This window comes from Erinaceus europaeus, chromosome 4, assembly GCF_950295315.1.
Source record: "Erinaceus europaeus chromosome 4, mEriEur2.1, whole genome shotgun sequence".
Classification (NCBI taxonomy): Eukaryota; Metazoa; Chordata; class Mammalia; order Eulipotyphla; family Erinaceidae; genus Erinaceus; species Erinaceus europaeus.
In genome coordinates, this window is record NC_080165.1 from 144,264,782 (window position 1) to 144,553,139 (window position 288,358).

At 43.2% G+C, this 288,358-nt stretch overlaps 3 protein-coding genes and 1 long non-coding RNA gene across 8 annotated transcripts; 2 read left to right on the forward strand and 2 right to left on the reverse strand.

Annotated features, from left to right (window-relative positions):
• Positions 1 to 20,988: 20,988 nt before the first annotated feature.
• On the reverse strand, positions 20,989 to 38,162 carry QRSL1 (glutaminyl-tRNA amidotransferase subunit QRSL1). The gene is made up of 11 exons (XM_007523922.3): positions 38,025 to 38,162; positions 35,322 to 35,481; positions 34,496 to 34,594; positions 33,023 to 33,119; positions 30,843 to 31,019; positions 27,393 to 27,568; positions 26,878 to 26,990; positions 26,178 to 26,370; positions 25,223 to 25,340; positions 24,143 to 24,348; positions 20,989 to 21,234 (listed from the first exon to the last, which is right to left on the reverse strand). Exons 1-11 carry the CDS (start codon positions 38,109 to 38,111, stop codon positions 21,014 to 21,016), a joined length of 1,647 nt encoding a protein of 548 aa, XP_007523984.3. The 5' UTR covers positions 38,112 to 38,162; the 3' UTR covers positions 20,989 to 21,013.
• Positions 38,163 to 38,219: 57 nt separating this feature from the next.
• RTN4IP1 (reticulon 4 interacting protein 1) lies at positions 38,220 to 76,514 on the forward strand. Of its 2 annotated transcripts, none has more exons than XM_007523923.3 (9): positions 38,220 to 38,937; positions 42,442 to 42,593; positions 44,580 to 44,648; positions 45,551 to 45,675; positions 55,284 to 55,332; positions 59,305 to 59,441; positions 61,231 to 61,414; positions 69,360 to 69,452; positions 76,387 to 76,514. In XM_007523923.3, the coding sequence occupies exons 1-9, from the start codon at positions 38,664 to 38,666 to the stop codon at positions 76,492 to 76,494; spliced, it is 1,191 nt and encodes a 396-aa protein (XP_007523985.1). In that variant the 5' UTR covers positions 38,220 to 38,663; the 3' UTR covers positions 76,495 to 76,514. The 2 variants fall into 2 exon arrangements, with proteins under 2 accessions (XP_007523985.1, XP_060046672.1); XM_060190689.1 differs by lacking the exon at positions 38,220 to 38,937 and adding an exon at positions 41,367 to 41,521.
• CRYBG1 (crystallin beta-gamma domain containing 1) lies at positions 75,606 to 224,825 on the reverse strand. Of its 4 annotated transcripts, none has more exons than XM_060190680.1 (21): positions 213,140 to 213,700; positions 148,063 to 149,495; positions 129,419 to 131,747; positions 125,332 to 125,379; positions 125,123 to 125,241; positions 122,628 to 122,793; positions 118,478 to 118,617; positions 111,078 to 111,204; positions 107,269 to 107,304; positions 106,596 to 106,750; positions 104,836 to 104,962; positions 104,605 to 104,750; positions 101,947 to 102,073; positions 101,447 to 101,479; positions 100,408 to 100,520; positions 97,245 to 97,374; positions 94,084 to 94,223; positions 90,171 to 90,294; positions 89,363 to 89,521; positions 86,266 to 86,428; positions 75,606 to 76,440 (listed from the first exon to the last, which is right to left on the reverse strand). In XM_060190680.1, exons 1-21 carry the CDS (start codon positions 213,296 to 213,298, stop codon positions 76,421 to 76,423), a joined length of 5,994 nt encoding a protein of 1,997 aa, XP_060046663.1. In that variant the 5' UTR covers positions 213,299 to 213,700; the 3' UTR covers positions 75,606 to 76,420. The 4 variants fall into 4 exon arrangements, with proteins under 4 accessions (XP_060046663.1, XP_060046665.1, XP_060046662.1 ...); XM_060190682.1 differs by lacking the exons at positions 75,606 to 76,440; positions 213,140 to 213,700 and adding exons at positions 79,483 to 79,639; positions 224,690 to 224,825; XM_060190679.1 differs by lacking the exon at positions 75,606 to 76,440 and adding an exon at positions 79,483 to 79,639.
• LOC132538167 (uncharacterized) lies at positions 151,002 to 153,846 on the forward strand. The gene is made up of 3 exons (XR_009549626.1): positions 151,002 to 151,265; positions 152,772 to 153,472; positions 153,832 to 153,846. It is a non-coding gene; the product is annotated as an uncharacterized LOC132538167 (long non-coding RNA).
• Positions 224,826 to 288,358: the final 63,533 nt, after the last annotated feature.

Here is a 288,358-nt window from a genome sequence, read left to right on the forward strand (position 1 = left end):
CTTCACGGGCGGTGAAGCAGGTCTGCAGGTGTCTATCTTTCTCTCCCCCTTCTTTATCTTCCCCTCCTCTCTCCATTTCTCTCTGTCCTATCCAACAACGATGACATCAACAACAATAATAACTACAACAATAATAAAAACAACAAGGGCAACAAAAAGGAAATAAATAAGTATTAAAAACAACAACAACAAAATCATGTATTCATTTAAGGGCCAGCAAAATGACTCACTTGCAGTGTACTGCTTTTCCATGTGTACAAACCAGACTTGAGCTTGGTCACCACTGTACTGGCAGAAGCTTCAGTGGTGTGGTTCTATCTATCTACATGTCCATCATTGTGTAAAATGCATTACTTATTTATTAGTGAGATAGAGAGAGGTGGAGAACTAGAGCATCACACTGGCACACAGGATGCCAGGGATCAAACTCTGGATCTCCTGCTTGAGAGTCAACATCTTATCTACTGCACCACCCCCTCGGCTGTATCTAGATGCTAAATCAAACTCTACCAGTCAGTAATCTCTCCCAGCCTCCCTTCCATAGATTTATGAAATCATTTTATTGGGGGTGGGGGTAATGGTTTACAGTACAGTTGCTGACACATGAGTAAAATGTCTCATCTCCCTGTGATAGGCGTCTGCAAAACATTCTCACCCCCAACTTAGGCCCTTTTCCACCATCATGACCAGGATCCCAAAGCCCAGTCTGTCGTGAACTTGAAACACAAATCCAAGGAAGGGGGGAGCATTTATGTAGCCCTCCAGTATGAAAAAGAAACAAGAAAAATGAAGGGTCTTAGAGAAAACAGGAATATTTTGAGAACAAAAGAAAACTGGGAGGAAGGAAGGAAGGGAGGGAGGAGGAAAGGGAAGAAGGGAGGAAAGGAGGGAGGGAGGAAGGGAAGGAGAAAGGGAGGAAGGGGGTAAGGGAGGGAGGGAGGAAGGGGGGAAGGGGTAGGCAAGCAGGCAGGAGAGAAGATCAATTCCCCTTCCCATATCTTGCTTTCTAAACACCATTCTCCACTGGGCAGGGGACAGAATATATTCTCTTGTACCAGAACAAAAAGAAAACAAACAAAAATATTCAAAGAATGATGAAGTCATAGAAAATAAAAGAGGAAGCAACTTTAATGGGGTATCACTGGGGGTCCTTTTGCCCAAATGGGGATGATTAAGCCTAAAGATGAGTAGTAGTGGTCACAGATAGCACAGTGGTAGCTTATCAGAGCTCCATACATAAAGCCCTAGTGGATTCAACCTCAGCCCTTGCCATCATTATAGGTGAGGGCTGAGCAGGGCTCTGGCCCCCACCTGCTTCATGCAAATAAATGATAAATTATTTTTAAAAACTAATAACAAGAAGGGGCTGAGCCCTTCTTGAGCCCACGTTACTATCTGCAAAGATCTGAGTTTAAGCCCCCAGTCCCCACATGCAGTGGGGAAGTTTCATGAGTGGTGAAACAGTGCTGCTGGTGTCTCTGTCTCTATCCAGTAAATGAGTGAAAATACTAATAGCAGGGAAAAGCTAGGAAGTTCTCACAAGACAGCTTGTCAGATTTGCACATAGGAGACCCCTAAGTTTGGTCCCCAATACTGCATATACCACCAGAGTGATGGTCTGGTTCTCTCTCTCTCTTTCTCTCTCTTCTCTCTCTCACTCTCTCTCTCTGTTTCCCCCCTCTCATTAATGAATACAGAACTAAATATTGTTTATTGTCCATAATGACAGACTCTAACAAATACAAAGCTTTCCCACTCAGTTGCGTGCCTGCTAATAACTGAAGAAGGAAAGTAACATCCACCATCTGGGAAAGTAGTCAGTGGTAGCTCACCCAGGCTCACTCAGTGCAGAGATGCGGCTGAAGGCTTGGTGAGGATTAGCTGTGGACACGCTCCGAATCTCTGCGCAGAATATGGTCAAGCAGGAAAGGCTGAATTGCTGACTTTACAGTGAAGAAAACCGGAGGGTACCAAGTGCTGGGTAACCAAGCTGAGCATCACTGGTTGGTGGGTGTCTCATAACAGGCATGAAGAAAGAGCTGAGTTAGTAGCTTTCTGTGCGGCATTCCTTCCCATAGTCTATGACTTCTTCTTCTTTTTTTTTTTTTTTTTTGCCTCTAGGGTTATCACTGGGGCTTGGAGCCCACACTATGAATCCACTGATCCGGGAGGCCATTTTATTGGCTAGGACAGAGAGAAATTGAGACAGGAGGGAAAGACACCTACACCTACCACTTGCTTCACTGCTTGTGAAGTGTTCCCCCGGCATGTGGGGAGCCAGGGGCTCGAACCAGGATCTTTGCACAGGCCCTTGTTCTTAGTAATATGTGCACTTAACCCAGTGTGCCACCACCTGGCCCCCTATGATTTGATTCTGGTCATGGGAAAGCACTGAACATACCCAGGTTGATACACCCAATAAAATAAAAGTCTCTACTCTTTTTTCCTTAGCTTATTTATATTCCTTCTTATTGTTGTTATCAATACTTCATTTGATAGATTAGAGAAAAACTGAGAGGGGAGGAAGGGGGAGAGAGAGAGAGAGAGAGACAGAGAGAGACCTGCAGCACTGCTTCACTACTCATGAAGTTTCCCTTGCAGGTGAGGACCAGGGGGTAAACTCAGGTCCCTGGGCATGGTACCATGTGCACTCAGCCAGGTGCTGTAAAAACCTGTACTCTTCAGACTGCTGATGACCTAAGAGATAGGGAAAGAACTATTCTAAACAGGTATATAAATGGTTTCACACGGAATCCTAGAATTTAAAGGACAAGAGCAAGATCATTGTTAATACACTTGGTAAAATTTAAATGGGGTCCAATATAGACATCATATCTAGTATCAAAGGTGTATTGGGTCTGCTACCAGATTAAGTTTTTTTGTTTTTTTTTTCCCCTCCAGGGTTATCACTGGGGCTAGGTGCCTGCACTATGAATCCACCACTCCTGTGGTCTTTTTTTTTTCTCTATATTTATTTACTTGGAAAGGACAGAGAGAAATTGAGAGAGGGAAAAACAGAAAGATAGACACCTGCAGACCTGCTTCATCACTTGTGAGGTGACCCTCCCTCAGGTGGAGAGCTGGGGTTTGAACTGGGATATTTGTGCGGGTCCTTGCGCTTAGTACTATGTGTGCTTAACCAGGTATGCTACCTTCCACCCCCACCTCGCCCCAGTTAAGTTTTTAGTTCGGTCTTAATGTTCTAATACTGCTGGGGTTTTGTTTTCTTGTCTGAGAGGAACAGACTGATTAAGTAAGTGGAGATATTATGGGACCCATCCACCATTCCTACATTGCTCAAGTTGTTAAGAGTGGGACTACTTACTGCGTGGAAGGAACTAAAGAGAATTATGTTAAATGAAAGAAACCAGAAGGAAAATTAGTCCCATGTAACCTGGTCCATAAGTGGAAGCTAGAAACAAAGAAAGCAAGTGATAATACAGGGTGAAACTTCCATGGTTTCATCACCAGGCCCAGGTGGGGGCACTAAGATGCTGAAGGAGATTGATAAGAGTTATGGGGGGTGGGCAAGATAGCATAATAGTTATGCAAACAGATTCTCAGGCCTGAGGCTCCAGCCACAGTCCCAGGTTCAGTCCCCCACACCACCATAAGCCAGAGCTGAGTAGGGCTCTGGTAAAAATAAATAAATATTCATTTTAAAAAAGAAATAAACTTAAGAGTTTCAAAAGGGTACAGCAAAGAACTAAATAAAGCACTTTTTTTTTTTTTTTGCCTCCAGGGTTATCGCTGGGGCTCGGTGTCTGCTCTACGAATTCACTGCTCCTGGAGGCCACTTTTCCCTTTTGTTGCCCTTGTTGTTTATCATTTTTGTTGTAATTGCTGGATAGGACAGAGAGAAATAGAGAAATGGAGAGGGGAGGGGGAGAAAGAGAGGGGGAAAGAAAGACAGACACCTGCAGACCTGCTTCACCACCTGTGAGGCGATCCCCTTATAGTGGAGAGCTGGGGGCTCGAACCGGGATCCTTATGCTGGTCCTTGCGCTTTATGCCCTGTGCGCTTAACCTGGTGCACTACCGCCCGACCCCCCTAAATAAAGAAGTTAACTATCCTTGGAAATGCAAAGTACTGTGTGACTGCCCAGGTGACACACACCTTGATGCTGGTCCTAGTCGTGACACAGGCTTCCATGATGATCTCTTCAAGATTCTAGGTATCGATGTCAATCTGGACACCCATGAGGCTTGAATGCCCCCCTACCCTCTGCCCTTGCAGAGTTAAGCAAGTAAATGGCCAAGGACCCCTGTGAGGAAGGACTGCGAAACGGCTGTGCTCAATATGTATGTTTTCTGGGTACCTCGTCTCTTTCAAGTGACGGCTTCTGGGTTCCCAAAATGAAGTAAGAGCTTTGGAAACTGAGTAAGGCACTTGGGATCTTCATGGGGAGGATTGTCTTCAGCTTCCGTCCTTGCTGTCTACTGCTGGCACTGATTAAATGGTCTCCATCTGGTCACTCGTGCCCTGTCTCACAGGCACACTTCGTTTATCAGCCATCTTGATGTCTCTATCTATGTAGGTCAGGCCACTTGGCTGCCCTCCAACTCACCATTCATTATGATTGTTGCCGGCTGCTCTGCGCGGTTACACCACCACCTGGATTTGGGGAGGAGGACAGGATGTGTGTGTGGGGAGGAGGGAGTTGTTCTTTCATTCTCCGTGCTATTTGTGAGCCCAGTTCTATAAAGAAGCAGTTTCTCCAGGGGGGCAGGTGGTAGCTCATCTAGTTAAGAGCACACATTACCGTGCTCAGGGACCCAAGTTCAAAGCCCCTGGTGCCCACCTGCAGGGGGAAAGCTTCAAGAGTGGTGAGCTGGGGTTGCAGGTAAATCTCTTTCTCTTTCCTTCCCTATCCCCCCCTCCTCTCAATTTCTCTCTGTCTCTATCCAATAATAAATTAATTAAATAAGGGCAGGGGTAGATACCACAATGGTTATACAAACAGCCTCTCATGTCTAAGGCTCCAAAGTCCCAGCTTCAGTCCCCCACACCACCATAAGCCAGAGCTGAGCAGTGTTCTGGTAAAAAACAAAACAAACTAAAATTAAAAAGGAAAAAGAAATAGCTTCTCCCCTGGTCTGCAGAGAAGAGCTATCACACTTGGTTTAAAGTTGTCGCTGCCCTCCCATGCCAATCTGGAGAAGCAGTTATACTCTTGAATTTCCCTGGGGCATAATCAAATATCTAGGCCTAAAATACCAGTCCACTCTAGCCTCTAGCCATGCTCACTTCTCAGAGTCTTTTTTTTTTTAAGCTGTCAGGATATTTTCTTTCTTTTTAAAATTTTTTTTCAGTTTTTGTTTATTTGTTATTGGATAGAGACAGAGAGAAGTTGAAAGAGAAGGGGGAGCTAGAGAGGAAGAGGGACAGACAGACACCTGCAGACCTGCTTCATCACCTGTGAGGCGACTTCCCCTGCAGGTGGAGAGCCGGGAGCTTGAACCGGGATCCTAACTGTTCCTTGCGCTTTGCGCCACGTGCGCTTAACCTGCTGTGCTACCGCCCGGATCCCGATAGTTTCTTTTATATGTATTTATTGTTGAATAGAGACAGAGGGAAATTGAGAGGGGAGGGGAAGATAGAGAGGGAAGATACAGAGAGATATCTGCAGCCCTGCTTCACCACTTGTGAACTTTTCCCCCTGCGGGTGGGGACCAGAGGCTTGAACCTGGGTCCTCGTGTACTGTAATGTGACGCTCAACCAGATGCACCACCGTGTGGCCCCCTTCTCTGAGTTTTACTTCCTCTTTGGCTATCCACCAAGGCAATTCTGGCATTTCGTTTCCAGGTGCCACTACACTTGCCTTGCTCGTTCTCATAGCACTCTTGTACCACCCCTGGGGTTCTTGCTAGGACGTTGAGTTCTATATTCCAGGACAATGCTCCCAAATAAATAACACTTTCTTATCCCAAGGAATCTTTTGCTTACCAGAACCAACATCCCTCAGACTGTTGGGTGGATTCTCTTTGGTGCCTGTCAGTACTTGTTGGGCAAGTTCTGCAGCAGCTTTGGTGTATGATCTGTCTTCTCAGTTGACTTGAGTTGTGATGTGAACCAGTCAGTCTAGCGCCCAGCATCAGGTGTCTGGGCAGATTTGAGGACAGGCTGTTTTACATACACTCCTCCTCAGCTTTGGTTTTGAAAAGAGGGGAATGACGGGTAGTCCGGGATGTGGCACGTGGATAAAGCATTGGACCCTCAAGCAGGAGGCCCCTAGTTCAATCCCTGGCAACACATGTACCAGAGTGATGTCTGTTTCTTTTTCCCCTTCTATCTTTCTCATTAATAAATACATAAAATCTTAAATAGAAGAAGGAGGAGGGAGTAATGACCCACAACAGGGAACAATGAACCAGTCTGCGTGTGCCTCAGCACATCTGTCGCCACCCCAATGTTTTCCACTAGTGTTCTTGACTTCAGTATCACAAACTGAGCTAGTCTGAAAATTTCATTTGGAGAGTTCTGCTACCCTGATGACTAAGTGCTGAACCTATTCCTTGGCTTTCTCTGCATCTCTGCTACAAGAGAAAACAGATTACAAGCCAGGAAGTCTTTCAAATTTTACATTCACATTTTTAGGGCTAATTCATCACTTATAGCCTTTCATTATTTTTCTTCCCAAAGCCTCAATTGAGCTTAACCACTCAGACAATCCATTCGCTATTGCCTTCCCCCTATTGCTCAAGACCTAATGCAACTCACTAGGGTTCACTACTGCTGGTGAGAGTTAAACAGTGGTATTGTTTGTTGCCTATGGTGTTTGCTACCCCCCCCCCCCAGCAAAGGAGTTCCCACTGCCAACCACACAGCATGTGACCCATCCTGGCAGCTGCTTGCTTGGGACTCTTTCTGCTATTAAGTGTCACGGGTTGGGTTCCTGGGAGGGGGAACTTAGACACTTTGGCAGGTAGGAGCTTTACTAGAGTGTACTCTGAAAAAGGAAGAAAAATCAGAAACAGGATTAGGTAGAAGGCTATGGCTTTCTCTGACTCCAGAGGGAGTTCAAAGTCAGGCAGGTCTCTACAGGTCTTCCCCATTTGCGACCAGGGTCATTTCCCTCCACAATGAATAGTCGTGAACACTGAACGATGGCTACTCTGGGAAAAGGTTCTGACAGTGGAAGAGAAAACTCAGAGGAACTGGAACAACTCGAACAGTTGACCGTAAAACAACAGAGGTTTGAACTGAGCAGGTCCACTCAGACATGGGCTTTTTCCACCTATGGGTTCTGAATTCATGTTGGTTGGTTGAGTTCATTCTAGCCATCCAAGAGAGTTGACAGTGGAACTCTTGGAATCATAGTTAATCAGGTTTCTCAGACTGATAAGAGAATTCAGCATTTTGGACACTGCTGGTGTATCAATCCAGCAAACTCTGGCCTAAAGACATGACACTTTCACTCAGTGCATTGGCCAGAGATAGGAATATGCTCCCAGCCTAATCACAGGAGGGTCTGAGAATGGAGAGGCCTGGAAACACTTGACAAACAACACTAATGATGATCACTAGTGCACTGGAAATATGTTGAAAGAGCAGTTTCCTGCCAGAGTCAAGATGACCTCAGCAGAAATGGAAACAATAGAGGCAGTACTGGACCACAGTGTCAGTGATTCCACAGACTGCACACTGCTCCCGAAAGTGGTTTTTCCAACCCTGTTCCATTCAATAAATATTTAATAAGTGCTGCAGAGAGAGATACTTGGTTAGACACAGATGGGCAGAAGCAAACCTCTGTGCCCCACTCTTGCTTTTGTAAAATATACATTTCTGAAATTTACTTATTTAGGAAGAAAGAATGAATGAGAGAGAGCACTGCTCTCATTTTCAATGCTGGGGATCAAATCTGGGACCTCATCTATGCAAGTTCTGTGTTCTACCTGGCACAGGAAAATCCACAAAATCACCTCCCTGATCAGCCACTACTGCTTTTTAAAATGCTATATGCACGATATTTTAGAGCTTACTGTGGGAAAGCCAGCAAGCCCCGACAGTGAGTCCAAATCAGACCTAACTATATGTAAGAGCTTAAACTAGCAGTGTTAGTCTAAAATTAGCTTAGACTAATTATCTAAGATAAATTCCTTTTTTTTGCATTATAATATATTACAGATATACTTGACATGAAACACCAAAGGAAGAAAACACACACACACATACAGGGGTCAGTGGGAGCGCCTCTTCCCGGGCACGTACTCTCCGTGTTGGAGAGAACTCGACCGGAGCCAGCCTGGGCTGCTATTCACTCAGCGACGCAGGAGAGATGACTCATGAACTCATGGCAGAGGGGCAATGCAATGTCTTTATTGATCAGAGAGCCAATGCTTTAAACAGTAAACTCAGAAGTGACAAGTCAGAAATGGAAATGGCTAGGAAAGGGGCAGAGAAAGGCAAAAGGGGCTGGAAAGGTAGGAACTTCCTTAGCAACTGTTGTGAGGGTTTTAACTGGTAGGATTAATATTACTCTGCAGGCAGGGAGGGCCTCAAGGTAGAAAGAAGATAGATCAAAGGAATGGAATGGGTGGGGATCTCTCAGGCAAAACACTGATTATGTAGATAGGCCATAGTATCAGGAATGCAGGGTGCTTTGTGAGGCTCCTCACAATTACCGGACAGGTCAGGAGGTGGCATATCTGGTTGAATGCACAGTCAAGTCCCAGTCCCCACTAAGGAGGGAATTTTCACAAGCTGTGAAGCCATGTTGCACCTGTCTCTCTATCTTCCCTTTACTCTCAACTTATTTTTGTCATATGAAATTTAAAAAATAATAAAAATAAATATTTTAAAAGAGTTAATGTAGTTAAAAATAAATTGGACTCCATTAAAAAAAAAGAGAAAGAAAACTTTACTGCTGCTTAGAAATTCATCAAGAATTCAAAAAGACAATGTTTAGAGTGGGAAAAGATATCTACGTATCATATCTAGTAAAGTATTGCATCCAAAATTCATTTATTAAAACCTTTTCAAATTCAATAGCAAAGAGAATCTGATTTAAACATGAGATCAGGTTTTAATAGACATTTATCGTATATACAAATGTGACTGGTAAGGAAGCTCAGGGGGGATATTCAACATCAGTCATCAGAGTGATACAAATCAGAACCATAGGACAGCAATGCAAAAAGGGATGGTAATAATGATGACGATGATGATAGAAATGGAGACAAATACAGTTTTGTCTAGCTGTGGGAAACATATATTATAACTGGGAATTTTGGAAAACAGTTTGGAAGGCTGGGGGAAGGATTGACCTGCCAATGCCCATGTCTAGTGGAGAAGCAGCTACAGAAGCCAGAACTCCTACTTTCTGCTCCCCATCAACAACCTTGATCCAGACTCCCAGCAGGGGAGAAGTGACAGGATGGAGAGAAGAGGACTCTGCACTGCAGCTCCATCAGCACCCAGAGAGAGAGAAGGACGAGGAGAGGGGCATAGGGAGGTAGCTATGGTGTTATGAGTGGCTTAGAGGGAAAGAGAGGATTGAATCAGGAAAAGAAGGGGCAACTATGTGTAACTGTGGACAGATAGTTGTCGAGATGATGGTTGGCCCATGTCTACAACCTTAGGGGTACTGCGGTGGCCTGCAGTGGGGAGAGTGACGATTCAGAACTCTGGTGGTGGGAATGGTGTGGGTTTAAACCTCTGCTGACATGTAATATTGTAAAATTAAAAAATAATAATAATAAAGAAGAAAACACTTTGGCAGTTCCTCAAAAAGTCAGAGTTATTATATAATCCCTCAACTCCACCTGTGCATAAATTCAAGCATAATGAAAATGCACTGGGGGGTCGGGCGGGGGCGCAGCGGGTGAAGCGCAGGTGGCGCAAAGCACAAGGATTCCGGCGTAAGGATCCCGGTTCGAGCCCCCGGCTCCCCACCTGCAGGGGAGTCGCTTCACAGGCGGTGAAGCAGGTCTGCAGGTGTCTGTCTTTCTCTCCCCCTTTCTATCTTCCCCTCCTCTCTCCATTTCCCTCTGCCCTATCCAACAACAACAACGTCAATAGCAACAACGATAAACAACAAGGGCAACAAAAAAGAAATAAATATTTTAAAAAAATTTTTTTAATGCATTTACAAAGGCCCACAATAGTATTATCTATTCCAAAAGTGGAAACAACATAAAACCCATCAACTGATGAGTAAACAAATCAAGTATTATAGATATGAATATTACTGATACTATTCAACCTTAAAAAAGCAATCTGACATTGAGATGTGCTTCAAGACTGGTGACTCTGGAAAGTACTCAGTGGAAACACACTGACAGTTTGTAATAGCCCAAACTTGGAAGCAACCCAGATGCCCAAAACAGATGAGTGGCTAAGAAATTTGTGCTGTATACACACCACGAGATACCACTCTGCTGTGGAAAATGATGAAGTCATCTCCTCCTTTACCTCATCCTGGAGAGACCTGGAGGGATGTTAAGTGTGATGGGCCAAAAACAGAAGGGTGAATACCAAACAGTGGGATTCATTCCACTTATGGAATTTTAGAAACAAGGATGGAAAGGAAAAATACCAAAAAAAAAAAAAAATTGACATTGGTGTGATATATTCCATCAAGCAAAGGACTCTGAGGAGGGAAGCCAGAGAGTGGAGCATGTCAGGGTTCCAGTGCATGATGGTCGAAAAGGACACTTGTTAGGAGTGAGTGTGCTCCACAGATCTCTCTCACAGGACATAAGAAATGGTATCCTCATGCCAACAACTGTACTGTAAAGCAATTAACCTCCAGTAAAATGACATAAGAAAGATGAAAACACATTGCAGTGGTTTTAAACAAAAAAACTAAAATTAAGAAAAAAAATAAAGTCATACTGTATGTGTGATTCCATGCCAGGAGCCATTTCTCTGCTTGATAGATGATAAGCTTTGAAACAATGGAAGCCCTCGAGACAAGTGTTAATTCCCCCCTGGGCAGGCCATTTCCCCTCAGGTAAACCATTTATCAGTAATCAAGTGAGTCAACACACAGTTGTGGTAACAAACAGGGTTTCGGCCATTTGTTGCAAGTAACATTCCGCTTTGAAGTTTACTCCCCCTCCCCCTCCTCCAGCATTCCCTCTCCTTCCCCAAAGCCTTATAATGCCTGTGAACACAATACAATTTTGCAGCTTGATCAGAAACTTGACTTGCTGTCGTTCTTTCGTGTCTCGTGTCCCTTTCATTCCAGGTCTTCTAGGTTCCTAGCCCCCGTTCACCACCCTGCTGGTCGGGGCAATTCCATGTATTATTAAATGTTGAAAAGAGAACGTCTATACAAACATTTGTTTTTGTTGGTGTGGGCCTGGGTGAAGACCTGAATGTCAGTGCTTGTTAATGGGTATGAGTAGATTTCTCTGCGGAGTAATGCACATGTTCTGGAATTTCATAGCCCTGGCTCATGGTATAAGCTATGAAACCCATTTTTAAAAATCTTTTTATTTTTTAATTTTTTTTAAATATTTAGTTATTCCCTTTTGTTGCCCTTGTTTTACTGTTGTAGTTATTGTTGATGTCGTTGTTGGGTAGGACAGAGAGAAATAGAGAGAGGAGGGAGAGAAATAGAGACAGAGGGGGAGAGAAAGAGACACCTGCAGACTTGCTTCACCACCTGTGAAGTGACTGCCCTGTAGGTGGGGAGCGGGGGCAAAAACCAGGATCCTTATGCTGGTCCTTGATTTTGTGCCACCTGCACTTAACCTGCTGCGCTACCGCCCGACTCCCTGAGACACATTTTATTAACAAAATACACATATATAGGGCCGGTCGTGGCGTACCCAGCTGAGCCCACTTGCTGCCAATACACAAGGTCCTGGGTCTGGACCCCTGTTCTCCACTTTCAAGGAGGAACTTCACAAGCAGTGAATTACAGCTGCAGGTCTCTCTCTTCCTCACTATCTTTCCCTCCCCTCTCAATTCCATCTCTAGCCAGTAAATATTCAAAGACACACACACAAACACACACGTCCATGAGATAACAAGTGATTTTTACTGTGCTTGTTTTCTCTCTCTTTCCACAGAAAACATGCATTCGCCTGTGCAATCTGAAAAAGGAAATCCTATTAAAACCACATCCAATTTCAAAGACCCTGCATTTCCCAGTTGTTCTGTTTGAGTGACTTAATGCAGATCACATTTATACAGACTTACATCAGAACACTGAGCCAGAGATGACCCAAACTGCCCCTGCGGCTCCAGACAGACTATGACCCACATAGTCAACGACTGCCACCTCTCCAGATTCAAAGGAGGTCTTGAAACTTGACATCAGGCTCAACCTGACGCTGTTGACTGGCTACGGAAGAAGGGCAAATGCTAGAAGAAGAAGAAGAAGAACTGACTGAATCTGAAGGGTCGAAACAGAGACTAAATAGGGAAGGGAAATGAGGAATTTTTCTGGGGCAACAGAACTTGTGATAGTGGCCGATAAGCGTTGAACTTAAGCTAAGGATTGGGCATGTGGAGAATTCAGAGGAAAATGCATTCGCACGTGCACACACATACACACACCCACACTCACACTCACACACACACACACACACTCACTCACACACACACACACACACACTCACACACAAACTCACACTCACACAAACTCTCACACTCACACACACACACTCACACACACATTCTCACACTCACACACACACTCACTCACACACACACACTCACACACACTCTCACACACACTCACACACACACAATCTCACACTCACACACACTCACACACACACATTCTCACACACATACACACACACTCACACACATATACTCACATACACACACAGACACACACACACACAGACACACTCACACTCTCACACTCACACACACACACTCTCACACACACTCACACACACTCACACACACACTCTCACACTCACACACACACTCTCACACACACTCTCACACACACTCACACACACACTCTCACACACACACACTCTCACACTTACACACTCACACACACTCACACTCACACACACAGAGACACACACACACTCACACACACTCACACTCTCATATACACACTCACTCATACAAACACACTCGCACACACACTCACACACACACACACACTCACACACACACACACACACTCACACACAGACACTCACACACTCACACACACGCACACATGTACACACTAAAGTAGGTTCACAGAAGGGAATGGAGAGAGTGAAGAGAGGTCCAGGTATGAGGTGAACTGAGTGGCGCCCATGGCAGAATGCAGGCGGCAGGCTGTGGGTATTGACTGCCTTATACTCGAAGTGCTTTTCTTTATGATTCATGGAGTGCAGGGGACCCCGCATAAAACTTCCTCCATCTTTCTCCCTAGAAACTCCTCACTTGTTCCTCTCCACTTACTAAGAATGTTTGGAGATGTTAGCTATTTCCACTTGTTTGCTGAATTCACCTGAAACGCCTACAAATCATTATTGACTTTTCCTGTTATTTATTTACTTATTTATTGGATAGAGACAGCAAAATCGAGAGGGATGAAGAAGACAACAAGGAAGAGAGACAGAGAGAAGACACCTGCAGCACTGCTTCACCACCTGTGAAGCTTTTCCTCCAGCAGGTGAGGACCTGGGGCTTGAACCTGGGTCCTTGGGCATTGTAACGTGCACTCAACCACCCAGCCTGTATCTCATTGATAATAATATCATTTTCTAGTTGTGTTTCCCTGATTTTTTTTTTTTTTTTACCAGCACACTGCTCAGCTCTGGCTTAGGGTGGTGCTGGGATTCCAGAATATTTCTCCTCTTCTTTCTCCAACATTCTCTAACCCAATTAAGCTCTAAATTCTCCTGGAATTCATTTTTGAGTATATTACTTCTTTCCCCACCTTAATTCTGTACTAATTACCTGCACCTTGCTGGCGATTTCCACAGAGGAACAGACCAGTAGCACTAAGAAAACAATTTGCCACTAATGTGATATGCTACATTTGTCTACATAGACTTCTGCAGAATTTTTGGTAGACTTCCACTGTATTAAACTTCACTTGGTTTTTGTAAGTTTTAAAACTTAATTCTAGTCTCACTTTCTTTTAGCTTGTATGTTAATGACTTAAAACCAATTCTGGACTTATGTATCTATACCCCTATGATAAGAAAAAGACAAGTATTCTGTACTATGATGAACCCTTCTCTCTCACATTCTCTCTTTTTTTACCTCGAGGGTTATCCCTGGGGCTCGGTGCCAGCACTACGAATCCACTGCTGTGGTGGACATTTTTTCCATTTTGTTGAATAGGACAGAGAGAAATTGAGAGGAGAGGGGAAGACAGAGAGGGAGAGAGAAAGAGAGACACCTGCAGCCTGCTTCACCTGCTTGTGAAGCACGCCCCCCCCCCCCAGCAGTTGGGGAATGGTGGCTTGACCCAGGATCCTTGCACGGGTCCTTGGGCTTTGTACTATGTGTGCTTAACCAGGTGCGCCACCACCCAGCCAGCCCCCTGATGAACCTCTCTATAGACAGCTGGTTCTAGCAAATGAGTTAGGCTTCAATTGTCAATTATAATTTGATAGATATTTGACAACGATTTTTAGAATTCTTTGGGTCCACTTTGCAACTCATTTATCCTGGAAGACTCATCAAGGAATGAAATTGTAATTAGGCATCCCTTGGGTATTTAATGAACTTATGCCCCCCCCCATGGCTATACTAACTGACTACTGGTAATATCAAACTTATATATTTTTCAAATGTTAAAACAATTGACATTATTTTAACATCTCAGTTATCGATGTATCTATGTGTTGGAATAGATCTTCTCTTCTTTTTCTTCTTCTTCTTTCCTTTTTTCTTTTCTTTCCAGAATATTGCTTAGCTTTGGCTTATACTAACTAGTGCCAGGGATTGAATCTGGGACCCTGGAGAAATCTCAGGCATGGGGATTAAAAGGATATTAGTTGATTAATTTGATTTCTTAAAGGATTACCTGTATTTGAGCAACTGACTCAGTTATTAAGGCAATAACATTATCTCATCAAATGTTTGACTTTAGTGAGAAAAGAAAAAAAAAAAGAAGGTTCTTTTGTGTAACTACTATTCCAGCTGCCCACCGGTTTTATGAGGAATGTGACAGCATTTTCCTCACAGGGATATGGGGCAGCTACATTCTAGGAGACTTCATCATTATTATTATTACTGTTATTAATTTTTCCCTTAAAGTGCATTCATTTCTTATGAGAGAGAATGAGAAAACCAGAGCACTGCTCAGATCTGGTATAAGATGGTGCCAGAGGTTTGAACTTGTAGCTTCTGGTACCTCAGACACAAGATGATGCTCTAACAGACTGAATTATCTCTCCAGTCCAAGACTTCCTTCTGAAAAACATTACATTGGTACTGTTGTTCGTTAGACTGGGTTATTTATTTATTTATTTATTTATTTATTTATTTATTTATTTATTTTAAAGACCTCTAGGTCTTTGAACCCTGTGTTAGTCAATACTTTATTAAAAGCTCATGGAAATTACTCTTAAAATATACAGTCCAGGGGTTGGGCAGTAGCACAGCAGGTTAAGCACAGTGGTGCAAAGTACAAGGATACTGCATAAGGATCCCTGTTTGAGCCCCCGGCTCCCCACCTGCTTCACAGGCAGTGAAGCAGGTCTGCAGGTGTCTGTCTTTCTCTCCCCCTCTCTGTCTTCCCCTCCTCTCTCCATTTCTCTCTGTCCTATCCAACAACAAACGACATCAACAACAATAATGACCACAGCAAGGCTACAAAAACAAGGGCAACAAAAGGGGGGGAAATGGCCTCCAGGAGCAGTGGATTCATGGTGCAGGCACTGAGCCCCAGCAATAACCCTGGAGACAAAAAAAAAAAAAACTTAAACACACACACACACACACACACACACACACACACACACACACATATTCCGTCAGTTCTTCTGGGCATTTCCAGCATTACCCTCAGAGGGAGTCAGATCGTCAGGGAGCTGTGCTACTATCTCTAGAGTATGCCTTCTGTAAATGGCTCCTTGGTCCAATGCCATGATTTTACAGTGAGGCAACTGCAAGGAAATGACTTAAATTAATGGTTGTGTGCATTGATCCCAGCTATAAACTACTGAGCGTTTTAGTCTGTCAGGAATTCACATTTAGTCCCTCAGAGTAAAGGATATCCTCATTTTACAGATGCTGCTGCTAAAGATTACATAGTTCATCAAGACTAGTTAGTTACAGGAGGTGGGGGTAGAGAACATAATGGTTATTCAAAGAGATTCTCATGCCTGAGGATCCAAAGTCCCAGGTTCAGTTCCCTCTAACACCATGAGCTAGAGATGAGCTGTGCTCTGGTAGACATACATACATACATACAATAAATGTGCAGTTACTAGTGTTGAGTAGTCTCTATCTCTTTTAAAAATATTTTATTTATTTTTGAGAGCAACACACACAGAAACACCAGAGCACTATTCAGCTCTGGCTTATGGTGGTGTAGGGGATTGAACCTGGGACTTTGGAGCCTCAGGCACCAATATTTACCAAAATTCATAGTTTATCTTCCCATTCCCCAACACCCTTTGCTTATTTTCTTTGCTTTATTTACCCCAAGAATCACATTTTACTTTCTTTTTTTTTTTTAAATATTTTATTTTATTTATTTATTCCCTTTTGTTGCCCTTGTTGTTTTATTGTTGTAGTTATTATTGTTGTTGTCGTCGTTGTTGGATAGGACAGAGAGAAACGGAGAGAGGAGGGGAAGACAGAGGGGGAGAGAAAGATAGACACCTGCAGACCTGCTTCACCGCCTGTGAAGCGACTCCCCTGCAGGTGGGGAGCCGGGGTTCGAACCGGGATCCTTATGCCGGTCCTTGTGCTTTGCGCCACCTGCGCTTAACCCGCTGCGCTACAGCCCGACTCCCACATTTTACTTTCATATACGTAGCTTTAGTATTTCTTGCAAGTCTGGTTTAGTGGTAACACATTCCTTTAGCTGTTGCTTGTCTGAAAAAGTTCTTCAAAGTACCTTCAAACCTGGTTAATCATCTAGCATTTTGGGCTGTTAGCCTTTTTCACTAAGAACTTTGAATCTATCTTGCCAGTCCTTTCTAGCCATTAGAGTTTCTGTAGAAAAATCATCTGATAGTCTTGCACAGTTTTCCCTTGTGACTCTGTTATTTTTCCTTGCAACTTTCAGAATCCTCTATCTTTGATCTTTGCTAGTTATTTTAATTATCACATACCCTGGTGAACTTAGGTTTGGATTCATTTTCCTTGGAGCTCTTTAAGCTTCCTGCATCTGTGACCCTTTGATTTGGGGGAAAATTCAGTTAATATTTCTTCAAATATAAATTCAGTCCCTTTCGCTTTCTTTGTTCTCCTTGGGCCTCTATTTCACTATTTTTATTCTGGATATTGTCCTATAACTGCTTTATATCATCCTCACTTGTTTTAGAGCCATTTCTTTTTTGCTGTTTTTTGGGGGGATGTAGTAGACTTCCTCTTCAACTGAGTTGAAACATGTAAAAAAATGAAATTGGACCACCATATTCATCTCTCTCTCTCTCACACACACCTTGTGCAACTTCAAGATCTTCTGTGCCCTGCCTGGAGATAACTGGTTCATTTTAGGCCCTTACCAAGACCTCAGTCCTCCCTTTTATTATTATCTCCCCTTTTGTTGCTCTTGTTTTATTGTTGTATGCTGGGCTAGTGTGGAGGTGCCTCTTCCTGGGTGCGTACTCTCTGGGTTGGAGAGAACTCGACTGGAGCCAGCCTGGGCTACTACTCACTCAGCGACGAGATGACTCATGAACCAAGCTCATGGTGAGGCAATGCAATTTATTTATTGATCAGAGAGCCCAGGCTTTTTAAAGGGCAGACCTGGAAGTGGCAAGTCGGAAACAGAAATCACTAGGAAAGGGGTGGAGAAAGGCAAAAGGGGGCTGGGAAGGTAGAAACTTCCTTAGCAACTGTTGCGAGGGTTTTAACTAGTAGGATCAATATTACCCTGCAGGCAGGGAGGGTCTTGAGGGTAGAAAGAAGATAGATCAAAGGAATGGAATGGGTGGGGATCTCTCAGGCAAAACAATGATTATGTAGATAGGCCATAGTACCAGGAATGCAGGGTGCTTTGTGAGGCTCCTCACAATTTCCCGACAGTTGTAGTTATTATTGTTGATGCCATTGTTGTTAGATAGGACAGAGAGAAATGGAGATAGGGGAAAACAGAGAAGGGGAGAAAGAGAAAGATATAGACGCCTGCAGACCTGCTTCACTGCCTGTGAAGCAACTCCCCTGCAGGTGGGGAGTTGGGGGCTCAAACCGGGATCCTTACGCCGGTCCTTGCACTTGGCGCCATGTGCACTTAACCTGTCTTTCCTAACACAACCATAAGCCCTTTGTACCATGCTCAGAGCCAGCTGGGCACCTCCTGGAGTCATTGTTCCTTCCCCCGCCTTCCCCACATCAGCTCCAGAAGTTCTAAAATTCCTGACATTTTTTGGTCAACATTTTTAGACACCAGTGGTTTTTTAATTGTAGTCGCCAATTATTTTTCTAAAAGCTTTTTCTGTATCATGAAGTCTTTTTTTAAGCTGCCACTAGGGTTACTGCTGGGGCTCTGTAACTGCTGGACAAACCCATAGTCCACTGCTTCACTGCCTGTGAAGCCTTCCCACAGCAGGTAGGATCTCCGGGCTTGAATCCAGGTCCTTGTATATGGTGATGTGTGAGCCTACACTTGACCACTGTACCATGAAATATTTTTCATGAGATCCTGTGTTCCTGACAACCAGGTGTCAAATAACTGAAGGGAACATTGTGCCTTCTTGTTGTCAAGTGATTTTCTCGGTAACACTTGGTGTGGACCAACACGGAGCACTGCTTTTCCTACTTGTTCCCTTGGTCCCATGTGGAACTTGGTGGCAAGTTTTGTAACCTCTTCACTTTTTTTTTTTTTGGTAAACTTCAGAAATGTTTATTTTAATTAAACCTAACTTTAATTAAAACTAAAATTAACTTTAGTTTGGTCTTCCTGCATCTGCCCTGAGAACTTGTCCTATACTTGTAGCAGCCATCTTTGCCTTTTAACAATTCTCTGTTCTAGCAGCTCTGCCACTAACAATTTCAGGTTTAATTTGCTGAGATCCAAAAGGCACTTCTCACTGAAATTCAGACAGTGACTTGGCAAAATGAAGCTTCCTGAATTTATAGCAAAGATGATGAGAAAGAAAAACAAATCAGCTATCATTTCATGCTGGCTGGATATGATTATGTAAGAGCAGTAAATGTCTCACTTCCTTACTTCCAGATTCAGATTGTTAGAGACTCAAGAGTACATACTGAGTACATATTCATTGAAAATCTTTATTTCAAATCATACGCATGTAAAAAAATGAAGGGGGCAATATTTATTAGCTTCTTACATTGCAGTAGCTCCTTTAATGAAGTTGATTTTTCTCTTATTAAAAAAGAAATTGAACCTTAATGCATTGATTCCTCTCCCAGTAGATACTTAAGTCAAAATGATTTGGAATATAAACTTTGGTAGGAGTTTCTCAGATTGAGTATATCCTAATAGAAGGATCCCAGAAATGGAGAAAAAGATTTTTGAAAAATAACTGGCAGGTCAAATTCTTACCATGTAGCAGTCTAGTGGTTCTGCAGATGGCTTTAGCTCTTCTGTTTTCCCCTCACGTACTTCATATTCAGGGAAGATTTATGCTAACTCATAATTCTATTTCCTACTTTGAGCCCCTCTCTGCCAACCTCCCCAAACTAGTTACAAGTCTTTCAGAATGAATACTGCTTGCATATCTTGAAGCAGTCTCACTACAATCCCAACTTCAAGGCCAATCTGGTTCCAACAAATGTATCCCTGACATCAATGAGCTCATTTGTGATGGGTAAATAGAAGAATCTGGATGTAAGATATGGCTGTTCTGGTTCCTTATTTTAAGGTTTTAAAATACCACAAGTAAAAACTTTAACTTGTAGTAGCAAAGGTAAAAGGCTCTCTGCCATGAGGTTCTATTTTCAGAGGGACTAAAAGGCGCCCACTAAAAGGCACCCCTGCAGTCGGGGCTTCTCCCAGTTTGTGCAAGACTCTGGGCCCCAACAGGTTGCACTGCTATACACCGAAGTCCTCTTCCGTCAACTGTGCAGTGAATGTTGCCCCCCCTGCATTCCTAACACTCCTGGAGGCGGCCTCCACCGCACACTGAATCGCCCACTGCCTGGAGGCCTAAGTTCTATCTGAGTATCCTAATTAATGTTTTTGGTGGTGCTTTGGTTACCAAGATATATAGGTCTGAAGAGGTTTATCCCTAAGTTTGTTTTCACTGTATAAAGAGTTTTCTTTTTAATGAACTCCCCCCCACCCCAGAATGTCTCACTTTTCAGGAAATCCTGGACTTTGGCTGGGAGAGGGCATACTTTGTAACCTGAGACCCCAGGTTCAATCCCTACCACCTTTACCTCAAATTAAACAAACCAATCTTTATTTAAAAAAAAAAAATCCTACACTTTGTTTTTAGTGGTTACTTAATGAGAGCTGGCATATCTTATTTATAATTGATCAAAAGAACTGAAGAAAGTGCTATGGGACTGGGATATGGCTCACCCAGTGGAGTGCATTATTTATTACTATATACATATTTTTACCAGAGCACTGCTCGGCTCTGGCTTATCATGGTGCTGGAGACTGAACCTGGGATATTGAATCCTCAGGGGTGAAAGTCTTCTGCATAACCATATTGCCGCAGTCTCCAGTGCAACGCATCACCATGTGTGAGGACAAGGAGTTGAGTCCCTGAGCACCGCGTGGGAATAACTGCCCGGAGGAAGCCTGACAAGCAGTGGAGTATTGCTGTGCTGTCTCTCCCCTTTTTTTTTTTTTTTTTTTAAATCTGAGAGTCCATTGGGAGTGGGGTTGTGTAGCTATGAATGTGGTAATAATGTCCCTCATTACAAATGTTCTGCAGGATCTGATGGCACAGAAAAATCAGATCTCTAAAGGTCATTTAAAGTTGTGTGATGTTTTATGGTTACTGCTTTAGAGAGATAGAAGGTAACTTTTCATTTTCAGAGACCGATGAAAAATCATCCATTATTTCTTGAAGCTGAATAACAGGGAAGTGGATTTGCTTTTCAAACCATCTGGCGACTGTAAGAAGCTGCTGGTCAGAGAACGCAGGTCCGATGAGCTGCAGTCCCACAGGCAGCCCCTGGTTGGACAGAGCCACAGGGACACTCACTGCCGGCAGCCCTGGAGAAAGAAAGAACGGTTACGAGTTGACTAACTCTCCATCCTGAGACAGATGGGTCTTGAACTCTCCAGTGCTAGCAGGTGGAAGACAGCATAAAGTTATAAAAAAAAAAAAGGGAGGAGGACACAGGCAGTGGCGCACCTGGTTAGGCACACACATTACAACGCACAAGGACCTGGGTTCAAGGCCCCGGGCCCCCACCTCCAAAGGGAATGCTTCATGAGTGGTGAAGCAGAGATGCAGGTGTCTCTCTGTCTCTCTCCCCATCTCCCCCTTCCCTCTCATTTTTTTCTGTCTTTATCCAACTAAAAAATAATAATAAATTAAAAGAAAGAAAAGAGATTTAAAATATGTTATATGATATACTTTCATGCCTTCTCTTGATCACTGAACAATCTATCTTGAAAATCACCCTATATTAATTCATACAACTTTCTTCATTCCTTATTTTTTAAAGACTATTTACTGATGAGAGAGAGAGGGAAAGAGAGAAAGAGAACCAGCATTAATCTGGTACATGTGCTACTGGGGACAGAACTTGGGCCCTTCTGCTTGAGAGTTCAGTGCTTTACATGCTGAGCTACCTCCCAGACAGATGACAGACTTCATTCCTTTTCATAGCTGTAGACTATCCCATACTGATCCTGGGTCCATGCTCCCAGAGTGTTAAAGAATAGAAAAGCTTCCAGTGGAGGGGATGGGATGCAGAACTCTCATTGTGAGAACTGTGTGGAATTGTACCCCTCTTATCCTACGGTCTTGTCGATCATTATTAAATCAGTAATAATAATAACAATAATAATAAAAAGAATATTCCATTGAGAATAGTGCAGACAAAAGAGACTTTTTTCTTTACTAATGAATAAGTTCATATGTAATTAGATGAGCCTAATTCCCCTCCAAAGAAGCTCTACTATTTTGAACTCTGTTTACAGAATAATTGCTTGTTTCCTCTACAATCTTATCAGTGGTAGTGCTGAGATCTTGCATTTTCATCTGTTTAGTAGATGTAAAAGAAGCAGGGGTAGATAGCATAATGGTTACGCAAACAGATTCGCATGCCACAAACCAGAGCTGATCAGTGCTCTAGTAAGAAAAAAAAAAAAAAAAAAAACCTCCCTGTAGTTTTAAGTCCAGGTTTAGGACAGAGAAAGTTTAAGAGCCTAGGATAATTCACTGTGCCAGAAAACAAAGACATTTTCAAACACTCACAGAGACAGGACTAAAAGATACGTGTGACCTGACTGGGATACCTGTCCGCTACAGGGAGATCTGAGTATCACACACCGTAGTGGCCGCCAAGTTTAACATATTAAATGCTATTCAGTCTGTTTAATATCATATTGTAGAACATCAGTAACAGCACACATGTGAAGCATGTGCTCTACAGCTGAGCTCCACCCCCAGCCATCATAGTGAATTCAAATGAAAAGTGCTCTTGAGAGAAGACTGCTAGCTAATATATGTAGAAAGAATGGGGGGGGGGGGAGATAGTACGATGGTTATGAAAAGAGACTCTCATGCCTGAGGCTCCAAAGTCCTAGGTTCAATCTCCTGCATCACCATAAGCCAGAGCTGAACAGTGTTCTGGTGTTTTTCTCTCTGAATCTCTCAAAATTAAATTATATATGTATATAATTTATTTTATTTGTTTTTTGCCTCAGGGTTATTGCTGGAGCTCGGTGCCTACATTATGAACGCTCCACTCTTGGTGGCTATTTTTTTTCTTTTTCTTTTTTCTCTATTTTATTTGGCAGGACAGAGAGAAATTGAGAAGGGAGGGGAGAGAAGAAGCTAGCTGCAGACTTCCCTCTGCTGTTCTTCTTCTAGCGTTTGCCCTTCTTCCGTAGCCAGTCAACAGCGTCAGGTTGAGCCTGATGTCAAGTTTCGAGACATCCTTTGAATCTGGAGAGGTGGCAGTCGTTGACTATGTGGCTCATAGTCTGTCTGGAGCCGCAGGGGCAGTTCGGCTCTGCTATGAGCCCTAAGGTCAGAGGTGCTGAGCAGCCAGGACAAGGTAGATAGAGAGCAGGGGTTATCACCTGTCGGGCAGTTAAACTCCTTCCAGGTGGCAGCAAAGGCCACACCTTGGGATGGGGGAGGTAGCATAATGGTTATGCAAAAAGCCTTTCAAGACTGCTGTCCCTAGGCCCTAGGTTCTGTGGGGCTCAAGCCTGAGTCCTTGAACTTATGAGCCCTCAACCAGGTGCACCACTACCCAGCCCCAGGACATCCTTGCTTATGATGGCTTTAAAAACCTATTGTCTTGCTCAAGTATATGCTTTTTTTTTTTTTAAGTATTTTATTTCTTTTAATGAGAAAGATACAGAGAAAGACACAGGAGAGCACTGCTCAGCTCTAGATGATAGTGGTGCTGGGGATTCAGAGCCTCAGGCATGAATCTTTTGCATAACTATTATGCTCTCTCCCCAGCGCCTCAAGCATGTTTTTAAAAGCCCTCAACGGCAGGTAAATCAGGAGAAAAACAACACACACACACACACACACACACACACACACACACACACACACACCCCGTGCTTTTGGTGCAAGTAAGAGAATTTTAGGGAGAGGGAGCTGGTATAATGGTTATGCAAAAAGACTTTCATGCCTGAGGCTCTGAAGTCCCAGGTTCAAAACCTCCCTCAAGCCCCACCATCACCACTAGCCAGAGCGGAGCAGTGTTCTGTTGTTATAATAATAATGATGATGATGACTCTATTTGTATATTATTATAGTAAGGTTAATTAGATGTGATGATGAACATCATGGAGCTGTAGGAGAATATCTTTTTTTTTAAAGAAGATTCGTGACAAATAAAAATGCCCTGTTGGAAACTTTCTTACATATCATGCTGCACTGGCCTACCAGCCTGAAGACAACAGGACGCTCCTGGGGGAGCCTCACCTGCCATATTTGCAGCCTGTGTGAAGATATCATCCTGGGCACTTCGCGTTCGGTTGTCTTCTTTGATGAACTCCTTGTACGGGACCGCTTCACCCAACGTGGTGGGGGTTAGGAGGACATCCACCCCCGAGTTGAAAACATTCACAAAGTCATTAGCAATGAGTCTTCTCACTTTCTGCGCCTTGACAAAATAATTCTCATAGTTTCTGTGGGGGGGAGAAACAAACAGACAGATGAAAGGTTGAAGGCATTTTGTTATCTCCTTGAGTCAATTTTCACAACTAGGACTTACTAGATAACCACTCTATTACTAGCCTTTATGAGCAAGCACAGCTAATATCTCTAACAAGGCATGGGAGCTAACTTGGGGGACAGGAGAGAGCTGGCCTGCTAGGGCACACAATTTAATCACAGCCCTCGCACAACACCAGGGGAAGCTCCCTGGATGGTGTCTCTCCTTTTCTTTTTAAAAAATAATTAAAAAAAAATTTTCTTTTTATTTATTTATTCCCTTTTGTTGTCCTTGTTTTATTGTTGTAGTTATCGTTGATGTCGTTGTTGTTGGATAGGACAGAGAGAAATGGAGAGAAGAGGGGAAGACAGAGAGGGGGGAGAGAAAGACAGACACCCACAGACCTGCTTCACCGCCTGTGAAGCGACTCCCCTGCAGGTGGGGAGCCGGGGGCTCGAACCGGGATCCTTACGCCAGTCCATGCGCTTTGTGCCACGTGTGCTTAACCTGCTGCACTACAGCCCGACTCATATATATATAATAAATTAACTTACTTCTTTGATAGAGACAACCAGAAATTGAGAGAGGAGGGGGAGATACAGAGGGAGAAAGACAGAAAGACACCTGTGGACCTGCTTCACCCCTCACAAAGCTTTCCCCCTGCAGGTGGGGACCAGGGGCTTGAACCTGAGTCCTTGTGCCTGTAATGTATGCGCTCAGCCAGCTATGTCACTGTCTGATCCCAATGACAAAGATTTGTTTCCTTAATGAGTACCCCCACTAGTAAGACCTGACAGACACACTGTTATGTTACTTCTGAGTTTTCAAGAATGAGGGACACTTCTTACTCTTTTAATAAGAAATAATTTCCTGAGAGAATTCTCCCTCTCACCACGTCATTGAACCCTTCTCGTCTGGTTGCAGCATACATCGCTTCTGTAGACAGATCAATGTTACATCTGTGACCTGAAAATGACGACAAAAAGATGTATCAATGTATTGCACCAAAGTAAAGGACACTGGGGTGGGGGGAGTGTTCAGGTCCTGGAACATGGTGGAGGAGGAGGACCTAGGTGGGGGGTTAGAGTGTAATGCGGAAAACTGAGAAATGTCACACATGGACCAACTACTGTAATTTACTGTCGACTGTAAATCATGAATCTCCTGGGGGGGGCAGGGAGGGAAAAAAAAGAAAAAAGATATAAACATTACCTGAAAAGGAAGGAAATTTTCGGCGGAAAAGCAGGCTTCAATTCACATGTGTTACCAACACTAAATTTTATGAAGATGGCCCTTAGTACTTCCTCATTTCTAAATCTACCTTGTGACGACTAACCAGTCAGGAATCAGAGAAAGAAATGCAGATAAACAAGAAATGTCATTTGACAACCATTCATCTACCAATTACTGAGCTCCTGACATGCCAGACCCCGTATTAACTAAGAATACAAAGAGAAGAAACCATCTCTTCTAGGTAATCACAGTCCAGATAGACGATCTACATACATATTTATGATCAATAATATAACATACTTGCAAAGTTACAAAGTTAAATCATCGACGGAGTTGTTTCTGATCCATTAACAATGCCTCAATCCCTCACATAGGTAAACTTTCCAAATGTTTGGGACAACTGACTACCTTACAACATCCAAGTCAGGGCTGGCAAAGTAGCTCACCTGGACAGTACGTTGCTTTGTCATGCTGTCTTTCCCTCTCTTTCTGTTCTCTCTTTCTATCTGGGAAAGTCAACCTAGAGCAATGAAGCCCGGGGGTGGCGGGAATCTGAAACAATCATCTTACCGTACTCTAGTCCATCAAATCTTGCCATATTCGACGCCACTTCTGCTGTGCACAGTACATGGTAGCAGACAATAGAGTAGCTGGTGTGGGGCAGGGACACTTCAATTACTTTGGCTCCCTCAGACTCAAAGAGGTCAGCAGCCTTGGACCAAAGAGACTGTACTTCCCTTGATAGTTCAGGCACAAGGTATTCCTTGTTGGGGAAAGTTAAGACACAGAAATTGTAACCTGTCACAGGAATTTGCACTCTAGAACCTTTGTACTACAAAATCTGATTAAAATGTCAGCAGGTAGCTCATTAGAAAGAGAAAACTCATTCAGGAGCGTTGAGAGGGCAGCAAGCGTAGCACTGGCTATTATGAGCTGGGTATCAAGATAGTCAAGACCTGTGTGGACAAGTCACATTTTGTGGTGGCGGTAAGGGGTGGGTAAGAGGTGCCATCCATCTCGAAGTAGAGGCCCGTGATGCTGATAGACACTGTTCAGCCTCCCTCAACACTGAGTGTACAGGTCCAAGCTTAACAGTACCATTCTCTCTGTTTTTCAGATGGGGAGGTCTAGTTTAGGGAGAAAGTTATAGGTTCAGGCCACTCAAATGGTTAAAGTGAAAAACCAGGGAGAGATTCAGACCCAGTCTGCCTCTCAATCTGTGCTCACTATCTGACTTGACAGACGTTCTGTAATGGAAGGAAAGCATTACCTTTGGAATTCCTACACGGAGTTTGCTCACATCTGTCAAGGTGGGAAGCGTAAAGGGTTTAAAAGGATCTTGCACTGTGGTAGAGTCCTTGGGGTCGTGTCCAGCCAGTACACCTATAGAGAAAAATACAGGGGCCGCGTGGTGGCTCACCTGATTGAGCGTGCATGTTACCAAGAGCAAGGACTGGGTGGGGTTCGAGCCCTCCTCCCCACCTGCAGCGCTCCATGAGTGAAGCAGGTCTGCAGATGTTTATCTTTCCCTCTCCCTCTCTATCTCCCCCATCATTTTCAATTTTTCTCTATCCTATCTAAGAAGATAGAAGGAATGAAAAACAACAGAGAGAGAGAGAGTCAGAAAGGAAAAGAAAAGAAAAAAAAGGCTGCTAGGAGCGGTGGATTTGTAGTGCTGGCACTGAGCCCTAGAGATAACCCTGGTGACAATTAAAAAAGAAAACTACTTGACAGGTTCCCGTGAAATTATGTTCTGAGGCTCCATGAGTGGGGTCTTGTCAATACCCAAGACAATTGCTGCATCATCCACACATCTGGTTAAGATTCCTGGCACATCCATTGAATTCACCAGGGGAATGAGACCATGACGAGAAACTAAACCATAGCTTGGTTTAAAGCCAACGACTCCACAGTGGGCAGCTGGGTTTCTGGTTGACCCTCCTGTATCTGACCCTAAAGCCCTGGAATTAAATGGAATCTCATTAGAATGATGACACAGATTGTTCTCATTATATTTGGAATCGACATTTTAAAAATCACATATACTTTAGACAGTACTTACCAGGTCATACATTTTATACTAACCCTTCTCGGAGAATTTATAGTGTTGAAAGGTAACAAAAATACAGTATAAAGACAAACACTACTAACATTTTGGTATTTTCACTCCAAGCCTTTCTAAATTTTCACCTCACTTTTTAAAAATTTATATTTATTTTCTGCCAGGAACCATTTCTCTGCTTGATAAGCTTTGAAACAATGGAAGCCCTCGAGACAAGTTTTATTTCCCCCCTGGGCAGGCCATTTCCCCTCAGGTAAACCATTTATCAGTAATCAAGTGAGACAACACATAGTTGTGGTAACAAACATGGTTTCGGCCATTGTTTGTTGCAAGGAACATTCCACTTTGAAGTTTGCTCCCCCCCCTCCTCCTCCAGCATCTCCCCCCCCTTCCCAAAGCCTTATAATGCCTGTGAACACAATAAAATTTTGCAGCTTGATCAGAAACCTGTCTTGCTGTCGTTCTTTCGTGTCTCTTGTCCCTGTCATTCCAGGTCTTTAGGTTCCTAGCCCCTGTTCACCGCCCCGCTGGTCGGGGCAATTTTCCCTTTTGTTGCCCTTGGTTTTTATTATTGTAGTTACTACTGTTGTTGTTATTGATGTCATCGTTGTTGGATAGGACAGAGAGAAATGGAGAGAGGAGGGGAAGACAGAGAGGGGGAGAGAAAGACAGACACCTGCAGACCTGCTTCACCACCTGTGAAGTGACTCTCCTGCAGGTGGAGAGCCGGGGGCTCCAACCAGAATCCTTACGCCCCGGTCCTTGCGCGTCGCTAGCGCACTTAACCCGCTGCGCTACTGCCAGACTCCCTTTCAGTTTGTTTTTAATATGACATTATTGAAACTTTAAAATCTGTGTAAAATCCTGTCAGATAAGCTGGTGATTCCCAATGTTTTAAAACCCATTACCTTGTTGATATACATTTAATTTTCTTCTTCTTTTGTTAATTCATGAGAGAAGAGCAAAAAGTCAAAGCCTAGGGCCTCGGAGGAGGCTCAGCAGGCAGAGCACATGCCCTCCCACGTGGGAGGCCCTGAGTTCAGTCCCTGGAACTATACCAGAGGACCAACGGACAGTACCAAGGGAGCTCTCTGGACGATGATGGGGCAGTGCTCTGGTGTCTCTCCCTCTATGACAATATTCAGAATAAAATCTGAAATAAGGGGGCTAGGTGGTGACATACCTTGTTGAACACACAGGGTAAAACAGAGCTGCAGGTATCTCCCCTGTCCCTTTTCAATTTCTGTCTCTAATAATAGTAATAATAAACCCATTATATATATATATATATATATATATATATATATATATATATATATATATATATTTTTTTTTTTTTGGAAAAAATGACTGGGTAGGGGAGGCAGCCCCAGGGGACCTCACAAAGCAAGGCCCATGCTGTGCAATTATTATTTCCAACTAAAGGCGTCAAGTTCTGTTTTCTGCTGGAGCTTCTCAGATACATTTCTGTTTTATCACACAGTGCTCACTGTCCTAGTGGTTGCACAGTACTCCAAGAATCTTCCCTTTCAAACTGTTAGACGAGAAACAAATCAACAATGGGGACCAGAAAGCAGAATGCAAGATGGCTTGGGACTTGTCCAACCTGGAGTCTAAGTCTGTGCTTCTCTCGACAACACCCAGAGAAGTTTTGGGCCAAATGAGGCCCCTGACAGTCAAATGGCCTTCATGCTGTACGGAAAATGCAAATTAAATTGCTGTTCTTACTAAGTCCATCTCAGCTACAAGATCAGACTGTTGCTTTTACAATTTCTAAAAAGAGACATTTTCTTATTAGGATTCACTGTCAGCTATGTAAAAGCAAAACCCTACATTTCCACAGGAATTATGTGTCAAAATGCCAACTTCTTAAAGCACATTCAGAGAGATGAACACTAAGTGGGGTGATGAGGATAGAAAAAAAAAAAAATAACTTAAGTACCTAATCATGCAGTCCTAAGTTGTCAGAACTCTCATTAATATTAATGCAGAGCTATAGAATTCCACAGAGATAAAGTGAAGTGGTTCTACTTGTTAACAAGGTTTCAGGGAAACTTAAAAAAAAAAAAAAAAAGTGGACTCTTAAAATCGCCATAGCTCTAAAATACAAATAATTTACTGGGTTGCAAACTTGTGAAAGGATTTAGTTTCAGTGGGTAATCATTGAGAATTACAGTTTACTATTATTAACGAGACACATTCAGTTTGGTTACACCGAGACCAGTACAATAAACAGAATAATGGGGATATGACTTTTTAAAACACATTTTCTTTTAATGAGAGACAGACACAAAGAGGAAGGCCAGAACACTGCTTAGATGTGGCTGCTGGTGCTGCTGGGGAGTGGACCTGGGATGCACTCTTCTTTAGGTGGTTAAAAAATGCTTTACAAGTTGAACACAAAACATAGCACAGGGCAGACTGATTCTTTCCAAATAAAAAATATGACAGGTACATAAAATAGCTTTCTACAAGCAAAATAAATAAATAAATAAATAACTTAAAACTAAGAATATATTTTTAGTTGTGAATTTATAAAACCAATTTTAAATCTTATTAAGATATATATATATGGGGTAATTCTTCTGCTTTTCTTTTGTCCCCAAATAAGATTTAGCTGAAGTCTCACCCATAACCAGCAAGCAGTTCAGCACCCTCAGAGTGGCGGCCGTGAGCTGACCCTCCAGAGTGTGGAGAAAGAGAAATCTAGTGAAGTCTATCTAAGTGACATGGTTTATCCTGTGCATCCAAAAATCGTGTTTCTCGTTTATTTATGTATTTTTAGAAGAACAGATATTACAGAAGAGTCTACATGCTATGTGAAATTAAAGTTTCATGTATACAAATTTGATAAAACACACACAAGCATACTCTATGGGGGAGCTTCAATCATTCTGATATGCCACCGAGCACACACAGGTGGCTACAAGAGGAACACACCCGGGTGACATCGTCTATTGTTGGACTTGGTGTCTGATGGAGGCCAGTGTGCACTTAGTTGAGCTTTTTACAGTACAGGTAGAGAAAAGGTATCTTCTGCTCCAGCAGATATAGCCTTGGACTCTCAAACATGGGGTTCTGAGTTTGATCCCTGACACTGCATATGCTAGAATAGTGTGTTGGTTTTTTTTAATGAAGAAATTTAAAAAAGGGAAAAAAAAAAAGCATCTTACGCAAAGCACGTGAATGCTGACACAGCGGCTGCGCTCCCTCCCGAACTTCCCCCGGCTATGAGCCAATCTGGATCTTCGCTCTCAGCGTGGGGCTTCTCCTTCCTCTTTGCTTTGTGCTGTTTTGAGTAACTCCAGGGATTTTTAACTGGTCCAAACGCACCGTCCGTGCTTCCAGATCTGATGTGCAGAGTGGAGCAAGATATCGTGACCGACTTTTTATTTTATGGGAAACCACCACCCCCTTGGTTATATTGCTTGCTTCGGCATCATCTAATCCACTGAAATTTGAACCGCAAAAGGTAGGAAGCCTATGAAGATAATAGCTTTTTCACTAACTAGATAGTTGAGAAAACGGAGAATGGGAAGTAAGTGCTTTTGTGGTAGATAACAAAGAAAATTAGTCTGTTAGGAAGATTTTTTTTTTTTTTATTCCCAGTAACCCGTAAATTCAGCTTGGGGAATCAGATTGGCTGTCTAAATTAAGTTCTTCCAGGTGGAGAGTGTCCCAAACATTCTGTTAAAGAAGTGTCTTGAAGGCATGAATCCCTTTATGAATGAGAAAATACAAAGCACTAGTAGAATGAAACTAAGTTTTAAAAATTAAAAGTATATTAACCTAACACGGTTAATTTGTAAAAACAAAAGTACTGTGGAAAGAACACTGTACTTTTTACAAAAATTCACCTACCATGAACATTTTGTCTTTTATTATCTATCATCTGTGTACTCTGTCTGCACATATATGCATTTTTCTGAGTCTTAAGAGCCTACTATATTATCATAACCCTTTTATTCCTAAATACTGTGTAGTACGTATTCAGTACTTTATAAGACTAAAGCCCTTAGGGGGGGGACAAGGACAGAAAGGGAAAACATGAAGTAGAACTTGGCCTGCATGATTCCACCACTGCAGGCAGACTCCTCCCCACCTTCTTACTAGACAGAGGACAAGAGAGAGAGAGAGATGCAAAGAGAGGAGAGACACCACTGCCCTATTCCACTGTTCCTGAAGCCTTCCTTTTGTCTGGTGTTCCCACGTCGTGGCCAGAGATGCAAAGCAACATTCTCAAACCTTGTCAGTCATGTGCTCTAAGGAGTGTGTCACCTTTTGGTCCCCAATAAATAAATCAATCTTAAAAAATAATTGAACAAAATGAAAAAAATTGGAAGGAGAGAGTAAGTAAAAAAGCATCTGATGAAAAGATTGAGTGCTTTCCCTCAAGGTTAGGAACAAGGAAATTTGTTCTTGCCACTTCTATTCAACACTGTAGCAAAGGTATCAAGGCGGCTACCTGACTGGTGTGATAAGGCAAGAACAAAGAAGCAGGGAATAAAACTGGCTGTAGACTACATGACTATTTATAGAAACACAACAGAAAGACTCTACAAAGATTAACTAGAACGAAAAGGTGGGTTTCAAAAAGTGATGGGCTACAAGGCCAATACAGAAAATTCAATTATATTTTTATATAATAAAATACACAAACATTAATTAAAATGCTATTTTCTGTAACAAAAATATGCAAAATAACATCAGGAGAAATCAAAACTGTGTTTAAGATGTATATGTGGACAAACATGGTGAAGCTGCTACGTTCATGCCTGAGGCTCTGAGCTCCCAGGTTCAATTCCCAGCACCACCATCATAAGTCAGAACTGAGCGGTGCTCTGCTAAAAACAAATCTAAAACATTCCCCCCTCAGAAGTCAAAAATAAAATATTGCTGAGAAGAATTAAGCAATACTGAAGAAAATGGAGAGATATAAAGTGTTCATAGGAAGGACATATATATTCCAGTAGAGTGTACACTGTACCATGCACAAGGACCCAGGTTCAAGCCCCTGGCTCTCACTTGAATGCATGAAGCTTCATGAACAGTGGATGAGCGATGCAAGTGTTCCTCCTCCTCCTCCTACCTGTCTCTCCCTCACCATCTATCACCCTCTATACAACAAAACAAAAACAAGCCAAAAGCCCTCAGGGAGCAGTGACATCTTGCTGGCACTGAGCCTGAACTACTGATAGGAACACTGCTGATAGGAAAAATAAAAAGAGACATATAAGTATGCCAACCCTCACCCCACCCCACCCCATCCATTTGATCTATAAAATCTGGTACGATCAGTTAGGCTGGTTAGGTATAAGTGAAAATACAAACAGAAAACTTCGATTTTACTTACCCCATGGCAAACTCATCTAAATTTGTTTTTCCCATTAATATAGCTCCCTGATCTAACAGTTTTTGGACAACGGTAGCATTATAAGGTGGTATATAATCTGGAAAAACATACAGGAGAAAAAAAAACCAAACAAACAGTGAACATGTAAGTCATATGCAAAAAGCCATTATGCTAAAACTGCAACTGATTTGTGTTGATAACATTACACATTCATAATCTGTGCAATAGGTTGTGCTTTCTTTTAAGTTATTTTACTCCTAAGTGCTATATACTTTCCAGAGACAGTTTCTATAGGCATCATTTTTACAGTCGAAAGCCATTAACTTTAACTGTTAGTAGTCCAAAAATATCGATGGTTAGAGATGTACCCAATTCATTTGCAACCAATTGCAAATCATTATTCTGGTCACTGCACTTCACTTTTTCTTCTCAGATAGTATTCAACTACACAGTAATTTTCATCTATTTCTAGTCAGAAGCAGAACGTCACTAAAATTAGATTTTTCTTTAGTATACATCACAAAAGAATGAATAGTCCTCCTCCCTGAGGGGTTGGGACAGCATCGTTGGAAAATAGTCATTTTAGCACATGGCACTATGAATAACTTTCCCCCAAATCATTTCCTTCCTAGGAGCCACATGTTTTGATAAACATGATTCATTTTGACTTACTAAACTGTAAAAAAAAAAGAAGAAAAGAAAAAAAAACAACTAAATATTACTATATTCAAGCAAGTATCATGATAAAAAAGACAGAAATAAACCATGGCTGGATAGCAGGTGTTAATGCATCCCCACACTCCTCTCAAGTAATCCTATCACTTGATATTTATTTCAACTGTATCATCACTTAGTGGGCGCGAGGGTGGGGGGTGGGATGGGGGGGGTGGTGTCACGTAATGTATTTGTGATAATCAGTTACCAAGTCTTCTAAGATTGACTGCCAAAACTTTCTAAATAAGATTCACCCATTCAATTGGACTATCTCTAACAACACTTTTGTATTCTGAAAGAGTAGAGTCAGAATGCAGTATTGGGGCCTGGTCAGGGAGCACCTGCTTACGTACACACACAACCACGTGCAAGGATCCAGGTTTGAACCCCTGCTCCCCACCTGCAGGGGGGATGCTACATGAGTGGTAAAGCAGATCTGCAGGTCTCTCTCCCAACCCCCATCTCCCACTCCTCTCTCAACTTCTCTCTGTTCTGTCCAGTAAAAATTAGAAAAGGAGTAAACAGCCACCCAGAGTGGTGTATACACAGTGGTGGCACCAAGCCTCAGTGATAACCCTGGTGGCAGGAAATAGGAATAGATAGACAAAGGAGCAAATACAATAGAGGCAATATCCTAGCCTAACTATTTTCTTTGCAGATACAATTAGTCTAATTATACCTTGATGTATCTCTTTAAATTTAAGCTGGAAAGTACTCACTTTTACAAAAGTATTAATGCTCTGATCAGCTACACATTACCTTTCAGCATGTTTGATGCACATGTTGTCTTAATGCCAGATGTGCTAAAGTTGTCTTTTATTGCAACAGGAATTCCATCTAAATTCCCAAGTGAATGACCTATAATATAAAGCCAAAATGAAATAGAAGACACATTTAGTTCCAAAAAGTAACACGTATATTTTTCCTTATCATTATTGCTATTAAATTTTGTTAGAGCAGTATTTAGTTCTGGCTTATGGTGGTGCCTAAGATTGAACCTGGGTCATTAGAGTCTCAGCGTTAAAGTTTTCTGCATGATTATTATGTTAATACCCTTGCTCTGAACTAGATATTACAATGACTAGTTTTTGGCAAAGATATTTTTTGGGAATCAAATTTGTATTAGAAACTATGGCAGATGGATATGACAAAGCATCATATATCCACGAGCCTCATTTTATTATACCTTATAAATAATGGTCTGTAAAATGTTAAAAATTTCACGTGTTGGGAGTGGGGCGGTAGCGCAGTGGGTTAAGCGCAGTGGGTAGCGCAGTGGGGCGGTAGCGCAGTGGGCAAAGCGCAAGGACCAGCATAAGGTTCCCAGTTGAGTCCCTGGCTCCCCACCTGTGGGGGGAGTTGCTTCACAGGCAGTGAAGCAGGTCTGCAGGTGTCTTTCTCTCCCCCTCTGTTTTCCCGTCCTCTCCTGATTTCTCTCTGTCCTATCCAACAACAACAATAAAATAAGGGCAACTAAAGGGAATAAATAAATATTTAAAATTTGTTTCACATGTTGAGCAAAGATTGTTACTTCCAATTAAAATCTTTCTCTACAGTTACAGCTAGTATCAGTAAAGCAATTTACCTTTCTTATATCTTCTCTCTGATTCTTCTGCTTGCTTTAAGGCCACTTCTTCTGATACAGTAATGTAAGCATTTAAAAACTTGGTCTTCTTTATAAGAGAGAGACATTTTTGACAAAGTTCAGTTGGAGTAATTTGGCCTTGCTTTAGTGCTGCAGAAACCTATAGAACATAGAATTTTAAAAAATCTTTACGGAATTCACGTAAGTGAGTAAGAGTGGTTAGACTGGCTAGATATAAAATTCTGAAGTGGGCTTGGATCCAACACCAAGAGAACCTATAAACTCTACATTGAGATGGTGCTGTGAGTGAGGTTAACATATTGATTAGTTTGAGGATAGGCTGGAGAAAACAACATTCATCAGTTCAGTTGAGAAACTCTGTTTGCACCTCGAGTTTAAATAAACATGAACAACAGTTTACAGTTTAGGTAAATCACTGTTTCTTAAGAAAAGCCCAGCTTTGGTGAAACCTGGCTCAGAATATAAACTCTAGAAGAAGGAAGGAGTTGCAGAGAAACAGGAGCAGTACATTCAAACACTATCCATTTGAAAAGAAAGAGTGGTAGTCTGAGTTCAAGAGTCAGGACAAGTAAAAACCTGAACCTACAGAGATAGGTAAATAGGCAGGCCTGTCCCATGGCAATGCTGTAATACTGAGGAAAATCATTTGAGTTTCTTTCCTTTGCTTTCCCTGATGTTTATTCTCCTCACGCATTTTTCCGACCTGCCAGTCAGTATGAGACCAATAGCAACAGAGTCACAATTAAGTTAGAAGCACAAGAAATTAGATTGTGTAAGATTATTCATTTTTAAGTGGTGCTAATCTTTGCTAGGACCAAATTTCCTACCAAATTTCCTTTTGTAGGAAATCCAGATTTGAGAAAATTGATGAGAGCTGGGGAAAAACAATGAAAGCAACGTTGCTAATAAGGCTGAATGGACTCAGTATAAAGAGTTTGAAATATAAACAGTAGTTCTCTCTTGGGAAACAAACCAAAGGTGCCATATCAGTATTTCTTAAAGAAGGCTGTTTTGATTCCTTCCTGCCATGTACCACAGCCCAATAGGGGAAGGGAGAACGTGTAGGTAGGTGTCCCTTCATGTCTTTCTCTTTGCTCAACCCCCCCACCCCGACCCCACTTATCTGAAGCATAGGCCTCAAAGATTTTATTACTTCCCCTAGTGCTTTCATCTAGATCTTCTTTTCCTTAACTGAAGATTTGAGCAACCAGTCCAGTTGGAGCTGACAGCACAGAGTTGAGCTAAGCTAAGCTAAGCCGAGGACATATGAGGGCTGGACCAGGAAGAAGAAAAAACAACCGCTGGAGGTGGAGGAAGGAGTAGCAGTCATGAATACTTCTTTCCTGAGTGTTTTTCAGTCTCTAATTTAAAGTAATACAATCTCATTTTTGTACAATTCATTAATATGTTTTTAGTGCTACAGTAACCCCAAAAGGGTAGTAGCTTCAAATTAGTGATTTCTACACTAATATAAGCAAGGATATCATATTAATTTGGGGGACATGAGCTCTCCCTATAACAATACCAGGCCTGAAGAACATCAAGCACTGAGCTAATGTAAATACTGAATGGTAAGGATACTCCAACAGGGTCATCAACTTCTCTCTCTTGTGATGAGATATGAGAACAGGTCATAGACGATCCCCCCCGGCCCCCGCCCACGATCCTGTGGCTGACTAGGTGCCTGTGATTCCCCGTCATCATGTGATTGCCACCCTGGAAAAAGATCAAAATTCAAAATCCAACGTAAGGATTCTACTAGATGCTTCCTGCTTCATACAACCACAAAGTTGAAAAATTAAGCCAGACTTCATTTTAAATTTACCTTACCACTGAGCTGCCTGAGCGTGACAAAGTGGTAGTTTCAACAAGGGCTCAAGGTGATTGTGACAGTGGTGAGTCTCCAATCCCACTGCAAACCTCAAAGATGGTTAAAAAGAGCACTTATCTAATAGCCCTATCATCCGGGATAAGCAAGAAAACAGATCCCAGATATACTTTGCAAGTAGAGCCCACAGGGGGTCATGATTTATTGGATATGACCGAGGAAGAACTTATGGGGAATTATGTGGACAGCTGTCACCACAAAGGCAAGTTCTGAAAACAGGTTTCTTGTTTTTAGAGAGGGGTTGAGAGTTACAATGATGCCACCTTGAAGATGCTTATGAGACATTTGAAATAGATGTCCAGAAGGCATCTATAGCAACTTAAAGTTAATTATATGTTGTGCAGGAACAGACAACACAGGTAAGGCCATTTTTGCTGTAATGAATACACCAAGTCGTGGAAGAGTTAGAAAAAAAAAAAATCTCGATTTTGACAAGTACTTTGGTGGGACTCCTTAGCAAGAGTGTCAGGGTCAGGAGAGGGGCCAAGTCCATCAGCAGAACACACTCTTGAGACCATCCTGAGCAAACATTTACTTTTTAAAAAATCTGACGGACACTTTCACCCCAGTTTCAGTTCCGAGATGCAGAAACCTCCTTTGCTGAGGATCTGATTCCGGAATGTGTGCGGAAAACACATCCATAGGACCCAAGAGCCCTAAATCCCCGCCTGTTTCCAGGTAAGGAGGCGGCCAAAAGGGTGACCAAGATGCGGGGTCTGGCCCCGGAACGTGTCGTCCCTGGACTCCGCGAATCTCTCTGACCTCCCTGGCCCTCAGCAACCAATTCCACTCACTTCTCGGAGGCTCCGGCCCAGCATGGTCTTCGTCCCTAGTCTGCTTCCACAGTGATCGAGGGAGAAAAATGAAAAAAGAAAGGTCATCTACCGCCGCCCGGAGTACATGGGCGCAGCCATCTTGGCTTGTCACCGAACCTTGCAGCATCGCGAGCTTCGATTGGTCGAGCTGCTGCCGCTGTGAATCATCACCGCTCGCGATTGGTTGGCGCCTTACAGCCGCTCCAGCGGGGAAAGAGACCTGGGGGCGAGGAGGTTACTGGCTTGGGGTCGCAGCGACCATTTGGAAGCGTCTGGCAATTGGTGGTGTTGGGTTCGCGATCTGTGTGGTCTTGACCTCCAGAGACTAGGGTCTAGGGTTTTTATTTTAAAGAGGAGTTTGTTTGTTTGTTTGTTTGTTTTTGCGGGGGGTGGTGGTAATGGACTGAATACTGATTGGGACGTTAATTGGAACATTACAGATGTGAAGAGCAGAATAAATTCATGTTCTTCATCCTTCATGCGGTCCATTAGGGTACTTTCATTGTTCAAGTCTCACTCAGCCAGTGTGGCTGGCAAATTTGGGCCGATCTCGTGCTGAGAGTGGGAAGTACTGCAAGCATTTTAATACTAGGCCAGGAAGTTCGATTACTGTTCAAGATGGAATTTCTGAAGACCTGTGCACTTAGCAGAAGTGCACGCACAACGGTTTGCTTCTGGAGAAGCCAAGTTGTACGAAAGCCTCGCATTAGAAAGATCAGTACTACCTCTGCAAAAAGTTCTGTTATGCCCGCTTGGGTGATAGATAAGTACGGAAAGAATGAAGTGCTTCGATTTACTCAGAACATGATGATACCTGTCATACAATATCCAAACGAAGTCATTATCAAAGTTCACGCTGCGAGTGTAAATCCCATAGATGTTAATATGAGAAGTAAGTTTTCAATAGGCATTCTTCATGACTATTTTTTAAGGTCTTTTAGAGAATTTCACCAGCGATCACTGTTTAAAGGTAAATTGTTATTGGGTTAGCACAAAGGAATTGTTCAGGTTTTTATGAGAGTGTCTCGGCAGGTATACTGTGTTCAAAGTGATTAAAGTTGCAATGTTTATGGTATACTTTGTTGCTTCCCTTGGGACTTGCCAGTTGTGTTTGCAGCTAGCTGTCTGGTGTGCACTCCTTGAGAGCTTTGCGGTATTATTCTGAGGCCCAACACAAGTTGTAGAGGTTTGGTTGTGTTTTCGCATCAGCTCAGGATTTGCATTTTTTAAAAAAATTTATTTATTTATTTATTTTCCCTTTTGTTGCCCTTGTTGTTTAACATTGTTGGGGTTATTGATGTCGTTGTTGCCGGATAGGACAGAGAGAAATGGACAGAGGAGGGGAAGACAGAGGGGGAGAGAAAGACACCTGTAGACCTTCACCGCTTGTGAAGCGACTCCCCTACAGGTGGGGAGCCAGGGACTCGAACCAGGATCCTTACACCCGTCCTTGCGCCGCGTGCCCTTAACCCACTGCACCACCGCCCGAATCCCTAAAGCTAGAGTCTGTTCAACAGAACTTTTTTTTTTTTTGACACCTGCTTCACCATCTGTGAAGCGATTCCCCTGCAGGGGGGGGAGCCGGGGGCTCGAACCGGGATCCTTGGGCCGGTCCTTGTGCTTTTCACCACGTGCGCTTAACCACTGTGCTACTGCCCAACTCTGCATTTTTTTTCTTAAAAATAGTGTCTGGGAAAAAAAAAAGTCTCTGATCTTTACTTCCCCCCTACTCACAGTCGTATATTGGTCTAGCGAAGAAAGCTGCAGAACAGAACACCAGGATATACACAGTACATTCCAGGTTTCTTCTGTTAAATAACATTTTTTCTTGTTACACTCCATCCTAAGTGGGACGACTGACTGTCATTTTGATTTCTCCTGGGGGATATGACAGTTTGGCTAGCACTATCTTCTTTAATATATACTGTGCAGTGGTTACAAAAGATAAGGGACCATTTGTGAATTGCTTTAAACTTTGGGAAATAAGGATGAAAATGTTGATGACAACTCATTCATGCCTTCTGAGTAAAGTAAAAGTTTCTTTTAGGATAACTGGCCAGTTAACATTGGTGTAGCAGAAGAGTAGCAGTCTCTTACACATGGCTTTGTTTATTGTTTTAATAAGATCGCTGTATTTTCATACATACTTCCTGTACTTCTCACGATATGTTATTTCAAGCGTGTGAAGAAAAGCCAGCGACACAAGTATTGGACGGGTGGAAAAATCATGGCTCATTTTTGCACAGAAAAACAGAAAAAATATGTCTGGCTTTTCTGACAACCCATAGTTGGAAAAGGCTTTTGACAGATTCCTTGAAAAGACCTTGGGGATATAAAACTTGGAAGGACTGCTGGTAAAAGGAAGGTTTAGTTCCATTTTCTTTAGGTCTTGATTAATTCCCAATTTTGAATGCTGCAATTTTTAAGTTAGTAAATATGTGTAGATCTGTGCTGTGTTCTTTAGTAGTCATTAGGAAATCTATGTGTTTGTTTTTTTGTTGTTTTTTTTTTTTTTTTGCCTCCAGGGTTATTGTTGGGGCTCAGTGCCTGCACCATGAATCCACTGCTCCTGGAGGCCATTTTTCCCCCTTTGTTGCCCTTGTTGTTGTAACCTTGTTGTGGCTATAGTTGTTGATGTCTTTCGCTGTTGGATAGGACAGAGAGAAATGGAGAGAGGAGGAGAAGACAGAGAGGAGGAGAGAAAGACAGACACCTGCAGACCTGCTTCACCGCCTGTGAAGCGACTCCCCTGCAGGTGGGGAGCCGGGGGGGGGGGGGGGGGGGGGGGGGGGGGGGGGGGCCTCGCACCGGGATCCTTACACCGGTTCCTGCGCTTTGCGCCATGTGCGCTTAACCCGTTACACCATCACCCGACCCCCAGGAAATCTATGTTCTTAGTCCAGATGTGATATTCTAGAAGTAATTGGGGTGGGGGGGGGGAGGACGGGGAGAATATTTAGCTTAAACCAGTGTCAGCATCATATACTATAGTTACGTACCACTGAACAATAGGGATGGGAATGTCATAGAGTGTAACTACACAAACCAAGGGGTCTAGCCTGCTGCGGACGCAGGCGATGTGGTATAGCTGCCATGCTATGTGCCACCTGTCTGTCTGAAATGGCATTCAACAACGCACATCTACCTGTCTGTGCCTAGTTGATTAAATTCAGACAACTTCTAGCATTTATTTTTTTCACTAGATTTAGCACCAAATAATAATATTGTTTGAAAAGCTTTTGAATTAATAAATAAACATCCTGAGGAGGCAAAATAGAACTGTAAACAAATATTTTTTTATTTTGTATTTTGTTTTGCCTCCAGGGTTATTGCTGGGCTGGGTGCCTGCACTACGAATCCTCTGCTCCTGGGGGCCATTTTTTCCACTTCATTTTGTTGGATGAGACAGAAAGAAATTGAGAGAGGAGGGGCTGACAGGAAGAAAGAAAGACACCTGCAGACCTGCTTTGCTGTTCGTAAGCCGTCCCCCCCAGAACTGGGAGCAGGGGCTCAAACCCGGGTCCTTTCGCTTAGTACTGTGTGTGCTTTGATCAGGTGCGGCACTGCCAAGCCCCAATATTAAAAGTTTTGAAGACAGTTTCAGAATTGGAATTTCACTCACGTTTTGGGCAATGGTATCTTTAGTTCAATAACTGGTGGTAACTATCCAAGTACTTATTTTTGAAAGGAACAGCAGCCTTTTTTTTTGCTTTTTTGCTTTCCTGGTGATGAGGAAAGGTTATAAGGTTGATTACTTTATAACCTACATGTTGACGACCTAGAATTATAACTGGCCATCACTTCTCAAGTAGAATTTTATTTTAATTTAATTTAATTTAATTTTTTTCTTCCGGGATTATTGCTGGGGCTCCATGCCTGCACTACGAATCCACTGTTGTTAGAGGCTATTTTTTTCCCCTTTTTGTTGTCCTTGTTTACCGTTGCTATTATTATTGTTGTTATTGTTGCTGTCATTGTTGGATAGGACAGAGAGAAATCAAAAGTGGAGGGGAAAACAGAGAGGGGAAGAAAAAGACAGACACCTGTAGACCTGCTTCACCGCTTATGAAGCGACCCCCCTGCAGGTGGAGACCAGGGGCTCGAACCCGGATCCTCACCCCGGTGCTTGTGCTTTGTGCCATGTGTGCTTAACCCGCTGCGCTGTCGCCTGGCCTCCTCAGATAGTTTTTTAAATCCTTCCATTTTCTTCCTTTAAAAAAAAATATATATATATATTAGTGATTTAATATTGGTTTACAAAATTGTAAGATAAATTTCCCACCACCAGAGTTCTGTTTCCATTCCCGCCACTGAAAACTACATTAGTTCTCCCAAGACCACAGATCTGTAACTCTTTGCATTTTCTTGGAGGAAACAGATAAACTGTATTTTACAGGTGGTTATGGCGCCACAGCTTTAAATATGAAACGAGACCCTTTACATATTAAAATGAAAGGAGAAGAATTTCCCATGACTTTGGGTCGGGATGTCTCTGGTGTGGTGATGGAATGTGGACTTGATGTGAAGTACTTCAAACCTGGAGATGAGGTAGGTGATCAAGGAAAAGCTGTCAGCCCTTTCCTTAGTGCGCAGTTCTTTCTGCTTCTTTTGTGAATATACTCCCTATGGTATCCTTGACCTTTTTATCCCGCTCTCCACCAAAAATATGCAGAAATGTGGGTGGAATCTGAATTTTCTTGACTCTGTTGTTACAGGTTCATAAATAATTCCAGAATAGCTTGCATGGCCTTGAGTTTTCTAGATTTAGTGCTGAGGCGCTGCCAGACTTTTTAATGGCCTGCTAGATAAGGCACCTGGATGGTGCCCCTGCTCTCTCGGTTGTGTGGCCCAGGCCTGAGCTGGGTCCCCACTGCACTGGAGGAAACTTTGCTGCTGTGGTACCTTTCCCAGTCTTCTCCTTTCTCTCTCTCTCTCTCTCTCTCTCCCTCTTTCTCTCTCCCTCCACCCCCTCTCTAAGATGAGAAAGACTTTTATTTTACTAATTAATTTATTTTGGGGTAGAACTGATAAATTGAGAGGAGTAAGAGGAAACAGAGAGGGAGGGAGAGAGAGAGAGAGAGACAGACAGACAGACAGACAGACAGACGTGTAGGACCCCTTCCACACTTGTGAAGCTTCCCCACCGCAGGGGCAGGGGGCTTGAACCCTTGTCTTTGTACGTGGCAGCATGTGTGCTCAGTTAGGCGTGCTGCCACTGGGCTGTTATTTCTCTCTTTCCGAGAAAGTTTAGCTGGAGCAATGAATCTCTGAGGATGATTTCAAAAAAGAAAAGGAATTTCAAAACTTTAAAATACAGAGGATTAGGACTTTTTTTTTTGGTATTATTAAAAAAAATTACTTTGCTTATTTATTTTATCACTAGGGTTTTGTTGGCACCACAAATTCACTGCTCTCATCGGCCATTTTTTTCTATTTTTTCCTTCCTATTTTATTTGCTAGGACAGAGAGACATTGAAAGAGGAGGAGATAGGGAGAAAGACAGACCTGCAGACCTGCTTCACCATTCATGAAGCATCCCCCTGCAGGTGGGGAGTGAGGGCTCAAACCCAGATCCTTGGGCATGGCAGTGTGTCTATGTTCAACCCGGTGGGCCACGCCAGCCCCCACAGTGAATGGATCTTCAAGTGGTGATGTCTACCTTATGGGCTAGATGGTTTAAAATAGCTCAAGTTCGGTATAGTTACCTTGAGCTTTTACACTAAGAGATTAAAGTGAGTTTAGAAAAACAGTTGACATTATCCTAGTCGCTTTTCCTTACATAGCTCATCTAATCCCTATGAGATAAGTCAGATGCCATACTATAAAGAGATCTTGGGGCCGCATGGTGGCGCACCTGGTTGAGCGCACATGTTACAGCACACAGGGACCCGGGTTCAAGTCCCCAGCCCCCCACCTGCAGGGGAAAGCTTCACAAGTGGTGAAGCAGGGCTGCAGGTATCTCTCTGTCTCCCTCCCTCTCTATCTCCTCCTCCTCTCAATTTCTGGCTATCTCTATCCAATAAACAAATAAAGATAAAAAAAATGTTTCTGTGGTCCTGGAGGTGGCGCAGTGGAGAAAGCATTGGACTCTCAAGCATGAGGTCCTGAGTTCAATCCCCAGCGCACATGTACCAGAGTGATGTCTGGTTCTTTCTCTCTCTCCTCCTTCCTCATTAATAAATAAAATATTTAAAAAAATATTTTAATAAAAAAATGTTATTAAAAAAAAGGATCGCAGAGCCAATAAGTGGAGAGCCAGGCTTGTGATTCCCACAGATTGTATTCTTGGAGGTGTTCAACCCCACAGAATCTTACTGGCCGTAAATTGACTGGTATCTGTTTGCCCAGTGGTTTGATTTGATAAATCTAGAATTGTACTGATACAGTGATTTCATGTAAAAATAACTTCTGTTTTGCATTTTTCCCCATGGAGGTGGGAGTAATAGGTTAGTGTTCCCTCATGTTTAGCTTTGGTTAGAAAAAAAAACAACAACTCTGTTTTTAATGCAGTTTATGTGTGTGTGTGTGTTTCAGGTCTGGGCAGCAGTTCCTCCGTGGAAACAAGGCACCCTTTCAGAGTTTGTTGTAGTCAGTGGGAATGAGGTAACTTGTCAGTTCTGTGTTGAAATGACGTTGGAAAGTATAAACAAAGGTGAACAAATATATCAACTGATTTGCTGATTTTTTTTTCCAGATCGGTTTTGTGGTTTGTGAGCCGTTTTGAACGCGCTTAGCTGGAGAATAGAAATTTCTGAAAGATTAAAAAAAGCCTCTGGTGTCATTTAATAATGCTGCCTGCCAGAGCAATTGTCTTTGTCTTATGGAGTAAGAATTTGGAGTGAGATCTGGTAGCCCTGCTGTGTTTCTTGATTTTTTACCCAGTAGAAATAGCTGAAACCGAATATACCAAATGGAGCGTAGTGATTAATCATAAACAGAAGCATGGGAAGTATCAAGCTGTTTCAAATAACTTTAAAAACAGGAATCTAATAAAATACAGTCAGGAGGTCTGATAATCTGAATAGAGAGAGAGGGCTAGCACTCAGGAAATGAACTACGGGGCGGGGGGGGGAACGGGGAGAAAAGGGCATTACTGTTCTAGACTATGTCTGGAAAGATCACCTTTCAGTACATGGGAGTAAGAAAACAACTGATCTCAACAACAAATGAAAATGTGTTTATTAGGACTTGAGGTTTATTTAGATTTCTTTCGGACTATATAGTCAGGTCTAGTGGGCTTATTGAGTGTGTGTGTGTTTTTTTTTTTTTTTTTTTAGTGAGGATTTCAGCTCTGTATTGATCACACAGCCTATATAACATTCCTGAGCCTCTTTGAGGCAGACAGTCACTTGAAGAATATTCCATAGGGACAATTTTGGAGTGACGTCACAAGAAACAGACAGGGTGGTGTAGACTTATCTGCCAGGACAATTGTGTATGCACCTGACGGTGTTCATAGTTAACCTGAAGCCACTGCTGACTTTAACTGTTATCTTCAAATAAAGGTCTCTTTCAAGCCTAAATCCCTCACTCACACTGAAGCTGCCTCTTTGCCATACGTGGCTCTCACAGCATGGTCTGCCATCAACAAGGTCGGTGGTCTGAATGACAGAAATTGCACAGGAAAACGGTAAGTAGAAGTGTTGGTGTCTAAACTTTCTAGACTGTCTTTGTTGTAGATTTGCCAGAAACATTAAAAGAAGCATCATCCCACGTGAGAATAGTGTGACCATTCTGAACCATTTCGAAAGAAGTCCGTTTATGTGGGGGCCGGGCAGTGGTGCACCCAGTTAAACGCACATGGTACTAAGTGCACGGCCCGCTTAAGGACGCGTGTTCCAGCCCCTGCCCACCTGCAGGGGAGTCGCTTCACAAGCGGCAAAGCAGGTTTGCAGGTGTCTTTCTCTCTCCAACTCTCTCTCTCCCCCTCTTCTCTCAATTTCTCTCTGTCCTATCCAACAACAAAAAAGGAAATAAAATAAAATAAAATGGCCACCAGGAGTGGTGAATTCACAGTGATAGACCTGGAGGGAATGAATAAATAAATATTAAAAACTTTCAAAAGAAAAGAATTCCATGGGAGTCGGGCGGTAACGCAGTGGGTTAAGTGCAGGCGGCGCAAAGCACAAGGACCAGCGTGAGGATCCCGGTTCAAGTCCCCAGCTCCCCACTTGCAGGGGGGTCCCTTCACAGGCGGTGAAGCAGATCTGCAGGTGTCTGTCTTTCTCTCTCCTTTTCTGTCTTCCCCTCCTCTCTCCATTTCTCTCTGACCTATCCAACAAGGATGACATCAATAAGAGCAACAATAATTACTACCACAATAAAACAAGGGCAACAAAAGGGAATAAATAAATAAATAAATAAATAAAGATTAAAAAGATAAAAAAGAAAGGATTATGCTAAAAAAAGAAAAAAAGAAAAGAATTCCATTTATGTCACTTTGTGCTTTCTTTTCTTTCTTTCTCTTTTTTAATTTTTACTTATTACTGGCTAGAGACAGAGAGAAATTGAGAGTGGAGAGGAAGAGAGGACAGGAAGAGAGACAGAGAGATGCCTGTAGCCCTACTTCACCACTTGTGAACCCTGGAGGTGGGGACCGGGGGCTTGAACCTGCGTCCTTGTGCGTTTTAATGTGTGCTCTTAACCAGGTGCGCCACCGCCGGGCCCCACTTTGTGCATTCTTAACCTTATTCTGTTGACCTTAGCCCAACCAAATGGGAACTTGAAAACTGAGGTATGTAGGTGAGTGTTAGGGATCTAGACCTTCTGAAAGAATGCGTAATCTGGGGTTCACTCGAGTAGGGCACATGCCCTGCCATGGGTACAGGAACCACTTGGGAGATGTGATATCTTATCCTTTTTCTGTCTCTCTCTAAATGAAAGTGTCCCGGGAGTGATAAAACCACACACACTCAAGACCCCTGTCTACAAAATAATAACAATGCAAATGTTTGTATGTGATTGTTTGGAGAAGAAACAAAGTTTTTATCATGTTCCTAAAAACAAAACAAAAACACAGTTTAAGAATCATTTCACCTAGCTGCTCAAGAATCATGTCCAAACTCTGGTGTTTTTGCTCCTGCTTCTGCTAGGAGTTACTCTCCTGTTTGGCAGAACGTACAGACTCCAGAGAGGCTTTCTGAGGTTACAACAGCACAGTGAGTGAACCTAGTTGGATGTGCAGGAGTTCCTACTGATGCTGATGTTCTTTAGCTGGGTAGCCCATCAGTCAGTTCTGTGAGTTTTGTTGAAGGATCAGGTGAGCTCAGACCTAGAAAACTAGTGACATAGTGTGTTTCTTCAGACGTTCAGGCTGAAATGTTGTGAGGCGCTGGGTGGCTTTTTGGGTTGCTCCGTCTAGTGGTTTGCAGGTGTGATCTTTCAGGTGTGGCTGCCCTGTGTCCGCAGGACACTGTATGTTAAGTACTCTGGACTCTGTGGCACTGAACTGAATGAAAGCTTAGTATTTATATTCCTGAAAATAATGTGAAAGCTATTCTTCTCATGAGGCGTTGCTGCCTTTAGTCATGTAACTCCAGGCAAATATTTATTCCTAAAGGTTAATCCTCTGTGTGCTTCAAGCTCTCGAGGCTTATTGTTTTTGATGCTATGATTCTGGCCAGACATTTTGTGAATGGATTAATTTGACCACAGCAGCTTCCTAGTGTTTGTCTCTGTTAATCTTGCAAAAATCGTCCTCAGGATCTTTAGATCTTTACGATCACTGCAGGCTCTGCAGTGACACTGATGCTTTGCTTCTGTTCTGTTTGCCCTTAAAAACATTAGACTTTCTGTGCTGACCTAGTTATATGTGTACTGTGGTTAGAGAATTCTCTTTTCCTTTTGTCTAGGATTCTCTATACTTGCTTCTAGTATAATGTAGAAAACAATAAGGGAATCAAGTGGTAGTGCAGTGCGTTAAGCGCAGGTGGTGCCAAGCGCAAGGACCAGCGTTAAGGATCCGGGTTCAAGCCCCCGGCTCCCCACCTACAGGGGAGTTGCTTCACAGTGGTGAAACAGGTCCACAGGTGTCTTTCTCTTCCCCTCTCTCTGTCTTCCCCTCCTCTCTCCATTTCTCTCTGTCCTATCCAACAATGATGACATCAATAACAACAATAATAATAACTACAACAATAAAACAACAAGGGCAACAAAAGGGAATAAATATTAAGAAAAAGAAAACGATTTAAGTTGGACCTTGCTGTTGTCTCAGATATAGAAGTATGCACACCAGTTTATTTTAGGTTTTGTGGATAATTGTTTTGTGCTGTCATTTATAGTATTAAAGCCCATGGTTCCCAGCTGCAGGGGGAAAGCTTCATAAGTGGTGAAGCAGGGCTGCAGGTGTCTCTGTCTCCCTCCCTCCCTCCCTCCGTCTCCCCTCTCAATATCTCTCATAAAATAAATAAAATAGAATTAAAAAGTATACAGTTAATATAGTCTAAAAATGATTTCGATTCATGTAACGAAACTGGAGTGAAACTCATGAGATCCTAGGTGTGTCTCTTGGGTGGCTGGTCTGCACTTCCCAGGTGTTTGTTGGCCTCAGGACACGTTTGTTCTGAGTGGCGGTGAGTGCTTGGTTCTGGTACTCAGGGAAACTTCAGTTTACTGCACATGGGATAATAATGGCCTGCTTATTTCCGAGGCTCAGATGAGACATGTGAGCACCTTAAAATACTGTAAAAATGCCTTTACCTAGAGAAATGTTATTACAGTGGGATTTTATGATACCTGAACTCAGAGGTCCTGGTATCCACACTGGCTCCTCAGTTTGACTGTTCACTGCGATTGGTGGGGTGTATGCTGGTTCCTCTCAGTACGAATTATTCTTTTTCAAATGTGAGCTGTTGGCATGAAGTCACACTTGAGTCTGCACAAAGGAGGTCAGTGTTTGTTATCAAGGACTAACAGTCTGGGGGTTTTAACCAGCTCATTAAAATCTCCCAAACTAACAATGACAGAAATGCTCTTCAGCATCTTGGAAGATTTTGTAGGATTTTTTTTTTTTTAATAATAACAAGTATTTGAAATCAGTACAAATTTTTCTTAGAGTTTGATGTGCCTGCCTTTTCTTTACTATATAATTTCATTTCTGTAACGGCCGAGTATTAGTGAACCCAAGGGATAATTTATGTCAATAATATCTGTTATTTATGCCATCCGACACTACAGTGTCTCTAGAAAAATGTAAAATTATTTCCTGGTTTCTAATTTATCCATAGCTCATGATTTATTCAGTAGGAATCGAAAGATATTAGATGTTTTGTTTTTTTTAAAAAAATGACACTCACAGACGTGCTTCATTGCCAGTGAAGTGTCTCCCCTGCATGTGGAGAGCAGGGGCTTGAACCCAGGTCCTGTGCCTGGTAATGTGTGTGCTCAACTGATTCTGCCACTGCCTGTCCCCCTAAGGGACATTTCACTGTAAACTGTGTGTGCTGGGAACTCAGAGCAGCAGTTTTAGAAATGCCTCCCACCATTTTTATTTTTATTTTTTACAATTAGGCTTTATGACAATAAAATGCTATGATGTTAGTATAAATTAGGTTTCAGATTAATTCTACTTGTAGAATCAGTCTCAAAAAATTAGATTTTCACCCCCCCTCTCTCTAATGTGCCTGACAGTAGTTAAAAATAGATCTTTCTTTTCTTTCCTTTATTTATGATTGAATAGAGAAAGAGAGAAATTGAGAGGGGGAGGGGGAGCTAGAGAGGGAGAGAGACAGAGAGACATCTGCAGTCCTGCTTCACCACTCATGAAGCCTTCCCCCTGCAGGTGGGGACCAGGGGCTTGAACCTGGCTCCTTGTGCACTGTAGGGTGTGCGCTTAACCAGGTGCATCACTGCCTGGCCCCTTCATACATTTTGATTTGCAAGCAGTTAAGGTATAGATGTCTCACCTCATAAGACTGTAACATTGAAAAGTGCTTGTACAGGAGTGGGTGCCCAAATGCTAAGTGAAAAGCAACTCGGGGGCCAGGCAGCGTCACACCTGCTTGAGAGCACACATTATAGCATTCAAGGACCCGGGTTCAAGCCTCTGGTCCCCACCTACAGGGGGAAAGCTTTACGAGTGGTGAAGCAGGGCTGCAGGTGTCTCTCTGTCTCTCACCCTCTCTAGCTCCCCCTCCCCTCTCAATTTCTCTCTGTTTCTATTCAATTATAAGTAAAGGATTAAAAAAACCTTTAAAAAAATCAACTTGGTTATGGAAAGGAAACCAAGAAAAAAATTTTTATTTATTTTCCCTTTTGTTGCCCTTGCTTTTATTGTTGTAGTTATTATTGTTGTCTTCGTTGTTAGATAGGGCAGAGAGAAATGGAGAGAGGAGGGGAAGACAGAGAGGGGGAGAGAAAGACAGACAGCTGAAGCGACTCCCCTGCAGGTGGGGAGTCCAGGCTCAAACCGGGATCCTTCCCCTGGTCCTTGCGCTTTGCGCCACTTCCGCTTAACCTGCTGCACCACCGCTGGACTCCCGAATATTTAATTCTTAATACATGTGTGGAGAGGATGTAGAGCTTGAGCAGAAGGGACAGAGAACATTAGATTTTAAGGCTGAAAAATGCATAAGCCATGGCATAATTAGCCATTGTCTCCCCCTAGCCCCGTTATTCATTTATTTATTTTTGTATCTACTACTGACTTAAAAGCAGCCTCTGGGCGCGAACTTCAGGAGAGAGGGACGCAATGAGCAGGCTGGGCAACGCTGAGTTGCAGCGCTTTCATAAGCGGAGTATTCCCGAACGCTCGGCCTGCAAAAGCTGCTGACACTCCTTCTCTACAGCGAATAGGCTTCAGTGAGGCTTGCCTAGGGGGGCACCAACTCTATCTTCCTCTGCGTTGGAAGTGATTTGAGTGACACAAGAATAGTTAGTGTCCCTGAATTCAGTACTATGAACTGTCAAGGCCCATCCAGTTTACTGCTGACTTGTCATTTTATTTGACATGCTGTTCCTTTTTTGGAAATTTCTTTGGAAGACAAAAAAAAAAAAAAAAAAAAGAGTGCAGACTTTGGCTGAATCTGCACAAGACAGGGAGTTTGCGGGACCAGAGAGTGATGGGTCCCAGGCTTTCTTTACAAGCTCATTTAGGGATGAGGTTACTCCTTGAGCTTCCAGGGTGATTTGCACTGGGGGGGGCGCCATCAAGTGGCAGCATCGAGAACTGACACTGCTTCCTCAGAACTACTCCCTCTGGCCAGGCAGTGCTGGCAACTCTCTCCCTTTTTTGTTTTCCATTTGGTGGAATAAAACTGCATTGCCTCAAGAATTATATGAAATTGGTGAATTGAAAATAGAGCTATTATCTTCGATATCCTCAAAGCCAGCATGCTCAGAGAGAGAATCACAAATTAATAGCAAGGGTTTCTTTACTGGAGGAAACTTTAATGCAGTCTTTCTAGTAGGCAGGTGAGTCTGTCGGTTGAAACAAGGACAATTCTTTTTTTATATTTATTTATTTATTTATGTATTTCCTTTTTGTTGCCTTTGTTGTTTTTATTGTTGTTGTAGTTATTGTTATTGATGTCATCGTTGTTGGATTGGATACAGAGAAATGGAGAGAGGAGGGGAAGACAGAGGGGGAGAGAGAAAGACAGAAACCTGCAGACCTGCTTCACCACCTGTGAAGCGACTCCCCTGCAGGTGGGGGAGCCGGGGGCTCGAACCGGGATCCTTACACCTGTCCTTGTGCTTTTTGCCATGTGTGCTTAACCCGCTGCACTACTGCCGACTCCCGACAATTATTTTACTGACTGTAGGCTAGGATGCTGATTTGGGTGATTGAAAAAAAATCCTTTTTATTTTATTTTCCCCTTTTGTTGCCCTTGTTTATCATTGTTGTTATTATTATTATTGTTGGACAGGACAGAGAGAAGTAGAGAGAGGAGGGGAAGACAGCGAGGGGGAGAGAAAGACAGACACCTGCAGACATGTTTCACCGCCTGTGAAACAACTCCCTTTCAGGTGGGGAGCCAGAGGCTCGAACCAGGATCCTTACGCAGGTCCTTGTGCTTTGCCCTACGTATGCTTAGCCTGCTGCACTGCCGCCTGGCTCCCTGGATGTTTTTTCTTTTAATTAGGGGATTAATGGTAAAACATGGTAGTTTGTACATGCGTAACATTTCTCAGCTTTCCACATAACAATTCAACCCCCACTAGGTCCTTCTCTGCCATCATGTTCCAGGACCTGGACCCGCCCACCACCCCCCCACTTTTACTTTGGTGAGATAGGCCAACTTCAGGCCAAGTTCTGCTTTGTTTTTTCCCTTCTGATCTTGTTTTTCAACTTCCATGAGTGAGATCATCCCATATTCATCCTTCTGTTTCTGACTTATCTCATTTAACATGATTCCTTCAATTGGGATGGTTTTTTTTTTTTAAATTTTTTATTTAAGAAAGGATTAGTGAACAAAGGCATAAGGTAGGAGGGGTACAACTCCACACAATTCCCACCACCCAATCCCCATAACCCACCCTCTCCCATGATAGCCTTCCCATTCTCTAGCCCTCTGGGAGCATGGACCCAGGGTCGTTGAGGGTTGCAGAAGGTAGAGGGTCTGGCTTCTGTAATTGCTTCCCCGCTGAATATGGGCGTTGACTGGTCGGTCCATACTCCCAGTCTGCCTCTCTCTTTCCCTAGTAAGGTGTGTCTCTGGGGAATCTGAGCTCCAGGACACATTGGTGGGGTCTTCAATCCAGGGAAGCCTAGTCAGCATCCTGGTGGCATCTGGAACCTGGTGATTGAAAAGAGAGTTAACATACAAAGCCAAACAATTTGTTGAGCAATCATGGATCCCAAGTTTGGAATAGTGGAGAGGAAGTGTTAGGGAGGTACTCACTGCAAACTCTAGTGTAATCCTGCTTTCAGGTATATATTTTGCAGTAGTTTATGGATACGTGTGAACATAAGCTCTCTCTCACAGAAAGTGTTGTATGTCTAGGTTATGGGACTTTGTTAGAAAGTGAACTACCTGAGATGAAATTAGAGTGTACTATTAAAGGAAAGGTCTCACCCGAGTAATGAAGCTGAAGGGTTGTCATTCCACATGTGAAGTCTCTGGATACAGTCTGAGGTGAAGCATGTTGAGATGGCAATCGTTGCTTTGGTTAGGTTGTGATCGGCGGATGCAATATTATTTGGTTTGGATTGGGAGATGCATACGGGAAAGTGGGCCCTATCCAAGGGTGCCAGGACTGAGGGAAGTAGGGGCTCTATAGTGAAGATGTGAGGTTCCTGCTGTCTTAGGGTTCAAAAAGACAATCAATAGTTAATATTATCATCACATTATTTGTTAATAGGGTTAACTTTGAAAAGTCCCTTTGTTATGGTTTGCTGTACAGTACTGGGATGGTTTTTAAAATTAAACAACATTGGGGCTTGGCAGTGAGGCGCCCAGTAGAGCACAGTACCACAGTACCCTGGCCCCAGTTCCTGCTCCCCACCTGGGGGATGGGAAGAACTTCACAAACAGCGGAGCCGGTCCGCAGGGGTCTGTCTTTTCCCCTCTGTCTTCCCTGCCCTCGCAATTGCTCTTTGTCTTATCAAATAAAAGAGAAAGGGGGAATAATTGGCTGTTGGGAGTGGTAGATTTTTCATGTAGGTACCAAACGCCAATGATAACCCTGGTGGCAAAAATAAATGAAATAAAAAAAAAAATCAAGCCACACTGATGGAGTGTCAGCTGCAGCCAGGGCGTTTAATATCGGATGGAGTCAGGACTCTGTCCAGGTGGCCTTGTAGAGCAGAGCAGGTTGGGAAGGACCCGTGGGCATGAGAATCCACAGTGATAATTGCTAAATGACAGACATGGATATCAAGCTCGAGGGTACCCGGAGAGTGTTGTGGAGAAAGACCTGAACTTGGGCTGTCATGGGAAGAGACACTCTTGCAGGTTGTGAAAGCTTCTGAGTTTCCAAGAAGTGGGCTAAGTGCTGAGACTTGGGATTAACATGAGGAGATGAGGATAACTGGAGAGGGAATTCTGTTCAGGAAATAAAAGCAGGCCCGGATCCTCCGTCTCAGCGCACATATGCATAATCATACCAGCTTGCGATGAGATTTCCATCTCTGCAACGTCAGGGGTTTTGCTCCCTCCTGACTCCACCTTCACTTCTCCATGTCCCCGCCATTGAATGGACACCGTTGTGTCAAGTGGAAGGAGGGCTGCAGAGAGCAGATGTAAAGCCCTGGAGACGTGGATATTCATTCTGACAGGACAGAGTCATCTACCTCCGAGGACACCAAACTGAGGATAAGACTGACTTCCTCTTAGGAAAGCTGATGAGCTTGATGGAACGCATCTCAACAAAGGACATTTTTCCCCATTCTGGCAGGAATTCAGTCAGGAATGCGATTTTCCTTAGAGAATGGCTGAGTCTACTCTGGCAGATTGGAAGAGATCTTTAAGTTTCCTCTTACTGAGAAAATTATGGTAATTTTAGCCGAGAAAAATTACAGCACCTGAAGGTGCTGCCTGAGCGACCTTTAAAGAACGGAGGTGACTGTGGTCAGGAGTTAGGCCACTCAGCAGGGCAGAAACCTTCCAGGCATGAGGGCCCACATTCGGGTCCACGCACCGCGTGGGAACAGCGTATGGATGGTGAAGTGGGAGGACTGTGGTGTCTTCCTCCCCCCCTTTTTTTTTCCCTCTCTCCTCTCTCTCTCTCTCTCTCAAAAAAAAGTACAGAATGGAAAAAAAAATGGCTTGGCTGCTCATACAATGGTGGCTTCATTTGTGCCTGACGCCCTGTGTTCATTCCTGGCACTGTCTAAAAGAATAGTAATTGCAGGTGGTCCGGGAGGCGGCGCTGTGGCCAGGGCACTGGACTCTCAAGCACGAGGTCCTGGGTTCAGTCCCCGACGGCACATGTACCAGAGTGATGTCTGGTTCTTTCTGTCCTCCTGTCTTCCTCATTAATAAATAAATAAAATCTTAAAAAGAGAGAGAGAATAGTAATTGCAGTATTGCAAGCTTGGAATACTTGGAATTCTTGGTTTAAACTTCAGAGAATGTCTGTCTCTAAGCATTTATTACTTCTTTGTGAATCTAAAGTAAAAAAAATTGTATAGTGTAACCTTGTTAAAGGCTTTCTTGAATGTTTGCACAAGCCGATTCTAAAACTGAATGACTGTTTGCTTTGGGATAGCTCTGAGCGAGGTACATATTGGAAGCATGTGGTTTATACAGTTGTATTTGCTTAAAATTCTCATTAATTGTGATTTCTTTTGCATTGCAGGATTTTAATCTTGGGTGCTTCAGGCGGAGTTGGTACTTTTGCTATACAGGTAAAACCCATCTGTTTTTTATCTTATGAAAAAGAAGACAGCAGAGCCATTGTGCTGTCTCCCCGGCCTCCTCTCTTCCATTTTTCTGATAGTAGAGACAGGTAGGCAGGCAGGTGGACAGGGACCACGACACCAAAACTTCCTGGAGTGCAGTGGGAACTGAAGCAGCACGCTAAGCAAATGAGCTATTTCATTGCCCTGACAGACCCTTCATTCTGATACTAAAAATAAAGAATATAATTTGGAGTTCATTCAGATCAGAAAATTGTATGCATTGAAGGACACCTTTAAGAAAGTAGAAAGACAGTTACAAAGTGGTAGCTGATGTTTGCAAGTCATCTGTCTGATAGGGGAATCGTATCTAGACTATATAAAGAACTCTTACAACTTAATTACAGAAAAAGCTCTGATTAAAAAAAAACGATTCACTGGTCACCACGAGCAGGGACTTGGGCCCCCACCTGCAGGAGGTGTGGAAAGCTTCATGAGCAGTGAAGCAGGGCTGCAGGTGTCTCTCTCTGTCCCTTCCTATCTTCCTCTTCTCTCTCAGTTTCTCTCTGTTCTCTGAAATAAAAGAAGACAAAGTGCCACCAAGAGCAGTAGATTTGTCTTGCAGGCACCGAACCCCAGTGGTAACCCTGGTGGCAAAAAAAAAAAAAAAAAGATTAGTATGCAGCTGAAATAGACATTTCTTGAAAGTAGATATGTCAGTGACTAGTAAGCCCATGGAAGAAGTTCAGTATCGTTACTTAGGAGGGAAATGCAAATTAAAGCAACAGCATGACACAAACAGAAATTTCCAAGTGTTGTCAGTAGTGACCGTGCAAATAGTACAGTTCCTGTGGAAAACAACCAGGCACTTGCTTAAGACACTGAGTCGGATTTGCAGCGCAATTTGGACGTTTGTGTGACGTGGACCATCTGAGTAACACAGACTGGTACGTGGTTGTTCAGCACAGCATCAGCATTCATCAACAGCCTCAAGTAGAAAAACCCTAATCTGGCAGTCGGGCAGTAGCGCAGCGGGTTAAGTGCAGGTGGCGCAAAGCGCAAGGGCCAGCATAAGGATCCCAGTTCGAGCCCCCGGCTTCCCAGGGGAGTCGCTTCACAGGAGGTGAAGCAGGTCTGCAGGTGTCTGTCTTCTTCTCCCCCTCTCTGTCTTCCCCTCCTCTCTCCATTTCTCTCTGTCCTATCCAACAACGACATCAGTAACAATAATAGCTATAACAATAAAACAACAAGGGCAACAAAAGGGAATAAATAAATAAAAATTTTTTTAATTAAAAAAAAAGAAAACCCTAATCTGATCAAGTATAAACTCCTAGAGTGTGGTAGACACACAGTCACAGAGGAAGGAAGTTCTTTCTGCTGCGTGATAACAGTTGGATCAAACTTTAGAATGAAGGACCTAGACAGAGAAGGTTTTTTATGATTTTATGACTTTATGATTTCACTTGTGTCATATGTCTGGAAGAGACCAATCAGTAGAGACAGAAGACGATTTAGAAGCAGCAAGGGGCTAGGACAGGAGGAAATAGGGAATGAATCTATACTGGGGGGCGGGAGGGACGGCGAATGGTTTACTACCCAGTGGCTGACACGTGGGTGTAATGTCTCATTTTCCTGTGACAGGTGTCTGCAAAAACACTCTTAGTTCCTTTTCCACCATCATGCCCAGTGGCCGTGGGGTTCTGGTACCTGATAACACATTTTTTTAAAAATATTTTTTTATTTATTCCCTTTTGTTGCCCTTGTTGTTTTACTATTGTAGTTATTGTCATAGTTGTTGTATAGGACAGAGCGGGAGAAATGGAGAGAGGAGGGGAAGACAGAGGGGGATAGAAAGACAGACACCTGCAGACCTGCTTCACTGCCTGTGCAGCGACTCCCCTGCAGGGGGGGAGCCGGGGGCTCAAACTGGGATCCTCACGCTGGTCCTTGCGCTTTGCGCCCTGATAACACATTTTTAAGTGCTCACTTTGGGGAGGAAACATTTTACTATTTTATGATCTGATTACGTGGACTAGTGATCTGGCCTGAGTTGATGTAGTCATCTGTGAGGGGAGCTGTTTCTTTGTAAAAGTGTCCCAACAACTATGTGAAAAGGTGGATGTTACCATTCAGCAACCATTAATGGGCAACTTACGGTAATAGAAAAAGGGGGCCAGGTGGTAGCGCAGCGGATTAAAGCGCACATAGCACGAAGCGCAAGGACCCCCAGCTCCCCACCTGCAGGGGGTTCGTTTCACAGGTGGTCTTTCTCTCCCCCTCTCTCTCCTTCCCATCCTCTCTTGATTTCTCTCTGTCCTATCTGACAACAATGACAGCAGTAACAACAACAATAATAACAAGAACAGCAATAAACAACAAGGGCAGCAAAAAGGGGAAAAAAATAGCCTAAAAGGGGAAAAAAATAGCCTCCAGGAGCAGTGGATTTGTAGAGCAGAAAATTCAGAGTGTGGGACTCTCTGCCAGTCAGATCGCTTGGACACTTTCATGTACGAGAAGTAAAGGGCTGTGGAAGTAGTGTTAGTCCACAGGATTTGCCTGTCCGAGGTCCCCAGGCTAATCTTAGGTTACTGCTGTATTCACGACAGCCTTGTTTTTCACGATATTATTCAAATAACCCGTGAATAATAGGCCTACTGTGGTTTTCCATACATTAAAATTACAAAATGATCATGGCAAAGAATTGACTTGAATTCACTTCCTAAACTGAATTGAAGCTTATGCTTTTGTCTTTTTTGTTATAAGGCATTTCTAGCCAGTTGTCTGTTTTATAGTTGCCATTGTAACCTGTGACTACAGCATTTATTTGCAAAGAGCTAAATTAGACCTACTTTTTTAAAAAAATAGAATAAAAATTTATGATATCAGCTTTATAATTTAAAGTCAGAGATAGCACGTCATGACAAAATGTTTTGATAAGTCTTGACGAGGTGGCAAAAATAGAGAAACCACGCTATTAAATACATTTCATATAAATTATTTCCCAGCTTTTACAAGTGCTATAAGACTAATTTCTTTTTTTAATTTAATTTTTATTTTTTCCTTTATTGGGGGATTAATGTCTTACAGTTGACAGTAAATACAATAGTTTGTACATGCATAATATTTCTCAGTTTTGCACATAATACAGCCCCCACTAGGTCCTCTGTCATCCTTTTCCAGGACTTGTAATCCTTTCCCCCACACCCCCAACCCACCCCAGAGTCTTTTACTTTGGTGCAATACACCAAAAGAGTACCTTTTCATCACCTTGTACTTACCTGTTTGTATTGATGCAGTGTCTTTTTTTAAAAACAAATTTTACTTATTTATTTATTGGATAGAGACAGCCAGAAATCAAGAGGGAGGGAAAAGATAGAGAGGGAGAGACAGAGAAACCCCTGCAGCCCTGCTTTACCACTTGCAAAGCTTTCCCCCTGCGGGTGGGGACTGGGGGCTCGAACCCGTATCCTTGCGCATTGTAACATGTGCACTCCACCAGGTGCACCACCACCCACCCCCAGTGCAGCTTCTGAATCAAGGCTGTGCTAACATTTCTTGGAGATGCAAATATAGAGATGTCATATTCTTATGTTGTGAATATATTTCAAACAGTCATTTCCGAAGAGCATGGGACTCCCCTCCCCCCCATTTACTTTTGGCATTAAACTTGAGACTATCAACTGCTGTCTTTTCCGAACCCAGCCAGGCACTGAGCCTTTCTCTAAGCAGATTGGTTAAATCTTCCTGACAAGGAGACTGACTGTCAGCCAGGAGACATGAGACCTGTGTCTCAGATTTTCTTCGTGAACAAGAATCTGGAATCATCTTCACTAGTCTCTGACAGATGACTTCCTGTACTTCCTGTTGAGATGAAGCATTTAGACTTCTTTGGAAATTAGCCTGATACACATATACAAGGTGCCAACTATATATTTTTTTAACACAGTCCACTTTCTACATGACTCTCTCTTCTCGTGTCAGGTAATGAAAGCATGGAATGCTCATGTGACAGCAGTTTGCTCTCAGGATGCTAGTGCGCTTGTCAAGAAGCTTGGGGCAGATGCCGTCATTGACTACAGATCCGGAAATGTGGAAGAGCAGCTGAAGTCTTTAAAATCGTGCGTATTAGAACAGTGTTCATGTCGGCAAGCGGGGCCAAGGGAGGCTGGCAGGGCAGGCTCCAGGTGCCTTGGTGGCCTCATGCGCATGCTGAGAAGTCTTCTTAAGGGACCTGGTAGTGGCGCTTCTGGTTGAGAGCACATGTTACAATGCTCCAGGGCCAGGGTTCGAGCCCCAGGTCCCCACCTGCAGGGGGAAAGCTTTGTTAAGTGGTGAAGCAGGGCTGCAGCTGTCTCTCTCCCTCTATCACCCCCTTCCCTCTCAGTTTCTGGCTGTCTCTATCTAATAAATTTTTTAAAAAGATAATAAAATTTATATATAAAAAAGCCTTCTTACACTTATGTTTAAGATTCTAAGCCATGAGAAGTCATTTAAGCTGCTTTCTGTTGTAATTCCAGATTTTAGTTATTTTGCTTAAAATCTTTTGCTAAATTTCCTCCCTTTCTCTCTTTCTTTCTCTTCCTCTCTGTCTTTTGAGAACATCTCCAGGGCTTCAAACATACTACACAACCTCCCTGTCAATTTTTTGAGAGGGAGTGTGTGTGTGTGTGTGTGTGTGTGTGTGAGAGAGAGAGAGAGAGAGAGAGAGAGAGAGTATGAGTGTGTGTGTGTGTGTGAGAGTGTGTGTGAGCGAGAGTGTGTGTGTGTGAGAGTGTGAGTGTGAGAGAGTGTGTGTGTGTGAGTGTGTGTGTGTGTGAGTGTGTGTGTGTGAGAGAGTGAGTGTGTGTGAGAGTGTGTGTAAGAGAGAGTGTGTGTGTGTGAGAGTGTGTGTGAGTGTGAGAGAGTGTGTGTGTGAGTGTGTCTGTGTCTGTGTGTGAGAGAGAGTGTGTGTGAGATAGTGTGTGTGTGAGATAATGTGTGTGTGTGAGAGTGTGTGTGCGTGTGTGAGAGAGTGTGTGTGTGTGAGAGATAGTGTGTGTGTGTGAGAGAGAGATAATGTGTGTGTGAGAGTGTGTGTGTGTGAAAGAGATAGTGTGTGTGTGAGAGAGTGTGTGTGTGTGTGAGAGGGAGAGATAGAGTGTGTGAGAGAGAGTGAGAGAGAGAGAGGGAGACATAGAGTGTGAGAGAGAGAGAGGGAGAGAGAGAGGCCCGAGGAACAGCACAGCGCTGCTCCACCATCCACAGAGCTTCCCCGGCGCTGCCTACTGTGCTTCCGTGTGACACTCGGACTGAAAGCACCAGCGCGTCATGCAGACAAGGCTTACACTGCGCTGGCCTCCCCTCCACTTTCGGTTTACACATCACTTTTACTGCTGGTTTATACGGAGCTTGAAGGCAGAGTTGGGAGTGCATTTTCTTCTTGTTTTTTTAATATTTATTCCCTTTTGTTGTCCTTGTTTTATTGTTGTAGTTATTATTGTTGTTGTTATTAATGTCCTCATTGTTGGATAGGACAGAGAGATATGGAGAAAGAAGGGGAAGACAGAGAGGGAGAGAGAAATACAGACACCTGCAGACCTGCTTCACCACCTGTGAAGCGACTCCCCTGCAGGTGGGGAGCCGGGGTCCAACCGGGATCCTTAAGGGGTCCTTGGGCTTTGCGCCACGTGCGCTTAACCCACTGCGCTACCGCCCGACTCCCTGCATTTTCTTCTGAAGCACCTGTCACCACAGGAAGAACTTAGAGCCGTGCATGAGTGATCAGCAATAAGCATGCTCTCAGTGTTCGCCTTCATAAAGGACTTCCAAGAACCAAAGACAGGATCAGTACTGACAGTAGAAGCTCTTCAGTTGTTCTTATCTGGGGAAAGGCCAACCAGGATGTTGTGATTCGATCTCCTCCTCCAGGTTTGATTTTATCCTTGATAATGTCGGTGGATCCACTGAAACGTGGGCACTGAAGTCCCTCAAGAAATGGTCAGGGGCCACATATGTGACGTTGGTGACCCCTTTTCTCCTGAACATGGACCAGCTGGGCATAGCCGATGGCATGTTGCAGACAGGAGTCACCGTGGGTTCGAAGACATTAAAGGTAGGAGTCCTGCTCGGTGGGCAGGCAGGTACTAACTTCGAGCCTCCGGAAGGTGGCTTCTGACCGCTCCATTGCTCTCCTGGAGGTAGCAGAACACAGCGGCTGGGAGCCTGGAGCCTGGAGTCACACACCGGCGACGCTCCACTCAGCGTCTGTGATTCTGTCCAAGCTGCTTAGTAGCTTTCAGTGCCAGTCAATATCTGTCTTTTCCCTTTATCGGGAGGATTAATGGTTTACAGTCTACAGTCAAATATAGTGGTTGATATCTGTGTAACATTTCTCAGTTTTCCACATAACACTCTAGCCAGCCGCACCCCCCTCCCATCCTCCTCCATCATGTCTCAGGACCTGAACACTCCCCTCTGCCCCAGAGTCCTTTACTTTGGTGCAGTACACCAAACCCAGTCCCAGTTCTGCTTTGTGTTTTCCAATTTCTTCTTTTTTAAATGTTTTTTTCATTTTTATTATTGGGTAGAGATAGAGAGAAATTGAGAGGGGAGGGGTAGAGAGGAAAGAGACAGAGAGACACCTGCAGCCCTGCTTCACCACTTGTGAAGCTTTCCCCCTGCAGGTGGGGACCAGGGGCTTGAACCTGGGTCCTTTTGCACAGTAATGTGTGTGCTTAACCAGGTGCACCACCACCTGACCCCCGTTTTCCCGTTTGGTCTTACTTCTCAACTTGAGTCTTATGAGTGGATCATCCCATATTCATCCTTCTCTTTCTGGCTGATCTCATTTAGCATGATTCCACCCAAGATGAGGTGCAGACGGTGAATTCACGATTCTTAATAGCTGCGTAGCATTCCATTCTGCATCTAGACCACAAATTGCTCAGCCACTCATCTGTTGCTGGACATTTGAGTTGCTTCCAGCTTTTGGCTATTACAAATTGTGCTGCTATGAACAAAGGTGTACACAGATCTTTTTGGTGTTTGGTTCCTTATGATCAATCTATCCCTAGGAAAGCACCAGTTTTTTTTTTTTTTGCCTCCAGGGTTATCGCTGGGGCTTGGTGCCTGTACCACAAATCCACTGCTCCTGGTGGTCATCTTTTTTCTATTGTTGTTGCTGCTGTTGTTGTTGGATAGGACAGAGAGAAATGGAAAGAGGAGGGGCAGACAGGTTGAGGGAGAGAAAGATAGACACCTGCAGACCTGCTTCACCGCCTGTGAATTGACTCCCCTGCATTTGGGAAGCTGGGACTCGAACCCGGATCCTTATGCCGGTCCCTGCGCTTTGCAGTATGTGCGCTTAACCCACTGCGCTGCCGCTAGCCCCTAAAGCATCAGTATCTTTACTGTACAGGTTTGTAGCATATTGTGAAAGTTAAATGAGATTGCAGCAGAACCAGAAACTCTTAAAGGGAGAGGCGGGTGAGGGTTGGGAGTATACTGGTCACCCAGTGCTTAGTGGAGAAGAAAGACTCCCTTTGATGGTGAGGATGGCGTGCAGACACCCGCCGTGGGGAGGTGAACTGCACGCATGTGACACCAGCTGTCGGGATGATCTGTTTCCTCCAATAAAATGATTTAGAAAAAAATAAGTCTATACACATACACGGGAAGTCTGAGCATAGCATATCTATCAGGATTTAAAACAAAGAAAGAATAAAAGGAGATTTTCCATGTGAGGAATGTGGCTAACAATGTCTCATCTCAGAGAAGTCCTTAGTAAGCAGTAGTCTTAATTATGATCCTCTCACACACCTTGTGCTTGCTTGTTTTGATCACTCTTTCTGATTCAGTTCCTGCCTGCCTGCCTTTTTTTTTTTTTTTCTTGCCACCAGGTGTCACTGGGTGGGACTCAGTGTTTGCTTGATGCCTTCATAGTTCCCAGTGTCTGTATCTTTTTCTTTTTGATATAGAGAGTGAGAGAGAAAAAGACGCCCCAGCAGGTGGGGACCAAGGCTTGAACCAGGATGTTTGTGCATGGTAATGCGTGCGCTCTACCAAGTGCACCACCACGTTTCCCCCCCCCCTCCCCCCATCAGCAGGCTTAACATGCAGTCCCTTGAAAGACAGCCTATAGCTGGCCATTCTCTGCTGGGAGCAGTGAGGTAACCCCAGTGATTCTCAGTCTGGGGCTTTCAGATCTTTACAAGTCCGTGCACATTCTTGAAATTCCAGAAACCTGAAGGAGACTGTGTTCTTATTTCAGAAGCAAGGTTACAGAGGCTAATTCAAACCATTGTGCTTTTTCTGGAATTGTATCAGCTTATTCTAACACTGCCTATCTCTTGTGGGTCAGAAACTCTAGCTCTTGATAGCGTGTGTGCGCGCGCGCGCGGAGTGGGGGGGGAGGGGAACTTCTGGATTTGATCAGGCAGCCTGACTCTGAACAGTCATTAAAAAAAAAAACATACTTCTTTTAGTAGCTTTCAAATATGTAGCACATCATAACTGGCACTTTGTATTTCTTCATTCCTTTCACCCATTTCATCTCCTTCCAACCACTGCCAACCAACAATATTAAACATAAAATTTATTAGTGATTTAATATTGATTTGCAAAAATTATAAGAAAACGGGTATAATCCCACACTGTTCCCACCACCAGAGCTCTGTGTCCCCATCCCCTTCACTGGAAAACTGCAGGACTTCTCCCAGGGTCACAGATATGGGTTGATTGTGATTTCCATAAATAGATATATTTGCCCTTTTTTTTCTGTGATCTTGCATTCTCTCCTTTTAAGTCACACCAACTACTTCTGAGTGTCCTTCTTCCCCCCACTCCCCACTTTTTCTCTTCTCTCTCTGGATCCTGTTAGAATTGGAGTTCAGAGCCCTCTGGTCATCTTTCCTTCACATTGCTCCCCCAATGGGAGTATGGGCCAAAATTTTCTCTTTTCATTTATTCCCTTTTGTTGCCCTTGTTTTTTTATTGTTGTAGTTATTATTATTGTTGTTATTGATGTCGTCGCTGTTGGATAGGACAGAGAGAAATGGAGAGAGGAGGGGGAGACAGAGAGGGGGAGAGAAAGACAGACACCTGCAGACCTGTGAAGTGACTCCCCTGCAGGTGGGGAGCCGGGGGCTCGAACTGGAATCCTTATGCCGGTCCTTGTGCTTTGCGCCACCTGCACTTAACCTCTGCACTACCGCCTGACTCCCAGACCAAAATTTTTTATGGGGTGCAGATGGAGGGAGTTCTGGCTTCTGTAGTTGCTTCTCTGTTGGACATAGGCGTTAGCATGAACAGAGTCACTCTCAACAGGACTGCAGGAAGCTATGTCACCAGCTGAACACACCCACTGTGTGGTGGGCCTTGAAGCCTCCTGCAAACCATCTTCATTATGGGCTAATAGGAGGACCTAAGAGCTTGCTCTCTGCTTAACATGACCATTAGCTGTCATCACAATGAGACAAGCTTACAGTGTAGTTGCTAGTTATGGGTCATTGGTTTAAAATCTGAATCTGTGTTGAACTAGAACAAATGAGAAGGAAAATAAAACAAATAAATTCTGTATTTTAATTTTAAAAAATTGCAATAAAAGGAAAAGGTCGCTGTAATTCCTCATGGTAAAAAGATGATGAGGATTGGGGCATCAGGCGGTAGCGCAGCGGGTTAAGCACATGTGGCGTGAAGCGCAAGGACCGGCCTAAAGATCCCGGTTCGAGCCCCCGGCTCCCCACCTGCAGGGGAGTCACTTCACAGGCGGTGAAGCAGGTCTGCAGGTGTCTCTCTTTCTCTCCCCCTCTCTGTCTTCCCCTCCTCTCTCCATTTCTCTCTGTCCTATCCAACAACGACGACATGAATAACAACGACAATAAAAAACAACAAAGGCCACAAAAGGGAATAAATAAATAAAAATATATATGAAAGATGGTGAAGATTATTTTGAACCTGCCAGCACTGACCGTGAGGCGACTAGCTTGATGATTATCTTTAGCTTCTTCTGTCTTAGGGAAGTTTGTCCAGAGCCTTTCTGGTGATAAAGTATTGGCCCTCCTCTCTTTAGTTCTAGGTACAGGTTAAGTACTTAGAGATGAACAAGAAGAACTGTGTTGAGGAGACCACTACCCAGAGCTCGGCACCGTGTCTGGGTGAGGAGCAGACCGGGCTCTGTGCTCCAGATTTCCGTATCTTCACTCGATTCACACAGCAGCCGGAAACTGGCCACAGGGTGCTGTGTGGTGGAGAAATGAATCTTAGCTGTCCTTTGTCCCTTCTTTCACTTTTCACAAAGCCCAGCCTTCCCACATCCTTTAAAACATACATTTCAGTTTTCCATAAGACGTCAGTGTGTATTCTAAAGTGACCTCTTCCAAGTGAACCTTCAGGCTTGTCCTCAGAATGAAACTTCCAGGCACAGTTCCCTTCATTTCCTCCTTTCCCCCTGCTTGAAAGAGGATAGGACCGATCTCCTGTGAAAACCTCTGACGGAGTTTCTGGTGTCTTGCTGAAACTGCACAGTTAAAGGCTCCTTGTAATGCTCTGGACTCTCCTGCCTGCTTCAGTCCCTGTCGCCTCTCTCCCTGTAATGGCCTGGGGGAAAACACACACACACACGCACACGCACACGCACACGCACACACACACACACACTTAAAGCCTCCTTGTAACGCTCTGGATTCTCCTGCCTGCTTCAGTCCCTGTTGCCTCTCTCCCCGTAATGGCCTGGGGGAAAACACACACACACACACACACACACACACACACACACACACACACACACAGCAAAACTGAAAAATTCTTCTCTTGGGGAACACACACACACCCCTCAGAGCAAAACTGAAGAATTCTCCCGTTGGAAACCAGAAGATTCATTTTACAGGGCAGTTCCCCATACAAGATGTTAGATGTGGGTGTTGTGAGCATTACTGTTCCTCCTTTAAGCCCTCAAGTTTCCAGAATGTTTTCCTTGTAGTCTAGGAGGCTGGACTTTAGGGAAAAGCACATGAACAGGTCTTCTGTGATTGTCATTAACTAGGCTTCCTGCAAACTTGGGATAATCTCAGTGCTTCTGGCCTCCAGCTACATAAGCCTTCAAGCAGACCTGTTTCTTTTCTCTTATTTATTTATTTATTTATTTATATTTTGTGTATTTATTTATTTATTTATTTATATTTTGTGTATTTATTTATTTTGCTATTGTGGTTATCACTGGGGCTCCATGCCTCTATGGTTCCACCCAACACTTCCAACTTGGTGTGTTTATTTGTTTGTGAGAGAAAGAGAGATATAGAAAGGGAGAGAAAGACAGCGAGGAGACACACCACAGCACTGCCTGCCACTTGTGAAGCTTTCCCGGTGCAGGTGTTCCTAGTGTGTGTTGACTGAGGACTCAAACCCGGATCTTCGTTCACAGTAAAGTGTGTCATCTGCTGGGAGAACTATCTCCATCCCTTTTATTTTATTTTTTTTAAGTTCGTCGCTTGGACCAGTGTATCCTGGCCCCTTCTCCGCTAGGGTGCACACAGAAGATGGGCAAGTTCTAATAGTATATTGCACTTGCGCTGGGCTAAGAGCAAAGCAACCTAGAGACTCCTGCTAACCTGGTCTCTGCCTTATTCCCTCGGGGTAAATGAAATCGGTAATTCTTTTTTCTTTTTCTTTTTTTTTTTTTTTTACTATTTCTTTATTTATTATTGGATAGAGACAGAGAGAAATTGAGAGTGAAGGGGGAGATAGAAAGGGAGAAAGAGAGAGAGAGAGACCTGTAGCCCTGCTTCACTACTCATGAAGCTTTCCCCCTGCAGGTGGGGACCAGGGGCTTGAACCTGGGTCCTTGCACACTGTGATGTGTGTGCTTAACCAGGTGTGCCACCTCCTGGCACCTCTTTTTTCTTTTTAATATTTATTTATTCCCTTTTGTTGTCCTTGTTGTTTTATTGTTGTTATTGATGTTGTTGTCGTTGGATAGGACAGAGAGAAATGGAGAGAGGAGGGGAAGACAGAGAGGGGGAGAGAAAGACAGACACCTGCAGACCTGCTTCAACGCCTGTGAAGCGACTCCCCTGCAGGTGGGGAGCCGGGGACTGGAACCAGAATCCTTACACTGGTCCCTGCGCTTTGCGCCACCTGCACTTAACCCGATGTGCTACCGCCTGACTCCCCCTCAGTAAGCTTTTTCATTTCAGCACTGGGTAAAGAGTTTACTGAATGTTTTCTATATACCAGGCATTTTGCTTACATCTTATTTAATCGTGTGTGTGTGTGTGTGTGTGTGTGTGTGTGTGTGTGTGTGTGGTGGGGATGGGCCTGAGGTCACTGCTCTTCAAGCCAGGAAACGGCCGAGAGAGACAGCTTGACCTAAGTAGCACTGCTGTTATGTGCCTGAGCTCCAGTCACAAGGGAGTTGCTTCACACTTGCTGGCTTCATGTCCCCTAGCTGAGTGACGGTGAGCCAGGTTGAGCTCATTGGATAAGGAGCCTGAACTCCCCCAGTATTTGCGGGCAGATGGAGGAGAGAGGCAGCTTGCAGGCCGACAGCGGTTACCTCTGGCCCTGCCGGTCCAGTGGCGTGCAGTCGAGGGGGTCACTGAGGACTCATGGAGAGCCTCCACTCAAGATTGGATGGTGACCTACCCTCCTTCTAACACAAGGAAAAGCCGTTAAAAGTGGATGTGGCGGGTGTTCCGGGAGGTGGCCCAGTGAAAAAGCTTTGGACTCTCAAGCATGAGGTCCCGAGTTCGATCCCTGGCAGCACATGTGCCAGAGTGACTCTGGTTCTTTCCGTCTCTTCCTGTCTTTTTCATAAATAAATAAAATCTTTAAAAAAAAAAGTGGATGTGGTGGTAGAGGGGTCAGTAACTTCTTGGGGTCAGATTTCAACAGTGCTTATCTAAGAACAATTAATCCCTAGTAGATTAAATGGCTTGGAACTTGTAACTAACTGTAGGGGGAGCTCAGTTGTTATATATACAGAACTTGCTGGACTTTTAAAGCTGTCTTCTCTCAGAGTCAGGAAGAAAGCACTGATTACATTTCTCATCTAAAATCGCTATTTTGGGGGTCAGGTGGTAGCCCACCTGACTAAGCACACACATTAAAATCATTATTTTGGTACCTTGCCTCCAAAGAATTCTTGATTTAAGTCAAGAAAAAAAATTTTCCCCTGCTACTTCTGTGCTTTATTCAAACCTTAGAAGGAATGCTTAGAAATCTGATCCCCTGGGAGTAGCACAGTGGGTTAAGCACACGTGGCGCAAAGTGCAAGGACCAGCAATAAGGATCCTGATTTGAGTCCCCGACTCCCCACCTGCAGGGGTGTCACTTCACAGGCAGTGAAGCAGGTCTGCAGGTGTCTGTCTTTCTCTCCCTTTCTCTGTCTTCCCCATCTCTCTCCATTTCTCTCTGTCCTAACAATGATGACATCAACAACAATAACAACTACAACAATAATGAAAAACAACAAGGGCAACAAAAAAGAAAATAAATATATATAAAGAAAGAGATCTGATCCCCTTAATTTCAGTTAGGGAAGAAATTTAGTACATAAGACTGAGTTCAGGGGCTGGGTGGTGGCACGCCCAGTTAAACGCAAGGGTCCACACAAGGATCCAGCTTGGAGCCCCTGCTACTCACCTCCAGGGGGCACCCTTCGCAAGTGGTGAAGCAGGTCTGCAGGTGTCTTGTCTTTCTCTTTCCTTCTCTATCCCCCCCTCCTCTCTCAATTTCTCTCTGATCTATTCAGTAAAATGGAAAAAATGGCCACCAGGAGCAGTGGATTTGTAGTGCCGGCATTGAACCCACTAAGCACCTTGGAGGCAAAAAAAAAAAAAAAAAAAAAGAATGAGTTCACATGAAGAAGATATCTTTGCCACAAAACATCCATGCCTGCCAGTCTCTGTGCTAAGGGGCTGGGCGTATAACAAACACAACTGTGTCACATGAAGTGGGAGGCCAGTTTGTTTTTGTGCGCCATCCAGAAAAGACTTTTCCTTAAATTTACATTTCATGTGATTTTTATCCTTTCCTAAACTTAATTGTTTTCTTCCTTTCAGCATTTCTGGCAAGGAGTCCATTATCGCTGGGCCTTTTTTATGGCCAGTGGTCCTTATCTAGACGACATCGCAAAGCTGGTGGATGAGGGAAAGGTAGGTGTGGCCCATTGTGTTACTAGGCTGCCCCTGGAAGTCTTGGGACTGGGCCGTGAGGCGCTCTCGAGAGGGGCAGCTGGCCAGCATATCTGCTGTCTTCTGTTGCCAAGGTGAACTGATACATTTTGGGTTCTATCCCCATGGGGAATTATACACAACTGCCACATCGAAAAAAGAACTTAGACGATCATGGTTTACAGATGATGAGACAGAGAGGTACATGATTTTCCTGAAGACATCTGGTTAGAGGTAGACAAAGCTGGAATGTTTTAGCTGGGCTGCCAATGTTTTGATAGTGATTCTGCAAAGAAGGCACTGTGAAGACAGTCTTCCCACAGGTAGAGACACACATAACATAACTGCTTTGGGGGCTTCTTTAGTTTGAAAGAATTGGACTTCCAGATGGACAGAGACTGCGGACTCTAAACTTATCAGAGCTAGGTTATGAGCATTTCCCCACACCTCCTGTTTCTGGGCTAGTGTTATAAAATTAAGGGAAAAAGAGGGGCCAGGCAGTGGCGCACTGGGCTAACTACACGAAGTATTGAGTTCAAGGACCCGCGCAAGGATCCAGATTCAAGTCCCCGCGCCCCACCTGCAGGGGAGAAGCTTCACAAGCAGTGAAGCAGGTCTGCAAGTGTCTGTCTTTCTCTCTCCCTCTCTATCTCCCACTCCTCTCAGTTTCTCTCTGTCCTAGCCAATAAAATGAGAAAAATGGCTTCCAGGAGCAGTGGATTCATTCTTCAGTGATAACCCTGAAGACAAAAAGAAAAGAAAAGAAAAAAGAGATACATGTGCTTGAGAGTGTTTGTGGGTAGGACATGGTGTGGACTTTGGTGAGAATTTTGCTGGGGTCATTGGTTGGTTTTTCTGACTGCTGCTGTTTGTCCCACAGTGGGCTTTGCGGAGCCGAGACTACTTGTTGTTTGGTCATCCCCGTCTTGGGTCTCAAAGTTCACTCAGGGTTGGTGGGGCTGAGTCTCCTTGACCGCGGCTTGCCTCTTTGAGTTCTCACATAGTCTTCACTGTCCTGATATTCCATTTCTGGAAGAAGTACTGAACGAGCAAAGCCTACTCTGGAGTTGGTGTTTGTGATTTTATTGAGAGTACATGGAGCTGGGTGGGGGTGGAGAGCCCTGGAACATGGCATGAGGTGATGAAGAAAATGACTGAGGGGAAACTTTTGAGGGATTTGCTGGGAGAAAGGGGCCAGGACTCACAGCGGCCCACTCTTGGTCTCGTGCTTCTCCCTGCCCACCGTCCACTGCTTGAGGCTGACGGGAGTTCAGCTCAAGCTGGCATGCCTTGCCATCTCACAGTAGGCAGCTAAGAGGCTGGAGTAGGGCCGGCAGACTGTTGTCTAATTTCTTTGGTCTCAAGTTTATGTGCCTTTCTTTGGGTCTCTAGGTCCTGATGCACATGGGGGCTTAGCCAGGGCCTAGCCTCTCTGTAGGGTTCTTTCCACACCCCATGGCTGAGCTTATTCTGCTGAGAGTAGGAAGAAATGAAGTAGCATCAGACAGCTTGCTTGTTGCTCCACGTGGTGCATCATGTGGCTGGAACCCCACGAGCAGAGAGGTCCCTGTCCCCCGGGATACACCACACGGGTGGAACCCCACGAGCAGAGAGGTCCCTGTCCCCCCGGGATACACCACACGGGTGGAATCCCACTAGCAGAGAGGTCCATGTCCCCCCGGGATACACCACACGGGTGGAACCCCACGAGCAGAGAGGTCCCTGTCCCCCCGGGATACACCACACGGTGTATTAGCATGTCCACTTGCCTGTGATTGCTTTTTTGTGCTCAAAACATCATGACTCTCTCTCTCTCTCTCTACTTGGATATTACTATTTATGCAACTGAGAAGATAAATGACTTATGCATAGCTAACCATTAAATGTGGCAGATCACCAAGAGGATGGCTTAAAGAGAACACTAGAAATGTGAAGGTGCCCTTGAAGTGTTCTCAAACTAGTGTGGGGGTTTGTTCCTTTTACCTTTGACTCTCCTCTCTCTTGACCAGTCTTCCCTTCCCTTCCCTTCCCTTCCCTTCCCTTCCCTTCCCTTCCCTTCCCTTCCCTTCCCTTCCCTTCCCTTCCCTTCCCTTCCTCTTTCTTTTTATCTTTTTTTTCCCCCGGAAGATTGCTCATCTGGCTATGGTTGTGCCAGAGATTGAACTTGGGGCCTCTGAGGCTTACAAGTGAGCTCTCTCTCTCTCTCTCTCTCTCTCCCCAGCCCCACTCACCAGGCCTTTTTGAGTTCAGGTGTCATTTCTGACAGTGAAGGGAATATGGCAATTGATACATGGCCCTGAGTGCCAGGAATAGCTCAGCTCTTTCTGTGCCTCTTTGCTCTGGGTGGGAGGGCCATGGCCTACCTACACTGGGAAACTGCAGTGGATAAGAACATCGCTACGCACATATTAGGTAGTTAGTGGGATTTGTTAAGTGGATGAGGACACTGAAATTTTTTTTTAAATGATTTTTATTAGTGATTACCAGACCATAAGATAATAGGGACACACTTCTACAGCACGCCCACCACCAAAGATCTATGCCCCCAGCCCCTCCAACAGTAACTCCATAGCCCTCTGCATAGTGCTCCCAAGGTCATAGATATGGTCATAGATATGGGTTGCTCCCAAGGTCATGGATATGGGTATACACACACACACACACATCTTTTTTTAAAGTCCATGTGTTTCTGTTCTTTACATTTTGCCTATGAGTGAAATTCTCCCATAGTTGTCCTTTGCTAAGCACAATCACTGTCAGTTCCATTCATTTTGTCCCAAAGGACACAATCTAGGTCTTTTTTTCTTTGCCTCCAGGGTTATTGTAGGGGCTCAGTGCCTGCACCATGAATCCACTGCTCCTGGAGGCCATTTTTTTCCTTTTGTTGCCCTGGTTGTTTTATCATGGTAGTTATTATTATCACTGTTATAAATGTCATTATTGTTGGATAGGACAGAGAGAAATGGAGAGAGGAGGGGAAGACAGAGGGGGAGAGAAAGACAGACACTGCAGACCTGCTTCACCGCCTGTGAAGTGACTCCCCTGCAGGTAGGGAACCGGGGGCTCGAACTGGGATCCTTACCCCGGTCCTTGTGCTTTGTGCCACGTGCGCTTAACCTGCTATGCCACCACCCGACCCCCAATATAGTTTTTTTTTTAGCTGCAGAGTAATACTCCATTGAGTATATGCCTCACAACTTCTTTATTTCTTTTTTGTATTTGTAAGACTCCAATGAGTGATTTTTATTCCATTGCTAAAGGCTGCCCCCCCACCAACTTCCAACTTCATCTAAGTAAGTATTTCTCATAGGATTCCCACACACACATACTTAGTTTAAACTTTTAACCAGGAAAATAAAAAGGCACATACCAGAGACGCACATGGGCCATTACATCAAGGAAGGCTGACCCCATGTAGAAGCTGATGCCTGTCTTTATTTACTTCTGAGGCCCAACCATCGTCATATTACATGGCGGGACCCGTCTTCCTCAAGTGGCAGAGTAGGCTGACCCAGCCTCTCTTCAGAGAGCGGGCAGTCTTTACCGTTTATAGTGAGGGCAAGGGCCTGGAGAGGCCCACAGGAGGGCTCATTCGGACCTTTCTGATGGAAGTGACCAGTGATGGTGAAGAGAGGGACCTCTTAGAGGTCTAGTCCCATAGTGTGTGTGTGTGTGTGTCCAAGTCCTCCTTGGCCAGGACTCCATGACGAGATGGCCTGGCACTGGCCAAAATGACCATCACTAAATGAGCTGGTCTCTTGCCCCTTTCCAGTTTTTTATAGCTCCTTCTCTGACAAACTTCAACTCTCTCCCTGTTGTTAAGGCCGTGTGGGCCATTGTCATAGCCAAGCTAGTATTAGATTTATGGAGTCCAGCCTTGAGGTAGGAAGGAAGGAAATCTGAGTTTTTAATGGGGTCTAAGTTAGCCTCGAGTCTTCTGCACTTGTTTTAAAATAAAGGTCGTCTGGGACAACAATTAGGACATTGAAATTCTTCCAAGCTGTGGCTGAGTGCTTCATGAATCCGTATTACAGATCCCTTTACTAATTAATGGTGGTACAGTAGTTGTGTATTTGATAGTGAAGCTATGAATCAAAATTGTCTATCCTCAAAAAAAAAATCTCTTAAGTTTTCAAGTAGGACATTGCATTGGATCGACCTTCTCGTGGTGCATCCCGTGAGTACCCATTCATTGGGGAAACTGACGATCCTTCCTAGCCGACTGAATCCACATAGATCCCAGTCACTTTCAAAGCCAGCAACAAGCAGCTCCGGAAGAAGGGCAAATGCTAGAAGAATAATGTTCAAAATCTAAAAGGCTGGACATTTTCACAGCATCTCATCTTCCTTTGACTCCTTCTCCTAGGCACTGGGGCTCTCCTGCTTTCTGCAGCTCTGCTGAAGGGAGTTAAGGCACATGCAGGAGACGCTTCAGTTTCCCACCCGACACTAGAATGAGCTCTTCCGTCCACAGGCACTCCTGCCAACTCAAATCTCCTGCATGTGTGTGGGACGAGAGTGGGTACTGAGCCACCAACTTGGTCACAGGACTGCCCGTGCCTGCGGACTATAGCAGTGTCATCACATACATGGCCCCCCGCTCCCCGACTAACCTTTCTCTCCCCGCTCTGGATTTGCACTCTGATCCCTTTGCCGGTAACAAACAAGCTTCCTGGGCCTGATGTGAAGCCGTTGGGAGATAGTGCTTCATTATTCAGTTAATCTTCCTTCACTGTCACACACTCGGACAACAGTGGCATTTGCCTGCCTGCTCACTGAAAGCCCCCTTCTTTCATTGTCACCTCGGGGAAGAGCTGAATGACTCATTATGCCAGAGTCAGCCCTCGGGTTATTTGCCACAATAGGGCTTGAGCTGCGAGATTAAAGCATGTGGGTCACTGCGGGCTGCCTGTGTCATCAGTTCAGCATCTGCGACTCAGGTCAGAGCTCTGAAGTGGATGGAGCTAGAGCAAACCACCCTCCCGTGTCATTCTGGAGTCCAGCAAGTGGACTCATGGCTTCTTGGTGACTGCTGTTACAGCTACGATATCAAGCTGGCTTTTCATGTCGGGACAGATCCAGGATCTTTTTTTAAATTTATTTTAATATTTATTTATTCCCTTTTGTTGCTCTTGTTTTACTGTTGTCATTATTGTTGTTGTTACTGATGTGGTTATTGTTAGATAGGACAGAGAGAAATGGAAAGAGGAGCAGAAGACAGAGAGGAGGAGAGAAAGACAGACACCTTCAGACCTGCTTCACCACCTGTGAAGCGACTCCTCAGCAGGTGGGGAGCCGGGTGTCGAACCAGGATACTTAATGCCGGTCCTTGTGCTTTGCGCCATGTGCACTTAACGCACTGCGCTGCCGCCCAACTCCCCGGATCCAGGATCTTGCCCTTGTGTGATACTTGTCTAGTTTTTATTGCCTTTTATTTATTTTTTAATTATCTTTATTTACTGGATAGAGACAGCCAAAAAAAAAAGAGAGAGAGAGAGGGGAAGGGAGTCTGTATGTAGAGAGAGACAGAGAGACACCTGCAGACCTGCTTCACCAGTTGCAAAGCTTCCCCCTGCAGGTGGGGACCAGGAGCTTAAACCCGGATCTTTGTGCACTGTAACGTTTATGCTCGCCCAAGTGTGCCGGCACCTGGACCCTTGTTTACTTACTTTAAATATTTAATTACAAAGAGAAATTGGGGGGGGGGCGAGACAGGGAGAGAAAGGGACTCACCTGCAGCACTGCTTCACCATTTGTCAAGCCTCTCCCCCCCCCCCCCGCAGGTGGGAACTGGAGACTTGAACCCAGGTCCTTGTGCATGGTAACGTGTGTTCAGCCAGGTGCGCCACCACCCGGCCCTACTACTGTTGTGTAAAGAGGCGGGCACATTGACTGACAAGGAGAGATGGGAGACACCAAGCACTGCTCCCAGTGCCGGGTTTAGCCACTGGTTGGTGTCTAGTGCTCAGTGACAGGTGACGATATTTTCACTTGGTCTGTCTGTCTCCCAAGTGCCTGTTGGCGTAGTTGCTCTGGGTTAGCACCTGGCACACAGAGGCCACTTCGTTTCTGTGAAATGAGAGTGTGTGTGTTATTTAAATCAGGACTGAACAAAAGACTACAGTAATTCCAGGCTAGTGTGCAAAAAAGTGCAGCTGGGATGCTTATTTTAATTGCATTATTGGCTGAGTGGTGGCCCTCTGGTAGCGCACACATGATATCATGTGTGAGGACCCAGGTTCAAGCCCCTGGTCCCCACCTGCAGCGAGGAAGCTTCGTCACATAGATAGGAACATAGATAGACACCGATCTTTTGGGGAAAAAAAACCCTGGAGTTTTTACCACACACAGCAGACCTGGACTCTCAGTTGTCACAAGCAGGCTGAGAAGAGGTCTACACGGGCTGCCAACGCAGTTTGAGGAGAGGACACACTGTGCACGGTGTGTGTGTGTGTGTGTGTGTGTGTGTGTGTGTGTGTAAGAGTAAGGGTAACTGGACCAGAACTGGATGGGGAAGGTAGTAGAATTCACAGTCATGAGACCCAGATGAACGAAGTTCAGACAGTAACAGGTAGGCCACATTAATAATGCACAGAGTCCGAAGGAGGCTGATTGGGATGGTGGTAGCCTTGGAGCTTCAGATCTGGGTAGGACAGTGTCTTGCTCACCATCGAGCAGAAGTAAGACTGAGTGGAGTCGGGCTGTTGACGGCAGATGCATCGAGTAAGGCAGGAGCTGCAGACAGAAGGGGCTATAGCAGTCACGGCCTGGGGCTGAGGCTCCGACCCATGTGCAGGGAACAGCTGAAAGACAAGGGCCTTGAAGGACGCTGCGAAGAAACTAACTACAGACGCCATCTGCCTTGCCAGACACGGGCTGTCTGATCTACCAGTCACCCTCTTCTTGTGTTTTGCAGATTCAGCCCGTTATTGAGAAAACCTTTCCATTTTCTAAAGTTCCAGAAGCCTTCCTGAAGGTAGAAAGGGGACATGCACGAGGAAAGACCGTCATCAACGTCGTATGAATAAACAGTCAATTTGGTGATGGTTGGCTCTCTCGAGTGACTGACTGCCTGGAGACCCCAGACGTGTCTCTCGCCGCCCTTCTTCAGACCAGATGGCGCATTCTGTAATACCATATAAGCCAACGCCATTTGGTCAGAAAAGCCTGAACTGAGCAGAGTGGTTGTACAGCCTCTCACTCTGTCTCTCTTCACATCACCCAGCCCTCCCTGCCTGCCGCCTAGTGCACCCTGCCCTCTGAAGGGCTCCAAGCACCAGGAACGGGTGGCCCGGCAATGGCGCGCATAGTCCTAAGCGCAAGGACCCGTGCAGTGATCTGGGTTCAAGCCCCTGGATCCTCACCTGCTGGGGGAAGAAGCTTCATTCATGGTGAAGCAGGTCTGCAGGTATCTTTCTCTCCTTTTCTACCGTCCTTACCCCCTTTTTTAATTTCTCTCTGTCCTGTCAAGTTAAAAAAAATAGAAAGAAAAAAAGCCATGGAACAAATGGCCACCAGGTGGCCTACATTGTGGCTACATAGTGCTGGCACCCAGCCCCAATAATAATAATTGCCCTGGTGGCAATTTAAAAAAGTAAGAGTTAAAACATGATGAATGCCTATGCTGGGGCCTGTCAGCAGCTGCCTTTTTGTTTTCCCTCACCAGGCTGACAAGTTATAGTGACACTTTTTTTTCTTCCTAGTAGTCAAGCTCAGTTTTATTACCTGAATGTTTATAAAGAACTGAAACTTCCAGCAGATGGATGGCACGTGATACTATCATATAAAGTGAGCTCCTTCTGCCAGGGGTGGGGGGGGTGAGATTCATCACTGAGTACTTTTCCAAATGGCCATGGTCTTATTTTGATTTCTCTACTGTGATACGGGCTTTATATCCTGCGGAGTTCTAAATCTCGTAGAGTCGTTTATGAAAGCCCAGACATCGAACATGTTTTTGGAAGACTCTGTCTGTGGAGACTACAGTCACTCCAAAGGCCCCAGAGTTCCCTAATCTGCCTGCAGCCACTCAGCCAATCACAGCAGACCACTCTGCTTCACTCCTTCACCCAAGGTCCATGTCTGCTTCCTGTTAGCCCTTGATGAAGAACCTGCTTGCTGTCAGTCAGTTTCTACACGGTTTGTTCTGCTAAACGCTCCTTTGGCAGTGTGCCTGGGGACTTTTTTGAATTGCTGGTCTCACGAATACAGATTGATTTCAAGTGAAAGAAAAAAAAATTTTTTTTTTCCTAGTTGCAATACAGCCAACTTTGACTTCCATCTGACCAGTCTCAGCTCTTAGTGAGGGTTGGTAAAACTCTCCACGGGACCTTAACTTCCCTCTGAGCTATTCTCAGAAAAGCAGTGTGTGCCTGTCACCACCGAGTCTGGAAAGAGCAAGTCAGGAAACCTTTCCCTGCCACTACCAGCAATCCAGGCTCCTCCTAACTAGGAGACATTCTGCTTCTGACCTGCCAGCAGGCTCTCGCTCAAGTGTTAGAAAGGCTGTTGAAGGGACACTATCAGATTTCATCCATACAGTTAATCAGAAACAAGTTTATTGAAAGGAAGAACTCAACACAGGCTTCTGTAGAATGTTTTACCTCTCCATACACTAAAAGGTATGCCCAGAGGCCCGCAGTCATAGCTCTACACCTTAGGACGAGACAGGCATGTTGGCCGTGCTGGCCGTGTGCAAATGTCATTGTTAAATAAATGATATATTACTCTGATGACCATAGCTGCCTACCAGACTCTGGAGAGCCAGAGAGGGCCAACACTTTGGAATTAGAAAAACACTGAGCCAGGTGAGAGGACAAGGTTTGTTCTTCCTGTGACAAGAGCACCAATGTTCAGTGACAAAGACAAGGACAAAAGCCCCCGCCCACACCCACCAAGGGAGGCAACATATCGAATAATGCTCATCAGTTTTGTTCAAAACTAGAGTGCAGTTAGAACCGCACCCCGCGGGCCAGTGTAACGGCAGCAGAACAGGATCGAGATTCCTTGCCGTGTTTGAGGGTTTTCAGCGATAAGATTTGGCCAACAAGCATCATCCCCTAAGGCTTTCCCCCCTTCATTTTCTTGAGATAATTCTGGCATTCCTCGTGAGCCTTCTTCTAGACCTCTCATTTCCGCTCCCAGAAGACACCACGTGGGACTGCACAGTCCCGAAACTGAAGCTCCCCAGCCAACGGCTTTCAGCATTTCAGACCAGGCAGCTTGGCTGTCTGCAGGTCTCAGACCCATAGGAGGCTGGGATGGGCTAGGAAGGCCCGACTTTAGCAAAGGGTCGTACAGTGCTGCTTCAGAACTAGCTATAGTGAGTGAAAGGGGCTCATAAATCAGGTCAAGGCACTACTGGCCTGGCAGCTTCTCTAAGAACCTCCGGGACTTTCCTGGGCAGACACTGCGTGCGTGAGTCAAGACAATCGAGGTGCCACTGCTCGTGATAGCAGACATGGACACGAACTTGTACAACTTACTGTTTTAATCTTAACCAACAGGAAACAGCCTTTCCATTGATACTTACTCAGTTCTTTCAATCACGTCTAAATATGTAAGGCTCTCCCTACTTTCTTATTTGATGGAATGAACAATTCAGCATAAGGCCACACATCAAAATCACAGACATAATTCTTCTCCAATACTGGACAACACTCAAGGTCTTATCCTTCCTTTGAAAGATTCAGGGACCTGTGGTCCACAAAGCTAGCAAACTTGTTCCTGTTATTCCCCGTTAAAAATGTACATTTTTGTTCATGTACATAATCTTAAGAGTCTTGATAACCTGTTTTTTTAAACAACCCCCCCCCAAAGTTGCTAATAGGCAACCTGTCTGAGCAGCCCTGGAAGGAGCCCCCAAGACAATAAACAAAAGGACAAGTGATTGATTTTTTTTAAACTGTTGTAGTTTTCCAAAAATATGATGATTTTCCAGGGCATGGCAGTGATTCAAAAATGAATTTAACTCTTCAGGTCGGTCCACTTTTCTCTCCGCTCTTCCGGCAGCCACCTTTCTTTTTTTTTTTTTTTCCCCATCAGGACTTCCAGGAGCATTCCTCCTTTATCCTTGATTCAGGCTTATAGGACCATGGCTTCCCACACTTGTGTTAACTTCTCTTGGCTGACAGTGTTGAGAATAATGTGATTTTGATCGTACTGTGCACCCCCTAGAAGAAAGAAGAGGAGAAGTCAGACAGGGAAACATGTTGGTGGTGAAGGAGTCACTGCAAATCAAGTTTATCTCAGGCCTGCTCTGACCAAAGTGAACAAGGTGGAAAAACTGCCTTAGTGTGGTCTGGAGTCTGTGTTAAAGTTCCATTATATGGGGGGGGGGGGGGCAGGCGGTGGCCCACCTGGTTAAGCGCACACATGACAGTGCACAAGGACCCGGGTTCAAGCCCCCGGTCCCCACCTGTAGGGGAAAAGCTTGACAAGTAGTGAAGCAGGGCTGCAGGTGTCTGTCTCTCTCCCTATCGTACCCTCCCCTCTCAATTTCTCTGTCTCTGTCCAATAAAAAAATTAAATAGAAAAATTAAGTCTTCGGAATTTTCTTCCAGTGGGAAATAAGCACCCGTTCAAACATTATCCTATTTTGACTTGTCTTTGCAACAAGGCTCTATCACTAGGGAACCTCATCAACTTCTCTGGTCTGCTAGATTCAGCGTAAGTGTGGTTGCTGTTGTACCGCACGCTCTAGAAGAAATGACTTTCTTTTTACTCTTACACAGTATCCTAAAGGTGTGAAAAATTAACCAATAGCTCCAGGCTGTTGGGGACGGCGTTCATCCCAATAGAAATAATCATAGTTCACCCATATCTAGGGCCTTGGGAGAAAGATGGTGGTTACCATGGGGGGGGGGTGCACACAGAACACTGGTGGTCAGAGTGGTGTAAGCCTGCACCCCTATTATTCTGTAATCTTGTAAGTCACTACTAGCTAATAAAATAATCACTGATAGGTTGAGCCTCTCATCGCTAGACTGGGACAGGTTACAAGAGAATTGCGCCTATGGGCTTTTACCAAAAACCAGTTAACGCCACCAGCAAACCTCACCGTCTCCCTGGAGATGGCGCACAGCCCTCCACTGTCAGGAAACACACCTCATTTTCAGAGCGCTACACTCTCCCTCGTCTCCTCCCTCCCTCGAGTTCACAACAGCTGAGCACACTCGGTGTCTGTCACATCACAATTCTAATTAGAATCCTGGGGGCTAGAAAGTTCTTAAGAAATAAGCTGACTCCTCCCATCCTGCTCGTGTTTTTAAACCTGTGAACCAGTTTCCACTGTGGTCCTAATTTATGCATACAGTCTGGAGTCATAAATGCATGTTGCATGTCTACCAAACAACTCACTCCCCAAACACTAACGGGCAGAAGAAAGATACCACTTAGAATAAATTATCTGGCAGTGTTAGCAGGCGGCACCTCTTCAACAGTCGCAAGTAATGAAAATCATGGGTCTATTGAATAAACTTGGAAAGCATTTCAATTTGCACAACCCTAATCTCTCGTATCCACTAGGTGGCGCCATTCCCCCACATTCTGAGACATTCACATTCGGCTTCAGAAGTTAGCAAGTTCCCAAATGATAAGACACACTGGGACACGGACCTTACTCCAGAGCCGTTTGACTCATTTATAATAGATTTGGGGAAGGTACTTTTTTTTTTTTTTAAGATTTTTAAATATTTATTCACTTCTGTTGCCCTTGTTTTATTGTTGTAGTTATTATTGATGTCGTTGTTGTTGGATAAGACAGAAATGGAGAGAGGAGGGGAAGAGAAAGACACCTGCAGACCTGCTTCACCGCCTATGAAGCGACTCCCCTGCAGGTGGGGAGCCGGGGGCTGGAACCAGGATCCTTTCAACGGTTCTTGAGCTTTGTTCCATGTGCGCTTAACCCACTGAGCTACCGCCTGACTCCCAGAGGTACTTTTTAAAAGTGAAGTCTTTAAGAGTAATATCCTATAGTTCTAGCTAGTCCAGGCTAGAAGCCCAGTACTGCTAACATAGCAGATGGGAAATAGTTCTCTATGATTTTTTGGAACTTATAAATGTATGATTTCTAAAGCAAGGTAGTAGCCTTTTATTTACTTTTATTTTACTTTACTGCCTTTAGAGTTATCACTGCAGATCACTGTCTGCACTACGAATCCACTGCTCCTGTGGCTGTTTTTTTATTTTATTTTATTGGCTAGGACAGAGAGCAATTGAGAGAGATGGGGAAGATAAGAGTGGAAAAGAGAAGGACTCCTGCAGACTTGCTTCACCAACTCCCCTGCATGTGGGGAGACGGGGGGCTCGAACCGGGTCCTTGCACTTTGTATGATGTGAGCTTAACCCGGTGCCCCACTGCCCAGCCCCCTGCCCTTTTATTTCCTCGCCTTGATGACTCCAACATCCAGCACAGGGCCTGCAGCATAGAATTCAATAGGTAAGAAGACTAGCACCTAAGGCTTTACAGTGACCTTCATGCTGTACATGAGTCGATCACGTTTATAAGAAACAAAAATCCACATTTTTCCTAAAACCCACAATGCCTCCAATGTGGCCACATTCTTTGGCTCCCTTCTCGAGAGGCTTAGAAATTATCTTGTGTAGAACAAGGAGCTCTAGTTCAACAAATCAGTCAGAAGAAGAAGAAAGAAGTGTTGCAGGGCCGGGTTGTGGAGCACCTGGTTGAGTGCACATGTTACAGTGCACAAGGACCCTGGTTCAAGCCCCTAGTCCCCACCTTGGGGGGAAGCTTTGCGAGTGGTGAAGCAGGGCTGCAGATGTCTCTCCTTTTCTACCTCCCCTTTCCTCTCAATGTCTGGCAGTCTTTCAGATAGATAAATATAATAAAAGTAAAAAAAAAAAAAAAAACCAAAACACAGTGGGGGTTGGGCGGTAGCGCAGCGGGTTAAGCGCAGGTGGCGCTAAGTGCAAGCACCAGCCAAAGGACCCCAGTTCGAACTCCCGCTCCCCACATGCAGGGGAGTCGCCTCACAGGCAGTGAAGCAGGTCTACAGGTCTCTCTTCCCCTCTCTGTCTTCCCCTCCTCTCTCCATTTCTCTCTGTCCTATCCGACAACAACATCAATAACAACAACCACCACAACAATAAAACAACAAGGACAACAAAGGGAAAATAAATAAATAAAATTCTAAGAAAACCACACAAAGTGTTGTTAATCCACATGGATCTCAGGTGGTTCATCTGTGACACAGTCATTCAACTGTCTGACAGCAACAACTCTTGTTGCAAACATAACGGACGGGCCTCACCCAATCACTGGCCCCTGCAGCATGCTGTGTTCAGGGATGGGGCTCACCAGATCACTGGCCCCTGCAGCATAATGGACGGGGCTCACCCAGATCACTGGCCCCTGCAGCATGCTGTGTTCATCTCATCTCTAAGAGCCCTGCTCACATTCCCCGATATCAGGTCTGTCTGCAGATATCGCTAAATTCCTTGCTCAATTAGTCGCTTGATTCGTGTTCCCAACATGCAGCACCCACCCTCTGCCCGAAGGCCTTTCAGGCCCTTCCCACTCTCCAGCCTCTTCGTGGGTCCCAATCTCGCTGCTAAGTGGCTAGCCGCTCTGCTACCTGCAGATGACCTACAAGTGACCCTCCAATGCGCTCAGCCATGTGCCTGATGAAAACGTTCAGGCCTGTTCGCCGACATCTAGACATGTTCTTTCAGGGCCAGGTGCACCTGGTTAAGCGCTGGCATTACAGTGCATGAGGATTCGGGTTCAAGCCCCTGGTCTCCACCCGCAGGGGGGACGCTTCACAAGTGGTGAAGCTTCTTGTCCTCTCTATCCCCCTCTCTCCTCTCAACTTCTCTCTGTCTCTATTAAATAATATATATATATATATTTAAAGAGAGAAGTTATTTTAAACTCGAGTTATAACTATTTCTGTACCTGTGGATTTTTTTTCTTTCCTTACCAAAGCACTGCTCAGCTTTGGTGTATGGTGGTGCTGGGGCTTGAACCTCAGACCTGAGAGCCTCAGGCTTGAGAGTCTTTTCAATTAACCATTACACTATGTCCTCCCCTGCCCTAGATCTTCATTTTTAAGTTACATCTTTGTCTTAGAGCTCCTGACTAAAGTAATATTGAACTAACTTTCTAATAATGACTTTAAAAGGAGGTAGCATGGCTGAGTTATAACCAGTTCATTAAATTTATAAATAAATCATGCTCCTTTCCCTACAAGTGGGGAGCCGGGGCTTGAACTTGGTTCCTTGTATACGTAACTGGGTGCACCAATGCCCGGCTCCCCGTTAACTGAATTTCTATGTCTATGTCAGGGTTTCGTTGCCACTGTTTGTTTATTCATGTTGTTTTTCACATACCATAACGGTTGTTTCCCCTTTTGTGGTCTTCACACCCAAACAAACAGCACGTGGGAACTTGCTACAAATGCAGGTCCAGGCCAGCCATAATGTGTCAGAAGCCCTGAGGTCAGGGCTCAGCGTCCGGTTTAACTTTTTGTTATGGTCATCACCCGAGGCTTCACCATTTCAGGACTTTTTCAGCTAAAAAATATCCAGGAAGCATCAAAGCTTCCCCCCAGTACCTGGTGGGCCAGGGGCTCAAGCCTTGGCTTATTTCATGGAAAAGCAACAGCAGCAGTAATCTGTTGGTTTGTTTTTACTGGATAGAGATGGAAATTGAGAGGAGCAGAGGAGAAAGGGAGGGAGAGAGACAGAGAGACACCTGCAGCCCTGCTTCACCACTTGTGAAGCTTTCCCCCTGCAGGTGGGGGCTGGGGGCCTTGAACATGGGTCGTTGCGCACAGTCATGTGTGGGCTTAACAGGGTACAGCACCACCTGGCCCACAGAGATCTGTTTTGTTTTATGGGTTATTTTTGCCTCCAGGGTTATTGCTGGGGCTCAGTGCCTGCACAATGAGTCCACTGCTCCTGGAGGCCATTTTTTCTCCCTTTTGTTGCCCTTGTTGTAGCCTTGTTGTGGTTATTATTGTTATTGTTGATGCCGTTCACTGTTGGGTAGGACAGAGAGAAATGGAGAGAGGAGAAGACAGAGAGGGGGCGAGAAAGACAGACACCTGCAGACTTGCTTCACCACCTGTGAAGCGACTCCCCTGAAGATGGGGAGCCGGGGGCTCGAACCGGGATCCTTACGCTGGTCCTTGCACTTTGCGCCATGTGCGCTTAACACGCTACGCTACCGCCCGACCCACTACAGCAATCTGTTTTAATAAGCCTTCCAGTGGTGCTGATGCAGAAGTTTGAGAACCACTGATCTAAAGTTCTGTGTTATTTCTCAAGAGCCATGATTTCACTGTGGACTAGTTGCTGAGCTTGATACTCGGTTAAATTCCCTGGACTGTGTTGTCTTAATCCCACCGAGGTCTTTTCAGCAGAAGGTTTCGTATACATGGAGATTTTCGATTACACTGAATGACTTCACAGGCTTTATTTGCTGCTGTTGGTCACAGCTGATAATTTTCAGATAGAAAGAGGAAGATAAGGACAGAAGGAAAGACAGACACACACTACAGTAACAACAATTCCTCCAATTCCGTGGGAGCCAGGCTAGCACCTCACATGACAAAAGCTTCTTAAATGAAGTCTCCTGCCAGCCCTTCCAGCAGATTTCTAACTTGTGGTTTTCAGTCTAACACTGTTATGACAAAATAACTAATTTTTATTTTCCTCCAGGCTTATCGCTGGAGCTTAGTACCGACACTACAAATCCACTGCTCCTGGAGGCCATTTCTCCATTTTATTGGACAGGACAGAGAGAAATTGAGAGGGGAGAGAAGGAGAGAGAAAGAAGATCTGCTTCACCGCTTGTGAAGCTTCCCCCCTGCAGGTGGGGAGCTGAGGGTTCAAACCCAGATCCTTGTGTAAAAACTTGCACTTAGTACTATGTGTGCTTAACTTGGTGCGCCACCGCCCAGCTCTCAAACAAGTGACTCATAGTCAACCTGTGCCCAGAGTCTGCCTCCTCACTAAACTAAGGGACTCCTCTTAGCCTCCGTTTTTGGGGCTGTATTATGGGGCATGGAAGGGAAGGACAGGAAAAGATACCATAAGCCTCTTAGGATCCCTGACTGAGAGGAACGCTTTACAAAGGGAAAGTGCTCAGCACAGTGGCAAGCAATTAATCAGGGACTGCCAAACTATTGTTATGAGTATATTCATCACCTTCAAGTCTGAAGATGTCTAATTAGTTAAAGAAAAATACAGAAAAAAAAAGAGTAAACAGAGGGGAAAAAACGCTAGTATAGCTACAGGCCCTTTGAAATATAACTAAAATATGCCTACTAGTTATCTACAAAATAGAAGACCCCTCAACTCTTCATCTGCACTATTCCAGCCTTTAGGTCCATGATTGGTCATCAATTTGTTTGGCTTTGTATGTTAACTCTCTTTTCAGCCACCAGGTTCCAGATGCTAGCAGGATGCCGACCAGACTTCCCTGGACTGAAGACCCCACCAATGTGTCCTGGAGCTCCGCTTCCCCAGATCCCTTCCCCACTAGGGAAAGAGACAGACAGGCTGGGAGTATGGATTGACCTGTCAACGCCCATGTTCAGCGGGGAAGCAATTACAGAAGCCAGACCTCCCACCTTCTGCATCCCACAATGACCTTGGGTCCATACTTCCAGAGGAATAAAGAATGGGAAAGCTATCAGGGGAGGGGACGGTATACGGAGATCTGGTGGCTGGAACTGTGCGGAGTTGTACCCCTCTTGTCCCATGGTCAGTGTTTCCTTTTTATAAATAAAAAATAAAAAAAAAAAAAGAGGAATACAGACAGTGCTGTTCTTACCTTTGACATCTAAAACTAAGTTGGGTTTCAGCTTGCTGTAGATCCTGCCATCTGACTTCATGCTCCAGAACTGACTGTCGACACTCTGGTCGAGGGCCAGGCCCAGTTTGGAGCCAGACGTCACCAGGCTGCCCACGATCGTCAGGCAACAATCTTCTGCTATCTGCTGGGAGAAAGACGGGCATCTTAGGTCTGCACACAAGCTGTTCATGTCTCACTGCGATCGGTCTGCTGGTTAAGCGAATCCTTTTGCAGTCATAGCCATTGTTAGCTTTTAGTCAGGAAAACCAGATCAGACAACTGATATGTCCCTTCTTGAGGTATCTCATCTAGTGTGAAGGATGGGAAACTCTCGGTTTTTGTTCTGCTTATAGTGCACGCAGTACAGTGCTCAAGGACCTGGGTTCAATCCTCTGGTCCCCACCTGCAGGGGAAACACTTCCTGACTGGGCTGCAGGTGTCTCTCTGTCTCTCTCCCTCTGTTCCCCACCTTTCTCAATCTGTCTTTATCAAGTAAATAAAGCTTCAATATATATATATATTTTCATATCTATATGAAGTGACCATGGGCTGAGACAAGGTATAGATCTATGTCCTCTGACAGATGGCCTGCCCTTCCAAAATGATTATATCACTACATCTCTTATGCTGAAGACTATTATAACACTAAGGTAGTTCAAAGGTCATTTAAAAAACTTAAAAATCCCATTTATTAACTTTTTATGTCTTCCATAAGAAATGTTTAAATTTTTCCTTAAAAGCATGTTCTCCAGGAACTAGCAGTGGCTCTCAGTAGAGCACTGACATTGCCATGCAAAAGGACCTGGGTTCAAGCCCCTGGCCCCACCTGCTGCCACCTCTCTCCTGATGTCTTTCTCCTGCTCTATTTCTCTCTATTTAATGTTTTTACTCTTCATTTATTGGATAGAGACACCCAGAAGTTGAGGGTAGGGAGAGATAGGGAGAGAGACAGAGACATCTGTAGCCCTGATTCACCACCTGTGAAGCTCTCCCCCTTTGCAGGTGAGGACTGGGGGCTCAACGCAGGTCCTTGAGCATAGTGACATGTACGCTCAACCAGGTGCGCCACTGTCTGGCCCTTGTCACACTCAAATTCTCTCTGTCTCTATCAAAAAAGAAAGAAAAAAGACAAAAATGGCCATCAGAAGTTATCCTGCAGGCAGCAACCCCCAGCAATTAAGCGGATGGAAAGTAAATAAAATAAAAAGTTAAGGCATGCTAGCCAATGATTAAGAAAGAAAAAAAAAAAGGAAGCAGAAAACACAAATACAAAGTTTTAGTGCACAGATTCCACAGAACCTTTTCTGACTTGAATCGACCAGGTATGGGCATCCTATGCTCACGTGACATCGACAGCACTGCTGGAGAAAAAGCTGGTGAGAGTCCCTGGAATCTGTATCGGGCTGAAAGGCGTCTGGTAACCCGAGACCCTGTTTCTCGTTACCCAGTCAAAGGTGTTTGGTAACAACTGAGCTTTTTGCTAGGAATGATTGTTGGAAGGTGGCTTTTTTTTTTTAATTTTTTTTTTTTGATTTTTTTTAGATTTTTTTTTTTAATTGGTGAAGGTGATAGAGAGGCAGAAGTTGGCTTTATTTTTTTTATGCTTCTGTGTAAAGAGACTTTGGCTGGTCATGCTCTTTCTCCTGTGCATGTCCAAGCGGCGCCTGTGTTTACTAACAGATTTTCCCTGCAGCCCAACAGAGCTAATTAACCAGGCTGGATGCCTTCTGCTGACTCATGGGGCACTGAGTTACAAAAAAATTAATTAAATAAAGGTGGGAGCAAACAGTCAAGCCCATAAAATCCGGGAGTTTAGAAAGAATAACCACAGTAGAAGTGTGAAGTCCTTTCATAAAATCTTACTACCTGCAGCTTTTCAGTCTTTTGGCAGGAGAGATGTGAGAAGGAAATGAACTGTTTTCCATTTTGCAGATGTGACAGTTTGGAAATGAGTGAGTCGTGATGTACACAGAATAGCATTTCTTTACCCTTCATCCTAGTCTGTGGGCTCTTCCAACACAGAAGAAGGAGAAAAAAAGAAAAAAAAAAAACACCCAAGTGTGATTGTGCTGATAATGTGGACACTGAGTTTATGGACACCTCCAAAATCTTAGAACAGTGCTAATTTTACTTTCCATATTGAGCTCCCTGATTGCTTCTAACAGTTTTGAAATATTTTCTAAATAACACTTAAAAAAAAAATCTTCTGAGTTATGTAGATAGCCTCATGTTTGAGGCTCCAAAGCCCCAGGTTCACCAGGCCGCCCATACTACCATAAGGATTCTTTTTATCTGAGTAGAGATAAAGAAATCAAGAGGAGAGCGGGGAGAGGGAGAGGGAGAGAGAGACACACACACAGAGACACTTGCAGCTCTACTTCACCACTTGTGAAGCTTTCCCCCGTAGGTGGGGAGAGGAGGCTTGAACCCACATCCCTGTGCACTATAGCATGTACAGCTAACCAGGTGTGCCACCACCTGCCTCCTGTTCTGAGTTATTTCTGCAGGCGTTCCATGAATTATGAAACTGCATTTTTTTAATTGACACCTGAGTTATCGCTGGGCCTCTATGCTGGCACTATGAATCCAATGCTCCCGGAGGCCAATCTTTTCTTTTTCTTTTATAGTACAGAGAGAAATTGAGAGGGCAGGGGGAGACAGAAAGAGAGACACCCACAGACCCGCTTCACCATTTGCGAAGCCTTCCCCCCTGCAGGTGGAGAGAGGGGGGAACTAGAGAAGTTGCATCTTTTTAAAAAAATATTCATTTATTTATTCCCTTTTGTTGCCCTTATTGTTTTATTGTTGTAGCTACTGTTGTTGTTATTGCTGTTGCTGTTGTTGCATAGGGTAGAGAAATGGAGAGAGGAGGGGAGAGAAAGACACCTGCAGACCTGCTTCACCACCTGTGAGGCAACTCCCCTGCAGGTGGGGAGCCCGGGGCTCGAACCGGGATCCTTACGCCAGTCCTTGTGCTTTGCGCCACCTGCGCTTAACCTGCTGTGCCCCCTCAGAATTGCATCTTTTTAAAGATAACTGTTTGCTATCCGATCCTTGTCTAATCTTTGAGACTCACCCTGCACTTGATGCATCCTTCTTGGTAAATCCAGATCTGATCATCAGCACCCACGTCCTCCATGACCTGGATTCTGAGAAGCTTGAGGTCCTCTAAGTTTCCATTGGTTGACATGAATAGCCCTGTGGCTTTGTTTCGAAGTCTGAAATAAATTCGTTTCTGGAAGACAAAACCCCCATGAATAGTCATTTGTGCTCTTAAAAACACTGCGCCAGCATCTATACCAGGGGACAACTCAAGGGTCAAGTTGGATTACGGAAGATTACTAAATGATTTCTCTCACTCTTAAAAAAATCATATTTATTTATTTGTTATTGGAAAGAGAGAGAGAGAAGTTAAGACGGGGAGATAGGAAGAGAGACAGAGAGACACCTGCAGCCCTGCTTCACCACTCGTGAAACTTTCCCCCTATAGGTAAGGACAAGGGGCTTGAACCCAGGTCCTTGGGCACTGGGATGTGTGTGCTTAACCAGGTGCAACACCGCCTGGCCCCCTAAATGATTTTCTCAATGAGAAGAAGTTAATAGAATTCCAAAGAAGTGCCTGGGTCAGAGATTCTGCTTGTCAACAGGCCAGGGTGTGGGGCAGGCTGTGTTTCATGCTGGGTGTGACAGCATTTCTGAAAGTCACCACCACTCAGCGTAAGAAACCAAGCCCACATTCAGGAATTCAGAAGGCAGCAAGGGAGGAGAGGCCAATTGCAAACTTAAAATTGAAACTAAAATGTCAAATTACATGTACAGAAAAAGAAAATTCAGACAACAATCCATTCAAGGCAGCATGAAGAGGGAAATTTTTTTTTTTTTACCTGAACAAAAGGTCTTAGAGAGCCTATCTGACGACAGCCACTGAATTCATACCAGTTAGGTACGTCTGCTGGTGACAACAGGAACTGTCGCCCTCTGTAGTTGCCATATTCATAAGTAACCCATCTGAGAAAAAACCAGACGACCGAGTGAGTGACAATTCCCACTTACCAGACGACCGAGTGAGTGACAATTCCCACTTACCAGACGACCGAGTGAGTGACAATTCCCACTTACCAGACGACCGAGTGAGTGACAATTCCCACTTGAGAAAGGGTCCCCATTACATTTATTTTCTGAAACCTCCCAATGTTTACACTGAGCTTTATACTTTAAGTGTACGTTGGGAAAGAGAAGCCACCTTATTTTCTAAAATACATAAAGTAGCCATTTCTTGACAAGTAGCAAATTCCTGATACATGAATATTTATGCCCAAAATATTCATTCTTTTTTCATTATCTTTTTTTTAAATATGTATTTATTTGGGATAAAGACAGAGAGAAATTGCAAGGGGAGGACAAGACTAAGTGAGAGACAGAGAGATGCCTGCAGCCCTGCTTCACCACTTGTGAAACTTACTCCCTGTTGGGGTTGGGGTTGAAGTGAGACCAGGGGCTTGAACCTGGATCCTTGCACACTGTAATGTGTGCACTTAACCAGGTGCACCTCCACCTGGGAGCCCCCCCCAAAAAAAAAACCTCATTATTAAAGACAAACAGGTAAGACTTTCTCCTTCAGTTAGGCCCTGAGGTAGTTTTTAAGTGAGACAGCTTAGCATTTTCTTTTTTTTTTTTTTTTAATATTTCTTTATTTATTTCCCCCTTTGTTGCCCTTGCTTTTTTCTTATTGTTGTTGCAGTTATTGTTGTTGTTATTGATGTCATCATTGTTAGATAGGACAGAAAGAAATGGGGAGAGGAGAAGACACAGAGCGGGAGAAAAAGATAGACAACTACAGACCTGCTTCACCGCCTGTGAAGTGACGCCCCCCCTGCAGGTGGGGAGCCGGGGGCTTAAAGCAGGATCCTTAAGCTAGTCCTTGTGCTTTGCGCCACATGCGCTTAACCCGCTGTGCTAATACCCGACTCCCTCTTTTTAACTTTTTTATCTTTATTTATTTATTGGATAGAGACTGCCAGAAATCGAGAGGGAAAGGGGTGATAGGAAGGGAGAGAGACAGAGAGACACCTGCAGCCCTGCTTCACCACTCGCAAAGCTTTTCCCCTGCAGGTGGGGACCGGGAGCTTGAACCTGGGTCCTCGTGCACTGTAACATGTGCGCTCAACCAGGTGTGCCACCATCTGGCCCCCAGCCTAGCATTTTCTGTTTTTCATGAAAATTTTTTTAGTTGTAGCAATACATTTTTAATTTGAATACTATTTGTAGAATTCTTAGTGTGTATCATATGGTAAGTGCCACTGATGGATTCAACTAAACAACTCAATAAACTTTTAGAAACAAAAGGGGGACCAGTGGAATAGCCCATCTGGGAATGACACACAACAAGGCATGTCATTAAAGCCTGTTTAAAAGTCACCAGGACTTCTCCCACCCTAATACTTACTCTGTAATCAGTTTTAAATACCCACAGTCCTCTCAACATATGAAGCATATATGGGAGCCCATATACTGACATACCCCACAGAGGAGTACTACACCACTGACGGACGATTTGGTGGTCTCAGTCCCTGTCTCTCTCTCTCTTCTGTTCCCTCCAGGGTTATCGCTGGGGCTCAGTGCCGGCACTATGAATCCACGGCTCCTGACAGCCATTTTTTCCATTTTATAGGATAGGACAGAGAGAAATTGAGAGAGGAGAGGGCTATAGGGAGGAAGAGAGACAGAGAGACAGCTGCAGACCTGCTTCGCTTATTGTGATGTTTTTCCCCCACCCCCGTAAGTGGGGAGTGGGAGTTCAAAACCCGGACCCTTGCATGGGTCCTTGAGTTTAGTACTGTGCACTCATAACCAGGTGTGCCACCACCTGGCCCACTGTCCCTCCCTCCTTCCCTCTGTCTCTCTATCTAAAACAGCCGGAAAGGTGAAGCTCCAGTTGTGATTAAAAAAAGAAAAAGGAAAAATAGATTGAAAGTCTCGAACTTTTTCGATGCGTAGACCCCGTTCTGAGTATATATTCCTTTAATCTGAGCACTTAAGGTTTCAAACTGGCAACTGAAATTTAACGGTGAGCTTAAATTGTTTATACATTTCTAAAAATGACTATTTGAAATTAAAAAGGAAATAAAAAGTCAAGAAAAAGAAGATTCATCTTCCTCAATCCAGGAAACTACAAAGGTCTCTTCCACCCAGAGATGCTGGTGCCCACACCTGAGTGCCTGTGGGCTGCCACACAGGCTGGCATGTGAGCAGCCCGCCAACTTTCCACCGGGTTATTTAGCCCATAAAGAAGACTCCCTGTCGCGTGCTGGCACCAGGGATCCGCTGTTCCCAGCAGCCACTGCTCACCCCCTCTTTCTATTTTACTTTATAGTACAGAGAGAAATTGAGAGAAAGGGGGTAGACAGAGAGGGAGAGAGAAGTCACCAGGATGTCTCCCACTCTAATACTCTGTAATCAATGTTAAATATCCACAGTCCTCTCAACATATGAAACATATAAGTATGCAGTATGTATTGTTTTGTGAGTGGAAAATATTTTCCAAAAATACTTATTAGAGAGCCAGGTGGTAGCGAACCTGGTTAAGCACACACACTACCATGTTCAAGGGCCTGGCTTTAAGCACCGCTCCCCACCTGCAGGAGAACACTTCACAAGTGAAGAAGGTTTTCAGGTGTTCTCTCTCCCTCTCCTTCCCTATCTCCCTATCGCCCTTTTCCGTCTCAGTTCTTTTTTTTTTTTTAATATTTTATTTTATTTATTTATTCCCTTTTGTTGCCCTTGTTTTTTTTTTTTACTGTTGTAGTTATTATTGTTGTTGTCGTTGTTGGATAGGACAGAGAGAAATGGAGAGAGGAGGGGAAGACAGAGAGGAGGAGAGAAAGATAGACACCTGCAGACCTGCTTCACCGCCTGTGAAGCGACTCCCCTGCAGGTGGGGAGCCGGGGTTTGAACCGGGATCCTTATGCCGGTCCTTGTGCTTTGCGCCACCTGCGCTTAACCCGCTGCGCTACAGCCCGACTCCCTCCGTCTCAGTTCTATTAAATAAGATACAAAAACAAAATGGCCACTGAGCCCCAGAGATAACTCTGGTGGGAATAACAAATAAATAAATGTAAATACTTACTACATTTTAAGATTCTTGTTCATTTTTATGTCTTGTTCAGTGTCTAAATAACAGAGTTGAGGAAATCTTACCATATTGACTCTTATTCATTTTCTATAGCATCTGCTAGCTGTTCCTTGCGAAAAGTCAACCTTCATTTCTGTTCTAAAATCGAAGGGCTTAGTGTTTTTTATATACAATTGAAGACTTCATTATTAGGCTTTTAATTATTATTGATTTAATCGGAGGGAAGGAGAGAAATAGAGAGGGGGAAGAGACAGAGAAACATCTGCAGCCCTGCTTCATCACTTGCAAAGCTTTCCCCCTGCACGTGGGGACCGGGGCTTGAACTTGAGTCCTTGTGCACTGTAACATGTGCACCACCTTGTTGGGGTTAGTTTTTCAAAGTGATTAAAAAAAAAATCAACAGTTTATTACTTGCTAAAATTTTTGAAAAGTGCTAGGAAGCCTGAGGGGCAGTAAAGGCAAATTCTTTACTTTAATAAATTCAAAATCTGGGTGAAGAAAGGAGTGATAGCACACACACACAGCTTTGCCCAGTGGGAAAAGTATGCTCTGAGATACACGATTATCAACGCTGGCAGAAAATAAGAGGTAGTGGAAGAAAGAAATATGATACACTTCAATTTTTGTGATTGCCTGTTACTGAGTACATAAGTAGATCACTTACATGCCGCCAATCACCTGAACGGAACGTATCTGTGTGTTGAATCCTAGAGATCGGAGATTAACTGTTTCTGCATTAAGTTCAATCTTTTTCCCTTTGAAATCTTCTCTTTCAAAAAGGATAATCCTTGGTTCAGAAAATTCCTGTTTCAGAGTAAAACCAATGCTTTGTTATTCACATTTTCATGAAAATCATCTCCTTGCACAAGGACAAAGCACAGTTCCTGGTGAGGTAGGCCTTTGCCAGGAAGTCTGGGTGTGTAAATATTTCAAAGAAGGAAGAGGCAGGGAGGGTTTTCATTGCATCTAGGAAGGCAGGTAAGTGTGAAAAGCATTAGAGCAGAGGGCAAGATAGTCCAGGCTCAAAGGAATGGGTATAGATTATAGATAAGAGACATATAGGTATACCCTCTGTACTGTCAACTGCTCTATACATTTGAACATTTACAACTTTATTTATTTACATTTCCTTTATTTATGTATTTATTTATTATTGGATAGAGACAGAGAGAAATTGAGGGGGGAGAAGAGAGAGACAGAGAGCCACTTGCAGTCCTGCTTGTGAAGCAGGTGGGGACCAGGGGCTTGAACCTGGGTCCTTGTGCACTGCAGTGTGTGCGTTTAACTAGGTGTGCCACCATTTGGCCCCTTGAATTTTTTTAATTTATTTTTTGCCAACACAGTTATTGCAGGGACTTGGTGCCAGCACAATTCCACCATTCCCTGCAGCCATTTCTTTCTTTCTTTCTTTTTTTCTGATAGAGACAGAGAGAAGTAGAGAGAGAAAGAAAGAAAGACCCCTGCAGCATGACTCCTTTAGTGAAGCAACCCCTCTGCAGGTGGGGACTGCGGGCTTGAACCTTGGTCCTTGTACATGGTGAGGTGTGCACTCGGTCTGCCCACTCCCTGTAGCTTGCTTTCTTTTAAATATTTTTAAAAATTTATTTATTTATTCCCTTTTGTTGCCCTCATTGTTTTATTGTTGTAGTTACTACTGCTGTTGTTATTGATGTCATTGTTGTTGGATAGGACAGAGAGAAATGGAGAGAGGAGGGGAAGACAGATGGGGAGAGAAAGACAGACACCTGCAGACCTGCTTCACCGCCTGTGAAGTGACTCCCTTGCAGCTGGGGAGACGGGGGGCTCAAACCGGGATCCTTACACCAGTCCTTGTGCTTTGCACCACCTGCGCTTAACCCGCTGTGCTACCACCCGACTCCCTCTGCAGTGTATTTTCTATAAATTCCAACACCTGGGATGTATTTTCAACTTGATCATACTCTATAGAGTAAAGATGGACAGAAAGCCATCAGGAAATATAGCACAAGGATCAGATGCTCTGGCAGCCTTTGGTTTTGAAACAAAAGTCCACTGCTGTTCAGAAAAACAAGAGGCTGGCAGCCCTGCTGGTCAAATTGCAGGCTTTATGCTCTTCGAATAAGCTGTAATGATAATATGTCTAAGATCATAAGTGAGACATCAAGAACTCCCTCCCTACTTAAAAGTGTGGCGGTCAGGGTGTGGCATCTCACGCTTCCTTTATGTGAATGTGCCCTGACGTGCACAAAGAGATTGTCAGCCAGTAAACGAAGATTAGTGTGTAGATGTGGTCTGAATGACTTCGAAGTTATGTTATATAAAGAAGACAAAAAAGGGGGGCTAGGTGGTGGCGCACCGGGTCGAGCATAAATATTACAATGTACGAAGACCCAGGTTTGAGCCCCGGGTCCCCACCTGCAGGGGGAAAGCTTTTCGAATGGTGAAGCAGTGCTGCAGGTGTCTCTCTGTCTCTCTTCCTCTCTATCTCCCCGTTTCCTCTCGATGTTTAACAGTGTATATCTAATAAATAAAGTTAATAAAAACATTTTCAAAAAGTATACAGAAAGGAACAGCACACAACTGTCATCATGTTTACTGATTTTGCACTTTAAGATGGTATCACAAAAATCACCTAAAACTGAAATTTTAGTATCAACCATCAGTTTGAAAGTGTCAAGTAGCAATTACGGTGCAAGTCTCAATAATGGGTAAAATGTTAATTTCAATACAATTGAAACTTAATAGAACATCATCTATAAATGTCAGAGTGGTGTGAGCGTAGATGCCCAATTCTAACAACAGTCGAAGGAAGTTATTGGAAAACCCTTTTTATCTGCAGTGTCTGGGGTTTGTTGAATTTTTTTCCAAATAGATACTTGAGGAATCTGACGGGGTTAGCATAGTGCTGCAGACACACACTACAATCTTTACACACATTTCTTACTAGCGTACAGTTTGCACGAATAGCCCAGCTATGTCTCAAACACACCTGAAGGGGTGTCTGTGAAGGAGAGAGAAAGGTAAATACTGACACTGTGAAGGGCAGTGCGCCTGGTTGAGCGTGCGTGTTATAGAGCTCTGGGACCTGACTTTGAGCTCCGTCCCCACCTGCAGGGGAAAAGCTTCATGAGTGGTCTCTCTTCTCCTAGAACTCCCCCTTCCCTCTTGATTTCTGGCTCTCTATCCCATAAATAAATAAAGATAATAAAATTTTAAAAAATCACTATGAAGAGGGACCCTAAACTAAGCCATGAAAATCGTGAACCACAACTAGCATCTGAAGTCTGGAAAATGTAAATAAAAACTACATATGTTAAGAACCTTAAAAAAACAACAACCTGGGGGTCGGAAGGTAACACAGCAGGTTAAGCGCACGTGGTGCAAAGTGCAAGGACCGCAGAAGGATCCCGGTTTGAGCCCCCAGCTCCCCACCTGCAGGGGAGTCGCTTCACAGGCGGTGAAGCAGGTCTGCAGGTGTCTGTCTTTCTCTCCCTTTCTCTGTCTTCCCCTCCTCTCTCCATTTCCCTCTGTCCTATCCAACGATGACGACATCAACAACAACAATAATAACAACAACAACAATAGATATCAAGGGTAACAAAAGGGGAAAATGGCATCCAGGAGCAGTGGATTCGAGTGCAGGCACTGAGTCCCAGCAATAACCCTGGAGAAAAAAAAAAAACAACCAAAAAATTTATATAAACGACAGAAAGCTCTCCTATAGTTGCTTTTTCTGTTTCTGACTTCCAGACCTGAATAAGGTCTATTTGCTGGCTTCCTTACTCTGACCATCAGCTCTAAATGAAACAGTTTGTCTCTCATAGTCGATTCCAGTGACATACTTACAGCATCTATGAAACGGAGAGACTTGAAAGTTGCTCCAGACAGGCATCCCATTGCAGAGAGGCAAGGGTAGTGGCCTTCTTCCAGCACGTACTGGTTCCCAGAGAAATTCTCTCCATCATATGCAACCCAGCTACAGTAGGGAAAAAAAACACACACATACACACTATATGAGATTGAGTGGTCCTATTCAAGAAGTCTGAGTTTTAGACTGCTATAAAATGAAAATGCTTATGGCTAACAGCACTCTTTTTTAAAAGTATATGGTCATATGTGCTGTAATCCATCCTGTGGAAAATTCATATTTATAACAAACCAGTTGATCATTTTGTATTTAGGAGGTAAAGCTTTCTCCCTGAAATGATTCAGGAATTTATTTCTCCGCCTTCCAGAATTTCCTGTTTCTCTCACAGTTATCTCCCTTCTCCCAGCAAATGTAGTTTTGTTAAACTCTCAGGCTCTCATGTCCTCTCTGAATAATCCTTCGGCCTTCAGTGCTAGTCAGGAACTCAGGTCAACTGATTTCCTCTCAGAATTTCACGCCTGGGGGCGAGAGAGCTAGCTCACCAGGTAGGCTGGAGCCCTGATACCACAGGGGAGCACAACCATGACACCAGGGAAAGCTCTGTTGATTCTCTCTCTCTCTCTCCCTCCCTCCCTCTCTCTCTCTCCCCGTCTCTCTGTGTATCTCTAATTGAGTAGGAAAATAACCTGGTAGCAGTGAAGACCTATGTGTAAAAGCCCTGGTTCCGAAAGAAATGTCTTATTTCTTTATCCTTGCCCCAAATACTTTCAACAGGGCATGCAGCCTCTCTGAGCCTCAACATAACTAATAAAAGGGAGACTTGTCATGCCTCCTCCAAGAGCATGCTTCTTTATGGGTTTGTATCTAATAGATGCTTAATGCTTATTGAAGACTAACTGCTAGTTGCTTTTCCATTTCTGAGGCTAGACCAGAGGAGCAAGCAAAGCCCTTGCTGTGATGAAGATTACACTCTAGTGAACTGAGACAGGCATCAAGTGAACAGTAACAATAATGTACATGTCTGATGGAAATAAATGAAGCAGAGTCAGACGTTAAAGGGACTAGGACAGGGGTAAATATCAAGGATGATAAACCATGCCTCGGGGACCTGGTTGAGCACACACACTACCCTGTACAGGGATCTGGGTTCAAGCCCCCACTCCCCACTTGTATGAGGACGCTTCATGAGCAGTGAAGCGGGTCGGCAGGTGTCTTTCTCTCTTCCTCTCTGTCTTTCTCTCCCCCTTCTCTGTCTTCCCCTCCTCTCTCCATTTCCCGCTGTCCTATCCAACAACGACGACATCAACAACAACAATAACAACAACAACAACAACAACAATAGATATCAAGGGTAACAAAAGAGGAAAATGGCGTCCAGGAGCAGTGGATTCGAGTGCAGGCACTGAGTCCCAGCAATAACCTCTCAATTTCTCTGTGACTTGGCAAATAAAATAGGAAGAAAGAAAGAAGGAAGGAGAGAAATAAATGGTTGATGCGAGTAATGAAATTGGAGAACTGACATGAAGCCCCAGCAACAACCCCGGTGGCAATTAAAAAAATAATTAAGGGAGTCGGGCGGTAGTGCAGCGGATTAAGCACACGTGGCGCAAAGCACAAGGATCCAAGTTGGAGCCTCCGGCTCCCCATTTGCAGGGGAGTTGCTTCACAGACAGTGAAGCAGGTCTGCAGGTGTCTGTCTTTCTCTCCCCATCTCTGTCTTCCCCTCCTCTCTCCATTTCTCTCTGTTTTATCCAATGACAGCAACAACATTAATAATAATAACCACAACAATGATAAAACAACAAGGGCAACAAAAGGGGAAAAAATGGTCTCCAGGAGCAGTGGATTCATGGTGCAGGCACCGAGCCCTGGCAATAACCCTGGGGGCAAATAAATAAATAAATAAACTACTGCTCGACTATAAACTAGTGCATCTGAATGCAAAAGCAGTACTGCCATTTGCAGTGTTAAGTGATATGATGGCACTGCTTAGATGCAGAAAGAAATCTATGATGGGGGTCAGACAGCAGAGCACCTGGTTAAGCCACACATTACAGTGCACAAGGACCCAGGTTCAAATCCCTGGGTGGGGACCAGCAGGGTAAAAGCTTCATGAGTGGTGAAGCAGGGCTGCAGGTGTCTTTCTCTGTCTCTCTCCCTCCCTCCTCCTCCTCCTCTCCCTCTAAACTTCTGTTTCTATCTAATAGTTAATAAAATAAAATATTAAAAACAAACAAAAATTAAATGAAATCTATGATTGGATTTATTATTATTGGGTGGGCAAGATGGCATAATGTTTATGCAAAGAGACTCTTATGCCAGTGGCTCCAAAGTCCCAGGTTCAATTTCTCCAGACCACAATAAGCCAGAGGTGAATAGTGCTCTGGTGAAGAAGGAAAGAAGGAAGGAAGGAAGGAAGGAAGGAAGGAAGGAAGGAAGGAAGGGAGGGAGGAAGAACAAATGAACTATTATTCCATTATTATTATAACTTCCTCATTGCTCCAAGGATTTTCTGACCAAGTTTTCCTGACCCTGTACTCTTTCTTCCTTCTCCAAAGATTCTGTCAAACGACTTAATTTCAGTATGACACTCAGAGTTCAGTCTTTCCTGTCCTGCGTGTCCCATGACACCCATCCTGCTCACATACTCAAGGAGAGCTCTCACAGCCCGTCCTACTCTACCTGTGCAAACTTGCATCCCCTGTACAAAGACAAGCTCTCCCAGCCAACGGCAGTGGTGATGGATGGCTGGTCCATATACACACAACACTCCCCCCCCCCCCCCCCAACGAGGAACGTGTAAATACCATGCAGAATGCCTGACTTAGCTCTACTTAAAAAGATGTCTTGTTGGGAAGCAAATTAAGGACTTGATAGAGTCCTTTTACAGACAATGGGGCAGCCTTAGAGAGTCTGAATCCCATGACACAATGAAGTGGTGACCTTCCCCTTCTCCAACACAGAGAGAGGTCCCTGCCTTATGATATCCGGCATCCAGATGCTGCTGGGCAGACCAGTGCAGTCTGTGGCAGCTTCATACAGTGTCAGGCAGCTTGCAAATAAATGTCCAAAATGCTTGCTGGTGTGTGAATTCTGTTTCCTCCCATCTTCAAGTGCCATCAAGGTCTTTATTTCGCTTACCTGCCTCCTACCACTCTGCAAGATTTAGCAGAAAACGAGTCATCGATCTGGCCTGTTGTTTCTTCAAAACTTTGACTGCAGCCTTGAAATTGTGGTTCTGAAAACAAGTGGATCTTTGGAAAAGTAGACAGAAACACCCAAGTTACTTTCTTCACGTTAACTCATTCAGCCTTTGAAACAATGACCCAAACATGACCTGCTAATTCTTGCTACTGGGAGCTTCTATGAATTGTATAGACGCTTTCATTTTTCTACTGCTACATGAACTAATGATCAATTAGAAATCGGCTGGCTGTATCATTCGTGATCGTTTAAGTCAGAAACATCAAAGGGCAGTCTCATAGCAGAAGCTGGTTTCCACAGCGCACCCTTGTCCTGACAAGCTGTGAAGCATCTTAAAGCTTTATTGTGACCAAAAGTCATTATTCATCAGTTCCATCATTTATAAGAAACTGGATTTTGGAAACATGTAGTCAATTTTCTCCTTCTGAATGGAAGATACTTGCTGACTTGTTAGAAAGTTGTGCACGCCAGTAAAGGAGGCCACAGTGGTGTTTGTGCCTCTGTAATTATAGCTGTCTGGATACTTCCATTAAAATGTCTAAACAGCAAATGTAAAACTCTTCAGCTAAGGTAGATGCCAGCATTCAAAAGTTTCGAGAGTGAGACCATATAAAACAGATATGGGATCTGTGTGTAATGCAGACACAGCAAATATGAACATTTACTCAACTTTCACAATACCTTTACACTGGCGTTTGAAGTATTAAAACAAAGACATTCATGAAAACACTGAGTCAATGTATGAATACCCATAAAATTCAGCTTTGTAAAGTGAGAAGATTTTCTAAGAAATATTTAGGTATGGGTCAATAATACTGATTAAGCACTAAGTCTGAATTCAAAATGAAATGATTTTTTAATCATAAAAATGAGTAAAACTTGCAAAGTGTTATAAATGTCTGACGTCTTCCATGTCCTCACAGGTTTTCCATGGAAGGCCCTAATTATAGAAACATGTAAATGCTTTTGAAGTTACCTGGTTTCGTCTCCTTGGGCCAGAGAAAGAATCCTAAAAATGTTTAAAGAGAGAAGTGAGTAGAACACACATTTTGAAAAGGTTCCTCTTCCATATCACTGGCAATTACCGTTAAAAAATAACTCAGAATTGTTTCTATAGTGTTATCTCACATGAACTAAAAGTGTACATTGGAGAAATACCAAATTCAGTGAAATACTCAGACAGAAATATAGGTCTGGGGGCAGGGAGATGGGGGGCACAAAGCTTTGGTGCTGGGAGTGCTGTGGAGTTATATCCCTGTTATCTTATAAATATATTATCTTGTAAATTACTAATAAAAAAATAAATAGGCCTAATATTAAAAATACCTATTGTGTGTGGGGGGGGGGGATGTGGGATAGGATTCAAACTTAGGAAAATCACCACAACCATGGTGCAGATGATGCTTTTGTTCAACATGTTCCCCAGAATCTAAAGACATGTTATCAACATTAAGAAATTTGTATATAGGTCCTTACCAAACAAATGGGTTGAACAGAAGAGATCTTATAGTTTTTGCCTCCCCAGTCCTCGAAAGTGGTATAAAAGCCTTTATCCAGAATGTACTGCTCTCCTGTGAAGTCAGGGTTTTCATAGGCCACCCATCTGCAGAAACCAAAACCACTCACTGATCTGCTATAGTTCCATTTACAGATATGAAGCATATACTGAACACACATTTGGGGAAACAGGCTTCATACAGAACTGCACTTGCTTTATCCGTCAGTAGCTTGAATGTTTCTGACTCTGCGTTTTCCAGAACTGGGTAGATCTGCCTACAGACAGACCAAAGCGTCACGTGAAAGAGCATCTTTACATGAGCCTTTACATGTTTAGAACATCTTTACATGTAAAGTGAGAACATCTTTACATGTTCTCACTTCTCAAAGCACAACAATTAATAATCAACAGTGAAATTTTAGATAAACAAACAAAAAAAAACATTTTGGGGGATATTTTCATATCCTATCTTTTCAGTGGTCTGCACTCAGACAGAGAGAGAGAAAGGAAACCAATGTGTTCATACTCCTTCTTATGCAAAGAGTATCTGAAGAGAAGAGAACATGCCATGAGAGACAATGGAATGGGAGAGCAAAGGCCAGGTGATGCTCCCCCAGCCCACCAGGTAGAGTGAGAAACTCCCTAAATAAAACCAACATACACTCCACCTGCAGGGGGAGCTTGGCGAGCGGGGAAGCAGTGCTACAGGTGTCTCTGTTTCTCCAGCTCCCCTTTCCCTCTACATTTCTTTGTTTCTAGCCAGTACATAAATAAGTAAACAAACAAGGAAAAAATACATAGAGAAAAAGTTCAGTGAGAGAGAAGAGGACACTATGGTCTGAAGACAGTGTCTGGACCCCTGTATCTAACCAGTACAGAAGGAAACCCTGTCCTAGGACTTTTGCTTATGTGGGACAGTGAATTCCTTTCTTTCTCTTTTTATTACTAAGCATATCCTTGGCTGCACAGCCACCTTTCCTGCCAGCATCGTGTTTTTTTCCACTTATTTACTGTTGGATAGAGATAGAGAAAAATTGAGAGGGGAGAAGGGATCGAGAAGGGAAAGAGACAGAGAGACACCTGCAGCCCTGCTTCACCACTTGTGAAGCTTCCTCCCTGCAGGTGGGGACCAGGGGCTTGAATCTGGGTCCTAGTGCATTGTAATGCATGCTCTTAAACCAGCTGTTCCACCACCTGACCCGTCTGTTTTCTTTTTAACTTTTTATTTATTGTTTTGGTAGAGGTAGAAACAGAAAGACATAGAAGGGAGAGGGAGAAAGAAAAGACACAACAGCAGCTTGACTCCATGCTTGAGAAACTCCCTTCTGCAGATCAGGAATGAGGGGTTTGGATCCAGGTCCTTATGCCTGCCTACCAATGAGCCACCCTCGTCCCTGAATTTAATCTTTTTCTAGTCACTGAAGCCAGTTCAAGTTGGCTTACAGTCACTTTCATGTCAAACTCTTTTTATAACAAACTTGAGTAAAGCATTTAATTGTTAATTCCAGGTACACTGAAATGATTCTTTTCTGTCAAAATAAGAGAGAGAACATATAAGGGAGCATGTGTAGGGCCATAGGGAAACCAAACAACTGAGACTTTGCCCTGATCTCAGGTCTCTCATGTCAAATCAACATTATTTCATCTCCATAAGAAACTTGGGGTCGGGCAGTAGCGCAGCGGGTTAAGCACACACGGCACAAACCGCAAGGACCCGCGTAAGGATCCTGGTTCGAGCCCCAGGCTCCCCACCTGCAGGAGGGGTCACTTCACAGGCGGTGAAGCAGGTCTGCAGGTGTCTGTCTTTCTCTCCCTCTCTCTGTCTTCCCCTCCTCTCTCCATTTCTCTGTCCTATCCAACAACAACAATAATAGTAACCACAACAATGTTAAAACAAGGGCAACAAAAGGGGGTAAAAATGACCTCTAGGAGCAGTGGATTTGTGGTGCAGGTACCAAGCTCCAGCAGTAACCCTGGAGGCAAAAAAAAAAAAAAAAAGAAACTTATGATATTTTTCATGAAGAATGATAGAGGGAATATAACTGTCCATGTTTTCTTTTCTTTCTTTCTTTTTGTTTCCAGGGTTTTTCTGGGGTTTAGTGTCTGCACTATGAATCCACTGCCCCCGGTGGCCATTTTTGCATTTTATTGGATAGGAGAGAGAAAAATTGAGAGGGCAGGGGAGATAAATAGGAAGAGATAAAGAGAAACACCTGCAGACCAACTTCACAGCTTGTGAAGCACCACCCCTCTGCAGGTGGGGAGCAGGGGCTCAAACCCGAATCCTTGCATGTGTCCTTGCCCTTAGTACTGTGTGCACTTAACTGGGTGCACCACTGCCCAGTCCCCAAGAGCTGCTGTTCATTTCTATCATTAAGACTTAAGTGTCACTTCAGTTTATATTACACATGAAAAAAGACACGAGAAAGAATTTTAAATTCAGTTTCTATTACACATGAAAAAAAGACATGAGAAAGAATTTTAAAAGCAGATGTAAAGATATGGTTGTAGGCATTAGGTGACTGATTTAATGTTTAGTCGGTAAGAGAATTACCTGTTGAATCTTTGCTCTGTGTCAGAAAATCTATTGCACAAAACAAGGTGAACCCCAAGCTTAAAATATCAATTTCACTTACACGCCACTCAGCACATTAATTGACTGTGTCTTCACTCCGTATCCAGTTTCTTTTAAATCAGCAACGATTCCTAACACGTCAATACTGGAACCTTTGGCTCCAAAGTTTTTCTCACTGTACATTATCATATGTGCATTTGTGAAATCCTATCATGGAAAAACAAAATTTAAGGCCAGTCATCGGTTATCCAGAACAGACCAAGCACTGCCCGTGAGCCTTTCTCTAACTTACGCCTAATACAGGTCGCAAAGACTGAAGTTCTCCACTGTAACCTCCCCAATCCTTCCAGTCCTTGTATTCTCCTTCTTCCAGCAAATACTGATGACCTGAAAATCCAGGCTTCTCATAAGCCACCCAACTGCAACACAAAGGAACATAAAGGGGTAGTACAGTTAAAATGTTTTTTTATGCATTCTTCTGTTTCAAAGACAAACACAAACAGATCTAGACTCATGCATTTTGACTTCTGGAATTATCTAAAATTTGAGGAGACTAGCAGAATAGTCTCAAGGAAACAAACTAACAAACATTAAAAAAATACAGGAATGTACAAGGATGGGGGCCGCTAAGAATTGACTTCAAGGAACTTAAGCAAATAGAACAAGGTAAGCATGGCAGAAAAATTGAGATCTTAAGTAACTTTTCAGCATTTACAAGACCATTTTCAGTGTATAATTCTAAAGAAAACATGCAAGCTCTCTGTAGTGCAAAATATCATAAAAACATGCAAATAAGATGTCAGGCTCAGGCAAAAACTAGAAAAGTTATGGGCCTTTTGGAATAGACCTAAAATAGACCTACTAGCTATTTCCAAAATGGAGACCCCAAATCTTCATCTGAAATATCCTTGCCTTTATGTTCATGATTAGTCAACAATTTGTTCGGCTTTATATGTTAACTCTTTTTCAGCCACTAGGTTCCAGATGCTACCATGATGCCAACCTGACTTCAAAGGGCAGACGACACTACTAGGAAAAGAGAGAGAGGCAGGCTGGGAGTATGGATTGACCCATCAACTCCCATGTTCAGAGGGGAAGCAATTACAGAAGCCAGACCTTCCACCTTCTGCATCCCACAATGACCCTGAGTCCATAATCCCAGAGGGATAAAGAATAGGGAAGTTTTCAAGGGAGGGGATGAGATAGAGTTCTGGTGGTGGGAATTGTATTCCTCTTATCCTATGGTCTTGTCAGTGTTTCCATTTTATAAATAAAAATTAAGAAAAAATACGGAGTAAACAGTTCAACAGTTTGGGACATATGATTAATTAATAAGAATATTGATCTGATCAGTATGAATGGGGCTTTTTATCAGCTTTGGCCCCAGTCCAGTCCCTCAAACTCCAGCTCGCTAAGGACGTGGAGGGGCCAAGTGGTTGGGCGCACAGGTTACAATGTGCAAGGACCTGGGTTCAAGCTCCCAGTTCCCACCTGCAGAAGAAAAGCTTCGTGAGTGGTGAAGCAGGGTTACAGGTGTCTCTCTCTATCCCCCTTCCTCTTGATTCCTGGCTGTTTCTATCCAATAAAGATAATTACATAGGGGAGTCGGGAGGTAGCGCAGCGGGTTAAGCGCACGTGGTGCGAAGTGCAAGGACCGGCGTAAGGATCCCGGTTTGAGCCCCCAGCTCCCCACCTGCAGGGGAGTCACTTCACAGGCGGTGAAGCAGGTTTGCACATGTCTATTTTTCTCTCCCTCCTGTCTCCCCCTCCTCTCTCTATTTCTCTCTGTCCTAACGATGATATCAATAACAACAATAATAATAACTACAACAACAATAAAAACAAGGGCAACAAAAAGGAAAATAAATATTTAACAAAAAAAGATAATTCTATATTCTTTAAAATATTAATTTTTTTAAAAAAGGACATGGACACAATGTTAAAATCCACTCTACCATACAATCTGGAATGCTGTCCCTAGGGAGTAGTGAGACATGTTTACTATTTTATTAAAAGGGGGAAAAGAACTCACAGTTACTCAGAGCCACTTACACGCCTCTGAGAACTTTCATAGACCCCACTGACGGGAACGGCAAACGTTCATCTTTAGCGGCTTCTTCTGCCTCCTCGCCTTCTGTAAAACTGTACATTTCTGTTTCTAGCTCCACACATCTTCCTTCAAAGAAAGGCTTTTCATAAATAACTACCTGCAACAGAAGTGGAATGCGTCAGTCATTTGCAAGAGCGAGGTGTCTCAACAGACATTAAGGCAGTCAATGGCACTCACTGGCTCTTAGGACACATATTTACAGACTTTACAATGACATGTTTAAAAGTTACCTGGTAGTCCAGGAGGTGGCACAGTGCATAAAGTTTTGGACTCTTTAAACATAAGGTCTGAGTTTGATCTGCACCAGGTGCTTGAGTGTTTTCCTGGTTCTCACTTTCGTAAATTAATAAATAAGTAAAATGTATTTTCAAATGTTAACGAAATAGGAGCGGTAGGACAGGAGAATCTCAGACTATGAATGTGTCGCAACAGCTACACGGACTGTCAGTGATAACGAGCGCCACTAGCATCATCCAGCCTGGAGAACAGCATGCCTGAGTCAGGACAGAGTCCTGTGGCTTAAACTGTGCTTTGTGGAAGCTGGTACATCAAATCACAGAAGTACTGCTTTCGTGAAAATGGAATAGAAATACAAATTTTGAATATATTTTTTACCTTTGGATCTGTAGGGAATTCAACTTTACGACCACCCTAAAGAGAAAAACAAAAAGGTTCTGCTTATTTAAATTTACACTGAAAGAGTTCTAAAATTATAAGCAATGCAGATAAAGAGAAAGATGACCAGAGAAGAGTCTTCCAGAGATGTTAGCCTTCAAGCTGAATCATTTTTAAAAATTTCTTTATTAGGGGAATTAATGTTTTGCCTTCGATAGTAAATGCAATAATTTGTACACAACATTTCTCGGTTTTGAATCATTTTTTAAAAAACACATTTTTATGACTTACCACTGGGCTATAAAACTATAAAATTCTGGGACCTAATTTTCACATTTTGACTCAATTGTTTTTTGACTCAATAAGCTTTAGGGTTTTATTTGTTTATTTACTTATTTTAACTCAGTAAATTTTGTTGTTGTCAGAGCTCTACCATTCTAGACTGACTTCTTCAAATAGAAAGAGAGGGGGTGGGGGAAGAGAGAGAGAGAGAGAGGAAAAATACCACTGAAGGTATTTAAAGGCAAGCCCAATGCAGTAGGCTTGCCTTTAAACTAGGTCACAAGAAATGACATGACAGCCACCCTCCTTGGCGAGTCGCCATGTTAACCCAAATGTCTTTTATTTTTCCTTTATTGACAAGACAGACAGAGTTTGAGGGGGAAGGGGGAGGTTGAGAGGGAGAGAGACAGAAAGACCACCTGTAATATTTGCCTCACCACTGATGAAGCTTCCCCCTGCAGGCGAGGCGTGGGGGCTGGAACCTGGGTCCCATGCATGGTAACCTGTGTGCTTAGTAGGTGTACAACTGCCCAGACACTGGCTTTTATTTTTTAATGCACGGTTCTCACTTCTCTTACATAGCTCAGCAATTCTAAGCTCTGAGATCTCTGTACCCAAATCCTGAGGTAGCAACCATCACCTTCTGCACTTATTAACCTTCTTTTTTTTTTTTTGCCTGCCTGTACTACGAATCACTACTCCTGGAGGCCATTCATTTTTCTCATGGTTGTTGCCTTTGTTATTGTTGTTATTGCTGTCGTTGTTGTTGGATAGGACAGAGAGAAATCGAGAGAGGAGGGGAGACAGAGGGAGAGAGAAAGACAGATACCTGCTGCTTCACCTCTTGTGAAGTGACCAAACCCCCACTACCCCTGCCCCCTGCAGGTGGGAAGCTGGGGGCTTCAACCAGGATCCCTACACTGGTCCTTGCACTTTGCACCACGTGCACTTAACCCAGCGTGCTACTGCCCGGCCCCCACTTACTAACCTTCTAACCACGTGGGTCTTGCTTGCCTATATCTGCCTCTCATTCATTTCAACTATTTGCTGCCTGGCTCCATAGTAATTTGATTTTGCAACTACAGCAGCCAAAACTATTGGAGTTCACAAAAGTTTCTGCAGGGTTCTTGAAATGATTAAATTGTTAAGTAAAACATTCCAAGGAGTGGATCTCAAGGAAGGGAATGTTATATATATATATATATATATATGTTTATATTTATTTATTTATTTTCCTGTATTGTTTTTTATTGTTGTTGTAGTTATTGTTGTTATTGATGTTGTCATTGTTAGATAGGACAGAGAGAAATGGAGAGAGGAGGGGAAGACAGAGAGGGAGAGAGAAAGACAGACACCTGTAGACCTGCTTCACTGCCTATGAAGCGACTCCCCTGCAGGTGGGGAGCCGGGGGCTAGAACCTTGATCCTTATGCCAGTCCTTGTGCTTTGTGCCACATGCGTTTAACCCACTGTGCTACCGCCCGGGAATGTTAATATTTTAACTATAAAGTTTTTTATGTAAAAAAAACAAACAAACAGTAAATTCACTATAGACAAACAACTGGAAAGAAACCACACACACACACACACAGTGGGAAGGTTAGAAAGATTTTACATACATATAACACACATACTTTATTTTTTTCTTAAAAAAAAACCTTTATAGAGAACTGTTTAGCTGTTTAGCTCTGGTTTATGGCAGTTCTGGGGATGGAACCTGGGACCTTTGCTGCCTCAGGCTTGAAAGTCTTTTTACATAGCCATTATGCTATCTCCCCAGCATACCAACGCATATTTAATAGCTTTTAAAAAGTGCAGCTACAGATGCTTAGATGTAGCAAGGGCACTGTGATTATAAAGGAATGTGGCTGATTTTTTCAACAACCCAACTGCCCTTTTCAGAAGAAAGCCTTTTTAAATTCCATTTGCCTCATGGGCTTTGTAAGTTTCCATTAAGAACTGTTTTCAAAACATAGGGCTTTCAGACAATCACAAAACCGAAATAAAAAAAAAAAAACCACTTTGTTCTTTGAAAGTGCGTTTCATTTTAGGGACAATGCCACTAGCATTAATACATAGTGGGGAGGGGGTTGTAGAGTGAGGATGGCATAAAGTGTGTATACACACACACACACACACACACACACATCTTTCTGGGCCAGGAAGGGAGACCCAGGTCCAAGCCTGCACTCCCGCCCCCTGCACCCATGCACTGGGGGGGGGGGGGGGGGAATCTTTGGTGCTGTGGCATCTCTGTATCTGAAAACATCAGCAGAGTGGAGAAGCCTAGGCGATGGGCAAAGACACAGAAAACGATCATCCTGATTTGTGTCCAGCTAGCTGCCAAGTGGAGTTGCCAAGATGTGTCTATCAGGAGCCTTGTTCATGCCACAAGTATTGAGTGAGTGCCCACTACCATGCAGCACGTGCTAAGATCCACGCTGGAGTTTCAGAGAGAAAGCCTGGATCCCCCTGAGCGCCAGAGCCTAGCAGACACGAGCAACACACGGGGCGGGGAGAGGGAGGACAGGTCTTTGCTTTGCTTTGTTTTTGCTTTTTTTTGCCTCCAGGGTTGTCACTGGGGCTCAGTGAGGCACTGCGAATCCACTACCCCTGGTGGCCATTGTTTCCCATTTTATTAGATAGGATAGATAGAAACTGAAAGAGGGGAAGAGGGGAAGACAGAGAGAGAGAGAGAGAGGGAGGGAGGGAGAGACTTGCAGACCTTCCAGCAGCCATTGCCCCCCCTTTTTCTTTCTATTTTATTTATTAGGACAGAGTGAAATTGAGGGAGAGAGTAAGCTAGACACCTGCAACCCTGCTTCACTATTCATGAAGCTTCGCCCTAGCAGATGGAGACCAGGGACTTGAACCTGGATCCTTGCTCACTGTGTTGTGTGCACTTAACCAGGCTGGCCCGCACAATAGCTTAATCTTCACTTTCTTCGCTTCTTTTTTTTTATTTTTTTGTTATTACTGGATAGACACAGAGAGAAGTTGAGAGAGGAGGGGGAGACAGAGAGGGGGAGAGACAGAGAGACACCTGCAGCCCTGCTTCACCGCCTGTGAAGCAGGTGGGGACCAGGGGCTTGAACCTGGGTCCTTGTGCACGGTAATGTGAGCACTTAACCAGGTGCGCCACTGCCTGGCCCTTTCTTCACTTCTTAATCCTAGCCTGGTGCAATTGTTGTGGACACATATAAGACTCTGCAAGACCAAGAATGTCTTGAAGGCAAAGGACATGAGCTGGGCTGTATTTTCTCCCCTGCTGCAGAAAGACTCACAAAGACACCACAGCACAGAGGCTTCCTTCAATGTGCTGGGGGCTGGGCTCAAACTGGGTCCTGTGCATGAGGAAGCAGCACATACACGAATCACGCTTTCTCTGGTTCCCATTCAGCAGTGAGCCCCCGTCTGCTTCATATCTGCTATTCAGAAATGTGCTTAAGTGCTTCGAAGTCACAGTCCGAGAATGAGCTGCCGATGTCAAACAGGCCAGGACTCACTCTGTTAGAGCTCCCGCTTACCATTTTCAGGGGCCGCATGGATCCAATGTATGCTTCTTCTGTATCCCAAAAGGACAGGTCAGGGTATTCGCCAGGCTCCAGGATAAAGGGGTCACCCTGAAATCCAGGCCCCTCATAAATCAGCCACCTGGATCAGCATGCAGAAAGGCAAAGAGACAGTGGGTCAGCTGGTTCCTTGGTGCGCAGGGCCGTCGTGGTGAGAAGACAGAGCTGTGCCTGGTCACATCCTACGTGCCTCTTCTTGCCCTCTTACCTGTCTTTACGGCTGGCTCTGTCAACTAGTTTTAATTAATTAATTAATTTTTAAAAGATATTTATTTATTCCCTTTTGTTATCCTTGTTGTTTTATTGTTGTGATTATTATTGTTATTATTGATGCCGTCGTTGGATAGGACAGAGAGAAATGGAGAGAGGAGGGGAAGACAGAGAGGGAGAGAGAAAGACAGACACCTGCAGCCCTGCTTCACCGCCTGTGAAGCGACTCCCCTGCAGGTGGGGAGCCAGGGGCTCGAACCGGGATCCTTACGCAGGTCCTTGCGCTTTGCACCACATGTGCTTAACCCGCTGCGCTACCGCCCGACTCCCTAGTTTTAATTTATATTCCTACTTCCTTCAAAGTGTAAACGCCATGGATGGGGGGCAGGCAGTGGCACTCCTGGTTAAGCGCAAAGAGTTCTACACACGAGGCTTTGCATAAGGACCCGGGTTCGAGTCCCTGCTCCCCACCTGCAGTGGGATGCTTCATGAGCGGTGAAAACAGGTCTGCAGGTGTCTATCGTTCTTCCCCTCTGTCTCCCCCTTCCCTCTCAATTTCCCTCTGCCTTATCGAATGGAGGGGAAAAAAAAAAAAAGGCCACCAGAAGCGGTGGATGTGTAGTGTCTACACTGAGTCCCAGTGACTGGAGGCAAAAAAAAAAAAATCCAGGGGCTGGGCAGTGCGCACCTGATGCATCGCACAGGGACCCTGCCTGAAGCTCCCGGCCCCACCTACAGGAGGAAGCTTCACAAGTGGTGAAACCAGGGTGCAGGGGGCCTCTCTCCCTCTCTCCCTATTGTCGCTCTCCCTCTCAATCTCCCTTTGTCTAATCAAATAAATAATAAAAAATAAAACATAGAGGGCTGGGCGGTAGTGCAGCAAGATAATCGCACATGGCATGAAGCACAAGGACTGGCATAAGGATCCCAGTTCAAGCCCCTGTCTCCACCTGCAGGGGAGTCACTTCACAAGAGGTGAAGGTGTGCAGGTGTCTGTCTTTCTCTCCCCCTCTCTGTCTTCCCCTCCTCTCTCCATTTCTCTCTGTCCTATCCAACAACAACAACAACAATAATAGTAACAACAAGGGCAACAAAAACGGGAAAAAATGGCCTCCAGGAGCAGTGAATTCGTAGTGTAGGCACCGAGCCCCAGTGATAACCCTGTAAGCAAATAAAAAGGAAAGTATAAATGTCTATGGCTTCCAAATAACAGAGATAGTTTCCTTCTTACACCACAGGTATCTACAGAGAACCCAGTGTGGGGTTCTCAAACTTTGTTTTGATAGGTAACATCTCATTTGTAACCAAAGAGTAGGGAGTTCTAGCTAATTATTTATCACCATCCCAAAGACTAGTAACAGTTAACAGCTACCTAGAGTTTACAAGGAATGCCACCCAGAATTTTACCCAGCCCTCACGACACAACACTGGCATGAGGAAGGAGCCCTCGTGCACCCAGCTGCCATGCAAAGTTGAGCAAAGGTCCCAGGCCACACAGCTGTAACTCCCTAAGGTAGGTGCTGACCCACGCTGACCCTAGAGGCAGGCTCCACATCATTTGTTATGGCAATTTTTCTCATTACAATGCATGTACTGAACATAATTACTCTTTTCACTGTGACTCAGAAACATTGCTGTGAGTGTGACTTAGTGCCTGTGGGGGGGAGGGGTTTGTGCTCTGATAGCCCACAGGCTGCTTATTCCCAGGCCACAAGGTTTTTTTTTGAGTTTCTCAGACTTGATTTTTTTTTTAACGTTTTTTTTTTTTTTTTTTTAATACCACTCCCTTCTAGCAGGCTTGTCAGCTGTCACTTCCACTGTGGTCAGAGAACCCACAGCTCCACCCTCTCGTGTGCGAATAACCAGAAAACCAGAAAACCAGAAAACCATGCTTGTTCTAACTGTCTCTAATGACTTGGTAGTTTCTTTGTTCTTGGGAAGGTTCTGGCAAGGGAAGGAGGCTGAAGAAGCAACTTTTTCTGTCAGTGAGGAGTTCTATACCCTCTCTATAAACACAGAGTTTTTAGGGAGTGACTTTTTCTGTCAGTGAGGAGTCCTATACCCTCTCTATAAACAGAGTTTTTAGGGATCACTTACACTTTGTTGTCCATCCCTTTGTACAAATGCTAATGTGGTTTTATAACAACAACAAACAAACAAAAAACTCAAAAAACAAACAAAAAAAGAGGCTTGTCTTTTAAATACCATTGTAGTATCCCTTAACCTTGGGAAAAGAAATAAGAGGAGGAGTTTAAACTTCCTTATGTTGAAAGCATGATAGTTACGGTGTGTGTGTGTGTGGGGGGGGTGGTCCTCGGAGCTGTCACAGGCACAGGACACACTGATTCCAGCCCTAACGTGTCACGGCAGCTCGCCACACACTGGGTTACTGGGGGCTGATGGGACAGGTCACCTGGATAGTACACTGCTTAGCCACGTGGATAACCAGGTTTGAGTCTGGTCCCTATCACTCTGAAGGAAGCTTTGGCTCTGTGGTCTTAGCCTCTCTCTCTCTCTCTCTCTCTCTCTCTCTCTGCCTCCAGGGTTATCACTGGGACCTGGCACTGGCACTATGAATCCACTGCTCCTGAAGCTATTCTATTTTTTCTTGGATAGGACAGAGAGAAATGGAGAGAGGAGGGGAAGACAGAGGGGGAGAGAAAGACAGACACCTGCAGACCTGCTTCACCGCCTGTGAAGCGACTCCCCTGCAGGTGGGGAGCCAGGGACTTGAACCCAGATCCTAGCATGGTCCTTGCGCTTCACACTATATGCACTTAGCCCGGTGCACTACCATCCAGCCCCCATCTTAGCATCTCCACCCCCCCATTTCTCTCCCCAATCTCTTTGCCTCTACCTCTCTGTGTCTCTCTAAAAAACCCAACCAAACCAAACCAAAACAAATTGTGCTGCTAGCCTACCAAGCCACTGGCTAAGTCTGACTCCTCACAAATGAACAGGCCTCTTCCCTCCCCCACCCTCAAAAAAACCCCAAATGAATGGCTCATAAACAGGAAATTCTCAGATGACGACACCAAACTGCCTTTTCATTAAATTTGTCCCCCCACAGGTTGAGTTCTGAGGGAACTTGTTCATTTGAGAGTCCACACTTCACTTTCCTTAAAGCTTAAATTTACATATGACATTTATAGAAGGAGGGTAGGTTTGAGTAAAGGGAAATTTGTTTAACACGCACACACACACACATTTGAAGACTACTGTTCTGAGACCACTTCAGTGGGTGAATGGTACATATCTCAGGTTAACTCAAACATTCATGAACGTCAAGTAGACTTTAGAATTTGAAAGCTCACATGTGGGGGCCAGGTAGCGGCCCACCCAGTTAAGCACACATAAAACTAAGTGCAAGGACCCTTTCAAGAAGCTCGGTTTGAACTCCCGCTCCCCACTTGTGGTGTGTGTGTGTGTGGGGGTGCTTTATAAGCAGTGACACAGATGCCTATCTTTCTCCTTCCCTTTCTGTCTCTCCCCACACCCAATTTCTCTGTGTCCTCGCCAATAAAACGGAAGAAATGGCCACCAGGAGCAGTAGACCTGTAGTGCTGGCACTGAGCCCCAGTGATAACCTTGGAGGCAAAAAACAAACACAAAACCTCACAAAGCACGATTCATCTTACTTCTCAATTCAATCCCAATAAGATTCACTATTCATGAAGAAAGAACTACCTACAGGTGGTGTTATCTCAGTTTCTAAAAGCATTTTTAAAATGTTTCCATCTACTTAATGAGTTCTTGCCTACATAAAAATAAACGCTGAAACTACATGAACTTTCTAAAAATTAAGCATGACCAATGAATATTTCTAGAGTAGTAACAATGGTATTTGTACAATTCTTAAAATACTGGCGTAACTACTTCTTCAGAAATATCCTCTGAGTCGCCCCACCTGCAGGGGGGAAGTTGTGTGAGCCGTGAAGCAGGTATCAAATCAAAGCACCAAAATGTTCTGTCTATATAGTTATATTTGCTTCCTGACTGACTAATGTGCCTTCCTACAGCCGATTTTCTGCATAGCAGCTGGAGTGCTTCTAAAACATAAACGAGATGGAAATTATCCAGTGACTGGGGAATAGCTCAACTGGCCGAACATCAGACTTGCACACCTGAGGTTCCTGGTTCAATCCTTGGCACCCCAAGGATTGTCAGAGTGGAACTCTGGTTTCTCTCTGTTTCATGCGAAGTTCTCTCTCTCACATAAAATAGATCTTTCTTTTCAAATTGATTAATTTACCAATTTTTATTATTGGCTAGAGACAGAGAAATTGGAAAGGGAGGGGGAGATAGAGAGGGAAAGAGTCAGAGAGCCACCTGCAGCCCTGCTTCACCACTCATGAAGCTTCCCTCCCAACCCCGGCAGGTGGGGAGCAGAGGCTTAAACCTGGGTCCCTGGACACTGTGATATGTGTGTTTAACAAGGTGTACCACTGCCTGGTCCCTTGAAATAAATCTTTTTTGTTAAAAGCCATCCAATGATTCCTACGTCACTTTGAGTACTATAAAATCCCTTTCCCGTTCAGCAGTCCTATGCACCAGTGAAGTTCTGAATTTATTCCCCAGTACCACAACCTATGGTCTTGTCAGCGTTTCCATTTTATCAATAAAAATTAAAAAAAAAATAAGCAAGTAGGGAGTCGGGTGGTAGCGCAGGTGGCACAAAGCGCAAGGACCAGCGTGAGGATCTTGGTTTGAGCCCCCGGCTCCCCACCTGCAGGGGAGTCGCTTCACAGGTGGTGAAGCAGGTCTGCAGGTGTCTGTCTTTCTCTCCCCCTCTCTGCCTTCCCCTCCTCTCTCCATTTCTCTCTGTCCTATCTAAAAATGATGACAACAATAGTAACTACAACAATAAAAAGAAACAACAAGGGCAACAAAAGGGAATAAATAAATATTTTTTTAAAAAGCAAGTGACAAACATACATTCATACACACACACAGTGTTATTAGGTAGAGACAGAGAGAAAATGAGAGGGGTTGAGGAGATAGAGAGGGGAGGAGTTCAGGAGGTGGTGCAGTGGATAAGGCATTGGACTTTCAAGCATGAGAAGGAAAGAGACAGAGAGACACCTGCAGCCCTGCTTCACCGCTCATGAAGCTTTCCCCTGCAAGTGGGACCCAGGGGCTTGAACCCGGGTCCTTGTGCACTATAATGCATGCACTTAACCAGGTGTGCCACCATCTGGCCCAGGAGACCCCTCTCATATCACCAGTCACCATGACTTCTTAGCAGCTGCAAAACACAGCTAGTAAGTGCTATTGCTCCCTCAGACATCTCTAGGACTGAATGGCTAACTTCTGCAGGTCTCTGCTTAGAACTGACACCACTGGCAAGCAGCCCTGCCACTTTCTCTGTTCACCCTCTGTCAGTCTTAGAGATTTTTTTTTAACTTTTTATTATCTTTATTTATTGGATAGAGACAGCCAGAAATCAAGAGGGAAGGGGGAGATAGAGAAGAAAAATTGGAAGAGAGACAGATAGAGAAGAAAGACAGGAAGAGAGACAGAGAGATACCTGCAGCACGGCCTCACCCTGCAGGTGGGGACCAGGGGCTTGAACCTGGGTCCCTGCTCATTGTAATGTATACTCAGCCAGGTGTGCCACCACCTGGCTGCCAGAATTTTCACTTTCTATTCTGATATCTCCAATTGAGATAAGCTTTTTCCTTCAGAATCCTCTTGTCATTTCTTGTGACTTGTGTCTTTCTCTAATTTGTTCCTTGTCAGAGACTTACTATCTGACACATTACATATGCCTAGTCTTCTGCATACCCCATTAGTAAGTTTTTCCATTGGTAAAACTCTTAGGCATTCTCCAAATGCACGAATATTTATATACTGCCACTGAAAAACTGTATTATACACTATTAGAAGACATGCACACACACAAAAATCTTAATAAAATGCAAAACCAGTTTTGCCACTTTAGCCAGAGGATGTCTCTCACCTGACCGGGCTACTGCACTCTGCGTTAGACTAGGATCTTCCAGGGTTACAGTTTGCTCCGTCTGTCTACTGGGATTTCTCCCTTTGCCATATCTCATTTCCTTCAAAATACTGCTGCAGTTTCCTGTGACTTGTGAAACCAACATCCTAGGGGCTTTGCAGAGCATTGTGTGAAAACGTGACAGGAAGTACCACGTGTGTTGGCCGCCATCCCACCTGACATAGTCACAGGGGCACAAGTTTACCTCCCGGGAGCTACCATGAAGGCTGCGCTCTGAGAAGGCCGTCTCTACCGTACTCACGCGGTCGCTTTCCTCTGCACTGCTCCAGTAAGTTATGATTGTTTATATAAGAGAGCTGAATTTTAGTGTCAAGTTCAAAAGAATCAACATTTCATGTGGTTAAGAATACCTTTTAGGGGGGCCGGGCAGTAGTGCAGTGGGTTAAGCGCATGTGGTGCAAAGTGCAAGGACCAGCCTAAGGACCCTAGTTTGAGCCCCGGCTCCCCACCTGCAGATGGGTCGCTTCACAGGCAGTGAAGCAGGTCTGCAGGTGTCGTTCTTTCCCCCTCTCTGTCTTCCCCTTCTCTCTCCATTTCTCTCTGTCTTATCCAACAACAATATCAATAACTACAATAATAACCATAACAATAAAAAAACAACAAGGGCAACAAAAGGAAAAAAAAAATAGCCTTCAGGAGCAGTGGATTGGTAGTGCAGGCACCGAGCCCCAGGAATAAATCTGGAGGCAAAAAAAAAAAAAAAAAAACTTTTAGTTAATAAATCTGCCATCATGGTTATTGGTTGCCAGCACTATGAATCTACTGCTACTAGTGGCTATTTTTTTCCATTTTATTGGATAGGACAGAGAGAAATTAAGAGAGAAGGGGAGACAGAGACAGAGACAGAGGGAAAGAGGGAAGGAAGGAAGGAGGGAGGGAGGGAGGGACGGAGAGAGGGAGAGAGAGAGAGAAAGAGAGAGACCTGCAGACCTATTTTGCTACATCCCCCTGCAGATTGGGAGCCAAGGGCTTGAACCCAGATCTTGTGTGGGTCCTTGCGCTTAGTGCTCTGTGCACTAAACCGGGCGCACCACCACCTGGCCCCCGAGTCAGAGTGTCTGCAGTCTTCTTTCCCGTGTTACAGTCACCAAATTCAATGAAGTCGCATTTGAGCAAAGATACTTACGTGCCCCAGTGTACTTTAATGGAACAAGTCTTCTGCATTATTCCGAAGCCTTGCATTTCTTCAATGTCATCGAAGTAGGAAGTCAGGAGTCCTAGTCCTTCTGGTTCAGTAAATAAATCAATTTGACTAACTCTATAATCCTGCAAAAAAAAAAAAAAGCATACATGCATTTATAATAGTACACACCCCATGTATTTCGCTCAGCTGTCAGCTCATTATTCCTTTTTCAAAAAATTTAAACAAGCTTTTTGTACACTGCGTATACATGCCACAAAGCACTTGCTTTGTTTTTGTTCCTCCAAGGGCAGACACACTGCTTTGGTCATATATCTCAGTGTTAAATTCAAAGAACAGCAGGAATCATATATTTTGTTAGAGTTTGGAAACATTAACTTTCTCATCCTCGCTGAAAAACTGCTAGGCATCCTTGGTGACAGAGACGCTCTGGTTTCTGTATTCTGATAAACATGGCCACCTAAGTCGAGACTAGTACAGTGGCTGTGCTTCCTCTTTCTCAACTCAACAGTTGAGTTTAGTGCCCATCAACCTCCCTGACCATGACTACACCATGTTTGGGCCCAGCAAAGGCAGACATTCGTGATGTCTTACAAATCTGAGTACTTCAGTCATTATTCCATGCTTGGGCCCAGCAAAGGCAGACATTCGTGATGTCTTACAAATTTGAGTACTTCAGTCATTGTTCCATGCTTGGGCCCAGCAAAGGCAGACATTCGTGATGTCTTACAAATCTGAGTACTTCAGTCATTGTTCCATGCTCGGCATATTCACGGGCCATCAAACTGCACAAAAGATCTTTCCCAGTGGAGCACCTAAGTGCTAAGTGACTGTCTGCTGAGTCCTTGGTTTCCTGCTGAGCTAAGGTGACAGTAACACTTAGGTTAGCTCATGGAAAACACTTTCAAACATGACCAAAAAGAACAAATTTAACAAACTATAAAGGTGGTCCTGGTGACTCTTATGATAATATTTTAAGAAGTCATAAACACAACGTGCAAAATGATATGTAATTCATGATGTATCAGAAGCTGTAAAACTGATGTTGTCTTTTTACATGACACCGCACAGAAAATCTACCCCAGAAAATGAATCTAGAAAATTATAAGTTATTAAATGCACAAAAATGTCCAGAGAGCATTACTTAAAATAATAATAAGTTAGAAACAACCTCAAATTCCCTGGAAAGAAAAAAGAGAAAGCAAATACTGGTATGTGATAGGAAGATATAATACTCAGCTTAAACCCCAGCCACATAGAGATATGAGCTGCATTAATAACTGTATTAAGTTTGCTATCACCAGGCAAAACAGAAGGCTTCTTTTTAAAAAAATTTGTTTATATTTGCTTATTTTCCCTTTTGTTGCCCTTGCTGTTTTTTATTGTTATAATAGTTATTATTGTTGTTATTGAAGTCGTTGTTGTTGGATAGGACAGAAAGAAATGGAGAGAGGAGGGGAAGACTGAGAGGGGGGAGAGAAAGATAGACACCTGCAGACCTGCTTCACCACCTGTGAAGTGACTCCCCTGCAGGTAGGGAGCTGGAGGCTCGAACCTGGATCCTTATGCCAGTCCTTGGGCTTTGCACCACCTGATCTTAACCCGCTGCGCTACCACCCGACTCCCAACAGAAGGCTTCTTTGCCTATATACTCCATTTCCTTCCCCCCCTGGCTTGTATCCCTCTAAATTCTCATCCCAACAGATTCTGATAAATCCCTCTGGAGCAAGTCACTGAGAGATGTGTTTGCTGGGAGTGTGATCTTTGCTGGCACTGAGAAAGGATCAAGAAATACAATGTCAGTAAAAAAAAAAAAAAAAAGGTGTGCAGACATCATCAAGGGAGATTTGAAAACTTTAATAACGTGATAATAACTGTCTTATTATTATCTCCCTCAATAAAGTGATTTTTAATGCAAAAATATAAAAAAGGGAAGCAACGCTATGACTGCATCACACTGACAACTACAGAAAAGGCACGTTCAATACAGCAAAGAAGGAACAGAGAACTCAGAAACGTGAAGAGGAGGAGTGAGTCTCGGCAGTGGTTTAAGCATTGCTTTGTTCCCAATTCCATGAGAATAAAAACAAAACCTGCAGCGAAATCATACCCCTTGCTACATCTCTAAGGGGGCTCCTCGTGTCTTAAAGTCTTAAAAACTGCTAAAGGATAGAGTCTGAGTTGTAATCCGATTATCATCCAATCACCAATTACCATCCAAGTCTCTCAGAAATGTTGACCTGGGAAACAGTTGTCATTTTCCTCTGCCAAGAACTGTCACTCATTCTCATGTCAGAACACTCATTGCCTCCCTACTGCAAGTCAGTGCCCATCTCTGTTACAGAGTTTCAGCTTTTCACTTGAAAAAAAACATGATTAATTGCATTTTTCAGAGCTATCAATTTTTAAAAGTATTTGTTTATGTATTATTGGATAAAGACAGAGAGGAATTGAGAGAGGACAGAGAGATAGAGAAAGTGAGAGACACCCACAGCCCTGCTTTACCACTCATGAAGCTTCCTCCCTGCAGGTGGGGACCAGAGGCTTGAACCTGGGTCTTTTGAGCACTGTAATGTGTGCGCTTAACCAGGTGTGTCACTGCCTGTACCCCAAGAGTTACCAAATTCCAAGAAAAATACTGTTTTTTTCCAGAGAGGCAAAGAGGGAGGGAGAGAGAGAGGAGGGAGAGAGAGAGGAGGGAGAGAGAGAGGAGGGAGAGAGAGAGGAGGGAGAGAGAGAGAGAGAGAGAGAGAGGAGACAGTATTAAAACTTCCCTCAATGCAGTAGGGATCAAACTTGAAATTGGATCTTAAGACACAGCAAAGCAGTGCACTCATTATCCTTGTCGACTATTCTGCCAGTGTTAAGAAAACTTCTTTAAATACACAAACACAACAACAAAAACAATAATAACCAGAGAAAAAGATTCTGATACAACTTCTTCATCAATTAACAAGGAACCAAGAAATTTTACCCAATTCTAAAGTGGCTTCAAATGCCTTTCATAATAATAATTTTTTTAAAAGCCCGTATCTTCTCCCCATTTGTAAATGGGTTTTTTTTTTTTTTTTTTTTTGTTGAGTGAGTTTTGTATATTGTGGTTGTTAGCTTTTTGTCTGATGTATAACATATAAAGTTTTTATCATAAAGAGTTTCTCTATTGGGGTGGTAATTTCTTTTCAACTTGATACAACTCCACTTGTTAATTTCTGGTTTTGTTTTCCTTGCAAATGGATTTGAGGCATTGAAGATGCCTTCAAATCTTAGATGAATAAAGTTCTGCCAATGTTTCCCTCTAAATATTCTTTTTTTAAAAATTTTTTATTATCTTTATTTATTGGATAGAGACAGCCAGAAATCAAGAGGGAAGGGGGTGATAGAGAGGGAGAGAGACCACTCATGAAGCTTTCCCCCTGCAGGTGGGGACCAGGGGCTTGAACCCGGGTCCTTGCACATTGTAATATATGCACTCAACCAGATGCACCACCACCTGGCCCCCCTCTAAATATTCTTACAGATTCTAGATTAACACCCAGATTCTTGATCCATTTGGAGTTTACTTTTGTACATGATGAGATGAAATGGTTCAGCTTCATTCTCCTGCACATTTCAACCCAATTTTCTCAACACCATTTGTAAAGAGACTCCCTTTTCTCCATTTAATATTTTGGGCACCCTTGTCAAAAATTAGATTTCTATAGCTGTGGGGGCTCTCAATTTTATTTCACTGGCCACTGTCTCTGTTTCTGTTCCTATAAGCCACTCAAGGTATTCAGAACTTACACAGCAACCAAAAATAAGGCCAAATGAGATATGTTCATGTAAAACTCATCAGAACCAGCTTATAAGTAAAAATAAATTAAAAATTGAAGATGAGATGAAAAGACTGAGAGTGAGGAATTAATCTTCAGGAATAACCACAAAAATGACATTGGAATGTGTTTTTTTTCTTATCATTTCAAGTGTATGACCATATTACAGAAAAATGTAAACATAGATGACCAATTGTATTTTCCAAATCATTTATTTTATAAAACAAACCTTTCTTTCAAAGGAACAATCGATCATCCAGGCCAGTCAGTAAATATCTGTTGAATGAGTAGATAGATAAAACCCAGTTTTCCCCATAACCTACCTGGACCACACGTCTGATTGAACCAATCACCACGGGTTTAGCAGACTCTGTCTCCTCATTTTTTTCCAAATCATCATCTATGCCCCAGAGACCAGAGAGTTCCACTTCTCCTTCTTCTAAGGGGATGGAGTGCCCTTCAAAATTTGGTTTTTCATACAAAATCCAACTAAGAATCAAACATAGCAAAACTATTAGCCAGTCTGGGTGACTCAGGGCTTGGTTACTCAATAGTGTATATTAATGGTCAATTTCCTGGCAGTTAAAAGAGCATAAGCTTTCTCTAAAATTAAAATGTTACTGGGCACCCTAAGCCTTTGATAATTCAATAATTAAAGCAGGACCTTAGAAAACTTTGGGGCACAGTATGAACACTGTCAATAGCCACTTATCTATGGAACTGTCTGTTAACAGAGAGGTTGGGTGAGTACTAAACACACCAGATAAATGAACTTTTACTGGTATGTTATTTTCCTTGTATATATATATATATAAAACTTCTGTTGGGGGGTTAACTTGTATTTTAACTTTATCATACAGGTTATTAAATGCATTCAATGGAAAGCACCTTTAAAATATCCTTCCGAACAACCACACACTGAAAACCTCTTACTAACCTATCAATGTTCTTCATTATGCTTTCAAGAAAAGAGAGAAGTCAACACTGGAAAACAGAAAGAGGCATCAGGGAGACAGCAGAATGGTGAGGCAAGACTGTCATGCCTAGGGCTCTGACATCTCAGGTTCCTGGCATAACCATACACTAGAGTTAAGGTGTGTGTGTGTGTGTGTGTGTGTGTGTGTGTGTGTGTGTGTGTGTGTATGTGTATGTCTGTCTTTCCCTCCGTATCTCTCTCATTAAATAAAATACATTTAAAAAACTTACATAAAATTTGTTTTGATTTAATGTTTAAACTTAAGCCACATAGTATAAAGTGCAAGGACCTGCACAAGGATCAACACCTGCAGCAGGGGCACTTCACAAGCAGTGAAGCAGGTCTGCAGGTGTCTCTCTGTCTCTCTCCCTCTCTCTCTCCCTCCTTCTCCCCCTCTCAATTTTTCTATGTCCTATTCACTAAAATGGAAAATATGGCTTCCAGGAGCAGAGGATTCATAGTGACGGCTGCAAGACCCAATGATAACCCTAGCTGAAGAAAGAAAGAAAGAAAGAAAGAAAGAAAGAAAGAAAGAAAGAAAGAAAGAAAGGAAGAAAGGAAAGAAAAGAAAGAAGGAAGGAAGGGGTAGAAAGGAAAGAAGGGGAAGAAAGGAAGGAAGGGGAAGGAAGGAAGGAAGAAAGGCAGATCAAATAAAAATTGATAGTACCTGGACTATCAATATGACTAGTGTAATATGTATTTTTTGTTTGTTGTCGCCTGCAGAATTCCACCATTTCTGGTGACCACTATCTTGATAGAGAGAGTGAGAAGGAGGAACAGCTGAATACAGCTCCACCAACTGTGAAGCTTGCCCCCCGAAACTGAGGGTCAGAGGCTTGAACTCAGGTCCTCACGCAAAGTGATGTGTGTACTTTACCAGGCAAGACATCACCAGGTTCTGACAAAAATGCAATTCTTATTAACCTTACTCAAAATTCACATTTGAGATTCACAAAATTCACAGGGGCTCTGATACTCATTAGTTAAAACCAATGAATGTTATGCAGGGAACTATGGGGAAAAGAAAGTCGTACTGCTGATTTCTTCTAATCCATGTTCCCTGGGAAGGACATGTACCCCTCTATAACCACAAACAGGACTAAAACCACCTTTCTTCTCTTCTCTTCTCTTCCCTTCCCTTCCCTTCTCTTCTCTTCTCTTCTCTTCGCTTCGCTTCCCTTCCCTTCCCTTCCCTTCCCTTCCCTTCCCTTCCCTTCCCTTCCCTTCCCTTCCCTTCCCTTCCCTTCCCTTCCCTCCCCTCCCCTCCCCTCCCCTCCCCTCCTCTCCTCTCCTCTCTTCTCTTCTTTTTCCTTTCCATCCCTTTCTTTTCGTTTCTTTTCTTTCCTTTTGCCTCCAGGGTAATCGCTGGAGCTCGATGCCTGCACTATGAATCCACTGCTCCGGGAGACTATTTTTCCCATTTTGTTGCCCTTGTTGTTGCGCTTGTTGTAGTTGTTATTGTTGTCATAGTTGTTGTTGGATAAGACAGAGAGAAACTGAGAGAGGAGGAGAAGACAGAGAGAAGGAGAGAAAGACAGACAGCTACAGACCTGCTTCACTGCTTGCAAAGTGACCTCCCTGCAGGTGGGGAGCCGGGGGCTTTACCCAGGATCCTTATGCCAGCCCTTGCGATTTGCACCATGTGCGTTTAACCCACTGCACTACTGCCCAGATCCTTAAAACCACCTTTCTTAGACTTGAATTGCTCTCAGTGCTCACTATGACTAGGACTGTCTGCCTTTTCCGTTGCTAGTGGCAACACTTTAAATTGATACTGAGGACCAAGCGAGACTATTAGAAATAGCAAGCCTATGAGTCAGAAGCTCAGTGTGTCATCCTTACCATCCTCTAACAACTTTGAGGAGTATCGCAGGAGAGAGGCTCCAAGAGCTGCAGTCCTGAACATCACCAAAAACTTCAATACACTCCTCGGACACGTCTGGCTCAATATATATCACTACCTACAAGAAAATCAGAACAGGAGCAGATGCTGTTATTGCACACTACCAGACAAAAATGACATCTAGATTAGAGGCGGAAAATCATCTTACCTTTCCAGGTCGGGGGTTGATTTTATTTTGGGTATTTCCTCTAAGTATCTGTAATCAGATCAACAAAAACACAATAATTAACTTTGTAATGGGCCTCTTTTCCTCTCCCACAAATCTTTTACATAAAAATAGTTAGCCTCACAATTTGTCAATTTTGGAACACATCATCATTATCTATGACAAAGTTGTATTAATGTTCTCTCTAAATCTATACTATTAAGATCTTTTCTTCCTTCCAACAGAATTTGTTTCAATGCCCTTTCATTGAATGACCAGGATATTTCTACCAAACTAGAAAAGTCATGGCTGGGGCCAGGCAGTGGCATTATTACAGTGCACAAGGACCCGGGTTCGAGCCCCTCAGTCCCCACATGCAGGGGAAAAGCTTCACAAGTGGTGAAGCAGGGCTGCAGGGCTGCAGGGCTCTCTGTTTCTTTCCTTCTCGATCTCCCCATTTCCCTCTCAATTTCTGGCTGCCTCTGTCCAGTAAAAAAAATAAAGATACTTTAACAAATTTTAAATAATAAAAAAGAAAGCTCAAGGCCTATGAGTCAGACCTATATTTTATGTTAGTTCACAGAACAGTAGCTCAACTAAGAATTATGATTCAAAAAATCAGTATACTCTTAAAGAGAAGTTATATCTACTGTCTTTCTAGAAGTAGTTGGATCAATTTTATGTGTCTGTAAACACATCTTATCTGAATTTATATTTTCATAGTAACATCTACCATTCCATAATATGTATATATATATATATATATATATATATATATATATATATGTCAAAGTAAAGTGTTTATGGCATATTACACAATTTATATTGTACAGGACATATTTAATCTTCCCTTGTTGATGAACATTTTATATGGCTCCAAAACCAATCATTTTTAAGACCAGGTGACAAGACCAGTAAAACCAGAAATGCGCCTAATAATAAAAATGGTAATTATACATGTAGAATTATAAAACACGGACAACTTTCAATGCTAAGCAAAATGCCTACTCTAAGGACAGACTTTGGTCTGCTCATTCTTGAACTACCCCAGAGCAGAAAGTACCCAAAAAGTCACTGAAAGCCTCAGAAAAACTTTACAAATCAAAATGGCATATACCTAATTATACATACATACATATATATATATATATATATATATATATATATGTGAAATGGGTTAGTTGAAGGAAAAGCCTAAAATTTAAAGTGATATTCAAGTGAAATACTAAATATAGAATAGTTATATCACTAGTGAAGGCCAGGAATTAAGGGAAGAAAAAAATCAATCACAGAAAGCTCTAGAGATAGTATAAAGCATCTTCCTTCTTTGTTTTTAACTCCCAAAGTTTGGTTTCAAGGGAAATTGCATATTCTGTTGTATGATTCATTAGGCTGTTGTCAGTCATGCAACACTTAAAGATGAGGATAAAGAATGAGAAATATGTCAATTTAAAAGAAAAAAATGAGATTTTGAGTGGAAGTGGGTCACCAGAAATTTTGTACATGACAGAAATACTTAATATGTTTAAAATATAAATATATATATTTCTACTTTTACACCAGAGCCCTGCTCAGCTCTAGTTTATGGTGGTACTGGGGACTGAACCTGGGACCTCAGAGCCTCAAGCACATGAGTCTCTTGTATAACCCTTATGCTGTCTCCCCAGCCCAGCCTTGTTTCTTTACAGCAGTGGCTCTTCAAATGTGATCCTAAGATCCTTTCAAGGAGTCTGTAAAGACGAAACTATTTTCTTAGAGCAGGCAAGATAGCTCACCTGGACAGTGCACCTGCTATGCCACAGGCATGGCTCAGATTGGAGCCCAGCCTCTACCATATGGAGAAAGCTTTGGTGCTGTGATATCTTTCCCTTTCTCCCTCTGTGTCTCTCTTTCTATCTGAAAAAATATTCCCAGGATAGCAAAGCCCTGGTGATAATTAAAAACAAACAAACAAGATTTTCTTAATATAAAATGTTTTTAAATTCACTTCTCACAAGTAGATACTGGACTCTTCTAGAATCCCTGACATGTGATGACTTTATCTCCCTGGTGGTTAATGGGATATATTTTAAATTTTCTAAGTGTTAGCTTCTAGTATAATTAAATGTAATAAATACCACATGTAAATGAAATATTTCTGGGTTCTTAATATCTTAAACAGAAAAGACTCAGATTGATGAGGTAAACAGTTGATTATATTTATATACTTTCTTCAAGTTTAGGAGCTACTCTCTGCCCTAATCCAGCATTCGAGTTCTATTCTTAGCTCTAGCACCATCTTCCCAAATAATATTTCTAGTCCACCTGCAGGTTGACTGTCAAGCTCAAGCAAAAAAATTACTCAAGTCATGAGCCACTAGGAACATGCCTAAAATAGACTTCCCAGCTTCTCACCACCCTAAAATCTCTATTCTCATCTGCTCTGCTCCTATTTTTTTTTTTGGTTCCTGCTTATTAAACACTTTGTCCTGCTTTCTATCTTACCACCTTCCAGCCACCAAGTTGCAGATGCTACTATGATTTCATCCTGACTTCCCTGGGCAGACGACCTCACCAATGTGTCCTAGAACCCCACCTCTCCAGAGTCCAACCCCACTAGGGAAAGACAGAGATAGACTGGGGGTGTGGATCAACCTGCCAACACCCATGTCCAGTGGAGAAGCAATTACAGAAGCCAGAATTCCCACTTTCTGCTCCCCATAAAGAACTGTAGTCCACACTTCCAGAGGAGGAGAAATGTTAGGGGAAGATGACAGAGGGCTCTGAACTCAAATTACATCAGGACCCGGAGAGAAAAAAAGGAGAAAAGAAGGACAACTGGAAGTAGGAACAATGCAGGTATCACTTAGAAAGGAAGAGAAGGCAGGGCCATAAAAAAAAAAAAGGGGAAATATATAAATGTAGAGAGATTACAGAAATAGCAGTCAACCCACATCTGTGACCTCGGGAGAACTACTGAAGTTTCCAGAGGAGGGAACAGAGACACTGAACTCTGGTCGTAGGAACAATGTAGAATTACATCCCTGGGGGAGTTGGGCAGTAGCACAGCGGGTTAAGCGCACGTGGCACAAAGCGCAAGGACCAGCGTAAGGATCCCAGTTTGAGCCCCCAGCTCCCAGGTGGCAGGGGAGTCGCTTCACAGGCATTGAAGCAGGCCTGCAGGTGTCTGTCCTCTTCTCTGTCTTCCCCTCCTCTCTCCATTTCTCTCTGTCCTATCCAACAGCATCAATAACAACAACAATAAAAACAAGGGCAACAAAAGGGAAAATAAATACATATATATAAAAATTTAGAATTATATCCCTGTCATCCTATAATTTTGTAAATCAACACTAAAAAGTCACTAATAAAAATTATTAAAAACAGAAAGAAAAATGGTGTTTATAAAGGTTAAGAATCAAAATAACATTCACTGAAAGCATTAAATTTTCAAATGCTCAATAAAATAAAGAGTCCTGAAACCAAAATGTTTGAGAAGGAAGACCCTTGGCTAGAAACCCTAGTACCTATTTTGAGAAAGAGCTTTCAAAATTACATTCTACAATATTGATACATTTGGAGCACAAGTCAATTCAACAAGTGGAAAGAGTCTCCACTGCCAGGACAAATAAGGAAAGATATACGGGGTTTTCTGCCTGGGTAAACTATGCTGGATGGTAGCCTGGTTCGAGGTTAACAGGTCTGCAGTGTCTTATCTTTCTCTCCCCTTCTCTGTCTTCCCTTCCTCTCTCGATTTCTCTCTGTCCTATCCAACAATGACTACATCAATAACAACAACAATAACTACCACACACACACACACACACACACACACACACACAAAAAAACCAAGGGCAACAAAAGGGAAAATAAATAAATAAAAATATATTAAAAAAACAACAACATTAGTACCTTATTTCCCCTACTATGCTATGAGTGCTCTGAGAACAAACTCTTAGGACTGTTTTTCCTGGACTCTTAACTACTCCTTGTATACAGTATGCTAGTACATGGGCATAAGCATTTCTAAAATAACATGAGTTATGCATCCTCCCTTCCTCCTCTCACTTCAGAAACAGCCCCCAATTCATGATAATTTGCTGCTACTTACGGCTGACTCTGATAATGACATCCCAGAAAAAGCAATGTTTGGGTCGAACCGGCTAGATGTGAAAATACCCACGAAGTCCATGTCACTGTTTCCGTGGTTAGACAAACTTGACTGCACAACACTTTCAGTCTGCTCAGCTTTCTCTGGGTCATCCTTCTTCTTCGGTTTTAAAAATTCAGAAAACTTTGTTTCTGGGAAGTGGAGGTTGCTTCGTGAATTCACATCTTTTTTTGTTTCCTCTCTCTGCAGGAACTTTTCCATGTAGCTTGGACTTTTCAGGCCTGAGTGAGATGCATTGGAAGCGTCAAAGTTGAAGACCTTTGAGGAGCTGCCCGGTAGAAGATTCGGTTGCACTTTGTCTGTGCGGCTGGGTGGGGCTCCCTCCGCCACAGGTTGTGACGCAGACGACCGAGAAAGAGAAGTGTTCTGAGAAGTGCTGAAAGCTGTGGTCATTGTATTAACTGATGTCACAGACGGTGAAAAGATTTTGTCTTGCGGTAGAGAAGATAATATGCTTGAGAAAAGCGCGCTTTTTTCTAGCCTTGATCTCTTCACACCGCCGTTTGTGACATCTCTGTTGTCCTTGTCGTGGGTTTCTGCATCAGCCAGAGGTTCCTCTCTCCCGTTGGTGTGAGCGTGCAGGGATCTGAAGAGGAAACTCTCTTCAGTGGACGTCCGTTTGGGCCTCAGTTTGGATTTCGTATCGAGGCTCTGCATCAGATGTAAAGCTGGTGACATTTCTGGTTGGCTTTCCTTTTTCTTTCCCAAACCAAAGGTAAACACGTTAGGATCCAACACCTTTTCTAAATTGTCCTCGTGAATAGGAGGCATGGCAAAGTAGGGTGTGGGAGAGTTGGGCACCCTGGCTTTCTTTTTCTTCTGGGGCACACACACCATACTGTCCATCTTTTTTATAATCTCAGTGAATTTTTCCATGTCAGAGGAAGAATCGAAGACACTATCCTCGCTATCAGCAGAAATGTTCAGAAGACTGGCTGGGCTGTCCTGGCCATTGACAGCATTTTGAGCGGACCGGGGAGGAGTTTCCAAATGATTTCTGCTGCCAGGTTCAGCTATGGGTGGCGCCCCATCACTTTGATTTTGAGTGTGAACAGGCAGCGCTTTCTGTGAGCCTGGAGGTGAGACCTGGGGGCCAGATTCTGCCCCAGGCTCCTCTCTGCTGTGACTGTGTGTGGGTGATGTGCTCTGCGGACCCTGCACTTCCTCTTTCTGGAGATCACAGCTTGCGAGGGAAACCGCTTCGAGTTCAGTGTCGTGACAACTCGGCAACTGAACTTCTCTCACTTCAGAGCTGTCTGTGACGACCTGGGAGCTCACGCCCTGGGTGCTCTTCTCAGGGAGCACAAAGGACCGGACCTGGACAAGGACCGTGGAGGGACACTCCCTTCCCACTGCCTCAGAGCTGTGCACTGCGGACAAAGGAGAAGAGTTCGTACCTCCTTCTGCAGGGTGGGCAGGGGGCATTTCCTCATTATTCTGATGAGACACAGGCAAAGCACATCCATTATGGTTTTCTGACACTTTCAGATCAACGCCCGAGCAATGGCTTATGGGAACATGGGTACAAGTGGCATCAGGAGCCCCCGGAGGACTAGATGCAGGCAGTGAGAGAGAAGGCCCACTAGATGACTCAGCTGGGGGCTTCTCCTGCAGTGCTGAGACAGCTGCTGGAACTGAACTGGTATCAAGAACAGGGAGGCTGTCTTGGGCTGTCTCGGCCGTCCTATGTTCAAGTCCAGGTGTTGTGCTATCAGTAGCACTGGAGCTGTCCTCTACAAAGAGCTTGTGGTCCCTGACAGGAACCTGAGCAGTAACCAAGGGCTCGGCAGGGCAGCCAGCATCTGCCGCTGTCTCTGCTTCGTCACCCTGGCTAAGCTGAGAAGCAAGTCCTTGAGCCTCACTGGACTCCCCTTCCGTTCCTTTCCCACTGAGATTCTGGGTCGCTGGTAGAACGTCCTCTCCAGGGAGAGTGACCTTGTTTTCTGAAGAAGTGTCCTTGCCCAGCACACCGTTCTGCTGACTGCTGGGTGTTACTTTCTTTTCGGGTTGTTCCATTTCCTTGGCTTTTTTGGCTAAGTTCAGTTTGGCCCTCCCGACAAATGTTTTACTAGAGGCAGCGGTGTTCCTAGGGCCTCGAACGTCCGCGTGCCTTGGGCTACTGGTGGCCCGTTTGTTTTCAAACAAGGAGATTTTGGTGGCGGTGTTTCCTTTATGTACTGGTTGGCTGAAGGGATTATGCTCATTTCCCAAACTATCAAGATTTTTAGGGGTTTTCAGATTTAGTTCCACATGTTTGGGCTTAGCAGGGCTGCAAGAATAAACCAGGAAGACAAAGTTATGGAACTCATTTTGAAAAGCAAACACACCAATTTATGGAGAAGTTATGAAAAGTTAACATTTCCCTAGAAAGTAACGTGTGTGTGTGTGTGTGTGTGTGTGTGTGTGTGTGTGTGTGTGTGTTGTGTGGCAGAGAGAGGTCTATGTGATAACACTGCTCCTAGGACCAAGTGTTTCTTTCATTTTTTTTAAAAAATTTTTTAAGACTGTAAGGTAACAGGGGTATAATTTCACACAGTTCCCACCACCAGAGTTCCATGTCCCATCCCTTCCATTGGAAGCTTCCCTATTCTTTATCCCTCTGGGAGTGTGGACCAAAGCATAGTGAGATCAGGTATGTTATTGTAGACGCTAACCATTGGATTTTCATAGTAAAGCAACCCCTTAATTAATTTGGTTATAATAATAATTAACTACTGCTATTTTAAACTCTTTCTAAGACTACAAGAAATCCTTCCCATTCTCTTTTTGATTTTCGTTTCTCCTAGTCCTGGACCCTCTAGAACCATGTCCATATTTCTTGATGTTTCTTCTGATTCCTTACCATCACAATGCCTCAGTTTTTAGACAGAGAAAAGGGAGAGAGAAACACCCCCGCACCACCCCCTATCCCTGGAGCTTCTCCGAGTCAGTAGTGCTCCCATGTGGTACCAAGGTTAAACTCAGGGTCTCATACACGGTAAGGTACACATTCTACTGAGTGCGTTACCTGCTGGCCCCGGAACACTTTTTTATTATTAAAAATATTCTTATCATAAGGATGTTTTGTGTCTTTTGTTTTCATCTGAACTGGCACTGCATTACAACCCAGATGTTTCAGTTCACCAGCCCCTTGCACTGACTTATTTTACAACTTAATAGTTTATTTTAATTTTAGTTTTGCTTATTTCTTTGCTTTTTTCTACCACGTATGACGAAAACCATATGGTGTTCTCATTCTCTAACTTACTGCACTAAGCTTATCCTCAAGGTTCATTAATGTCACCCCTACAACTGCAAATGCTAGGACCTAATCTTTTTTTCTTTCTCTTCTTGTTGTTGTTTTTTTTTTTTTTTGCCTCCAGGGTTATTGCTGAGGCTCAGCATCTGCACTATGAATCCATTGCTCCTAGCCCCATTTTTTTCCATTTTATTGGACAGGACAGAGAAAAATTGAGAGGGGAGACTGAGACAGAGAGGGAGAAAGACACCTGCAGACCTGCTTCTCCACTTATGAAGCATCCCCCCCTGCAGGCGAGAAACCAGAGTCTTGAACCTGAATCCTTGTGTTTAGTACTATGTGTTCTTGACTGGGTGTGCCAACTCCCAACCCCCGGGCCTCATCTTTTTATGGCAGCCGAAAGGTATTTCAGCTTCTGCATGTGCATCTTCTTTGTCCAATCTCCTGTTGATAGGTGCTATTTTCAAACAATTTTAAGTACACTTGAAATTATTTCTCATGAAAGTTTGTGTTTGTGGATGAGGGCTGAGGGGAACACAGAGCTGAAGAAAGTCGAATGAAAGGATGGGAGGCTGACAAATTTGTCAAGTATCTAACACATAATGCACAGTGCTTGGCACTGAAATCAGGATGCATCTCAGAGCTTGAAGAACGTGAGGACAGAATCAAATATTCAACGAAGCCTCAAACTTCAGATATATCAGTTAGTTCTCCAGACACCAATTACATCATTTTCATTTTAGCACATTGTTTTTTACATTTTCTCATAAGACTAGGTTTTAAAATATTTACTGCATTTTGTTCCCTTCATCCTTCCCTCAGATTCTTTTCCTTTTTAAATATATTTTTAAAAAATATTTATTTTCCCTTTTGTTGCCCTTGTTGTTTTATTGTTGTAATTATTGTTGTTGTTATTGATATCATCGTTGTTGTATAGGACAGAGAGAAATGGAGAGAGGAGGGGAAGACAGAGAGGGGGAGAGAAAGACAGACACCCGCAGACCTGCTTCACCGCCTGTGAAGTGACTCCCCTGCAGGTGAGGAGCCGGGGGCTCGAACCGGGATCCTTACACCGGTCCTTGCACTTTGTGCCATGCGTGATTAACCCGCTGCACTACCGCCTGACTCCTCCCTCAGATTCTTTCCTCACTGCAGACCAGGAGGTGATGCAGTGGACAGGGTGCTGCATCTCAAGTCTGAGATCCTGAGTTGGACTGTTGGTATCACATCTGTCAAAGTGATGCTCTCTCCTACTCTCTCTAATTGGTACATAAAGCGCTTTAAAATGTTTGTCAGAAACGACTCTGGGGTGATTGGGGATGGCGCAGGTCCTGGAACATAATAGTGGAGGAGGACTTAGGTGGAGGGCTAGATTTTTTTTTTTAATTTTACTTATTTATTGAATAGCCACAGAGAAATCAGGACGGAAGAGGGAGAAACAAGGAGAAACACCTGCAGCACTGTCACCACTCATGAAGTTTCCCCTCTGTAGATGGGGACCAGGCTTCAACCAGGGTCTGTAAGCCTTGTAACTCATACACTCTGCCAGCTGTGCCAACACCTACCCCAACCGGAAAGTTTTCTACTGTCTGTATAATAGGCTATGGGGAAGGGCTAGGTGGTGGTGTATTTGGTTGAGCATACATGTTTCAATGTGCAAGGGCCTGGGTTCAAGTCCCAGACCCAACTACAGGGAGTCGAAGCTTCATGAACTGTGAAGTGGTTCCCTCTCTTTCCCTCTATCTCTATCTTCCCCATCCCTCTTGATTTCACTGTCTTTACTCAGTAAATAACATACTAAAAAATATCTGGGGGCAGGGAGGTGGCGGACCTGGTTAGGAACACGTAGTAACGAAGCAAAGACCTGCACAGGGATCTGGGTTTGAGCCCCCACTCCCCACCTGCAGGAGGGACACTTTCACAAGAGGCAAAGCAGGTCTGCAGGGGTCTATCTTTCTCTCTCCCCCTATTTCCCTTCTCCCTTTAATTTCTTTCTGTCCTATCCAATAAAATGGGGGGGGGGTGGCTCCAGGAGCAGTGGATTTGTAGTGCTGGCACCAAGCCTCAGCGATGACCCTGGAGGCAATTAATTAATTAATTGCTCATGGGGAAGCTGGGGATGTAAGGCCCTAGGGTGGGACAGGATGACTGTGTGGTGGAGAGGGAGATGTCCTGACTCCTATCCTGAGGAAATGCAAAAATCCACCTTCATAACGACATTAGTCCTGTAAATCAACATTCCCTCAACAGAGTGACAACTGAAGTTGGAGAAGACATGCCAATTACTCTTTTGCTGGTTCTGCCAGAAAAACCATGGAGCAAAAAGTGCCCTTGGTCCCTTGCCATGATTCTTGGATATAATCACAACATAAATATAACTATACACACATCCTTGAATATAATCATACATCTTTGAATCGACACACTGTTTTCTTTTCTAAACAACAAAATGTTCATTATTATTATTATTCTGGCTCTTAAACCAGTGATCTCTGTGAACTTCAAATAATTTTACTTATCCTGACTATGCCATTGTCTCAGTCTGTTAAAAATAAACATGCAGGTGGTGGCACATGAGGTAAACTGCACACTTTACAAGGATGGGGACCCAGGTTCCAGCCCCCAGCCCCACCTGTAGGGGGAAAGCTATACAAGTGTACACAACTGAAGCAGGGCTGCAGGTGTCTCTCTCTCTCTCTCTCCTCTCTCTCCCCATCTTCTCTCCACTTCTGTCTCTATCCAAAATAAGTAATAAAATAAATAGAAATAAAAATAAAGATAAAATAAAGCTGAGAGGGGACTTCCGGAGGCGGGGCTACAAGCAGCAGATATGTTTCTCTCCTCTCCTCTCCTCTCCTCTCCTCTCCTCTCCTCTCCTCTCCTCTCCTCTCCTCTCCTCTCCGGGATCAACTAGGAATACCAAAGGAGACCACCTGGGACTAAAACAAGACAGGACTAGAATGACTACAGGAACCCACCAACTCACCAGTGAGTACAAATACGTGGCTGGTGACAGAGAGGAGCCTAGGGAGAGACTAAGTGGCTGGTAGCAGTCCGATGCTCTATCAGTTGAGACACCACCTCCAGTCTGTCCCACCAACAAGGGGACAGCTGAAGGGAGGAGAGGACTCCCCGGAGACTCACCAAGTGCAACTCTGAGTCTCCATTGCTACTGCTCTCAGAATCTGGAGCAGCGGCAGAGAGGGGAACCAGGGGGACAGAGATCTAACCAGCAAATTCAGGAGAAGACCTATACCTCCGAGGCATAGCTGGGGGGCTGTGAAAGTCTCTTTGCATAACCACCGGACTATCTCTGCCACACCCTGCCTTATCTCTTAGTTAGGAGTCAGTGATTAAGTTAGAAGCCCTCAGGCTCCCATAGCCTACAGAGAAGAAAAAAAAAAAGAGGCTTTTAAATCACTGAGCTCCAACTCAGGGATTAAAATACTATTAAAACAACTGTCAACTTCCACCACTGTGAACCCTTTAATTACCTTACTGGATTGACACAAGTCAATCCAGGAAATAGTGATCAGTAATTTGAAAATTACTAAGAGAGGGAACTCATAACATAATATATAAAATGGGTAAACCAACAAGAAGAAATATTGGAGAAACTAACCAGGACAACAGTCCAGCTAAAAGCCCCCCAAAGGGTGAAGCACAAAATAACGAGGTCAACATCCAAACATTAGCTAAGGAAATAATCACAGGAGTTAGTAAAGAGTTTGAAAGAATTGTAATCAGAAATACAGGAACAACAAATGAGACTCTGGAAGAAAACACTAACTATCTCAAGGTTATTAGAGAAATGAAAGCTGAAATAGCTGAGATAAGAACACAACTAGCTGAACAAGCTAAAACAGTATCAGAACAGGGAAACAAAACAGATGGACTCCAGAAAACAGTAGAGGGGAGAGAGGATAGAATCAATGAGGCTGAAGACAGAATTAGCAAGATTGAGGATGAATTAGAGACAACTAAAAAAGAGGTAAGAGATCTCAAAAAGATATTAAGAGATGCTGAAAACAACAACAGAGACCTATGGGATGACTTCAAAAGAAACAATATATGCATTATTGGCTTACCAGAGGAAGAAAGAGAGGGAGAAGAAGAAAGCATTCTTCAGGCCATAATAGCTGAAAACTTCTCTAGTCTAGACAACATCAAAGACATAAAGATTCAAGAAGCCCAGAGGGTCCCAAACAGAATTAACCCAGACTTAAAGACACCAAGACACGTCATATTTAGAATGGAAAGGAATAAGGATAAAGAAAGGATCCTCAAGGCTGCAAGAGAAAAACAAAGAGTCACCTACAGAGGAAAACCCATAAGATTAGCAACAGACTTCTCCACACAAACACTACAGGCCAGAAGAGAATGGCAAGATATCTATCGAGTGCTCAATGAGAAAGGCTTTCAACCAAGAATACTATATCCTGCTAGACTATCATTCAGACTAGATGGAGGCATCAAAACCTTCTCAGACAAGCAACAGTTGAAGGAATCAAGTATCACCAAGCCTGCCCTGAAAGAAGTTCTGAAAGGTCTTCTATAAACAGTCAGACCATCATAAATAGGACATATATCAGAACACTCTAAAACTCTACTAGAATGGCGTTAAAATATCTTTAATCTTTGATATCACTAAATGTCAATGGCCTGAATTCACCTATTAAAAGACACAGAGTAGGAAGATGGATCAGAAAATACAACCCAACAATATGTTGTCTACAGGAAACCCACCTAACTCAACAAGACAAACACAGACTTAAAGTGAAAGGATGGAAAACTATCATACAAGCCAATGGCTCACACAAAAGGGCAGGAACAGCTATTCTCATATCTGACATGATAGACTTTAAAATAGATAAGATTTAAAAAGATAGGAACAGACACTACTTAATGCTCAGAGGATCAGTCAATCAAGAGGACTTAACAATTATTAACATCTATGCACCCAATGAGAAGCCATCTAAATACATCCAACTTCTACTGAAAGAGCTACAGCAATATATTAACAGCAACACAATCATAGTAGGGGACTTCAACACCCCACTCTCTCAACTTGACAGATCATCCAGGAAGAAAATCAATAAAGACATAAGGGAGCTAAATGAAGAGATAGATAAACTAGAACTATTGGACATTTTCAGAGTCATTCATCCCAAGAAACTGGAATACACATTTTACTCAAATCCACATGGGTCATTCTCAAGGATAGACCATATGTTAGGCCACAAAGACAGCATCAGCCAATTCAAGAGCATTGAAATCATCCCAAGCATCTTCTCAGACCACAGTGGAATTAAACTAACACTTAACAATCAACAAAAGATTAGTAATAATCCCAAAATGTGGAAGCTCAACAGTATACTTCTTAACAACCTCTGGGTCAAAGAGGAAATCAAGAAAGAAATCAAAATGTTTCGAGACTTCAATGAAAATGAAGACACAAGCTATCAAAATATTTGGGACACAGCTAAGGCAGTACTGAGAGGGAAGTTCATAGCTATACAAGCACACATTAGGAAACAAGAAAAAGCAAAAATAAACAGCCTGATTTCACATCTTAAAGACCTAGAAGAAGAACAACAAAGGAACCCTAAAGCAACCGGAAGGACAGAAATCACTAAAGTTAGGGCAGAAATCAATAACATTGAGAATAAGAAAACCATACAAAAGATCAACGAAAGTAAATGTTGGTTCTTCGAAAGAGTAAACAAAATTGACAAACCTTTAGCCAGACTCACAAAACAAAAAAGGGAGAAGACCCAAATAAATTGGATAGTAAATGAAAGAGGAGATATCACAACAGACACCGCAGAAACTCAACATATCATGCGAGGCTACTATGAACAACTATATGCCACCAAGCTAAAAAACCTGGAAGAAATGGATGATTTCCTAGATACCTACCAACTTCCAAAACTAAGTAAAGAGGAAGTGGATAACATGAACAGGCCCATCACAGCCAATGAAATTGAAACAGTTATCAAAAACCTCCCCAAAAATAAAAGTCCTGGACCAGATGGTTTTACAAATGAATTCTACAAAACCTTCAAAGAAGAACTAATACCTCTACTTTTAAAAGTTTTCCAGAAGATTGAAGACACTGGAATACTCCCTGCCAGCTTCTATGAAGCTAACATCACTCTGATACCAAAAACAGACATGGACATAACCAAAAAAGAAAACTACAGACCAATATCTCTGATGAATATAGATGCTAAAATACTGAACAAAATTCTAGGCAACCGGATACAGCAGTATATCAAAAAGATTGTTCATCATGACCAAGTGGGGTTTATCCCAGGCATGCAAGGTTGGTTTAATATACGTAAATCAATCAATGTGATCCACCACATCAACAAAAGCAAGACCAAAAACCACATGATCATATCAATAGATGCAGAAAAAGCCTTTGACAAAATCCAACATTCCTTTCTGATCAAAACACTACAAAAAATGGGAATAGATGGAAAATTCCTGAAGATAGTGGAGTCTATATATAGCAAACCTACAGCCAACATCATACTCAATGGTGAAAAACTGGAAGCATTTCCCCTCAGATCAGGTACTAGACAGGGCTGCCCACTATCACCATTACTATTCAACATAGTGTTGGAAGTTCTTGCCATAGCAATCAGGCAGGAGCAAGGAATTAAAGGGATACAGATTGGAAGAGAAGAAGTCAAACTCTCCCTATCTGCAGATGACATGATATTATACACAGAAAAACCTAAGGAATCCAGCAAGAAGCTTTTGTAAATCATCAGGAAATACAGCAAGGTGTCAGGCTACAAAATTAACATTTAAAAGTCAGTGGCATTCCTCTATGCAAACACTAAGCTAGAAGAAATTGAAATCCAGAAATCAATTCCTTTTACTATAGCAACAAAAACAATAAAATATCTAGGAGTAAACCTAACCAAAGAAGTGAAAGACTTGTATACTGAAAATTATGAGTCACTACTCAAGGAAATTGAAAAAGACACAAAGAAGTGGAAAGATATTCCATGTTCATGGGTAGGAAGAATTAACATCATCAAAATGAATATACTACCCAGAGCCATCTACAAATTTAATGCTATCACCATCAAGATCCCAAGCACATTTTTTAGGAGTTTGAACAAATTCTACAAATGTTTATCTGGAACCAGAAAAGACCTAGAATTGCCAAAACAATCTTGAGAAAAAAGAACAGAACCGGAGGCATCACACTCCCAGATCTCAAACTGTATTATAGGGCCATTGTCATCAAAACTGCTTGGTACTGGAACATGAACAGACACATTGACCAGTGGAATAGAATTGAGAGCCCAGAAATGAGGCCCCACACCTATGGACATCTAATCTTTGACAAAGGGGACCAGACTATTACATGGGGAAAGCAGAGTCTCTTCAACAAATGGTGTTGGAAACAATGGGTTGAAACATGCAGAAGTGTTGTATGCTTTACATTGGGTTCTAGTTCTCCCCCGCCAAGAGAATTGGATCAGTCCTGCTAATTTCGCGGGCCCGCTTGGCCCCGCCCCGAGGGAACCCCGCCAGAGTTCCAGAGTTCCAGAGTTAGAGAGTTCCGGAGTTAGAGAGAGTGCTTGCGCCACCACAAAGAGACAGCAGAGTTCTGTTTGGTGATTAGTTTGGTTTAGTTTATGAATCGTTGTTCCTGAATAAAGAAATACAGCTTCCCTGCCCAGCCGTACGTCTCTGGTCGTCTCTGTTACAAAAGGTTTCTGCCCCATGATAGTCTTTTACAGACTTTGTACATCTTATGCAATTACTAGATAGAAAGATAGAAAAGATGTAGAGATATTGTGAAGAGATGGTTGAGCAGGCTGCACTTAAACCTATGAGATGAGTCTCTCCAGGTAAGTCTCTCTCTCTAAAGCGGGGTTGAGCACAGGAGGATGCATAAATCTCACAAGGTTCGCAGCCATTTAAGCCTTCCCTCCTCCACAGAAAGTCCTACATCTTTCCACCTGAGCATGGCATTCCTCTAAAACATTTAAGCCTGCTCCATTCCATTTTTCTTTACTGTGTCCATTTAGATATAAAGGGATAGGAGGAGATGTTGCTGAGGAGTTATTCTGATGCAGTCTCCGCCCCCAGGTTTTACTACGCCCCGCGAAATCCTAGCAGTGCCCCCTTCAACCAATCCTGGCCCTACACGTCACCCCTGGTTGTCGCCCTATAAAAAGCCCCACATTGGGCGCCATTTGTTGTTAAAATTCGGAGGCTCCTGCTGGCCGGGCTAGCTTCACGGGCGGGTAACAGAGACACGGAGACAACGGCTGGGCAGGGAAGCTGTATTTCTTTATTCAAGAACAATGATTCATAAACTAAACCAAACTAATCACCAAACAAAACTCTGCTGTCTCTTTGCGGCGGCGCAAGCACTCTCCAACTCTCTCTCTGGAACTCAGGAACCCTCTCTCGGGGTTCCTTGGGGCGGGGCCAAGCGGGCCCACGAAATTAGCAGGACTGATCCAATTCTCTTGGCAGGGGAGAACTAGAACCCAATGTAAAGCATACAACACAGAAGAATGAAACTGAATCACTCTACTTCACCAAATACAAAAGTAAATTCCAAGTGTATCAAGGACTTGGATGTTAGACCACAAACTATCAAATACTTAGAGGAAAATATTGGCAGAACTTTTCTCCGCATAAATTTTAAAGACATTTTCAATGAAACGAATCCAATTACAAAGAAGACTAAGGCAAGTATAAACCTATGGGACTACATCAAATTAAAAAGCTTCTTCACAGCAAAAGAAACCATTACCCAAACCAAGAGACCCCTCACAGAATGGGAGAAGATCTTTACATTCCATACATCAGATAAGAGTTTAATAACCAACATATATAAAGAGCTTGCCAGACTCAACAACAAGACAACAAATAACCCCATCCAAAAATGGGGGGAGGACTTGGACAGAATATTCACCACAGAAGAGATCCAAAAGGCTGAGAAACACATGAAAAAATGCTCCAAGTCTCTGATTGCCTGAGAAATGCAAATCAAGACAACAATGAGATACCACTTCAGTCCTATGAGAATGTCATACATCAGAAAAGGTAACAGCAGCAAATGCTGGAGAGGGTTTGGGGTCAAAGGAACCCTCCTGCACTGCTGGTGGGAATGTCAATTGGTCCATCCTCTGTGGAGAACAGTCTGGAGAACTCGCCGAAGGCTAGAAGTGGACCTACCCTATGACCCTGCAATTCCTCTCCTGGGGATATATCCTAAGGAACCCAACACATCCATCCAAAAAGATCTGTGTACACATATGTTCTTGGCAGCACAATTTGTAATAGCCAAAACCTGGAAGCAACCCAGGTGTCCAACAACAGATGAGTGGCTGAGCAAGTTGTGGTCTATATACACAATGGAATACTACTCAGCTGTAAAAAATTGGTGACTTCACCGTTTTCAGCCGATCTTGGATGGACCTTGAAAAAATCATGTTGAGTGAAATAAGTCAGAAACAGAAGGATGAATATGGGATGATCTCACTCTCAGGTCGAAGTTGAAAAACAAGATCAGAAAGAAAACACAAGTAGAACCTGAACTGGAATTGGCGTATTGCACCAAAGTAAATGACTCTGGGGTGGGTGGGTGGGAAGAATACAGGTCCAAGAAGGATTCAGAGGACCTAGTGGGGGTTCTATTGTTATATGGGAAACTGGGGGATAGTATACATGTACAAACTATTGTACTTACTGTTGAATGTAAAACATTAATTCCCCAATTAAAAAAAATAATAAAGCTAAATAAAAAATAAAATAAAGATGTTTAGAACCTAATTGATTTCCCCCTCCCTCCTAAGTTACATGAAGGTATTCCAGGGCCGGAGGGATAAAAATTGAGGGGGGTAGGCTTATGGGCAGATACCTTCCTTTAAGCTAGAATCATTCTAAACATCTGTGTCAGTTTTTCTAGAACAGATTCCACCATTAAGAGAAAAAGAAAGGAAGGAAGGAAAGAAGGAAGGAAGGAAAGAAGGGAGGGAGGAAGGAAGGAAGGAGCGGTTTAAACCATTAGTCCAGTGGTTTATAAAATGAAAGTGGTAGATAATAACCACTAGCACTCACTGTTGTCAAGCACTTGGAAAAGACTTCCCATGGCTTGCCCAAAGTCTAACTTTGTACACTCTTTTTAAGATAAGAAAGTGTAGGCATTTGAGTGAGGTCTAGAGAGGTAAGTGATTTGCCTGAGGTCACACAGGTAGTGACAGGGTCATGATTTGAAGCCAAGTGCTCTGGTTTCAGACGCCACACTCCAGTTCACTCTACTCTTCTCTTTACACTGAGAGGGTCTGCCAATGAGACGAGCCTCTGTAACCCTCTCCTGTTTTGTTTGTTTCCAGCTGTATGACAAGGAATCGATGAGTTATCATGAACTCTTTAAAACAAAGTTATCATGATTAAGAGGCTACTTCAATAACAAGTCTTAATGCTGGTTCCTGCATGGACTCGCTGGTCTGGAAGAAGGTTGGGCCTGCAAAGTCTCCAGAAAGGACAGACCATGTAACTTTCGGTGATACAATCTAGCATTCTGGGGGGAGGGGGCTAAGAAGACAGAAACTTGAGAAGTCCTTCAAAGAATTTAGACATTGCCCCCCACCCAAGGTCTGGGCTTCCTGTATGCTCAATTCCATGTTTTTTGTTGTTGTTGTTTTTTGCCTCCAGGGTTATTGCTGGGGCTTGGTGCCTGCACTAGGAATCCACTGCTCCTGGAAGCTATTTTTCCTATTTTGTTGCCCTTGTTGTTGTGCTTGTTGTAGTAGTTATTGTTGTCATAGTTGTTGTTGTCATTGTTGGACAGCACAGAGAGAAATGAAGAGAGGTGGGGAGACAGAGTGGAGGAGAGAAAGATAGACACCTGCAGACCTGCTTCACGGCTTGCGAAGCGACCTCCTGCAGGTGGGGAGCCGAGGGCTTGAACCAGGATCCTTAACACAGGCCCTTGAGCTTTGTGCCATGTGTGCTTAACCCGCTGCACTACCGCCCAACTCCCTCAATTCCGTATTTCAAACCCTTTCATTGCGGAGAGGGAGAAAGATAGATACCACAGCACCACCCTTATCCTTCCCCTGTTCCAGAATCCTCCTATGTGGTGCTGGGGTTGGAGCTCAGGCCCTTGCACATGGACAAGTGTGCACACTACAGGGAGAGCTAGCACCTGTCCCCTTGACTTTCTTAATTTTACTAAAAACTTAATTTGACATATGTCATAAATTTTCCCCATACATCTCCATATGCTATATGGCCTCTCTCATTATGGACCTGTGTCTTATTTCTAAAAGTAAAATTAGCTTATTAGCATTCCCTTAAAGACCAAACTTTAAAACCTGTAAGACAGCTAGAAAGAAGCCTAAGTAACCTATCAGTAGTGAAAGATGTTCACTTGCCAATATATATATTAAAAATTTCTCACTCCCCAGCCAAAGGCAGGGACATCAAAGCCTATTGTTTAAAAGCACTCCAGGTTAGCCAACAAGCTTGCTACCTTAAGAACAGGAAATACACATCTACAGATTAAAGATTTGCACTGAGATCAAAATACATTTTACTACCAAACTTTCTGTGCTATTAAGTTCACTCCTAAGAGTCACTACAATTAACCCAGTTCCAACTGATTAAAAGGAACGTTCCTCTAATTCATGTTTTAATGCCTTCATTATAATGTGAGGTGGGGAAATAAACTGGAGTCTAAAAAGTCATGGTTCTGATGAGAGGGAAGAGTTTCCTCATTCTATACACATTTTATGAGTCTCCACATTCACTACTTGGGTGACAGTGGAAAACATCATTTTTCTGAAAGCATTCAGAAACATGGTGCTTCAAAATCGTTCCTTTTCAAGGAACACAAAATAGTTTAAACTGTAAAACTGCATACTCACATGTTTTTTACAAAACAGGCTGAGTTTTTCTCAGAAGAAAAATTAAATTGATCTAAAAAATAAAAAAACACCATCAATCAGGGGACGAGGCGGTGGCGCCCATAATACTAAGCACAAGGATCCACAAAAGGAGCTGGGTTCCGGTCCCCGCTCCCCACCTGCAGGGAGGACACTCCACAAGCAGTGAAGCAGTTAGTTCTGCAGGTGTCTCTTATCTTTCTCCCTCTAGCAAACGCTAGAAGAAGAATCTTTCTCCCTCTCAGCTGTTCTCTGTTCTAAGGAATTGAAAAAAATAATAATCAAACGGAAGTGGATCAAAGGTCTCGAAAGGATTAATTTTCTATTTCAACAGCTTCCCACTCACCAAATGCCAGGTGTGTGGAGAAGAGGACATAGACTAAAGCATCTCACAAATGGCAGAATGGCAGAAGTGAAGTGAAATGAAATCAGCATGGATACACGGTGTTTGTTTTAGTTCTGTTAACTAGAAACTGCATATGAAGGGTTACATTGTGCAACCTTCTTGTCCCAGGTTTGTTTACACTGCTCCCTAACCGTGTAACATTCCTGGTTCTCCTCTGCTCCTCTAGACTACAAGTGAAGCCTCTGTGGTCAGGTGCACAGCAGTGTTTCTCTAAGGCTCACACTCTTGGGCGAGCTGCATGCTCAGTCCACTTGGCCTTCTACAAATAATAGGCATCATTCTCTCAGCTTATTTCTCTGACGCTGCCCTTACAGAATAAATAGCTGAGTCTATACCAGACGTTTCCAGGTTAACACCTGCTGAGGTTCGTTGCCTTAGTCACTAAGTAGACTTTTCTCTCATCTACTTACCAAACAAACCGACTGTAAAGCTTGTCTAGCCAAGAATCCAGAGAGTCAGAATAAAATCATGTTGTTTAAGAATGATGTGAAAGTGCCAGCCACAAATCACTGTGTGAATATAAGGGGTAAAAAGTAAGCACTGGGGGTCGGGTGGTAGCTCAGCAGGTTAAGAGCACTGGCTCAAGGATCCTGGTTCAAGCCCCTGGCTCCCCATGAGGTGGGGGGGTGTCGCTTCACAAGTGGTGAAGCAGGTCTGCAGGTGTCTATCTTTCTCTCCCCCTCTGTCTTCCCCTCCTCTCTCCATTTCTCTCTGTCCTATCTAACAACAACAGCAGCAGCAATGGCAACAATAACAAGGACAACAAAAATGAGAAAAATAGGGGCTCAGGCGGTAGCGCAGTGGGTTAAGCACATGTGGCACAAAGCGCAAGGACCAGCATAAGGATCCCGGTTCTAGCCCCTGGCTCAGTTGCTTCACAGGCGGTGAAGTAGGTCTTCAGGTGTCTGTCTTTCTCTCCCCCTCTCTGCCTTCCCCTCCTCTCTCCATTTCTCTCTGTCCTATCCAACAACAATGACATCAATAATAATAATAATAACCACAACAATGGTAAAACAACCAGAGTAACAAAAGGGAAAAAGTGGCCTCCAGGAGCAGTGTATTCGTGGTGCAGGCACCTAGCCCCAGCAATAACCCTGGATGGAAAAAAAAAAAAAGGGAAAAATAGCCTCTAGGAGCAGTGGATTCTTGGTGCAGGCACAGAACCCCAGTGACAAACCTGGAGGCAAAAAAAAAAAGTAATCACTTTAGAGATTCACTTCTGATGTGCTAAGTGGGGGAGGGGAAGAGAATGCTGGAAAAGGGAGATCTTGTCAGTTCCCTAGTGTGTCCTCTCTCTCCTGCCCATATCCACAGGGGACAGTTTCCACCAAAGGAGCTGAGCTCCATCTCCTTCAAAGACCCAAAAAGAAGTTCTCCCTCCATGGCATTTCCCAGTCTTTACAGATGGTAACATCCACTTGGTGATTTATCCAGATATCACCTCCTATTGTTAATCTACGTCTTGCGTGCCAGACTAGGCCATAAACTTCTCAAGAGCAATATACTGAATCACAGCTGTGGGTTTGCTTTCCCATCATTCCTAGCGCAACTCCATGAATAGAGGTACTCACTTAACCATGTACATGCATATGGCTTTGTTGGTAGAGGACACGTTATCATGCAGGAGAAACCATGTTTAAACCACTAGCCACACAGGAGCGCCACTCAATGAGGAAGTGTCTTTTCCTTTTACCTTCTTCCGATCTCTCTCTCTCTCTCTGTCTGTCTTTCTCTCTCTCCTATCTCTCTTCCTCCTTCACCTGCGAGCTAGGGTGAAAAAAAAAATGAGTCCACCTGGAGCAGTGGAGTCAGGAAGGCATCAAGCCCTAGCAAAGCCATAGTGGCAAAAAATAAAGACTGTACTCAAAAATACTTGAAAAAAAAAAAAACAGCAAGTATTCATGGTATGTTGATGAGCTTCATCCTTACGCATCTATGTCATTCTAGCAAACTGTCTCTTAATTGGAACATGAACGTTCCTTTATTCCAATAGCGGAAAACCAATTTTCAACCTGGGTGCAAAAGTATAGCCAGATTCCCTAACGACATAAAAAGAGATAAACAAGATACCTATATTCAGTGTTTTTTTAAAAAAAGGTTTAGTCAATAATGCATTTGTTCCATAAAAAGTTCTGTGAATTCTCTTGAATACACACATGTCACAGCTCCTGGGTTGTACGGAACACAGATCAGTGCTCTGCACTTTTGAACTCACTGCCTGTGGTTTGAAAGTACCCATCTAGGGGACCAGGACCGCTCTATCCCTGTTCTCTTGAAACAAACACTTTGAATTCTGTGGAACTCTGACAACAAACACTGAGTTCTATGGATAGTGAAGTATTTCTTTTCTTTTTCTCTCCTCCCTATGTGTATATATGATTTTTTTTGTTTAAATTGGTACCTTAAGTAGATTCAGCATTATTGCCCATAAGCAAAGCCCTAGGTTCTAGCCTCCATGCCCTCATTTCCTTCTCATTAAAAACAAAGTCTCACTGCTCGATGGTTTTGTTCAGGAATGAAAACATAAAGGACTAAAGCAAATGAACTTGCGGTGAAGAAACCCTACTGCACCTTGGACTTTGTGAGAACTGTTAGCTGGGGGAAGGAGGAGCCCAGAACTTTAGTGGAAGGTGTGGTGAACACACACACACACACACACACACACACACACACACACACACGGTGTGGACTCAAATCTTGTCATTTCATTTTGTACAAATACTGTTAAGTCTCTAATAAAAATGGAAAGAAAGATCCTCCCAGCGCCGCTGGGGTGCAGTTGAATCCAGAGTGGGCCGTGCCATCTGCTGTTATTCACGACAACATTAAGCATCTGGAGACACCTCGCGCTCTCCTCCATGAACTTACACCCCCTATTCGAACAGAAAGAGCAAGAAAGACAGCTCCCAGAGTGTCAGCCCGGCCACCCTGTGGGGTGTGGACTGGCCCTTCCCTCCCTGCTGACCAGCAGTGGTTCCCCACACACACCCCCAGGCCCCGGGCTACTCACAGGGTCACTTTCGTGGTCACCGTGGACCTGCTGGCACCAAAGTGGTTCCTGGGCTTCAAGCCGTCGGGGTCCGAACTAGCTGTCGCCCTCCCCACTTCCTTGCAGCGACTTCCCTCTCCCCGGCCGTCGAAGTGGTTGAAGAGCAGGGGCCCCCTCTTGTGTTCGGGTCTGATCTCGGGCAGCAGCGAGCTGCTCTTGACCGTGAGCTCTCGAGGGCTGCCCCGGGCCGCCTCCTCCGCGCTGTCCCCCGGCGCTGCCTTGGCAGCCTCCGGTGCCTTCTTGGGTGGGGTTTCCCTGCGCGCAGCGCCGGCGGCGGCGGGCGAGGAGGTGGGTCCGGCCTCGGGGAGGCGGCTCTTGCCCCTCCGCTTGGTGGGGGACGCGGCGGGCGGCGCGGGTCTGCTGCGCTCGGCGTCGGCTCGGGGCTGCCCTCTGGGGCCGGGCGAGGCGGGGGCAGAGGCGGCGGCGGCGGAGGCAGCGCCTCCCTCGGCGGCGGCCCGCCCGGGTTTCACTTTCTGTTCGGCGTCTGCGGGCGCGCCGGGCGCCGCCACCGGGTCCTCGGAGCCCGCGGCGTGTGCGGCGGCCGGGGACTCGCCGGCTCTCGGGGCCCTGCGGCGCCGGCCGGACCTGCGGCCGCCCGGCCTCTTGTCCATGTCCTCGGGGTCGCTGCAGTCCTCGGCCGCGGCGGCCACCTCGGTCTTGCTCAGGTAGATGTCGAAGGCCAAGACGTGTGCGGGCTGCCCAGGCCTGTCCGCGCCCCGCGCGGGGGGCTCTCCGGGCGCAGCGGGTGCACCCTCGGGGGGCTCCGGGGAGCCGCCTCCGCCCGCACCCTGGCCGGGGGATCTCTCCGCCGCCTCCTCCGGCCCTGCAGCCCGCAGCGCCTGGCCGGACGGCCCGCTCACACCCCCGGGACCCTGGGGTGTCTCCTGCTGGCCACCTGCGTCCTCCCCCGCACAGCGCGCGCGCGCCTCTGCAGCCTCCCGCCCCGCGGAATTCTGCTTGGCAGCGGTGGTGGCATCTGGGAAAGTCTCTCCCTCCACCTCAAGAGGTTCTAATTGGGGTGAATCACCTTCATGGCACTGCTGCGCCGCCGCCGCTGCAGGGCTGCTGGGGCCCAGCGACAGCTCGGCGTCCTGGGGGGCAGCCTGGGGGCAAGGGTCCGAGCTCTCCTCGCCTGGCTCCTGGGCCTTCAGGGGAGAGCCTTCCTCACCCGGGTCTGCATCCTGCTCGGCTGGGCTGTCTGGCTGAGTGCTCCTGTTCTCGCTGTCAGGGACTTGAGAGGAGGTGACATCTTTGGGAGGCAGTGATTTGGCATTTGAGCTGGTGGGGCTCTCTCCTCCGTTTCTGGTGCTCCTTCTCCTTCCTGCCGTGAACAGATTGCCAAGTTTTCCCAAAACTGGCTTTCTTTTGTTCTCCTCTGGCGGTTGTGCTCTGGACTGAAAAATAAAAAAAAAGGGGGGGGGGAGGGAGATAAACCCATGAGATTCCTGGTTTTTCTTCGTTAGGGTTAAGTATACTGAACTAGTGCAAACGCAAATTACAAACAGACCATCTTTCTTGTAGGAAACAAGAGTTCTGGGGAAGTTTTAGATACATAAGTAAATATATGTATCACTAATAAAGCATTTAAAAATACATAAAAGCTAAAAGAAAAACATGGTTAAAGCGATGGGGCAGTGCTCACTGGGGAAGCTGCCTACTTTGCCGGGCGAAAGCTCCCAGGTTCCAGCCAGCCTACATCTCACTGGGGAAAGCTTTTTACTGTAGTGTGTCTCCCTCTCTGTTTCTTCCCATAGCCTGTGTCAGAGTGATGAAGTCCTGGTGATGGGAAAGAAAAAAAAAAACAAAAACCCTGAAAGTGAGGGGTTTTGTTTGTCTTGTTTGTTTTTTGGGAAAGAGGAGAGGGGCACAGAGTTGGATAGTGGTGGGGTGGGCGGGGGTGCGGGGGAAGATCTCTCTCAGCCGGAGCTTCCACTGCTGCTAGCGCCAGGCTCCAACCTGGGCGGCACACACTATCCAAACCAGTTATTTCGTCAGCTCTAGTTTTGTTTTAGCTACATTCACTTCAACAAAATTGGTTTTTTTACTTTCTGTATTTCTTAAGCATCGTATGTAGTCGGTGCTACTTTTCTAACAGTTCCTTTAATGAACAAAAAATATATATAAAGGAAAAATTAAAAAGTCTAAGAAACAGTTCTCATGTCTGTCTAGTTTGCCCCCCCCCCATGATGTTATTTCAACTCAGTCGTGTTACTACTATCTATCGGGCCATAGTAAGTACAAAGTAAGGCTCAATCTCCCCCCCCCCCGCCCCCTACCCGGTGAAACGGCGCCTTTTCTTTTAGTAGGGAGAGGAGCATGAGGGGGGCGTGACGGGTAGGGGAAGCTCAGTTAAGTAGATTTGAAAGCACTGGAATTCAAAAGAACTGCAAAGGAAAACATTAAGAAAGCCAGCACCTGGGCCCCGCCCTTTCCCAAACCAGTGGTTTCAGGCGGGCGGGCGGGCGGGCGGGCCTGCGCTCTGCCAATGGGAGAAAGACGCGGGCATTCAAAGGCCCACCCAGCCTAGCCTCTCCGAACCTTTTCCCAGGCAGAATTCCTAGGGTTGTAAACACCTGGAGCCCCAGGCGGAAGGAGGGCGAAGGTGGAGGCAGCCGCCCTTTCAAACCCCTGGACTAGGACTGGCAGGCAAGGGCGCACGGAAGCTCTTGGCTCTGCCCACGCTAAGCGCAGCCCAGGGGCCGCCTCGCCACCCAGCTCGCCACCCAACTCGGCGCACAGACTGGGTCCTCCAGGGGCTTCGCCCACCCTGCTCGGGTTCGAGTGTGCACAGGGCCCGAAACACCCTTGAGATGTCAGGGAAACCTGAGATCATCCGCACACACTGGCACTGGGGAAATGGGGGAGGGGGGGGTCTATGTTTAAAAAAAAAAAAGTTCACTTATTTGATAGAGACAGAAATTGAGAGGGGAGGAGAGAGGCAGAAAGACACCTGCGGTCTTGCTTCACCACTCGTGAAACTTTCCCCCTATAGGTGGGGATCAGGGGGTTGAACCCGGGTCCTTGCGAATTATAGCATGTGTGCTCAACCAGGTGCGCCACTTCCTGGCCTCAAATCTATGTTTCTTACAAAGCCTGGAGCAAAACGGTCAGCACCCGGTGCCAGAGCCGGAAGCCCAGAGGACGCTGAGAACAAATCAATAAAGGTAAACCCGCCAATGAGCGCGCTGGGGTTAGCTGGGCGCCGGGAGGAGCAGGTGAGGAGATGGGGAGGGCGGGAGGAGGAGGTTCAACTGGGGGGAGGCAAGGAGCGGCCAAGCCTGTCTGCTCCAAACTTGGAAAGGATATTCCTTTCAACGCAGAACCCAGGAGAGTTAGCTTGAGCTCCAGTGAAACAGAAAATATCATTTTTATAATCTTGCTGGTTTACCGGGGAGATATCCTGAATTTTCCCATTTCATTTGAATTGTATGCAGTCGGTGGACTTTGGAATTGGATGGAAACAGAAACGGCTGCGTAGCGTAGCCTGAAATTAGGGTCAGCAAACATTTTCAGGCAGTCCTAGTACTGCTAGGTCATGTAATTCTGTAAGAGCTGGGTGAGGAAGTGACTCAGCGCCAAAGCGGAGTGTAGTGACTTAAGTCAGAATCCAAACCCACAATCCATCCTGGTTTCCAAACTGAGCTCTTGACTCTACCCTAGAGGCTTCCTTACAGTGGAGGTGCAGCTGGCAGCCCTGAGTCAGAGTCCGCCCAGGTGAATAGATTCCACACCAAACATCTCCAAAACTGACACCCGAAGAAATGTTCCTGAGTCTATGCTATTAATAAATTCTGAAGGGTGGTCCAGGAGGTGGCACAGTGGATAAAGGATTGGACTCTCAAGCATGAGGTCCTGAGTTCAATCCCCAGCAGTGATGTCTGGTTCTTTCTCTTTCTCTCTCTTCCTATCTTCTTCATCAATCAATCAATAAAATCTTAAGAACATAAATTTAGAGATTGAAGAAGCGTAAGGGAAGGAGCCTGGGCACTGGATAGTCTGTATAAGGAAGGACACGGGTCAACTTTTGTAACTGAGCTGATATGCTTTCAAGATCTAACCAGATTTTGAGAAGTCAGTTATTTAACAGATACATAAGTAATGTCACATAAATCCCCATGCAGTTTAAGAAAGAGACCTTCAAGTATTCCAGCCTCCTAAGAAATCTCTCGGAATGCTTCTCTTACGGATCCCCTGTATTACATGATCATTGAACAAGAATTCATTCTAACTGAGCTCACTTGATGCACCCGACACTTGCTCAGTCATTTACTGAGTTTCATCTCCTCCGTCTAGCAGCCCATAATGGTCTTTTGTGTCCATCTGCCAAGGTTACTCAGCCTTGCCCATGGTCCCACAGCCAGTAAGGTCTAACGATGTGGATAGAGCTTTTTGTCTCTGTGCCTAGACACGCCTTCAAACGTACTGTAAAAGTATAGCCCAGACAATAGGGTTGAGTCTATTGGCTCAATTCCATCTATGCTCAAGGAAAATGACTAAATTGTCGATATTACTGTGTCCTGCCAGGGCTGTTGTAACCCACTGCTTCCCATGCTGTTAAAAGATGTCTGCTCAGCCGTCCTTCATACAGATTTTTTTTTCCCCTACAGCTCTTTTTTAAACTGGTTGCTCTTGGTTTCATTAGCTACTTGACTCCTTTCTCCCTCTTACAGGAACGGTCTACCTGCTGTCCATTGAGCTTCCTACAGTCCCAGAGTTTTGTTTGTTAATATGATTGTGTTCACAGCAGCTGGATTCATAACTGTAAAAAACTGGTAACAGCTTAGATGTTCCCTAGCCGGCTGATGGATAAATACATGTACAGCCGCACTGAGGAACACTACTGGGAAGTCAAAAGGACAAAACTAGGTTAGTGACATGGGTTAATTTCAAAAGTATTACGCTAAGTGGAAGAAGCCAGATTCAAAAATGTTACATACTGTATGTCTCCATCTATATGATAATCTAGACCGTGCAAATTCTACCTGTATTCTTAGGAGTAAGCCAGTTGTTGCCGGAGGGCAGGGATAGGGGTATCAGTGTGACCAGAAAGACACACAAAAGAACCTTGGGGATAATGGCCATGTTCTGTGTATTGATTGCAGTGGTGGTTGTAGGTGAACACATATCTTTAAAAAAAACTGACCCACTGGGGTTGTATTGTTATGTGGAAAACTGAGAAATGTTATGTATGTACAAACTATTGTATTTACTGTCGACTGTAAAACATGAATCCCCCAATAAAGGAAAAAATATATATATAAAAACCTGACCCACTGGACTGGGTAGGTGTTGAGCAGTAGAGCACATATTGTGCAAGAGTGAGGTCCTGGTTTCCATCTCCAATACCCCATTAGAAACAGAAAAGACAGAGGTCTAGGGGGTCGGATGGTAGCGCAGCGGGTTAAGCGCACGTGGCACAAAGCACAGGGACCGGCCTAAGGATCCCGGTTCGAGTCCCCGGCTCCCCACCTGCAGGGGAGTCGCTTCACAGGCGGTGAAGCAGGTCTGCAGGTGTCTATATTTCTCTCCTCCTCTGTCTTCCCCTCCTCTCTCCATTTCTCTCTGTCCTATCCAACAACAAATTGTGTCAACAAGGGCAATAATAACCACAACAAAGCTACAACAAGGGCAACAAAAGGGGGAAAAAAATGGCCTCCAGGAGCGGTGGATTCATGGTGCCGGCACTGAGCCCAGCAATAACCCTGGAGGAGGGAAAAAAAAAAGACAGAGGTCTGAGAGACAGAGCTCACCTGGTAGGGCGCCTGCCTTACCAGGGGCCTGCCCCAGCTTTAAACTCTAGCACCACATGGGAAGACTGTGGCATTTGAAAGAGCTTTGTTGTGGGGGGGGGGGAGAGAGAGAGAGAGACAGAGAAAGTGTCTGTCTGTCTCTTTTTATCTCTCTACATGAAAAACAGCCTGGAGCAATGAAATGACACGTGCATGGTCCTAGAAATACCAGAACAAACAAGCAGACAAATGCAGATACAAGAAAAGACAGAACAAAAACAAACCAAACCCAACCCAAAACAAATTGAATGTCATATAGTGGCGGCATAGTGCTCTAGTCTCTTATCTATCTCTTTCACAATAAAAAAAAAAAACTTAAAAAAAAAAAGCACATCAAACTTTACACTTCAAATGGGAACAATTGTTATGCACACATTGTAAATAAACTTGATTTAAAAATAAAAATTTCCCCTGGGAAATAACAGGATCTATCTGGCCCAGGCTCATATCTCAAGAATTCCAAATCACTGGAATCCTGGAAGACAAGGTCACCATAGGGAAATGCATGTGCCCTACAGAGCCAGCTACCTCTCATCTGCAGCACCACAGCTCTGTAGAGGGTTCAGGACACCTCATTTCATCTCAGCACCACAGCTCTGCACAGGGTTCAGGACACCTCATTTCATCTCAGCACCACAGCTCTGCACAGGGTTCAGGACACCTCATTTCATCTCAGCACCACAGCTCTGCACAGGGTTCAGGACACCTCATTTCATCTCAGCACCACAGCTCTGCACAGGGTTCAGGACACCTCGTTTCTCCAGATGTAAACTCCACGGTCTCATCTTTGAGGAATACCCCCTCCTCAAAACAGGACACATGTTTCTTTGTAGCCAAGTACTATATTTAATTTTATTTTAATGAGAAAGATACAGAGAAAGACCAGAGCACTGTTCACCTCTTATTTATGGTGTGCTGGGAATTGAATCTGGGACCTTGGAGCCTCGGGCATGAAAAGTCTTTTGCATAACCACTATACAGTCTCCCTGGTCCCCAATTATTATTCTCAGTTGTTCATAAAGAGAAAACTAATGTAGCAGATGAAGAATGAGAAACTAGGTGATCCAGAAGTCATCATACAATGTTAGCAGACACTTCTTTGCATCTGGAGTCCTAAGCCTAGGCTAGTTGGACCATGAAGCCTGTATCTCCTTACTGAAAATTGAAGACAAGCTGTTAAGAAGATAATGTCTTATCAAGATCCTACAGAGTCCCCCCGAATCCTGTTTCTGTTCTCCCAGGACCCTCCCAGGTATAAACAGGGTCCTAAAGGTTCTCTGGTTGGGAGTTCCCGTGTTACAACAGAGCCCTGAAATCCCGGGAGCAGCTCTGTAGCTAGTATTTGAACTCAGTGATTTGTCCCCACCTTTCTGCAGGCAAGCTGTGCACTTACCTAGCAGAGCCTAGGTGAACCCTTGCCATCACTCATGTTCTGTAGGAATGGGAGCAGCCCACAACAGAGCTGTTTCTAGAGATGACCCACCACAGGTTGTGCATAGGACCTGTCTTACAGTGTTCTCGTTGGCTGAGAATAAATACGGCTTATTAGGGGCACAGGTAACACAACAAGACCATATCCTAACAGTGTAGAGAGAGCTTGGCAGCACCAGCAGAGGGCCAAGGCTGTAATTCTCAACCTTGATGTGGTAGTGCCGTGCCTGCTAACAGCAGCTGTCACTTAGAAGTTTCACCAAGTATAATTTCACTTTTATGATAATTCAGAGATCTTTACTATCTTTGGAACTAGTGAGAGCAAGAGGTCAGGAAATAAGGATAAATTGTTGACAGACTCCCAGATTACTAGTATACCAGAGTGTCTGATATACAGGCAAAAGAGTGCACTTGGTGATTTTTTTCTTTCAGATTAGCTATAGAGGTTGTAACTTTACAATTAATAGTACTGGGGACCAGGCGATGGAGCAGCGGTTAAGCACACGTAATGAAGTGCAAGGACCAGCATAAGGATCCCTGTTCAAACTCCTGGCTCCCCACCTGCAGGGGGGTTGTTTCACAAGCGGTGAGACAGGGCCGCAGGTGTCTTTCTCTTTCCCTTCTCTATGTTCCTCTCCTCTCTCAAATTCTCTCTGTCCTATCCAATAAAATGGAAAAAATGGTCTCCAGGAGCAGTGGATTCTTAGTACCAGCACCAAGCCCCAGCAATAACCCTGGAGACAAAAAAAAAGATAAAATTAAAAGTTCTTCACCTGAAATGGCTGGAGGTTGCAGAAAAATACCCTGAGAATACCACTGAAAAAACATTTCTGTTTAAAATTATCTTCCGTATCCTTCTCACCTTCCCACTGTGTCATGGAATATACAGCCCTTATGAGCAAAAACAACAACAACAAAAAAATGTCTTCATTCCTAATAACTAGCACAGAGACTCCCAGTTGGAGGTGGATAGGAAGTATTTGCTGCTACTATAGTGTTGGGAACATGTGTGTGCCTGATAGAGCTTAGGGAGAACGGCCTCCCATCCTTGGATGGAGGTCTGAGAAGATAACCTCTTGGTAAGTCTCTCTCAACCAAGGTGAGCATAAGGGGGGAAACTCAGACTTGGTTCTTCTTGACTCTCAGGCCCACAGAAACCCCAGTACTTCCCTCCATTAACCACAGGCCACATGGCCGCAGATTCACTTATTCAAAGTCACCTTCTGATCACAGAAGAACACACCTTATCACACACTTCATCACACACCTCAGACCCCAGACAAGAGAAATTCTAAACTATATGGCTTTTTGATATCCATCTTCTCTCTGTCTCACCCTATGAGTTTAACCCCTATGCTTCTCTCAAATACCTTTGGATAATTAAGTTGCTTGTGTCATGGAGAATAACTGTCTTGTATCTCATCAATTCCTGTCATACCAGCCCCCTACCTTAGGGGCATGCCAACCGTTAAGAAACCTGTAATTTGGGAGTCGGGCTGTAGTGCAGCGGGTTAAGCGCAGGTGGTGCAAAGCACAAGGACCGGCATAAGGATCCCGGTTCGAACCCCGGCTCCCCACCTGCAGGGGAGTCGCTTCACAGGCGGTGAAGCAGGTCTGCAGGTGTCTATCTTTCTCTCCTCCTCTCTGTCTTCCCCTCCTCTCTCCATTTCTCTCTGTCCTATCCAACAATGACAACAACAATAATAACTACAACAATAAAACAACAAGGGCAACAAAAGGGAATAAATAAATAAAATAAATAAAATAAAATAAAAAGAAACCTGTAATTTCTGACATATTTCAGTAATATTCCCTTTGTTTGGTTTTCTATTTAACTCATGTCCCCCTTGCTAATAAACGAGTTCTGAGTTCGGAGTTAACACGCTGAAGGGCTCCCCGGTGTCTTTTACTTCGTGTCACCCCTGTCGTGAGCGAGAAAGAACCAGTCCGTTACCTTTCCCCTGGAAATCACCCCGCCAGAGACCCCAACATTATAGAATCAAGACATCCTTCCTGCCTTTCCAAAGGGAGTTAACTACATTCGTGGAGGTAGCGAGAATCATATATATATATTTTTTAAAATTTTAAAGTGTTTTATTTATTCTCTTGCTGAGAGAGATGGAAGGACACAGAGAGAAATACCAGAGCAGTGCTCAGCTCTGGCTTATGGTGGTGTGGGGGATTGAACCTGGGACTTCTGAACCTCAGGCATGACAGTCTCTTTGCATAACCATTATGCTATCTACCCCTGCCCTATAGTTAGATCTTAACAAAACAAAACAGAGTAGAAATCTCTGCTCAAGGCTTAGTGAAGTCAAGAATCGACAGCTCAGCTCTGCCCATGGGAGGAGACTGCCGGATGCTGCCGTTTCTGGCACACTGGGCTGTCTCTGCTGGAAGACTGCTAGTTCCCAGGCCGAACCTGACTCAGAGAAACAGATCTGCATCTCCTTACTTGTAGTCAGTCACCTGTGCATTTTGCAAACTGTACTTACTGATATACAAAATGAACTTTTTCCAGACTTGTAGTTCTCTTTTTTTATATTTAAAATATCTTCTTCTTTTCTATTTATCTGTTGGATAGAGACAGCCAGAAATCAAGGAGAAAGGGAGAGATAGAGGAAGAAATCAAAAAGTAAGGGAGAGAGAGAGCTGAAGAGAGAGATACCTGCAGTACTGCTTAATGCTTGTGAAGCTTCTTAAAAAGTACTTTAAAAGATCCCCCTACAGGTGGGGACCAGCTTTTTTTTTTATTGTTTTTTTTTTTTTTAATGGTTTTAGTTGTGGGGCTTAAAAATATAAGAATTTAAGCTATTACAGCCTAAATCTTTTTAAGTATTTATTTATGTTGCCAAGCTTTTTTTTTTTTTTTTCTGAGTCTCATGCCTGCAGGATTCTACCTCTCCTGGCAAGTGCTGTCCCTCCCCTGCCCTCCAACTTCAGAAAGAAAGTGAGAGAGCGAGAGGGGAACAGAGACACCATAGCAGTGCTGTTCCTCTGGTGACATTTCCCCCTGTGCAAGTTCTCCCATGTGGTGAGCAGAGGCTTGAACTGGGTCCTTGTGCCCGGTAGTGTGCTCTGGTGAGTCCCATCTCCTGATCCCCACCCCACCCCCAATTTTCTAAATTTAAAATGGAGGTTAGAGAATTTGGTTCAGGAGTCGGCTGTAGCACAGAGGGTTAAACGCACGTGGCGCGAAGCACAAGGACCATCATAAAGATCCCAGTGAGCCCTCAGCTCCCCACCTGCAGGGGAGTCGCTTCACAGGCAGTGAAGCAGGTCTGCAGATGGCTATCTTTCTCTCCCCCTCTCTGTCTTCCCCTCCTCTCTCCATTTCTCTCTGTCCTATACAACAACAACGACATCAATAAAAAAACAAACTACAACAATAAACAACAAGAGCAACAAAAGGGAATACATAAATAAGTAAATAAATATCTTTAAAAAAGAAAATTCAGTTCAATAAAATCAAAAACCATTTGTGAACCTTCTGCTGACTAAAGAACAAAGATAGGAGACGTGGGGGAGGGAGAGAACAAGGAAGAGTGTTTGAGATCTGATAGAAAATCTGATATAAACTTAGAATGGCAAGAAGAGGGGGGCAGCTGGGGAGGTCGCTCACCAGGTAGAGAAGGCACATTAATATAAACAAGGACCTGGGTTCAAACCTCGGGCTACCACATGGGAACACTTCACAAGCAATAGAGCAGTGCTTTGGTATATTTCCTTTTTTCTCGGCCTCTGTCACTCCCTAAAGTAAAATAAAGCCGCCAGTCAACAGGGGCCAGAGCAGCCGAGCCCTGCAGGCACCGAGCCCCGTGGGGCAGGAAGGTTAAACAGACTGAAAACAGCAAGAGGAACATAAAAGCAAGGAAGGCTTTCTTTCCTGAGTGCTGAAACGTTTGTCATTCTTTTCATAACCTCCAGAGTATCCCAGGAAGTCAAGCATTAATTAAATCAACTTTAACCCCCCCCCACACACACACACACACTAAGAGAACAACAGAGTATCATCATCTCAGTCACAAAAACATTGGACAGATGATGTGAAATTTAAAGAGGATTCTGATTTGGATCGCTTGTGCTACAGGCTTAGTATCAGAGTTCTTAAGAAAGTGACTGTCCAGGGCCCGACGATGGTGCACCTGTTTGAGTTCATATGTTGCAATATGCAGAGACCCTGGTTCAAGCCTGAGGTCTGCATGCGGGGGAAACTTTGCAAGGGGTGAAGCAGTGCAGTATGTGTCTCTCTTTCTCTCTATCTCCCCTTTCCCTCTTGATTTCTGGCTATCTCTCTCCAATAAATATATATATATATATATATATATATATATATATATATATATATATATATATATTTTTTTTTTTTTTTAAGGGAGAAACTGTCCACATAATCTTCACCACTTGTTAAGCTTCCCCCAGGAGGTGAGGGCCAGGGGACTGAACCCAGGTCTACAGTAATGTGGGTTTAACCATGTGTGTCACCACCTAGCCCCTTAATTTTAAAAAATAAATGTTTTACTTTAATTCAAAAGGACATATGCACCCCTCTGTTCATAGCTGCATTATTCACAGTAGCCAAAGAGGGGAAGCAGCCTACATGCCCATCCACAGACAACGGGCTAAAGTTGTGGGATATTTTCCATAGAATACTACTCTGCAACCAAAAGCAATGGATTGTTTTCTTTGGGACAAAGGGTAAAACTGGAGGTGATCACGTTTAGCAAAGTGAGTAAAGAGATCTGATGTACAAGAGAGAAACAAGCAGACTGTTTCTAAGAGTTGTGAGAACTCTGGTGGTGATCTTTGGGAGGTGGGAGGGTGGGACACAGAACTTGGTGGTGGGTGTGGTGTGTGTGGATCTGGACACGAATCTTAAAATCTTGTAACCTCCTATTAATCACAAATAAAGAGACAACAATAATGTCTTTATACATTTATACAGCTCTCTCCCTCAGAGTATTCTAAATATAATCTAGCTTCTTTTTAGTGACTTTACAGACGGAACTATGGCTGCTAGTCCATCTGTGTTATAAATTTGATTTCTGTCAGGGCTGTTACAATAGTTCAGACCAACCACGTACTAAATGACTCACATACTGTGTAGTGATGAACAGGTCTCTGACGAAAAGGCATATGAAAGGACTATATTCAACCATTTTAGATCTACTGAACAACTTGATATCTTGCAACTATATTCTTTTTAAAAGCATTTTTTTATTTATGTTGAATAGAGACAAAGAAATTGAGAGGGAAGGGAGGAGTGATAGAGAGAGTGAGGGAGAGACATCTGCAGCAATGCTTAGCAGTTTGTGAAGCATTCCCCCTGCAGGTGAGAGTCAGGGGCTTGAACCCAGGTTCCTGCACATTGTAATGTGTGTGCTCAATCATGGGCATCACTACCTGGCCCCACTATTAATTTCCATACATTAGACTCTCACAGCCTTTCACTGTCACTGCCCTCTGGTCTCTCAGGGTGAAATGCTGACTTGACCCAGTACTGTTTCTTTTCTTTTTTGCCTCCAGAGTTATCGCTGGGGCTCGGTGCTGGCACTATGAATCCGCTGCTCCTAGAGGCCATTGTTTCCACTGTATTGGATAGAACAGAGAGAAACTGAGAGAAGAGAAATAGATATAGAGGGAGAGAAAGGTAAACACCTTCAGACCTGTTTCACCACTTGTGAAGCTCCCTCCTCTCCCCGCCCCCTACAGGTGGGGAACGGGGGGGCTCAAACCCGGATCCTTGTGCAGGTCCTTGTGCAGTACTATGTGCACTTAACCCGGTGTGTCACTGCCCAGACCCGTTTCTGAATTCATTACCACTCCCAGTGCCTACTCCATCTCTACTGTTACTACTGTTTCATTTTCTCTCACTCTGCTCTCTTTTTAACTTTGGTTGATACATAGGTCTCACTTACAACCTCAAGCTTATTGTTGCTTATCCTAATGCTGCTGCTTCAAGCCAAAGGATAATCACATGTTGTATGCTTTACATTGGTTTGGTCTAGCTCTCCCCCCGCCAGAAAAAATGGTTTGGCTCCTGCTAGTTTCACGGCCCGCTTGTCCCCGCCCCAAGGGAACCCCTACAGAGTTCCAGAGTTCTTGGCGCCGCCACGTGAGGAGAAGGATGCAGGAGAGTTTTGTGTGGTGGTTAGTTTAAGGGTCTCTCTCTGCCACCAGAGAAGAAAGACAGGAGAGCACATGTTTTCCCGCTCGTGTATAAAGACATACAGCTTCCCAGCCCAGCCATGTGTCCCCGAGTCTCTGTTCACCACCACGAAGCTAGCTCGGCCTGCTGGAGCCCCCCGAAACTTTAACAACAAATGGCACCCAACGTGGTGTGTTCTTTTTTTTTTTACTATTTTCTATTGGGGGATTAATGATTACAGTCAACAGTAAATATAATTGTACGTGTGAAAAATTTCTCAGTTTTCTGCAAAACACTCTCACCCTCCCACCTGGGTTCTCAGTTTTCTGCAAAACACTCTCACCCTCCCACCTGGGTCCTTCCTCCTCCACAGTAGGGCACCAGGACCTGACACTTCCTGTCCCTTTAGAGGCCTTTCCTTTTCTGCAATGCAGCAAACCCTGTCCCAGTTCCACTGTTTTTTTTTTTGTTGTTGTTGTTCTTATTTCTCAACTTCTGTCCATAAGTGAGATCATTTCATATTCACCCTTCTCTTTGTGGCTGATCTCACTTAGCATGATTCCTTCAAACTCTATCCAAGACAAGATGAAGAAGGTGAATTCATCATTTTTAAAAAAATTTATTCCCTTTTGTTATTTTTTTATTGTTGTAGTTATTATTGTTGTTGATGTCGTCATTTTTGGATAGGACAGAGAGAAATGGAAAGAGGAGAAGTCAGAGGGGGGAGAGAAAGATAGACACCTGCAGACCTGCTTCACCACCCATGAAAGTGACTCCCCTGCAGGTGGGGAGCCGGGGGCTCGAACCAGGATCCTTACGCTGGTCCTTGCATTTTGTGCCACATGAGCTTAACCTGCTGCACTAATGCCTGACTCCCGAATTCACCATTTTTATCAGCTGAGTAGTATTTCATTGTGTATATAGACCACAACTTGCTCAGCAACTCATCTGTTGTTGGACACCTGGGTTGCTTCCAGGTTTTGACTATTACAAATTGTGCTGTATGAACGTAGGTGTACACAGGTCTTTCTGGATGAGTGTCTTTGTTTCCCAGGAAAGGAATTGCAGGGTCATAGGGTAGGTCCACTTCTAACCTTCTGAGAGTTCTCCAGACTGCTCTCCACGGGGGTTGGACCAATTTGCATTCCCACCTGCAGTGCAGGAGGGTCCTTTGCCCTGGTATCCTCTCTAGCATTTGTTGATACTATTGTTTCTGATGGATGACACTCTCACAGGAGTGAAGTGGTATCTCATCATTGTCTTTATTTGCATTTCTCTGACAATGACTTGAAGCGAATTTTCATATGTTGGCCTTCTGGATCTCTTCTGTGGTGAGTATTCTGTTCATAACCTCTCATTTGGGGATGTGGATATTTGTTTTTTTGTTGCTGAGTTTAGTGAGCTCTTTATACATTTTTAAAAAATATTTATTTTATTTATTTATTCCCTTTTGTTGCCCTTGTTGTTTTATTGTTGTAGTTATTATTGTTGTTGTCGTTGTTGGATAGGACAGAGAGAAATGGAGAGAGAAGGGGAAGACAGAGAGGAGAGAAAGATAGACACCTGCAGACCTGCTTCACCGCCTGTGAAGCGACTCCCCTGCAGGTGGGGAGCCGGGGTTTGAACCAGGATCCTTATGCCGGTCCTTGTGCTTTGCGCCACCTGCACTTAACCCGCTGCGCTACAGCCCGACTCCCTCTTTATACATTTTTATTAGCCTCTTGTCTGATGTATATCATGCAAAGATCTTCTCCTACTCTGTAAGGAGTCTCCTTCTTTGGGTGGTGGTTTCTCTAAGTGTTATCTTTAAAATCAGGTAACCAGACAGCTAGTACGAACTGAATATTTCTGATGCTCATCCTTCTTCCCCTTTCTCTGCAACCCCAGGCCCTTGACCTTGGATGAGTGTAGAAACTTACTCCCTTACCCTCTGGCTTTGGTTCAATTCAACTAGTAAGAGGCACTGACAGAAAACCAAAGGGGAAAGGTGGCATGAGGTCAGGTACCTTCCTCCACCCTCAGCAGTTTTCTTTCCTCATTGGGCTTTAGTTTGGTTGTACCCAGGTCTGAGCACCACATCTAGACACCAGCATTCCCCACCTCTGTTTCTCCAGTCACTGTGCTCACTCCAGGCTCCAGCTTCTTCCTCTTGCGCCCCTAGACCTATAGTTGAACTATCGGATGCATAATCAACACAGGCGTATCATCCAGGAGGCAGGAAGAAGCTGTTTTCTATATATTTCAAATCCTTACATCTTTCCCCTTAGTTGTGAAGGATGCAGACTGCAGTGACTCCATGACAGGCTCCAAAAACTGCAGAAATGAGATAGGCCCCAGTTTCGAGAAAAACAGGTCCTGGAATTCAGGACGGTTACCAGAGATTGAACCTATGGCCCTGAGTCAACAGGAACAAAGATAATCTGAGCACTAAGAAAGGCATCTCCAGAGAGATAGAGACCATTAAACATTTCCAAGGCATCTCTGGAAAGATAGAGACCACTAAGCATTTCCAAGGCATCTCCAGAGAGATAGAGACCGTTAAACATTTCCCCACATTTCCCCCCAGATGTGTAAAGGCTAAGCTTGTCATGTATGCTGTGTAACCCATACCCTATATATCTCCTCGTGTGCTGGGGTTCGAGGTCGAACACTTGAGGGCTACTTTGTCAGCTTCTCTGTGTCTCGGCCCTAGCCTGGCTAGTAATAGACTCTGTGTTTTTTGCATCACTCTCGTCTCTTGGTGTCTTCCTTGGATAACAGTTGTACATTATATATAAGAAAAGATATTTACGAAATTAGGTTTACATATCTGTAATATGAGTCAGATCAATTTGTCATAATAGTTATCTTTGGGAGAAATATGACATGTTCAGGAAACTGTTCAGTTTAAGTATAAACTAATCTTTTCTACTCGTTACCTATAACTGGGTGGGCACACAGTAAGTATTAGTCAGGATCCCAGCACATGAAGTAGCAAACTCAGCCTGTGTAAATGAGGAAAGTAATGAGAAGTTATTTACAAAGTGTGGTCAAGGCTATAATGAAACCAAGACCAGTGAAGGAATTTTAAGCTTCAGAGTTCTTGGCTCACATGGCCTCTTCCAAGGTAATGTTCTTAAATCTAAAATCCAGACCTGCACTTCTTTTTCTTTTTCCTTTTCTTTACCCTTCCTTCCTTTCTTCCCCCTCCCCTCCCTGCCTTCCTTTCTTCCTTTAAATCTTTCTCTCTCTCTCTCTCTCTCTCCTTCCCTCCCTCCCTTCCTTCCTTCTTTCCTTCCTCCCACACCAGGGTTATCCCTGGGGTTCAGTACCTGCATCAATTAGTTGTTTACTTAGTGAAATAAAGCTTAGCCACACTGCAAAATGCAAATATTCTCACTTAGAAGTAATCCAATTAGTTCCTTTTCTATTGACTCAGAACCAAAACCAAAACAAAAAAAACAAAAAAACCCACCACCACAAACAAAACATGTCTGGAATGGAAGAACGACTTGCATAATAAGTCACATTAAAGGCCAAGAATATCTACTGTAGGAGAGTACCAGTGATTATCATAGCTCAAGCACTCAGTTCCTATAGACTGATCTTCAGTTAGGCCTTTCCTGTATCAACAATTCTGAACATTCAAAAGCAATTAACCCTTTAGAGTCTTTCCTTAGCCGGTTCTTACAAATTGCTTTCATTTGTTTTCTTTGTTACCTGCTTCCCATGAATACTGGCTTTTGTGTGTGTAAAAGTGGACTTCCTCTGTCACTGAAAATAAGGAGTAAGAGATAGCATCCTATCATATACAGATTGGGCCCCTCTATAAGTTAAGGGACCTTTCCCCAGAAAAACAAAAGTGTGTGTGCACAGGGTACAACTTTGGGTGTTCTGCTTGAGGAAGTTCCTAGACCCACCCCTGCCCTGAGTTTCAGAGCTTCTTTTGGCATCCTGACTTCATTTCTCTGGTTTTGTTCTGGAAACATGGTGCCTACTACTGTGTGTGCTAAATTGTGTAGTCCCAATACAATTTTGGGTCTTTCTTGGCTATGCTTTTCAAATTCAGTATTGAATAACTGACTTCTGATGTACTTTAAAGAAGTTCATCTCATAAATTAGAAGCATTAAAATAAACTGCATTGATGCCTTTTCAAAAAAAAAAAAAAAAAACGATTTTGAAAGAGTGAAATAAGGAGTCTGTTGGAGATGAGTGAAAGCAGTTTGGGAGACGCCTGACACAGTGTGCCTACCCTCCCACCAGGCTCAGACAGCTGTGGGGTCCCATACAAGGTGACTACACCCAGACAGAAGGAGGGGAGCTTCGAAGTGGCAGTCTACAAAGAACCCACCAAAGCAAAGCAGTCTGGGGAAAGAGGGAGAGGGACAGGATGAAGGACATGATGACCCTGTTGAGTCTCCTAGACACCAACCCAGGGGAGATGAGAGGCTGTGCCTATGTGTCAGGCTATCCTGCAAATCACTAACCCCAACAAAATCTGAAAATAAATAAATAGTCAGTGGATGAATGAATAAATAAGAGTGCAACCCCAGCTGCATTGCTGACTTCAGACTGTATGATGTTTCCAGTGGCCCAGAGACCCCTCATTTAGTCTGACCCCGTGACCCAGAGACCCTCTCACTTACTTAGTCTGACCACATCGACAACTACGAGTCCTTCTTTCAGTTAAATGAAGCCACCTTTTTCATTTTCTTTTTGTCAGTATATTCATTTCTTTAGTATTGGACAGAAACAGAAATTGAGAGGGGAGGGGGAAGACAGAGAGGGAGAGAGACAGAGACACCTGCAGCCCTGCTCACCACTCACAAAGCTTTCCCCCTGCAGGTGGGGCCCAGGGCCTTGAATCTGGGTCCTTGTATACTGTAATGTGTGCTCGTAACCAGGTGCACCAACGCTGGGCCCCCTATTTTTTTTTCTTTTCTTCTTATTCCAACTTTCTTCTATCCTAGTTTTATTTTTTTTAATAATTTATTCATTTAATTTTTTCAGGCATTCACAACTTGACAATGACCAATAAATGCAATAGAATCACACATACACACACACACATTTCTATACATGTACATAATGTTTTTCCAGCAAAAAGCCTTTATACAAGCAAAAAACCTTTTTTTTTTGCATTTTATCAAGTGTATCTTTTACTTCTAGTTTTTGTGTTTCAAAAAATCACTGCTAGAACACAATTAGTACCAAAGAATATTGCAGGTAACGTTACTATACCTCCTTTTATTTTTCCTCATCACTCCTGTCACCAAAGGTCTGTGCCACTATCCCCACCCCTGTAGATAACCACTATAATCTTAGATAGAGGTTGGGATTGTTTTTTCATAGTCATATGCTCAGTTCTCTATATTTCACATCTGAGTGAAGCCAGTCTATAATTGCTCTTCACTCCTTACTTGCTTCACTGAGCACTCTCTTCTCCAGTTCCATCCACTTGATCCCCAAGGACAGTAGACTGTCTTTTTTATTGCTAAGTAACATTCCATTGAGTATATGTCCCATAACTTTTTTACCTAGTCATCTGTCAAAGGGCATTTTGGTTGCTTCCAAGGTCTTGCTATTGTGAGCAAAGCTGCTGTGAACATATGTCCCTTCGAATCAGTGTTATTATATCTTTTGCGTAAATGCATTGGAGTGGAATTGTTGGATCATAAGGTATTTCCATTTGCATTTGTTTAAGGATTCTCCATCCTGTTCTCCATAATGGCTGCCCCAGTCCACATCCCCACCAGCAGTGCAGTAGAGAACCTCTCTCTCCACATCCTCTCCAACACTTCTCTTTTATTTTATTGATGGAGCCCATTCTCACAGGTCTGAGGTAGAATGTCAATGGGGTTTTAATTTGCATTTCTCTAATGCTGTGTGAATTGGAGCATCTGCATATAGCTGTGGGCCCTGAATATTTCTTCTTTAGAGAACTGTATTCATACCTTCTGCCCATTTTTATCAGGTTGTTCTTTGTCTCTTTGTTGAGATGTATTAATTCTTTATAGATATTTGATATCAACTTGTCTGAAGCGTAGTGTGCAAATATCTTTTCCCATTTTCTGAGTTTTCCGTTTATCCTTATGGAATTTTCTTTTGATGTGTAGAGGCTTTTCAGTTTGATAATATATATATTTGTGCATTTTTGGTTTTGTTTCCTTTGCTCATGGGGTGAAGTCTCCAAGTGCATCTTATTTATTTATTTCCTTTTGTTACCTTTTTTTGTTGTTGTTGTTGTAGTTATTATTGTTATTGATGTCATCATTGTTGGATAGGACAGAGAGAAATGGAGAGAGGAGGGGAAGACAGAGAGGGGGAGAGAAAGACAGACACCTGCAGACCTGCTTCACCGCCTATGAAGCGACTCCCCTGCAGGTGGGGAGCCGGGGACTCGAACCGGGATCCTTACACTGGTTCTTGCGCTTTGCGCCACCTGCGCTTAACCTGCTGTGCTACCGCCCGACTCCCTCCAAGTGCATCTTTAATGTTACGGTCCTGAGATGTTTCACTGATGTGTTCTTCTATGTGTTTTATCGTTGCAGGTCTCATGTCCAGCCCTTGGATCCGTTTGAGTTAATTGTGGTGCATGGTGTTAGGTGGTGGTCTGCTTCCACTTTTCCACGGGTAGTTGTCCAGTTCACCCAGCACTACTTGTTAGAGTCTTTCTCTTCTCTGTTGGGCTGTTCTGGCCCTTTGTGCCATAATATAAGGTGCTTATACCTGTGTGGGTTTAGTTCTGGGCTCTCTATCTTGTTCCATGGGTCCATAGGTCCATTTCTGTCCCAGGTACCACACTGTTTTAACTACTGTTGCTTCTTCTAAAACTTCCTCACCTGCCAGACAGGGTATTGAGCAATTCACATCAAATGATATACTTGGATGTGTTTGGAAAAACACAAAGTGCACAGAGATATGACTGTAGTAATGACTGGCATGATTAATAGTGTGGTATTTTGCTAATGTTTCATGATCCAAATTAAAATTGTAGAAGCAAAGTAAGTAATAAGACAAGTTTATGATTTTCGGTGAGATGGAGATGAAAATAGTCATGGCATAGACATTAGCCAAAAGAGTTTATGTGGGGGCTGGGTGGGAGTACAGTGGGTTAAGCCCACATGGAGCAAAACATGAGGACCGGAGTAAGGATCCTGGTTAGAGCCCCTGGCTCGCCACCTGCAGGGGAGGGGTCACTTTACAAGCAGTGAAGCAGGTCTGCAGGTATCTATCTTTCTCTCCCCTTCTCTGCCTTCCTCTCTTCTCTCAATTTCTCTCTGTCCCATCCAACAACAACAACAATAATAACAACAAGGGCAACAAAAATGGGAAAAATGGCCTCCAGGAGTAGTGGATTTGTAGTGCAGGTACCAAGCCCCAGTGATAACCCTGGAAACCAAAAAAAAAAGTTTGTGTGTCTACAGAACTTGACGTAGATATGAGGGCTGATGAGTTCTCACCTCCAACTAGGTGCAAATAAACAAAACAAAGTCTGCCCTTTCTTCACCCTTTTGTCCAGAGGATAGTATACAGACGATAGGCAAGTAAGTACAGTGAACACTCCTGCACCACCCTACGGAGATGAACTATTCCTTTTCTACAATCTTCTTTCCCTTTAAAGCACTTAACTCCCTCAGCTCTACTTGTTACTGGGAAGTACGAAAAGTAACCTTCATGGGAACAAGAATGTAGTTTTGTTTGCCACTGACTGTGTCCCAAGGCCTTTCCTAATGTGTGGTCTCAGTAGGAGCTCACTGAACATAGGATCAGCTATACTTTCCATACTCCATACCCTGTCACTCACCAGTCATCAAGGAGAAGACGTGGAGTTAAATAGCCAGTAGTTTCGGGGCAGTGAGTTATGTCTGAAGTGCTCAATGAACAACGATCAGATAGGAACAAAGGCCCATTCCCTAGCCTGAGTCTCCTCAGGTGATTCCTCCAAATCATTGCATTGTTGTGAAAATAGTTTGGTATGAAAGACACCTGAAAGATCTCAAGAATCCTACCTCCAGTGACCTCAGACCTCACGTTCAAAAGGCTTCTACCCTTAGAAAACTCATGAATATGCTTTGAGACAAGAACACAAGAATGTTCATAGCAGCATTGCTCAGAACCATTTCCAACAGAAACACCGAAGATCATGGTTATCTCTCAGAGTAAAGACCCTGTCTGGATTTAAAATTTTGATCTTTTGTTCAGCCTGAATTACGTTTTATTTTTGAAAATACTGCGACAGCATGGCTGTCTCTTCTTCTTCTTCTTCTTCTTCTAGTGTTTGCCCTTCTTCCGTAGCCAGTCAACAGCGTCAGGTTGAGCCTGATGGCTGTCTCTAAGACCTTGGGAGAACTATAGTGGTGGTTGTGGGGGTGGGGTGGAGTGGAAAGTAGAGAACTTTGCTGCTGGGAGTGGTGCAGAATAATAGCTGATATCTTACAATCTTATAGGCCACTAATAAAATAATCTTAAAACATTGCCATAACTGGTTATGTTGAAATGTGCGTCATGCTTATTGGGCTTTGAAGCAGCCTCTTCAGCCTGGCATCTGAGTTAAGTGCTTGAGTTTCTCTCCCTCAATGCTGCCCCTGGTGGTGGTGGTGGTGTTTTATGATCAGAAAAATCCATAGGAGACTTAGGAGAGGGCGGCAATATACTCTTCTCGACCTGCCCCTGACTGCACTGATGCTTGGTTTATAATTAATTATTCACTGTACTTTACATTTCTGTTTTATATCCATTTCAATGCGCGCCATCTTACAACACCTCAATAAACATGTGTTTCTTTGCTTTCTAGTAATGTTGAGTGTGATCTGGCAGACTTAGAGACATTCTGCCTCTTCTCTTTTGTGATTTATGTTGGCTTGCCCACCCCACCCCCCAAGAACCAGCTACATGCAGATTACAGTCCTGTGAGAGAGTCGTTGTTATCCTTGTGTTACGTTTAAGGAAAATCTGGTGTGAAAAGAGACGTGTTCTAGGTCCTGAAATAAGTAACTGCTAAGACCAGGATATGGACAGTGATGTTTGTACCAATTTCTGCTTGAATTTCCTGCTCTGTTCGTTTGGGTGCACTTGACTATCACGGTACACACACATGCACACACACACACACATGCATTCAAACATTATCAAGAAGCAAGAAGGTAAGTTATGTCAGACAGAAAAACCTGAAGCAGAGTATGCCTAAGGACCATGAGGACCAAGCAGAAGACTGAAATGAGCCATGGAAACTCAGGAGCAGGGGCTGTTAGGGTAGCACCAGGGGAGTCTGGAGAACAGCACCGGAACTTTCAAAGAGGGGGGAGATGTTGAACTCATGGACGTTCACTCAGATTCTGATCTATCTTCCCCTTTTCTGGATCTTTTGATCTTTCTACTCATTTCCCTTCTACTCGCAGGAAGATCCACTTCATTTCCCCACCTTTGAAGGCATTAGTCACGCTCTCTCTTTAAATCTTTAACAATATTTTATTTATTTTACTTTTGAGAGAGATGCAGAGAGAGAGGGAGAGAGACACCAAGAGAAACACCAGCGCACTGCTCAGCTCTGGCGTATGGTGGTGCGGGGGGATTGAACCTGGGATTTAGGAGCCTCAGGCATGAGAGTCTGTTTGCATAACCATTATGCTATCTTCCCTGCCTAAATTTTTTAATATTATCTTTATTTATTGGATAGAGATAGCCAGACATTGAAAAGGTAGAGGGAGGGTGGGCATAGATAGCAGAATAGTTCTCATTCATGCCTGAGGCTTCAAAATCCCAGATTCAATCCCCCACACCACCATAAGCCTGAGCTGAGCAGCGGTCTGGTAAAAAGAGAGAGATAGAAAGAAGGAGAGAGAAAGAGAGACACCCACAGCACTGCTTTACCACTTACAAAGCTTTCCCCTTGTAGGTGGAGATCAGGGGCTTGAACCTGGGTCCTCGGGTATTATAACTTGCGCTCAACCAGGTGTGCCGCCACCCGGCCCCTTCACTCTCTCTCCGCCAGATTCTATCTCGGGGACCAGGACTGCGTGTCCTGGGTATGAGAAACCTGTGAGAAAAACTGCTGCTCCATCAAGTCTACTCGACCATTTCATCACCTCTCAGCACCGTGTTCCTGGCAGGCAGCACTGCGGAGAGTGTTTTCTCTGCCCCAGCTTGTACGTCTGGGTTGCGTTTTGCAAACACCGTTCCTGTACAGACTTGAGGCGGACAAGCCTGTGCACCCAGGTTGACTGAGCACTGCCTGGTTACGCCTGGAGACACAAGGAGCCGGTTCCTGCCCATTTCAGCATTTGATTTAAACTGAAAATGTCCTCTTACTAGCCACGGTGCTGCGGGCACTGCCGTGTCACCCCGCTCCTTTATCTTACGCTGTAGAGCAACTCCGGGGGAGAAACAACGGCTGTCACCTGTCACGACAATTTGCCGGCTTGGTAATTCTCACTCTCTCCACTCCAAGCTTCAGTATAGCTGGGCAGTGGCTAAAGGTTATATGCTTAGCACTTCTTTAGTTCCTTTCAGTTAGCTCTTAATAAGACAGTTGGCCAGAAGCAGCAAAAAAATCACACTTAGTAAATTTAAAATGCTTTTTGAAAAGTTCATCATCGGGAGTCGGGCCGTAGCGCAGCGGGTTAAGCGCAGGTGGCGCAAAGCACAAGGACAGGCATAAGGATCCCGGTTCGAGCCCCCGGCTCCCCACCTGCAGGGGAATCGCTTCACAGGCGGTGAAGCAGGTCTGCAGGTGACTGTCTTTCTCTCCCCCCTCTCTGTCTTCCCCTCCTCTCTCCATTTTCTCTCTGTCCTATCCAACAACGACAACAACAATAATAACTACAACAATAATACAACAAGGGCAACAAAGAGAATAAATAAATAACATAAATATTAAAAAAAAAGTTCATCATCATGATGCCCTTGCCCCTAGATGTATATATATATACAAATCATTTAAAGAGAAATTCAAATCATTTAAAGAGAAATTTCCTATAAGACTCAAGGTATTCATTCTATTTAAAATTCATTGTTATTTTATGTGCTGACAGAGAGAAATTGAGAGGGAGAGGAAGACAGAGAGACGCCTATAGCATTGTGTCTAGGGGTTTGGACCTGGGTCTCTGTACATGGGAATGTGTGGACTCAGTTGGGTGTGCCACTTCCCTGCCCCTCAACGTACTGGTTCTGTTAAGTTTTTTTTTTCTTTTCTAGAAATGTTGACATTTCTAGGGAAAATTAGGCACTTATATTTTTGTGTAAGATTGTCAGTGTAGTTATTAAGTCATTGCATCCTAAAAAACAAATATCAAAAGATGGGGGGGGCAGGTGGTGGTGCACCTGGTTGAGCTCACATGTCACAATGTGCAAGGACCCAGGTTCAAGCCCCTGGTCCCCACCTGCAGGGGGAAAACTTTGTGAGTGGTGAAGCAGGGCTGTAGGTGTCTCTCTGTTCCCTCTTGATTTCTGGCTGCCTCTATCCAATAAATAAATAAAAGTAATACAAAAAGATTTTTTTTTTTAAATCAAAAGATGGGGCCAGGAAGGTAGCCCCCTGCCTGCAGCACTTGATCGGCCATGCATGTGGCTCAGATTCAACCCCTGGACCACATGGCACTGGAGGAAACTCTTGTGATGTGGTGTCACTACCGTGTGTGTGTGTGTGTGTGTGTGTGTGTGTGTGTGTGTGTTGCTGTATTGTGCATGTTTTCTTTCTCCTACTCTCTCTGTCAGAGAGTAAAATGACTTGTCCATGAGATCTCAGTTCCAAAAAATATTAAAGAAACCAATGGCATTTAATGACTGTCACACTTATTTGGGGCTTTACGTTTTTGTCTTTCTAGGATCAAACTAGAGAAGCAAAGTTTAATAGACCTCTGTAAGTTTTTTTTCTTAAATGCTTTTTTTTTTCTTATAACGTTTTAGGCCATAGCACTTTTTGAATATAGGGCTGTGAGAAGCTGAGTCTCTCCCACAAATGCCTCCTAATAAAATCTCGCAAAGGGAAAGTGTGTGCAATACTTAATAACTTGTTCTGGAGACGGGCCGGGGAGAGCACAGCAGCCAACGCCCACTGGAGAACACTTTTAAAAGATAACCTACATTTTCAAAGAATGTGTCATAGACTGCTACCTTCTATTTCATGAGAAGTTAAACTCAGTGCTGACTCTCAACACAACATTTCCTGACTATTTTCTCCCAGAGGTTGGACATCAGTTTGACTTTGACAATTTGAAAAAGAGAAAAGATTTAACTCTGGGGAAAAAAAAAAAAAGAGAGATGAACTAAGTTCTTTATAGCATATTCAACAAGTCTATAAAACTGGCACTGTTAGAATGGTGGTGTAACTAACACTCAAATATATTTCTTTAACAAGAACAAATTGTCAATACTTATCTGCAACGTTGTAAAGAGTCTAGTAAAAGAAACAAACAGATGCAACAGATGACGTACTAGACATTTTCACTTCTGTGTTTAAGTCAAAGTCTCTGAGGCACGCAGTCCCCCACTACATTCCCTCTATGCACAATGTCCTGTGATTCCTGAGCCCAGGAAGTTAACCAGCTCAGGACAATAAACACAGCAGGAAGCTAACTGATAGCATCCACACTAAAAGCCTACACATTCAAGGCCAGGTCTTCCTGAATGAAGAGATAACAAATCCAAGTTTCTTACCATGATGTTACTTCTTTTTTTTTTTTCTGCCTTCTATTGAAACACCAGGAGAGTCTGAGAAGTAAGAGATAGCAGCGCTGGCATTACCAATATCGATCTTCTCCCCAAGATAGCCTTGGTTAGTGCTTCTCTGTCCAGCCTACCCTGTTTAACTCTCTCCAGTTCACCTCCGGCAGAGCTGCTGTCTTCAGAGCCAGAGCTGTATGACAGATCCTGACTGTTGACGTGAAATTCGCACTTAATAAGGGTGTGTTTGAGTCAAGAGTTGAAAGAGTTAAGGAGGTGCGCCCTTTTTTGGGGTGTGACACTGAACCAGAATTGCTGAAAAGACAACAGTGGAAGTGGTAGGTAGTTTGGGGAAAGGTGCCCTGCATGCATGTGTTAAATTATACAGGAGATCTGATCATCCACGACAGATAGGGCAAGGAGGATGTCTTCTATCTTAGCTTTGGTTTTTTTGTTTTGTTTTTAATCTGGTGAGCAAGGTCAGTTTTCTTTAGTGCAGCCGAACTTTTGGCATATCTTGTGTCCATTCCAGCTTTTACTTACTTGTGCTTTTTAGAAGAGATAGAAATGGCATTGATTCCACAAGCTCCATACCCTGTCTCATTATCAGTATTGCAAGCATGCAACATAACAGACTATGCCTGTTCCATGAAAACACAACTGGTATTTCTGTTTATCAATAAATTCAATTCGATGATCAAAAATTATCGTAGCATTTGCTCTCCTCGTTTACTGAATATTTATAAGATCTTTATTCATGCCTGCCAACTCCAAGAAACTTCAAAAATATCTCTCAGTGGGTGAACGAGTAAGCAAAGTGCGTTAACAACCATTCTCTAGTATAGTTTCCAATTTGTATGAGCCTTATCATTCATTAGCTTTCAGCATAGAGGGTGGGCGGATGAAGATATAATACACACACACACACACACACACACACACACACACACGGTGGAATACTGACTGCTCAGCTATTCAAGAAAGACGACATCTTGCCATTGGCAACAACATAAATGGTCATTTAGGGAACTTTGATGAATGACGCTAAGTCAGCGAAAGACAAATGTTGAGTGATTTCACTCTCAGGTGGGATATAAAAAAAAACAAGACAAAAAAACAAACAAAACAAAAGCAAACTCTTAGATGCAGAGAAAATATTGATGGTAACCAGAAAAAGCGGTGTGGAGGAGCTTGGAGAGGAGAGGAAATAACGTCTATTAAATGGAGATGGACAGAAACTAGATCTTACTATGTTTTATTTTGTCATCATCACCATCATCCTTACTGTTGTCATTATTATTTTACCAGAACACTGCCCTGAGGTGGTTTATGGTCGTGCTGAGAATTAACCTTGGGATGTCAGAGTTTCAGCAACTAGAGTCTTTTTGCATAACCATTATGCTATCTTCCCCGGCAATAGTGACCACGGTGGCAAATTATAATATGAAAACTTAGTTAAGACTATAGGACCACATTCCTTCATAAAATTTGTGGTTTTTTAAAATTTATTTATTTTTATTTTTTAATTTATTTTTATTAGCATTTTTTTTTTTTTGCCTCCAGGGTTATTGCTGGGGCTTGGTGCCTGCACTATGAATCCACTGCTCCTGGAGGCCATTTTTTTTCCTTTTGTTGCCCTTGTTGTCTATCGTTGTTGTTAATATTATTGTTGTTGTCCTTGTTGGATAGGACAGAGAGAAATTGAGAGAGGAGGGGAAGACAGAGGGGGAGAGAAAGATACCTGCAGACCTGCTTCACTGCCTGTGAAGCGACTCCCCTGCAGGCGGGGAGCAGTGGCTCAAACTGGGGCCGGTCCTTGCGCTTTGCACCACGTGGGCTTAGTCCACTGCGCTACCACCCAGCCCCCAGTTTATTTATTTATTTATTTAATTTATTTTTTTATTTAAGAAAGGATTAATTAACAAAACCATAGGGTAGGAGGGGTACAACTCCACACAATTCCCACCGCCCAATCTCCATATCCCACCGCCTCCCCTGATAGCTTTCCCATTCTCTATCCCTCTGGGAGCATGGACAGTTTATTTATTTTTAATGACAGAGAGATACAGAGAGAAAGATATACACAGAGAGCCAACAGAGCACTACTCAGCTCTGGTTTATGGTAGTGCTGGGGATTGAACCTGGGATCTCATAGCTTCAAGCATGAATGTCTCTCGTAGATCCATTATGCTATCTCCCCAACCCCCCTCATTTTATTTTAAAGGGTAAAAGCATATCACATGAAATTTTGCCATCACTGGGACTTCACTGCTTAGGTTGACATTTTCAGACAGAAAGAGAGACAGAGACACACAGAGAGGGAGAGACTCAGCGGAGCTTCAGGGCTATAATAATCCCAGGCGGTAAGGGCGCCAAGCCTGGGTCATATGTGTAGCCCAGCAGATGAACTACCCCACTGGCCAAACTTTACCATCGTGAGCATTCCACGATCCGTAGTGTATTCACATTGTTGTGCCACGTGCCTCTAGAACTTTTCCATCTGCAAAACTGGAAACTCCTTAATCCCCGGAAATCACCTGCCTCTTTTCTGTTGTTGTATGCTGGGCTACTCCCAGTGTCCGGCCAGTGCAAACAGACAGTGTCTGTTATTTTGTGACTAGTTTGTTTGACTTGGCAAAATGTCCTTAAGGTTTTTTTTTTCAGATTGTAGCATGAAAACAGGTAGCAGGTCCTCTTCCGTTTTCCAGGTTGAATAGTAGTCCATTATGTGGACATCTGGGTTGCTCCCACCTCTTGGTTATTGTGAACAATGCTACAGTGGACATATGTGCAGAGACATGTCTTGAAGCTCCTGCCTCAATTCTTTTGTTTCTTGGTGCTGGCACTATGAATTCACTGCTCCTGGAAACCATTTTTCTCCTTTTGTTGCCCTTGTTGTTTATCGTTGTTGTTGGATAGGACAGAGAGAAAGGGAGAGAGGAGGGGAAGACAGAGAGAGGGAGAGAAAGGTAGACACCTGCAGACCTGCTTCACTGCTTGTGAAGCGACCTCCCTACAGGTGGGGAACCTGGGGCTTGAACCGGGATCCCTACTCTGGTCCTTGCGCTTTGTGCCATGTGCGCTTAAGCCGCTGCGCTACTGCCCGGCCCCCTCCTGCCTCAATGCTTTTGGATGCATATCCAGAAGTGGGATTGCTGGATCATGTATCAGTAGTATTTGTTCTTTTAGTTTGGAGGCACTTTGATACTATTTCACATAGTACTTGTACTATTTTACATTCTTTTTAATGGCACACAGGGTTCTGATTTCTCCAATTCTTTGGAAGTACCATATTGTTGTTATATTTTTGGTAGTGGATATGAGAGGGTATCTTATTATAGTTTTTATTTGCATTTCTCTAATGACTAGTGATAAGCTTCTTGTCATGAACTTGTCAGTTAGGTACATACCTTCAGAAATGAAGGTATGTACAAGCCCGTTGTACATTGGGGAAAAAAAAAAAAACCCAAGATTATTCGGGGACCTTTCTTTCTCTCTTTCTCTGTTTTTACTTTCTTTCCTTTCCTTCTTCCTTCCTTCTTCCCTTCTGTTCTGTTGGAAGAAGGGGATAGATACACCAAGCTTGGTGAGAAACAATTCCCTTTCACCTCCTGATCCAACTCAGCTTCAATTTTCTTTGTAATTGTCTAGTTTTAGACAAAATTTGAATAGACTGTGAATTAAGCTCTTTTAAAATTAAAACAAAAATTATCTAAAAATAATCACTTAAAAACAAAGACTTGAGGGGCCAGGCACACCTTGTTAAGCACTCACGTTATAGTGTGCAAGGACCCAGTTTCAAGCCTCTGGTCCCCACCTGCAGGAGAAAAGCTTCACGAGTGGTGAAGCAGGGCTGCAGGTGTCTCTCTGTCTCTCTCCCTCTCTATCTCCCTCTTCCCTCTCAATTTCTGGCTGTCTCTATCCAATAATAAATATTTAAAAAAAAAAAAACAGGGAGACTTACTTAAGAAAATTATCAATGCTGATTTTCCAACCATAACTATATTTATAGCCTGTCACACTCATGATTGAGGGTTTTCATAATTCACTTATTCACACAGTAAGTATTTATAGCCTGCTAGCTCTGTCAGTTTCTACACATTCATGGATTAAAGGACACACTCTGCCATTAGTTTACTCATTTTGTGGTGAAAGGGAATAAAGGACAGATATGTTGAGACAGTGGGAAGTAATATCATTGCATATATATATATATGGAAATATGGTGGTAATTACTACTTAATCATGATAATTACTGTGGATGGCCACGGGGGGAAATGTAATGTTTTCTTGAAGAAGTGACATTTAAACCAATACCCAAATTCATGTGTGCTGCCTAGCTCTGGACTTCTGTTCTCCCTCCCTCTTTTCTTCCCTCCTTAGCTTCTTTCTTCCCTTCCTTCTTCCTCCCCCCCTCCATTGTTTTATTTCTTTATTGGGGGATTAATGGTTTACAGTCGACAGTAAAATACAGTAGTTCGTACACGCGTATCATTTCCACATAACAATACAACTCCCACTAGGTTCTCCTCTGCCATCCTGCTCCAGGACCTGAACCCTCCCTCCCACCCCAGAGTCTTTGACTTGGGTGCAATACGCCAACTCCAGTCCAAGTTCTGCTTAGTGTTTTCCCTTCTGATCTTGTTTTCCAACTTCTTTTTATGAGTGAGATCATTCCAGTTTCATCCTTTTGTTTCTGACTTATCTCACTTAACACGTTATCTTCCAGCTCCATCCAAGATGGGGTGAAAAAGGTGAATTCACCAGTTTTAATAGCTGAGTAGTATTTCATTGTATATAGAGACCACAACTTGCTCAGCCACTCATCTGTTGTTGGACACCTGATGGATTCCAGGTTTTGGCTATTACAAATTGTGCTGCCAAGAACATATATGCACACAGATCTTTTTGTGTGTGGCTGTGTTGGGTTCCTTAGGATCTATCCCCAGGAGAGGAATTGCAGGGTCATAGGGAAGGTCCACTTCTAGCCTGCTGAGAGTTCTCCAGACTGCTCTCCACAGAGGCTGGGCCCGCTGGGATTCCCACCGGCAGTGCAGCCTTCCTTCTCTCTTTGTAAGTATTATTTCTGGTAGCAGAGAACCATCTTATAATCTAATATGAATTTTTTGTGTGATGAGGTGCTGGAGATTGAACCTCATGCACATTACTACTAACCCAACTCCCCATCGCAATATTTTCTATTTTGAGAAAGAGAGAGAGGAGAGAGAGAGAGGAGAGAGAGAGAGAGAGAGAGAGAGATATTATACCAGCAAGAGCTAGAGTCTCCGGAAGACAGTGTCTAAAGCGCTGCTCTCCCATCCCTGGGGTTCTCCTTGTTGCTCTGGGGATGAAACCTAGAACCTCAGTCATTTGAAGAAAAAGCTTTACTTCTGACCCATTTCCCTACCCCCCCAACAATCTTATACTGATCATCTCTGTAACAATCATTTTATTTAAAAAATTTATTTGATACCCAGACTGTCATAATCTGAAAATAATTTTTTCTACTAGCCCAACCTATACATAAAAACTATGAAATAATGACCTGACTATAGTATCTACAGTATTCACCACGTGAAGGATAGAGAATATAAGGCTTATTTTGACATCTAGAAGCTTATAAAACAACCACCAATGTGCAAGCAGGCATATAATTAAAAGCTAAAATATGTAGAGGAGACATTTGTAATGCTTTAGGAGTTCAAAGAGAAGGAGATCAGTGAGGGTGTGCCAGAAGACTTCAGGGAGGACAGACTTTAAAGGGAGACTTAACCAGACAGGGGGATGGGCAGCAGCTGAGGGGCACATTCTGAAATTTGCCAATAAAGTGGCAGCCAACCCTGAGATCTCCTGAATTGACTGGGTATGATGAATGCCAGTGGGACAAACAAGTGACAGGCTGAATAAGCTATAAAAATCTACTTGAAGGAGGATCTTGAATGACTAGTCAAGAAACCTATGTGTAGTGTCATAGAAAATGAGATCATTGGGGGTCGGGCGGTAACGCAGGGGGTTAAGCGCACGTGGTGCAAAGTGCAAGGACCAGCATAAGGAACCGATCCTGGTTCGAGCCCCCGGCTCCCCACCTGCAAGGGAGTTGCTTCACAGGCGGTGAAGCAGGTCTGTAGGTGTCTTATCTTTCTTTCTCCTTCTCTGTCTTCCCCTCCTCTCTCCATTTCTCTCTGTCCGATCCAACAACAACGACGTCAACAACAACTATAACTACAACAACAAAACAACAAGGGCAACAAAAGGGAAAATAATTTAAAAAAATGAGATCACTGTACATATCTGAGTAAGGAAGTGAATGATCCAAAAGGAGCTGGAGGAGTACAATCATGGTACCATTGGTGAGCCCAGGTAGGCGAGGACCTGGGAGCCAACCGCTCAGATGTAAAGTGCTAAGGACGCTACAGCGACCGTCATCTGGGGCAGTACAGCACAGAAAGAATTGAGGAGAAGCAGACACAGAAAGAGAGTAATGACTCCAGAGAACTCCATGATGCAGACCAGAGGCTTAGAGAACACCGGAGAGTTCCAGCAAAGAAAGGGTCAGGGGTCTGGTCTGGGTCACTCTGAACTCGGGAGACACTGTTTCCAAGCAGAAAAGTCCTATGTCGTGTAGGGCATTTTTACTTTTCAAAGCTATTTAGTCTTACTTTATCTGAACTCTACACAAGTTGCTTATTAGGTCAAGATTTAGTAGGGAAAACCTGCCGGCTTATAATTGGCATCACTGGCACTATTATAGGGCATTTACTTTGGGTCCCTGTGAAACAAAAAGAAATTGCTCGGTCTTCGGTCTCCATCAGCATTTTACAAGTCTTGACCAGGAGGAGTCCTTGTCCTTGCCATCTTTCCACGTCTAGTTCATGTTACACTGCCTTTGCAGTGAGAAGTTCATTAATAAGCACAAGTAATAACTACTTGGACAGGACTTATGGGTCTTTCATAATTTTGTTGAAGTGTTTCGAGAAAAGGTTATGCTTTGTGATTATCATAATGAATGGAATAAAAAAGAGTAAGCCTATACTTTGGTTTTCAAACCAGTGGAATCCTCTTGCCAGAGGAGACGTCATTAAATTGAAACCACAGAGAAATGAAACGAAGACCAGCAACAAAGAAATGAAAACAAAGGCTCTATTTACTTTCCAGCTTTGCTCAGGGAAGCGATCACAGGACCGCTTTAGAATACAGATTGAAAAGATGTCAGTGTGCTAAGGGCTGGCAACAAGGTGTTTCCCAGGTCGGAAGGGAAGGCATGAGATTTGACACACTTTCCTCCCTTGCTCCTCCCCCAGGGCCATGTCAGATTCAGGGACTTCCTCCACGTGCTATTTCATTGTCTTCCTGTGTGGATCTGTGTTCTGAAGCCAGGAGTCAGGAATAGGGTGAAAAATGTCTGCCCCTATCTGCATTGGGTTGGATCTCTACAGACAGAGCACAGAGTTTGGGCTAGAAGCAAAGAAAAAGGAAGCTGCCAGCACCAGGCTTTCCTCTCACATCTAGGGGCCCAGCCCTTCTAAAGCTTACTGTAAAAAAAAAAAAAAATTAATAAACATAGTTTAGCTACTAGTCACGATGTGCATATGAATGCATACAGAGCTCACACAGAGCCCAACAGAGTTTTCCAATTACAACCCACATTTTAAATGAAGATTTCCAAAATAAATCATCTTTAAATTGCTATCTTTGTCTTTTTAAAATTATTTTTTAGTGATCATATGATCATAAGTTAACAGGAGTGTACATTAACACTCTTCCCTCCACCAAAGGTCTGTGTCCCCATTCCCACCCACCTATATAGTGAAGCTAAAAATCGACCCTGTCCCCCCACCCAGAGGTTTTTACTTTGGTGCAATACTCCAAACTCAGTCAAATTCTACTTTGTTTTTCCCTGTCTGTTCTTCTTTCTCAGTTTCTGTTTATGAGTGGGATCATCCCATCTCTGTCTCTATAAAATTATTTATTTATTGGATAGAGACGGTCAGAAATCAAGAGTGGAAAGGAAGATAGACACCTGCAGCCCTGCTTCACTACTTACAAAGCTTTCCCCCTGCAGATTGAGACCAGGGGCTCGAACCCGGGTCCTTGTGCACTATAACATGTGCACTCAACCAGGTACATCCCCACCCGGCCACAACATCTTTTTGTTTTTTAAAAAAGCTATTCAGCCTATTAGGTTTCAACTAAAAGAGCTCATTCATAATTTTCCTGGAGAGACGTTCTCCTCATAAGAGGAATTAAAGGATTTTATTTCCATTTTTATTCCTTAAACAAACCTCATGCCAGGCACAGTTGTGATTTAAAGATGGTTATATCATAGCTGTGGTCTTCCAAAGCTGACAATCTCCTATTGAAATCAGTCTCTTTATCTTCCAAGGTGAACCAGAGACTATCCTCATTGAATTAATCAAAGCAAAACAAGAGCATTATGCTACCACAACTGTTTGGGTCTCACTGAACAGAGAGCTGGGTAAACTGCTGAGAGGGTCTGTTCTCTCTAGTGCTGTGGCCTTATTAGGCTAAGGACTCAGCTTTTCATGGGGGCTACAAACAGTGGTTTATTCACAGAAGACAAAATCCTCCCAAAGTTCTTTATGTGCCTCTCAATCTGTGCACTGCTTTTAAAAAATTTATTTATTTATTTACTATTGGTTAGAAACAGAGAGAAATTGAGAGAGGAAAGGGGAGATAGAGAGGGAAAGAGACAGACACCTGTAGTTCTGCTTCACCACTAACAAAGCTTTTCCCCTGTAGGTGGGGATGAGGGCTTGAACCCATGTCCTTGCAAACTGTAAAGTGCACTCAACCAGGTGTGCCACCACCCAGCTCCCAGACCTTTACACTTAAAATAGGAATTAATTTGCTATTTTTTCCTACCACTTTAAAGCAACTTGAGGTCTTGTGACAAAGAAAAAAAAAATTCTACTCAGACCATTGCCCATGCCCCAAATGTTTTTTGGTAAGCAGAATTCTAAGATGATTTCCAAGATTCCAGCCCCCGTGTACATGCCCTGTGTACATGCCCTGTGCAGTCTTTGAGTGTGGGCAGAACATGTGCATATGAGGGAAGTGACACTGCCATGATTATGCACTTTATGAGGCAAAGGTGAAGGAATTTTTCAGATGTAGTTAAATGTCCTAATTAGTTGACTTTGAGTTACTCAAAAGGATTATTCTTGCTTGACCTGAGCAAACCATGTGAACCCTTTAAAAAGAACATCTAGAGGTCAGAAACTTGAAGCATCAAAGAGACTGAATCTCTGGCTGCATTATGAAGCTGACTGCTCTCCGTTCTACAACAAAGGCATGAAAATGAATTCTGCCACCAGCCATGTGATTCTGGAGGAGGGCCTTGACGTCCACAAGAAACTGTAGTCCAGCCCACAACCTGATTATAGACTTGAGCCTCTGAGTAGAAACTCTAGTGGAGACTTCTCCAGACCCACAGAAATAGAAATCATAAATGCTAAATTTGTGATACTTTATTCTGCAGTGACAGAAAATGAACTCAATAGTCAATAAATGTTTAACCACTAAGTATTGTGGTGCATTTTGTCCAGGGCTTTATAAAGGCACATTGGCACCTGCATTGAAGGAGCTTTCATCTATTGGGAACTATAAAACTGTGAAGGCCACTCAGCAGAGTAAGAAAAGCAGCGTGTATCTAATATATTAGCCATAACAATTACTCTCAGGCAGAAGTTGAAAAACAAGATCAGAAGAGAAAACACAAGTAGAACCTGAACTGGAATTGGCATATTGCACCAAAGTAAAAGACTCTGAGGTGGGTGTGTGTGGGGGGAGAACACAGGTCCAAAAAGGATGACAGAGGACCTAGTGGGGGTTGTATTGTTAAATGGAACACTGGGAAATGTTATGCATGTACAAACTACTGTATTTATTGTTGAATGTAAAACATTAATTCCCAATACAGAAATTAAAATAAAAATTTTTTTAAAGAATTTTGTTTAGATGAAGAAAGAACAATCAGGAAAAGCTTTGTGAAAGTGTTAGCAAACTCTGAGCTGTTTTGTTGGATAGAAATGAGATGGACTAGGCTGGGGAAATAGCATAATGGTTATGTAAAAGATATTCGTACCTGAGGCTCTCAGGTTCCAGGTTCAATCCCCAGCACCATCATAAGCCAAAGCTAAGCAGGGCTTTGGTTTCTCTCTGTGTCTTTCTCCCCATCTCTCACTAAAATAAAAAAAAAAAAACAAACAAACCAACCAACAAAAAACCAGGCCCATTGAAATATAACTAAAATATGCCTACTAGCTATCTACAAAATGGAGGACCCCTCAACACTTCATCTGCACTATTCCAGCCTTTAGGTCCATGATTGGTCAACAATTTGGTTGGCTTTGTATGTTACCTCTCTTTTCAGCCACCATGTTCCAGATGCTAGCATGATGTGACCAAACTTCCGTGGGCAGACAACCCCACCAATGTGTCCTGGAGCTCTGCTTCCCCAGAGCCCTTCCCCACTAAGGAAAGAGAGAGGCAGGCTGGGAGTATGGATCACCATTAAAGGGATTAAGAGAAGCTTATCTGTAGCAAATGTCTGGCTCTCTTTCTGGGTTGAAAAGTTGACTGCGTTCTTGGCACAGAGAGGGTAAAAGAAGTCCTTAAGTCTGCTCTTGCTTGCTTTTACAAATGTTGATAACTTCTTTTTTTTTCCCCTATGATATTTCAGGTACTTGTGTAAACATAAATGGAATCAACATAAAGGGAATCTCTGCCACCAGCCATGTGAGTCTGGAAGATCTTGAGGTCCACAAGAAACTGTAGTCCAGCCCACAACTTGATTATAGACTTGAGCCTCCGAGTAGAACCCCAGCAAAGCCTTTTCCAGACCCACAGGAATCGAAATCGCATCAGCAAATCATTAATGTGTATCAACTCTGCAGGGACTAGAGTAGTGACACCTGTAGAATCATAAACCTTTACTGTTCTCCACATGAGAAACCTATAGGTAGAGGGTCTCCAGTACTAATCAAACTGAGAGAGAGAGAGAGAGAGAGGAGAGATGCTTTTGAGAGAATCACATTGAGCTCAAAAAACCAAGAGAAGGATGAATACTGAATGATCTCACTCACAGACAGGATCTAGGAAGCAAAGCAAAAGGACGCATACAGAGGGAACCCTGCAGGGACTATAATTGACTGCGGCAGAGTTGAGGAGTCAGGCTGGAGAAGGGCGGATCATCTGGGGAGGCTAGGGACTTAGGCCTATAGTGGAACATGAGGGTGGTTTAGTTGAGGGTGAAATGTGCTGACACATACCTTGGAGAAATAAGGAAATGTAACCTGGTCATCACAAGAATTTTGTAAATCAGTATTTCCTCAATAAATTCATATTGAAATTGGAATTGTTAAAAAAAAAAAAAAAGACAGCAACCCAGGTGCTCAACAACAGATGAGTGGCTGAGAAAGCTGTGGTATATACACACAATGGAATACTATGCAGCTATTAAGAACAATGAACCCACCTTCTCTGACCCATCTTGGATGGAGCTAGAAGGAATTATGTTAAGTGAGCTAAGTCAGAAAGATAAAGATGAGTATAGGATAATCCCACTCATCAACAGAAGTTGAGAAAGAAGAACAGAAAGGGAAACTCAAAGCAGGATCTGACTAAATTGAAAGTAGGGCACCAAAGTAAAAACCCTGTGGTGAGGGGGAGGATGGACATGCGGCTTCATGGGGCAGTGGGGGGCGGGTGGGATGGGACACAGTCTTTTGGTGGTGGGAATGGTGTTTATGTACACTACTATTAAAGTGCAGTCATATAAATCACTATTTAATTAATATGAGAGGGGAAAATTGATTGAATGCTTCAAACTTTTTAATACACAGACTATAGGCTGAGTCTTTGATATACTGACTCTCTCAAAAGCCTAGACCAGGGAGAACAGCTATATACAAGATGCTGAGTATTATACAGCAAACCCTAACAAAGGGACATTTCAGAGTTAACCCAATTACCAAATAATGTGATGATAACAACAGCTATCCATTGTCTTCTTGAACCCTAAGACAGCAGGAACCTCACATTTCCACTATAGAGTCTATATTTCCCCCAGTCCTGGAAACTTAGGGTGGGGCGCACTTTTCTGCATGCTGCTTTCAATTCACATCAAATAATATTGCATCCACCGATCCCAACCTAATCAACGCAACGAGTACCACCCCAGCATTCTTCACTTCAGACTGTGTCCAGAGACTTCAGGTGTGGAATGACAACCCTTCAGCTTCATCACTCGGATGAGACCTTTCTTTCCTTTCATAGTATTCTCTAATTCCATTCCAGGTGGTTCACTTCCTAACAAAGTCCCCAAACTTAGATATAGACCAGGTCCCCTGAGATAGAGCATAGGTTCACACGTATCCATAAACTAGGGGAAATATATACCTGAAAGCAGAAGTATACAGAAGTCTGCAGTGAATATCCCCCAACACTTCATCTGCACTATTCCAGCCTCCAGGTCCATAATGGTTCAACAATTTGTTTGGCTTTGTATGTTAACTTTCTTTTTAGCCACCAGGTTCCAGATGCCACCAGGATGCTGACCAGATTTCCCTGGACAGACAACCCCACCAATGTGTCCTGGAGCTCTGCTTCCCCAGAGACCCATCCTACTAGGGAAAAAGAGAGGCAGACTGGGAATATGGATCGGCCAGTCAACGCCCATGTTCAGCGGGGAAGCAATTACAGAAGCCAGACCTTCCATCTTCTGCAACCCACAATGACCTTGGGTCCATACTCCCAGAGGTATAGAGAATGGGAAAGCTATCAGGGGAGGGAATGGGATATAGAGATCTAGTGGTGGGAATTGTGTGAAGCTGTACCCCTCCTATATTATGGTTTTGTTAATGTCTCTTTTTTTAAATAAATAAGAGAGAGAGAGAGGGAGAGAGAGAGAGAGAGGGAGAAAATACTTTCAAAGTGTCCTGGGAATTTTATGGGATAGAGATTATAAATTTTTTTTTCTATACATACATACTAAAAATAGACCCAAATCAGAGTAGAAACTATAAATCTTAATGGAAAAACAAAATGGGGGGGGTGGACTTGATGAGTAGTATGTTAGGATTTAAAGAAAAAAAAGTCAAGGAGATATTACCAGTGTGTAATATGGTTTAGGGAATTCTATCAACAGTGACCAATATAAATTTTGAATTGTTTACCTTATTGTGCCAAGCCCTGTTTTGCTATACATTTTATTTTATTTTAATGTTTTTGACTTTTTAAAAAATCTTTATTTATTTATTGGATAGAGACAGCCAGAAATCAAGAGAAAAGGGGGTGATAGAGAGGGAGAGAGACAGACAAACACCTCCACTGCTTCACCACTTGCATAGATAACTTTTACCCTGCAGGTGGGGACCAGGGGCTCAAACCCAGGTCCCTGCACATTAGAACATGTGTTCAACCAGATACACCTCCACCTGGTCCTTTGCTATACATTTAAAAAATATAATTTTATTTATTTATTATTGGATAGAGACAGAGAGAATTTGAGGGGAAGAGATAGAGAGGGAAAGAGACAGAGAGACACCACTTGTGAAGCTTTCCCCCTGCAGGTGGGGACCAACGGCTTGAACCTGGGTCCTTGTGCACTGTGTTGTGTGCATTTAACCTGGTGTACCACTGCTTGGCCGCCACACGTTATACTCTCAATCTCATTGCCTCATTGCTATTAGCAGTGCTGGTGGGGGCATGGTTGTCCCGGAACCTGACCTCCACAGAACCCCACCCCACTAGGGAAAGATAGAAACAGGCTGGAATGATGCATCCACCTGCCAACACCCATGTTCAACGGAGAAGTAACTACAAAAGTCAGACCTCCCACCTTCTGCACTTCATAATGATCCTGGATTCATATTCCCAGAGCAATAAAGAATAGGAAAGCTTCCGATGGAGGGGATGGGACGCGGAATTCTGATGTTGGGAACTACGTAGAACTGTACCCATTGTCTTACAATCTTGTTAATCACTACTAAATCGCTAATAAAGAATTAAACACACAACACAACAGATGCTGCGGTTTGGGATCCAGCGGCCCTAAGCTTGAACCTGGGCACTGTCGAATGAGTTCCAGGGCCTTGGGAAAGTTACTTGCCTTCTCTGTTCTTGTTATATCATTTAAAATGTCTCTTTATGTTTCATTCTTTCATAACCTCCTTGCTTATCTTCCTTTAATTAAATTCTTTTTAAAAAAAAATTATGATGTCCACCCTTTCCTCCCTCTTCGGGGCATACAGTTGTTCTGAGAGCCTCTCTTTGGATCCATTCCCACACCACAGATGTCATGCCACACTCACGGTACAGACCTGGAGCTACACAAAGGAGAAGAAAGGCTGGGTGCTAGTTAGGCCCCTTCTTTCTCTACTCACACTGAATGGCAATGGTTTTGAAAACAAAGTCAGTGGGCTGGGCAGTTGTGCACCAAGTTAAGTGCACATAGTACTATGCACAACAAAAGGGGGAAAAGACAAGCCTCCGGGGGCAGTGGATTCATAGTGCAGGCACCGAGTCCCAGCAATAACCCTGGAGGCAAAAAAAGAAAGAAAGAAAGAAAGAAAGAAAGAAAGAAAGAAAGAAAGAAAGGAGGAAAGAAAGAAAAGAAAGTCCTTTGCAGAACCATTATGTCATCTCCCCAGTCTCACCCCAATAATCTCAGTGCATGCAGTACTTTTTTCCTAGAGACGCTCTCTCCCAGACAACCACATCAGATTTTTCACTTAATTCCAGTCTCTTCAGAAAGACTTTCTGTGACCATTGATCTAATCTAACATAATCTAACATAGCAGTCCTAGGTCAACATTTCTATCTTTTCTGTCCATTCTTTTTTTTTTTCCCCCAACATCTATCACTAGTTAGTAATTTAATATCTATCTCTTAGATCATATTCTCTCTTTCACAGACCATAACCATAAGCTCTTTGAGAACAAGGACTTCGTCAATCTCATTCACTTTACCTGCCAGTTTTCAAGTGAACTGGTTTACAATAGGTATTTCAAATGGATAATAAATGTGTTTACTTTTAAATATATATATATTATTTACTTATTAGTGGATATATATATATATATATATATATATATATATATTATTTACTTATTAGTGGATCATCTCTGGCATTATGCTATTCCACTGCAGAATACTGTGCCCCAGGATGGTTCCGTAGGCCCCATGTCCACTTGGTCGATTCCAAATTATATTCCTCCATGAGGATAATTTTTGGAACCATCCGTTCCACCCCGGTTCCATGGCTGCCAGTTCTTAGCAAGATCGCCCCGCCAGATATTCGTCGGGATGCGGCATCATCTAAGTTCATTTCCCACGTCTACACTCGACCGGACCTGCCAATATACGCGGATATCTTCGCCCACCCTGTCCAACGCTTGACATCTCGTCACCCAATCTGGTCCCCTACGCCTACACTGAACTTCTCTGTTCCAGGCTCTTGGAAACAGAGTTGGCAGTCAGCTGAGGTCAAGAACAAACACCTCATCACAGACCCCTGCAAGCGTCCACCCGGCTTTGACCTAGCACGTTATGACCGGGCCCTCCTCAATCGCTATCGAACAGGCCATGGCCAGTGCGCCGCTATGTTCCATCGCTGGGGAGCCAGAGACGACCCGAACTGCCCCTGCGGCTCCAGACAGACTATGACCCACATAGTCAACGACTGCCACCTCTCCAGATTCAAAGGAGGTCTCGAAACTTGACATCAGGCTCAACCTGATGCTGTTGACTGGCTACGGAAGAAGGGCCAACGCTAGAAGAAGAAGTGGATAAGACAGAAAGAAATTGAGAAGGAAGACAGAGAGGGAGAGAGACAGAGAGACACCTGCAGCCCTGCTTCACCAGTCATGAAATTTTCCTCCTGCAGGTGGGAACCAGGGACTTGAACCTGGGTCCTTGTGCACTGTATTGTGTGAACTTAACCAGGTGCACCACCACCTGGCCCCAAGGTGTTTACTTTTAATATATTTTGTTTAAGATATATTCTGTAGTGAATCAGTATCAAGTTCGTAATGAAATAGTGTCTACTTAGACTTAGATACCCTCCTCACCTACTTCCTATTATGTTTCTCTCACTCACTCCCAAGCTAACCTCATCAAAACAAGGACTGAAAAAGCTGAATAAGGGCAAGAGACTGGCAGACTTTAACGATGACTCTTTAGTCACTATCAGGCCACCCCATCAGATGGGGCCCTAATTGGGGAGTCCTGAGATTCCCAAACAGACACGATGGGCCTAGACCTCAAATAAATCCCTCTCTCCATTGTTACCAGTCATTTCTATCAGGAACAACACAATAGACCCCTTTATGGGCCCCCATAGGACCTTGCCCTTAACTTTCATCAACAATGGTAGAGAATGTTCCATCCTCCAAAGGGAGGCTGGACAATATATTTATTCTATGCTACATCTGAGGAAGATGGGTCAATATTGGGGCAGCTTGGAATGTTCCTACTTATGACCACAGAATGTGAGCTCAGATCTACAGGAATGCAGAGGTCTCATAGGCTCCTAAGCTGAATATAGGCCCCAGATCAGATCAAATCGATGGGGTTTACAGTCAACAATATTTGTATCCCTTTCCCATATTTGGGAGTTACTCTCTTTCCTGATCCAGCTTTCTGGTCCTTTTCTCAGCCATGACATCATCTATCCAGACAATAATTAGGATCCACCTGCATATAAGATTCAGGCAACAAATAAAACAAAAAAACTAGTATAGCCACAGGCCCTTTGGAATATAACTAAAATATGCTTACTAGCTATCTAGAAAATGGAGGACCCCCCCCCCCAATTCTTCATCTGCACTATTCCAGCCTTTAGGTCCATGAATGGTCAGCAATTTGTTTGGCTTTGTATGTTAACTCTCTTTTCAGCCACCAGGTTCCAGATGCTAGCAGGATGCGACCAGACTTCCCTGGACAGACAACCCCACCAATGTGTCCTGGAGCCCCGCTTCCCCCAGAGCCCTTCCCCACTAGGGAAAGAGAGAGGCAGGTTGAAAGTATGGATCCACCTGTCAATGCCCATGTTCAGCAGGGAAGCAATTACAGAAGCCAGACCTTCTACCTTCTGCATCCCATAATGACCTTGGGTCCATACTCCCAGAGGGTTAAAGAATAGGAAAGATATCAGGGGAGAGGATGGGATATAGAGTTCTTGTGGTTGTATTTGTGTGGAGTTGTACCCCCACTACCCTATGGTTTAGTCAATGTTTCCTTTTTATAAATAAAAAATTTTAAAAAGGCATTTTTTCTTTAAAGAAATTGATTATTCTTTAAAAATATTTGTAGAATTTTTAAATGCACTTCACAGATTTGTCCTAAGAAGAAAGGTTTCAAACACATGGTCTATTCAATACATAAATGCCTGGCAGGAATAAGATGTTATCAGCTGGGTCCTGCAGAAGACTACACAGCATATTCAAGTAACATCATCTCACTCAGCATCAGACTTGCTGGGGCTCAGTGCTTGCAAAACGAATCCACCACTTCTGCAGCCCCTGTCTTTTTTCTTTATTTGATAGGACAAAGAGAAATCAGGGAGGGCTTGAGAGAGAAGGATAGAGACAGAGAGATACCTACAGTACTTGCTTCACCACTGGTGAAGCTTCGCCCACTGTAGGGCTCGATTCAGGTCCTTGCCCAAGGTACTGTGTGTGCTTCACAGGGTACACCACTTTCTGCCCCAACAGAGTTAAACTTTCACCTCCATTGTAGCAGCTACATTGTAGCAGCTACATTTCTTTCAATATGCAAATCCTTTTGATCTCTCCAGGCCTGCTCATAAAAGACAGTCACTTTGGAAAACAGTTTAGTAGTTCTTCAAAATGCTAAACTGAGTTACTGTATGATCCAGAAATTTCACGCATAAGAAACTTCACACGCCCCAGATCACATCAAATTGATGGGGTTTACAGTCAACTATATTTATACCCCTTTCCCATATTAGGGAGCTACTCTCTTCCCTGATCCAGCTGGTCCTTTTCTCAGCCATGACATCATTTCCCCAGACAATAATTAGGATTCACCTGCATATCATATTTCAGGCTCAGGCAAAAAAAACCAAAACAAACAAACAAAAAAAACAACAAAAAAAACCCCACTAGTATAGCCACAGGCCCTTTGAAATATAACTAAAATATGCCTACTAACTATCTACAAAATGGAGGACCCCCAACTCTTCATCTGCACTATTCCAGCCTTTAGCTCCATGACTGGTCAACAATTTGTTTGGCTTTGTATGTTAACTCTCTTTTCAGCTACCAGGTTCCAGATGCTCGCAGGATGCGACCAGACTTCCCTGGACAGACAACCCCACCAATGAATGTGCCCTGGAGCTCCACTTCCCCAGAACCCTTCTCCACTAGGGAAAGAGAGAGGCAGGCTGGGAGAATGGATCGACCTGTCAATTCCCATGTTCAGTAGGAAATCAATTACAGAAGCCAGACCTTCCACCTTCTGCACCCCATAATGACCCTGGGTCAATCCTCCCAGAGGGTTAAAGAATAGGAAAACTATCAGGGGAAGGGATGGGATACAGAGTTCTGCTGGTGGGAATTGTGCACAGCTGTACCCCTCTTATCCTATGGTTTTGTCAATGTTTCCTTTTTATAAATAAAAATTTTAAAAAGAAAAAAGAAAAAACACATAAAAAATTCACACATATGCAAAAGAGTTGAAAACATATGTCCACACAAAAATGTGTACACAAGTGATTTTAGCAGCAATACTCCTAATAGTAAAAAGTGAAAACAACCCTGTAATTATCAACTGATAGATGGATAAACAAAATATGGCATACTTATACAGAATAATATGATTTGACAATAGAAAGGACTGAAACACTGACATGTGCTATATCATATACAAATCTTGAAAATGTTATGTTAAGGATATGCAAACTCTCAGTTTTAAGAATGGGTGATGACTTGGAAAACATAATATGTTTTTTTAATTTTTAAAATGTATTATTGTATAGAGACAGAGAAATTGAGAGAGGAAGGAGAGATAGGGAGAGAGACAGCGAGATACCTGCAGACCTGCTCCACCACTCTTGAAGCTTCCTCCCTGTAGGTGGGGACCAGGGGCTTGAACCTGGGTCCTTGTGCACCACAGTGTGTGCTTAACCAAATGTGCCATCACCTGGCTCTGAAAAAATATAACTATGTATAATAGTAAAGTGAGATTATTTTTTTTACTCTTAGTTTACCAGCCAAAGGGAATTATAGTAAAATTGAAGTTGCAAGGGAAAAATATGGAATAATGCTAAAGTAAAATGTATTAGAGCGTCATGGGCATCCTTTTCAGTATGATTCTAGTTAGAACTGTAGAAATGGCAGTACGAAAAGGGGTGGGGGGAGCAGGAATTAAGGTGTGCAGTGCCTCCTAGGAGCCAGGATCTGATTAAACCTTCAGAGCTTTATCAAGGGTGTGAGGACAGCATTCTGCCCTGGACTCAATTCTTGAGGAACAGCAAATACTCCTCTCCTCCTCCTCCTCCTCCTCCTCCTCCTCCTCCTCCTCCTCCTCCTCCTCCTTCTTCTCCTTCTCCTTTTTTGCCTCCAAGGTTATTGCTGGGGCTCAGTGCTGGCACTTTGAATCCACTGCTCCTAGAGGCCTTTTTTTTTTTTCATTTTATTGGATAGGGCAGAGAGAAACTGAGCAGGAAAGGAGGAGATAGGGGAGAGAGAAAGACACATGCAGACCTGCTTCACTGCTTGGGAAGTGACCCCCCTGCAGGTGGGGAATGGGGGCTCAAACTGGGATCCTTGCACAAGTCCTTGTGCTTTGTACCAAGTGTGCTTAACCAGGTGCGAGACATCCAGGCCCCCCACATACCTGTATTTCTCAATGATGCTAAAAACTTAGATACATCGAGACAATGATAGGACTCTCATGAAATATCAAGCACCATTTTAACAGCAGTTCTTTCCTTGCCCATTACTTATCTTGCATTAGATTTTTGTGGACCAGCAATACTCATTTGTCAAAAGAAAAAAGTCCAGAAGATACCATTAATTGCATAACCCTACTATTAGACATTGGGTACATCTTTTCTGTTGTGTGTATTGTTTCTAAAATAGAAGTGACCTAGATTTCTCTAAAATTGAGGAATATTGATCACATTTCATCTCCACAGCCAACCTAAGAGGTAGATATATCTGTCCCAGTGGAGTCTCCAAAAATAACTGCTTTCTGCCTTCACCTATTGAGTTCTACCCATTCGAAGCAAACTCCACAATTAATTGGCTTTTCTTAAGGCCTAGAAAGCCGGGCTGACAAAGATCTGGTTTGAAGCGTTGACTTGGACAAGAGAAACGCACAGATCCCTTTAGTTTGTGTCATGCAGTGGGAGTCACATCCCAGCTCATGGGTACAATTCTGGCTTTTGTGCTGCTGCCAGGTTCTCAGCCAGCCCTCCTTCTTTGCACAGGAACAGGAACTTCTGCTCAGCTTCCCCTGCCCTGAGGGGAAAGAACTGGCGCTTTGGCACACCCGTTCCAAATGGTTCTAGTGCCCTCCTCCAGATCAGCCAAAGGTGGAATGAAAAGGCCGCGATCCTTCAGACAGGAAGAAACCCTTCCCAGCTGCTTCTGATGAGCCCATTAAATAATGATTTCTTTTCAGCTAAGGAACAGAGACTTCAGGAAAACCTTGGCAGAAAATCACTCACCAGGAAGGCAAAGAGAAAAAAAGTCTGAAGGATGGGTGGGGTCACACACAGACACACACACACACACACACACACAGACACACACACACACACACACACAGACACACACACACACACACACACACACACACACACACACGGGCCCATTGTTCAGGTTCTTCCCACCCCAATTTTATTTTCTGATTATTTGGTCTTGGTTCAGATCGCTGGCAATAATCGCTTTGCTAGGAGTCCTCAGAAGCTAGATATATTAAAGTTAACTTGAGATGCTTTGAGTTATTCATTAACAGTGAGGTGAAGACCAATTTCAATGTATTGTCTAGAATAAAGGAGCCTGAATATGACTAGTCTTGAAAACGCTGACTCACTACTTCAGCTGAACTTGGGAACTGATCTCCTGGAACTACAGAAGAACTCTTCCCCTGGTAAGCACCTTTTAAATGAATATTCAGTATCTGTTGAAAACACTAAGCCAACATCAGATCCATGTTCTTTATTCACTCCTGCCTCTTAACTTTCTCTTCCTAGGCAACATTCCTCTTGAAAGTAAGTGTACACCCAAAAACAAAATACAGTCATTGGAATAAAGCTATTTTTTTGTTGGTCATTACGCGACACAACCCGACATTTTTTTACTTTGGAATTGCAACCAGACCAACAAAAGGAAAACAATGCAGGGGCCAGGTGGTGGTGCACTGGTTGAGCTCACCTGTTACAGTGCACAAGGACCCAGGTTTGAGTCCCCTGTCTCTACCTTCAGGAAGAAAGCCTTGCAAGTGGTGAAGCAGTGCTACAGGCACCTCTCTCTCTCTCTCTCTCTCTCTCTCTCTCTAACTTCCATCTCAATTTCTGGTTGTCTATATCCAATAAAGATAGTAAAACAATTTTAAAAATGTGTCATTTCTTCTAAGTTGTCAAATTTATAAAAGAAAGAAAGAGAGAGAAAAAAGAAAGAGAGAAAGCAATGCAAAACTGACTGAGTCTGACCTTGGAGAAGATAACGTTGCTCTAGAGCCCAGCCTAGAGCTCTTCCCTCCAGGAGCCTCCTAAACAATGATCTCTCTTTTCTTGTCCCATCTAAAAGCAGAACACCACATTTTACCAAATGCTTGTGTTAGGTGGCATTCTATGGCTTTTGCATGTAACCAACTTACTTAATGCTCACAAAGACCTCATAGACAGACAAGTGAACTGAAAAACAGAAAGGTTTAATAACTAGCCCATGCTCAGTCAGTTAACAGAACTTGAATGTGAAGTTGAGTTGGGGTGATGCCCAAATGCATATTTTTAACCAGTTTATCACACTGTCTTTATTGTTGTTATTGTTTTATTTACTTACTTACTATGGGATAGAGACAGAGAGAAAATGAGAGGGGAGGGGGAACTGGGAGAGAGACAGACACCTGCAGCCCTGCTTCAACACTCGTGACGCTTTCCCCCTGCAGGTGGGGACTGGGGGCTTGAACCCAGGTCCTTGTGCACTGTCATGACCACACAGTCTTTTCAAAAGTGATTCTACATATAGAACTGGCCTCCCTAAAAATGTTCCATCCATTAAATCCCATCTGAAACATCATCTATTTCAAAGGTGATTTATGGAGAGTGGAAGATAAAATTTCACGTACTTGGATTAAAAAAAAAATCATGTACATGAAAACAAATACAAATTGGGCCTAGGCAGTGCTGAGCCTGTTAGAGCGTACCTATTAAAATGCACAAGGACCCTGGTCCAAGCACCCGGCTCCACCACCCCGTCTCCCCCCATGCAGGAGAGGAAGCTTCACAAGAGCTTAAGCAGCTATGGCAGGCAGGTGTCTCTCTCTTTCTCTCCTCATCTCTGCATTCCGTCTGCATTTCTCTGTGCCTCTATGCAAAATAATGAAATGAAATGAAAAATTAAATATTAGAGAAAAAGAAGTCTAGCTCTCCAACATACTTGTTAGATAGTGAGAACTCATACTAATATCTTTTCTAACCTTGCTTTAAAGAATTTGGAGACAATAAAAAGAAATTTCACATACTAAGTGATCTCCATACCCCTGACACACAATCAATCAGCTTTTACAGAAGATTTCCACCTGAAGTCTCCCAAGAATTCACCGGAGATAAACACAGAGCTGAGTCATTCTTTGCAGTCACAGCCACGAGGAAACTCAACTGTAGCCTGACTCAAAGTGTATTTAGAAATCTGTCTTATGAAATGTCTTGTTGGAGTTGGCTCCAGCTTACATAATTACAGAGCATTAACACTGGGAAGGGTCTTAGAGTTTATTATGTTGTATCCCCTTAAGTGAAGCTTTCCAAGGAGGGCAGATGAGTTGTTCCAGGTCCCAGATGCATTTAGTGGAAAGAACATCATGAAAACAATCTGGCTGACTTTCCAGGGTCCAATTCCTTCCTCCTCTTTTTTTTTTAAATTAAATCATTTAAAAAATATTTATTTATTTATTCCCTTTTGTTGCCCTTGTTGTTTTATTGTTGTAGTTATTATTGATGTCGTTGTTGTTGGATAGGACAGAGAGAAATGGAGAGAGGAGGGGAAGACAGAGAGGAGGAGAGAAAGATAGACACCTGCAGACCTGCTTCACCACTTGTGAAGCGACTCCCCTGCAGATGGGGAGCGGGGGAGGGGGGGAGGCTTGAACTGGGATCCTTACACAGTTCCTTGCACTTCGCGCCACATGCACTTAACCCGCTGCACTACTGCCCGGCTCCCCCTTCCTCCTCTTTTGCCAGCTGCTTGTCCCAAACCATGTGATATTTTATATAGAAAGGTAACACATCCTTTTCATCTGGGGCTTAGGACACTTTCCTATGCTCTATACAAACAAAATTAATATAAGTATATGGCTTTTGGAAGTAGATGTTATCTACTTCAGATATGAGCTCGGTTGTGCTTACCTTTTCCATTTAGAGAAGCAGGTGGGGTGAGGGGAGGGGAGCAGGTGGTGGCACACCAGGTTGAATGCAGCAGGTTGAATGTGCAAGGACTCAGGTTCAAGTCCCTGGTCCCCACCTGCAGGAGGGAAGTTTCCAGAGCAGTGAAGCAGAGCTGCAAGTGTCTGTCTCTCTCCCTCTATCTCTCCTTCCCTTTTGATTTCTCTCTGTCTTAGTCAAATAAAATAAAATAAGAGAAGCAGATAGGTAAACACTAAATGGAAAATGTACATTACTATTTTTTTTAAATAGGGGGAGAAGGGGGAGAGAAAGAGAGACACCACATTGCACAGCACCAAAGCTTTGTTCAGTGAGGTGGGGGCCAGGCTCAGACCTGTGTTGCACAAACTATCCAAGTGAGCGACTTTACCTGCCTGTATATGACTTTTTATCCTGTTACAAAGGTAAACGTATCTTCTAGTATTGCATTCAATTTCATCTCCATTGTTTGTCCCAGTGGGAACTGTGGGGGATATCACTGAAAATTATTAGAAAATGCTTTAAGATCTATGAAGGAGAAAACATTTCATTTCCAAGTGTCTGATCCTCAGCACCATCTCTGACCCATGAACCCAGGATCTCTGTGGGCTGTTTGTGCTCAGCTTCTGGCCAGTTCATCTGACCTCAGCAGGTTTTGTTCATCCTGTTTGTTTGTTTATTTGGGTTGCATGTATGACAAAGCATACAATCCAAGTGAGCTATGTCCCTGGCCCTTTTGTGTGTTCTAAATCACATACCTACCCCGTTCACCTCAGAAGCCGTCAGCCACTATCGCTGACATCTTCAGGATAAAGCCCAAACTAGCAGAGCCCTCAGCGGATAGTGTCAGATGCCTTTCAAGTCCATCCGCTCTGATGGGTCTCCGCAATCCGTCTGCTCTAACAAATTGTGTGTCTCCAGTCGTGTGAGCACACATACTGCTTACCTGGCTCTGTACCTCGGCCCGTGTGACTGTTCCCTCCCAGGATATCACCCCATCTACCTGAGCCAGCCTAGTTCTGACTCACCTGGCAAGGCCCAGCCTGGAGGGCTCCCTGACAACCCAGCTTACTGACACCCTTCTCTGAAAGCACTATGGGTAACAATGGCTTCAGACTTGCCATTCCATTTCAGTGTTTCTGTGTACTTTTATCTTGCCTTCTCATCTGGTCTGCACACTTTTTAAGACTATAGAACAGGGTTTCTTTATTATTTATTTATTAGTGAGGAAGATAGGAGGAGAGAGAAAGAACCAGACATCACTCTGGCACATGTGCTGCCGGGGATCGAACTCAGGGCCTTATGCTTGAGAGTCCAAAGCTTTATCACTGCGCCACCTCCCGGACCACCAGGTTTGTTTGTTTTTAAGAGTTTATTCTATTATTTTACTTTATAAGAATACTATTCAGCTCTGGCTTATGGTGGTGTGGGGGATTGAACCTGAGACCTTGGCATCTCAGGCATGGGAGTCTCTTTGTATAACCATTATGCTTTTTCCCTACCCAGAGTAAGGAACAGTTTTTAGGCTAAGAAATATTCCCTCTGGGATGGAATATATACAATTCATACACTTCCCCTGGTGGTGGGAAGTGTATGAATTGTGTCCCTCTTATCCCACAATCTTGTCGACCATTACTAAGTCACAGATGGTAATAATAATAATAAAGAAGTTGAAAAATAAGAAAACACAAAGCGAAACTTGAACTGGCTTTGGTGTACTGCACCAAAGTAAAAGACTCTGGGATGGGAGGAGGGTTCCGGCCCTGGAACAGGATGGCAGGGGAGGGAGGACCTAGAGGGGGTTGAACTGTTACGTGGAAAACTGAGAAATGTTACATACGTATAAACTACCGTAATTTTATTGTTCACCGTAAACCATTAATCCCCCCAATAAAGAAAAAGTATTTCCTCTGTTCTGTAAACATATAAAGAAGTGCAAACAGCTCTCCTGCCTGAGGCTCTGAAGTCCCCCCATCTCTCACACACTACACAGAACCAAAGAACAAAGGGAGACTCTGACATTCTCCAAAAGGACAGTGGCCAGCGTCACATCTATGGACACTATTCCAGCAACAAGCAGACCTGCAGTGGAAGGCACGCTCCTTCTAAGAGCTATTCTTTTAGAGTAACGAGATAGTGCTACGGAAAAGTTCTCTCGACGGAAACATCGCAGTCAACAAGTAAAATGAGCTAGTGTGTTTAGGCAACAGTCACTAGTGGTTAGAAAAACTGTTAGGTGGGAGGTTCTGCAGGGTGGCTCAGGATGATGGTGTAAGTCTCTCCATCTTAGAATAAAAGGTTACATGCATCCGATGGTGCAGAATAGCAGTGTACATGAAGCAGCACTTGGGAAATATTCTTGCCCCGAATGGTCTCCTCACAATCTTATTTTCGATTTGCTATTTACTATACATTCTGGCAGTAGAAGGAGGTGTTAGGTGACACTTTGAGGATAAAACCAGTCAAATCCAGAATGTGAGAAATTCTCAGAAAATTATCTGATTTTTTTTCAATAGATAAATGGCAAAGCAAAAAAGAGGGGGAAGGCTCTGCTCCTTGCACACAGTCACGTGTGCTCTCGACCAGGTGCACCGCTGCCCAGCCCCACACATGCACATCAGGCTGTGACAGTGGCCACCTCTGGGCAGTTTAGTTCCCTCCATACCTCTTCAGCTCTCCGTCCTTACAAGTGAATTAAAAATCATTCCCAGCACCGTCTGGTCTTTTGTTTAACTGGGTAAAGATACGTGTGGTCGCATCTGGAAGGATTTCAATGCATTTGTTTGTGCCCAGTTCATACACACACGTTTTTGTTTGTTTTGTTTGTCTGTTTGTTTTTGCTTTGTCGGCTGAAATGTCCTAGAAGCAATAGAACACCAACCACAAATAGAACATCTAGAATGCAGATCTTGGTTCCTAACACCATTGTCCAATAAAATTAAGCAAGCCCCCTTAGAAAAACAGCTAAATTTAGAACCAGAGCACCAGATATATACAAAGTAAGCCTGGAATATCTTCAAAGTACCAGGCAAAAAGTGCCAGACATCACACATGTGCACACAAACACATCCACAAACACCATAACATACGTGAAAACACAATATCAGGGGGTCAGGTGGTGGCGCACCTGGTTAAGCACACACATCATCGTGTGCAAGGACCAGGGTTCGAGCTCCCACTCCCCACTTGCAGGGGGGTTGGGGGGCAGAAGCTTCATGATTGGTGAAGCAAGTAGTTCACGTGTCTCTGTCTCTCTCCCTCCATATCTTTCTCCCTTCTCCGTTTCTCTGAGTCCTATTAAATAAAAAAGGCAGGAATGGCCACCAGGAGCAGGCACTGAGCTCCAGCAATAACCCTGGTGGCAACAAAATAAAAATTAAAATAACACAATACCAGAGATATGCCGAAAAGATATAGAAACTAGCCAAAAATCTCCTAATATCCACAACTAGAAATAATTTGATTTAAAAAAATGGAAGCCCCATATTGTAATTCAAAGTAGAACATAAATAGCCCTGAGTTCGTACTGATGGAAATAGATGCTTGAATAAATAAGTGGAGAGTTCCTTCTCTGGCATCCCATATGCCTGAGCGATGCACCAGTCTTCTTCCTCATCACCAAATGAAACAAATTTTTAAAAAGAATAAGCATGAGGAAAAAAATTAAGTTTGTCTTGTTTTCCATTCTATTACCTATTTTTTTACCTTTTGTCTATTGTGTACAAATAAAAAGAATAAAATTTTTCAGTACCTGGTGGTATACATACAGAGTGTTTTATTAGGTTAAAATTTTCTTGGGGGGAGGAGAGGGACCTGGAGAACTGAAACAGCCCAGAGGCTGCCTCATGACGTGTAGGCTGACCCACACCCCGCTTGTCACCTGATTGCTAGAACTGTAGCCCCTTGGGAAGAATAGCCTGCAATCAAGAAGTCATGCAAAGCTGCCTCCTTACAGGGTTGTTCTTGGACTATGCTGTTCCAAAAGTTAACCCTGGACTCTAGCCATCTGGTGCTGAAAGCCTTCCGGGCTTGTTTGAATAATTTATAGAGAAGGTTAAGATAGAAACCATCCTGTGAAAAGCAGAAACCCGGTCAGCACTACTTTAACAGGAGACCAGGCTGGTACCTGTGAATGTCTACTAAGAAGACCCACACGTGTCTTGGAACAAGTGTTTCTCTCTGTTTTCATGGTTCTTTTTCTGTCATTCCTGATGCTGAGATATTTCACGGAAGGACAAGTTTTGTCTGCTCTTCGATCATAGGGGAGTCCAACTTAAATGTTCAGTCCTGCTGCATGAAGACCGAAATACCCTTCATACTTCAGAAACAGGCTCAAGAAATTAAGTCTAGAAATATTTCCTTAAAGATCAGAAATGATGCCCAGCTCCCCACCTGCATGGGGGAGGCTTCACAAGCCTCAAAGCAGATCTGCAGGTATCTCTCTCTCCGTCTCCCTCTCTCAATTTTTCTCTGTCCTGTCCAATAAAAATGGGAAAAAATGGCCAACAGTAGCAGTGGATGTGTATTGCCGACACTGAGCCCCAGTGATAGCCCTGGAGGCAAAAAAGAAAAGTCAGAAATGATGGGATGAATTTCCTTTTCATCTCTTCTGCAAGTCATACTCTCTACTACACTCTAACCTCTCTCATCCAGATCCCAGCCATACTAAGCAGAGAACAGCTATTTTCTACATAGGAAACCACAAGAACAGGACCATCTGACTGCAATAAAAACATGCCTTAGGGTTATTTCCACTCCCTTACTTAATAAAATATTGATTCCATAGTACAGGGAATCTGAGTACAGACTGAGAGTCAGGACTTCAGGATTCATTCTTAAGCCAATTTTAGAAGTGGTTATAGCTTGGAGTCTCTGCAGCAACAAACAGCCTTCTGTTTCCTTGTTTGCAAAACAGAGATAATGATAGCAACTCAGTGATTGCACAGAGCCCAATATAAAGAGGTCTCAGCTATAGGCAGCTAATAGGTCCCTCTAGGAATGACACGTATTAATTACATTGTATGAGAGGCCAGCAAAGCTGCACCAGCCACTTTTAGGAAAGGCGGTCTAAGTAGGTCCTCCTTATTTCATTTTTATGATTATATGTTTGCTTGTTTGTTTCCTGTTCTATATTTGTCTTTCTAATAATACAGAATCATTTTATTTATATTTTAAAGGAAGATTTATTTATTTATCAATGCGAGCAAACCAGAGCATTACTCTAGCAAATATAGTGCTGGGAGTTGAACTCGAGCCCTCACACCTGTAAATCCTAAATTCTATTACTGAGTCACCTCCCCAATCACAAATATTTACATTTCTTATTCAACTACCTATCTAGGATTGACTCTTATTCAGTTTCATAGACAGAATGCTGTACTTGGGCAGAATGAAGAAGAGTGATCACATCAGCATCTTGGGGACCAAGTGAAATGTCACTGTCCCCAGAGGAGAAGAGAGATAGAGAGATATATAGATATATATATATATATAGAAATATATAGAGATATATAGAGAGATATAGAGATATATATAGAGAGATACTTATAGAGAAATATATAGAGAGAGATATAGAGATATATATAGAGAGATATATATAGAGAGATATAGAGAAATATATAGAGATATATAGAGAGATATAGAGATATATATAGAGATAGAGAGATATATAGAGAGATATATATAGAGATATAGAGATATATAGAGAGATATATAGAGAGAGATAGAGAGATATATAGAGAGATATATAGAGAGATATAGAGATATTCTGAGATATACAGAGAGTGCTCTATTCCTACTTTTTGGTTTCTGCTTGCAGAAGCTATCATGATTCCATTCTGACTTCCCTGGCCAGAAGACTTCACCAGTGTGTCCTGGAACCTCACCCCTCCAGAGCCCTGCCCCACCAGGGAAAGACAGAAACAGGCTGGGGGTGTGGATCCACCTGCCAACGCCCATGCCCAGTGGAAAAGCAATTACAGAAGCCAGGCATCCCACCTTCTGCTCCCCGTAAAGAATTTTGGCCCATATCCCCAGAGGAAGAGAAACATTAGGGGACGATAACCAAACACTTTGAACTCCAACTATGTCATGGATCTGGAGAGAGAACAGGAAAAAAGAAGGACATTCAGCAGTAGTAATAGGTATAGGTGTGACTTGGAAAGGAAGAGAAGAATGTGACCATGGGGGGAAAAATGGGCAAATATATAAACATATATATATATATATATATATATATATATATATATATATATACTGATAGTTATAGAAATAATAGTCATTCCATATTTCCAATGGAGGGAATGGGGACACAGAACTCTGGTGGTGGGAACAGTGTGGAATTATACCCCTGTCCTCTTATAATTCTGTAAATCAATATTAAGCCACTAATAAAATTAAAATACATATATTAAACTAAAAAAAGAGTGAGATAGAGTTCTAGGAAGAGGGAAAGACACTACGAGCACCAGCTCATTCTCTGATATTACAGCCCCCCTCCATGTGGTCCTGCGATTTGAGCCTGGGTCACATATAATGCAAGATACACACCCTACACAGTGTGCAATCTCTCCAGCCCCAACATTTTTAAAAATACCGTTAACTGAAGCAGTAGATGAAAAGTGTGTGGCACAAGAGAACAAAATCGATTCTGTAATCAACTGCCCAACGCTGCAGAAATATCTAACCCCAACAGCTACAATACTTTAAAAATGTGTTATCTATCCTCTACTGTGTCAGGTGGAAATTAATGAATCAAACTAAAATAAGAAAAATATTTTTAAAAAACTGCTTGATGCCTTTAGAGTATTAAGTAGTCTGTGATGATTAAAATAACTGAGGAAATCAAGTTGAAACGGTACAATAAAAGTCATTCATTCCGAAAACTCCCAGTCAGCGCTCACTGCTTGGCAAACACTGTGGTAGAAACGGGCAGACGGCAACAGTTAAGAGATAGAAATATCTGCTTCAGCTGGAAGCAGGTGGTGGCACACCTGGTTAAATGCACACATAACAGTGTACAAGGACCCAGGTTCAAGCCCCTGGTCCCCCTACCTGCAAGGGGGAAAGCTTCATGAGTGGTGAAGCAGGGCTGCAGGTGTCTCTCTGTCTCCCTCTCTCTCTCTATCTCCCCTCCCCTCTCAATTTCTGTCTCTATCCAGTAATTTTAAGTAAGTGAAAATTAAAAAAATATATCTGCTTCAAACTTGGACTGGAGTTGGTGTACTGCACCAAAGTAAAAGACTCTGGGGTGGGTGGGGGGAGGGTCCAGGTCCTGGAACATGATGGCAGAGGAGGACCTAGTGGGGGTTGCATTGTTATGTGGAAAACTGGGAAATGTTTCGCATGTACAAACTACTGTATTTTACTGTTGACTGTAAACCATTAATCCCCCAATAAAGAAATTTAAAAGAAAAGAAACATCTGCTTCATGGTGTTCATATTGTACTGTAGAAAGACAGATACTAGACAGACAAGCACACAAGCAGGAAAATATACACAGCTGTGTGTGTGTGTGTGTCACTTAATGGCAGATGTACCTTCTAAGAAATGCAGAGCTAGGCAATTCTGTCACTGTGTGAACGCCACCAAGTAATTACCCCAGCTGGGATGGGATAGGCTACTACTCAGCCAGGCTGTGTGGTGGTGTCTATACTGTCAGTAAAGCTGCTGTGTGCAGGCCATCACTGACTGAAGAGTTTGTACTCTAGCACGGCTATAACACATACCACATCAGGAACTGATGGAGATTGAATTGATGGCTTGAGTGGTCTTTCGCCAGGTGGGGGTCGGGGCTTCAACCTGGGTCCTCACAGTGGTAATATATGCCTTCATCCAGGTGTACCACCGCCCAGCCCCCAGACATGGTTGTTTTTATATCAGAACAAGCACAAGATACATTTCTGATTATCACAGAAAGATATTCCTTTTTTATGGACTGGTAAATGTTATGATCTAGTAAAGAAGAGAGCCAGGGCCGAAGAGTATACTACACACATCTGGCTTGTAGGTGAACGGTGCTTTTTAGTCATCTTGGCTTTTAAAATATTGCTTTCCTGTTGACTTCCTACCATCCTTTTGTCAGTAGTTACTGCCACCACACTCCTCAAACAAATCTTCCCTCCACCCACTTTCAAGTGGTAATTTTATTTCTCAACTCTAATGATTTCCTCTTCTAACCCATTTGAGATAGTATCCCTTCTGCTTTTCTCTTCTCTCTGGCTTCTAAAACCTAATTTGTCCAATATTTAAAGAGAAACCCTCCTTTTGTATCGCTAACTCTTCCCTCCCAGGCTTGGTCTCTCCTCCAGTCAATCAAAAAGCCTCAGTCTCTCTCTTGAGTTCCGGGAGTATGCTGTCCTCTGCTCCCTAGCCTTCAAGAGTTAGAGGAATCCAGTCGTGGTCTTCTTTTTGATAACTTCATTTTCTTCTTCAAATTACCCAAGTCTTCAATTCCCTGTTGTGTTTTTATATTGTATTTGTGTGAATTGTTGTGCTTCATTCATCACATGGTTATTTAATGATTAAACTATCATGTTTAATCTTTCATTCTAAGACTCTTATCCTGTATTTATATGTGTAGATGACTCCTATTTATGTGTGATTTCAGAAAGCCCCCTAAATGACATTCTTTCTGGAAGCTGAACTACAGATCCACAGTCTCTTATGAAAATTCTTTTAGTGTTAGAACTGTTTCAAAAGCAAGCATCTCAGATTTTGGAAAGATAATATGTACACATACCAAAATATTTTAATATTTCTGCTGAAAAATATTACAATTCATTTTTAGCCAGCTAATCGCCTCTCCAGAGGGTTCAGGTCAGAGTTTGCTACCAATTGAGTTTAGATGTCAATTTACAAGGAGAGAAATAACAAAAGGGAGACAGAAACTAAGTGGGAAAAGAAGAAAGAAAGGAATCTGAGAGCATATTCCATTCAAAATCTCTTAGTCTACACTGCCCTATTACTCCAAGAATGTTTTCAGGTTAGTACTTCAAAATCAAAACTATCTAAAAGGAACAAGTGAGTTTTCCTTGTAAACAGGTCCCTTACTGAAGAACTTTATTTGTCTATGAACATTGTTTTTCTAGCTTCATGAACTGCGTTAAATTCTTTTCATATCATCTACTTTTGCTCTTCAATGTAACAGATCATCTTGTTTCTTTTTTTAATTTAATTTAATTTTTTTATTTTTAAAATATTTACTTAGTCCCTTTTGTTGCCCTTTCTTAAATTATTGTAGTTATTATTGTTGTTCTAGTTGTTGATTAGGACAGAGAGAAATGGAGAGAGGAGGGGAAGACAGGGGGAGAGAAAGACAGACACCTGCAGACCTGCTTCACCACCTGTGAAGTGACTCCCCTGCAGGTGGGGAGCCGGGGGCTTGAACCGGGATCCTTACGCCGGTCCCTGCGCTTTGCACCACATGTGCTTAACCCATTGCGCTACCGCCCGACCCCTGATCATCTTATTTCTTGACTTTAGACCACTTGATAACCTGCACCTTTTTTTAAAAAAGATTTTATTTATTTATTAATGAGGAAGATAGGAGGAAAGAGAAAGGGCCAGACATCACTCTGTCACATGTGCTGCTGGGAATAGAACTCAGGACCTTATGCTTGACAGTCCAAAATTTTATCACTGTACCACCTCCCAGACCACATAACCTGCACCTTAATACAAGTCCGACTGTTTTAGCAGTATCTTGGGCAGTGTCTGAGACCCCAGTCCCCATCTGTCTCCACAGCTTTTTACGTCTCTCTGTCTATCCTTATATTATGCCAGAAATATCTGTGCCACTACTTCTGAAATATTTCCTTCACCATGAATACTTCTTTGATCAAGACCTTACTATAATTCCTTTAAATACATATTTAAAGACTGGACTTAACCCGATGCTTGTTAAAACAACAATCTACTTCCTAAGGGTTTTTGTTTGGCTTTTTTTTTTTAACCATTCTCTACAAATAAATGCATTCCACTTTTGCTAATCCATCTCCCCTAGGTGCTGATACCTCTTCTCAGTGTAAGAAAGACTAACAAAGAATCAAATGTAATGGGTTCACTAGATTTATTTTGTCTTAAATAAAATCATCTTGTTCTTGGCATAGAGTAAGTTGTTATAGTTGTGTTTCCAACAATTCCCTTTTCATTCTCCACCATTTTTACTGAAAGGAGAAACTCCCAAGGTACCTCATTAACAAGTATGAAATGAATAAATAAATAGCTCATGCACCAAACATAAGGAACGAAGAATAAGCCACTGGCAGAATGTTAGCATTAAAATTGCAGAAGCACTAGGGATTTTTAAGTAAGCTTTGAATAAATATTGAACACATGGGTGTTTGAATCTTTCCCCTTGTTCTTTGGACTTTGACCTTCTAATGGTTTTTTTTTTTCCTTTTTTCCCCTATAATCTCCGTATTAATGCGTCATTATTATATCTAGAAAATATGCAATGTTCCACTTGATACTTTAGATGACAATTGATGAATATTGACTCCCGCACTTGAAAATTTTTTTCTTAATCAGAGGATTAATGGTTTACAGTAAATACAGTTGTTGGTACATGTGTAAAATTTCTCTCACCCCCCAGCCTAGGTCCTCCTCCACCAGCCTGCACCAGGACCTCCAAGACACCCCCACCCAGAATCCTTCACTTTGGTGCAGTCCACCAAACCCAGTCTAAGTTCCACTTTGTGTTCCCCCTTTCTGTTCTTGTTTCTCAACTTGTGTCCATGAGTGAGACCATCCCATACTCATCCTTCTCTTTCTGGTTGATCTCACTTCACATGATTCCTTCAAGCTTCAAGGTGAAGAAGGTAAATCCATTAATAGCGGAGTAGTATTTCATCAAAAATATTTTCTATTTGGAATACCTTTAAAAAGATGAAGGTAGACTCTCTTAAGACTTTGGGAAAACTAAGGGGGATAAGGAGGGTCACAGAACTTTGGTGGTGAAGATGTTGTGAAACTGTACCCCTACTTTATAATTCACTAATAAAATATATATATATATATATTTACAATATGAAGGTAGAAAAGATCAGCTAACAACATAGAAAGGACAAATTATTAATTTATTTAACTCTCTTACTCCATCAATAATTCCAACTTGAATACCATGCTATCCAGTGGCTTTTTACATTTTAAGAGTGATGTATAAAATGATAAAATTCCAAGGATACAGTTCGACATCACCCCCACCATCAAAGTTCTGTGTTCCCCTCCACCAATAGCCACCACAGTTCTCACAAAGTCTTAGAGATTGTCTTAGTCAATGACTTTTTTTTTTTGCTTCTAGGGCTATCGATGAGTCTTGATGCCTGTACCACAAATCCACTACTCCTGCAGCCATCCTTTCAATTTTTGTTGTTGTTGTTGTTACTGCTGCTACTGCTGTTGTTGGATAGGACAGACAGAAATTGAGAGAGGAAGGGAAGAAAGAGAGGGGGAGAGAAAGACAACTGTAGACCTGCTTTACCGCTTGTGAAGAAATACCTTTGCAGGTGGCGAGCCAGGGGCTTGAACCGGGATCCCTATGCCGGTCCTTGCACTTCGTACTATGTGCACTTAACCCAGCCCCATCAATGACTTTTTAATGAGCAGAAGGAAGTGATCAAGAATATCTTCATTGCTCACTTTCAACTTACGTGATGCTATCTATATGTTAGTTATATCTCAATAAAATTGAAGAAAAAATAATACTTTTATCAGAACAAGTTAGATAATCAAGCTTGCTAATTCTCAGATGGAAACAAAATCCAACAACTCATTCAATTTAAGGATGGTTCTTCAAGATGAAGAAAATTGAATAGAGTCAAGCAGTTTAACCAGATTTTAAAGAGTAATTATAAAATACAGTGAACCCAGTGACCAGAAAAAAAAATTCTGAGTTGGGGAGGACGGTGTGTAATAGTGAATTAACGGCACCATGGCAGCAATATTACAGTACTTTAAAAATAATGATCAAAGTAGAAGAACACTATGCAGTCTAGTTCAGTTCTCACAGCACTGACAGCATAAAATGTTGATTCTGTCATATATGGCAAACTCACACGAATGCACATTTTTGAGTAAAGATATAACATGGAACTTGCAAATCCAGATTTTTGTTTGTTTATTTGTTTTTTTTTACCAGAGCACTACTTAGTGGTGTGGGGGACTGAACCTGGAACTTTGGAGACTCAGTTGTGAGTCTCTTTGCATAACTATTATGCTATTTATGCCCACCCTCGAACTTGCAAATCCAAGCTACTCTCTCCCATCCAGTTTTCTTCCTGTTGCATTTTCTCCAGCACTTCAGCGAGATGCCTAGCACTCAAGAGAGTACTGTCTAATACAACTTCAATATTCTAATTCACAAACATAAAAAGTGATGCACAGGGCAGATAAATAACTAAGAAAACACAGCCTAAAGAACAGCTTCAGTCAGAGCCCTGGCCTTTTTCTTTACACTCACTACCTTATAATTCCCATTTTAGTCACTGCAACGACATACATTAAGTATCTCTTATAAGTCAGGTACTACATCAGGTATACGGAAGACGTGAATATTAGGACCTAGAATTAGTCCCAATTGGGAAAGACATATACTTTCTTTTAAAAAAATGTTTTTTATTATCTTTATTTATTGGATAGAGACAGCCAGAAATCGAGAGGATCGGGGAGGTAGAGAGGGAAGGAGAAAGACAGGCACCTACAGCCCTAGCCCTGCCGCACCACTTGCAAAGTTCCCCCCTACAAGTGGGGACTGGGGGCTTGAACCCGGGAGCTGTCACATGGGAGCTCAACCAGGTGTGCCACTAACCAGCTCCAGAGATAGATAAGCCTTCCTCCCCATTCCTCCCCTCCCCTCCCCATCCCTCCCCTTCCCATCCCTCCCTTCCCCTCCACTCCTCTCCCCATCCCTCCCTTCCCCTCCCCTCCACTCCCCTCCCCTTCCCTCCTCTCCCCATCCCTCCCTTCCCCTCCCCATCCCTCCTCTCCCCATCCCTCCCTTCCTCTCCCCTCCCCTCCCCTCCCCTTCCCTCCCCTCCCCATCCCTCCTCTCCCCATCCCTCCTCTCCCCATCCCTCCCTTCCCCTCCCCTCCCCTCCCCTTCCCTCCCCTCCCCATCCCTCCTCTCCCCATCCCTCCCTTCCCCTCCCCTACCCATCCCTCCCCTCCCCTCCCTCCCCTCCCCTCCCCTTCCCTTCCCTTCCCTTCCCTTCCCTTCCCTTCCCTTCCCTTCCCTTCCCTTCCCTTCCTTTCATTTTCTTAGTTGGTCCTTTTTTATTTTAGGATTCTAATGAAACAAATCAAGTGGGAGAAATGTGTTCTCATTATTGAGGATTCTTATGTGGACAATCTTGATAGTGATGTGTTCTAGTCAGGTTTCTAAGACTCAGAGTCAGCAGGAAGTTAGGTAACATGGCCCAAAGTTCCCAATGTTTACTGAAGTCAGGTTGTCCTGGAGAGGTTTATTTATGCCACCTCTGGCATGATCCAGAGATTCCCCCATAGACACACATTGCTCAAAGACTGGAAGCATTTAAGTTCACGTTAACTATTTGTCTTCCAGATAGAAATTTTAGTTTTCTTTCATGATCTTCTACCACTGGTTGGAATTCCATAAAGAAAAAAAAAAAGTTCTTCAGGGGTGAGGGTAGATAGCATAGCATAATGGTTATGCAAAGAGACTCTCATGCTTGAGGCTCCCAGGTCCCAAATTCAATCCCCTTCACCACCATAAGCCAGAGCTGAGCAGTACTCTGACTAAAAAAAAAAAAAAAAAAAAAAAAAATCCCTCAGTAGCTTAACTGCCAAGTGAATTTTTTACTTTCTTATAGGTAGCATTTGATTAAAGCTTCTGAAACAGAGAGCCATCAGGTACAATAGCAAAGAGAAATAAAAACCCTGCTGAGATTAAATGACAGTAAGATCACCAGTCATGAGGACAGACAGGATAATTAAAGTACTAAGTCTCTCCCTCCAGTTCTGAATACAAGAAACTTCTAAGAGAGCCCTGAGGACTGATGTGGTCAGCAAACTGCCAGCTTCCAGTGTTTTATTAAACCTTCAACTGTCACTTCAACACTCAGATGTTCTTTAGAGGTGTGTATGTGTGTGTGTGTGTGTGTGTGTGTGTGTGTGAGTTCCAGACACATAGGCATACACACAGATATTTAGAAAATCTATTACTTATTTCATTAAATTATGGGCTGCACTGTAATCCTGGAGATTACAACAGAAGATCCTGGAGAAACAACAGAGGAAAAGTATATAGGGCATGCCTTTCCTAGAGCAAATTGTAAAAGCGACATGCACGTCCTATGCATTCCATCCCAGTAGCTTCAAAGGTCGGCTTTGCCAAACAAACAAGTGTTTATGGCAGGTAATAAATAGCAAATGAGTAAACATCAAAGTAGATTCAGGTTGGGAGTGAGGGCCACCTCACAGGATACTAAAACAGCACACTGCCTTCTATAAACAAAGACTGGGGATGATGAGTAATTCATCGGGTTAAGGTCTTGACTCATCTCTTAATCTTAAAACATCACACACACACACACACACACACACACACACACACACACACACACACAGCCATCCTGAGATACAGATCCAGAATTGTCAGCAAATCATTCTACTTCTCAAACCACCTTTATGTGATGTGTTCCTCTGCTCTTCCATAAGAACTTGGCATTCTGGACGTCCAGCATTAGAAGTGGTTTTGTCAGTAGGGCTGTCAGTAGGGCTCAGTGCCCACACTATGAATCTACTGCTTCTGGCAGTCATTTTTGCCTTTTTGTTTTTAATTGTATAGGACAGAAATTGAGAGAGGAGGAAGAGATAGAGAGGGAGAGAGAAAGAGACACTCACAGATCTGCTTCACTGCTTGTGAAGCATCCCCCTGCAGGTGGCAAGCAGGGGGCTCAAACCCAAATCCTTGTGTGGGTCCTTGTGCTTAGTACTATGTGCACATAATTGGGTACACCACTGCTCAGCCCCAGCATTAGAAATTTTGAAAAGCCTAGAGTAGTGTGGACGACGTCTCCAAAAATACTGCTCAACATGAATTATCCTCACTGGCATTTACTTTACTAGCTATGTTCTAACCACTTCCAGAAGGAAGGAGGCAGGGAGGGAAGGAGGCAGGGAGGGAAGGAGAGATAGATAGATAGATAGATAGATAGATAGATAGATAGATAGATAGATAGGTGATAGATGATAGACAGATAGAGATATTGATTTAGCATTCAGAAAGAAGTATTCACAAGTATATGAATGAGTTGCTCCCAGTATCCTTTGCACTGCATCAGGTTAAAATGGCATCGGTTCTGCATAAAGTGAAAATGCTCAAACATTACTGAAGAGACAGAGGGTAAGTCAGGGACTCCATGGTGAAGACTTACCTCAAGATCCCGGTCATAGTATCTGCTTCTGGAATTATCGTATCTGTTCCGGGAGTCAGAACGTCGATTTCGAGTGTCTACACTCCTGCTGCGGTTGTTGGCACAACCATTACACCTGCCACAGCCACAGCCACAGCTACAGCAGGTTCGACCCCCCATCAAGGTTCTGAGTTGGAAGGGTCTTCAGTTTTTTTTCTTTTCTTCGAGAGAGAATATTAAGTATTGCAGAAGAAGCAAACTATCCAGAGACAGAGAGACAGAAAGAGAGAGAGAGAGAGAGAGAGGAAGGGAGAGAGAGAGAGAAGAGGAGAGGAGAGGGGAGGGAAGGACTGAGAGAGAGAGAGAGAGAGAGAGAGAGAACTAAATACAGTCAGATTTGGTTCCAACTGGTGCAAAGATCTTCAGAGTTTAGCTTCAGGCTGTTGTCCTCAAAAAAGGAGGATTTCCTCAAGGAGGTATTCTGACCAAAAGAAAAGTTCTACTATGATTAGGGAAAACCCTTCATCCATTCAAAAGAAGTCAAAAGCGCAAATTCCCATCTCTTCAGTCAATAAGACATGATCCTCTCTTGACGCCTTCAGGAAAGCGAATGAGCATCTGAGCAGCGACTCCTCTTTATTATGGGCATGAGGTCACCAGAGCCTGAATTCCTACCACCACCCCCCCCCCCACGTCTGCATTAGCTGGTAGGAATTCAGCTTGAAACATAAGGCTGCACTGAGGAGCAATAACAGTAATTACCACCTGTACAGAGCTCTGCGTTTGCCTGTGGCGTCACAATCCTTCGAGTTTACAGATTACCTAGAGCTCTTGTGAGCATGAGGGCTCAGGAGGCTCACCACCCAGGTATTCCTAGAGGAAATGGACCTGTCTTAATGTTAATGCCGGAAACAGAATCCCTAAGGACTGTAATTTAAATGTTTTCAGTTCTTGATGCTTTGATTCTAGGATGACTGTGAATATCTCTAAGAATGAGTGTAAGAAATTCATTGAGACAAAGGAACTAGAAGATATGCAGGAGAGGAAAAGAACATTTCAGTGACTGTAACTTTTGTTAATTCCTTAGACGTGCACCCAAAAAATTATTTCATGGGCTGGGGTAGTGGGGGCACCTGCTTGAGCACATGTTACAATGAGCAAGGACCCAGGTTCGAGCCCCCAGTCCCCACCTGCAGGGGGAAAGCTTTGCAAGTGGTGAAGCAGTGCTACAGGGGTCTCTCCGGCTCTCTCCATATCACTCCCTTCCCTCTCAATTTCTGGCTGTTTCTTTTTTTAAAATATTTATTTATTTATTCCCCTTTTTTGTTGCCCTTGTTGCTTTTTTGTTGCCGTTACTGATGTTGTTGTTGTTGGATAGGACAGAGAGAAATGGAGAGAAGAGGGGAAGACAGAGAGGGGGAGAGAAAGACAGACACTTGCAGACCTGCTTCACTGCTTGTGAAGCGACTCCCCTGGGCTTGAAATGGTATCCTTAAGCCATTGGTCCTTGCGCTTTGCACCACCTGCATTTAGCCTCCTGTGCTACTGCCTGATTCCCAATTTCTGACTGTTTCTATCCAACAAATAAATAAATAAAGATAATATAAAAAATTTAAAAATGATTTCAGAAGCCACAGTCCTAATTCCCTTCTTTTCTGATGCCTTCTCTCTAGCTATCATAGAAATGATTCCCATTTTTTCAGTGTGTAACGGCTCCATCATGAACACAGAACAACTTTAAAGCTTTATGAGATAACAAAACACTAAGCTATTTAAAAAGAAGGGGGGTAAATAGTAGGAAGATAAAAATATCCTATATGAAAACACCACTTTTAATAATTCTGAAGATCAGTGACAATCACTTTAACATAGTAGCTTCAGTAAGATAAGCATCCCAAAGCACACACAAAAGAGAAAAAGAAAATGAAAGGACAGTTTCTGAAAAGCTGTCCAGTTAAGTGATAAGACCATGACTGGGAGGAAGCTGATAGCAATCAGATGGAAAAACATAGGACCTGGGTGCGATGACTTCAACACAGGATATATAAGAATAAATCTGCACCCAAGCAATCTTACCATTTTCCTAGTAAATTTTTAAACAATATACCAACGTATTGGCAAAATGAAAAAGACTGGTAACATGCAGCATTCACAGAGTGGTAAGTATACCAGTCACTGGAGTTGGTGTATTACACTAAAACAAAAGACTCTGTGGTGGGTGGGGGGAGGGTTCAGGTCCTGGGACAGGATGGCAGAGGGTCTAGTGGGGGTTGTATTACGTGGAAAACTGGGAAATGTTATGCATGTATAAACTACTGTATTGACTGTCAACTGTAAAACATTAATCCCCCAATAAAGAAATTTTTTAAAAAAAGTATACCAGTCATATTCTCCATGGTTTTTTAAGACCATAATGCTAGGAACTTAGATTAACAAAATCAGTTTTGTCTGGATATGTATAGCATTTAAAAATATGTATACTTTTGATTCTGAAGTTCCATTTGTAGGGAGTTTATCACACAGAAATACTGTTGACAAGAAATAGGAGACATAACCCCATGCATATTCCACTGCCCCAGACCATTTGGCATAGCCAGGTGTGTCCACTTCTAAGAAAAAGCCGACTCCAAACCACCATGTTATAGACCACCTAGAACTGAATTTTTTTTTTCTTTTTTTGCCTCCAGGGTTATTCCTGGGGCTCGGTGCCTGCACCATGAATCCACTGCTCCTGGAGGCCACTTTTCCCCCCTTTTGTTGCCCTTGTTGTTATAGCCTTGTTGTGGTTATTATTGTTGTTGTTGATGTCATTTGTTGTTGGATAGGACAGAGAGAAATGGGGAGAGGAAGGGAAGACAGGGAGGGGGAGAGAAAGACAGACACCTGCAGACCTGCTTCACCGTCTGTGATGCGACTCCCCTGCAGGTGGGGAGCCAGGGGCTTGAACCAGGATCCCTACATTGGTCCTTGTGCTTTGCGCCATGTGCGCCTAACCTGCTGCGCTACTGCCCGACCCCCTAGGATTGAAATTTGACCCACCAACTCTTGATAAAGCTTCCACCAATCTGAACTGCACAACTGAAGATCCCATTAACATAAACTGGAGCATGAATGGGTCCACCATTTTTAGAATCTTAAGTGTTCTAGATCCTGTACCATTTGGGTATACAACTTGAGTATTTCTAGGAGCTGTGCTCATAGAACTGCAGTTCTGTACCTCAAATAAAATGATCTTTGCTGTGACCTGAACAGTAAATAGTAGCCATCAAACAAAATATTCACAAAGACAACACTGTTTATTTTTCCATTTTTGTCTATAAATCATCCTAATATTCATCCTTTTCTTACTGTCTATGAATCATCCTAATATTCATCCTTCTCTTTCTGACTTATCTCACTCAACATGATTCCTTCAAGCTCCACCCAAAATAAGGTGAAGAAGGTGAATCCACCATTTTTAATAGCTGAGTAGTATTCCATTGTGTATGTATACCTCCACTTACTCAGCCACTCATCTGTTGTTGGATAACTAGGTTGCTTCAAGGAATCATGTTAAGTGAGATAAGCCAGAAAGAAAAGGGTGAATATGGGATGATCTCACTCACAGACAGAAGTTTAAAAATAAGATCAGAAGAGAAAACACAAAGCAGAACTTGGACTGGAGTCAGTCAGTGTACTGCACCAAAGTAAAAGACTCTGGGGAGGGGGTGGGGAGACAGGGTGCAGGTCCTGGAACATGATGGCAGAGGAGGACCTAGAGGGGGTTGAATTGTTACATGGAAAACTGAGAAAAGTTACACATGTACAAACTACTGTATTTTACTGTCCACTGTAAACCATTAATCCCCCCCCAATAAAGGGGGAAAGAAGACAACACTGTTTATAAAAGAAAAAAAGTGAAAATGACTTAAATTTTCACAAAAAGTGGTAAAGAGCCTAATCATCACAGAACATAATGCAACAGTTCAAAGACACAGATTTACTGATACTGACCTGGCAAGATGATCACAAAACTTTCTCCGTAAACAAGTTATTGAACTGTAGAGAGTATATGTTCCTCTTTTGGTAGTTAAAGGACCAAACTCTGTTTATAACTCATAGAAACGGCAAAGGGGAAAGGGCACCTCAAGGGGTGAAGAAAGAATTTGAGTCTTTATTTTTAATGTTTCAGTATTGTTCAAAGAATTTTTTAAAATATTTATTTATTTATTTATTCCCTTTTGTTGCCCTTGCTGTAGTTATTATTGTTGTTGTTATTGATGTCATTGTTGTTTGATAGGACAGAGAGAAATGGAAAAAGGAGGAGAAGACAGAGAGGGGGAGAGAAAGATAGACACCTGCAGACCTTCTTCACTGCTTGTGAAGCGACTCCCCTGCAGATGGGGAGCCAGGGGGCTCAAACCAGGATCCTTACGCCAGTCCTTGTGCTTTGCGCCATGTGCACTTAACCCATTGCACTACTGCCCGACTTCCTAAAGAATTTGTTTTCAAAAAGAAAAGATAGTATTTAGAAGAAAATAGTAAATGTATCATTACACTCTTTAAAAAACAAAACAAAACCTTCAAAGCCAGCCTTCTAGTTCTGGGTAACACAGGAACTACAATGACTGGTTCATATGTATATGTTTGTTTATACATATGTAAGTAGACAACACCCACAGTCACTACCATAAAGGAAGACAATGCTTGTACCTGAAACAGAAAAGAAAACAAGTCTTTCACTGAGCTACATCCTGGAGACCACAGTACCTCCCAAAACGAAGTGTCCCAGGTAGACGCAGAGAGCGTCTAAGAAATGGAGGTAGGATGGTACTTTCAGGGGGATAAAAATCAATAGATTTATGTCAAAGAAAGAGAGAGGGAGGAGAAAGGAAGAGAGAATATCACTTTTAAAAAGGATAAATAATAATCATGGGAAGGGTAGTAGGACTTCAGCTCTCAAAATAGTCACCTCCCTGGGAAACATGGATAGATGTCAGAAACTGCTTTTTCCCTCTCTGCTCCATTAACCGATGCTTATTGAGTTAATTCGTTAATGCTTATTGACCAAACTAGAATAACCTGGCTGGAAATCAGGATCTGCTCCACCTTAACAATTATAAGATTACTTGGGCAATCGGGAAATTTGTCAACCGCGACCGTGATTGGACCACTTTCAAGGTTGTTCAGGTGTAAGAGGACACACGTTGTTTTAGATGACGTAGAAGGAGTTTAATCCCAAGAAGGAGATTAGATGCCTCCTGAATGTGGCAGAGATATAATGACAAGAATCAAATGTACAAATGACTTTTTTTTTTTTTTTTACAGATTTTTCTTTTTTTAAAACTTTTAAAAAATATTTACTTATTCCCTTTTGTTGCCCCTGTTGGTTTGTCATTATTATTGTTGTAGTCATTATTATTGTTGTTGATGTCATCATTGTTGGGTAGGACAGAGAGAAATGGAGAAAGGAGGGGAAGACAGAGAGGGAGAAAGAGAAAGACACCTGCACACCTGCTTCACCGCCTGTGAAATGACTCCCCTGCAGGTGGGAAGCGGGGGCTCGAACCGGGATCTTTCCGCCAGTTCTTGCGCTTTGCGCCATGTGTGCTTAACTCACTGTGCTACCGCCCGACTCCCCAGATTTTTCTTTTTATGAGCAAGATAGACTAGAGTACCACACCAGTAAATGTAATGCCAAGGATGGACCCCCGGGCCTTACACCTGCACGAAGTTCTCTCTAACCCCTGGGCCATCTCCCTCCCCAGCTGCCAAACAGCTTCTGACTGGGCAAGACAGATTTGCCAAGGCTTTTACTTTATAGATTATAGTTCCTTCTGGGTTATTTGGAGAGGTGGGTGAGGCTTAATTTTCCTTTCAAAAAAAATAATAAACACACTTATAGACAGTAGAAAAAGAGAGTCTTTATCCAGACCATCAAGAAGAAAAGAATCTAAATGTTCCACGCAAAGTAATTTTTTGCCTGAATTAATCAAATAATTGCTGTTACCTGTCTATTCCACTGTACTTGTTGGAACTGAGCTTCTCAGTGAATTAACAATATGACCGTTTCACTTACAGTCACTATGTTCATACAATTCTCCAGGCCAAAATAATGGATTGTAATTAATGGTAGATTAAAAGATTTTCAGACTAGAAACCATGGAGGTTTCCTTTAAGATAACTCTCCTCTTGTAAGATGCTACTTTTATTTTTCAAATTTTATAAACTCTAGTATTTTATTTATTCATTTGTAGGCTAGAGATAGAAACTGAGAGGGAGCAGGGTTTTAGAGAGGAAGAGAGAAAGACAGACACCAGCATCACTTCTTCACTGCCAGCAAGGCTTCCTTCCCCCACCCCCAGACAGAAAGGGACCCAGGGCTTGAATTTGGGGTCTTGCACATTAATATGTGCAGCCAACCAGGTGCGCCACTGTCCAGCCCCTTAAGATGCTAATTTTAAAGGCCAGGCAGTGACGCACCTGGTTGAGCACAGTTACCGTGCTTAAGGATCTGGGTTCAAGCCCCTGGTCCCCACCTGTAGGGGAAAGCTTTATAAGGGGTGAAGCAGTAGTGTAGGTCTCTCTCTCTGTCTCTCTCTCCCTGTCTCTCTCCCCTTCCTTTCACTGTCTTTTCCAAATAAAAAAGATGCTAACTTTAATTAGCAATATTTCTCAGTATTCTTGTTTTATTTTTTTTAAATCAATTGAAATACTTTAAGAAAGGGTCTTCTTCATATCCTGCAAATACCTGGAAATGTAGTGGAATTAAGATATTTTCATTTGCAAAATGAGTTAAGCAATAAACACAGTATGATAAATACTAAATGCACACCTGAAAACAAGCACAGGAAAACACATACCTACAATTTTAAGCTTAAATTCAAAGAGAATCATTCAACACGTATGTAACATATGCTCTACAATATATACACTCATTTAGTGCTGTGACTTCCATCTGACTTTCTTTTATAAGAAAAACTGGTCTATTATAAATATTTAACACCAATGTATCTCCCACTTTAAAACTGAGTAGAGGTTTTATGGAGTTACTTACAAAAAAACTGCTTTGTGTAAATAAATATGAAATTCCTAATGAGACTCCAAGTGAGTATGTAAAAAATATGGTAATATTTTGTTTTGATTAAGTTATGCTTTCTCCTAGCTGATACATATATATATATATATATATGTATATATATATGCACTTGAGAAGGAATACTATCTTTGTAATTATAAATCTGTATTTCCATTTACACAAGCGTGTATAGGAAATGTCTTCTCATTTTAATGGAAGGATTCTACTTAGTAGTACCAGCTTTAAGGAATTTGAATAGCATGATAAACAATAACACAGAATGTAGAAAACAGTGAATGAATTCTTGCTCTCAGCAAGGTAAATTGATTAACTTTAATGTAAATAAAAATGTGAACATTTTCTGAAACATGTAGATATAATTTTGAGAGTGATAATTGCTTCAGTATGAACATAACACTTTGAGAGCCAGACAACTTGGATCTTAAGAACTTCTGACCTGAACTTCTGCCTGGGTAAGATGTCATGGTGGTTCTGCTATAGCTGCCTTATGAATCTGCTAAATCTAGTAGGAAGTGACCAGGCTAGATGGTGGATTTAAAAAAAAAAAAAGTTTTTGGAAGGCATGACTCTGGACATTAGTCCTCACTACCTAAAATTAAGTGGAATCAATCTTTGTTCTCCAGTAGTACTGGCCAAAGGAGTGGTGAGGAGTGTCTTGTTCTTCTAAGAATGCTTCAATCGCTCCTCTCAGCTGAGATCTCAATAGACATCGAGTAGAGAACAACCAGTGGGGAACAGAAAGTCTGTCGTGTTGCCTCCTTCTTTTTTCCAGCTCTAATAGAACATGAGGGATCCAGAGAGAAAAGTCCAAAAAAAGGCAGGAGTGCCAAGAAGGATGATGGAGGGGAGAGAGAGGCAAGAGAGGGTGGTGAGAGAGACAACAGATGCAGAAGTAGATCCCATGGGCAGTTGTTCCTGTTGTGAATATTTGACCATATCCAAAGCAGAGGGTGTGGCTGAGGTCGAGAGAGTACAGGCAGCACCTGACTTGACCCCATTTCCAGTGACACATGGAGTCAGTGTAGCTAGAAGGACAGCCTGTCTCCACTTGCTCCTTCTTTTGAGTTATTGCCCTTCTCTCTGCCCTGGGTCCTTTCCTATACCTAGCTCTTAGTCCTTCGGCTTATGACTCCATGTTGGACAGTATGCCAGCTCCCCACTGCTTAACGCTGTGGTCTATTTACATAATCATCATTTTTACCTGAGACCTGCCCTGCCTGCAGGGCACTGGTTTAAACCCCACTGGTTTGCACTCTCTTTTGGCTCAGCCCGCTCTCCTAGTAACACCCTACCACTTCCTTCTTGGGATGTATAAAAGAATCTTCTCAATGGCTTCCCAATACCCAGGGCTTTCTGAGGCCCCCCCGAAGAGCTAATAAGCATCGATAATAAGAGTGTAGATGGATACCATTACTGTGAAGACAGGACTCCTGTCGGACCATAAGCTACAGAGCCTTTTATGGTTTAATGCTCAGGGAAGATTTTGCTTGTTTTGTTGTTCTGATTTGGCTTTTGTCTCAATTCTAAATGCTTCCATCAATCATCTCTTGGATTTTAGTAGCTATCAGAGGATATTAAGTTGTAGTATATCACAGTTATTTTTATTTCAAGTTCTTTATGAACAAATATAGGAAACAACTTGAAACTCTAAGTAAGTCTAATGACTAGATTGACCATATCTGCTTTCTAGTTATAAACAATTTCTTAAAAAAAAAACAAAAAAAAGATGCAAAAGCAGCTTGAATAAGTTGGATAATTTAATTTTTATTTCAACCTTTTATAAAATATAATTTTCTAGTATCCTAATTGGCATTATGCTACTTTGAGTTAGAAAGCATTCTCTGCAGAATTTCTCACCTAGAAGTGTCAAGTTCTAATAGAATATAAAACATGAGCCATTAATGTTTGAAAAAATACAGAGAACACTTCAAAGGTTTCTGCGGCCCTCGTGCATAGGGTGATGCGTGTTTCCTCTTTATAATTCCACTTTAGTAAGTGTGTTCGCAAAGCTGAGCTAATAATCTCATTTTGTCCCTCTTTTCTTTTTTCTTTTCTTTCTCCCTCTCTCTCCTCCCCCCTCTCTCCCTCTCTCTCTCCTCTCCCTCTCTCTCTCCCTCTCCCCCTCTCCCTCTCCCTCCCCCTCTCCCTCTCTCCCTCCCTCTCCCTCTCCCTCTCCCTCTCCCTCTCCCTCTCCCTCTCTCCCTCCCTCTCCCTCTCCCTTTCCCTCTCTCCCTCCCTCTCCCTCTCCCTCTCTCTCTCTCCCTCCCTCTCCCTCTCCCTCTCTCCCTCCCCCTCCCTCTCCCTCTCCCTCTCCCTCTCTCCCTCTCCCTCTCCCTCTCCCTCTCCCTCTCCCTCTCTCCCTCTCCCTCTCCCTCTCTCCCTCCCCCTCCCTCTCCCTCTCTCCCTCCCCCTCCCTCTCCCTCTCCCTCTCCCTCTCTCTTTTTTGCCTCCAGAGCTTGGTGCCTGCACCACAAATCCATTGCTTCTGGAGGCTATTTTTTTCCCTTTTGTTGTCCTTGTTGTATCATTGTTGTTGTTATTGATGTTGTTGTTGTTGGATAGGACAGAGAGTAATGGAGAGAGGAGGGGGAGATAGAGAGGGGGAGAGAAAGAGAGACACCTGCAGACCTGCTTCACCGCCTGTGAAGCGAGACTGCCTGCATGTAGGCAGCAAGGGGCTCGAATGAATCGGGATCCTTAAGTTTGTCCTTGTGCTTTGTGCCATGTGTGCTTAATCCGCTGAGCTACCACTCGCCCCCCTATCTTGTCCCTTTTTTTCTTACTGTTCTTCCTCTCTAAGTAATTTTTAATTTTAAAACAATGTAATTCCGGGGAAACAGATATCACATAAAACTGAACTTATTAATCATCTTAAATGTACAGTTCAGTATTATTAAGTTTACTTATACTGTTTTGCATCTATTCATCAAATATTTCATCTTATACTTAGTTTTCTTTTCGTTTCTTTCCTTTAAAAAAAAATAATGGCAGCATTAAAGCATATTCTTTGGGACAAGAAGGTATTCTTTCATGAAAAAATATCTTTCACTATTAGCTTTCACTGATCTTGTCATAAGTTGTAATAAGAAATGTGTTGTCCCCTAATAAAGAAATTTAAAAAACAATGTGTGGGCAACTCTCAGGCTAGGCAGCTAACAGGAAAAATACAATTTTACTCTTCTGCCTGCAGACAGCTCCCTCTCCTCCCTCTCTCTCTCAGAGACAAACAGGCAAAGAGAGGTAGATAGAGAGAGACTGAAAGAAACCACAGCACTCAAGTTTCCTTCCATGTGGGGGAGCCCAGCGAGACCCTGTCAAAGTGTATGGCGAAGCGGCAAACTATCCAAGTGAGCTATTTCGCCAGCCTGAGAATGCCTTCTCACGTGTGACCTGATGCAACTGACATGCATATACTTTGGGCCAGGGCAAGACGAGCACTGGAGTGCACATCTCGCATGAGAGAGATCCTAGGTTTAACCATGGCGCCGCATACAATGGCAGAGTGATGCTCTGATCTCTCTTATCTTTCTCAACAAACTACTTTTTTTAATGTGTATATTCTCCACCACCAACCAACCCCATACCCAGGAAAAACTTGCCTTTTAAGGTAATATAGCTAACTCAGAGTCATTAAGGAAAATTAGTCAAGTATGGGCCCCTTGGAATATATCTAAAATAAATTTCGTAGATCCTTCCAACATGAAGACGTCAATTTTCATCTGCTATATTCTTATATTGTTCCTAGATTTTTCCAAAGTGGAGACCCCAAATCTCACCTGCTATAGTCTTGCCTTTAGGTTCTTGACTATTAAACAATCTGTTCTGCTCTGTATCTTAATACTTTTCAGTCACCAAGCTGCAGATGCTACCATGACACCAATCTGATTTCCCTGGACAGATGACCTCACCAATGTGTCCTGGAACCCCACCTCCCTAGAGTCCTGCCCCACCAGGGAAAGATAGAAACAGGTTGGAGGTATGGATCTCCCTGCCAATACCCATGTCCAGCAGAGAAGCAGTTACAGAAGCCATACCTTCCACCTTCTGTACCCCAATACTATCTTGGGTTCATACTCCCAGAGGGATAAAAAATAGGAAAGCTTCCAGTGGAGGGGATGGGATGCAGAACTCTGGTGGTGGGAATTGTGTGGAATTGCACCCCTTCTATCCAATGGACTTGTTGATTATAATTAAATCAATAAAAAATTTTTAAAAAATCACAACTACACCCTAATAATTCCAAATATTTCATAGTAGAAAGTAATTTAAATGGTCCCTGTGGGGAAAAACTACAAATTACAGATATTGATGCATTACTTCATATGCCTTCTGAGTGTATGAAAGCATGACCTGTATAAAGAGAAAAACGTAGACAAAAGACCTCCAGGACAAAGTCTTTTTCAATCAGATAACACAGGAGGCCACTTCTTACAGTGCTCTGCTTCACTAATGTGCTCTGGCCTGCGAGTGAACTATTGGAAATGACGTATTACCTTTTTAAAGATCCTAAACTCTGCAGGTAAAGTAACAGGCGTGTCCCTGGTGATATGAGGCAACTGGGACTCTCTACAGAGTGCAAACTCCTGGAACTCTCCAGCCACATGGCTTCTGTCCACAGCCTCCAAAGCTCTGAAAAGAATAGGAAGACAGTCATGTCAAAAAGTGCCAAGAATGCTGAAGAACTCAGGAAATTCAAAGGCATGTATGCTTCCACTCATGTACACTTCCATTATGAAGCATGAATCATTCTTCAAAACTAACACAGGACCACAGATAATTTGGCTTTCATTACACGTTTAGAAATAAACCTTGATGACTTTCTGGGGCTAACAGAAAACAAAGTATGGATAGATATGTAAACCAGATGGATACATTTTGCAAGAAAGCAACCCAGTTTTATTTTACAATTTCGTGGTTGCTCTACTGTCAAAATTTTTGAGAAATAAGAAACAAATTTCCTTATCATTTGAATAAACGGGAACTGAATCCCAGTTAGGGCAGGAGTGTAAGCCACCAGGAAAGCAGAGCTGTTTCCAGGATTACTATTTCATAAAATAGACTTAAATGGAAAGCAGTAAAGATAGAAAGAATGTTCTAAACAGACTTTGGTAGTTACCTATTAAAAAATCATTTTTTCCTTTTCTTTCTTTTTATTTTCCCCATGAGGAACAAGTTTAATTTTTATTCAGATAGAAAGTGGTAGGTCAAAGATTTAATCCCAATTTTTTTCAGGTAATCCTAGGGTGTCCCCCCCACTTCTTTTTTTTTTTACCTTCAGTTTTTAATTGGTGATGAATAGTAGGTTACAAAATTTTAAGATCACAGTGTATCATTCCACACCAACCCCCACCAAAGTTCTGCACCCCAACATTCCCACCTCCAGAAGATAACCACCAGAGTTCTCACAAATATTCGAAACAGTTTGCTTGCATCTGATCTGTTTTTTCAAGTTCTTGTGTATCAGATCTCTAGAATCCATAGACAAGTGAGACCATCTGGTAATTGTCTTTCATGTCTTTACTTCACTAAGCAGTTTCACTAACCTCCAGTTCCATCCATTTTGTTCCAAAGAACACAGTATTGTCTTAAAAACCCATTTCTTTATCCAGTCTTTCACTATGCCTCCCATTTTCTCTCCCCCTCTTCCTTCCTTCATTCCTTCCTTCCTTCCTTCCTTCCTACTCCTCCCCCCTTTTCTATAGAGACAGAGAGAAAAAAGAACAGACCACCGGGGCATGGAGGGCTGGACTATAGCACAGCAGGCTGAGCACACATGGCGTGAAGCACAAGGACTGGTTCTGGTTCGAGACCCCGGATCCCCACATGCAGGGGAGTCGCTTCACAAGCAAGTGAAGCAGTTCTGCAGGTGTCTATCTTTCTCTCCCCCTCTGTGTCTTCCCCTCCTCTCTCCATTTCTTTCTGTCCTATCCAACAACAGCAATAACAACAACAGTAATAACAACAAGGGCAACAACAAAAAGATTGAACCAGGTGAGCAAGTCTCATGCTCTGCCAGGAAAGGTACATTAACAATAAATCTGCGGGGCTGGGCCTGCCTCTGGATCATGCCCACGGAAAAGCAGCATTCTGTGCAGGCCAACTATTCCACCGCAGCTGCCCCCCAGACCCCCTGTTCATTTTCCTGGTTAATATACCTGAATTTGTTCAGATGTCCGTCCTCTTTGTGACTCATAGGAAGTTACTTCTAGCTATTGTGGTAAATCACGATTAGTTTAATCCTGCTGTCCAGTTCCCCTTGCCAAAATTAGGTCTATGTCACTATCATAATGAGTTAGGTCTCCCTGTCTCTCTAAAATGTTTGTACCTTGACTACTTATCTCGTGAAAGTTTAACCAATTCAATGTTTGGAAAAATCAACTGAAAAAAATCAGGGGAGGGACTTTTTTTTTTTTTTTTTTAAAGATGGTATCTAGAGAGAAATGGTTCCTGCATGTAATGAATCTATATGGCAGACATTTGGGGGCTGTCTGTGGCATAAGCCCAAGGAGAATGGAGAAATAAGCAGGATAGAATCATATACATTGCTCAGCAGTTAAGCTGACCAATTCTAGCCCCGCACTAACTCTGCAACCCCTGTCATGTTGCATAATACGAGCCCTATTCTTTAAGTCTTTTCGAGGCGATCATTCTGTGATCTGCAGTTGGCATCATACCTGATAAAAGGAAACTGAAAAGAAAGTTCTGTGTATGTCTCTTCTCCCTTAGTAAACCTTCCATACAAGTCAATTTCTTTTTTTTTCCTGTTTGTTGCCCTTTTTTGTTGTTGTAGTTTTATTGTTGTTATTGATATCGTCGTTGTTGGATAGGACAGAGAGAAATGGAGAGAGGAGGGGAAGACAGAGGGGGAGAGAAAGACAGACATCTGCAGACCTGCTTTACCACCTGTGAAGTGACTCCCCTGCATGTGGAGAGCCGGGGGCTCGAACTGGGATCCTTATTCTGGTCCTTGCGCTTGGAGCCATGTGTGCTTAATCTGCTGTGCTACCTACCGTCTGTTCCCCAGAAGTCAATTTCTCAAGTCAACTCTTCAAGTCACTTTTTTTTTTTACTAACAGAGAGAAAGATACACATAGGACGCAACCAGAGTCCTGCTCAGCTCTGGCTTATGGCAGGGCAAGGGATGGAATCTGGGACGTTAGAGCCTCAGGCATGAGAGTCTTCTGCAGAACCATTATGCTGCCTCTCCAGGCTTTCAAGTTACATCTTTGCCCTGAACCATTTGTCAGACTCATGCCTTAAAGCTGAGGTCTGAAGGACATCAATGCAGAGAGTGGGAACTCGCACAAACTGGGGTCTTACTAGGAAGAAGGAGTGGGGGGTGGTGGAGATGAAGCTTGGCGTGTTTTATTTTGTCTTGAAACCTGTGCCCCACAGTCACTCCATCAGCAGAGGCGCAGCTAGTGTCGAGAGAGACTCATGACTGAACTTCAGTTATCAAAGCAGTGACCTCCCTGGTTCTGCTCTCCCAGAACACTGCACCTACGATTGGCTTTCCCACCTGTCTGGCTGGGAAATTAAGATTAGTCTACTATTCAGGGGTCTATTCTATATGCCTGGGGTCATGGTCTCTAAGATTAAAGGTGGGTTTAGTTTCTTAATGTCCAGAAGAGGCAGACTAATACAAATGGTCCAGGGGAGGTTCTTGCTTCATCTATACTTCAGAAACAGGAAATGCTGAGTGTTTGTGGTGTGTCCAGTAACCTCTGACCTCCCTTGAAGGTGATGGCTGACTTCCCCTTCCTCCCCACCCAGATCCAGGCAGTGCAGCTGTGCGGGTGGCCACGAGGCCATCATTTGAAAGCTGGTTCTAGGACGGGGAGGTAATGGATGGTCAGGACAGTCCCGTGAAAATCTTGCAGTTGCTCTTTTTTTTTAAAAAAAAACAAAAATTTATTGACTTATTTGATGCAGAGCAATTGAGAGGGAAGGGAGATAGAGAGGGGGGAGAGACAGAGACATCTGCAGCCTTGCTTCACCACTCGTGAAGCTTTCCCCCTGCAGGTGGGGACTGGGGACTTGAACCCGGGACCTTGCGCACTGTAATGTGTGTGCTTAACCAGGTGCACCACCACCTGCTCCCCTGTAGTTGCACTTTACAGTGTTAAGACACCGAACTTCTCCACTCCTGGCAAACTTATTGCTCAGTTTTGTTTCCCAGAACACAACCTTCATAACACCATATATATATTAGATAAGTAAACCTAGAGGATCCTAGGCCCTAACTGAATTTTTTAAATTTTTTATTTATTCCTTTATTATTGGATAGAGCCAGAGAGAAATTGAGAGGAAAGGGACAGAGAGATACTTGCAGCCCTGCTTCACCACTCGTGAAGCTTTCCCCCTGCAGGTGGGTACCAGGGACTTGAACCCTGGTCCTTGTGCACTGTAATGTGTGCGCTTAACCACCTCCTGGCCCCTGCCCTAATTGAATTTTTAAATACTATCACCTTCTTTCTTTCTTTCTTTCTATCTATCTATCTATCTATCTATCTATCTCTATCTCTCTCTTGCCTCCAGTATTATCACTGGGGCTTGGTACTCCTGGCAGTCATTTTTCCATTTTATTGAACAGAACAGAGAGAAATTGAGGGAGGCAGAGATAGAAAGATAGACACCTACAGACCTGTTTCATCACTTGTAGGTAGTCATAAAAAAGAGAAGAAGAAGGGGGGGGGGAGTCAATACTGACTCTGTGGTGAGAAATTTAAGATTTGGAAGTAAAAGTACATTTTCCTTTGTGAATAGTCACTATAAGTCTCTTATTAAAGACAGCACCTCTTATTTTTAAGAGAGAGAGAATATAAAATCTCTCCAATGTTGCCATGCTGATCTGAAGTTTTAACAGAGGATAATTTAGTAATTGATTAACTATAATGGGTCCTTTTCTTTTTTAGTACAGATTATGCAACTACCTGTGAGATTCAGTGTCAGAAACTACTTCAGGGATTCCTGAATAATGGAATATCTTCCAGGTTGGGAGATGGCTCACCCAGAAGAACCCAGGCTTTGCAATACAGGAGGCCCTGAGTTTGAAGCCCAATTATCATATGTGATATGGGAACTTCACAACAACACTACACAGAACTCGCTAGATGATGGGGGCAGTGCTGCAGTGTTTCTCGTCTCTGGCTTTTTTTTTTTTTTCTTCCAGGGTTATTGCTGGGCTCAGTGCCTGCACCATGAATCCACCGCTCCTGGAGGCCATTTTCCCCCCTTTTGTTGCCCTTGTTGTTGTAGCCTCACTGTGGTTATTATTATTGTCATTGTTGATGTTGTTCATTGTTGGATAGGACAGAGAGAAATGGAGAGAGGAGGGGGAGACAGAGAGGGGGAGAGAAAGACAGACACCTGCAGACCTGCTTCACTGTGAAGCGACTCCCCTGCAGGTGGGGAGCCGGGGGATCCAACTGGGATCCTTACGCCAGTCCCTGCGCTTTGCGCCACATGCGCTTAACCCACTGCGCCACCGCCCCAACCCCCATCTCTGGCTTTTGAAATAAAAATGAACAGCCTGGCCTGGGAATGGTCCCACTTGTGAATATAGACTGCAGACTATGTATATGTATGTGTATGTATATATATGTTACCTTGTTCAGCTATTCTTGTTCCCCTTTTATTTGGCTTACTTAAACAAATTGTGTCCTTCATCTGGAGATTAGGCTGGTAGAAAAAAAATAATGATGTGGGGGCAGATGGTGGCTCACGCAGTTAAGTGCATGTGTTAACATGCAAAGGACTAGGGTTCAAGCCCTTGTAAGGGGAAAGTTTCACGAGCTGCAGGTGTCTGTCTGTCTGACTCCCTCTTTACCCCCTTTCCCTCTCAATTTCTCTGTCCTATAAAATAAATAATATATTTAGGAATGTTAAAAAAAAAAGAAAAAAATAACAGTGGTAAGATTCTTTGCCCCTTCTCAAGATAAGAGTCATAAGATAAGCTCATGTCCAGACAAATCTAAGCATTGTGAGTAGTTAAGCATTATATAATTTAGGGATTTTTTTTTTTTTTATGAACAAGAAAACAAAATGCCTCCCCCTTCCAAAAAAAAAAAAAAAATAGAGCTAGGGCTGCTATGATCTCCAAAGTGGGCCAGAATACTTAAGCTTCATCCACCTCCCGTTACTCTACATCAGGCTTTTCTTTTTTTTTGTTTTTTGTTTTTTTTTTATAATTTATTTCTTTATTGGGGAATTAATGTTTTACATTCAACAGTAAATACAATAGTTTGTACATGCATAACATTCCCCAGATTCCCATTTAACAATACAACCCCCACTATGTCATTCATCATCCTTCATGGACCTGTATTCTCCCCACCCACCCACCCACCCCAGTCTTTAACTTTGGTGCAATACGCCAATTCCATTTCAGGTTCGACTTGTGTTTTCATTTCTGATCTTGTTTTTCAACTTCGGCCTGAGGGTGAGATCATCCCATATTCATCCTTCAGTTTCTGACTTATTTCACTCAACATGATTTTTTCAAGGTCCATCCAAGATCGGCTGAAAACGGTGAAGTCACCATTTTTTACAGCTGAGTAGTATTCCATTGTGTATATAGACCACAACTTGCTCAGCCACTCATCTGTTGTTGGACACCTGGGTTGCTTCCAGGTTTTGGCTATTACAAATTGTGCTGCCAAGAACATATGTGTACACAGATCTTTTTGGATGGATGTGTTGGGTTCCTTAGGATGTATCCCCAGGAGAGGAATTGCAGGATCATAGGGTAGGTCCATTTCTATCCTTCGGCGAGTTCTCCAGACTGTTCTCCACAGAGGTTGGACCCATTGACATTCCCAGCAGCAGTGCAGGAGGCTCCTTTGCCCCCACACCCTCTCCAGCATTTGCTGCTGTGACCTTTTCTACGTCAGGCTTTTCTAATGTGGGCTTACTCCATCGGGTTTTTTCTTGAGTCTCTTAGCAGGTGCCATTCACTATGAAGCGAACTAAATGAGCTTTTCTGCAACAATTATTACTTCCAAGGCAATGTGCAGAAGTGACGTGTAAGCAAATGTTCAGGCTTAACTATAGGATGTACAGTGATGTTACACTGCTACCTAGTGTTGCCTCAAAGCATTATTAGTTTGTTCTCAGCCTCGGGCATTGTGGTCTGGAAGTTTCCAAAAAGTTCCTCTTCCTGCACTGAATTATCTTTTTTCTTAACTTTTATTTATGTATCATTGGATAGCGACAGAGAGAAATTGAAAAGAGAGAAGGAAATAGAGAGACACCTGCAGCCATACTTCACCACTCATGAAGCTTTCCCACTGCAGGTGGGGACCCGGGTCTTGAACCCGGGTGGGTCCCTGTGCACTGCAGTGTGTGTGTGTGTGTGTGTGTGTGTGTGTGTGTGTGTGTGTGTGTGTGTGCTTAACCAGGTGGGCCACCACCTGGCACCTTGAATTATTTTCTCAAGAGAGCTTTCCACACCATCAATCAGCACCCCACTTCTGAGTTAAGGCATTGGCTATGAGGTTATACGAGTTTCCTGGTCAGGAAGAACGCATGAAAATTTTGGGTTCCATAAGACCCACTAGCTTTCTCCAAAAAGGAGACCCCAAATCTCATCTGCTATATCCTTGCCTTTAGGTTCCTGACTATTAAACAGTTTGTCCTGCTTTGTATCTTAATGCTTTTCAGCCACCAAGGTGCAGATGCTAACATGATGCCAACCTGACTTCCCTGGGCAGACGACCCCACCAATGTGTCCTGGAACCTCCCCTCCCCAGAGCCCTGCCCCACTGGGGAAAGAGAGAGACAGGCTGGGGGTGTGGATCCATCTGCCAACACCCATGTTCAGTGGGGAAGCAATTACAGAAGCCAGAACTCCCACCTTCTGCACCCCATAATGACCCTGGGTCCATGCTCCAAAGGGATAAAGAATAGGGAAGCTGTCAGGGGAGGGGATCAGATATAGAACTCTGGTGGTGGGGAATTGTGTGGAATTGTACCCCTCTTCTCCGATGATCTTGTCAAAATTTCCATTTTATAAATAAAATTGAAAAAGAAAGAAAGAAACAACAGTGAATGTAGTACTTGTCTGCTGCAACTGCTGAGTGGTAGGTCACTACCATTTTCTGAGCAATTTCCACCTGGCTGACTTTAGACCCTGGCACACTACAGACACACACCAGCAGGCGATTCTGGATCTAGGAAGCCCACCAAAGATGACCTGTGGTGCAGGTAATGCCCACACCACAGGTCTGAAGAGACACGGGCTCTGAGAAACGCGGATGATGTCAAGAGTTGTGAGTTTCCTTGGCTACTTCTATGCCTGCATTAGGAAGCCTGGCTCCCATGAGATGTCTAAGGACAGTATTAACATAAACCTATGTAAATCTGTCCCATCTCCAGAAAAAAAAATTAGCATACATTTATTGCCCTTGGAAAACCAAGGGCTTGGGATTTATAGATGGGTTTCTCTTTCAGAAGGATGTTCTTGTCAGATTTATATGTATTTTTGAACTAGACCAAACATGAAATATAGTCACGGTATACAGATTCCAGAATCATAGCAGGCATAGCTTTTAGCTATGTGATTCTGGCTACTTATAGTCTCCAAGCTTCAGTCATCCCATTCAAACACTGAGGACAATCAGTTTGCTGTAGGAATTAAATTAGGTGATCCTTATAAAATGCTTAGCTTCGTACTGGCTGGCGAGACACAAAGCAGGCCTTCGGTAAACACTAGCCATACTGTGATTCACACATGCCAATCGCACCTACTATCTAGAGGAACACCACTTGACATTCCCTTAACAACAAGATTCCAGGGATCTTGTGGACACCACCAGCAGCTGGCATTTTGTCAGGTTCCTCTATGAAATGGCACCAAAATGTGAATGTCTGAGTTGAAAGAAACCTTAGATGTAATACAGTGACCAATTATTTCATTTTTCAGACAAGCTCATTGAGATGTGCAGAGATGCCTTTTGTTGAAGGTAGAAAAGACCATTTTCAGATGCCTTTCAGATGAGTTTCATGATCACATAATCTCCATTTAGATATAGAAATGAATGGGGGTGGAAGCAGACAGTATAATGGCTATGCAAAGAGACTCTCATGCCTGAGGCTCCAAGGTCCCAGGTTCAGTTCTCCCACATCACCATAAAACAGAGCTGAGCAGTTCTCTGGTAAATGAAATATATGTGGGGAATGGATAAAATCCTCTATTTTAACTCAAATCTACAATATTCCCAGAGTTTTGGCGGTCTATAGGATTCCATACATCTGGGCAGGCTGTGCAGAGGTATGAGTACAGGACTTGCAAAAATGAGGTTCTGAGTTCAATCCCTGACACTGTGTGTTTTCAGAGTAATGTTCTGGTCCTGTCTCTCTCTTTCTCTTTCATAGACAAAAAATTTTTTTTCTAAAGAAAGATCACATTGTTAGTACATTTGTGACAAATGTTGCTTCTAATGCAGAAACTCTGCCATCTAGTGGTTGTCTATGAGCATCAAGCTACTTTTTTTTTTTTTTTTTTGCCTCCAGGGTTATCACTGGGGTTCAGTACCTGCACTGCGAATCCACAGCTCCTGGAGGCTATTTTTTCCCTTTTGTTGCCTTTGTTGTTTATCTTTGTTATTATTTTTATTATTATTTTAATTGCTGTCATTGTTGTATAGGACAGAGAAATAGAGAGAGGAAGGGAAGACTCGGAGGGAGGAGAAAAAGACCTGTAGACCTGCTTCATTGCTCGTGAGACAAGCGCCCTGCAGGCGGGGAGCCGGGGGCTCAAACCGGGATTGGCAAACTGGTCCTTGCGCTTTGTGCCATGTGTGCTTAACCTGCTTCGCTACCACCCAGACCCCTCATCTTTTTTTATTTATTTATTTATTTTAGTAATGTTTTTGTGTAAAAAGTCTTTCTGGGCCTGTTGATGTTTTGAATGGCAGTTTCAAGTCTGGGAACCGTCTACAGATGTGCGGGGGGGGGGGGGGGGAACATAAATGTCCAGGCTCTTCTCTGATCTGATCATCTCTCCAACACAGGCTGGAGACTCTGCTCATATTTTGTGAAATCTAGATTTGGGTTTACAGTCTGTGAAATTCAACCAGACTATCTCAGAAGCAAGTGTCTGTAAATTTGGGTTATTTGGGATGCCTCATGATTACCAAACTATGAAGCTACCCAGAGCCCAGAACCCAGAACCCGGCTTGACTCACAGCTTGTCTGCTTTATTGCTGGTGCCGGGAGCAGACTCTCATTCTGCAATAAAAGGGGAAAAAATGAAAATAAAAAAGAAATCATCAGCCCAAGTCCCAAGAGAATTGGGGATCTGAAGTTTATGTCTCAAGGAAGGACCTTTTTTTTTTTTTTTAAAGAACCTGTTTCACACAGAGGAGCTTAAGTTTCAACTTCACTACAATCAAGTCAGACAAGTTTTTAGTTGTCAACGAGTGAAAGAAGTTTTCTTGATCACTTTACATTCCCCTTATAAAACTCCCCAAGTGCCTATAACCTAAAGGCAGAGAAGAGAAAAAAGAAGTAGCCTTTCTTTTGATGGCATATGAAATCCCCAAGGGAAGCTTGTTTAATAGCCTTGCAAAGTTCATGCATAACAAATTAATAATTCAAGAGAACATTTTAAATTACTATCCTTTGCAATACAAAACAAAGCGAGTGGTGATCTGGTCATGACAGAGCAGCCAGGAACTAGAAACTTAGCAGAACACGGTTACAGGAACAACAGTGGGAACAAAAGCGCGCTTGGGAATCATGAGGGTTTGAGCCATCTTGGACGGAACTAGAAGACATCATGTTACGTGAGAAAGGCCAAAAAGAGAAGGACAAATAGCCACTAACTGCATTATAAGTGGGATTTGAGAAATAGGGACAGGGAGGGAGGACACAGAAGGAAATGTGGATGGGACATGGTGTATTGCATCAAATCAGAGGATAGCGGGGAGGGGAAGGGAGCTGTGAGGTCCCAGTGCCTGCTAAGTTGTGCTTATGTGCCGATGATTGCACTGTGGGGCACTGAACCCCCGATAATCAAATAACAACAAAAAGAGAATTATCAAGTGTGTGTGGGGGCAATTCAAAGGTCATGCCTGAGTGCTTCTGAGCACTGGCCCAGGGGCCCTTAGCCTTCACACCCAAACTTGCTTATAAAGAAGCCACATGAGAGCTCTTTGTTGGTCAGGTTTTGGGAATGTCAAGAAGGCTGAAGTGTTACTCACAACCTTTTCTTTCTCTTTTTTAACTTCTTTATTGGGGGATTAATGTTTTACAGTCGACAGCAAACACAATAGCTTATATATGCACAACATTTCTCAGTTTTCCACATAACAACACAATCCCTACCAGGCCCTCTGCCAGAAAACTTTCTCTTACCCATAAGTGCCTCCAAAAGCTTTTCTTGAGAGCCCAGCGGCAATGCAGTGGGTTAAGCACATGTGGTGCAAAGCGCAAGGACCGGCATAAGGAACCAGATTCGAGCCCCCGGCTCCCCACCTGCAGGGGAGTCACTTCAGCAGGTCTGCAGGTGTCTGTCTTTCTCTCCCCCTCTGTCTTCCCCTCCTCTCTCCATTTCTCTCTGTCCTATCCAGCAACAACAGCATCAATAACAACAACAATAAAACAACAAGGGCAACAAAAGGGAAAATAAATAAATATTTTTTTAAAAAAGCTTTTCTTTTCTCTACCAGTTATCTGAAAGATATGGGCCATAGAGTTAACCACCAGTCAATTAGAATAATTACATACTACTTACAAGTTCCATCTGAGATGAGGTGAAGAAGGTGAATTCACCATTTTTAATAACTGTGTATGTATGTGTGTGTATATATATATCAACTTACTAAGCCACTCCTCTGGTGTTGGACATCTAGGTTGTTTAAAGAAATCACATTAAGTGCCATAAGCCAGAAACAGAAGGATGATTATGGGATGATCTCATTCACGGACAGAAGTTGAAAAATAAGAACAGAATGGAAAAACATAAAGCAGAACTTTGGGATTTGGTGTCTTACACCAAAATAAATGGCTCTGGGGTGGGGGGGGCGGTAAGGAGTGTTCAGGTCGTGGAATATGATGACACAGGAGGACCTAGGTGGGGGGTTAGAGTGTTATGTGGAAAAATGAGAAATGTTACACACGGACCAACTACTATATTTTACTGTCCACCATTAGTCACCATTAGTCCCTCCAATAAAGAAAAAAAGGAGAATAATTACATACAACCTTATGAATATATTCCTCTGTAAGGTAATCATCACTCTGATCTTATCACACTGTTATTCCTTTGGTTTTCTGCTATTCACCTACTTACATTGCGAATTGCATGTAAACTACTTCAATTATGAGAGGGAAGAAGTGACAGGGCCTATGTTTACATAGCTTCCACCTTGTCAGTAAGACTTGCATCTACCTTGTCTGTTCCAACGTTCCCACTGTTCTCAGGTTGGCAGTGTCTCCTGTATCCTCCAACCTATTCCAAAAAGATTCTCTCTCTCCCTCTCCCTCTCTCTCTCTCTCTCTCTCTCTCTCTCTCTCTATATATATATATATATATATATATATATATATATATTGTTATCTATGACCACCCGTGGACAGTAGTTTTGCATTCTTTTTTAAAAATATTTATTTATTCCTTTTTGTTGCCCTTGTTGTTTTATTGTTGTGGTTATTATTATTGTTGCTGCTGTTGTTGTTGTTGGATAGGACAGAGAGAAATGGAGAGAGGACAGGAAGACAGAGAGGGGGAGAGAAAGACAGACACCTGCAGACCTGCTTCACCGCCTGTGAAGTGACTCCCCTGCAGGTGGGGAGCCAGGGGCTCGAACCGGGATCCTCATGCCGGTCCTTGCACTTTGTGCCATGAGCACTTGACCCACTGTGCTACCCCCCAACTCCCCAAAAAGATTCTCTTATGTGAAGATAATTTTGGCCACGCAGTGGTCCACCTGGCACAAACTGGAGTGTGCCAGGACCCACCTGCAGGGTGGGAAGCTTTACAGGTGGTGAAGCAATGCTGCAAGTTTCTCTCTCTCTCTCTCTCTCTCTTCATACTTCCTCCTCCCCTCTCAATTTCCCTCTGCTTCCACACACATTTTAAAAAATAAAGATTGTAAATAAAAATATGTTTTTTTTTTGTTTTTTTTGTTTTTTTTCTTCCTCCAGGGTTATTGCTGGGCTCGGTGCCTGCACCATGAATCCACCGCTCCTGGAGGCCATTTTTCCCCCCTTTTGTTGCCCTTGTTGTAGCTTCGTTGTGGCTATTATTATTGCCCTTGTTGACGCAATTCGTTGTTGGATAGGACAGAGAGAAATGGAGAGAGGAGGGGAAGACAGAGAAGGGGAGAGAAAGATAGACACCTGCAGACCTGCTTCACCGCCTGTGAAGCGACTCCCTTGCAGGTGGGGAGCCGGGGGCTCGAACCGGGATCCTTACGCCGGTCCCTGCGCTTTGCGCCACATGCGCTTAACCCACTGCGCCACCGCCTGACCCCCAAAAATATGTTTTAAAAAAGAAAACTATTAGGCGGTTCCATACAATGTGAAATCCTAACTTTATAGTGTAAGTTTCAAGCTCTTTGGTCTGTGAGAGTCAGTCTACCTTTTCAGAGTTTTCTTCCCCCCCCTTTTGTTGCCCTTGTTGTTGTAGCCTTGTTGTGGTTATTATTGTTATTGTTAATGTCGTTTGTTGTTGAATAGGACAGACAGAAATGGAGAGAGGAGGGGAAGATAGAGGGGGAGAGAAAGACAGACACCTACAGACCTGCTTCATCACCTGTGAAGTGACTTCCCTGCAGGTGGGGAGCGGGGACTCAAACTGGGATCCTTACACTGGTCCTTGCTCTTTGCACCACGTGCGCTTAACCCGCTGCGCCACCGCCCAACCCACTCAGAGTTTTCTTATAGTCATGCACTGACAGCTTTTTTTTTTTTTTTAAATCCCAGAGAGTAGATACTTTAGAGGGCTCTTTTTATGTCACAGCATATAGCCACATCGTTCACATCACAGATGTGAAAGTGAGGTTTTACTGGGTGAGAGAATGCAATGCCCCGTCTGCAAGGTGTTCTGACTCAGGACTCTAGCAGCTGTTGGCAAAACCTGCTGCTGCCGATGACTGTTTCAACTAATGTCAATATAAAGCATTGGTTCAAAAGCTCCTCTTTCTAACCGTGACAGTTGCATGCTAGGATAGCCTCTCTGCTGTTATTTTCCAGAAGTCTCTGATGATGTCATGCACTTTGAAGTTGACTTTATAGCAACTTTAATAAGCAACATCTGCTTTCTTTGTTCAGCTCCACCCCACCTATCTCACTCGTCCAAAATGACTCTGGTGCCAGCAATTGGTAAGAGTCCACAATAAAATCTAGCATCCCTTTCCAGCCTTCAGCCTTCCAGGCAATCGAAGAATTCTCTTCACTGTTCCTGGACTTTGGCAACATTTTCGTTGCTGAACATACTGTAAGGCGATCTGTCTTCGGAGGAATTTAGTTTCAATAAAAACTACGTAGCTACTTCTGGGGCCCTAGTCGGGGAGTCCTGAAACTCCCAAACAGATACAATGGGCCTAGACCTTGAATAAATCCCTCTCCCCATTGTTACAGGTCATTTCTATCAGGAACAACACAACAGACCCCTTTGTGGGCCCCCATAGGACCTTGCCCTCAGCTTGGATCAACAATGGTAGAGAATGTTCCATCCTCTGAAGGGAGGCTGGACAACATACTCTATGCTATACCTGAGGAAGATGGGTGTTGTATGCTTTACATTGGGTTGTTCTAGTTCTCCCCCGCCAAGAAAATTGGATCAGTCCTGCTAGTTTCGCGGGCCCACTTGGCCCCGCCCCCAGGAACCCCGGGAGAGTTGGAGAGTTGCAGAGTTTGACAGTGCTTGGCCGCAGCGGGGGAAAGAGGCAGCAGAGTTCTGTTTGGTGATTAGTTTGGTTTAGTTTATGAATCGTTGTTCCTGAATAAAGAAATACAGCTTCCCTGCCCAGCCGTATGTCTCTGGTCATCTCTGTTACCCGCCTGTGAAGCTAGCCCAGCCAGCTGGAGCTGCCGAATTTTAACAACAGATGGGTCGATATTGGGGCAGCTTGGAATGTTCCTACTCATGACCACAGAATGTGAGCTCAGATACAGGGATGCAGAGGGCACACAGGCTCCTAAGCTGAATATGGGCCCCAGACCAAATCAAATCAAGTCAACTATATTTCTACCCCTTTCCCATATTAGGGAGCTACTCTCTTCCCTGATCCAGCTTTCTGGTCCTTTTCCAGCCATGGCATCACCTCCTCAGACAATAATTAGGATCCATCTGCGTATCAGATTTCAAGCTCAGAGGGAAAAACAAAACAAAACTAGTATAGCTACAGGCTCTTTGGAATATAACTAAAATATGCCTACTAAAAATGGAGGACCCTCAACTCTTCATCTGCACTATTCCAGCTTTTAAGTTCATGATTGATCAACAATTTATTTGGCTTTGTATGTTAACTCTCTTTTCAGCCACCAGATTCCAGATGCTAGCAGATGCCGACCAGACTTGCCTGGACAGACGACCCCACCAATGTGTCCTGGAGCTCTGCTTCCCCAGAGACCCACCCCACTAGGGAAAGAGAGAGACAGGCTGGGAGTATGGATCGACCTGTCAACGCCCATGTTCAGCGGGGAAGCAATTACAGAAGCCAGACCTTCCACCTTCTGCATCCCACAATAACCCTGGGTCCATACTCCCAGAGGGATAAAGAATAGGAAAGCTATCAGGAGAGGGGATGGTATATGGAGTTCTGGTGGTGGGAACTGTGTGGAGTTGTACCTCTCTTATCCTATGGTTTTGTCAATGTTTCCTTTTTATAAATAAGTTTAAAAAAACTATGTAGCTGCTCTCTATATGAAAAACTCTTAGCACTTACTGTTCTTCCTGAACTCATCAATATCTGCTTTTCTTACAAATAAGATATGTTCACATTTCTTAAAATTAATTATATGTTAGAGCATTAGATAGAATCCTATTATATGGTGGACTTCAAATCTTATAAATTTAGAAGTGAGAATTAATTCTTTTTTTTTTGTTTTTTGCCTCCAGGGTTATCACTGGGACTTGGTGTCTGCACCATGAATCCACTGCTCCTGGAGGCTATGTTTTCCCCTTTTCTTGCACTTGTTGTTTCATTGTTGTGATCATTATTGTTGTTGTTATAGATGTTGTTGTTGTTGTTGGATAGGACAGAGAGAAATGGAGAGAGGAGAGGAAGATAGAGAAGGGGAGAGACAGACACCTGCAGACCTGCTTCACTGCTCGTGAAGCAACCCTCGTGTAGGTGGGGAGACGGAGGCTTGAACTGGGATCCTTACGCTGGTCCTTTCGCTTTGCGCCATTGTGCTTAACCCGCTGCACTACTACCCGCCTCCTGAGAATTAAGTCTTTTAGTATTACTTGTTAGATATCTGAAACATTCTCACGTGATATTATGCCTACAGTAAACTTCCTTTGAAGATAATGTGAAACCAAAGGAAGTATTTTTCTTTTTTTAAATTGAAGTAACACTGTATTATAACATTGTATGTTTCAGGGTAAAGCATTATAACCAGCATCTGTATATGCTATATTAAGTTTGCCGTGAAAAATGCAATTTTGGGGGGGTTTAGAGAACTTTTTTTTATTTAAGAAAAGAGACATTAACAAAACCATAGAATAATCCAATTCTATATCTAAACATACAATGGACTCCTTTTACCCAATGAAATTATTTTAATATATGAAGACACATCTATCTTTTAACGTTTCCAAGATAATTTGTATGATGGTTACTTTTTACACTACCGTTCACAACTGTGGATTTCATCCTGTTTGATTTACTCAACTTCCAAATACCTGGCAGTTGTTCAATGATTAATATAAAATGATCGGTAATTAGTACATAACTGCCTGAATCACATTTCCCTGTCCACCTGCTCCAGGTGGGAACCTGAACTCCACCAGGGAGTAGAGTTGTTTAAGTAACTCCTGCTTTTGTAGTGACGACCGTCATTTATCTAATGAGTTCAATTAGTGTCTTCAACTGATGCGAAGGTTACAAAAGACGATGATAATTAAAATGCATTTCCTCCAGCTATGACACCATCTCCCCAGACAATAATCTGGGTCCACCTGCATACTAGATGTCAGGCTCAGGCAAAAACTAGTGAAGTCATGGGCCCTCTGGTATAGACCTAAAATAGACCTACCAGCTTTTTTCAAAACGGAGACCCCAAGTCTTCATCTGCAAAATTCTTGCCTTTAGGTTCATGATTAATCAACAATTTGTTCTGCTTTAGATCTTAACTCTTTCAGACACCAGGTTCCAGATGCTACCATGATGCCAAACAGACTTCCCTGGACAGACGATCCCACCAATGTGTCCTGGAGCCCTGCTTCCCCAGAGCTCCACCCCACTAGGGAAAGAGAGAGACAGGCTGGGAGTATGGATCGACCTGCTAACGCCATGTTCAGCAGGGAAGCAATTACAGAAGCCAGATCTTCCACCTCCTGCATCCCACAATGGCCCTGGGTCCATGCTCCCAGAGGGATAGAGAATAGGAAAGCTATCAGGGGAGGGGATGGGATACAGAGCTCTGGTGGTGGGAATTGTGTGGAGTTGTACTCCTCTTATCCTATGGTGTTGTCAATATTTCCATTTTATAAATAAAAATGTATTTTTAAAAAATGTATTTCCAAGAAGAACTAATAACGCCAAACATATTCCAAACACATTGCTGACTGAGGACAACAAGGATACGAAGCTGGATATGAGAGCTTGACTGGGTCACTTCATCTCAGTGCTCAGAAACTGAGATCCTGTAAGACGTATGAGCAAGGTAAGATTAGCGTGTCCCTGCTCTCCACCTAGCTTCATAAAGTTGTCCTGACATAATGATTGACAGTAACAAGCCCCAAACGTTCAGATTCCCCATATTAAAGGGTACTCCCAACACTACCCCAATCCTATCCCCTCCCCTCACCCCCAAATTCGGTCTTTAAGTTGTGGTCAGAGAGATCTGTGTGCTTTTTTTCCTTATATACACATTTCTTCATTATTTTGTATGAGTTTGCTAGGGCTTCTTATGAATTCTTGCCTGTTTTGTTCTTTGCTATCGTTGGACATCAAATTTCATGATGTATATTTTCAAAATTTAGACATGATTCTAAAAAATGAACAATTCAGAGAACGAGTTGGGGGGGCATTTGACTTGATTCACACAAGTCTTGGCCCCGTGTGGAGATGTGACAGCGATAGAGGAAGCTGCTGCGCTGTGGCCTGCCCTCCCCCCCTCCAGGGTTATTGCTGGGGCTTGGTGCCAGCCCTGTGAATCCCCTGTTTCTGGTGGCCTCCCCCCCACACTTTAGTGGATAGGGCAGAGAGAAATTGAGAGCAGAAGGGGAGATAGAGAGGCAGGGAGAAAGACAGATACCTGCAGACCTGCTTCACCACTTAGGAAGTACCCCCCGCTGCCCGCAGGTGGGGTGTCAGGACTGGAACCTGGGTCCTTGTGCAGATCCTTGCGCTTTGTATTATATGTGCTTGACCTGGTGCACCACCGCCCAACCTTCTCTTTGTCTATCAGAATGAAAAGGTGACCTGGAAAGTGAAATCACATATATGTAAAGCCCGAGCTCAAAAAAAAAAAAAATCATTCCCTCTAAGACTTCACTGATTATAATGAAACATGTGTTTCCTTCCTCCTCAGCTGTTCTGCTAATACTGAACAAAATGCTTACTATACAAAAGGCAACCCAAACTGTTTTCTTTTTAAAGGAATATACCCTTTATTTATTAACTCACTGGCTACACACAGAGAGAAGTCAAGAGGCAAAGGAGAGGTGGAGAGGGAGAGAGGCAGGGAGATGTATGCAGCACTGTGAGACTCTCCCCCTGCAAGTGGGGACTGGGGGCTTGAACTCAAATCCTTGCACACTGGAAAATGTCCGCTCAACCAGGTGTACCACCACTTGGCCCCAAAACTTTTCTATTTTAAGTCACTAAGTTATGATGTCTTACTTCCAAGGTCAGATTCCAAAAGTCAATTTCATGTGGCTAAAATATGAAACTATGACAAGGAAGAAAAGACAGAAGAAAAATAATACAAAGGGGGTTGGCGGTGGCGCACTGGGCTAAGCGCACATTGTATGAAGCACAAGGACCCAGGCAAGGATCTTGGTTCGAGCCTGACTCACTACCTGCTTATGAAGCAGGTGAAGCAGTTCTGCAGGTGTCTTTCTCTCTCCCTTTCTAACCTCCCCTCCCCTCTCAACTTCTCTCTGTGCTATCCAATAAAATGGAACATATATCTCCACCAGGAGCAGTGTATTTGTGCTGCCAGCATCAAGCACCAGTGATAACCCTGGAGGAAAAAAAATAAACAAGAAAAAAAAATACAAATACCTATGACACATTAAAAAAAAAAAAAAACTAAGAAAGAATAGGCTCACCTATGGCAAAGAATCTTTGCAAAGTAACTTCATAGGGCTTTCAATGTTTCCAGATCTAAGGTGTCATTAATTCTAATTTTGTATACAAAGCCATGTTTTCCCCTTTCATTCCTAATAAGGTATCACAACGTCACTCTTTGGCTTTGTAAGCATCAACTATTGGATTGTGAATCATGGTGGAATGAAAAGAGACAGAAAAAACAAGAGAGGAAGGGAGAGCTTCCTTGACTAAGCCCAGAAAGAGAAAGGGGAAAATACAGTAGTCCAAATCAGATGAAATTGTATGTTGGAAGACAGAGAATTCCCACATATGGAAATAAAGTGACTGAGGAAGGAGAACAGAAGGCAGAGGCAAAGAGTTAGCCCAGTGAGATGTACTGAAGGCAGAGGCAAAGAGTTAGCCCAGTGAGATGTACTGAAGGCAGAGGCAAAGAGTTAGCCCAGTGAGATGTACTGAAGGCAGAGGCAAAGAGTTAGCCCAGTGAGATGTACTGAAGGCAGAGGCAAAGAGTTAGCCCAGTGAGATGTACTGAAGGCAGAGGCAAAGAGTTAGCCCAGTGAGATGTACTGACACAAATCTTGGGGGAATGTGGAATGTAACCTCATAACAGGAGCAATACTGTGAGTCAACATTGCTTCAATCAAGTGATGCTAAAGTTATAAAGAGATGAAAGAAAAGAAGAAAGAGGAAGGAAGGAAAGAAAGGAGGAGAGAGAGAGAGAGAGAGAAAGGGAGAAAGAAAGAAGGGACGGAAGAAACAGAGAAAGAAAAAGAAAGAGGCGGCATAACCTGTGCTTTATTCTTCAGGAGAAATATCCGATGGGCCTACTTTCCCCCACGCTATACCCTAAGGTATTAGACTCAGGACAGTGAACAATTTTACACATAAAGGAATGTGTCAAATTCCAGGTGAGCCGTTTTCAGCCCCTCTTGGATAGAGCTTGAAGGAATCATGTTAAGTGAAATAAGTCAGGAACAGAAGGATAAATATGGGATGATGTCACTCACAGGCAGAAGTTGAAAAACAAGAAAAACACTAAGCAGAACTTGGAGTTGGTGTAATGCACCAAAGTAAAAGACTCTGAGGTGGGTGGGAGGGGGAGAGTTCAGGTCCTAGAACAGGATGGCAGAGAAGGATCTAGTGGAGGTTGTATTGTTATGTGGAAAACTGAGAAATGTTATGCATGTACAAACTATTGTATTGACTGTAAAACATTAGTCACCCAATAAAGACATTTAAAAAATCAAACAATGAAATTTAATAAATAAACAAGAAAAAGAAAAAAAAATCCAGTGAGCAACGATAACCCTTTTTGAATTTTTAGGTTGAGTGTTATGAAGTGCCTACAAAACCATTCAAATATAGCAATCCCTCAAGGCTCTGTTTATTATTTGAACCATTATGTTCACATTAGACTTTCTGTGAGCATGTCATCCGTCAATTCAGATAGTCTCTTGGGAATAGGAACACAATATCCTTATAATGTGAACTTAGAAGGTATAAAACAATTGAGGGAATTTTTTTTTGTCAGAGATGATAATAAAAAACAAGTTTTTTTTTCCTTTTCTTTTCTTTTCTTGTAGAAGTGACTTATTGAGAATTCAGGCTTTCAACACTGAGTCATTAAACCACAGAGCATTCTGTCCCATGTACATATTTATTCTGTTTAACAGGATTTTAACTTAGGGTGTGTTAGCTCCTCAGGTAGAGTAAGGATTTGTGAGTCAACAAACTCATTTATACTTTAGATTAAGGTCAGAACTTATACCATGTTTGACTGAGAGATTTGGGCACATATTAACAGAGAGCTGTAACAACTGTATTCATTTTTTTCACGTAAAATATGTTTATACTGTGGTGAAGGAGGTAGACTGCAGGACTTTTATGTGTGAGAGGCTGGGCCTGAGCCCCAGGACCACATAGGCCAGAGCACAGCAGAGTAATGCACTGGTTTCAGTACCTTTGGCCCACCTGCGTATTAGCTGTCGGGCTCAGGCAAAAATTAGTAAAGTTATGGGCCTCTTGGGATATATCTAAAATAGAACAACTAGCTTTTTCCAAAATGCAGACCCCAAATACCATTTGCTATATTCTTGCCTTTAGGTTCCTGACTATTAACAATTCGTTCTGCTTTATATCTTAGTGCTTTTTCAGCCACCAAGTTGCAAATGCTACCAAGACATCAACCTGACTTTCCTCAGCAGAGGACCTCACCAATGTGTCCTGAAGTCTCACTTCCCCAGAGCCCCACCCCACTAGGGAAAGATAGAAACAGGTTGGGAGTATGGATCGACCTGTCAATGCCCATGTTCAGCAGGGAAGCAATTACAGAAGCCAGACCTTCCACCTTCTGCATCCCACAATGACCCTGGGTCCATGCTCCCAGAGGGATAAAGAATAGGAAAGCTTCCAATGAAGGTGATGGGATACGGAGCCCAGGAGGTGGGAAATGTGTGAAATTGTACCCCTCTTATCCTATGGTCTCCTCGATCATTATTAAATCAATAAAAACATCTTTAAAAATATCTCTTCAGATTGTCCTTGTATTATTGTTTTAACTATTTTCAATACTTCCAATGAAAATAAGTGTGTTTCCTATAAACCAAATAACATTAACATAAATCTATCAAAATGGTTCTTAAAAGTGAAAAATTTTCAGGGGTCAGTGTGATGCCTCGCCAGGTAGGGTAGGTATGTGTCTTGCAATCGTGCAGTACCAGAGGAAGTTAAAGTGCTGTGGTGTCTGTTCTTCTCTCTTTCTCTCTCTCTATTGATAGCTCTCACTCTCTCTCTATAAATATATATATATATATATATATATATATATATGTGTGTGTGTGTGTATTTGAAAAAAGTGACCCAGAGTAGTCAAACTGTGCATGCATAAGGCTCTGATTCTGACAAAAAAAATCCACCCATAAAATTAAACAGTAGACATATACTTTAAATTACAATTTTCATTTGTTTGTGGTTTAAGATGGAAGAAAAGGCCCTTTTCCAGTGGATTACTCAGTTTATCCTTTTACTTCCTTGTTAAATACTGTAACAGGCTTTTACGAATGGACAAAGAAGATACTGATCAGCTAAGCAAAACATCCAGATTCCCCACTCAACGGGTAAGCAGATCACTTAAGGGAAAACACACCAGAGGGCAGAAACACGCACAAATTCACTGTTTTAACTGGCTGACAAGAAGGAAAACCTGACAGTGTCTGTGTGTGTGTGTGTGCACATGTGATGAACATGTATGTATCTGACAATTTTATTTTTTAATTGGAGGACCTCTAATGACACAGACAGTCCTCAGCGCATTCCTCTTCTTCTCTGTCTCCTCACTACTGCGTCCAAGAGTTTTCTCATGGTTCTTATTAACAGGGAAACAGTAACATGATAATAATAATATAAATGACATAACAAAGTTCAGACACTACTCTGCACTTTAAAAAGATGATATTGTCTCGGTAGGAATAAAATCGATCAAACTAGAGGTGGTTATAATAAATGCAGTAAGTAAAACGGTGAAATGAAACCACCCAACGATTTTGCTGAGGATGACCAAGACAATCAAACTTGGCAAAGTAACAAAACTGTCTCTTAATCTTTAGGACAAGTATGGTGATTACGGGGGCGGAGGCTTTAGTGATGGGTGTGGTAAGTCACACATGCACACACACGTGAAAATATCCTGAAATTTTTAGATTTTGTAAAACACGGTCAAAATAACAAAAATGTCATATATATATATATATATATATATATATATATATATATAACAGAATAATATGAACTAGCTAGATACTTACTTACTCTACTATGATAAGTGTTTCCTATTCATAGTGGCCCCAAACCTTAGACAGTAACTTTATTGGAAATAGGATCTCTGCCGATGTTATTTGTTAAATTAAGACGAAATGCCAGATTCAAGCAGGCCTTAATCCAACCGTTGTTATCCTTACAAGAAGAAGGAGATTTGAAAGTAGAGACACAGACACACAAAGATACAAAGGCCAGCAGTCCATGTGGTGGTGGAGGCAGACTGGGGAGCAGGTATCAAGGACAGCTGGTGGCAGACAGCCCAGCCACAGGGAAGGAGGCACCCCACACACCCAGCCCTCAGAAGGAGCTTGGCCAGCTGACTCCTGGATTTCTGATTTTCAGCCACCAGGACTATGGGGGAAAAAAAAAAAAGCTTGTGTTATTTTAAACCACTAAGCTTGTGGTGATGTATTATGGAAGCCGCAGGAAAATAAAGCCCCACAGTGCTCTGCTGGGTGAGTGTTACTTTTTTTCCCCCTAAAACTTCTGAGAGGCAGAGAGAGAGAGAAAGAGAACTGTATAATATAGACAGTTGGTACAGGTATTTCTTTCTCTTTTCTTTTCTTTCTTTTTTTTTTTTTTTTTTTTTTGCCTCCAGGGTTATTGCTGGGGCTCAGTGCCTGCACCATGAATCCACTGCTCCTGGAGGTCATTTTTCCCCCCTTTTGTTGCCCTTGTTGTTGTATCCTTGTTGTGGTTATTATTGTTGTTGCTGCTGTCATTGTTGTTGGATAGGACAGAGAGAAATGGAGAGAGGAGGGGAAGACAGAAAGAGGGAGAGAAAGAGACACCTGCAGACCTGCTTCACCGCCTGTGAAGTGACCTCCCCTGCAGGTGGGAAGCCAGGGGCTCAAACCGGGATCCTTACGCAGGTCCTTGTGCTTTGCAACAACTGCGCTTAACCCATGGTGCTACCACCCGACCCCCATACAGGTATTTCTGGCATCTGAGCTTTCTGAGTCCTTTTCAGATGAGTCCCAGCACACACCTGCCTCCTTCGGGGAGCTGAAGGCTTGGGCTGATGTGAGCAGAACGCTGGATTAAGCCTATGAAGGGGTTGTGGAGGGAGAGAGTGGAGAAATGAAAAGAAAGCATACACTTTGCCATTTGGAGCTCTTCAAAGACACCAAAACTTCTAGGATGAAAAACACTGCCCTGCCGGGCTGGCTTCACAGGCAGGAGACAAATGACCAGGGACTCATGGCTGAGCTGGGAAGCAGCATCTCGTTTATTAATCAGATACATCACCTTTTATGCATCTCTTCACCGGAAGTGGCAAGGGAAAGGAAATGACTAGGAGAGGGGGCGGAGCAAAAAAAAGAGTGGGAACAGAACACAGAAAGCTTCCATCTAACCAGTGGGGATTAAACCAACACCCTGCAGGCAGGGCAGGACCCAGGTAAAACAGTGATTATGTAAATAGACCACACTGTAAGTAATACAATCGAACCTAATGTGATGATCAAAACAGAAGGTCTTAGAAGCAGAATTTAGAAGCAGACCAACACTGCCCCAGGTAACAAGAAACCTTGAAATAAAAGCAACAACAACCTGAGAATGAACAGGGAATCTGAGCTAAACAGACTGTGTATCTCTACACCATCCATTTCTTTTAAATCCTAGCAAAGTCACTCTAGAAGCCAAGTTAAATCTAGGCCTCAGAAAAAAATTAAGTGTAAGACATCAAACCACAAAGAAAATTAGAAGGCATAATGTGGCTTGCTAGGGGATAACGGAAGGAAGGAAGGAAAACTACAGGCTAAGATTAATCAGCATAAGAAAAAATACTAATGATTCCACTGTGCAAAAATTTTAAAGTTTCATACATTTTTTTCTAAAAAATGAAAAACAGTAATAAGCAAGAAGATATTTTTAACAAAAATTTTAATATATAACCAATAAGTGTATTGGTTATAGATAGTCTTATAAACCAGCATTTATCAAATAAAAATTAAAGTAATAAATACTTTAAACCAGGTGAAATGAACAGGGGAAATAATTTTCAAGTAGAAAAGAAAAGAAATCTCCTACCTTATGCTTTTGTTCACTAATCCTTTCTTAAATAAAAAATTTAAAAAAAAAGAAAAGAAAAGAAATATATCAATAGTTATAAACTTTTAGTAAGCAGTTTATCAGTACTTAACAAGAGACTTGAATGCTAATATGTGTGTTTGCTATGATTCCATTTACAAGGCAGTCAAAGATCTATTTATAAAGATTCTATGACATCAAAAAATTTAACTCAGCCAATTCAGGGAATGATTAATCAAGTTATATAACATCCATGTTATGGGTTGCTATTTATCCTTCAAGTTATGGGGCAGAACCTATGACAGACAAGAAGTTAAAACGTAGAACAGGGTCAACAATTTGTTTGGCTTTGTATGTTACCTCTCTTGTCAACCACCACGTTCCAGATGCTAGCAGGATGCGGAACAGACTTCCCTGGACAGACAACCCCACCAATATGTCCTGGAGCTCCACTTCCCCAGAGCCCTTCCCCACTAGGGAAGGAGAGAGACAAGCTGGGAGTATGGACCCACCTGTCAACGCCCATGTTCAGCGGGGAAGCAATTACAGAAGCCAGACCTTCCACCTTCTGCATCCCACAACGACCTTGGGTCCATACTCCCAAAGGGATAAAGAATAGGAAAGCTATCAGGGGAGGGGATGGGATATGGAGGTCTGGTGGTAAGAATTGTGTGGCATGGTACCCCTCTTGTCCTATGGTTTTGTTAATGTCTCTTTTAAATAAATACATACATACATACATACATACATACATACATACATAACTTGGCGTTCTGGACGTCCAGCATTAGAAGTTGTTTTGTCACTAGGGCTCAGCGCCCACACTATGAATCTACTTACTGCTTCTGGCTGTACCCCTCTTATCCTATGGTTTTGTCAATGTTTCTTTTTTATAAATAAAAAATTTTGAAAAAAAGCAAAGCAGGGGCAGGGTGGGGGGTGCCCAGAGAGCACACACATTACCATGCACAGGGATGGTTTCCAGCCCTCAGCCCCCAACTGCAGGGGGTCAGCTTTATGAGTAGTGGGGCAGTATAGCAAGTCTCTCTCTCTCTCTCCCTCTTTCTCTCCCCTGCCCCTACCCTCTCTATTTCTCTGTATCTATAAAAAAGCAGAGGAGGGGGTCGGGGCATAGCGCAGTGGGTTAAGCCACATGGCCCAAAGCACACGAAGCAATCCCAGCTCCCCACCTTCAGGGGAGTCGCTTCACAGGTGGTGAAGCAGGTCTGCAGGTGTCTGTCTTTCTCTCCCCTCTCTCTCTGTCTTCCCCTCCTCTCTCCATTTCTCTCTGTCCTATCCAACAAGAAAGCAACGTCAACAAGGGCAATGATAACCGCAACGAGGCTGCAACAACTAGGGCAACAAAAAGGGGGAAAAATGGCCTCCAGGAGCGGTGGATTCATGGTGCAGGCACCGAGCCCAGCAATAACCCTGGAGGGGAAAAAAAATGACATAACAAGTGCTAAATATTTCAGAAAATACTAACAATGGTCATCTCCAGCTAGTCAAATTATGAGTAATTGATGTTTATAATTATCCTATATTCTCTCGTAATAAGAAAGATATTTCATGAAAATGCTTTAAAATTCCTAGGCGGAAGTCGGGCGGTAGCGCAGCGGGTTAAGCGCACATGGCGCCAACACCGGTTCGAGCCCCCCCAGCTCCCCACCTGCAGGGGAGTCTCTTCACAGTCAGTGAAGCAGGTCTGCAGGTGTCTTTCTCTCTCCTCTCTGTCTTCCCCTCCTCTCTCCATTTCTCTCTGTCCTATCCAACAACGACATCAATAACTACAACAATGAAAGAGCAAGGGCAACATAAAGGAAATAAATAAATATTAAATTTTTTTTTTAATTCCTAGTAGGCCCCTCAAGGAAGTTTGACTAGGAATTTTGAGTGGCACTAACTGAAGGTAAAGCCAGTCCCCCACGCAAAAAAAAAGGTAAAGCCCAAATGATGGAACAGACATTTTTTACGTGATCTAATAAAATGCCAATGCACAGACTACATGCTATTCTCAATTCCAAATCCCCAACCTGGATTTAAGACACTCTAGACAATTGTCAATTATCTATGAGCATCACAAAAACATTGTTTGGTTAGTTTCCAAGACATCTTTTTCTTTTTAAATTTGAAATATAAAAAAGAATAAAGAAAAACCTTGTGCATATAGAACTTTAACCTATCGAAGACAATCCACCTCTGTTTTGAGCTGCAATTTTGGTAGTGGTGGAGGCCTTTAGATTTTTTTCTTTACTGGGGATTAATGGTGTACAGTCAACAGTAAAATACGGTAGTTTGTACACATGTAACATTTCTCAGTTTTCCACTTAACAGTTTAACTCCCTCTAGGTCCTCCTCTGCCATCCTGTTCCAGGGCCTGAACCCCCCACCTCACCCCAGAGACTTTTACTTGGGTGCAATACATCAAACCCAGTCCAAGTTCTGCTTTGTGTTTTCTTATTTTTAACTTCTTCTCCTTTTTATTATTATCAGTGATTTAATAATCATCGCCAAGATTGTGGGATAAAAGGGATTCCATACAGCTCCCATTACCAGAGTGTCATATCCCATTCCCTCCACTGGAAGGTTCCCCGTTCTTTATCCCTCTGGGAGTACAGACCCATCTTTACGGGGTGCAGAAGGTGGGAAGCCTGACGTGTGTAACTGCTTCTCTACTGGACATGGACAGGTGGCGTTTAGAGTAAGGTACACTATCAAGTCAAGCTATTTTGCCTGCCTCCTGTCTTGGGCTTTAGGTTGTAAAATCCTATAAGCTTGCTGGACAGAGCGTCTTCTTTGCATAACTTTCATGGCATTTATTGAAAAGGAATTAGCATTTATTTTTAAAATTTTTTATTTTAATTTTTATTATCTTTATTTACTTATTGGATACAGACAGTGAGAAATTGAGAGAGAAGGGAGAGACAGAGAGGGGGAGAGACAGAGAGACACCTACAGCCCTGCTTCATCACTCCTGAAGCTTTCCCCCTGCAGGTGGGAACCGGGGCTTGAACCTGGGTCCTTGCTCATTGTAATATGTGCGCTCAACCAGGTGCATCACCACCCGGCCCCCTTAGTATTTCTTAAACTCTAGAATTTTATCAGATTATTAGAATACAACATAAGCTTAAGTCTATCCATGTTTGGATAAATTTAAAGACAGAAAAATCCGCTCACAGTTGTGGGTCAAAGTCTAGATGTGAACTGCCTTTGCTTTCCTGACTGACCGCCGCTGAGGTGTTCTCCACGGCCAGTTCCTCCTGGTGCCGTGCTTCCACGGCGCCTCTCTCACTCGGAAGTGATGCCATCTTACCTCCTACACAAGGTGACACATAGCCCCACATGTAGCTTCTCTCTCTCTCTCTCTCTCTCCCTCCTTCCTTCCTCCTGCCCTTCCTCTTTAATCTTTTTTATTTTTTCTATTTCCTATCCTCCTCTACTCTGGGTATTTTTTTTCTCTCTCTCCTCTCTCTCTCTCTCTCTTTCCTCTCCTCCCTTCTCCTCTTATCCCTCTCTCTCTCCCTCCCTCTCTCTTTCCTCTCTCCCCCTTTCTCTCCTCCCTCTCTCTCTCTCCCCTTTCCCTCTCTCTCCTCTTTCTCTTCCCCCTTTTCCCCTCTCGTCTCTCTCCCCCTCTCACTCTCTCTCTCTCCTCTCTCCCTCCTCTCCTCTTTTCCCTCTCTCCTCTCTCCCTCTCTCTCCCCCTCCTCTCCTCCCTCTCTCCTCTCTCTTTCCCCTCTCCCTCTCTCCTCTCTCCCCCTCCTCTCCTCTCCTCTCCTCCCTCTCTCTCCTCTCTCTTTTCCCCTCTCTCTCCTCTATCTCTCTCCCCCTCTCCTTCTCTCTCTCCTCTTCTCTTCTCCCTCTTTCCTTTCTCCTCTCCTCCTCCCTCCCTCCCTCTCCCTCTCTCTCTCCTCTCTCTTCCCCCCCTCTCCCCCTCTCCCTCTCTCTCCTCTCTCCCTCTTCTCCTCTCCTCTTCTTTTCTCCCTGTCTCCTCTTTCTCCCCTCCTCCTCCTCCCTCCCTCCCTCTCTCTCCCTCTCCCTCTCTCTCTTTCCCCAGCCACCCTCTCGCTCTAGTTTCACAGAGGGAAGTCAGCTTCCATGTTAATAAATGAAGAGGCTCAGGTGGCAAGGACCTGGGACCTCCAGCCCATAGCAAGCAAGGAACTGAGTCACCCTGACAACAACCACAGAGTCAGCTTACAAGTGAACTTCCATACCTAGTCTGTGTTCCCTCTGACAGCTACCTAAAAGCTAGATGGACACCTTGCAGATTCCCTGTACGGTAGCCAACGGCTAAATTGCTCCCGAACGTCTGACAATAGACGTGTGTGGTTTGGGGCTCAGGGAAGCAGCTCTGCAGGCAGACAGCATGCGCATCTTGTACGTCTAAGGCTTCAGATTTGACCCCTGGCTCTGCAGATGGCAGGACAGGGTCCTGGCTTCTCTCTGTCTTCCCCTCCTTTCATGATAAAACAAAATAAAATGTTGCGGGGGGGGGAAGAGTACAGGTCCAAAAAGGATGATAGAGGACCTAGTGAGGGTTGTATTATTATGTGGAAAACTGAGACATGTTGTGCATGTACAAACTACTGTATTTACTGTCCAATGTAAAACATTAATCCACCACTAAAGAAATTTTAAGAAATAAAATATACTTAAAAATGTTGTTTTAGGGAGTCAGGCGGTAGTGCAGCGGGTTAAGCACAGGTGGTGCAAAGCGCAAGGACTGGCGTAAGGGTCCCGGTTTGAGCCCCCCGCTCCCCACCTGCAGGGGAGTCGCTTCACAGGCAGTGAAGCAGGTCTGCAGGTGTCTGTCTTTCTTTCCCCCCTCTGTCTTCCCCTCCTCTCTCCATTTCTCTGTCCTATCCAACGATGATGACATCAATAATAATTACAGCAATAAAACAACAAAAGGGCATAAATAAATAAATATTAAAAAATTTAAAATAGATATTGTTTTAAGAGTCTAAATTTTGAGATAATTAATTGCACAGCCATATATAATAATTATGACCTCTGTCCCCACTCACACATGCAGTTTCTAGCTCTTAGAAGCCAGACTCTCAGACCAAGACACGGGGCATGTGTAACATATATGGCAAGGGTCATAATGTAACTGTCGTGGGCTTCTCACCCACCAATCAGACTTCCCTCTGTACTGTGAAATCTCTTCAGAGTATGTCAGTCACTAAAGCCATCTTTGATAATTACACTGTTACTCTCACAACTACTCAAAAATGAAAATGATGCAGCCTGGGAAGCAGAATAGTTGATAAAGCACTGGACTACCAAGCATGAAGTTCTGAGTTCAATCCCTGGCATCACATGTGCCAGAGGGATACACTGGTTCATGTTCTCTCTCCCTCTCCCTCTCTTGTTAATAATAAATAAATACTTAATTTTAGCCCTGGAAATAATATAATGTTCACTTCAGTAGTATTAGAACCCACTAGAATATGTCAACAACTGAACTCAAGTGTCAGGGAACCTGGGCTCAAATTTCTCAGACCAGTTGAAATTCCCAAACAGCTTCTAGTTTCTTTCTTACATTTTTACCAGAGGAAGGAAACAAGATTGACAAGGATCTACATTTAATACTCTTACAATTTGAAAAACAGGGCTTTCATGATTTCATCATGTATATATTTAATCCTTACAAAAATACTGACTTGTAGCTTTGAAGTAGAATCAACTTAAAAAAAAAAGAGAGAGAGAGAGGGAGTCAGGCGGTAGCGCAAGGGGTTAAGTGCACACAGGTGGCACAAAGCGCAAGGACCGGTCTAAGGATCCGGGTTCGAGCCCCCGGTTCCCCACCTGCAGGGGAGTCACTTCACAAGCGATGAAGCAGGTCTGCAGGTGTCTGTCTTTCTCTCTCTCTCTCTGTCTTTCCCTCCTCTCTCCATTTCTCTCCTATCCAACAATGATGACATCAATAACAACAATAATAACTACAACAATAAACACAAGGACAACAAAAGGGAATAAACAAATAAATATTTAAAAAGAGAGAGGAACTGGAAAGTATTAATATAATATCAGAAAATAGGAATTATTTTTGTGAAGGATAAGATGTTTCTCTTGAAATATGTAGAACCCAGACGTTTAAGGGAGCCACCTCAGAATCTGAATTAGGGATCAGAAAATACATTGAAGTGCCCAGGTGACCAGATGGCCAGAACTCTACTGGAACAAGCCATTGTCCCATGGAACATCTTCCAGGTTCAGATCCCAGAATGCACACACTAGAGCATCTTTTATTATTATTATTATTATTTATTTATTTCTTCCCTTTTGTTGCCCTTGTTGTTTTATTGTTGTAGTGATTATTGTTGTCATTGTTGGATAGGACAGAGAGAAATAGAGAGAGGAAGGGAAGACAGACAGGGAGAGAGAAAGATAGACCTGCAGACCTGCTTCACCACCTGTGAAGCGACTCGTGGGGAGCTGGGGGCTCGAACCAGGATCCTTACGCTGGTCCTTGCACTTTGTGCCATGTGTACTTAGCCCTCTGAGCTATTGCCCGACTCCCTAGAGCATCTTTTATAGACTAGAGTAACATAGCCTCAACTCTCAGTCGCCCAAACTCTCTAACAGCGTATTCACTACTCTGAGGACATACTTAACTCCTTGGAGGGCAGACATTGAGTGTCCTATGTAGCTGTGCTCACAGCAGCTTGAGTACAGTGAATTCACACAGGAGGCACCGATCAATATCTGAGGAAGACAAGGAGCGAGAAAGAAAGGGCTGTGAAGTATAGTGTGGATTACTCTGAACTACAAACTCTGTTTATTGACTTATTGAACATATCAACATTTTCTCTCAACAAACCTACTTAAAATTTCTGAAGCTGACAAAATCAGGCTAAAACAATCACGGGAGTCCAAAGGACCATGAAAAGCACCTCTTGGAATCAACAGGAACTCATTTCCTTAGGAATCTAGGTTATGAGGTACAATCTAGGTTATGAGGTACAATTAAAGAGAATATTTGAATATTTCACTCCAAAGAAAACTCTGAGAGACACGAAGCATTTCGGGAACAGCAATCACATCGCCACAAGGAATTCAAATTCTGATCCATTAGGAAGATAACTGGCACTTAAAACAACGTCACCTATAAAACAGGGACCCTGCCCAGGAGCACTGACTATCTGACTGTAAAGAAAAGCTCCATGTCGACAGCACCCGTGGGTGGGGAGCTTGTCACACTATCAGCTCTGCTGATAACATCTGGTTCCTTGAGCTCCAGTGGGCCAACACCAGTTCTGGTCTTGGCAGAATTCCCAGGGAGCCAATCAAGCCTCAACGCAATTGGTGTGCAGGGTACAGAGTCAGCTTAAGTGTGCCAGGGTACTTTCATCAGGATGGAAGTGAAAATGGGAAGTCCCCTATAGCAAAACATACCAAGTGCTCAAAAACACACACAAAGCAATAAGCCTTGGTAAGGATCCCAAGGCAGACACACACACACAAAATCACAACAACAATAAAAAAAAAAAAACCACCTTCTTCCCTCCTAGGGTTAACAGTCTGACCTGCAGGAAGGAAGAATAAATCCATGAAGTAGAAGCCACTACCATTTTCAGGTTGATGTATTTTTAACCAGAACAGGCAAGTGGTTTAACCATCTGGGCCTATAATGGCCTCATCTCAGAGTCTGCCTGACTTGGAGTCTAAATTTATCACATAGAAAGATGGTGTGATGTGTTTACATTGAATGAAAATACAGATCAATGTCCACATAAGAATTTATTTGTTGGGGGAGTGCGGCAGTAGTGCAGCTGGTTAAGCACAGATGGCACAAAGCGCAAGGACCGGCATAAGGATCCCGGTTCGAGCCCCCAGATCCCCACCTGCAGGGGAGTCGCTTCACAGGTGGTGAAGCAGGTCTGCAGGTGTCTATCTTTCTCTCTCCCTGTCTGTCTTCCCTTCCTCTCTCTATTTCTCTCTGTCCTATCCAACAATGACAACAATAATCACTACAATAATAAAACAACAAGGGCAACAAAAGGGAAGAAATAAATATATTTTAAAAAAGAATTTATTTGTTTATTACTTTAAAACATTATAGCCTTTAGAGAGAGGTTTATTCCACATTATGAATTGGATTCGGGGCTGGATGGTGGCTCACCTGGCTGAGCGCACATGTTACAGTGCACAAGTGTTGGGTAGTTGCCACCTCCCCCTGGCTTCTTCTTATCCATATGCCTATATAGGGATTTACTGATCCAAAGGTTTGGTCTATTTACATAAATCACTTTTACATAAAGCACTCCAGGGCATTGGTGGTTCAGTTATAGGATTCTTGCCTGTTCCGCCCCCTCCTTGTCACACTCTGATTTTCACCAGTCACTTTTCTCTCCACCCTCTCTATATCACATCCTGTTTCCACCCTACTTGGAGAGTATAAAAACAGCTGCTCTTCTGATTAAAGACACTTGGAAATTGCTTTCCGGCTCCGAGAGTTCCAGAGTGTATCTCCTGCGGAAGTTGGTGCAGCACGAGTTCCTGATCCCTCTCCCACACAGCAGCCTAGATCAGCTCCAGTTGAGTGATCTCCAACCCAGAGAGCACTAGCTCGGGAAGAAGTACCCTCAGGCTATCCCGGCACACAAGGACCCGGGTTCGAGCTCCCAGTCCCCACCTGCAGGGTGGAAGCTTCACGAATGGTGAAACACGACTGCAGGTGTCTCTCTGTCTCTCTCCCTCTCTATCACCCCCTTCCCTCTGAATTTCTGGCTGTCTCTATCCAATAAATAAATAAAGATAACAAAAAAAAGCCTTAGAAAGAATTGGGGTAACACAATGACACCGGGCTAGCTGAACACATTTTTAGGGGTCTATGGTAACTAGTCTTCAAAGATGACCCTAGTAACTCCCCATTCTCGGTTTTTTTAAACACTTTTTAAAAATTTATTTATTATCAGGGGAGAGGGTGGGATATGGAGATTGGGTGGTGGGAACTGTGTGGAGTTGTACCCCTCCTACCCTATGGTTTGTTAATTAATCCTTTCTTAAATAAAATAAAAAAATTATTTATTATTGGCTAGGGACAGAGAAATTGCAAAGGAGGGAGGATATAGAGAGGGAGAGACAGAGAGACACTGGCAACCCTGTTTCACCACTTGTTAAGTTTTCCCCTGCAGGTAGACGACCAAGGCCTTGAGTCTATGTCCTTAGCACTGAGGTGTGTGCGCTTAACCAGCTGTGCCAGCACCTGGCCCCACACCCCCAGTCACAGTCCTGTGTGCTGTTCCTCAAACGGAAGGGTGGGGTTGATTTTCTCCCTTTGAACTTCCTTGTAAGAGGAGTTGCTACCCTGCTCGAAAGGTCACATGGAGAGCGGGTATGGGAGAGAGAGAACCCCAGAACCCAACTGATAGCACAGATTGAAGTTCCGGACATACGGCTACAATAAGAGCCCTTCCCAGAGTTTGCGATTGAGTTGTCATGCACATGACTGAAGGAGTCACCTTAGAAGTTCTTGCATGTCTATGCATGTCTATGCATGTCTATGCATGTCTATGGCCATACCACCCTGAACACGCCTGATCAAAGCTGAGCAGGGTCGGGCCGAGTCTATGGCCATACCACCCTGAACACGCCCGATCAAAGCTGAGCAGGGTCGGGCCTGGCTAGCACTTGGATGGGAGAAGTTCTTGCCCCAGCAGCTGTGACAAAGAACAGAGGTTAGCTGACCACATGAGCCCTGCTCAAATTCCAATACCTAGAAGCAATAAAAACATTACATTTTCACATAGATATTATGCCCAGATAGGTAATGAGAACCAGCATAAGTCGTACTGCCTTGTGCTCAATTCTTTTTTTTTTTTTTGCATTTTCAATGTCATATTTGGTTCTTACTTTTTAAATCTTTATTTGTTGGATAGAGACCGCCAGAAATCACAAGAGAAGGGGGAGATAGAGAGGGAGAGAGACAGAGAGACACCTGTGGCCCTGCTTCACCACTTGCGAAGCTTTCCCCCTGCAGGTGGGGACCAGGGACTCGAACTCAGGTCCTTGTGCCTTGTAATATGTGCACTCAACCAGGTGTGTCACCACCTGGCCCCATATTTGGTTATTTCTTATAGATTCAGTTTTTTTCTAAGAATTTGCTAAGTGGAACATAGATTTTAAATGGATATATTTTAGGAAGTATTCAACATTTCATGGAAGATTTTTATAAATAATATATCTATATACATCTATTTCCTAATTTCATCTTATTTAAATGAATTGAGTAGTAGGGGGGAAATAAATAGAAAACCAACTCAGTAGTACTAAGCATATAATTATAAATTAATAGAAGTAACTACTTTTTTCTGGGTGATTGCTTTATCTGAAACACTATGCTAAGAGCTATATATCTATTATCTCATTTAATCCTTACAACAAACCCATGAGGTAGGTGCCACTGCCTATATTCTATACAAATGAGGAGACTGAGGCTCAGTGAGATAAAGCCACTGACCTAAAGTCACACAGCTAGGAAGTTGTGGAGCTGGGATTGAACCTGTCCAGTCTGATTCAAAAGCTACTTAACTGCTCACTATCCAGTCTTATAAGCCGACAAGCCAGGAAATGCCATCAGTCGTACAATGAACTGCCAAGCCTGAGGCTCTCAGGTCCCAGGTTCAATGCCTGGTCTCACTATAGGTCAGAGCTGAACATTACTCTAGTAAAAGAAAAAAAAAAAAGTAAATACTAGCTGAGAGAAACTATACACTCTCAAGCTTTAGTAACAAAATAGTTTTAATCATTCAGATTATTTTATATTTCAGGAGAAAGGTGTCTCACAATAACAACGGCTTAAACTAAAAGTCATATTTTGGTCTTAAATAAATGGCTCAAAGTACTTTGTATATAATTCTCCACTCTTTTCAGTTACAGCTATGGAATTTTCAGTTACAGCGATGGAATTTGGCCCGAGCAATGCTGTCTGATTCTGAGAGGCTGTAGGAAAAAAATTTTCATTACAGTATGGACAATTAACTGCCTTTGTGAAATCTTGCATTTTGCATATTAATAATCTAAAATCATAATGTATGAAAGAGAATGGTGGAAGTGGAAGCAGAGGAAGAAAAAAAATAGGGGGGTGCACTGCACCAAAGTGAAGGACTCTGGGGTTAGGGAAAGGTTCAGGTCCTCAAACATGATGGCAGAGCAGGACCTAGTGGGGGGTTAGAGTGTTATGCAGAAAACTGAGAAATGTCACACATGGATGAAGTACCATTTTACTGTCCACTCTAAACCATTAGTCCCCCCCATAAAAAAAGAAAGAAAAGAGAAAAAAAATAAAGCAAACTAAATTCTCCATTACTTAGGGGAAAAAAAAAAAACTGAAAACATTCACTCGAGTCAAACTTAGGCCACTGAGTGCTTCCATGTGTATTATGTACTGACATCTGTAAGTATGTAGGTCACACTTATATTGATATTTGCAACACAAATACACGTTTTCTGCTGCACAGATGTGGTGATGAAATGATGTGACGAAAACACATCAGTCATGTATGTGTTGTCTTTAGGCCTTAGTCAGTGGGCTGACTGTTACAGGACGGGGAGTGAGAGAAACGAAGGGGACAGAGAGAGACCACAGCACCTCAGCTCCCTCTGAAACGCAGCACCTCCCCATGGTGCACTCGAGGCTCAAACCTGGGTCTCATGCAAGGCACAGTGGGCGCTCTTCCCATGGGGCTATGTCACACATACCCTACCTGTGTCACACACAAATTACTTTTTCCCCCTACAGAATAAATCTTTTAAAAAACGTTTTAAGAAGTTAGTTGGTTAGGGGTTGGGCGGTAGCGCAGCGGGTTAAGCACACGTGGCACAAAGCGCAAGGACCGGCATAAGGATCCATGTTCGAGTCCCAGCTCCCCACCCGCTGGGGAGTCGCTTCACAGGCGGTGAAGCAGGTCTGCAGGTGTCTGTCTCTCTCTCCCCCTCTCCTCTCTCCATTTCTCTCTGTCCTAACCAACAACATCAATAACTACAACAATAAAACAACAAGGGCAGCAAAAGGGAATAAATAAATTAAATAAATATTAAAAAAAAAAAAGAACTTGAAGTATTAGTGGTCCGGGAGGTGGCGCAGTGGTAAAGCTCTGAACTCTCAAAAGCATGAGGTCCCGAGTTCGATCTCCAGCAGCACATGTGTCAGAGTGATGTCTGGTCCTTTCTCTCTCCTCCTAACTTTCTCATAAATAAATAAAATCTTTTTTTTTTTTAAAAAAAGAAGTTAGTTGTTTGAGCTATGACTTGGAAGTAACTTAGCAAGATGGATTTATCATGCATTTCTTATGCATGAAACAATCACTTACTTTGACAGTCAAGCTTCTTTTCAGCCTGGTAGTGTTATCAGGACCTCAATTATTTCAGCTGATTTCACTCCAGACTATGACCCTTTAAAGTCAGGGCATCAGTAAAAGGTAAATGTGGTTTATTCTCTTGCCAAGAGCTATTACAGGAGGCCAGCGGTGGCCAGCGGGTTAAGTGCTCATGGTGCAAAGTGCAAGGACGGGTGTTAAGGATCCTGGTTCGAGTCCCTGGCTCCCCATCTGCAGGGGAGTCACTTCACAAGTGGTGAAGCAGGTTTGCAAGTGTCTTTCTCTCCCCTCTCTGTCTTCCACTCCTCTTTCCATTTCTCTGTGTCCTATCCAACAACAATAATAGCAACAACAGCAATAATAATAACAACAATAAACAACAAGTGCAACAAAAGGGGGGAAGCGGCTTCCAGAAGCAGTGGATTCATAGTGCAGGCACCCAGCCCCAGCGATGACCTTGGAGGCAAATAAATAAATAAGAGCTAGTACAGGTCAGCTAATTATCAAATAGTCTTGCTAGCTTCTGAGAGTTCACTGAACTTATCTACAGGGACAACTTACCTAATTTGTTTATTTCTTCATTTATTTATGTGCAGTACCAAGGCCTCCAGCATAACCTCGCTGCCCCCAACCAACTTTTCCCATTCTTTTTACTTCAGATATAAAGAGAATATAGCAGGACATCAGAGCTTTCCACAGAGCCACAGCACCGCATGTGGTACTGGGGCTCGAACTCAGGCTGTGTACATGAGAAGCCACATACCCTACCCGGTGAGTTATTCCTCAGACCCTCGCTTTAGCGTATACTCGTCATCTTCCAGCTCTGAATGTCTTTAAAGAGGTACTTACTCCTCACCTACTTTGCCATAACAACACCCCCGTTCTAAACTAAAGCTTCTAAGAAGGCTGATTATGTGAGTCACATCAATCTGAGGCGCCTAATCTCCCCCTTGGTGACAGCAGCATCACACCCATATCTTTGCGTTGAATCAGTTCTAGTCCTTGGACCGGACTACTTGAGGGCAGGGGCCATCTTTCATCATGGCTGCAGTGAGTAGTTTGCACAACAACTCCACAGCAAACATAGTTCATGAAGCCATGCATGCACTGTGCCAAGTTAGAGTGGAGGAAGGACTGACTCACTGGCCTCTTATTCTTTAAAAGAACACTGGGAAATTCATGAGATCCAAAGAGTTCTATTGGCCAATATTTTCGAAATACTCTCTGCCAAGGAATTCCAAAGGTGTACTTCATTTTTATAAAGCTTTAAGTTTTATTCAAGAAGGAATATGGGATGGGAAAGAAACAGAATAAATCAGAATAGCAAGAAAAATGGAACACAGTTGTGGGGAGAAAGGAATAGTTGAAATGGTGACTACAATTTGGAATTCATAAAAATAAAGCTGGGGGTTAATAAAAAGAATGTTGATAGGATATTTAGCTAAGAGCCAAACCATGATGATGTCTGTACAGGACATGCCCAATTTCTCTGCAATGTCAAAACTGAGCTGTCACTTTTATCATACAAACATTCAGACCATACTCGGAAACAGGAGAAATGGGTATTATACCAAAATAAGAAAAGATTTAGTTGCATTCTTCTACAGCAGATACAACCTACTCATACAATTTGGGATGGTACTCAACAATATTTAACAACCAGTTAGATTCCAACTAATTAAAACATAAGCAGTCCAACTGGAAGTCGGCCAGTATATCTTACTAGCGGTTATCTTCCATGTACCAGTCCTGTTGGACTGACTTGGAGGAATTGACTAGTTTGTTGGACAAGTAATTATGTAAAATGCTTACTATATGTTTTATGTGAAAATGAAAGTCATTCATATTTAATAGAAGCATACATTTATATAAATATATATACATAGCTACAGACTAATTACTTTTGGGAGTCGGGCGCGCAGTGGGTTAAGCGCACAGGGTGCAGAGCGCAAGAACCGGCATCAGAATCCCGGTCTGAGCCCCCGGCTCCCCACAGGCATGACCCAGGCCCTCTCTCTCTCTCTCTGGAAATGTTGAACTGGAGTGATAAAAAAAAAAAAAATCCTGGGTGTGACAAAAAATACATAATTAAAAAGAATTGAAATAATTGTCTTAGCCACTGATGCCTTTTACATAGCTCTACCAAATGAAGGGGAATCCAGCTATTACACTGGAAATTCCTTTTTTGTGTTCCTTTCACTCGTAAACTTATAAATACAACAATTTACTTCCTTTTTGCCTTTCCTCCACATTTAATCTCATAGTAACCCCTTCCTACTTAATTTTTGGCCCATCAGTTTGCAGAGTCCTAACTTCTCTAATGTTTTTAAGCTCTTACAAGTATTAACTTCAGTGTTCTCTTTACTGTCTTTATTCTTTTTAAATTTTTTAAATTATGTTTAATTTATTGGATAGAGACAGTCAGAAATCAAAAGGAAAGGGGCTGAGCTGATAGAGAGAGAAACCGTGCAATACTGCTTCACTACTCACAAAGCTTTCCCCCTTGCAGGTGGGGATTGGGGGGTTCGAACCTGGTAACATGTGCACACCACCAGGTGTACCACTCCCTGGCCTTTTTGTCTTTATTCTCTTTGCGTTCATAACATTTTTTTTCTTCATTATCAGAATGCATCCCTCCCAGGTCCCCAATATACTGTGGATGCTGGTTCTCTAGCTTTACTGATAAATTCTGGTTTTCATTCTTTATTTCAAAATGGGGGAGGAAGGAGAGAGAAAGATAAAGAGAGATATCATGGCATGATTTCTCTGCTTCTAACTTTTTACTTGCAAACTGAGTTCTTCAGAGCCTTCAGGCATCTTTATCCATCTCACTAATGGGTTTACTGTCATCTCTCCCCTGCCTCACTCTGCGGGATCCCCCTCTGAATGGGTGTCGAGAGGCTGAGAATACGGGAATAGGGTTTGTACTTAAAGTCAGATGCCAGTCGGTCATTCTGACACTCAGCGAATACTCATACTAGGCCTCACACTCATGGTCTCTAACCGTCATCTACCAGCTGCTGAAGGGGACAGACATGTGAACGCTAAGTGCACAGTGGGGAGCCAGGTCATGAAGGGAGATGCTCACATGCTGCCACGTATGTGCAAAGTGAGTGAGTCAGCAGTCCTGATGAGAAGGGATCAGGTCATCTGGCAGCCTTGTCAATCGTTATTAGATCAATAAAAAAGCTAATAAAAAAAGGGGGGAAGAACAAGGTTAACTTAAAAGAAAGAAAAAGGAACAGAAAAAAAATACACAAGTGGACATGTAGAGAATTTCGGGGTTTTGCAGTGGGAAGTTTGACTATAGAGCTGAGCTTACTAGAGAATGGCTTTTTTTTTTTTTTAGTTCACTGAGTAACACTTTGATGCTTAATTTTCCACTATGATCATTGTGACACTTGGAAGGATTAGGACCAGGAATGTAGCTTAGTGGTAAAGTACATAGTCCTCATGTATGAGTCCATAGATTTGATTCCCAGAATTGAAAAAAATTTTTTTTTTTTTAGAGAAAGTTCTCTTTGCAGCCCTGAAGGTGCCTCATCAGGTAAAGCATAAGCCTGATATGGCTGAAACTTGGGATTTCATTAGCAGTACCACATAAGCCACTGTGGCTTCCTTCTCATTTCTCTGTCATAGCTGCCATCTGTCTGTCTGTCTACGTGTTCATATATATATATATATATATATATACACACACACACACACACACACACACATATATATATATGAAAAAACAAAGGCTAAGACACAGCTCACCTAGTAGAGTACACACCTCACTATGCCCTGGATATCCTGGGGAAGCTCCCTGGATGATATAGTGGTACCATGATATCTCTCTTATCGTTGTCTCCCCCTCCTCCCCCATTTTGAAATAAAGAATAAAAAGCAAAATTGATTCAGGATGAGTGGGAGTACTGCCCATGTGTGAGACCCAGGCCTAAGCACCACATAAAAAGAAGTTATATTTTAATAAAGAAAGAAAGAAACTTGGAAGAAGTAAAGTTAATTTTTTATATGTACTTGTCTTTCTCTGGTATTATACTTACTGGATACATATAATAAATGTCTACTGGATTCACAAACGTGAACCCAGCTCATTACCAAATTCTTGTCAGTATGGCAGCTGATAGGCTGAAAAAAATAATTGTAAGTTGGCACTGAGATGAATTGGGCTGAAAGAAAAGTGGAAGTGCTCATGGAAAAGAATAAAGTGGGTTGGGCAGCAGCGCAGAGAGTTAAGCGCACATGGAGCAAAGCGCAAAGACCGGCGTAAGGATCCTGGTTCGAGCCCCCGGCTCCCCACCTGCAGGGGAGTCGCTTCACAGGCGGTGAAGCAGGTCTGCAGGTGTCTATCTTTCTCTCCTCCTCTCTGTCTTCCCCTCCTCTCTCCATTTCTCTCTGTCCTATCCAACAGCAATGACAACAACAATAACAACAACAACAACAACGATAAAACAACAAGGCAACAAAAGGGGAAAAATAGCCTCCAAGAGCAGTGGATTTGTAGTGCAGGCACCAAACCCCAGAGATAACCCTGGGGGCAAAAACAAAACACACAAACAAACAAAAAAGTGAAAAGAATTGATATAAATAAACTCATCCTCAGACAAAGATGGAAGATAAAACAACATTCCTTGCTAAGAACTTTTGATTAGCCTCACAGAAGTTAGTCTTGGACAGTAAGAGAAAAATCAGTCTTGGGAGACACATATATCGCAGTATCAGGAGAGACAGATGAAGGGCCCAACAGAGCAAAACCCCCTCATTTTACACTTTTGACTTTTCTTTTGACCGGACATAGGGCTGGAACTAAGCGGAGACAAGAGAAGGATATAAGGTGCAGACTGCAATAGGTTCTTACCCTCGGGTTTCTTGCACGCTTTCCACTGTAGACGGTCTCCTCTGCTACCATTCTCTCAGCCTCCAGTCTCTCTGCTGCCACCTGGTGGCCCTCGTGTTACATTAGTCTAAAAGGTGACCCCATCTTTACCTGTATCAGGGAAGGCTGAAGGCCCGACACTTGTTGGGACCTCCAAGGAATGCACAAAGCCAGCCCCAAAGGAGAAGCAGCCAGCATTTGCGTACCCGCGCTGTACAGAGACCAAGAGAGGCCCTGCCAGTAGCTAATGGAAAGACGCTTGTCCCTTAACCTGGAGATGAGTTTTCTCATTAAAAACTTAAGTTGCAATCGCCCCAATAAAGAAAAAAAACGGATTTTTTTCGTGCTAAAAAGAAACAATTCAAGAAACATATTCCACGTTAAATCTCAAAAAAAATTTTTCATAGAAATAAAGAAATAAGATTTTTCGTTACAAGAGAAAGGTGGAGAAATTGAATAAAGGAGTTCAAAGGTCTGAACCTCCCAGTTCTAATGTAAGTATGTTCTAGGGGTATAACATCCAAATCTTTTAAAATTTTATTTATTTATTTATTTATTTATTGTCTCCAGGGTATTGCTGGGGCTCAGTGCCTGAATCCACTGCTCCTGGAGGCCACCTTCCCCCCCCCCCCCCCTTGTTGCCCTTGTTCTGGTTATCATTGTTGCTGTTGAAGTCGTTCGTTGTTGGATAGGACAGAGAGAAATGGAGAGAGGAAGGGAAGACAGAGAGGGGGAGAGAAAGACAGACACCTGCAGACCTGCTTCACAGCCCATAAAGCAACTCTCCTGCAGATGGGAGAGTAACATGTGCGCTTAACCAGGTGTTCCACCACCTGACCCCAGAAACTCAACTTACAATAGTATTAACTTTGCAATATATGTAAATCAAGTCCGTATGTTAGACACCTTAAACTAATATAGTTCTATATGTCAATTAAGTGTCAATAACAATGAAAGGAAAAGAACATAAAGTAGAAATTGAAGTCCGTATCCTGTCAAATTTAGGTATAAACATGATAAAGATTTCTCCATGCACCTGCACATAGACATACACGCACATATTTTTCTTTCTGTCTTTCTTTCTGTCTTTCTTTCTTTTCTTTTTTTGCCTCCAAGGTTATCGCTGGGGCTCCCTGCCTGCACTAGGAATCCACTGCTCCTAGAGGCCATTTTTTCCCATTTTGTTGCCCTTGTGGTTGTCGTTATTGTTATTGTTGCCACTGATGTTGTTGTTGTTGGATAGGACAAAGAGAAATGGAGAGAGATGGGGAAAACAGAGAGGGGGAAAGAAAGACAGACACCTGCAGACCTGCTTCACCGCCTGTGAAGTGACCCCCCCCGACAGATGGGGAGCCAGGGCTCCACCGGATCCTGACGCTGGTCCTTGTCCTTCGAGCCATGTGCGCTTAGCCCGCAGCGCCCGACCCCCACACGTATTTTTCAAGAGAAGTAATATCAGCCTATATGCACTGTTCCTTTTGCATTTTCTTAACGCTGAATCATGAGTATCTTCTATGTCAATATAAACATAATTAAACATGTGTTGAACAAATATAATTAGTGCAATAAATCTTTGAGGTTTCTGATTTTTGCTCTTAAACATCACTCTTTATGACTAATCTCTTTTTCTGAACATTTCAACTGAAGTCCCACATTTGAGAACAAGGAGCAACACATTCTAAAGGAAAAACCTGTTCCAGATTTAGTAAAACAGAGCAGAACCGGTCTAGCAACTATCAAACCCCCACCTCCTTTTTGTTTTTTTCATCAGGTTTATAAGCAAGACTAGAAATCTAGGTTTAAACTAAAGATCTCCACCAAAGTAAAGCCTATGTTTGAATCTTAATAAAAACTATCAATCTCAAGCAAAAATTACTAAAGTTATGGGTCCCCTAGGAACATATCTAAAATAGACTTCCTAGCTTCTTTTTGCCTTAAAATCCCTATTCTCACCTGCTCTGTTCCTACTTTCTGGTTCCTGTTTATTAAATATTTTGTCCTGCTTCATATCTTAACTGATCAGACACCAAGTTGCAGATGCTACTATGATTTCATCTTGAGCTCCCTGGGTAGACAACCTCACCAATGTGTCCCCAAACCTCACCTCTCCAGAGCCCTATCCAACTAGGGAAAGACAGAAACAGGCTGGGGAAATGAGTCAGCCTGCCAATGCCCATGTCCAGTGGAGAAGGAATTACAGAAGCCAGAAATCCCACCTTCTGCAGCCCCCCCCCCCAAATTTTTTGGTCCATACTCCCAGAAGGGGAGAAATGTTAGGGGATTATGACCTGAGGGCTCTGAACTCCAATTCCATCAAGACCCAGAGAGAGAAGAAAAAAGGAAGGACATTTGGAAGTAGCAATAAGTCTAGGTGTGACTTAGAAAGGAAGAGAAGCTAGGCCTAAAGAAAAGAATGGGCAAATATATATATATGTAAACACAGGCATATAGTTACAGAAATAATAGTCGACCCATGTCTGCCGTCTTGAGAGAACTACGGCAGTTTCCAGTGGAGAGAATAGGAACACAGAACTCTGGTGGTAGAAATGGCGTGGAATTATACCCCTGTTATCTTATAATTGTGTGAACTAATATTAAATCACTAATAAAAAATCAGCAATTTTATTTACTTGCTAATGGATGCTAAAGGAAATGTGGTATTTGCTAACTTCTCAAAAATTCACATAAAAAAATTAGACGAAATATCAGCAATTCTAGAACAAAGGTAACAGAGATCCTGGTATAACTTCCTGGTATAATTTAGGAGATAACTTCTAAACCAACAATGAAAACACAACTTCACTACTGTTTCTGATTTAGTAGGATTTCTTTCACCCAGCAGTGCAATATGAACTTGGACAGTGTTTCAGGACAGAGCTTTTGGGATAGAGTAAATCCAAATTCTGGTAAAGTTAATTCCTTTGAAATTCCACTCAATTATAATGAAAGAAAAAAATCTGATCAACAGTAGACATCTGTTTCTTTGTTAATTTATGTTTTGCTGGCCTAAGATTTCACCCAGTTTTCTCCCTACTACATAGCACAGTATTAGTCATGGAGGATGCCCCTGCTCCACTCAGGTTGTGGGGCCCTGCAGTCCCGGCCCAATGCTCAGTCAGTCGCAGGGATAATCACAAATACTCTGACAAGTGGGTAGAGGCTATATTCTGATGTCAAACATTTGGATCTGTAAACAAGCTGATGAGACTTAATCCTTTTCTTTTGCTGGAGCAATGAGGATCTCTCTCTCTCTCTCTGTCTCTCTCTCTCATTCTCTCTCTCTTGGATTGCTCCCAATATATTTAAGTTTATATACTTTAAGTATATAAACTTAAAGTGAGGGGTGGGAGAACTCATTTTGTGGGTGGGGTTGGGAGCATAGTTACCTGAGAATGTTGTCTTCACAGTGGGAAACAGAACCGACAGAGACCACAGTAACTGGAGTCTCTGCACTCAGTCATTACTATGCCATCTGGATTTTTTTTTTTTTTCTTGCCAGACTACCTCCAAACTCCAGTTTACGGTGGTGCTGAAAACTCAACCTTCATAAAGAACCATTTCCCCACACCTATGGACATCTAATCTTTGACAAAGGGGCCCAAACTATTAAATGGGGAAAGCAGAGTCTCTTCAACAAATGGTGTTAGAAACAATGGGTTGAAACATGCAGAAGAATGAAACTGAACCACTGTATTCACCAAATACAAAAGTAAATTCCAAGTGGATCAAGGACTTGGATGTTAGACCACAAACTATCAGATACTTAGAGGAAAATATTGGCAGAACTCTTTTCCGCATAAATTTTAAAGACATCTTCAATGAAACGAATCCAACTACAAAGAAGACTAAGGCAAGTATAAACCTATGGGACTACATCAAATTAAAAAGCTTCTTCACAGAAAAAGAAACCATTACCCAAACCAAGAGACTCCTCACAGAATGGGAGAAGATCTTTACATGCCATACATCAGACAAGAGGTTAATAACCAACATATATAAAGAGCTTGCAGACTCAACAACAAGACAACAAATAACCCCATCCAAAAATGGGGGGAGGACATGGACAGAATATTCACCACAGAAGAGATCCAGAAGGACGAGAAACACATGAAAAAATGCTCTAAGTCTCTGATTGTCAGAGAAATGCAAATCAAGACAACAATGAGATACCACTTCACTCCTGTGAGAACATCAGAAAAGGCAACAGCAGCAAATGCTGGAGAGGGTGTGGGGGTCAAAGGAATCCTCCTAACACTGCTGGTGGGAATGTCAATTGGTCCAACCTCTGTGGAGAACAGTCTGGAGAACTCTCCGAAGGCTAGAAATGGACCTACCCTATGATCCTGCAATTCCTCTCCTGGGGATATATCCTAAGGAACCCAGCACATCCATCCAAAAAGATCTGTATACACATATGTTTTTGGCAGCACAATTTGTAATAGCCAAAACCTGGAAGCCACCCAGGTGTCCAACAACAGATGAGTGGCTGAGCAAGTTGTGATATATATACACAATGGAATACTACTCAGCTGTAAAAAATGGTGACTTCACTGTTTTCAGCCGATCTTGGATGGACCTTGAAAAAATCATGTTGAGTGAAATAAGTCAGAAACAGAAGGATGACTATGGGATGATCTCACTCTCAGGTCGAAGTTGAAAAACAAGATCAGAAAAGAAAACACAAGTAGAACCTGAAATGGAATTGGCATATTGCACCCAAGTAAAAGACTCTGGGGTGGGTAGGTGGGGAGAATACAGGTCCAAGAAGGATTCAGAGGACCTAGTGGGGGTTGTATTGTTATATGGGAAACTGGGGAATGTTATGCATGTACAAACTATTGTATTTATTTTTGAATGTAAAACATTAATTCCCCAATAAAAAATATAAATAAATAAATAAATAAATAAATAAACAAATAAAAGAACCATTGGTGTCTTAGGCACGAAAGAAATTTTACAGAACGACTGAGCTCTCTCTCTCTGGCCCCACCTTTAAACTTCTTATTGGGAGTCAATAAAGTCTTGGTGGTGATGGTTGTAACTCAAGTTATATTTCTGCATTTGCATCTGAACTAATCACGGATGACAATGGAAATTGAATAAGACATTGTTTCAGCTTTAATTTCTTTATTATCTTTATTTATTTATTGGATAGAGACAGCCAGAAATAGAGAAAAAGGGGGGATTAGAGAGGGCGAGAGACAGATAGCACTGCTTCACCATTCATAAAGCTTCCCTCCCTGCAGGTGGGGACTGAGAGCTTGAACCCAGGTCTCTGAGCATTGTAACAAGTGTGCTCAGCTGGCTGTGCCACCACCCGGCCCCCATTGTTTCAGTTTTGCTGGCTTCCTGTGTTCACTCACACAGACTGTCAAACATACTTAGTACTGAAATTTAGGGCCTCACTAACTTTAGCATCAAAGGTAGAAATAAGAGATAATAGTCTTGGTCTTATTTTCCTTGCTATAGCATTTCTCAACTTATATCAGGACACTATAAAAAAAAAAGACAAATGTCCCTAATCTTAACAGTGGGGCATGTGTTCTTTAGTTCCTGTCAGTCAGCGCTAGACATCTAACCTAGCAACAATCAATCTCTGACACCCTACACAGGTGTGAAAGACACTAATGTGATACATAGTTTTTCCACAACAAAGTCAATTTTTAAATATTTATTTATTCCCTTTTGTTGCTCTCGTTTTATTATTGTAGTTATTATTGTTGTTGCTATGGACGTCGTCATTGTTGGACAGGACAGAGAGAAATGGAGAGAGGAGGGGAAGATAGAGAGGGGGAGAGAAAGACAGACACCTGCAGACCTGCTTCACCGCCTGTGAAGCGACTCCCCTGCAGGTGGGGAGCCGGGGGCTTGAACCAGGATCCTTATGCCGGCCCTTGCGCTTTGCACCACATGCATGCGCTTAACCTACTGTGCTACTGCCCGACTCCCAACAAAGTCAAATTTTAAAGTAGAGTTGTTTTCCTTTCTTAGGGGAAACAAGACCTTGGTCACCAAGGAGCTGTGAATTAGTATTGCTCTCATGTACTATACATTCCCATAAACAAGCATTTATGATAAAGTCTAACATACAGTTAGGTACAGTAAGACATCAACAACATATAATAACAGGGCAATTATCACAATATACTATAGTAAAAGTCTATCTTCTCCTCAAAATATTTACCTACTGTATGTAATATTTTCAGACCATGATTAACTGCAGATACTTGACCCATGGAGACCAAAGCCAAGGATAAATGAATTTACTGCAACAGAAAACCTTTTGTTGTGGGTAAATAGATGAGGATTAAAGAATCTATTCTTCTCACTCCATACACAGAGAAAATCTGAACAAATTATCATAAAATATACTTAACTGGAGGCTGGGTGGTAGCACAGCGGGTTAAGCACACGAGGAGCAAAGCGCAAGGACTGCTCTAAGGATCCTGGTTCGAGCCCCCAGCTCCCCACCTGCAGGGGAGTCGCTTCACAGGCGGTGAAGCAGGTCTGCAGGTGTCTGTCTTTCTCTCCCCCTCTGTCTTCCCCTCCTCTCTCCATTTCTCTCTGTCCTATCCAACAACAATGACAGCAATAACAACAATAATAACAGCAACAACAATAAACAACAAGGGCAACAAAAGAGAAAAAAATAGCCTCCAGGAGCAGTGGATTCGTAATGCAGGCACCAAGCCCCAGTGATAACCCTGGAAGCAAAACAAAAACAAAGCAAGCAAGCAAACAAACAAACAAAAACACCCTTACTATGTAGATAAATGGCAGCAAAAGTTCTGACTTAGGACACTAAACTAACATTAAATGTGTTGGGTTCTGCTGCAACCCGGAATCAAATGCTAAGCTGCCTTCTGGCTACTCTGCCAGGGACCCTGCACCCAGGGCAGCCCCGTGGAGGTCAGCCCCTCCTGCAGACAATGCGTTTCCATTTCCCCTGCCAAAAGTGGATCCATATTAGTTGAACATTTCATTCTGGCCCAACATGCCTTATGGTAGTTCCAAAAGCCCTAGGAACCTAGCAGTTTTTCTAGGTAAACACAGTTCAGATGGACTCTTTTACCTTACATCCAAACAAATGCTTTTTGATTTATATACATTACTTATTAACCAGATTTTTTTCTATTATCTTTTTATCCAGTTCTTAAGATTAAAATCAGTCCCCCAGGGATTTTTCCACAATTAAATTTTTATGATGAATACATTTTCTTATTTGCTCTCCCACTCTCAGCCAAGATCTCACCGACGCAGTTATGTGACTAAGATTTGGGTATTTAGATAGGATTGTTCTTCTTATGAAAGAGATCAACTGTCATGTTTCTAGATTTCTGATGCAGTTCACACAGCTCAGTATCAGTGCTTAATTCCAAACTGATTACACACTGTTAGCAGCAAACTCTTACAGTTCTAGCACAGAAATGCTACCCTGCTCAGACTGTGCCATCACATTCTTTTTATTTTATTTTATTTGCCCTCAGGGTTACTGCTGGGCTCGGTGCCTGCACTATGAATCCACTGCTCCTGCAGGCCATTTGTTCCCTTTCCTTGTTGTTTATCGGTGGTGTAGTTACTATTATTGTTGTCATTGTTGTTGGATAGGACAAAGAGAAATGGAGAGAGATGGGGAAAACAGAGAGGGGGAAAGAAAGACAGACACCTGCAGACCTGCTTCACCGCTGTGAAGCGACTCCCCTGCAGGTGGGGAGCTGGGGGCTTGCGCTTTGCGCCATGTGCACTTAACCCACTACACTATCACCTGGCCCATGTACCATCACTTTCTACTCCTGATTATTTTTCCTGCTTATGCTGAACATGAAACAGTGCAGTACAAATGGAAAGATCACCAGGCCAGTGATAAGGAGGCCTGGAATGCAGCCCCGGTCTGTTCTCTTAATGGGAATCTAATCTTTCAGTAAGTCACGCAAGTAGCCTAGACTTCAGTTCCCAGACTTATAAAGTGATGATAACATCAACAAGCCTCCCCATACTTCATAGCTTGTTGTGAAAAGTACTAAGAGGAAGCTAAAGGGAATCATGGAAATATTGTGGAGGGGGTGGGGGAGAGTCCGGGCCTTAGTCTTTTGATAGTGCTCTCGCTTGTCCTCAAATACGTTTACTGGGACAATTTTCATCTGGATTCTCTGTTCTGGGAAATAGATGAACACAGAGTGCACACTCTTCTGATTTACCCCATGTGGATATTTTAATAATATCCACCACCTGGCCCCCCTGATATCTATTTACTGCAAAGCAATAAGTACATCTTGGTCTATAAAGTTAGGAGGGAAAACAAAAAGCGTGTGATGAATTACAGTGTAGGCAGTTCAGGGTAAAAGCAAAATCCTTTAAAGTAGATTATAAAAACTGACTACTATACAATGTTTATCTTATTGACTCATATCAAGATTTTCTATACACAAAATAAAGTGCTGAACAAAAGATCGCTCTAAATAGAGACGTTTTGACAAGAAGTGCTAGAAGTTGTTCAGTTCTTTTTTTAAATAGTCCACTTTTTTTGAAAGTTTTGTTTTGGTTTTTGAGAGAGAGGGAGAAAGACCAAAGCACTGCTTAGTCATTTGTGGTACCAAGTATCGCCCCTGAGATCTTAGATACACAAGGCATGTACTCTACCCTTTGAGCTACTTAGCTCTTCAGTTATTTTTTAAATAGAAATAGAGAGAATAATTTTAAGTACTCACTACATGTGTTGGGTGCTTAAATTATGCAAGAAAAAGAACCCACCTACTGCTGGGCAAAATTCCTCAGAAAAGTTAATGGAAGGGCATTGATAGCATAATGGTTATACAAAGAAACTCTTTTGCCTGAGGCTTCAAAGCCCCAGGTTTGATCCACCGCACCACCAAAAGCCAGAGCTGAGCACCGCTCCTATATATAAAATAAAACCTAAAAGGACAGACAGGAGGAAAATAAGGTTGATGGAAAGGTGAACTATATGGCCCTAAGAAAAATCCCAATTCCTTTTCCTCATTCATTCATTCAAGAAATATGTGTGTGGTGTGTACTATACTCTGCCATATATCATGTTAAGAGAAAAAAATACACTAGCCTCTGAGATGTTTGTGTTGCGCTAGAAAAATACATGTAAAGAAACCAATGTGAAACAAATTATAGGTGTGTCACAGAGGGACTCAGGTGCCCCTCATGATGACATTAATTAATTACTAGAGAAAAAGGTGGGTTGGGAGATATTGTACTTGGTTAAGTGCACATGCTGCCATCCCAAGGACCTGAGTTCAAGTCCCCAGACCCCACTTGCAGGGGTTTCACAAGTGGTGGAACAGGGCTGCAGTTGTCTCTCCATATGTCTCTCCCTTTCTATCTCCCCCTCCCCTTCCTTCTCAATCCGTCTCTGTTCTATTAGATTACAGATGGTTTTTTAAAGATTTTATTATTATTTATTTTTCCTTTGGTGGCCCTTGTTGTTTTATTGTTGTTGTGGTTATTATTGTTGTTGTTGATGATGTCGTCGTTGGATAGGACAGAGAAATAGAGAGAGGAAGGTAAGACAGAGAGGGGGAGAGAAAGACACCTGCAGGACTGCTTCACCGCCTGTGAAGCGACTCCCCTGCAGGTGGGGAGCCGGGAGCTCGAACCGGGATCCTTCCACCAGTTCTTGCTCTTCGTGCCACGTGCGCTTAACCCGCTGCACTAAGGCCGACTCCCTAAATAAAGATTTAAAGTCTTTTTTAAAAGGAGGGAGATTATAAAGACAGTGATACAGAAGCTGAAATTCCACATTGATAATAGCATGGGGTAAAAATATAGCATTTCCTGGAATTATACAGGAAGGCAGTAACTTTTACAATTTCTCTCTGATTGATGCTTTGTTAGAGAAGTTCCAAACGAGAGATTATCACTGAGGGATCAGGAAGTTAGTGGTAATACACTTGGCTGACCGCACAGAGGCAGGTAAGGCAGTAGCCTTCCACTGACCCCAATCCCTCCCAGTCTGGGCATAATGCCCTGACTCCTGAACTCACACTTCTTCATCACACCCTCTCCTTTATCAGAGAGGAGGATTAATGTTTAGGGATTATGGAAGGATTGTGTTGCAGTCTGTGAACCAAACTGAATTCAATATATGTACTTAACCCTTGCAGCTCCTAAACTCTGTCATGACTTTCATCTTATTTGAGGAATTAGTGAAAACAATGATACCAAGTCCTCTTTACAGTCACATATTAATCAAAACCACAGTGATCACTGTATTGCACCAAAGTAAAAGACTCTGAGGGGTGGGGAAGGGTTCAGGTCCTGGGACATGATAGCAGAGGAGAACCTAGTGGGGGTTGAATTGCTATGTGGAAAACTGGGAAATGTTATGCATGTGCCAACTATTTTATTTTACTGTTGACTGTAAACCATTAATTCCCCAATAAAGAAATCAAACACACACACAGTGAACTGGGAAAACAATCTAGTCCTAAATATAATGCCACAGCAGGCCTTGTAATATAATGTCACAGCAGGCTCAGTTTGGATGCCTTTGCTACATACCATGATGTAATCCATCAAAGATGTCAATGTCGAAATAGTGAGAGACAGCCTGTTTTTCTGGCAGCATAGAGAATCACTAAGTTCACGGTCACCTCTTTGGTTAAGAGTTACTATGAGTAAATTTGGCCTTTTTACTTACTCATGCTAACAGTGCTATGCCACAGACTTTTAAAAGTTGATTATTCATGGTCCAGGAGGTGGCACAGGGGTCAAAGCATTAGACTCTCAAGCATGAGGTCCCAAGTTCAATCCCCAGCTGCACATGTACCACAGTGATGTCTGGTTGTCATTCTCTCTCTCTCTCTCTCTCTTTCTCTCCTATCTTTCTCATTAATAAGTAAATAATATCTTTTAAAAAAAGAAGTTGATTTTTCAGAGCTAATGTCAAAGAGAATAAATGAGCTTTTTTCTTAAAATGCTAAAAATGAAATTACATCTTCCAGCAGAAGGTATCAATTCCCCTTTGTGAATGATTGGTGAAGTCTTATATGTTGTTAATACAATGACATAGTCCTAGCATCTTGCAAGGCAGAGAGTCAGCTAAAAGTGAAGACCCGGTCAAAAAAACTGGATCCATCAATGGGAGCCCTTCTTCATGAAAACAGAAGCAGGAAAACACCATACCCAATGGTTCAAGTCCAAGCAAGTCTGCCAGGGTTCATGCCTGAGAACAGAGGCCACCGGTTTAATCCCTGGTGTCACCAAATACCAGACCTGAGCACCGCTTGGGACTCTCTATCTCCCATGAAAAAATACTTTTCAAAACTAAATGTTATGATTTTTGAGATTCTTTTATGATGGTGCAAGTGAATTTAGCACTATTTATTGGCTAAATAGACATACATTTCTTTACTATCATAGTTTATTTATTTACTCTTCTGAGTTCACGCAGGGGCTTTCTGGTTTTTCACCATCTGAAAATATTACCATTGGAACAAACCTTCAGTTCTGCTCAGGGTTCAAAACAGGAAAAGCAGAATGCCAAGAACAGTGATCCATACAGTTATGAGACAGGAATGGACAGTGTCTTTGTTATTTGGTGTCCACAGTCTAAGGCTCTAATATATAAACTAATCTTAAACAGGTAAGACTCTTACAGGGAATGAAAAAGCTAAACCTACACTTGAGATTAGCCTGGATGGGCAGTGGGGCTGTAGCACAGCGGGTTAAGCGCACGTGGCGCAATGCACAAGGACCATCATAAAGATCCGGGTTCAAGCCCAGGCTCCCCACCTGTTGGGACGTCGCTTCACAGGCGGTGAAGCAGGTCTACAGGTGCCTTTCTCTCCCCCTCTCTGTCTTCCCCTCCTCTCTCCATTTCTCTCTGTCCTATCCAACAACGAACAACATCAACAACAATAATAACTACAACAAGGACAACAAAAAGGAAATATATAAATAAATAAAATCTAAAAAAAAAAAAAGATTAGCCCGAATGAAGAAGTGGAGGACAGCTACAGGGTGGTTGTACTCATATGTGGAACACAGATAACTAAAGGGGAAAAAAAAAAAAAAGAAGAAGGAGTAACCAGGGGCGGACAGTAGCTCAGCAGATTAAGAGCACAGGTGGCACAAAGCGCAGGGACCGGCATAAGGATCCCCATTCCAGCCCCCAGATCCCCACCTGCAGGGGGGTCGCTTTACAAGTGGTGATGCAGGCCTGAAGGTGTCTGTCTTTCTCTCCCCCTCCCTGCCTTCACATCCTCTCTCGGTTTCTCTCTGTCGTATCCAACAACAATGACAGCAATAATAACACTAATAATAACAACATTGATAAACAACAAGGGCAACAAAAGGGAAAAATTAGCCTTCAAGAGACGTGGATTCTTGGTGTAGGCACCCAGCCCCAGAGATAACCCTGGAGGCAAAGCAAAAAAAAAAAGGAAAACAGTAACCACTTTGTCTCTTCCAGTTTGTGAGAACCATGGCGGTTACCGGGAGGATGGCATGGATGTACTTGGTGCCATGTCACAAATACATATCTGAGTAGGAAGCTATGCCCCTGAAACTGATACCTTTGTAAACAACCATTAAATCACAAATAATAAGTCTTTAAAAGTGACAACACTTAGAGGAAACCAAAAAAAATCTATATTTGATATATTTGTATTTCAAACATATATAAATTTGTATTTAAAATGTCTATCTCACTTTTAAATTAATTATGGGTTAAAACCGCAAACAGACTTGAACAACACACAAAATACTATAAGAAATTAAAGGCTGGGGGCTGGGCAGTGGTGCACACATAGTATTAAGTACAAGGACCCAGGTTCGAGCCCCGGCTCCCCACCTGCAGCAGGGTCACTTCACAAGCAGTGAAGCAGGTCTGCAGGTGTCTCTCTTTCTCTCTCCCCCTCTATCTTCCCCTCCCCTCTCAGTTTCTCTCAGTCCTATCCAATAAAATGGACAAAATGGCCACCAGGAGCAGTGGATTCCTAGTGCTGGCACCGAGCCCCAGTGATAACGCTGGAAGCAGAAATACATAAATGAATAAATAAATAAATAGTAAATAAAGGCATACAGTTAAAGCAGTATTAAAAATATAAGTCATAGTTTTAAATATATACATTAAGGGGGGGCTGGGCGGTGGCGCAGCTGGTTAAGCTCACATGGCGCAAAGCGCATGGACTGGCGTAAGGATCCCAGTTCAAGCCCCTGGCTCCCCACCTGCAGGGGAGTCGCTTCACAGGCGGGGAAGCAGGTCTGCAGGTGTCTTTTTCTCCCCCTCTCTGTCTTCCCCTCCTCTCCATTTCTCTCTGTCCTATCCAACAACGAATGACATCAGCAATAGTAATAATAATAACCACAACGAGGATACAGTAAGGGCAATAAAAGGGGGAAAAATGGCCTCCAGGAGCGGTGGATTCACGGTGCAGGCACCGAGCCCAGCAATAACCCTGGAGGAAAAAAAATTAAAAAATTAAAAAATAAATATATACATTAAGGGAAAAAAGGAAAGACTAGAAGTTACTGAACTAAGCACTTATTCATGAAACTAGAAAAAGAATAGCATAAACAAGGATAATGGGTCCATTCTGTAATGCCAGAAATGAAATAACACATTCTGGCAAAAATTATAGCATTTTCCATCATGAGAGGTTGAAGTCATACAAAATATTAATAATTACCTGATACTGAAAATGTGGAATAATTGTGGTGTGAGTTTTGCTCCCCACTGAACTTAATAAATTCATACAGAGTTCACACTCAAAACGGTGGTATTTTCAAATGGTGAAAAATTATAAAAACCAGAACCCGCCCCGTGTGATCACAAGAGACTAAATAAACTGTGATGTTAAAAGAAATGTAAATCTTCGCAGCAATTAAACAGTGATAAATTTACGTACATTATTATAAATGAATTTCAAGAACTGTAACATTTGGTTTTAGTAAATATTCTCTTCCTGAGAGAGACAGAGAGGCAGAGAGACCAGAAAGCCGCTCAGGTCTGGTATCTGGTGATGCCAGGGACTGAATCTCTGGCCTCCGTCCTCAGGTATGCCTGTCTGGTAAGCTACCTCTGTCTGATCTGCCTAGGTCTGTTTCTTTGTCTCCTGACTTCTGCTTTTTCATTCAGATAGAGAAGAGGACTGAAGGTGGGGGAGAGGCACTGTAGCATTAGTTTCTTCTGACCCTCTAAAAAAGGTTTTGGTCATGTAAATATTATTCTATAAAATTTTATAAAGAAATTCTTTCTTTTAGAAATAGAAGGTATTAAAAAAAATGAAATGATAAACCATGCTCAAAGATGAAAAGAATTAACATTGCTGAGCTGGGAGGATAGGATAATGGTTATGCAAAACCATTATCTCATGCCCAAAGCTCCAAAAATCAGCATTGCTAAAATGGTCATCATACTCAAAGTAATGCAAAACCAATGTGATCTTTACCAAGACTCCATTGAAAAGAATTTTTTCTTGGAAATAGAACCAACAGTACTGAAATTTGTATAAAACCATGTCTCCAAGGGCCAGAGCAGTTAGTTTTAAGAAAACTAATAATAAGAAGAATGAGATGTTATGTGCTACAAGTTCAAACTATGCTACAAAGCTATGGTAGTCAAAACTGTGAAGTACTGGGTAAAAAAAAAAAAGCTATCTGGGTCAGTGGACTAGAACTGCTAGTCCAGAAATGAACTTTCACATATAGATAAAATAGAGAAAGATACTTTCAATTAGCAGTGGTAGGGAAATTGAGTAGCTAAATGAAAAAGAAGGAAACTGAATCACTATCTTACACCCTGCACAAAGATCAATCCAAAGTGTACAGAAAACTTGGCTTTGGAGGTCCAGGTGGCAGTGCACCTGGCTGAGTGCACATGTCACAAAGTGTTACAATGTGCAAGGACCTGGGTTTGAGGCTTCCTAGTCCCTCCCACCTGCATGGGCAAAGCTTGAGAGTGGTGAAGCAGTGCTTCAGGTGTCTCTCTCTCTCTCTCTCTCTCTCTCTCTCTCTCTATCACCCCTTTCCCTCTCGATTTCAGGCTGTCTCTCTCCAGTGAATAAAGATAATTTTTAAAAATTTTAAAAAAGAAAACTTGGCCTTTTAACAATTCTATATTGTTATACTTGGGACCATAAAGACGTAGGTAACACACAACACCATACTGGCTTTGGTGAAGTCTTCAGGGATTCATGGGAAACAAAAACAAGATAAGGAAATGAGACCACATCAAAGTTTCTGAGTTGCAAAGGAAAGTATCATTAACTAGACAGGACAAAGATGACCAAATAGAGAAAAAGTGTACACAATCTCCTGAAATTCATCAAAGCTACGACAAAACTTAAAACAACCTGTAAAGAACCCAGTCTGAAAACTACATGAACACAGTTCCCAAAGCACAGGGGAAAGAAGTGCAACCAGCCAGACAGGAAAGATTAATACCCTCAGGGAGGTTGGGCGGTAGCGCAGCGGGTTAAGCGCACGTGGCACAAAGCGCAAGGGACCCGCGTAAGGATCCCGGTTCGAGCCCCCGGCTCCCCACCTGCAGGGGAGTCACTTCACAGGCGGTGAAGCAGGTCTGCAGGTGTCAAAAATAAAAGAGAAATCACCTAATTAAGAAAGAAGGCCTAACTCTTTGCAACAAGCTGTAATTGAGAAAGAGATTTCTAAGGTGTGGGACTGTGCTCCAGGGAGCGGGAAGGGCTGCGCTGAATCCCTGGCACATAAATCCTACGATTCTACAATGAAAACACTGGAACAGGATGCTAAACAACTACATGGTTTAAATTGGGTTGGAGTCCCTGGAGAGCACCATTTTGGTAATCTCGGGCAGCTTTGCTGGTAGCAGCACGGAAGGCTACCATATAGGAACTTGCCATAGCAACAGACCCAAAAGGCAAATCCTTAGAGAACGCCCTCCATCCCTGGCAAAGAGCTGAGCTAGCTCAGGGCTAAGAGACATTTATCAAAAGTGCTTCCTCCTGGCAGATAGACAGGCCTGGCCCATGTCCACCCAGCAAGCAAGTCACACCTTTAAATGCAGTAAGTGTCTCACAGGGCACCCTTAAATCACATGCGGATTTCTAAACCACCACTACTTTAATTTTTAAAAAAATCAAAATAATGAAAATCGAGATGCAAAAATTGAAGGGATCTTATGCTGTCCTTAGATATTCAAATATTAGTGTGTTCTGATTCAAATATAGAGAAATTTTGTTGCATTAATTTTATTTCCCCTTTCTATTAATTACTTATTTAAAGTTATAATATCCCTCGAAAAGGGAGTCGGGCGGTAGCTGCAGCGGTTAAGTGCATGTGGCGCAAAGTGCAAGGACCGTCTTAAGGATCCCGGTTCAAGCTCCCGGCTCCCCACCTGCAGGGGAGTCATTTCACAGGCGGTGAAGCAGGTCTGCAGGTGTCTGTCTTTCTTTCCCCCTGTCTTCCCCTTCTCTCTCCATTTCTCTCTGTCCTATCCAGCAACGACAACAGCAACAATAAAACAAGAAGGGCAACAAAAGAGAAAATAAATATAATAAAAAAATTTTTTAAATCCCTGGAAAAAAATAAATGTAGGAAACACTCAGAAATGTAAATAAATATGTTTTTTTAAGGTGTGTTCAATAGAGGACTAATGAATTAAGGGGAAAATATGGCAGAAGAGGTGAGTTATCTGATAGAGCACAGTTCTTACACGAGAGGGTTTGGGTTTGATCCCTGGCACTGCATGTACCAGAGAGGAGCTATGACTCTCCCACTTTCTGCCTCCTAAAGTAAACACATAAAGCGCTATCTCTGAAACAGAAAGACATGCTACTGTGTGGGGAAAATACTGGCTTATCATATACATATGTAACATATAAAAAACTCACATAACAGAGGGAAAACATCTTCCCATAACTTTTCTTTCAAAATAGTCAAAAAATTCCTTTTGTTAAACTTTATTTTATTATATAAAACAGAAATAAACTGACTGAAATGGAAAGGGACAGAGGAAGAGGATGAGGGAGAGGGAGAGAGAGAGAGAGAGGCCTGCAGCCCTGCTTCACCACTCATGAAGCTTGCCCCCTGCAGGTTGGGGCCAGGTGCTTAGGTCCTTGTGCACTGTAATGTGTGCACTTAGTCAGGTATGCCACTGCCTGACCCCCAGAAGACAGAAAATAGGAAAAGAGATCAGGTGTAGGGTGTGTGTGTGTGTGTGTGTGTGTGTGTGTGTGTGTTTGCTACTTTGGAACCTGGTTTAATAAGGAAGGATCAAAGAACCTACAGTAATTTCTATGATATATTTTCTGGTTTATTACTAAGTCCCTCAATTACATAATGTTCAAACAATAGACCATTTGTCCTCTGGTACATGTGATCAGAACATAGTTTTCATTAAAGGTCTATTTCAGAAATGATTCATGATAAGACTATTTGTTCTTGAACAAAACAAAACAAAAAAAGGCTTTATGGATAAAGTTAATTAAATTGCTTACCTACACCTAGGTGTTATTTTCAACTAAATAAATCAATGGAAATCAATCAGATAAAAAAAAATAGGAATGCCTCAAAAAGTTCACTAAAAAATGTATCCTATAAAAAAAGTAAGCACCTAAGGAATTATTTTAATAACTAACATACTATAAAGTATGTTTTAATATTAGTGACAATTCCTGATCACTGAAAAAAGCCAAAACATCACAACACAACATAGACCACTCATTCTGAAAAATTCTTCTTCTTCTAGCGTTTGCCCTTCTTCCGTAGCCAGTCAACAGCGTCAGGTTGAGCCTGATGTAAAGTTTCGAGACCTCCTTTGAATCTGGAGAGGTGGCAGTCGTTGACTATGTGGGTCATAGTCTGTCTGTAGCCGCAGGGGCAGTTCGGGTCATCTCTGGCTCCCCAGCGATGGAACATAGCGGAGCACCGGCCATGGCCTGTTCGATAGCGATTGAGGAGGGCCCAATCATAACGTGCTAGGTCAAAGCCGGGTTGACGCTTGCAGGGGTCTGTGATGAGGTGTTTGTTCTTGACCTCAGCTGACTGCCAGCTCTGTTTCCAAGAGTCTGGAACAGAGAATTTCAGTGTAGGCGTAGGGGACCAGATTGGGTGACGAGACGTCAAGCGTTGGACAGGGTGGGCGAAGATATCCGCGTATATTGGCAGGTCCGGTCGAGTGTAGACATGGGAAATGAACTTAGATGATGCCGCATCCCGACGAATATCTGGCGGGGCGATGTTGCTAAGAACTGGCAGCCATGGAACCGGGGTGGAACGGATGGTTCCAGAAATTATCCTCATGGAGGAATATAATTTTAAAAATTTTAAAATATAATATAATTCTGAAAAATGAAGAAGTATAATACTCTGGTTTGTACCTGCCAACCTTCCTCCTTTCCTTCATTTTGTTTGTTTGTTTGTTTGTTTGTTTGTTTGATAGGACATAAAGAAATTGAGAGGGGAGGGGTACATACAGAGGGAGAGAGGAAAGAGTCACTTGCAGTACTGCTTCACTATTCATGAAATTTCCCCCTGGTAAGTGGGGCCCTGGGCCTTTCACCTGGGTCCCTGTGCAAGGCAGCATGTTTGCTCAGCCAGTGTGCCACTGCCTGGATCCTTGTTTGTTCTGTTTTTATATTAAGGACTGAACTAGGAAACTCAGAGTGTTTCTTTACCCACAGGGCTAGAAAATTTTGAATCAAAACTGAAAATCATTTTGATGAGTTTTATTTTTATGTATTCTGCCCCAAGATGTGTTTTCCATTGTTATTGTGTATATATATATATGTCATTCTACTCTGTCAGATCTCGAGTTCCCTGGGAAGTTTGTTAAGATCCTTACTAGATTATGATACTGTTACAAGAACAAGGAATGAGAAGAAGGAGGTAAATGGAGAACAACTATCTCCAAATTCTAATGTCCCCTTAGTCAATGTCAAAATCCTGCCATGAATCTTGTTTTCTCTAAAGAGGGGACCTGCGACAGGCTACTGGGAAGCCATTGGGTCACGGAGGTATTTTGTTTTACTCTTTTTGGAACAGAGTTCAGACTCATGCTATTTCCCAACCTAAACAATTCCTTGCAAGTTGCTTCCTCTTAGAGGTGATGCACTGAGCACAGCTACACACTGACTCTCCCTCACCTGGTGCCTGCATAGCCAACACTGCAGAACTGTAGAAAGACTGGTCCTGGGGGCCCGATGGTGGCGCACCTGGTCGAGCGCACATGTTAACAGTGCACAAGGACCCAAGTTCAAGTCCCTGGTCCCCACCTGCAGGTGGAAGACTTTGCAAGTAGTAAAGCAGGGCTGCAGGTGTCTGTCTCTCTCCTCTATCTCCCCCTTCCCTCCCAATCTCTGGCTATCTCTATCCAATAAATAAATAAAGGCATTTAAAAAAAAAAAAAGAAAGACTTATCTTATGATGGAGGCCAGGCGGTGGCACATTCAATTGAGAGCACATGGTGCAAAGCACAGGAACCCGCGCCAAGGATCAGGGTTTGAGCCCCTGGCTCCCCACCAGCAGGGATGCCTGACAAGTGGTGAAGCAGATCTGCAGGTGTCTTTCTCCCTCTCTTTATCTCTCCTCCTCTCTTAATTTCTCTGTTCTAGCCAATAAGAGGGGTAAAATGACCACCAGGAGCAGTGGGTTCATAGTGCCAGCACAGAGCTCCAGCAATCACCCTGTACGTATTTTAATTGAGCAAAGCTGACTAGTCACTTGTAGGAAGCAGAACCACACTGATGCCACCCTGGCCCCATGTACTAATCATGCAGACTCACCAGGTCATACAGTCATTAACTATCTGACTCCAATTGGCATATTTGCTGGTTGAAACATGCAAGAGATTGAGTACAGTCAACTGCAGGAGGAAGTTATCTGTGGCGAACTTGCTAAATCTGAACAATAGATGTGGAAATTACGAAGTGATTAGAGCAAAAGCATGTGTGACACACCACGGGATACATTCGTAGCATGGTCTTCTTATAAATCCATTCATGCCAGAACTTTTGTTTTGTTTTGTTTTGTTTTGTAGTTTGGGGGATATGAAGCCTAGCCTTAGAAAACTGGTCTTGGGCTGGGCAGTGGCACAGGCAATAAAGCGTATGCGGTACGATGCTTGAACTCAGGTTCAAGCTCCCCGTCTCCGCCTGCAGGCAGTGGAGTTACAAGTGGTGGAGCAGTGATGCAGGTGTCTCTCTTTCTCCTTCTCTATGTCACCTTCCCTCTATATATATAAAAAAAAAATAGAAAGAAAGAAGGAAAGCGAGGGAGAGACAGGAAGAGAGAGAGAAAGCAAAGGAGGGAGGGAGGGAGGGAGGGAGGGAGGAAGGAAGGAAGGAAGGAAGGAAGGAAGGAAGGAAGGAAGGAAGGATAAGGGAGCCGGGCAGAGGCACACTCGGTTAAGTGCACATAGTACTAAGTGCAAGGACCTGCGTGCAAGGAGAAGGCATCAGTTTAGTTTTCTGAAGGATTTTCCATTCTCCCTACCAGGGTATCAATAACTTTGTAGTTAGCAGGTTACTTACTAGAACCAGAGGCATGACACCTTGCTTATAATTTTCTCTTACAATGTGAGTGACTCAAAGACAATAATTAACCAGCTCATATTATTGTTACTAACTCCTTTCTAGAAATAATAAGGACTTATACTAGCTTTGCCTGCCAATAGTCTAGAAGTCATATATAAGCAGTTAGCTTTTAATTCTGGTTTAACTACTAAAACCAAAATCTAAATTTCCACAAAAACAAAGTTACACACTAAGCAGAGGTACAGTGACTATGTATTTCTAACATTTTTTTCTTGTTAATTTATTACATTTATTTATTGGATAGTGACAGCCAGAAATTGAGATGGAAGGGAGTGATAGAGAGGGAGAGAGACACCTGAAGCCCTGCTTTACCACTTGCAAAGTTTTTCCCCCTGCAAGTGGGGACCAAGGGGCTCGAACCCAGGCCCTAAGGCACTGTAACGTGCGCTCAACCAGGGGACCACCACCCGGCTCCACATTTTTTCTTCTACTAAAAACAATTCAAAGAAAGAACCCCTGTTTCTTAGAAAGCAACTAAGTTTTCACAAAACCTTTGATGGTGCTGATGGAACAAAAATTTAATGCCACATGTGCCATATTTCAAAATCAAAGTCTTTCCAAATCAGCCAGAAATACTGCAAACTGTTGGGGGTGATTCTGCAGGAGCATTAACAGAATCCGTATCTCCTAGCATGTTTAAAAAATATATAGAATCTCTCTTCTATATCAAAAGAAGAGTTTCTACAAAATGTCACATTGTCCATGTAGTTTCACCTTAAAATAGTTATTTATTCCCTTTTGTTGCTCTTGTTGTTTTACTGTTGTAGTTTTATTGTTGTTACTGATGTCGTCATTGTTGTTGGATAGGACAGAGAGAAATGGAGAGAGGAAGGGAAGACAGAGAGGGGGAGAGAAAGACAGACACCTGCAGACCTGCTTCACCGCCTGTGAAGCGACTCCCCTGCAGGTGGGGAGCCGGGGGCTCGAGCTGGGATCCTTACGCCGGTCCTTGTGCTTCACACCACCTGCGCTTAACCGTAGTTTCACCTTTGATATCAGAAAGGCCTCATGGAGGCTGCTCCCTGTGGAGTACTAGGTCCTAGGTGGGGCCAGCAATTAGGTCCTGCAACTTGGACGCCATGTGCTTCCTGCATGCCTTTGTGCAACGTCC

Coding starts and splice junctions, on each gene's coding strand:
- QRSL1 (XM_007523922.3), bottom strand. CDS start 38,111: ATGACCTTTCTTTTTTCATTTTTCTCCCTCGATCACTGTGGAAGCAGA. Junction 33,120..34,495: donor TGCATCAAACATGCTGAAAG/GTAATGTGTAGC, acceptor ATGTTTTTCCAG/ATTATATACCACCTTATAAT. Junction 24,349..25,222: donor AATTATTTCTTATTAAAAGA/GTAAGAAGTGTC, acceptor TCCCCCCCACAG/AAACTATGAGAATTATTTTG.
- RTN4IP1 (XM_007523923.3), top strand. CDS start 38,664: ATGGAATTTCTGAAGACCTGTGCACTTAGCAGAAGTGCACGCACAACG. Junction 45,676..55,283: donor AGAAATTGCACAGGAAAACG/GTAAGTAGAAGT, acceptor TTTGCATTGCAG/GATTTTAATCTTGGGTGCTT. Junction 55,333..59,304: donor TTGGTACTTTTGCTATACAG/GTAAAACCCATC, acceptor TTCTCGTGTCAG/GTAATGAAAGCATGGAATGC.
- CRYBG1 (XM_060190679.1), bottom strand. CDS start 213,298: ATGGGGGGTCGAACCTGCTGTAGCTGTGGCTGTGGCTGTGGCAGGTGT. Junction 122,794..125,122: donor CTCAAAGTTGTTAGAGGATG/GTAAGGATGACA, acceptor TTTGATTCTTAG/TTGGATTTTGTATGAAAAAC. Junction 102,074..104,604: donor ATTAATGTGCTGAGTGGCGT/GTAAGTGAAATT, acceptor TGGTTTCTGCAG/ATGGGTGGCCTATGAAAACC.